Source organism: Argopecten irradians, chromosome 4 (genome assembly GCF_041381155.1).
Source record: "Argopecten irradians isolate NY chromosome 4, Ai_NY, whole genome shotgun sequence".
Lineage (NCBI taxonomy): Eukaryota > Metazoa > Mollusca > Bivalvia > Pectinida > Pectinidae > Argopecten > Argopecten irradians.
The window spans coordinates 41,862,344-42,105,140 of NC_091137.1; the positions used below are offsets into that span (position 1 = coordinate 41,862,344).

Here is a 242,797-nt window from a genome sequence, read left to right on the forward strand (position 1 = left end):
TAGGACCATTTGTAAAATACAATTTAGCAATTAATACGACCATTTGTAAAAGGCAATGTAGCAAATACGACCATTTGTCAGATGCAATGTAGCAAATAGAATCATTTGTAAAACAATGTAGCAAATAGGACCATTTGAACAATGTAGCAAATAGTTTGTAAAAATAGACAGTACAAATAGAATCATTTGAAAAGGCAATGTAGCAAATAGAATCATTTGTAAAATACAATGTATCAAATAGGACCTTTGAAAAAGCAATGTAGCAAATAGACCATTTGTAAAAAGCAATGTAGCAAATGATCATTTGTAAAATACAATGTAGCAAATAGGACCTTTGAAAAGCAATGTAGAAATAGGACCATTTGTAAAAGCAATAAATAGACATTTGTAAAAGGCAATATAGCAAATAGGACATTGTAAATCAATAGCAAATACGACCATTTGTAAAAATACAAATAACAAAGTAGCAAAGAACCATTTGTGAAATACAATGTAGCAAATACGACCATTTGTCAGATGCAATGTAGCAAATAGAATCATTTGTAAAAGGCAATGTAGCAAATAGGACCATTTGTAAAATACAATGTAGCAATTAATACGACCATTTGTAAAAGGCAATGTAGCAAATACGACCATTTGTCAGATGCAATGTAGCAAATAGAACCATTTGTAAAAGGCAATGTAGCAAATAGAACCATTTGTGAAATACAATGTAGCAAATAGAACCATTTGTAAAAGGCATTGTAGTATATTGAATAGAACCATTTGTGCATCAGATTACTGCATATCAGACAATTAATACACCGGCTTAGAGCAACTAGGACATTGTTGTAGATGAGCTTGTTGCAACTAATATTTTAAGAGACAAAGTTGAAACTAGGACCGATTGTACCAAGCTTTTTACAATTTGTTACTGGGCAATGTCTTAAAAGAAAATATAGCGAATATCTTCATTTGCAAAATGGCAACTAGAACAATCGGTATATCACCATCTTGCTGTTACTAAGCCATACGATATTGTAGTAAATACTGGTAGGCCACATGACATTAGAACAACTAGGTCACTTGACTTATTTAATTGAATTATTATATTAATTTACATCTTGATATTGTAGCAACTTTGACCATTTATACACAGCATTTAGCAATTTGTACCCAACACCGTTTTCTTTATCTGTTAGTTGATTTTGTTCCAACTGGTAGTTGTATGCACAACATTATAACAACTAGAACGACTTGTACACGGCACTAGCAACAGAACAATTTGCAAACATAAGCATCTTGGACAATTTGTACACAACCTAGACATTGCTGTAAATGGAGCCTTTCATATATAATGCTAGAGCGGTATGATATTGTAGAAATAGAAGCGTCTGGTAAACGAATCTCTTACAATGACATCTTTTTGTAGAGTAATTTCCACTAATTCCAGAATGAAAACAAAAGTTGACATGCTTAACCAGATCAGAGCTGAAATGTTGAAAGGGTCATCCAGTTCGATGGAAGCGGTTGTTGTTGGAAAACACGAAGGAAATAATAATAGAGAGGAGATGAGAGTGGACAGAGTTGTATATATATATCAACTATTAATACATCTCGTCGGTCGTCTGGGAGAATGTTTGTTAGAATGCATTTTGAGAATGGGAACTCTTTCAATGTATTAACAGCTTGGAAGCAGTTGATATCGGCATTAGAGAGGGACACTTCTTATGGCAATAACAGTAAAGGTCATTGACTTGGCTGTATACCTCTGACATCGTTGGAGTAGGGTGTATGATATATTTCAGGGGATTAGAGGGTGGCTAGTGAAACCATGTCTGATCCTTTGTCATAAAACATCATAAATTACTGACATACCTATGTATCCTCGTATATCATAGGATTGAACAGCAGTATTCAAAGTAAACTTATGATAAACAGTTACAGAGAGGACAGATACTGAAGTTAATTTTAAGTCAAGGCCGATTTCGTTACCAAACTGTCTGTCAGAATCATAACTTCTGACCCCACTGCATGATTAACAGGTGATTATTTGGTTTCCTTCCTAAGGCTAAAGCCTTGACACCGACTCACATTTGACCTTCAGATGAGCGCACACCCCTGTACTTTGAGGAAGGCTCTGTGATTCCGTTAAGACATACCATAATCTATAAAACTCAGGTATCATCCAAGTATTTCTTGATTGCCAAAAATGACTACCTTGAGGAATTTGTCAGTATAATGTGACCGGGTGGAGTATGATGTTTGGTATTCTTCCGTGAGATAGTACTATAAAAGATCAATAGTCCCAATATCACAAGGAGACATAAAACGAATATACCGCACCCTCCCAAGACATACAGGTATTCACACACGCAACAAGACGTTATTAGTAAGACTAACCGACCAATCCAGTATCACATTACCGACATCCTCCATATCACCATCCTCGACATTCCAGGAGTTACTATTCACTCCTGAACCATGTTATATTAAAACTGAAGGCTTTGTCTGCGACAACGATGGACATTTAATTTGGTCCTTTGATGTACATCAAAATAATCGAATAACGGTGTATTTTAATGACTTTGTGGCTTTGAATTTGGGCGTCGCCCTCCCATGGAATATCAAGGATGCCGTACCACTTTATACCCCATTCTCTATATGTATCTGTGACTTTCATACACTACATGCCAAGCATTTAAAGTTAATTTGTTTTAATTAACGCCATTTTTTCCTTTTTTTATTTATCACATTGTACTTTAGATGTAATGTTTGGTGATAATGATAATTAACGTCTTGGCTACAAAACTGAAATCGATGAGAAAAAAAGCTGCTTAGATCGTTTTGAATGTGTGTGTCATATGTGAGATAACAAGTCGACAATTCGTGTCTACCATGTAAAAATATTTAAATTTACTGCAGATTTAATGGTTTATCGTCCTTAATGAGTGTTTATCATGCTTATATCTATCAACTACTAATACATGTCACTATAGCATGATTTGACTCATTTATTTCAGTCACCAACAGAATAGCACAATAGCTTGATAACGAGGGCAAAATATCAAAACAAATCGGTTTTCAAAAGATGTTGTCTTTCGGCACCGTTACATTTATGATCTTCCAACTGCACATCACATGACATATATAAATAAGTATACAATGGTTGAAAATTACTTTTAAACCAGTCATCGATAAACACACACACACAGTGACACATAAGTCACGACTGCTGTTAAAAAATCAAACAGTGGAGAAGTCACAAGCTTAGTTCTGCGATGCTGTGAAAATTGTCAGGAAAGAGAGAAAGAAAAAGCGGGCTAGGTCCATAGCATACCCGTACAGAATTATATTACAGAAGAGAAATGTTTATGCAGGGTGATTTTTAGGTGCTCGTGAGCACGTAAAAGAAAAAAAAATCTAATTGATTGAAATAAAATGTTTTTCGTCTTACATAAACATTTTCACCCTACATAAAAATTATTTTTCGTCTTACATTAATAAAAATATTTTTTCTCCTACATACATAAAAATTATTTTTTGTCCTACATGAAAAAAAAATGTTTTACGTGTAATCTCAGTGTCGTTTATTACTTTCTGTGTCACCACATTAATTAAATTAGTCAACGTTTCTTGCCAAAGGTTCCAAGAGAGGTAACTCGATTAGAAATTGCCACAAAACGAAGGGGAGTAACTCTGATAGATCTGAGTAACTTTGAGTGATGGAAGATGTGAATATAATACATGGTCAATTTTTTAAAGATAGAAAGACAAGGACCCGAGAATTAGATACAGTTTATATAGATAGTGCTGATCCACCAGAGGTCCAAAGACCTTTTTCAGACGTTTTAGGGGTCTTGATAAAAAATAAGTAAAAATCATAATTTTGATCTAGACCCTTAAAGGCCCACTAACTTTCCGAATATGGCTATTAATTTTTAAAATGTCAATGTAAAACGAGATTCGATAATTTCGTAGAGTCATAAAAATTATTAACTTACCGTTAATACAACATTTATCATCACCTTCTGAACGATTTGATTAAAATAAATAAAATGTTTATTTTCATAACGCGGGTCGTATTATGTTTCCCGCCGTCGTCCTAAATACTGCGCGGTAGTTGACTATCACTGCGCCAGACGGCAAAACAGCGAATTGACTCTCCACTGTTTTCATTCATATATTACGCAGGAAATCTTGCATATGTTTGGTGTCGTGACCTTATTTTCGGTCATCGGTATGCATTTTCTGATGTTATTAATATTTTTTAAGAAACCTTTTTATTATGCTCCGGAAAGGTAATGGGCCTTTAAAACGTCTAAAAATGGTATATGGACAATGTAGTGGGTCTTTACTTATATGAACTGTAACTAATTCTCATATCCCCGTGGTTTTAATTATATTCGCAATATGTATGACGCATCGCAAGATACTGGTAATACTTTGCGTAATATTACTTCGCGGTTTAGTATTAACCGTAATGAATTTAGTAATGCTTTAAAATATAGATTATTATATACTAAACGAATCAGCAGGATTTACAGATTTAAAGAAAATATTTAGGAAAATTCGTAGATATTTGTCACCATAACGTCATTTTATCGTTGTCCCATTTTACTTCGCGGTTTTACAAATACGTAAGAAAGTCACGGTACTCAAAACGGCTAAAATTCGCCCATCTTAAGGACGGTATAAATTATACGTATTTTGTAGATAACGGCATTTTGGATTTTTTTCAGTCGTAAAAGTGTAGAGGAAAAGTGTCCCGTCTTGTATACGTGTTAAATTCTGGTAATTGCATTAAGGATTATTTTCCTAACGTTTAAATGTGTTCTCGACTTCCAGTTTAAATGAATATAAATGATTTCTTCTTCTTCTTCTTCTCTTCTTCTTCTTCTTCTTCTTCTTCTCTTCTTCTTCTTCTTCTCTTCTTCTTCTTCTTCTTCTTCTTCTTCTTCTTTCTTCTTCAGTAAAGAGCAATACCTAATTAAAACCACGGACTTAGATAAAATATACATCCTATACGTCGTTGTTAAAACTGATAATCTTAAAATTTTCATCTCAGCAAGTATACTATGATAAGGGCGCCTTGCTACACCCCAGACTGGTAGGTAATTAAAAGGTGTCATCCTTGGTGACGGTGGAGTTTGGGGTGTGGGGAGGGGGTCCTGGTAACCATGACGACAGACCTATATGTCTAGTTAAAGGGTTTTGCAGGTAAAATTAGAGGTGTTCAGGGTGAACCGGTGTCCTGTAGTCCTGGCCATTACCCGTATTTGAGTTTTATTTATCATACCTGATACCTGAAACATACACTACTAATGGGCGGAGTCATGCAGGCTATAAATTATTGAACTTACTAACTAAAAACGGAGATTTTTGACACTATCTAAATCTCCGCAGATAACTATTCCAGTACAAGGGTGTATGTGGTTGTAAATGAAGTGTTTTTACTACGGATCAGTAATTACTCAAAGGCAAAAAGTATCTTTTGCATCGAGGCAGTGATTTTTCTTATGATTTTGGAACAACAATGTCCGGAGACAGACTTCAATATGACAAACAAGGATTTATCTACGTCCTTGATGACAAACAATTGTTTTACCTGCACTACAGAAAGAAAGTAATACTGGTCCCAAATATAAATTCGTTTTATTTCTTTTAATTATGCTCCACCCCCGAAAAAAGCTTAAGTGATATTCTTCACTTGAACAATTATTGGTGTTTAATTGTGTATAAATATGTCTAATTAACACAAAAAATAATGTAAATAATTTATTTCGCCTTTGATGCATGCGCAATCAGTACTTCATTCAATATAGAATTTAGTGCCACGGAATTTTTTTGGGATGCAACTAATTATTTTCGATATCTTTAACTTCTAGTAAAATTCTAAACTCAACTTTTCAATGGTGGTATTGGTGTACAATAAGTAACTTTTGTAACTGAAGAAAAATACTAAATCGTCTGCTCCTGTTTTTGATGGTGAAAAAATGCTATTTGTCAGCGATGGAGCATCTTTAATAATGTTTTTTTTTATGTCATATCAGAAGCACATATACATAAAGATTCTATATTCCTTCTTTGTCTTGACAGGCAGCGGAACCTCCGGTTTATAGGAATTTTTCCCTTGGCTAACTACTTTTAAAGGCCCAATACCTTTATGGAGCAAAACATAAAGGTTTCTTAAAACATTAATAACATTAGAAAATATATACCGACGGTCTAAGATGAGGTTACAACACCAAACATATGCAAGATTCCCAGCGTAATGTTTGATAACAGTGGAGAGTTATTTCGCTGTTTTGCCGTCTGGCGCAGTGATAGTCAACTACCGTGCGGTATTTAGGAATACGGTGGGAAACATAAGACGACCCGCATTATGACAATTAACATTTTATCTATTTTAATCAAATTGTTCAGAAGATGATTATACGTGTAGTATTAACGGTAAGTTAATAGCTTTTGCGACTCTACAAAATTATCGATCTCGTTTTACTTACCCAATTTAAAAATTAAAAGCCGTTTCGAAAAGATAGTGGGCCTTTAAGTGTATTTAAAAATTATATTTCTGCATCAATACAAAGTTTAAAGTTTATATCATGGTTTTATATGACCAATTATCTCGATTTATATGGTTTTTTTTAAAACCGGAAGTGTATTTTGTTTTATTGATATATAAGTATTTTTTTTTTCTTACCAAAATCGTACTCAAACCATCTCAAACCATCTCAAAATTACTGATATTTATTTATCTATTTAAGATAATATCTGAAAATTAAAAACCATAAGCACAAACAGAGGTACATCTGCCAATCGTAAAATGTCGGAGTTGCCAATCTCTCTAATATATGTTTTTGGTCATCTGGTTCACCAATACAAAAACATATATACATATACATGTTTCTGACCAATAGATCAGTCTGTATGTAATTCGCTTACCTAGTCTACTTTTAGCTAGTTTTCGTTGGGATTTTTTTGTTCAGAAAACATTTTTCACCATTTAGATTTCTATAGTACCCATAAGCAGAAACATGTATATATGTTTTCTGCCATAAGCAAAAAATACAGTACATAGAATTTGTAATTTGTTAACCTTTTATAAAAAAATGTATGGTTCATCTGTGTAGTAAGTTACGTGGTCCAGCTATTGGAGTAGGGGAGGTAACTCGTCTGTGCTTAACGCCGGTGCTATGTTGGGACCATTGTTCTGTGACGCAAGACAAGGAAATAGATTGTGATATTATTTCTTTTTAACTCCCTCCTTTATTACAAATATATATGGCTTATATATAACGTGCAAGTTTTGCACTGATTTACTCTTTCTTAACATGCAATTCACTCAAGCGTAATATTTTTCAGGTGTGATTCCGAGATAAGATCTCCGGGGTAATTTATCTACCCGGACCACCAAACCACAAAATGTTGACAGGTACGTTGTTACAAATTAAAAAAAAAGAAATATCGAGACCAACAGGCTTATATATTTTTATATGGGTCATGTAGCTAGCTCTCCCAAACACGCATTGGATTCATGTTACAAATTTACATCAAGGTAAACTTGAAATGATTTTGACAACATCAACCTTTACTAGGCCTCTATGCGATTTAAAAAAAAATAATTTAAAGGGACCCGTGGCTTGTTCTTTATACCTATATACATAATTCATTATTTCTTTTTATCCTTTAAATTGAAGAGTTTATATAATAATTACATTTAAGTGTAAGTACAGATGCCATAACATTACCCAATGATAAAGTACATGTATCATCTGTAGATAGGATGATCGTGACACATACAATAAATTATGGAGAAAATTTGTAAATGGCCTTTATACGTAGTTGTTCCTCAAATATTTTATATTATATCCTAAAATAAAAAACATTATTTTACTTTTTTGAAGTTTTTATTTTCCTTTTGATAAATTGTCGGAGATGAATTCAATTGTTTAAAACATTATCGTTAAACAAACAAAATAAAAATAATGCCTACAGAAGAATTCCAATGCAATCTTTAACAGAACAATAAATTTTGACCAAACATATCTTACCCTCATCTTAAGTGGTGCATAGTCCTGTTCAGAATAAGGTGTATATTTCTATTTAGAATAAGGTGGATATTCCTATTCAGAATAAGGTGGATATTCCTATTTAGAATAAGGTGGATATTTCTATTTAGAATAAGGTGGATATTCCTATTCAGAATAAGGTGGATATTCCTATTTAGAATAAGGTGGATATTTCTATTTAGAATAAGGTGGATATTCCTATTTAGAATAAGGTTGATATTCCTATTTAGAATAAGGTGAATATTCCTATTTAGAATAAGGGTATTCTTTTGGATATATTCCTTTTCAGAATAAGGTGGATATTCCTATTCAGAATAAGGTGGTTTATTTCTATTTAGAATAAGGTGGATATTCCTATTTAGAATAAGGTGGATATTCCTATTTAGAATAAGGTGGATATTCCTATTTAGAATAAGGTGGATATTCCTATTTAGAATAAGGTGGATATTCCTATTTAGAATAAGGTGGATATTCCTATTTAGAATAAGGTGGATATTCCTATTTAGAATAAGGTGGATATTTCTATTTAGAATAAGGTGGATATTCCTATTCAGAATAAGGTGGATATTCCTATTTAGAATAAGGTGATATTCCTAATTTAGAATAAGGTGGATATTCCTATTCAGAATAAGGTGGATATTCCTATTCAGAATAAGGTGTTTATTTCTATTTAGAATAAGGTGGAAATTCCTATTCAGAGTAAGGTGGATATTCCTATTCAGAATAAGATGGATATTCCTATTCAGAATAAGGTGGATATTCCTATTTAGAATAAGGTGGATATTTCTATTTAGAATAAGGTGAATATTTCTATTTAGAATAAGGTGGATATTCCTATTTAGAATAAGGTGGATATTCCTATTTAGAATAAGGTGGATATTCCTATTTAGAATAAGGTTGATATTTCTATTTAGAATAAGGTGGATATTCCTATTTAGAATAAGGTTGATATTCCTATTTAGAATAAGGTTGATATTCCTATTTAGAATAAGGTGATATTTCTATTTAGAATAAGGTGGATATTCCTATTCCGAATAAGGTGGATATTCCTATTTAGAATAAGGTGGATTATTTCTATTTAGAATAAGGTGGATATTTTTATTTAGAATAAGGTGGATTATTTCTATTTAGAATAAGGTGGATATTTTTATTTAGAATAAGGTGGATATTCCTATTCAGAATAAGGTGGATATTCCTAATCAGAATCAGGTGGATATTCCGTGGATATTCCTATTTAGAATAATGTTGATATTCCTATTTAGAATAAGGTGGATATTCCTAATTCTGAATAAGGGATACTTTTAAAAGAGTGAAGTTATATCTGTCCCGGGTAAAAGAACGAGATCTCTAGGTGCCACCAGAAGTGTGGATATCTCTGTCAAGTGTGAATATATCTGTCCCGGATAAAAGAACGAGATATCTAGGTACCACCAGAAGTGTGGATATCTCTGTCCCGGGAAAAAGAACAAGATCTCTAGGTGTTACCAAATGTGTGCCTATCTCTGTCCCGGATAAAAGAACGAGATATCTAGTTCTCACCAGAAGTGTGGATATAGATCTCTGTACCGGGTAAAAGAACGAGATATCTAGTTTGTCGTGTTTTTCAAGATGCTAATAGATATCCCGAATTTAAAAAGGAAATAACCTTAGAATAAGTCAAAACTTGAAAGTTTATCAACCACATTTTACCTTGTGTATAGTTCATACGGTGAAAATAGACACTTTAATATGTAACTAGGTGGACGAAACACAATTTTAAGACTATTTTACACATATTACTCAAATTACACTGTGTGTAAAATATTTGCCTTAATCAGCAAAATGTCACAAATTGAATAACGCACTTCGTGAGATCCATGAATATGATGATGCGTTTCTTATTTAAATTTATCACATTTAAATTAGTTTTAAACAGTTTTAGTAGGTGTATTCGGTACCAACTGCGAAAAACAAACTCATTAGTTCACCACGCGAGCAAGAAATATTAACAACAAAAAATGAGAACTACGTAATCATTCGCATGTCACTCTCATATCTTGACCTTTAGATGCTGGGTAAACATGTACTAAAGATCATCGACATTAAAATATTTTGTGATATAACCTGTTAGCAGAAACATATTTATACATAATATATGTTTCTGAAGTTAACGTGTAATTTTAAAATAATTTTCTAATATAGTGTATATTTTTATTGAAATAAGCCGACTTATTATCATTCATTTACACATTCAATTACTTGATGAATCATTATGCGATTCAGAATACCAATAAGCCGACTTATTATCATTCATTTACACATTCAATTACTTGATGAATCATTTTGCGATTCAGAATACCACAGATTTTCAGTTATTATCAAAGTCCCTATAACATGATACGCAGGCGTAGGACCAAGTGTTTCCCTTTACCTTGTAAAATATCGTAAAAATATGGATAATTCTGACATTATCAATGTTTCGAAATTCTAGTGTCCTGTTATACGATGTAGTGTGAATCTTTAACATTTTCTGTTTATTTGTTTTCACGAATATAGACTTGTGTGACCAAAAAAGCCGAGAACAATATGTGAAAAATGCCTAATGTAGCGATATATCTTCATACTATCACCACACGATGAACAGTTTTATTTTTATCTGATCTCCCTTTAGAAATTCTTATATCTTAGGGGTGGGGGGTAATGATATAGGCAGCTTTAGTGGACTAACCTCGTTATGTATAATTATTTTTAAATGTTTATTTTATCACTGTTAGAATAGAGACCTGTCATACGTCCCTACATAGATTAGATGCCTATATGAGTGAAAATGGTCTAGAGAGATTTTCTTTTACTTACTTAGCATTAAGGCAAACTAATTGAGTTTGCTTTTACTTACTTAAGCATTATAGCAAATTAACTGAGTTAAAAAGTCAGATCTACATTCACTCATCCGTACTGATTCTACGATAACAATACAATGGTTGTCACTTTGCATTTTGCATATAGCGATAAAAGATACGCTTCATCAAAATGTAAGCGCTTTCTTTACGACATAATGGCGAATTTATATAAGTTACGTTTTTACATTTATTACAACATCCTCTATTTGAGCTTGTCAATGCGTTAGAATACGTTTTTAGTATTAAAATGTAAAACTTTTTGAGATGTATATGTTTAATATTTCCTGTCGTGATTTTTTTAATTCATTTTTTTAATATTTTTTTTTAATTTATTTTTATTTCGTGTTATACATTAATTCAGTCCAAAGGAAAAAAAATCTATGCCTACATAAGAAATTAAAATTGAGTAAAAGCAGCCATTATGATTGTAATTTTTTTTTAATTTGATTTCTTGGGACACAAGGGCAATGTTTTTATGAAACATGTAAAACTTGTTACAAATATGTAAGAAAAAAATAGTATAATAATTAAATAATATAATAATTATTATACTATTTGCTATTTTATTAAGATTATTTTGCGGTAAGCAATACATTTACTAAAATAACTTTCCCGATGTTCCCGCGTAAGCCTATTTGATTTTCCGCAAGCTCTACCGTCAGTCGATCGCTCGCCGCACAGGTGAACAATGTGCTTCCCGCGCTTTTCTCTTGCCAAATGTTTTCAACTACTTCCGGAATTCCGAGTTGTTGCTGCAATTACGTCACCCGGTACATTTCACCGCCATCTTTGAATAGCTCCGGAACTCAGAATTTTTACCTTGGACACAATATACACGAATGGGAGTATACAGGTAGAAACAAGTGATGGAAAGTTTACTGTAAACTGGGTAAGTGTTGTAGAATATATTCTAGACTCGTTGGGCTTGATCATTCGCTTGAAGCAGTAAATTCCTTTGCAAGTTTATACCGCCGCGAACCAGGGCAGAGATCGTACCGTCGAAGTTTGAGGTCACAGCTCTCTCGCTTATAAGCTGGTAGTTTTGTCTGTCGAGTTAAATTTACAGACAGGACCCGCTTGATATAAATATCTGGGTTCATCTTTGTATATTTATCTTACTTTCTCGACAGTTATCTGAAGCATGTATTAACCATGCAGTTTGACTGCAGTAAAAAAAGTTTGTTATTTTGGCTGTTGACGTTTCGCTGTCAGTGAGCCCTCAGTAAACTGAAGTTGAGAAAGTTTTTTTTTCAGTGAAATGTCCCAGATTTTACTAAGAGCATAACATCACACAGTAATATAAAGGGCAGGCTGGTTGGTATTTATCGTGAATTGATTTATAAGGCCTACTCATAGTTTGAAAACTGACAATAAAGCTGGCTGAAAACATTGTGTAGGCCTATTTGACGTGTAAAGTATCATCAGGCCTAACAATCTTGAGAGAACATTGTATTACATTTATAGCAGGCCAATTATAAATAGGTATTGCAATAAGAATTTATATTGTAAAGAAGTAAATTAATTACAGTATGAAATAAATCAAGCCATTTTAAGAGGTTAATTTACCAAAATTATTTTTCTCCCATGGTAGAATTTAATGAGAAACTTTTAAATTCATTTTAAAATATGGCATGTTATGGGTGTTGAATTATTACATGACAAATGAAGGGTTTCTCATGAAGAGGACCTCTTATGAATATTCGGCAATCCTGTTAAATATTCTAGCCCAGGGCAAAACAAATTGTGTATATTAAAAAGTGTATTGTCTTTCTGTATAATATATTTTTAGATTAATAGCTGTAGCGAATGTTCAGGTCAACCTGGGAATGACTTATTGCTAATGAACCTAGAATATATTCATATTATAATAATTAGTTTTGTGTTTATTGCGTGTGATAAAAAACATCTTTAATTAAATATTTTTTCTCTAGGGATATATATAGAAGGATAGAAAATAAGTTTAGAAATATGACGATCCATGACAATGTATATTTTATCAATTTTTTAACAATGTAATGTAGCACAAATCTAAAAATGTAGTTTTGAGAGTCCTTTATTTTCTTACATTTATTTGTATACATGTATGGAGCAAGTTCACATATTTTTTTTTCTAAATATTTGTAAACAAGAACTTAATATTTGTTAATTAGACAAAAACCCAAAGTCTTGTAATGGTGTGTAATACATACTTTTCACTTTTTTACTACATAATTTTAGCCACTGTTGCATTTATTTTCGTGTCAATTTTTACATACGATTGACACAGATTTCTCAAAATACCAGGGTATGTGTTTTGCATTACATACAATTTGAGAGTGTGTACACAACCCAGTTTCTACACAGAAAGTTGTAGGTTTAAGTAATCATGACACTATAGGACACTGTTTATCTGCTAAATCCTCTAAATAAGGGCCAGCACAGTCCCTGTATGTGTTGGTAGCTAAGCTGTTTGAAGTTGGTCCCCTGCAAGTGTCCTGAGGGGGTTTGTGATTGGAGGGTCCTTTTATCTGAGGGATCCCTAGGGTCTTAGACCAGGATAACATTTAGACAGTGATAAAGGGACATTCAATTTCACAGATATTCCTACTGATTACCAGCTTAGCTCTGATTAACAAGTCAGCCCTCCATACCTATATGATAATCATCAGTACAGTATGTCTCCTCCAGTGGCCAGGTGTCCACAAGATTGGGATCAAGAGAAATATCAGTTCATTCATGCTTTTACTTTTCAACATCAATTGTGATATTTTAGATATGCTGATTTTTTCATTTCTTCCAATAATAAATATTGCTAATTGTAATGACAAGGTACAAATGTTTATTTAGTCTCATCTTAAACCCCCATGGTATTTTGGGGCATATTTGATTGTATGCCACATATATATTATATTACTGTACCTCAGGATCAGAACCAGATGAAAGTATATACGTACTTAGTATGTTGGAACTTGGACAAAAAATTAGAAAATTAAAAAGATAGTAAGAATTTCCATTTAATGAATTTAATTGGCGAATATCTAGTCTAGATAAAAACAACTGCCCTCCCCCACCGTCCTCTAAAAAGGAATTAAAAAACTGCATTGGTTTCTTGTTCCATGTAAGATAATCATTCAGATAATTTTTAGTCCGTTATTTACATGTATTTTGTTATAAAGGGGATCCTGAAACATGAGTAACATTAGCACTTCTAAGTTAAAACTGATTAAAAATTGCCCCTTGAATTATATTCAGTTGCCACATTTCAAACCAAATCTGCATTTCAAATTTTTAACAGTTCATGTAGAATTAAATTTCTGAAGTGGAAACAAATTGTAGCAGATTAATCTGAAGCTCAATATCCTTGTAATTTGATAAATTAAAGGTAATAAGTACAGTCGTGAAGATCCTGAACTACCAACCAATAAAACGTTTAATTTCCTCTCCATGTATTAACCAGAGTACAGGTAAATAGATTACACCTGTATTTATACCTGTAGATACTATCTAGACTAGAGACATTTAGGTACAAGTACCTGACCAATTACCTGAGAATTTCCTACAAATTGCCGAATTAATAAAAGGTATATTGTTCCATGGCACCTGGAGAATATAGACATAAAGCTGCCTGTGCCAGTTTCCGAGTTGTAGACCCACTTCAGACTTGTTCAGGTAATGCTATTTTTGGCATTTCCTTTGTCCTATATATCCTGTTCGTAAGTTGAACAGTGAAAGAAAAGTGTTTTGTTCAAATTTGTTTTTATGTCTTATAATTCATTGAAACACTGAACATTCTAATACTTTATCAACACGAAAAATTGGCACGTTAACTTTTTTGAAATAGAATTTCTTATGATTTTAATGGGTTCTGTATCAGAGTTTTAACACACAGTGGATCTCTTGTACAGAGGGCTTCTGAGTGATTTGTACGGCTGTTTAGTAGGCCACATGTTGTAGATGTCTGCTGTCTATATACTTATCCAGATATATGTATATATGATTTCATAATTGAAAAAGCTATAAGCCGACTATAAGGTTTGTGAATCAAGTAGCATATTTTAATGCTGGAGTTTTGACAGTTTGCAGATGGATCTGATATTCTCTAATCTAGACCCCTTTTGTAGACTACCAAGCTCATAGCCATGTGAATTAACACTGAATTATTTTTTTCATTGAGAAGAAATATAAATACAAAAGTTTTTTTTTCCATTCAATACATTGTGATTGAATGTTAAAAACATCTAAAAAAATTATTGAACAGTGATTGTTACGTCGCTTACAATTTAATAAGTTTTAACATAATTTTTTACACATAATGTCTGCAGCTTTCAGAAATTGTTATATGGTACATATATAAATTATAGATTCAATCTGATGATCTTCTTGATTATTCTGAAACAAGATTTGATAATATATACCAGGAAGCGTTTTTTAAAAACCTGTTAATTACATAATTTTCACTTTGAAAACTGAAAGAACACAACTACATATAGTTGTTTTCTGAAGATTTACCCTTGGAGGACCAATATTTGTCAGGGTAATCAAATACCCTGGGATTCCAACAAACCAGCAAGGAATAAAATGTACCAGTTTTATCAACAAAAATATATTATATTTTGTCTTACTTGTGCAACAAGTTGTCTATCAATTCGTTATTTATCTATTGCGGTACGGAAGATTTCTAACCGCCGGTCACTGGGTGATGGCCGAAACAATACGGACCTATTTTTGTCAGGGGGGCTGTTTCGCTTATTACGAAAATTGAGAGCATTCCAAATAAATGATGAACAGCAGGCGCTTGTGAGATTGTGTTTAAGCTGAAAATTTCCTGTAGTTACATTGATTTTAAATCTTTAAACCTATTGGTCGTGGAAAGTGGTGAAAACCTCTGTTTACATAGAATAATGTTACATTTTCAACAGTACCGCACCAAAAATTTCAGGTAAGTTGAATCGCCAAAATAATTTGTAATAACCCAAAATCTGGGCTATGAATCACATGATCAGACACATGACTTCCGGTACTTTGTTGACATACTGCTGATCAGTGCACATGGACAGTCAAACGCTGACGGTATTTTTTTGAGGTTCATTTAAAATGGACTTAAGACCAAGTGATTTCATAAATACGATGTAGCAAAACACCTTCATTTTGGGGTATATTAAATCGTATTTATGAAATCACTTGGTTATAATACACACTCGCTTTTAAGCAAGACCAACACGATAGTTCATGAGATATAAGCAAAATTGTAAACATGACGAAAACAGGTCCCTGAAGAATATAGGGCACTTGACCATAACTTACGCCTACTATGTTTCCGAAGCGAAAATTAAAAGTTTGAAAAATGAATCAGTGTTCAATCTACGTTTATTTTCCGTGGGTCCTTTTCAATGGTTTTTGTGAAAACAATGGGTCCCACAGTGTTATAGACACCCATTCCCAGAAATTTCATGGGTCCTTTTAAAATTCTGTGAGTCCAGGACTCAGGATGCGCAGGTAGATTTATCACTGTGAATTATAATTTCAGAACATCTACTATTGACAACCTAAGATTAAGTTACAACACCAAACAGATGCAAGATTCCCTGTGTAAATCTGTTAATGTAAACAAGGTTCATTTTGCTGTTTTGTTGTTTTGCTGGTGCAGTGATATAATCAACTGCAGCTCATTGATTAAGACAACACTGGTATAAACACAAGACATACGACACACGTTATCAAAATTAACACTTATTTCGTTTTGTTTTATTGTAATGTTCAAGAAGGGATGATAAGTGTAGTTTTAACAGTAAGATTATAACTTTTGCAACTCTGCAAAATTATTAAACTTGCATTAAATTCATGTTTGAAAAAAAAAATCATGTTTTTAAAAGAATAAAAGCATTTCTATTAAGATATACATACTTATTTGTGATAGATTATAATTAGGAGCTCAAATCCTGCATGGGGCAGTTGCTAGGTGCAGAAAATCTACCAAATCATGATGAAAATGAATGAAGAATTTTATTATATATTTTACTAAACAAGTAAGGTCTCATAAAGTATCAGGCTGCACCAGAGAAGAGTCTGAGTGTCCAGAGAAAAATCTAATTCAACTTGAGGCTTGTGATATAGTTTGATATGAAACATGTCCATACCCAAGAGCAAGTGGATCAGCTTTAGAGCACAAAGGACAAATTTTATTATTATGTTCAGGAAGATTTTTATTTGAAATGAAATAAATTATTGTCTTTAGGAGATAATATTGAACTGTTTAGTCTGTAGTAAATTTATATATTTAAATACAGTGTACAGGTTTTTATGGTGGAAAGGGAGATGTTATCAAATAGCCGATTAGAAACAGGTAGCTATCATATAGGACCTATACCACAAGAGTGTATATTTAACACTTGACTTAATTTTGTGGGTTGACTTTTTTCATACGAATCTCAATACCGCTCATTATACATAAAAGGGAGTTATATTGTAAAAGGGAGATATTGTGGATGTTTTTAGTGATATACTTATGAGCAGATAAAGTGAATGTAAATAAAATGTTGTCTTTTTGATCCACAAGAAAAAATATTCTATTTGGTAAATAAGAACTTGTTGTCTTGGAGCAGTTCAATCATTAATATGATTCTTAATTATTCATAAGACATTTGTTCCAGCTCCTTCCCAAAGGCTGAGGTTGCCAATCGGGCTGTCCTTGTCCCTGGGTTGTGAGTTATATATATATGGTAGTTACAAGGTACTGATTATTGGTCGGTCGGTAGTTTTTCTTTGGGTACTCTGGCTTTCCTCCTCCAACATACCTGGCACATCCTTAAATAACTAGTGCTGAGTATTGTAAGGAATTTCACGATAAAATATGTATCGTGATATTGTGTTGCAAGACATGATGTAGCGCGATAATACAAAAATTCAAGCAAGTGTTTATTTTGTATTTTTATATTACTGACAAGTTTAACATTGTCTTTGATTAACTTGAGTTCATTTTATAACTGGAATATTTTCATTTAAAAGACTTTCAAAAAGATTAACACAATGAAGGCTGTTTCTGTGCCCTCTTTTGGCTCTAAATCTCTCAGCTAGGCCACCATTTTTGTTTGTAAATGGAGGTAATTCAGCAATTATAGGGCGCACACTACAATTGCTAGACATATTTCGATACAGTCTAACTGACGATACGATTGTACGGTGAAATTTCAGATTGATTATATTGAAGTATCGATGAATTGTTACCGCAGCCCTATAAATAACCCTGGCTGTAAATAGGACGTAAGCTAATAAAACCAAACGAAACCGGTCTCCCAACTTATAACTTACGAGGGATAGCAGATTAACTTACCATATTTTCCGTGTACACTTAGGTTTTCCCATTAATTTCACCAGCAAGGCTAAAAAAAGTGGTCATGGTATTTCTCAACGAGTTCACTTGGTACACATTATACCCTTCCTCCCCCACCTCTAGTGTAATTCCTCTTTAATTTGTAATTTGAATGTCAGACAAGACTGTGCTATCCAATGATAAGCAGACATTCTCGATTATCATTAGAGAAAAACAATTACTCATATGTTGTGGTCTTAATATATATGTACCTATAATGCCAGTGATTTTCATTGATTTCTTCCTACGGTCTTTAAAAGGAATGCTTTATTTATGTTTCTAGAAGCTTATAAAGAATGGTCATTGAAAGCTTCTAAGCACATATACATATGGCATAGTTACTGATATAGCATGTTATATATGAATATGAAGGAATATGTCCATTAGTTAGGGAAGACATGCTTCAAATGCATTTATAGATCTGGAAGATAAATAAAATGATGCCTAACACGAATAGCCAACAAAAGAGTTTTTGTTTACCCTGGCCCATCCCTATATCCTTTTAAGCATAGAAAATGAAAAAGACTATACTTTTTTTCTGATAGTCAATATACCAATTACATAATTAGGGGACCCCATTTTATGATCGAGGAGGACCCCATTTATAGAACACCCAGCACAATCCCTGATGACAGTACCAATTAGTCTTGTAAAATTGAATTAATATGGATAATATTTAAGTATATATGATTGTAATATTAATTTCTTTTATATTCTTGCTGTGTCCATGCTCTTTCTTGATTTGTGTTGTAATTTGATTTATTAGAAACAAATTGTATCATACACTTTATTGAACAATTTAGTTGAGCTTAATTTTTAACCACATATGCTATATTAAATGCAAGTTTCCTTTAAATAAAAAATGTTATCTTTTTGTAAAAAGACAATTAAATGGTAAAGAAAGCATGTGTTTGGTGCTAATGATGAATATTTACTCATGAAAAGATGTCATGAAAACATTGGTGATCCTGTGTAAGTCTCTGTTTGTCCTGATCCCATTGTAAATAAAAGCGTGTGAAAAAAATGATTGTATTCCAATACGGTGTTGAGCGGGATCATTGAGAGGAGCCGAGATGTCCAGCAAGGAGCTCCAGAGGGGGTGCAGGTGAAACAGAATTGGTGTCCTAATTAGGGTCCTAATTAAGTGTTAATTAAGGCAGGCAAGGATCGTGGGTGGTATATCGAGCTTGGATCAGGGTCTCCGTACTACTTATCTTGTTGTCTGAGGTGGCCGAGTACGCTTATTGAATCTCGATTAGAGAAAGGGGAGATTATCCTGCAGTAAATGTGAAAAGTGGGGTGGGAAAGGTGTGGAGAGTGTGTTGACTTAATATACTTACAAAGCTGAATGGTAGTGGGGTATAAACTTGTAAGGGTTTTAAGATTCACAGTGGGATACTTACACAGAAAAATAATTTTATTCATATAGATCTATAATACATCCGATATACAAGTATTTGATTCTCTATGGACTTAGCTGTATTAGAATACATGTATTTTCTAACTTATGGGTCAATGTTAAGCAATACATTCCAACCATATACATTTCTCTCAAGATAATCTTGTTAAAGAAAGAAGTTCTCAATAGATTTTTTTTTCGTATTGTCAAAGTTAATGGTTAAATTTTAATAATTGTAAAATATCATATGTTTTTATCTGGTCAAATCTTGAGTTAGTTATAACCACGGATTTGTTGTAGGTGTGTTTGGTATAAACATGTTTTACTGTATAGAAAGTGAGATTTGTGATTAAGTTTACATTGGCGTACAGTATGGCTATATGTTTTGTCATTGTAATTGTGCAATCATATAAACTATAAGTATTAGTTGGCTAAAGGGAAGAAAATATTTGTTGGAAGCAGAGCTTGTTGTATATGAATATTTTTAACTCAAATGTCCAAACAACTCCATCATACAGTTGATTAAAGTTTAAAATTTTGTCAAATTATTTCTGCTGTTTTCTCTTAACAGAAACAAAGGGAACTGTCACTGTAGCCGGCTGTTGATTAGCCGAGTGTAACATTTTGAAAAACATAGTCCAAATTGAATTGAGGCATTAGAAAGCAAACATGGTGAATTATTAGCTGCTGTTACATGTCGTTGGTGTTGTGACGGTAATGTTACAGAGATAATCGTGTACAAACACTTGTCCTATTATCCCAATCATATGCAAATTCAGCTTAATGGTCGCCATTGTTGTGCGGTGTTTGATGATGGTATCGCTTGACTTTTTGTAGACGTCAGTACATGGCGTTTAATTGTTGTGTTTTATTAACTGCTTGTCATTGTAGCAGCTAGACTAGATACTTTTACCAAGTTGCTGGATGTTTGCTACTTTATATAATGATTTGACAATGAGTTGCAAAGAAGTTTCTTCTAAGTGTGTAACGTTGGACTACAAGAAAATACAGGTAACAATTTTCAAATTTTCATTTTCACTCGCTTGTTTGTTGCTTATAAGGCAAATTGTCTTCTGGAGGCTGACCATGATGAATGATTTAGACAGTGAATTAGTCATTCAGGGAAAAAGAAGTACTGTTAGAAAGAAATCCTCTAGTAACAGCTGAGAACTCAGTGTTTTTCCTGTGCATTTTGGGAAATTGCCACCTGGTGAAAATTGGGAAATTTTGTGCTATAAAAGTATGAAATGAACAATTTTAATGGTGTTTATGGAAATTTTAGAAAAGGTAGAAATAAAAATTATCCTTCTCTAAGAATCAAGTGTAAGAATGTATACTAAAATACAATGTTCAGACCTGGGATTTCGGAAATTTTTTTGTTTTGTCACACAAAATAGTCGTCAATTCACTGATTTGGGAAATTAAGACATAGATTTGGGAAAAAATAACAAGAAATACAATTGGGAATGGGGCCTTATTTCGGCCCCAAATATACAGGCAGGAAAAACACTGGAACTACAACTAAGATACTGTTGTGCATGCTTAAAGCTTGTTACATGAATAAACATGCATTTTTTTTTAAATTTTTTAATACACAAACCTGCTACATCCTAATTGTTAAATTCATATATGAGATAGTTTTGTTAATCTTAGAAGAAAATATAGAAGTTTGAAGTTAAAACGTTTAATTATTATAATTATATCATAAATTACAAAGTTCGGTAAATGTTATGTAACCAAATGTGCACGGCTGTTGAAAACACAACAGTCCTACTATGGTTGATGGTAGTTTTAATTAATATCCATATATAGCCATTGGCCAGATTTATACAAGATCTATATAAGGAGATTAAGGTCATTCTAAAGTGCAGCTTCATTTAATCGAAAGATTTGGTCATTTAAATAAAAAAAATCATTGCTCACAGCAATCGTGTATTGTATCTGGTGACAGACAGTTAGGAGTAGGGGAGGAAGTCTTTGTCAGCTGATAGCCATATATATAATTACAGGTATTCTCTGCTGATTTATATCTTTTGAATGACCCTGGAAAATAAGTGCAATCTTTTGAGCAGTTTATTTCAGATTAATCACGATAAAAAATTCTGGTGTGTTTGATTGGCAGCTAAAACCATATCTCAACAAAGTTTGTTTACCTGTTCATTCGTATTACCTAGTTTTTTGGGGGGTTTTGATTCGTCAGTGGGTAGGTGTTTTACAGGTATAAATGTATTTAGTCTTTCCAATTTGTCTATTGTTCAATAAACTACTGGTGTACATATGTACACGTTACAATTTCACAAACTGATATGTTTTTGTCTTGGTTTTCAACTGCAGTTTTGTCAATTCAAAGTTTTGATAATAATAAATGAATTTTACATATAAAACTAAAATCTACTTGATGATGTTTTGGTTGAGACAGCTTTATTGTTTGTCTATGTTAGCTGTTGTGTTACGGAGGTCAGACACCCGAGATGGCTTCAGGGAAGAGCACTTAAAAACAGGAAATCCAACCCATTTGGATATATATTTATATTTGAAGGGATCTGTAATATAAGCACATATATATTTTTTGTAGGGAGGCCATTCCCCCATTCCTCATATTACTAACAGCTGAACTGCAAGTGTTTAGGAAGCTAAGAATCCTTTGGAGTTGAAGTGTATTTTATAAAAAAAAGATTGTTTAAAATATAAGTAACAGTATTGATCAGAGTACATGTAACAAAATTAAAAAATAGTTTGTTGTTCAGTGTAATCTTTAATTTATACAAAAAACATTTAAAAAGGGGAAAATTGGATAAAGAATCAATGATTTTTCTATGTACTGGTTGTTCTATATAGTTTAAAAAGTCTTACTTGTCCATGCTGTTTTGATCATGTCTTTATGTGAATTTCTATTGAAGCTGATGTAAGATGTAACCTAAACCTATAGAAGCCGAACTTTTAGAGGCCAGGTAAATGTATATCCTTCATAGATCTCTGTAGCAGCTGAAGTTTTGGAGGTCATGATGTTTTTCTCCTTCATGGATCTCTGTTGAAGCTGAAGTTTTGGGGGCCATGTTTATTTCCTACATGGATCTCAGTTGAAGCTGAAGTTTTGAAGGCCATTCCATAGAAGCTGAAGTTTTGGAGGCCATTCCATAGAAGCTGAAGTCTTGGAGGCCATGATGTTTTTCTCCTACATGGATCTCTGTTGAGGCTGAAGTCTTGGAGGCCATGATGTTTTTCTCCTACAAGGATTTCTGTTGAAGCTGAAGTTTTGGAGGCCACGTTTTTCTTCTTTATGGATCTCTCTAGAAGCGGAAGTTTTGCAGGCCATGATGTTTTTCTCCTTCATGAATCTCTGTTGAAGCTGAAGTTTTGGAGGCAATGGTTTTTTCCCTTACATGGATCTCTGTTGAAGCTGAAGTTTTTGAGGCCATGTTTTTCTCCTTCATGGATCTCTGTAGAAGCTGAGGTTTTGGAGCCCAAGTTTTCCTCCTACTGGGTACATGTTTCTCTGTAGGAGTTGAAGGTTTAAGAGGCTGTGTTTTTCTTGTTCTCTGTAGAGGCTACATGAACAGAGAATGACATGATTAACTGTTTGTTGTTTGTATCCAGCTGGAAGTACATTTCCGGTCATACAGGAATGTGGAGTAGCTTTTACATCTGTTTTAAATCGAAATTCTATGTTTAGTTCTGCGAGATGCTTTTTGTAACATCAATATTATGCTTTGCAAACAGGAAAGAAATTTCATTATGTTTGAAGACGTACTATACAGTCATTTCTTAGTTTTGAAATTTTATTATAATTTAGAACTGCAGAAATATGAATACTCTGTCAACAATTTAAAGCCTTAGCTAAAGAATTTTTTCTCCAGATAAAAAATATGGCAATAAGTGATTCTCTTATCAATTCTTGGTAATAAAACTGGGTGTGGCTTAATTATTTAAGTACACTTAAAGTTGAATACTTTCACTTATTTCTCATCCCTAGAAATTCTGAAATTCTATAAGTTAACATTAGAATCTGTGCTTATGAAATAATAATACATTTTTTTGGCATTTCTTGATGTTATTGAATTAAAGTTATGAATAAAAGTAAAAACATGTGTTGAATTGATATTTCTGAAACTGTGATTATAGTGTTAGGGTGTTTATATACAATTATGGAACAAAGCTGTATTTATATAATACCAAGCTCTGAACTGTTAACGTATAAATTAGGAGTCTTACAAACTTAACCATTTATATATAAACACCAAGTATAATTACGCTATATAATGTCATTTGCGATTGTGTACAATCAACTGAGTTAGAAATTGGTTGATATACGACCACGTCAATGGGTTAAAACTCAATGCTTTTTCTCTTTACTTTATGCAAACATTGAAGTTTTGAGTTGCCTGTAAATTATCGCATTTGCCACGGTAGTCAGGCTTATGTGGTGTTATCATGAAGCAGAGAGACATTCCGCCAGTCCCACCACTATTGTAAGTCGTCACCCCTTATCGCGGGGCGGAGCACTGCCCCGACCTCCATGTCAAGGGTCACCGCCCCTCAACAACACCACAAACTGTTTTTTTTGGGGCTGTCAATGAATGGACTGCCATGCCATAGTGTTCACTAGTAGGCTGTGGATTAATGTGTAAGATTCAGAATCATGGAATACTCATCGGTACGTTATTTTCTCTGTGTATGAGTGTGTGTGTACGTGTTCACTCATTAATTATTGTGGCACAACAGTTTTATGAACTTTGTATATGTTAAAATATATTAGTCCATTGATTCAGAGGAATTGAATCGAAAGGTTACAAAAACCAACGTCGTTGGTATGTGTAAAGGAATGGGGTTGAAATTTATTCAATAAAATGCTTTATGAGTATTTGTAAAGCATTATGTAGATGTATGTGAATAATGTTGATCCAGAGAAGAAACTTGTAGTATAAATTAAGTGATTCATATACCAGGTATATATAAATGCTTAGCCTCAATACAAGATAGTTTCTGTGTATGTAGGTTAATTCCCCTCACTTCGAATGTACGTAGATCATGGGGAGTTGGCGGGCTCTCATTCTCTTTGATTTTATCAATTTTTTACCTGTAGGTGCTGTCATTTTTCATTTATTATCAGATATGAAATTTTAAACATAATTATTTGAAAATAACATGATATTGGTAAATATAACTGATTTAAAAATAATGGATGAAATTTGTATAATTTTAAAGCAAAAATGTGTGTGCTTCTTATGATTTGTGATGAAAGTGCATTTGAAATCCTGAACACCAGCAAAAAAAACCAACCAACCAATTAGTTGTGTTAATCAGATTCAATCAGTCCACAAAAAGAGATTTATTTTAATGCAGATAAAAGTCAATGAGTTGTAGGTATCGCATTCTCCCTTGGGTATCAAACTAATGTCATACAGGTATGTTGGTTTTTACCTGGCTGGTTTTCTGTGTTGTTAAAACTGATTTAATATGCATAGAAAGTAATTGTTGAAAAGAAGTCACTTGGTTCATTTAGCCATGGGATCTTAGCTAATATGTAAACAACATTTAAGTCTATATGTCAACTTTTACACATGAAATTATAATCTTTATTTCAAACCCAGTATTGAGTAGCCGTGTTTACATTGTATTTGTTTGTGTAGAAATACATTGTTATTTGATGATTTTAAGGTTAAATCCAGCCCACCTTCTACCTCAAGTGCACTGGTTTTTGTCACCTGACCTGAGAATGTACTTCTTGACGCTGTTGCCCATAATTACACCTAAAATGTTTACCCAGGAAACAGACTTATTCGCCTAATACCATATGTGCCGTGCTTGAAATGAAAGAATACACAAAAAATGTGACGAGAATTATTTTGGGAATGGTAAAGGAACTGTAGAATGCCTTGGTCAGATCAAATATAATAATCTTACCTGGCTTTTTCATCTATCGTAAAGTGGAGTTGTCTGCTCTTGACAGACAGTAATTTATCATTAAAAATAAGGTTAGCTGAGGAAAATGATAAAAAAAAAAAAATGAAAAAATTGTAGTGTTCATCTGTGTACAATTCTTTAGTTATCTATTTAAACAAATTCTTTAAGTCATTTTAAGAGAATATTCATGATCAAGTGCAGGACTTTGGATACGGCATCATATCTTATGGAGAGAGGATCATTATGTGTCCTAACATTCATTTAACAATGAAATGAGATTTAGAAAAATACTCATCTATTGTCAGCGTTTCCTCATTACAATTAGATAATAGCTATAGAATGGTACATTTCCCCACAGAATGGCCCTAACAGATGTTGTCTTCCACAGATTAAAAACAAACTTTGTGAAAAATGATTTGTTTGGGATAAACAAACACAGTATGAAATTTGCCATAAATACCAGGATTGTTGAAATCTGCTATAGGGGTTTCTCTCCTGCAACAGCTTGCATAAATCACTGCATTGTGTAACCAATAAAAATATGCTGTTTTTTTCTCTCTTTAATTTGCAACATCTGTAATATAAGTTTACTACGATTAGTCCTTTTTTTTGCTGTTGATAAAAATGCACTTAATATCCCCAGCAAAGATTTTAAAAAAAAATTAATGTTTAGGTTTATTTATGTTAACAACTTTATTAAACACATTATAACAAATTATGTTTGTTTTCAGGAACAGCTGTTAAAAATTGTATTCTTTATGTAAAATGGAAAAAAGATAAAATCTAAAATATGCTGATTAGAAATTTTTACATCAAAATTATAGCATTGAGTAAGTTTGTACATTAGAAAATATAGCCAGTTTTAAAAATGTGTACATAATGTTATGATGGAATACTAAAACTTCTGATAAATGGAAAATTTTCGTCTTTTTTTCCCTACGAAAGATAGATCCATAGATTTTTTTTATATACATGTATAAAATTTTCATTTATCAAATATGAAAAGATATTCTCAAAGTATTGGTATATTGTGTATTGAATACGGAGAAAATGTTTCTGTTTGTGAAATGGATAATATATGGTATGGCTATTTGGCTGTATTGATTACGTTTCCCTGCAAGGTAAAATACCTCTTTTCATAGCTCATGTTGCAAAAGGTTTAGGCGTGCATTATAATTATTGATTACAGTCATTTTTCATTTGGTGTTGCGTTGAACTGAAAATCAATGGGAATGAATGGATAAGTAGACTACCTGAGAGACTCTATGGGTTTTTTTCTCCACACCAGAATTATTTCTTTTCTAGTGTTCACCATTATTGATAACCAAATTGGCTGCTTTTATAAACATCTGGACGACCTACATGTACCAATGAACATGTAGACTTGTTACAACCTGAAAGTAAAATTTTAATTTAGTTTAAAAATTGAACTTTGCTATTTTAAACTCTGCTGAAATGGTGCTGTTTGAAGTTTGATTCATGAAGTTGACAGTTTTATAGAAAAATAGTGTAGTTTCACTTCGGATGCTGGAAGGATATTTTGGGTGGTTAATTTAGACTGAAAACAAATTGTTTTCCCACAAAGTCAGCACACACTAAGAAATACATGTAATGCAAATGTGATATTAAAAAATGTAATTGCATTTTTTTCTAAGAAATTAAATCAATTTGAAAGCAACACTATATCACATTCTGATGAATTGTTTATAGTAAGAAAAGTGAAATACTTTTGAATACTAACTGATCAAATGCATTATAATTTCACAATGTTTTACTTTTATTATTTTTATGTTTAGATATTATAAATTTTAGTTTAATATATAAAGGTAATGATATTTGATAATAACAATAATTTTTCTCCAAATATGAATTGATTTTTGTCAACATAAAATGGTCACTTCATCATTTACTGTGACAGATCATATGATACTTTTCATAGATTTTAGAAAAAATATTGCCAATTTCTCTGCAGGATTGGCAACTATTGATTCTGGTTTCATTTTCATGTGGGAATGAGATATGAAAATCTGATTGAATTAGTCAGCATAACGAACATTTGAAAACAGGATTTAAAAAGGGAAAAAAGTATCCCTTTAGTGAGGTGCACGACCTTGTGACCTTGACTTGAGTTTGGTCTGACCTTATGACCTTGACTTTTGATTGAAGTTTGATAATTACCATACATATGACCTTGATGAACTGTTGATTGAGGTGTTGGTGTGGTAATTTTTGTCACTTTATAAATACAACATTTAAGTCTATAAGCAGTGTTTATAAGGAAAGATATATCGCACAAGAACATCCTGTTCACAAGGAATTTTCTATCTAGTATAGAAATTAATAATTATATGAATTTTCTATTTTCCATTGGCAGGAGCTTCAAGATGGCGGCATTGAGCATTAAAACTGAGCCCATGGGCACGTCGCCCTTGGAAATAAACACAGGCGTCAATGCCATGGATGATGACAAGGAAAAGTCCTTTGCTTTCCAGCAAAGCTTACTCCTGAAGAAAGCACGGGCCAAAGAAACTCATGACGTCGGCGCAAGCATTCAAAATGTGAGTGATCCCTTTTAATTTCTTTGTGCTTTTATTTTGCTTATTTAAAGAAACTTTAAATAACAAAAGTTGCTCGTATTTTGATGATGTAACTTATTACATTGATTGAATATCAGACATCAATGCTAAAAGAAAAAAAATAACCAAGAAAACACAAAAACAATGAAAGCTTTAGAAATAGTTGAGATATATCCATTGCTTGAAAGTATTGGGAATTTAATCTCACAATTCTGTGGGTGTAATTTTGATTAATGACGTCTTTTTGATAATTTTGCTCTTCTGATGGTGAACATCAATATGCAGTAACATTTCTGAATGAAGTTTTGAAGTCTTTTATTTGAACTGTTCTCACAGTTTGGTTTGTTTTGTATTGAGAGTTTGTGTAAGTGTGATTTTACTTAGGTGAACATAAGGCTAAAGTAGGGGGGGTTAGCAAAGATTTTTTTTTAATGTTTTTGTGGTTCTCTTAGAGTGGATTAGGCAAAAGAATATATTGTATTTGTGGTTTTCTTGGAGTTGAAAAGTTAACAAATGTAAAAGTTGTATGTTAGCATTTAGGAAAATGTTGCATGTGTGATTATCTGGAGAGCTGAGAAGTTAGCAAAAAATAATGTTGTATTTGTGATTATCTGGGGAGCTGAGAAGTTAGCAAAGGAAAATGTTGTGAGATTGAGAAGTTAGCAAAGGACAATGTTGTAAGATTGAGAAGTTAGCAAAGGAAAATGTTGAATGATTGAGAAGTTAGCAAAGGAAAATGTTGAATGATTGAGAAGTTAGCAAAGGAAAATGTTGAATGTTAGCAAAGGAAAATGTTGTGAGATTGAGAGGTTAGCAAAGGAAAATGTTGAATGATTGAGAAGTTAGCAAAGGAAAATGTTGAATGATTGAGAAGTTAGCAAAGGAAAATGTTGAATGTTAGCAAAGGAAAATGTTGAATGATTGAGAAGTTAGCAAAGGAAAATGTTGAATGTTAGCAAAGGAAAATGTTGTATTTGTGATTATCTGGGGAGCTGAGAAGTTTGCAAAGGAAAATGTTGTAAGATTGAGAAGTTAGCAAAGGAAAATGTTGAATGTTAGCAAAGGAAAATGTTGTATTTGTGATTATCTGGGGTAGCTGAGAAGTTAGCAAAGGACAATGTTGTAAGATTGAGAAGTTAGCAAAGGAAAATGTTGTAAGATTGAGAAGTTAGCAAAGGAAAATGTTGAATGATTGAGAAGTTAGCAAAGGACAATGTTGTAAGATTGAGAAGTTAGCAAAGGAAAATGTTGTAAGATTGAGAAGTTAGCAAAGGAAAATGTTGAATGATTGAGAAGTTAGCAAAGGAAAATGTTGAATGTTAGCAAAGGAAAATGTTGTATTTGTGATTATCTGGGGTAGCTGAGAAGTTAGCAAAGGACAACGTTGTGAGATTGAGAAGTTAGCAAAGGAAAATGTTGAATGATTGAGAAGTTAGCAAAGGAAAATGTTGTAAGATTGAGAGGTTAGCAAAGGACAATGCTGAATGTTAGCAAAGGAAAATGTTGTATTTGTGATTATCTGGGGAGCTGAGAAGTTAGCAAAGGAAAATGTTGTAAGATTGAGAAGTTAGCAAAGGAAAATGTTGTAAGATTGATAAGTTAGCAAAGGAAAATGTTGTATTTGTGATTATCTGGGGTAGCTGAGAAGTTTGCAAAGAAAAATGTTGTAAGATTGAGAAGTTAGCAAAGGACAATGTTGTAAGATTGAGAAGTTAGCAAAGGAAAATGTTGTAAGATTGATAAGTTAGCAAAGGAAAATGTTGTGTTTGTGATTATCTGGGGTAGCTGAGAAGTTTGCAAAGGAAAATGTTGTAAGATTGAGAAGTTAGCAAAGGACAATGTTGTAAGATTGAGAAGTTAGCAAAGGAAAATGCTGAATGTTAGCAAAGGAAATTGTTGCATTTGTGATTATCTGGGGAGCTGAGAAGTTAGCATTTAGGAAATTGTTGCATTTGTGATTATCTGTGGAGCTGAGAGGTATACATGTTAGACAACACCCTTTCATACAGTCCAGAAGTAGCATGGTGTGTACAGGCACTTAGGAAAAACCTGACTGGTCCACTATCCCTTTAACAGTTCAATGTCATATTTTTCGGAATGGGTGAATTGGTATAACCAATTGAATACTAAATGCTCTTTTGTTTAAATCTCAAAAGTCCTAGGTGTCAAAAACTGGAGTTCGAAAGATTTTACCTGTATTCTTTGTCTAATTGTGTGTTGCCATGTAAATTAAAATCTACTTATGGGTTGTAGCTATAACTAGATGTTGGCCATTGTCTGTTTTTCTTCAGGAACTTTGGCTTTCTTTCAACAACAATTCATAGGTCTTCCTTAAATAACTAATCAGCTTGAAACAAAATTAAAGTCAAACCAATTGGTTCTCCATCGCGACCTCTTCTGATAAAATAATCTAAAGATGAAGTCAGTTTTTCCCAGCATGCCCCAGAAAAAAAGGCTGCATCTGAAGCTAGAAAGCAGGTGCCCCTTCCTCTTAAATAACACTTAAACCAGAAAATTAACATATGGAATAGCCAACTTTGGAAATGTGTTTTCCTTAACTGACACATGATTATTAACTCTGCAGATTTTCAGTACATTGTGGCTGGCCATGAAGGAAAGGTCTACATGTATATAGATATACACTGTTAGGTTAGATTGTTCTCAGGTCTTCTCTAGTACCTCTCAGTTAAAGAATCTTCCTTTGTTTATATGATACATATGGATAATAGTGTCCATGAGGTAAATGTTTCTCTGATATGGGAACGGAATGGGATACATGAAACTTTTGTAATTTTAGATACTGATAAAAAAAGTGACGTTTTTATTTTTGTTTTAAACATTTTAGGGTATGACTGTCAAGTTGGGGATATGGGTGTCAAACCAAATGTGATAAAAAAGAGTTTTAGTATACAATGTCTTGTAGTTTTGTATATTATTTGTTTCAGCCATCAAGAACTATTTATTATCTCTCTTGATTTCCTTCTGTAAACCCGTTGGATTTGACATTGTCAATGAATGATACTCCTAGAATGTTCATGTTTTTGCTGTGAACCTCCAAAGTTTATATATTAGACTACACTGCTGCTATAGCTCCTATTTTCAGAAGTATTTGGAAGATTCAAGGTCCCTTGTCATATGGTGCATCTGCACTGAAAGCATTGTACTTACATTTTAATGTCCTATTAAAAGCCAGGACCATATTTTAAGGACTTGCAAGGCTAAAAATGTGGAGGAAAGCCAGAGAACCTGGAGAAATACCACTGACCAGCAGTCAGTACCTTACATCTGCCCCACAGGATTCAAACACGCAACCAAGAGGTGGAGGGCTTGTAGGCTACTGCAGCCCCTCCCCCCCCCCCCTCCCAAAAAAAAAAAAAAAAAAAAAAAAAACGGTTGTGAGGTCAAAAATTCATTTGGTAGAAGGTGAATTGAAATTTTTCATCTTTGTAATGTATTGACCAAAATCTTTTACGTAAGGAAGTAACAAGGATAATGATATGGTAGATTTGGTTCAGTATTCTGGTGACCTTGCATTGTCGATACATTGAAAAATAAATAATTGGTGAGATAATCCAAATTTGCATGATTGTTTTATCGTTGATGACGCCTGCCGTGATTATACTGGTAACATATTGGGTTGATCACTGTCACTATCTTGTCTGTATTATACAGCTACCCGTAAAGAGCACAGGAGACCAAGATTACCGACTATCGGCCTGTTTACCTCCCTATTAATCTCTGTTTACTCTCATCTGATTGGCACGTTTTGATCGACAATATTGTCCCCGGAGCCGTTTCCCCGTATTTGTCCTAATCCAATGAGAAGATAAAATCACATAAACCAACGAATGGAAAAATATCTAAATTGTCTCAAATATGCGAGAGCTAACACAGTTTTATAACTAAATTGAATCAAGAGGCGATTAAGTAAAACAAGCATGACCCATTATGTAGTGTGCTGTGTGGAGGGTAGTGCAGCTCTGTCGGGCTTGTGTTCCCTATATTACGCGATATTATGATATTAGTCATGTATAGATTCTACTGTTTAAAAGCCTTGAGAGACCCAGAATTGCATTTTGTTGCAATTTGCATCCTGATAAGCAAAAAGGGAGGGGAAAATTATGAGATGACCAAATTACCAAATTGGATTATTTGCTGTCGGCAGCTGTGTGTGTGTGTATGTCGATCACTGATCAGTGATTAATGTGGTGTACCTATTCTGGCCAGGACATAGTTACACTTTCTGGGAAGTGGTCCCAAGATCAAGCACAAAGTTCTGTAATATATGGCGTATCTGAATTTCATCTGAAAAATCTATACAGAAATATTGTGAAATTATACAGATCCCCCATCAAGCAATACATATTAAAAAAAAAATTTATCTTATTGTAATATATGTCATTATATCTGTTACAAAGGATGATAGAAAACTACATACCTAGTATGTTTACTACCTAACAAGATAAACTAAAAAAAAAATAGATATCAGCAAATGATAATTTTTAAATGTATTTATCATAAAAATTAAGTGTAATATCTTAAAACACAAAATTAATTTATTGTAATATCTAAAGTAAAATCACCAGGTTGTGTATCAACTGAAACATAAATGGTGAAAAAATTTATAGATCCTAAAATGTATGCCATAGTATGGTCTCTGTGTGCCCTTTCATCTGAAAAAATAAAATAAAAAAAAATGTTTTAAGGCCAATTGATTCAATTAGGTTGTATTCAATTAGTGAACTAAAATTGGCCATGGGAGCTGTTGTAGTACATGGATTTTAAGTAAAAGTCGTAGGTGTATATATACATGATGTGTGCCCAGCAATCAGTAAACTGGCATAAAAATACAACAACAGAGCTCCGATGATTAAATACAATACACGCTACACTCTGTTATTTCTATTGTTAAGGACAGACCAATAAAACACCCTCATAAATCATAATTCAAGTGAATTTGGACCAGGTAAATCCAACGACACATCTCCGCTAGCTGGCCCTGTACAGGAGATGGATCGCGTTTAGATATTATTGCCTGGATGGCGTTCAGGCGTCCGATAAATTTTCATGATGATTTTGATAACGTCAAAACTCTTGAAAAGATTTAGGTGATTCATGCCCTGTTCTATTCAACACAAAAATGAGTGTTTTCTTTTGGAATAAAAAGCCAGGCCTATCACAAGTGCATTTTTCAGGGACAGAAAAGGGTTTACGGTAATATCGTCACCTTTCATTATAGGCTGACCAAAAATCCTGGCGGCTCGCTAAGAAATAATCTTACACGAGATTTTCCACAATAAAGCATCTTTTGCTGGAATGATTTTTCAGGGTTATTTGGAATGTGTTTTCATTCTGGATTTAAAATAGATCTTACCTGAATCAAGCTTTTTGAGTTGTGTTTACACAGGAATTGAGTTGTATGGTTTAAGCACTTATAAAAGATTATACTAAAATAAATTTGATGTTTATCTGTGGTTTCTAAAACTATTTCAATGGGACAAGAGTCGAACCTTTCTTGAAACGGCCCATAACAGCCAGCGTCATTTAAGGATGTGCCAGGTTTATATATAGATTGAGGAAAGCCTGAGTACCCGCAGAAAAACCACCAACTGGCGTTCAGTACCTGACAACTACCATTAAAACTCACAAACCCCGAGGTGTGGGGTGGTGGTATTTGGTTAGAACATCTTAACTTAGTTTTATTTCCAAGAAAATTAAATATTTGTAAATAAATAACAAATTACTTGAAAGATGAGTGATATAATTTTCTTATTTCATGACATAAAGATAAATGTTGGTTTAAAATAATGGTTTTTTTTTCACTACTTTAAAATATCTTTGTACTAGATATGATATGAATAATTTTTGACCAAATATTTTTTTACTCAACCCATTTCCATAGCTACTCAGACAGATTTGTATTATAATTCTTAGAAGAATAAAAGCGTACTTTTCTTCTGCGGGGGCTGATAAGTCATCGGATAACCCGGAATCTACAACAATTGCTTCTAGTGTATAATTCGAAAATCCATTTCTTCTCCACTAATGACAGAAAAAAAGAACCGGAAGGAAAAAACAGTTGTAAATCTCTCCAGAGGCTTGGACCAGTGTTTCTGAATTTCAATCACCGTCCAGTATCATATGTCGCCTAACATTTAAAAATCTACAGGAGCAAAGTGGCTTTCTGCATCACAGGCTTAGAAATCAATGGAATTGGCCTGTTATGAAAAGCTACAGAAACTATCATTTAAGTGAGCACTACCTGTATGCGATGAATATTTCAACGTAAATGAATCTATATTTCATGGCTCTAAACAAGAGTATTTCATTGTGGGTCGGCGTTTATCCTATACGCGGGCCGGATAACTTTTGTCATTAATCATACCGGGGAGCAACTCAACTGTTCAATAATCAGGGATTTCACGACGCTAGTCGATCAGTGTGCCAGACGAAAATTATAGTTTGTAGTCACGATTAGAGTAATGTCCCTTGGGATCAGGTGAATTACAGGACGGCCCAGATCACAGATGTATGTATAGGGCCTTAATACCTTTTATCGTAATCATCCTGAAAGAATATACCTTATATTATTGAAATAACTAATTTGCTGTAATCTATTAGTATGTATAGCTTGGGAAACGCTGATTAATGAACCATATAAAATCCTCATCATGGATAATGAAAGGATTGGATTATTTATGAAATTTTAAACACTGAAATACAAGTTGATTAAAACTAGTGATACGGTATATTAACATGTACATTGTCCAATCAGAATAAATAAAATATATTTTGTTATAGCTAGCTCTGGTTATAAAAACATAGCTTTTGTCACTTTGAAGCTTGATGCCATGGACAAATATCCAAGGGTTCATAAAGGCAGTATATGATTTCATGCTTACTTTTGTTTTTGAAGAAGCTAAGAATCAGACTGGTCTTTGCTGTTGTGGTCCTGCCCTTTGCCAATATAACACATGTGCTTTTTACATTGTGATTTTCTCCTCACTGAACCAGACACATGTTATATTAACTCATTTTATATTTTGTTCAGCAATATTTTGTAAAATCATATTTATTTTCTCCTTAGGAAAGTTCCAGAACATGTGTTAGTGATAAATGGCTAATGCTGTAAGGTTACTGATGAACAATTTATTTGTGTTTGGGCTACACAAGCTGTTGAACATTTTACACAAATCATTTTACTGTTATGTGCACCGACATATGTAATTACATGTAATGACTTTATTTATGTAAATCATCCCTTTGCAAATGGCACAATGATTAAGACCTAAGTTTTCTGCTTGTTATATAAAAACAATACGTTTTCAGTTATTTTATCTATGATCATCATAGTTTCAAAAGAATGGTATATATTATATGGAATAGTATACCTTCATAGCACCTGTACACTGCAACCAGGGCCATAAATGCATAATTGAATGTGAAAAAAAAAATATTTTGCTGTTAAATTACAGTATTCTTATTAACATTAGTCAGAGCTAATGACCAAAGGTTGAGAAACTTTTTTATTGGTTCTGGTATTTTTGGGTAAACAAATTTGTTTTTGTTCCCTGATACAAAAAATTAAACTTGTTAAAAAAATGCTCTTTGCATATGAATTACAACATATGAAAAAAATACATATATATTTTTGGGGCTAAAATCTTTTGTGAGAAAATATGTTGTGATAATCTATTTCAATTTAGTAAATACAGCATTTTATCTTGAGAGATTGGAGTCTTTTATGACTTTATACTTATTAATCATTGCTTAATATGCTAGAGTGTTAAAACTATGTTGAGGTCTTGTCTTTAAATACATCAGGATCATATTGATCAATTTAAACCTTGTACCTACTTTCAATTCTACTTTAATTGAGATATCAATAAAAACTTAAAAAAACCATATCTTTGAAATTTATAAAATAATCTTTTAAATTTTTTTAAATAGTTTGCATTAAATTGTAATTCATCAATTGTTTTACATGAAGTACTGATCATACGATAATGTTTGCATAATTTATCATCCACTTATAAGCCATAGAGGATCTTTAAGGGTATTTACACCTGTACATTTATACTCTGTCATAAAATTCATTTGATATAAGCATGCTAAGTGAATGATTAATTTCCTACACAAACTCTACTTATTTTAAAGCCTAGCATGTTTTTCACTGATGTAATGAAATGTATAGTGTATAATGGAGGTGTAAATTTTTGTAATATCCCCCTAGTAATTACTATTCTATTCACTCTAACTGGCCCATTTACTTTGATCTTCCCTACTCTACCAAGCCGTGAATGGATCCCTTTTCATCAGGCCCTGAAAACCCAACAGCTGGCAGACGACAGGTGTTGTAAAATTGTTGAGCCCATGCAGCTTGCTGATTGGTCACATCCCAGGACTGTTGACCAATCAGCACTCATGTAGCATAGTTCAAATGGGATTTGTTGTACTTTGTTCTCGGTGTACACACATGGGATATGGATGACTGGACTACTTTATGTTTACCTACCTACATACTGGACTATGTATATATGTTGAATACAACTATCACACCTTGGTGCAGAAACTGTGATTTTTAACAGTGACCAGATCCTCTATATAGTTTTACTGTGATAATATTAGAGTTTGTGCTGTGTGTGTTATCTAGTCTGGACAAACTGTTGTAAATCTAACTATCAAATTTCTACAGTGGATGTTTATGTTGTCAAAACCAGAAGATAGTACATCAAGTCAACTGCTAACCTTTTGGATTTAAACCACCAACAAAAAGGACTATTTACTGGAGAGAGGTTAGAAGATATGCTGTTGAATTAAATGTCAATAGTAAAATATCTGGGTCAGTTTTATTATCAGTGTGTGGGTCTACAGAGGAAGCTGACCCCCACTGCCAGCCCACTATGGAGGCTAAAGTGACTGCACATGTTTTTCATTAACTGCCATTTAACAGGATTATTCTCCACAAATAAACAGACAGAGAGGGCTGGCCCTACAACTCTAAATTTTTATGAGCCACTTTTGAAAAATAATTTTCTGAATTCCATGAATTATTCTGAAAATACATGAAGCAGAGGGAGGACAGTGGTGCTGTACATATTAACTTGTATTTTGTTTTAAACATTTAGAGCTGAAATATTTTAGCTGTATCATCTGTTGTTAGATTTGTTGGAGTTTTATCACAAAGTGCAGTTGGATTCCTCTATTATTCATGGTTGGACTATTGTATTTCATGGAAATTTATGCGTGTGTGACAGACCTCCAATTTGAGAGTCATTACAAACTGCAGGCCAGTGAAATGAGCCTGGTCGTCTGACAGTAGAAACAATAATTTCATCAGCTTTGGAACAAATTTGACAGTATGTAGTGAAAGAATTGACAGCCGTGAAAAGGACACTAGGTGGATGTGGACAAACCATGAAAATGACTAACTTGACTATAGGTGATGACTTCAGTGATGCAAGCCCCCTATCTGAGGTAAATATACCACCCCCCCCCCCCACTTTGCCTTCGTCCACCCAGCCCTAACAACCCTCTCCCCCAATGCATCAGACCCCTCCCCTCATTTCCCTTCCCCCTTCCTGACATTACATTGATTCCCCCCCCCCATCCACCACCATCACATCATCATCTTCAATGTTATTTAGTTCCCTCAATAATGTAATGGAAGCACGATGCATATATATATTTCATCTAATATACTATATATCGCCTATATAAAATGATTAGATAATATTTGTCCATATTTCTGATACTACTTACACAGACCTACTATATCTACTAAATATACCTTGTTTTCCTTTCAACTTAGTATAAATTAACCTTCCCAGCAGTTATTTTCCTTCCTATCATCTAAATATTTCCACCCATATATCACAGAAGTTCCTGACCCCTATAAACACACTATAGCTATGACTACCTATTGGTCACCTGCTGTTATATAACCACCTGTTTCCCCAGTCTCAGCATATATATAAGATACAGCCAGGTAAACCTGTATTCCTTCAACTAACATCCCCACCCCTCCCAAATACAGCTGACCAGTGGCAATATATTCCAGTGACAAGTTTGACACTCACCTAATCAACATCCCCTGGATATCATGATTTCTGATTTTTTTCTGACTGTTGAATTTTTAATTAGATATGATGAATTTGCCCTTTTGATCTGCCCTTTATGAACTAATACAATCCTTGAGCCGCTGTTACAGATGAAATATTGATTGATTTCAGATTGGAATTAATACCAATTACTATAAGTATTTATCTATATAAATTTAACCCTGGAATAGTAACAGGTAAAAGTCTATCACTAACTGAATGGAATAACCTGTCTTTTTCAATGCAGTGAAACTAACTTATAAATTGTAATTAATGGTTGGGCTGTTAATTCAAATATTTGAAAATGTTGTTCATTGGGTAAAGCTGTATATGTAAGGTGATAGGGGAGAGTCTGTTGAGTAAACACTGGGGGCTTTGAGAGTACAAGCCAATTATATCAGATATGCTAATTATGTGTAATTATCTTGTATTTAGTTGTTACCTGATATACTAGATTGGCCACTGTAATTACTGACCAATTGTACCAAACCTGTTTTACTGGCAAGGAAAGTTCTGACTCTCATTACCTAATATCTTACTGATCCGAAGTTACTTTAATAAACAAAAATTCTCATTTATCAAACTTAGATTTAATAAAATATACAACTCATTTCAGTACACAATTATATAAAATACAGTTCACCTGGGGGTATAAATTTACTATATGGAAACATTATGCAATTGTAAAAAGAGAGTGACCTGAAGACATTTATGAACAGTAAATTAAAAATAAAATATTTATGAATCAATAATATTCTAAAAGTAAGTGGTGTTGGTAATTGAAACAATATTTATGACAGTTTTTGTCAACACGGAGACAGGTTTGACCTGATGCGACATTGGGTTCCTTTTATGTATCTTCTCTATAACCGTTATCAAAGACATAGCCTGCAGTAGTACACACCCTTGTATAACTGTTTGTAAATTTAATTACCGTGTAAATAAAGAAGCATTTATGCCCTGGGTGTTAGATCATCATAAACTTTCACAGGAGGCTAAGAAAACACTTCCCTCCATGCTTATGTGCAGGTGAAGATCTAATATTTGTATACATTGGCTGGGGTGGGTCTATCAAAACTGTTAGATAAGACTGGGTAAGATGTCCCCCTAGTCAAATAAAACAACTTATGTCTGAATGGAGTGACCACTTGGACTGTCCAGTTTTTGATGGATGGACAGTCTAATGTCTAGCCTTGTTCTACACAGATAACAACAGTTAGTTATGTGCTATATAGGTATCTCCATACTGACTGCTGGTTAGCTTACTTCTGATCAGCAATTGAAAACTTAAATGTCCTTAATTATAAATTATAAGTCCTAAATTAAAAAAAAAATTAACTGGCAACGTTATAAATGCAAGAATTTTAAATTGACTAAATGTGGAAAAATGTATTTGGATATTTTACATTATGTAGATTTATTTATTTATTTTTTGGCTGTAAAGCTAACAATGTATGCATGATGAGGGTGTGTCCCTAAGGGATAGACAAGGGTGTATACCTGTGAGGCGGAGCTATAATGGCTATTTGGGACCAATAAGTTCTTTTTAATTGACAGTCTGAAACAAGATGTAGTAGGAAGTAATGTTAGTATAGAGGTCCTATCTGAATTTTAAATTGATGGGGAAAAAGGTCTATTTAATAAAGTATCTGATGCTTAATTGGTTAAGATTCTGATAATTGAAGTTAATTTTTAAGCTTTCTATACAACTGAAATCTTCAACATAAGTGAAATTTGGATTTATTCTACATTTTCTGCCAAACCATTTGAGAACATCTAAGACAATGCATCCAAGTAGTGTCTTCAGTAGGATTTTATAGGTCAACCAAAAGGATGAAGTTTGGATTTTTTGTGTGATTTTCCATGTAGTTGATTATTTCATCTGCCCAAATAAACTCATTAAAAAGGGAAAATGCAGCATGAAATTTCAATTACTGATTAATCATTTTAAAAGTTGATGCTGACAAAAAACAAACTGATCGAAACATATTACATAATCGAAAGGCAGGTACAGACGAAGGTCATCAAACAGCTATAATTAGACTGTTAATTAGTCATCCCAGGTAATCGACAGACAGGTATATGAATTGTTTGATGTGTTGATGATTGGAAGTGACTTGTAACTTGTCTGATCTATTGGTGATCAGTAGTGTCCCTATAGCTAACAGACAGCTGTGATCCATCAGTGAAAAATCATTACTGACTTGTATCTTGTCAAGTCTGTCCCAGTATCCAGCTACAGATAGTTTTGAAGTTGGACATGTTGAGTATATCACAGCTTGTAGGTTCAGCCTATTACATCAACTGTCTCTGTTTTTTAGCAGCACTGTGCAGTATCTACATAATGATGTTACATAATGTCACGTTACTATGTCAGATAAAATTAGTCTAGCTAGAAAAAAAATGGGTCAGGTTGGCATACAATTTTAAAATAACACAAATTGTTGTGTAAACATTGTTTTACTATTTCTGGATTGTAAAATAAATATTACAGTATTAGAATATAACCTCAATGTTGGTGAATTAACCATTGATGTCGCTATTTGTAATTCTATCAGGATATGAAAGAAATTACCGAGTATATGCTTATAATTATTTTTTTAAACTTCTTGATAAAATAAGATAAGTTTAAACATTTGATTCCATTAATTTTCCAAGGGATTATTTTCCAAATCAATACGCAACTTCAATGTTCCTGTTGTAATATAATTAAAATTTAGTCAACAGATATATAAATCTAGTTTGTCATATAGAAAATTACTTGGGTAACAAGAAATCAGTCTATTCAAAGGTTAGGTTTCTCCAAGTTAAACCAATTCAATAGACCATAAAGTAAACACAGAAGGATTGATGTAATGTTTTGTTCTATTTATGTTTAGCGGGGAAAAAATAATGAGTTTAAAGGTAATGGAAAATTTCTTGTAGGAAAAGATTTGCAGTTAACTTATGTTATTTTCATGTGATGAACATGATTTTGTATTCATGTCCAATAGCTGGGTCTTTTTCAAGCCTTTGGGACCACTGGACTATTTATCATAAACCCATGGCCAGCTACCATAGATAGTATTGGTACCAGCTGCACTCCCTGTGGAACACCTACAGCCAGTTATAAATGGCAGCAGACTTCATTGATGAAATCCAAATCCTTATAAAAACAAACTAAAAGATTGATGACAGATCTAGATCTGAACCTTTAAATTATAAACAACAAAACTCTATGGGACCTCCTCGAATAGTACTGCACTTTTCCCATTGCTGCTTCAACCCTGGATCTTGAACAGTATTTGTTGAAGTTGTAGCCTTATGGGGTATAACTTTCTGTGGTCAATGTTAGTCATTGGGATTATATTCAAACTATACTGAAGGGCTTGGAGATAGCTAATTCTGGCATCTGTACAACATGCCATTTGCCTACCTAGGTTAAATTCAATTCCATAAAGTTTATCAATACCGTAAACAACACATTTTAAGAATTTGATTTAAAATATAGAGTAATTATAAATATACAACAAAGAAATTTTGCTAAGTGATCTTGTTTTAAGAAAATTTGAACATTGCATATGGAATATTGAACATCATTTGCAAGTTGCATGTTTTTGATGCACAGGTTGCCTGGTTATTTAAACCATTTTCCATGTGAGTGGTATATATATTTTCATGAGTTTGTCCTAACCCTGGTGCTGGCAGTAGGTTGAGTGTAAAAACTGGTAGATGTATTATAGAAAATCTACACTAATTACTGCTACTCCTCCGGCACAACTCTTGTGTATGTTAGCTTAATGATGTGGAATGGAACTCCAGTTACTAGGCCAACAGAAACTGGGACAGCTTTAAGGAGGTTTTTTTTTCAAAATAAAGAAGACTTGGCATTAGGTGACATTTGGTGCGAGAATAAAAAGATCTTTTCTTGAAGATTTCTTTGAAGGTTCTGAAGAGAGTTAAAGCTATCTAAAATTTGCTCTAACAGACATGGCAACTTTATTACAGTGATTTGTTTTGTTATAGAGTTGGCACGAGTAGGGCCAAGGAATATCTTGTCTGTTAATTGTATTATTTATTTATTGCCATTCCTTTCAGCCAAATGATTGTCTGCGTATGTAACAGGTCAAACATTAACATGACTTTGTTATCTTCACCATCATCATTCAAACAGTTAATGTTAGGTCCTGTGATATTATTGGTTACCTTTGCCTTCACTGGGTCCTGTGATATTATTGGTTACCTTTGCCTTCACTGGGTCCTGTGATATTATTGGTTACCTTTGCCTTCACTGGGTCCTGTGATGTGATATTATTGGTTACCTTTGCCTTCACTGGGTCCTGTGATATTATTGGTTACTTGCCTTCACTGGGTCCTGGATATTATTGGTTACCTTTGCCTTCACTGGGTCCTGTGATATTATTGGTTACCTTTGCCTTCACTGGGTCCTGTGATATTATTGGTTACCTTTGCCTTCACTGGGTCCTGTGATATTATTGGTTACCTTTGCCTTCACTGGGTCCTGTGATATTATTGGTTACCATTGCCTTCACTGGGTCCTGTGATATTATTGGTTACCTTTGCCTTCACTGGGTCCTGTGATATTATTGGTTACCTTTGCCTTCACTGGGTCCTGTGATATTATTGGTTACCTTTATTATTGGTTACCTTTGCCTTCACTGGGTCCTGTGATATTATTGGTTACCTTTGCCTTCACTGGGTCCTGTGATATTATTGGTTACCTTTGCCTTCACTGGGTCCTGTGATATTATTGGTTACCTTTGCCTTCACTGGGTCCTGTGATATTATTATTGGTTACCTTTGCCTTCACTGGGTCCTGTGATATTATTGGTTACCTTTGCCTTCACTGGGTCCTGTGATTATTATTGGTTACCATTGCCTTCACTGGGTCCTGTGATATATATGGTTACCATTGCCGTTACTGGGTCCTGTGATATTAATGGTTACCATTATTAATGGTTACCATTGCCTTCACAGTGCCCTGTGATATATATGGTTACCATTGCCTTCACTGGGTCCTGTGATATATATGGTTACCATTGCCTTCACAAGGTCCTGTGATATATATGGTTACCATTGCCTTCACATGTACCTGTCTTTATATAACACACATTTATTGGCTAGAATAGGACTGATATACAGCAAAGCATATTTATATAAATTGAAGATTTTGTATGTAATCGAAAACTCATGAAATGAAACCCACAAAAAAGGATTATTAATTTTGTCTGTATTGATAAGAAGGATGAAGAAAGGTATGTAAGAATGTTTGTGGCATATTTTCTGTAGAGAGGGCTGGTTGCTGATAGGTGGGAAAGCATTAGAAGGCATTAGTGTCAGAGTGTAGGATCCTCCATGTAAGTTAGTGTGATATAACAAGGAGAGAAAGGGCAGTTCTAAGTATCCTTAGTGCTCCATGACAAACAGGGAAAGTTTAAACTCATTCACCCCCGAAGACACATATAGGCTCTTCTATACCAAAGTTTAGACCAGTCCATTATGAAATTTCAGGTGTGAATAAGTTAAATGTCCAGTACGTGAAATAACGGTGAATGTTATAAGGAAGTGTGTAATCATTGATGTAATTAATAATTATTCCAATTTCATATGTTTAGGGATTTTTAGTTAAAACTGAAGTAGTGATTGTGTGTTGGGTTTATTGTTAATATTACAAGTAACCTGTGTGTTTGATTTATTTAAGTTTTGGGTACCAAAGATAAGAGTTCCCAATGTTGTAGGGTCCATCAGTTTGGAGGAGAACTATCTGATAGACTGCTCAACACTGACCATGATAACAGATTTTATTGGAAGGAATAAAACAGATCTGAAATCAGTTAGGAATAGCTTAATGGCATTGAATTGATTTGATTGAACAGATTTGTGAGGAATTTCTCAGAACTCTATCTGGTTCATCATGCCCTACGAGAATTGATCCTATGAGAACTTTTTCTGTTGGAGTCAATGATACATGAGAAGTTCTTTCAAAAACTTGGAAAATTTTAAAGATAATCTGAACTACACTTCCTTTGTGGGATTATCCTTGGGACATTTGAGAAAGATGTTCATGATTTTATTTGAGGAAGACTGTACACTTGTGGTTTGAGGAGGGCAGTACTATTGTAGTTTGAGGAGGTCTGTACTGTTGTGGTTTGTGGAGGGCTGTACTGTTGTGGTTTGTGGAAGTCTGTACTGTTGTGGTTTTAGGAGGGCTGTTCTGTTGTAGTTTGAGGAGGGCTGTACTGTTGTGGTTTGTGGAGGTCTGTACTGTTGTGGTTTGTGGAGGGCTGTACTGTTGTGGTTTGTGGAGGGCTGTACTGTTGTGGTTTGTGGAGGTCTAGATCTTGTACTGTTGTGGTTTGTGGAGGTCTGTACTGTTGTGGTTTGTGGAGGGCAGTACTGTTGTGGTTTGTGGAGGTCTGTACTGTTGTGGTTTGTGGAGGGCTGTACTGTTGTGGTTTTGGGAGGTTGTACTGTTGTAGTTTTGGGAGGGTTGTACTGTTGTGGTTTGTGGAGGGCTGTACTGTTGTGGTTTTGGGAGGGCTGTACTGTTGTGGTTTGTGGAAGGTTGTACTGTTGTGGTTTGAGGAGGTCTGTACTGTTATGGTTTGTGGAGGTCTGTACTGTTGTGGTTTGTGGAAGGTTGTACTGTTGTGGTTTGAGGAGGGCTGTACTATTGTAGTTTGAGGAGGTCTGTACTGTTGTGGTTTGTGGAGGTCTGTACTGTTGTGGTTTGTGGAAGGTTGTACTGTTGTGGTTTGAGGAGGGCAGTACTGTTGTGGTTTTGGGAGGGCTGTACTGTTGTGGTTTGAGGAGGGCAGTACTGTTGTGGTTTTGGGAGGTCTGTACTGTTGTGGTTTGTGGAAGGTTGTACTGTTGTGGTTTTGGGAGGTCTGTACTGTTGTGGTTTTGGGAAGGTTGTACTGTTGTGGTTTGAGGAGGGCAGTACTGTTGTGGTTTTGGGAGGTCTGTACTGTTGTGGTTTGTGGAAGGTTGTACTGTTGTGGTTTTGGGAGGTCTGTACTGTTGTGGTTTTGGGAAGGTTGTACTGTTGTGGTTTGAGGAGGTCTGTACTGTTGTTGTTTGTGGAAGGTTGTACTGTTGTAGTTTTAGGAGGTCTGTACTGTTGTGGTTTGTGGAGGTCTGTACTGTTGTGGTTTGTGGAGGGCTGTACTGTTGTGGTTTGTGGAAGTCTGTACTGTTGTGGTTTTAGGAGGGCTGTTCTGTTGTAGTTTGAGGAGGGCTGTACTGTTGTGGTTTGTGGAGGTCTGTACTGTTGTGGTTTGTGGAGGGCTGTACTGTTGTGGTTTGTGGAGGGCTGTACTGTTGTGGTTTGTGGAGGTCTAGATCTTGTACTGTTGTGGTTTGTGGAGGTCTATACTGTTGTGGTTTGAGGAGGGCAGTACTATTGTAGTTTTAGGAGGTCTGTACTGTTGCGGTTTTGGGAGGGCTGTACGGTTGTGGTTTTGGGAGGGCTGTACTGTTAAGGTTTTGTGGAGGGCTGTACTGTTGTGGTTTGTGGAGGGCTATACTGTTGTGGTTTGGGGAGGGCTGTACTGTCGTAGTTTGGAGTGTTTCAAGGAATTGAAGATGAGGGTGTTTCTTGTTGAAGATCTAGAACTACACATAATGTTATCATTATGGGTTAGATGGGGGAGTAATATTACTTGTAGCTTGGCAATCTGCAGGGATGTTGGTAGCGCTTTCCACCATTAATGTCGGAGCTTACACTTATATCTAAACATTCCATAATTATGTTACTGTGTCTTATAATCTGTACAGGCAAGCTTTGATACCCACATGAGATAACAGCAAACAAGTCATGGGCCGATCTGATATTGGTATTTTATTTTTCTGAAATGGTTTCTCAAAGATGAAGAAAAGAAAACAATGAATTTTCATTGGTTTAACTATATATTCAATCAAAGTAAATAAAGAACAAAAAAACCCAATTCAGTTCAGATACAGTTGAAACTCATTTATGATTTAGCCTTGTAGGGGCCGCGGTGGCCGAGTGGTTAAGATGTCCCGACATATTACCACAAGCCCTCCACCTTGGGATGCGGGTTCGAATCCCATGTGGGGCAGTTGCCAGGTACTGACCGCTGGCTGGTGGTTTTTCTCCGGGTACTCCGGCTTTCCTCCACCAACAAACCTGGCACGTCCTTACATGACCCTGGCTGTTAATAGGACGTAAAACTAAACAAACCAAAAAAAATTATGATTTAGTCAGCCTTGTAGAACTTTTAGACCCTGTTTAATTGAAAGTAATTTTTTGGTTCTAAAGTAAAAAAACAACAACCTCAATCTCAAATAGTTTGATAATTTGAAGTTACTCTGGTTGAAAATATCACTTGAAATAAAAGTTTAAGTGCAGTTATGATAAAAAAGCATTCATGATATGTTTTAAATTTTGTTCACATCTAAAAAAAAATTTAAAAAAATTCTACATCTTAAGAAATATTGTTCGTTTGTTAGAAATATTGTTTACAGGTTAGAAATATTGTTCACATCTTCGAAATATTGTTCACATGTGAGAAATTCTGTTGACAAGTTACTACTGAAGAGACGGTTGAGATTGTGCAGTTGAGTGTCCTTAGCAAGTTGTAATCACCATTTCCCATGCATCTTCAGATGCATTCTTATTACAGAAATTTGTCTTAAAGTTTTTCAAGTGTGTAGCAATTCATGAAGCATGAGAGATGCTAGACTTCAGTAAATTCAGAGTACTCTGTGGCATTTTGACGTGATAAGCTAGGGTTCTGTTTTCTTCCTCATGCCGAGACCACTAAAGAAATAGGATGCTTTTCCTGATTGTTACGACCTTGTGTCCGGAGTTTCTCAGGGGGGACCGACCCTTATCATTAACTTTATCTTGACCATTGTGGATTTTAGATGAAAATTGTCAATAATGTTGTGATTGCCTCTGGAACTGAAACTTAAACTTAATATTAAGTTAGAATTTTATACAGATAGATGATAATAAAGCTGATCTTGGCCTTCAGCATGTATAAAAATACAGCAGGTCTTATCCTTTTAATGCAATTTTTTTGCCTTTAAATATTTATTCAGCTCTAGTTTATGCTATGATAAGGTGAGTATTAAGTTTGTTGCAATGTGAAATTTTCTAAATAGTTATATTTAATTGGGTATTAGGTGATTTGTAAAATGAACATAAAGAATATATTTATCATTTTAATATCAAATCTTCCGTACAATATGCAATGTTAAATTTATCATTGAAGTAATTTGTTTAATTCGATCAGTACTGTTTCAATAACATACAGATGATGTGATACTTGAATTTTCAATTTACGTTCCCATTGTAAGTGATAATAGAAAACTTTACTCGATAGACTTGAGGATACAATTTGTTGTAATCAGTATATGGAGCGGCTGCTCAAGGAGGTAATCTGTTTTGTAGGAAGGTAGTAATGCATTTGTCATTCAGAGAAGGAGGAGGGGGGGGGGGGGGCTATTTGTAGTTGGAGGTCTATTTTGACCATTGTGGTTGGGTATATCTTTGTAGGAATCTGTTTAGAGAGGCGATAGAGGGCTATTGTTGTAGTGTGATATGAGGACTGTAAGTGCCACTTCATCCTGCTGATGAGATGTTGATTAGGGATACATCAGATAGGTTTCTTTTGTTGGTTATGATGTAAGTGGGAGAGGTATATATTGGGAGTATGAAATTATAGGCTCACTCAGGGGGAACGTGTAGGTAGTAAAATAAGATACAGCATCTAAAACTGTATGGGTAGGTAGTAAAAGTAAGATATAGCATCTAAAACTATAGGCTCAATATTGGGGAACTTGTAGGTAGCAAAAAATAGATACAGTCTGTAAAATCATAGGCTCACTCAGGGGGAACTTGTAGGTAGTAAAAGTAAGATACAGACTGTATTGGTAGGTAGTAAAAGTAAGATACAGCCTGTAAAACTATAGCCTCACTCTGGGGGAACTTGTAGGTAGCAAAAAATAGATACAGTCTGTAAAATCATAGGCTCACTCATGGGGAACTTGTAGGTAGTAAAAGTAAGATACAGACTGCATTGGTAGGTAGTAAAAGTAAGATACAGCCTGTAAAACTATAGCCTCACTCCGGGGGAACTTGTAGGTAGTAAAAAATAGATACAGTCTGTAAAATCATAGGCTCACTCAGGGGGAACTTGTAGGTAGTAAAAGTAAGATACAGACTGTATTGGTAGGTAGTAAAAGTAAGATACAGCCTGTAAAACTATAGCCTCACTCTGGGGGAACTTGTAGGTAGTAAAAAATAGATACAGTCTGTAAAATCATAGGCTCACTCAGGGGGAACATGTAGGTAGTAAAATAAGATACAGACTGTGTTGGTAGGTAGTAAAAGTAAGATACAGACTGTAAAACTATAGCCTCACTCTGGGGGAACTTGTAGGTAGTAAAAAATAGATACAGTCTGTAAAATCATAGGCTCACTCAGGGGGAACGTGTAGGTGTAGGTAGTAAAATAAGATACAAACTGTGTTGGTAGGTAGTATAAGTAAGATACAGACTGTAAAACTATAGGCTCACACTGGAGGGATGGGTGTGTAGGAAAAGTAGATACAGCAGGTAAAATTATAGACTCATTCAGGGGGAACAGGGTATGTAGTAAAAGTAGATACAGGTTGCACGGGTAGGTAGTAAAAGTAAGATACAGCATGTAAAACTATAGACTCACTGTGGGGGAACTTGTAGGTAGTAAAAAATAGATACAGCCTGTAAAATTATAGGCTCACTCAGGGGGAACTTGTAGGTAGTAAAAAATAGATAGAGCCGGTAAATTTTTTAGGCTTGCACAGGGGGAGCGTGTAGGGTGTAGTAGTAGATACAGCAAATGGCCTATTGGCTCACTCATGGGAACTTGTGTAAGATAGATGTATACAGCGAGTATAGGCTCACTCAGGGGGAAGAAATATGTAGTAGATACAGCAAGTAAAGACTTGTATACTTGTGCAAGTAGTAGGTAACATAGAAATACTCTGCTAGATCAGAAGTCAAGGGTTAGTGGAAAAATATGATGAAACCTTAACTACATGGCCATCGATGTGAATGTGGTTTTCTTGGTACAAATTAATGTGGAAGTGTCTGTGGCCTGTAATTCACATGCCCTCCCAGCCAGTGAATAGCACACTTAGAGGGGACTTGTCTGTTGGGTCAGCTGAGATTAAGATTTCAACGACTGTATCACATAGGGATGTCATAGTTTTGTCTTTGTTGTGGTTGAGACAGAAGTACACTTGAATGTGCGGAAATGAACTATGTCGCTGCGGTCTTGTTAAAGGGAGATAACCACATCTCCAAAGGATGTGTCGTCTTGACCTCGTGCAACCTCGCAGTAATGATTAGCAGGTTTGATTCAGAAAACTAGACCAATGGCCTTTGGTTTATTATGTAACTGTAAATATTCGACAACTTCCTCTGCGCTTAATTGGAAAACGTATCCTGTTCTTCATGCATATTTAGTGTGACTCGCAAGACTCGTTATAGACATTTGGGACTCGGTGTACAAAAAATTTAACATAGCACTTAGGACAGTTACAGTTAGGACTTGGTGCAATCTGATTAAAGTACAGATCTCTGACAACATCCCATTAGAGGTCGCGTTCTGGTGACCTTTATTGATGCTCCCTCTACTTCAGTTCAAATATGTATTCTCATTCCGGCTATATCAACTGAAAACTACATTTCATCACATCATGCAATGTTGTGCTCTTTTGTCAAAATTGCTATACATGAAACTGATACTGCAGGCTCTACAACCTATTTTGTTTCTAAAAATTAACTTTCTAGATACTTTAAGCGGTAATTTGATTGGCCGATCCATACAGTATGACCTCAAGTAGGATTAGTCCTCTATGAAACAAAGTGAGAACAGCTATTTGAAAGCAGATGTCAATGCCCTTGATAGTTTTACACATTGTAGTTAAACATTACAGACCATTAATATATAGCATACCCTATTGCTGCTTTTACAGTTATTGAGCTCTGCAGAATTTGGTAATTATGCCCTGCCGTGAAATGGGGGGTATATAGTGAAATTATCGATATCTATCCTATTCCATAGCATCATGTTGCATCCTATACCAATATAGAGGATCTAGAGAGGGTATTTATGTTGTACAGGTATTTCTAGTTAGTTATAGTAGTTAATTATATGATTGCCTTTTCATTTAGTTGACTGGCAGGCCTACATGTATGTCATGACTGAAGTACAGGCCAACAGGGGGATTTAGGAAAGTGAATACATATGTTGTTAAAAGACATTTGCAAAGTTTAATTCTTCAATTCTACATATAGTACCTTCTCTTATGTGGAATTACTAGGAAAGGTGATGTTCTTTAAGAAGATTAAGGACATTGATGTTTCAATGCGAATGCAGACTTTCTAACAACGCAGTCTTTACGAATAAAGAAGTTCCATTAAGAATACAGAAATTCTGTTAATTGTGTAAATTCCTTTGAAGTATAAGAGAGACACCTTACCTGTGACTGATGTAGACTGTAAGTGTTTGTTTGCTGTGTAGAGTGTATGGCTAGGGCAGAGGTTTGTCAGGAATACAAACATATGAGATCAGCTTGTGTGCTATTCCTGACAACCATTGGCCACCAGATGGATTGTGCCTGTCTAGCAGCCAAAAAAAGAAGTGAGATTTTGTTAAAAACCTCTAACTTGGCTATTTTATCACAAGTAAGCTTTGTTCAGTTTAACCACATGTCTATAAGCCATTCACCATGCTGTCCGGGATCTTCCTCGCAACAATAGGGCCGTGGTGACAGTGGTTAAGATGCTTATTGGTCCCAACACATCACCGAATGCTCGCAACCACTGAATTACAAATTTGAAACCCATGTGGGGTAGTTGGCAGGTACTATCTAAATCTACTGGTTGGTGGTTTTTCTTTGGGTACTCAGTCTTTCCTCTACAAAACAAACCTGGCATGTCTTTAAAAGACTGGTTGTTAATAGGACATTTAACCAACTAATCAAGCCAAACCATACTTGGAATAAAAAGAGGAAAAAATACTGGTATCATTGATAGGGAGTCTATTGGGACAATCAATGTCCATAATTGTTGAATGTTAATGAAATGACTTATTTTGGGTTTCATACCTTGCAGTTGCCATGAAATCTAGACCAGTAGATTTATGGATAAAAATGTAGATAAAAAGATACATCAGTTAAAAAATGAATGTTGCAATGTTGCACATATTCTGTGATAATATCAACTTATGTACAAGCTTGATTACTTTTCTCCATTGATTTTGTTAAGTGAAACCCAGGTAAAGTTTTTGCTTGCTGTTTCTGTGTTGTGTAAAGAAAGTTGGTTTGGACATTATATATCTGGAGGTAATATGGGAATAGTTGATTTATAACTTTAGTTTTATGCCGATATTGTACGCCATAGGGTTGTATATCAGATCTTACCTGTGATCTATAGGAAGAAGTATGTCTTGAGCATTTTAAAATGAGACAGCGCTTCTACTGATCAGGCTCTCATGAGGTTTTTTTATGGTGGACATATAACCTGTATTTTATACAAGGCAAAGCATGAACGTTTCCCCTCTTTTTATTCAAGCACAAGTGTATGTCATTAAAATTTAGTTTGTGCCACTTTTTTTTTTCTAGTAGCTAGATTATGAGCCATTGTTAATGCTGAATTGCTTTGGAAAAAGCCTGAGGTCAAAAATGTAAAATATACCAAGTACTGTTAGCTTAGTTCCTCTTACTAACAAAGAAATCTCTTCAAAATCTTCTACTTTCCCCGATTTAGTTCAAAGAAATTTTATATGAAATAAGATACTAATGATAGTTTTTTTGGAAATTTTGGATTGTTTGATTTTTATTCGGCTTTAGAAAGGTTTTGAAAGGTAGTGTTTAAGTTGAAGGTGAATATTGTAGGGGATCGTCAGAGAATTTTGTTGGCTGTACCTGTATGATGATTGGATTTTAACATCTATTCACTTTGTCACGTCTACATTTGTATATAATTTGGGGTCGGAATTTTTTTGCTTCCTGTTTGCTTTCCGTGGTGAAATTCTATTTGAGTCTTATTGGTTTATAGTGGCTTTGTTACTGGTTCAACTGCGATCAATAACTCTTTATATATCTGTGTAATAAATACATATTCTATATTTTTATTTTGGGAAGAGTGGGGCTATTGCTACTAAAGTTATTATTCGCTTACCATTTGAAAAAACAAAAATCAAAAAACATTTTGAATTAAGGTTTAAATATTGTTTTGAAGAAAATTATGAATTACTCTATTGAATTTAATATACTTCAAATTTGTTTTCTATTTGTAACTTCTTGAGCCAATATCACATTTATATTATGCTGTAATCCAGCTTTATTTTGCATACAATTCCTCTGCAATTTTCACAATTAAGGTTAATGGCAAAAGTTAATCTCTGGGAATTATTATTTACATTAATGATATTTCAAGATGGTTCAATTCAGGTTTTTAATTTCCGAACTTTTTATGAAAATGAAATTGTTAAAGAAAGGTGGTCTACTCTCTACCCCTATATTGTACATGATTACTACAGTATAGCCTTTGTGTTTTTCTTGTCCTGAGTTTAAGTTCAGAAAGGGTGACACACCAATAACACCTTACATCATATTCCACACCTTGTATCATTAATATTTTCACTAATCACAGAGAAGACAGCCATCACCTGTGGTGTTGGGGTCAGATTGGTCTGCGATTGGTCCTGTATGGATTTTTCTGGGATTGGTCCTGTCATGTCCAGGTTTCCTGTACTATAGCCACGGAAACCTAGGCAAAGCAAATTAAAAGTGTGGTTCATGTTCTGTAAACCTTAACTTCATTACCCCTTAAGCAACACAAATGTCTCTTTTAGATCCCTGTTGTAGGTAACTAACCATTTAGGGATGAACTGATATATTGGTTCTTGTTCCCAAATTGATGTTGGTATTAGGTCCAACCAACTCACATGATTCACATTTTTACAACATCTTTTGCTTACCTAGAACCTTTTTATCGGTTCTTTAAAGGAAGAACTTTGTGAACCTTGAACATTTGTTCAGAAGTTATTGTGTGTGTGGTCCCCCTTACATGTTTACGCTCTCATTGAAAGACATGCTTAAACTTATTGATAGAAATAACTTATTCCAAAAACTGAATTGATTCACATTTTTATATAGTTACAATTCAAAATGATATTAAACTTTTAAATCTCGGATGAAAGAAAAATGATCTTATGCTCTCAGCATCATAGTATTTTTATACCATTTAAATTTCTGCTTGAGCTTTGAGTATACATTTTCACAAAAAAATGGTTAATATTGCAGAATTAATAAAAAAAGTGAGCACACCTGTGTAATAGTAGATTTTTCTCACCTGTACCGATGTTGTTTCTTCACCTGGCCAGGTAGATTTATTGCAAGGTGAGGATCTAATTTGTTAGGGGTAAATAATTCAAGGTGCTTCTGCCTTGGCATGCACAAATAAATTACAACACAGCCATGCCTAATAATGTACTGACTGACTGAAGATCTGCTGGACTGGACCATTTATATCACGAAAAGCCCTATCCTAACATAGTTGCAGCAAAAAAAGATTTTACCTAAATAAGATATTTTGATGAATTTTACATAAAATTGCAAATTAAAAATACCACTATATCAATATCGGGCTGCTTAGAATTTCATTTTCATTTTGATTTTATATTACACTCCTGAAGTTCATGGATTCAGTCTTATATTCATTAAAAAGGAAACCATTGATACGTTATAGGGAAAATTGGATAATGGAAAAATTTGAAGAAATGCAGAATTTCCAGCTAACTGATCATTGTTTGAAATTGTATCGCTAAAGATGGTATCTATAACAAAAAACTTCCTTGAAGTTTCTCAAACAATCTTAGAGATACATTTAGAGAGTGACTTCTGCAAATTACGCCTAGATTTTCATGTTGTTTGTACCTGATACCCATGTTCTATGAAATGTTGGCCTTATCTTTTATTCACTGTTGTTGTATGTTTCAGCTGATGGAGTACCGTGAAGCCCCGTCCAGTCCGGGGGCGTCCAGTGTCCACTCCCTAAACATGGACAACATGGACCCCACCACGCCGGACTCGCCTCCTCCAATACCTCCTCAGGAAATGGATGACGAACGTCTCCCCAACGAACTCCTCGACGAGATCTGTGAGGATATAGGAATGAAGGAGGGTATGGAACTAGACTTTGTGGAGTTTCTTATGGAACAGGACATGGTGGACCCTCAAGTGTACATGACACCCGAGGCTATTCGTAATACGCTGGCTTCCACCGCATGTTCTTCTGTGTCACAATCAACTGTGTTGTCCACGCCAAAGACTGAAATTATCAATAACCGTACGTGTGGCAGTCCTAACACAACATATTCTCAAGCATCAACTACAAACTGTACAGTGGCAACCTCCAGTGGGTCCAGTAGTCCTGCTGCCAAACGTTTCCATGCATCAACGTCTGGACCAACGAGCCCAGTGAGGGTAAATGCCCCGATACTGCCCTCAGAAATGTTCAAGGCACCACAGACACCACCCACCCCTCGGAGACCGTCCTCACAAAGCATAGCTTCCCCTAGTATCTCCAGCACCCAGGGGCCTCAGCATTCTCCCCTCCCCCCACGCAGTGTGTCCCCACAGACTACACAGAACACCGTCCCATCCTCGCCTTCACAGAAACAACCTCCATCCTACAGCCAGAGCATGTCCCAGAACAACATATACAGCCAGTCAGGGGTAGCCCAGATGATCCCCCAGAAAGGTGGCATCCCTCCAGGTATACAGAGGCAGGGTGGGGTACCCCATAACTATCAACGCTTGGGCCGCCCGGCCCCACCAAATGTCAATGTTCAGAATATGCAGACACCACACAGTACGTACCAACAACAAAAGTGGAACATGTGTGACTCGTCGGCCGGTCCAATGTCCAACCCAGCATGTTCTATGGGCAATGTGGGACGGCCTGGGTATCCCCCACAAACACAACAGTATGGTAGACCTCTCGACTCTCCGCTCGATCAGGGATACTTCTCTGGGGACACAGCTAGTGTCCGTAGTTATGGTTCGTCGTCCGTGTCATCAACAGTGCCATCGTCTGTGCCACATACTGTGGCTAGTGATGGTCAAAATTCTATGCATATGCGACCAGGCCCCCCTAATCAGGGTCCTGGTTGTGGTCAGAAAAGTGTTCATTTTGCAGATCTACCCGGTGATCAAAATGTGCCTCCGCTGCAAAGACAGCGCTCCAATGACAGTATGGGTTATGGTCCTGGGTACGACCCCAGTGTTTCTTCAGACTGTGATGTAGAAGGTGAATTTAGAGACCCTAACCATAGGGGAGCTATGAACTCCAATAAAATTTTACCACGACTTACACCAAGTATGAAATCTGAAATAGCGCCGTATACGGTGCCTGGTGTGAATGGACAAGTGGCCATGAGTCCGTATAGGTACGATGGTCGTAGTAACAGCCGTCCAAACAGTGGCGATAACCCTATGGCTTCTATGCAACAGTTTGAGTTCCCTCCACAACACAAGACTGGTGATATGTGTGGTGTAGATAACAACCAAAACTCCATGCATCTTAATAATTTTAATAATTCTGTGAATAATAATATGAATAGCTCTATGAGTAATAATGTGAACAATTCTATGCAACAACCTAGTGGTGAGATTCCTGATCCGGATTTTCGTGTGTCATGTTCCGGAGGTGCTCCCATCGGGATGCAGCCTCTTTCTCACTTCGAAGGAAATCAGGGCCAGTATGGTATGCAACAGCAAGCGAATCTTCCTGGTCGGGGACAAATGTACCCCAACTCTATACAGGAGACCGATCATTACAAACTCAATGCCAATATGGCGAATCCTAATATGGAGAATTACTGTGATAACGGGTACAGAAATGCCCAGGGACAGAACATGAACTCGAGTTGTGGTATGATGAACCAGGGTACACCAAAAATGATGGGTAATGCCCAGGTCAACTCAAACCAGGGGACGCCCCAAGGAATGATGAACCAACAACAAGGTCAACAGCCAGGCTTCCAGCGGCCAAACTTCATGTCGGGTGTACCATGTGGCAATAACGCACCTCGACCTCTACACATGAATGCCATGACCTCCAGTGCTCAGATGATGCCACCAAACCAAGGTGGCATCCCACCGGAATACAGTCGTCTGCAGGGTGTTCCTGACTCCATGAACAATAACCCCATGTACCAGAACTCCCAGCCAAACCAGGCCAACATGGGACCTGGAACAGGGAACAACCCCGCTTGGGCAGGTGCCACACCACAAACCCCTCAACCACACATGGGAGTCCATCCCAAAGTGCCACAGCAACAACAGCAGCACCCGGGCATGGGTGGTATGCCCATACCCGGCACCCCAGGGAACCAGAACCCCATGCAGGGTGGGGCGATGCCCCAGTGTACCACCCCCAACTGCCAGAGTTGTAAGACAGGCTCCCCTCATCGCCCGCCCATGCTCGCCTCACAACAGACTTTCATTCAACACCTCATCACAGACAGATCAAACGCGTTCAGGTCACATCCCCTCTTCCCGTTACTTCGAGATCTCATCATCGCCGATATGAATTTCAATTCACCTTCTTTCCCATACCAACTCATAAGTAACTTGCCAGCAGAATTTGACAAATTGTTACAAAACTTTCTTCATCGTAATCCTCCGTCCGGAAATTATCAAACAAATTTTTCAGTGGAAAGCGTTGTGATGGATGCTCTCAAATATGCTCACACGTGCCTTATAGGTAAGTTGTATATGAAATAGTAACTGAATTTTGTAAGAATATTCATGTATCATATATATATCTAAGCATAGATTCATACTAACCATAGCAAATATACATAATAATTTAATGAAAAATTATTATAATCATACATAATTAGTTTATCTGTTATGTCACAGGTAAAGAAATACTTAGAATGAAAAGTTGGTTTTTAAAATTTATTTGTAAAGATATTTGTCATGCATTTCCAAAAGATAAAATTATTTGACTCTATAAGTACCCAGGGCATTTAGATATGAGATGCTTAATCAGTTTTGGTCTAAACTTTTTACAAAATGATGGGAATAATCCACATCCCTCGTGAAACCCGATAACGTTTGTGCGGTACGAGTATTTCCAGTGCTGATGGAACAGTAACTTATTTGTAATCTTCCTGTAGAAATGATTTTAGAAAGAGATATCATCTTTTGAGGTCATTCCATCACCAATAGAAACGATGGTCCCGCACAAACGTTATCAGGTATAATGTGGTACGTGAATTACTCCTATTGCACAATGTAAGTTATAAATCAATATGCAAAAGATATCAAATAAAAGAAAAATCCCCAAAACTCACATTTTTAGTCTGCATTTAGTTCAAGATAATTATATATTTGATTTGTAATATAAGTGAAATTGAGGCTTCAAAAAAAGCAGAGGGAAGCTTATAAGGACAGGGCATTAATTGACCTAATACGATGATAAATTGAAATTTTAAGTCTAAAATATGGTTCATTGATAGTTGACTGAACTGTTACCATATTCTCATGTAATACTGATGTATTGCTCAATAGATCAACAAAACCTCCATGTTTAGACTCGATAGGCTGTAAATTGTTGACATTGTTGTAATTTGTTTTTTCACACTTCTGCCTCGCGGAGATAATTACTTGCTCGGAGCTGCTCATGTTGTACCTTTGTTGATTTGATAGAGTAGACATTGATTTTTCAATTGTTTCTTTTTGAGGGAGCAAACCGCTCCATTGATTTACACTTATCTGCAGACATGATAAGAACCACGGACAAAAGTTTCACCTACACAAGTGGCCATCATTGATTTCCATAGAAATTTCTCAGAATATTGAGGGGTATATATACACACACAGCATTTTTCGAGGCAATTGGTTTCTTAATATGCATTTCAGTCCATTTAAGATAGCTGTAATTATAGTCATTATTGAAAAATGCCAAATACTTGTAGAATAAGAATTATGATAATTGGTTATAAATGACTAGCCAATTTTACTGACTTGGGAACTGGAATACTAGCTTTGCTAAACAGATTCTTATTCTCAATAAATAAAGCTTATTGTTATGTTTGTTATATGCAAAAAAAAGGAAGATGTTTTTAGTATAATCCACCAGGTAAAGTCTTTTGACTTTTAAACTTTTAATATTAATTAGAATAAATTTAGATGAGAATTCTTATGGTTCACCACATTACTCAAAAAGACATGAAAAACAATGAATGCCCTGTTGTAAAGTCTATGCCCTTTTTATCATTTTGCCTGATTGATTGATGTAATTATCTCAATTCCAGAAAAAATTCGAAGTCGCCAAGAACAAGATAAGCACACGAAAAGTACGTCCAAGTCTCTGAGTGCTATTGAGGAGTTTTGTGAGAAGTTCGACCGGTCTGTACGCAATACCATCATTAAGGTAAGCTGCAGTAGCTCTCATTAAGTTGTGTTCTCTCTTTAATACCATGGAAGTTCCAGCACAGAGCTGATCCCTGTTTGGATCCTGTGAGTACTAGACTGTAAATTAACTTGTTTTTGTGTGCAATTAATTTTAGAGTATTTCATTGTTTAATTGAAATCATGAAAATTAATTGCCTCAAACATAAGTGCAGTAGAACCATATGGATCCAAATTTAAAAAAAAGTAGTTGCAACAAAAATCTGAAATTAAATTGACATAAATATGGCAGTAAAGTGAGGGATGGAGTAAATGCTATTAGTGCTTACAGTAAATCCTTCCCAATGGTAACACTTTTGAGTAGTTGTTGGCAAGAGTTGGCTCTGTCACATGATGATGAACTGGCCAAGGTTTTATCAATGTTCCTTCGTGTAAGGGACTTTTTTTACCTTAAACATTCTCCATAGAAAAGCTTTACAAAAGATAGTTCCTGAATATTTTTCTGTTAATTATAACTTATGCAATGCTTTCCTATGGAAAATTTGAAGTTAACCAGAAGTTCCTCAAAGTTAAGAAATTTTGGTGAAACTGCCCAGGAATATACAGCAGTCTCTCAAAGTTATACACTGCATAAAGTTGGCTTTAAAATGTTCTCCGCTGTGTAAAAATTCTGAAAACAAGCTAGACTCTGACAAAATGTTTACCCCGATAGGTTGGTTTGTCTCGTTGTATCCATTGCATGTGCAATTCCATTATAAGAAGATTTATGTTGTATATCAAATTTAATATTGATTGGAATTCTTATAATTAAAGTACAAAAATACATTGTTAAAATTGATATTGATATCAAAACTTATAGATATGTACCACAGCGACAGAGGCTATGTTGACAAGGAAAGGCATATAAAGAAAAAAAACAGCTATCACCACCAATAAACAATAACATGGTCGCCTAGGGGAACACACATGGCTCTCTTGTCCATGACAAAATGAGATGAGGAAAAAAAAGTCACATTGATTTGTAGGTACAAACATAGACAAGGCCCCGGGGACAATATCCTGATTATCGGGCATAATGCTGCACCAGTAATGCCATTACTGATTTCTAGAAATTGAAAACTTCTAAAATTATAGCTACATGTACACAATAGTCCCAATGAATGCTTTAATGATATTATTTATATGGTGATTTTGTATAAAATGCTGGATCAGATATTTGTTTCAAAGTGAAAAAAAAACCCTTATTCAATTGGACCTAAATCTATAAAAATTTTTTTTAAAGAAAATGAAATATTGTATGACCGTTTTGCACCAATTGATTGGGAAGATGTCAGTTTCACATGATTAAATATTTATTACTTTTGCAAATTTCTATGCCAAATTTTGTATTTTGTTTTCAAGTTCATGACATCTATTTAATCATCTGTGGTTATGAATCAAGGTTATTTTGACCTGAGTTGTCCAGCACTTGTAGTAGCTGGTGGCTGCCTAACTAAAATTATTAACGCCTATTGCATATGTCACCCAAATCAATGAAAGACACCAATTCTACAGCACAGCCTGTTCCCTTTCTCATCTTCACAATTAGTGGTACCTTCTACAGCACAGCCTGTTCCCTTTCTCATTTCAAGTAATAGTGATAGTTATTGTAATTTTACTGCCATCTTGCATAAGACGTTACTATCACTGGTCTGGTAAGAGCTACATGTAATGTATTAGAAATTTCATGTGTTGATTCCCTGAATTACACATCAAGTTGCTCAACTTCACTTCCAATTTCATCTTCAAGTGTATGGTGTAAGTAACAAATCAGTAAATGAACAATGTCTGCGATTGTCATTCCTTGAAAGGTTAAAAAAATTGTTAGCTATGTTGTAATGTTACATGTTTGATTCTATGATATAGAACATCCTTGTCAGATCATGGACAACACTAACATCAGTACCATCTGTATTCACATCATTTAACCCTATGTACAAGGAAATTGATAATTTTGCTTCTTTCAAGAAATTTACAAACAATTCAATATTGTATAGAATTCAACATGACTGAATCAATTATAGTTCATAGAAATCAAGGTAAAAATAATAAAGTAAAAAGATTAATAACTGCAGACAGCATTACAGTTCATTCCGTTACAAGATAAAGATTTTTCTACCCATAATCTTAAATTTTCTGACAATGGGTTGTTTTTCCCTATTGAAATGAAGCATAAAAAGCTCCCGTATCAGTTTTCCGCTGGCAAGCGGAATATGTGCAGGCGACATTGCGTGATTTTATCGTGTGGGATTTGGGGCGGGACATGTTGTACACATCATTAACCTGGAATACCAGACCTGTCAATCATAGATAGCGGGGTGGCAAGTTTGTGTAAGGGGAATCTCTTAAACTAAGAAGCCGTGACCTTTCTGTGTGGTCTGGAGTGATGTCAGCAGCAATTGTGCCTACACCTCCTTCGCGGAGCCTCTGTACTATAGGGGTACCCTAGCTATCTAGGCTGGCATCTGATAATAATAAAGAATTAATGATTTAAGAACAGCTGATACCAGTAAAAGTACATATGATATTTGTTTATTTCTACCTTCCATACACAAAGTTAGTGTTTGGGATCGAGAAAACTTAAGGCAGGGGTATGGACGAGATAAAAGTTGTAAGAAAACCTTATGGGAAGAAGGGGCCAAAGTCTTTAATGTTGTGTAATATTTTAATTTCAATTTCAACTTTAACCTATTCATAATGATATATTGAGATGCAGGACAAGTGAATGATTGTGGTACACCCGTGTGTTTTCACCATATCATAGATATTCAATTGGAAAATTACATCCTAAAATATGTAACCTAATTTCTATAATAATATCATGTCGGTGTTGTTCTGGGATATGTTTTAAGTTGATTTGGAATAGTATCAACAAGACGTGCCAGAAAACTGTTTAAGGTCGGACCCCATGTATAGCCTAAGACGAGGTGGACTATCCTCTAGTGTGATGAAATAGAAGACGGTACTTGTAGGATATTTGGAGCTGAGAATAAATGATTAAATCCTCCTCAATAAACACGATGGGCAGGTACTCCTCCCCTGGTACCAGTCGGTATTGTTCCTGGACAAGCTGGTCATTCACTGACCATTGTTAGTCGACAGGACCAGTGCCCCTCCCTGAGAATGTGAGGAATTTGATAACCAGAGCTGGCTGTGTTATTGTGGTAGAGATTTGTCAGGTGAACAATAGGTATAAGGAGTTGACTGGGTGTAGAGTGTCACTGTGTGGGATACAGGTGTCCTGGGCAAATCTGGGACCGTGTATAGGGGCAAAATACAGGATAAAGGGGAGTGGGGCAGGATACAGGTGTTCTGGGCAAATCTGGGACGGAGTATAGGGGCAAAATACAGGGGATAAAGGGGTGGGGGCATATACCAGGTACAGAGTCTATCACACTACAGGATACAGGTGTTCTTGGCAAATCTTGGAATGAGTAAGGAACCAAAATACTAGGGGTAAAGGGTGGAGAGGGGGGATGGTCTGGGTAAATCTGGGAATGAGTACAGGTCAGGGCAAAGTAAAACTGGTAGGGAGGATGGGGAGGAGGGGGGGGGGTCTACATATCAGTGACACAGACTCTGTACTCAGTACTATATACCAGGTGCAGAGTCTGTGTCTCTGTGTAGGATACAGGTGTTCTGGGAAAATCAGGAAGGGAGTACAGGAGCAAAATACAAGGGACGGGGGGGAGGGGATACAGGTGTTCTGGGAAAATCAGGAAGATAGTACAGGGGCAAAATGCAAGGGGCAGGAGGGGGGGGGGGAGATATACCAGGTACCAATCTGTGTCACTGATGTGTAGGATACAGGTGTTCTGGGTAAATCTGGAAACAGTAAGGAACTAAAATTCAAGGGGTAGGGAGGGGGAGACATATACTAGGTATGGGGGTAAGAAGGCAGGAGGGGCTAGATTGAGGTTTGGGAAGGAGTTATCTCAGGTACTCAGTCTAAGAGTGGAGGAGGGCAAGAGGGATAGGGTAGTCTAAGGGGGGGAAGGGGCAAGAGGGGTAGGGGGTATGAAATACCAGGTACCAAGACTGCAGCAAGGTAGGAAGGGGAAAACTTACCAAAGAAATCAATTTCATTAAACTTTCATAATAATTGCAGCTATTGACCTATTGTAAAATGTTGACGAAGGGAGAGTCAGCCAAAGTAGAAAGTTTGGGTAGATGAGTCAGTCGAGAATCACAGCGGGGTGGGCATGTTTACATTGCGAGCTTTATGTGAATGAAGTAGATCAATTTAGTAACCAACAGTAGCTTAGTGTGTCCGACCTGGGTTATAATGGAAATACACGGGAAAGAAATTAGCCTAACTAAAGGACTTAGGTAGGTTATAATGAGGGACAGAGGAGAGGTTAGGGATGATGATGACAATCAAGTCTGAAGTTACAGCTTTGCAAATAGTCGACTCCATAATAATTTAGCTATCATTTAAAAGAAAAAGAAAAAGTACCAATTTTATCTCTAAAATATTTTGGGTAAGGATTATTTTTAAGGGTTTAAGTTAAGGGAGAGGTGTGTTAGTTGAAAGTTATATTCTTTGTAGGGGAAAGGGGTTAATGTAAATTAGGAGGGTTAGAATATAGTTTCAGGGTTATGATAGGGGTAAGGTAGGGGTTAGAGGTAGAGATGGGGGTTAAAGGTAAAGGTTGGGGGTTATGGTAGGGGTTAAAGGTTAGGGGTTAGGGGTAAAGTTGGGGGTTAGGGGTTATGGTAGGGGTTAAAGGTTAAGTTGGGGTTTAGGGGTAAAGGTTAGGGGTTATGATTGGGGTAAGGTAGGGGTTAGAGGTAGAGCTGGGGGTTAGAGGTAAAGTTGGGGGTTAGGGGTTATGGTAGGGGTTAAAGGTTAAGTTGAGGTTTAGGGGTAAAGGTTAGGGGTTATGATTGGGGTAAGGTAGGGGTTAGAGTTGAAGGTGGGGGTTAGGGGGTGAAGGTTAGGGTTTATGATATGGGTAAGGTAGGAGTTCAGGTGTTAATCTAGGATTTAAGTTAATTAGAATAGAGTTTAGGGATAATGATAGGGGTAAGGGGTAAAAGTAGGGGGGTACATGGGTGATGATATGGATATGAAAGGGGTTAGAGGTAAAGATAGGCTATGTAAGGTCTAGGACAGAGGTGAGGAGGTCAAGGGTTAGGGGTGGAGGTGTTGAGTGGTATTTATTATGATATTTGTGTGAAAGCCAAACATTGTTTTAGTGTGTGCCTTTCCCACCTACACCAGCTTCTCCTCACCTGTAATTAGATCTGACAGAAAGGCACACCTGGGTCACTAAAGCTAATCTACATACACTTAGGTAGCTCAGGCCAATTTTGACATCCAGCCAGGTCAGATTTATCTCCACTCAAAATGTACTTCTATATTTCAACATTGAGTGGATCACTCTGTTTTGTATTTTGGTCAGTGTTTGACCACTGGCCAGATTTTCTAACCAGCAACATGGGATTGGTTTTGACTGCCAGCCAGCTTCTCACAGAAATTAAGATTAAAATGTGAAATAAGCATTATACAGGTCATGGTGAACTATATGATTATGTGTAGAATTTATGGTGAAGGTGAAAAAATAGAACACTTTATAGCAGGGAGCAATGTACCATTGTATATATACTGTATATATAGAATTAATGTCAGTTTTTATAAACTCTGGGGCTGAAATATGATCTCTTGTACCATATACACATACTGTTGGTGAAATTTTGTGTGTGTGTCTTAATGTTGAACTATATGTAGGCAAGGTAGACAGTTAAAAGGTTAGAAAAAATCCAGACATTTACTGGAAAAATATTGCAGAGTCTTGATTTAGTAAAGATATAGAATGAAAGCAAATGTAGGTAAGAGACATTGTAAAATTCAGCCTTGAGGAGGCATATCACAGAAACCTTGTCACCATGGATACAACAAATTATGATTAAGAAATGAAGAGTTCTGTTCAAGAACTTATCTGAAATGAAATATAATGGAAGATATATTTTACATGTAATCCAAGACAGATTCTGGAAAAGTTTTCAATTATGATAAATTTGATAGTTGGTCGGTGATGATGGAGCAATCTTGTTATTTGCTTTACACCACATGGCGAACCCCAAGTCTACATCACTCTTAAACTCCTACTCCCAAGTTCAGCCAATGTTTTTTAAGATATCAGAGTTTCAAATTCTCTAGGGAAGGCATTTTTTAACTTCATGTTAGTTGAAGCCTATTTTTTTCAGCCATTCTCTGGGCATTAGTCAGATGTCAAGAGGCCATACTAAGGGGCTCACCTTTCATGCTATTGGTTCTAATGAAAGCTTGGTGTACAGGCATACAACTAGTGGTTGTACACTATGGTGGAATTAAATTGGCTGCCATCAGAGAAAAAAAAAATATAAAAAGTTATAAAAAATCAGTTAACTGAAAACTGATGCAAATTAAACATTGATGGAAAAAGGAATTTAGTTACGCCTACATTTGATATTCTTTGTTTACATTTATAAACCCGATAATGCCCCAGGCTATTAAAGTTTCCACCAAGTTAAGACAAGCCGCTGTTTTGTTTTTGCATTTCCAGCTAAAATTTATCATTGCTGTTTTAAATAAACATGTTCCCTGTTGTTAATTTCTTTCGGGTCAATGGCCCCATTATTACAGAAAAGATAATGGAAAAAACATATGTACAGTAATGCACAATTAAAAACGAAACGTTTTTGTAATATTTCAGTTAAACAATGTTAATTATGTGCTTAAAGTCATTTCTTAATACTTTACCATCAAAATGTTTTTGTACAGAAACCAAAGTAAAAATTTGAACCAAGAAAAATTGTGCAATAATAATGAGCACAAGTTAAAATAACATACATGTACAGTCAAACCTGTCTATTAAACCCTGTTCAGGACATACATAGTCTTTATACACAGGGCAAATCGTTTTGGAATTGTCCATTTAAGCAGGTGATCTTTATAGAGAGGTGATGAGTGAGACAGGTTTTTACTGTATAATAATAAATATTTTTCACTGGAGTTTTCATGTCTGGTTCATATAAACTTGTAATCAAGATGCTGCACCCAGTACATAAAGATCTAGGCCACAATGTTACACCTGCACATGTAAACTGGTAAAACTTGTGTAATGAACATAGATATTTATAAAGCAGTGGGGTCTGGTCGGCCAGACTCTGGGCTCTAGTGCTGATCTTTAGCTAGTCTAATCACTTCCATGGTATCCACTTCCGAGTGCACACCATTAAAAAAAACTAATTACCTGATAAAAAGCGGAGAAATTGAGGAGATGTTTTTGTTTCAGGGAACGTTCGTACTTTACTCGGTTGAGGTTCATCTCATTTTAGATGAACCCCATGTTAATTTTTATGGAACTCTATCAAAATGCACTCAATGTTTACTGGGACTGACATTTTATATCACAAATTTTAGACAAAGTGTTTTTGAGCCCCAGTGGAAATTGTTTTTCATTTGTGGATAGCTAAGCTTTCCTTGGGTGAAGAAAAAAAAAAAAAAAATTGAAAATAAATATTTAATGATAATAATTAAATATCAAAGAGAGAAAATTTCCATTCTTTGATATTTCTGGTATATGAGGGCATTATGGATGTTTTGTAAAGGCTTATAGGCCCTCGCTTATCATCTAGAAATGAGTCCAATTGCACATGCAAGTATTGATTGTTAACATATTAACCTGTGAAATATCAATATTTTTTCTCTAGCAAGATTGAGGTACATTATGGGCTTATCCAGATTAGTTTTCCAGTGGAATCAATAAAACAATTTCAAACTTTTACAATTAAATCCAGAGAATATTTTCCTTCGTTTATTATCAAAATTCCAACATCAATTTATGGTTGCCCCTAGAAACAATATTTGGACAATCCAAATGAATGAGAAGTCAAGTCCATGGAACCTGATGAGGGAGAGTAGGATTATAGGTAGCCCATGGAAACAATCAGGAGACTAACTTGTTAATTAGGGATTTTGATCATGTGACGTAACTATCGTACGACTTATTATTGTCTAGTGGACAGATTTTACCACAGGGAACCGCGACCTCCATATCCGAGAGCGTAGGAACAATGACCAGCACCTTTATTGGTGAATATGTCATTATGTGATCTGGTTATTAGACTTTACAAGATCTTAGCAGACTTACCCTGCTGGGTAGACCCCACACAGTTATAGAAAACAACACAAAACACATGTCAATCAAAGCTAAGTCGCCCGTAATCTACGTACAGGTTTGACAGGCGCTGCGGCTTACCTACCATATTCAGTGTAGAGACTTAAACCCAGTAGGACGTTGAGTCATAATTGATCAATTATCGTTTAGGTCTTTATTTCTAGGTATAGGTGTTCAATCATGTCTGTAAAACCTGAACTTGATCTTCCTACCGTCGTACAATATAACTTCATTGAAATGCTGCAATTTTATAGTTAGGTATGCTGTGGTTTACTGTATGCATAAACTAAAATGACATTTAGTGTTTTACTGAAATACAACTGAAACTATACAGATTACATTACACAAAGATGGTTTTATTATGCTGAATACACTTTTACATTTGGGCAATCACCTTGTGATTAAAGTGACACTTGTCCAACACTACTTCAGGTCAAACAACAAACTGTCAATACAAATATGGTGCAGTAATACCAGGTACTCACTGTAGGTCTGAGATTTTTCTCTGGAACTTCAGGTTCTCCTCCAGCATATTTTAACATATCCTTTAGCACAACATAGCATTTCCCCAAAAGATTAAACTAAATAAAAGTACATAAAGAGTTATTTAAATCAAAGTACATAAAGAGTTAAATCAAAGTACATAAAGAGTTATTTAAATCAAAGTACATAAAGAGTTAAATCAAAGTACATAAAGAGTTAGTTAAATCAAAGTACATAAATAGTGAAATAAAAGTACATAAAGAGTTAGTTAAATCAAAGTACATAAAGAGTTACCTCCCATGTACATCAGATTTATGTTTTATTTAAACATAATAAAGCTTTTCTGTATTTCTTATTAGGTAATTGAAATATCTTTGTTGACCAATTGTTTTGTTTCTGTCTGCAGCCTGCGACATTCCAAGTGCCAAACCATACGACTGGGGTTACATCGACCAGCATGGCGGGCCAGCCGATGGACGGGGGTATGACACCCACGATGGGTACTCCTCAAAAAGCCATCAACGAGATGATGGTAAATATAGAACTCATTTCTCTGTGAAACGGGGGAAAATGGTCAGGGATGGCAAATTATTAAGTACGATAGATGAAATGTTTAAGTTCCATGATCAATTTTGAAATCTCTAAGACTTGATCATGTACAAGGTTTATTAATTTTCTCCATGAAATTTTCACTCTACATTTGCAAATGTATATAATTATATTTTAACTTTGCAGATGCATGGAGACATATTCTCATCACCAGCAGCGAAGAAGGGTTTGGATCTGGTCGGGATGGCGTCGCCCCAGTTTAAGTCCCTAAGGGATTTATCAGACTGTAACGACAGTGGCAGCATGGTCAGCAGTAGTAGTCAACACTCTATCAAATCTGAGTCCAAGAAACATCCAAGTCTTCCCAAGGAGGTACGGATCACATACAACCACATTACTTATAGCACCGAGATTTGGTTATCAGTACAGTTATTGTACAGGATAGGACCTGACCCAACAACCTGACCCTATTGTTGGGTCAGGGTTTATCTGGATGTTCCTTAGACAGGGTCATTTTTTTTATAAAATGGTATCACTGGAATAGACTTTCCAGAAACAAGATGGGGTCCGTTTAATTTCTTTGCTTAAAAGGCATAGCACAAACCTTGACAGTATAGGACCTAACTATATCTCAGGATGGTTGTTGTAGGGTCACAGGGCCTGAATCTATCAGAGGATGGTTGTTTTTGTACATTTTACTTAACCCTATAAGAGGATGGTTACTGTAGGTATAGGGCCTGAATATTAGAGGACAGTTGTTTAAGGATGGTTATTTTAGGGTCAGTATAGGATCTAACCCTATCTCAGGATGGTTATTGTAGGGTCACAGGTCTCTAGAATATTGAGAAAAAAAACATAACTTAAATTTGGCTTGATTATTTTTGTCTCTACAACATGTCTGATTCTAGCCTAAGTTTCAAACTAGGGGGAGATAATCTAGTAAAGAACTCAACAACTTAGGGTCTGGTGGCCAGTCTAGCACTCTGTGTATATAGGACCTGATGCTAGCAGACCCATTACTGTAGGATCAGAGGCATTGTGTATTGGCCTAATCCAGGACAGAGGAATGCCTAGTAATGACCGACCTGCCATCAATGTCTTAGTGTGTTAGACAAAAACTTTCCTTGATGCTAAAAGTACATCTGCTGATATGTCCCTGTAAAAATCAACAAATTCCATTGTGCTATTGTCATGTAAACAGACTTACGATGAAAAGTCGTCAGCTTTTGTAGCTAACCTCTCTACCCCAATAGTTGGTTGGTTGTATGTGTTATGTTTTGTAGGGACATGTGGCAGTAAAAGATGGTATGGGTAAGGTTACCTATGCTGAATACCAACATCTAGTCGTCTGACCTTACTGTAAATCACATTTACATTGCTCATACCTTACCCATCCTCTGCTCAAATTGGAGATATTTATAATTTAAATCATGAACATTTGTCTGGAATTGTAGTTTAGGTTTATTAACAAGTTTTGGCTATGTACGATTATTGTTGAGTCAGAGTTTTTGTGGAGGGAATATGAGAAATTTTTGGAAGAGCTACCATATGTTGTGTTTGCCATATGTACAGCGGGTTCTATCTTACCACCAGTGGTGAAGCCGAGCCCAATGTCGGGCTTCCTGTACCATTTTCTTTCTCTCCCCAGGACTGTTCCTCTGTTTTAACAGAATTATACATTACTGTGTTGTCAGACACACAGCAGGTACAACAATGCAAAAATATCAAAACTATGTACATCCTGGCAAAATCCATCAGAATGTCTTGGTCTGTTAGGAATTAGCAAAGGGAGATAAGCCAAAATAGAATATGATATTATAGGAAAGGAACAGAGTGTTTCGGGGCCAGGGGTTTGGAACTCTCTTTCAGTATAATTAGAAAACAATACATTAGCCAGAATTGATTACAATTCTTGTTTTTAAGCCAAGTGAATGGAATTTCTCTGTGATTTGATAAGGGGGAATAACTCTGTAAATAAGAGGTCAAGGTCCATTCTAAAAGAAGGGAAATATTTGTAATACTGACACCATGTTTAAATTCTTCTTGTGTCTGTTCAACTTGATCAGGCAGACATGCAAGACAAAACTGAAAATTAGGTTTAAGGTTTTTGTTTTGAATGTGACCTATCAAGGTCACTTAGAAATAAAATATTGACAGAATAAAGGCGTCAGAATGTCTCCCGACCTTTGAAGTTCCAAGGTACTGGAACATGAATTGTTTTGGTGACCTAGATAAATTAGACATTAAAAAAAATGAAATAATGTTAGTGTATGTTTAGCTGGCCCTTCTTATAATTGAATCCTAAGCTTTTTGTTTTATCAAATATCCTGTAGTTTCCCTCCAGAGATTTTAAAAGTTATATAATTTATCCTGTGACTTCCCTCCAGGGATTTTAGGGGGCATAAGTTTATCAAAATTCATGTGGTTCCCCATTAAGATTCTGGTACTGGGAACAGGTACTCTTTATGTTCTTAATAATCCCAGTAACTATTAGGTTTGTGAAAGCTGCCTCCATGGCTCTGCCTATTGCTAGTAAAGCTGCCTCCATGGCTCTGCCTATTGCTAGTAAAGCTGCCTGCATGGCTCTGCCTATTGCTAGTAAAGCTGCCTGCATGGCTCTGCCTATTGCTAGTAAAGCTGCCTACATGGCTCTGCCTATTGCTAGTAAAACTGTCTGCATGGCTCTGCCTATTGCTAGTAAAGCTGCCTGCATGGCTCTGCCTATTGCCAGTAAAGCTGCCAACATGGCTCTGCCTATTGCTAGTAAAGCTGCCTGCATGGCTCTGCCTATTGCCAGGAAAGCTGCCAACATGGCTCTGCCTATCGCTAGTAAAGCTACCTGCATGACTCTGCCTATTGCCAGGAAAGCTGCCAACATGGCTCTGCCTGTTCCTAAGTGTCTAAACACCAACTAAAATCAATGTGCGTAGTTATCTAGCCTCTGTAACCAGTATAAGGGTTGGGGGAGGATAAAAGTAGATAGGGCAGAAGGCAAGAGTACCTGGGAAGCATGGCAGAACATACTGGCCAATTTAATTGGCACTAAGTTTTTTTAGCACAGACTAATTCCTACGCCATACCGAAGAATGTGTGGGTGGGTCAATTTAAATGGCCATAGAAAGGACTGGTGATTACAAAGATAATGAAAGCTAAGGATGCAGAGGCCCTATAAGGGATTTGTGAAGTATTAGCTATGGAGCAGAATTTTGTCCATTGTTAGTGGATGTTTATTCGAATCCTAAGTCGGACATTGTCATCTCTGGTGAAACTGGCAAATTAAGCACGTTTACCTGGATTGTACATTTAGGGTGTTATTTAGGTAACATTACGATTATGATAATTGAATGTCGGAAGTTGGGATGGTGTTGTCTGTGATTAGATCAGTCCTGTATATAAACTGCCTGCCTTATCTGGTGATGTTAGGAGCTCCAGGCTCTAAGTAAAATCACTGTGTTATTGTGATGGGAGGTTTTCCCCTCGTCATCCTACTTACATGGAAATCCCCCCTACCTTATCAGCAAACATTGTCAAACTTTCATTCAACATTTTCCTCCTGTCTACTTTAAATGATGAATACACAATAGATGGATTGTGGCGGTAGTATTTGGGGGCGCTACTTTAACAGGGAGTCACAATAGATGTGGAGACGTAGATAAATGGCCTGATATGTTGCCTAAACCAGATAGGTGTAGATAGCCTTAATGGCTACAGGTATAATTAATGCTGATATTATGCACCAGATTTTATATTCTGGCTTTTACAGTTCCCTACCTGCTAGGCCACCAAACCTTCAAGGTTTAATGTAAACCCACAGAACCACTTATCATCTCACAAAAAAATGAAATATATTACTCATGTCATTATTCATCATCATCATTACCGTAAATATCAATATTTTCTCATTTATTCCAACAAAATACACTTTGTTTTCTAAAATAGTTGTAAGGGTTTGCATTACCCAGTCCCCATATCCTTTTAAATCAAGCACAGAAAATGAAAAGAACCTCACATTATTCTGAAAGTCCATTGCAATTATACAGAGGGACCCCATTTTAGACCCTATTTTATCTAAAACTGACCCAATTTCTGGAACACCCAGTGCAAATCTTTGTGTCATATCGGATGTGCAGCTTCAATATTTCATTATATACAATGAAAGTTTAAATATGCTGCTAAATATTGCTCCTCTACAATGTTTACTTTTAGTTTTGTGGTCCGCTTTACAAGTTGCTTCACTTTTTTACGACCAATTACTGAATTGATATTGTGATAATTTGTCCAGTTGTTCAACTGTACATATTAGATCTATGTTGAGCAGTAAAAGTACTTTCTGCTGCATAAAATGTTGGTTACTGCAAATTTTTAAGTATTTTCCACTTCAGTCTCTCAAATGAAAGACTTGTTATATGTTTGTAATTGGACATAGATCTTGAAATGAATAAGATTGCTCCAGTTTTGAATCGAAAAAAAAAAAAGTCATATAAGTGAATATAATGATGAGCCTTAGTATATTAATGGAAGGTCTTGTCTACTGCCCCTACATTATAAACCCCTTTCTTGTCTACTGCCCTTACATTATAAACCCCTTTCTTGTCTACTGCCCTTACATTATAAACCCCTTTCTTGTCTACTGCCCCTACATTATAAACCCCTTTCTTGTCTACTGCCCCTACGTTATAAACCATTTTCTTGTCTACTGCCCCTACATTATAAACCCCTTTCTTGTCTACTGTCCCTACATTATAAACCCCTGTCTTGTCTACTGCCCCTACATTATAAACCCTTTTCTTGTCTACTGCCCCTACATTATAAACCCTTTTCTTGTCTACTGCCCCTACATTATAAACCCCTTTCTTGTATGCATCAAGATAATTTATAAGATACATGGAGTAATTTTTTTTTCTGTATAAGATAATGACAGCCTGTGGCAACAGGGATAATGATTGCTTCCTTTAGAAGCTTCTCTTTCCTTGGATTTATTACTGACCAAATTCTATGTTTTTTTTTGCAGGCTGTTGCGATCATGTTGGACTGGCTGAGACAGCACAAAGACAACCCCTACCCCAACGATGATGAGAAAGCCATGTTAATTAAACAGACTGGATTAACAATCAACCAAATTAACTACTGGTTTACTAATGCCCGTCGCAGAATTCTACCTAAATGGGCGCAACAGTGTAAATAGCACTAGGGAATTAGATATCACTGAGCATAATAGTACTACCAAAGTCTAGAAGATGACGTAGGAAAGGTCCTCTGGCCTTCTCCTGAATATAGGATCCTGACTTCCCCAGGCAGTATCTGCTGTAATTCAGCTACAAAATAATGAGATGTGAATTCATTCTTGGAGTTCCTGGTTCAATCACATGAGAATTTCCATGTTCAATGATATTCATGGATTTCTGGGTATGATGGCATCTGGATTTCCAGGTACAGTGGCATCCATAGATTTCAAGCCATGATGGTTTCTACGAATTTCTGGGTATGGTGGTATCCACAAATTTCCAAGTACGATGGCATCAATAGAATTTCCAGACAAAGTCATAGTAGCTGTTGTAAAACTCTGGAAGGGTGGTTTTGTCATGGATTTTGGTGAAAACTCACCAACATTACAGATTTGTTTTGTAACTGTGAGCAGAGACAAAATCAGGTCAAGACGGATGATGTGTAGTCGGGTCACCAAACTAGTGCTGGCTTTTACAAGCCATAAAATAATGATCAAGGACGTTTTTAGTTTTGTGTGTATGATTAGCCACGGATATAATATCCCGATGGTAACGATGTGTGATATATGTATTTGTGTGTTCTGCACAGACTCTTGTGAGTTATCTCACTTAATGTATAAAATGTGTTTACCGTCATAAGACACACCTATACAATATCTTGCACAAGGAGAGAGTGTTTCTAGATTTTAACTTATCTTAACGTATTTGACATAAGAAATGGGAGTTTTCCATGACGATTTGTCAAGTTTTCAGGGTTAGTGCTTGTATTTTAATTAATGTTCAGACATGAGATGTCTTTATCGATGAAAAGGAATCAACTTTCACTAGAGTTAAAAACATGACACGGTTGTCATGAATAGTCACATGAATTGATGCACTTTTAAAGATATGTATTTATAAAAAGTGTGAAAGGGAGTGTGTGAGAACTTTAATACGTACTATGCATTTTAATAATAGAGATGATTATTGAAAAATCAATAGTAATTTTAATTATGGTAGTATTATTTTGAAATAAGATAACATGTCCAATCGAGATAGGACTCTAATGCAATATTATATATTTAATTCCCATTTTATAGACAAGGGGAAGTAACTCTATGAAAAAAAGTCTTGATTTTATTTTTTATCATTATCGCTTTTCAAAAGTAAATCAATGATCATCCAAATTGTTCATCCCATTTCAACAGATGTGTTCAAAACAAAAGCATTATTTTCATTTCCGTTTTCATACATGGTTGACATGGAGACTGAGTCTAACTGTTTCTATGATGCAAGATGACATTTCATTTTTGTAAAAATCGAAAATTATGATTGTTTGTAATTTGAACGTCTCAGGGATTTTAAAAGATTTTTTTTCTTCTGTTTGACAGTTATTAGGGAAAAAATTGATAATATGAAGTAAAATTTCTCATAATTAGATCTGTCTCTATGCATTGTATGGATCTATTGCGCCAAAATATCACCAAGTACAAAAAACCAATACATTTTATGTGAAGTTTTATACCAGTTTTTTTGCATGGTTTTTCCTACACCTTTAAGTAAATGAGCTTTAACCTTGAGCATGCTGGTTCATGTAGATGTCCTCAGTATTATGAGCTCACTCTACCTGTAATATAACCGTGCCTTCTGTTGAAGGAATACTTGTTATAGTGTGTTCCCCAATAATAAACAACAGGAGAACCGTACCCCCCACTTCTCATGTTGTGATCTGTATATATTATATATAGTAAGCATGACCACATGTAAAAAAATCTTTTTATGACTTAAGTGTGTTTTTATGATAATTTGTTTTAGAAGCAATATACTTGATATGAACAATAGAAATCACATTGTGATATATATATATATATATTTATATGTTTAGATATTTGTGTCAAGACTTTGCCTAGATGAAATATATTCATATCTGTCATTAAATGTCTACAAGAACAGAAGCCCATACAGCTTTTAAGCCTTGCAAATACCTGCCATGAAATTTCCGCCCGAAATAAGAACTTCTAAACTCTCAAAAGTTATTTTTCACCAAAATTGGTAAATTGAAATTTAGGTAGCTTCAGAAACTGTGCATTTCAAATATAATTTTTTTAGTTGACACAAATATATTTATGAGTTCTGCCAAACTTATTTGCAAACATTTTATCAGTAGTGGTTTAGAGTTTTGCGACAGAACAGTTCTAGAATGTATCCATACAATGTCTACAGTCCGATGTTTTATGTCTGTTAATGTTTACATATTCACAGTATTGATACAAATTTTATCACATTTCATTTTTAAGAGCTTTAAAAGTGGTTTTATGTATACATGTACCGCTGACTTTTGCGAATGAAAATCATGTCGAGTCCAAAGATTACCTTTTGTATCAAATTTATGATGATGATTAAAAGTCAGTGTTGTGTTTTATAAGTTTAAAGCAAAAAACAAAATACTTTTTGTTCTATAATCAAATACTAAAAAAAACAACTAGATTTTTACAATTTCCTGATACATGGTCTATATTTATATAGGCACTTAGGTAGGGAATTGTGTAATTTTAACTAGAGTATATTTGCAGAAAGATCTTAATTTTTAAGTCATTCAAAATTATCATAGCTGATACCAAATATTCATACAGCAAATTATTTGATGATTAAATTAATTAAAAACATTAGAGGTTGTATTAGAGTACCTTTACATGTGCCTTTAAATTATATCATTATACGTCCAGACTTTATTGTGGAAATATACTGTCATTCAGTTGGAAGAACTTTCAATCAAGAACTGTTCGATTTTATGGAAATTTTCAGGTTTCTATAAATACAATATTTTGAGACACAAAGTTGGTTGTGGTGACTATCCCGAAGAATGTTTACGAGTAATCAGTTTACTATAAATTTGTTGTTGAAATATTTCCATGGTATTACAAATGAAACTGTTTTAGGATGAGATGTGCAAGATGTTAGCTATTTTGACTATTTTTGAATTTGTAAAGACTGGCTTGCAGCTGTTAGATGTAAAAATAACCAAAGATTCTAACTTGTTAGTTTAATAGCAAATATGACACAAGTTTAATTATCTGACTGTGTTGAAGTTAGTCTGTCAACATTTTATCTGTCAAAATTGATGATATTTTTTCTTTTTCCTTTGATATGTATTTCCTTGTTTTAAACCGAAGTTTTTAGTTTTGGTTTAGCATACTTTATTTTGTCTCCTATCCTCAAAATCAAAGCAAAATGGCAAATACAAAATTAAGAAATAAAAGAACTGAATTTCCTTTTGTTTTTGATAAGAAAAGGTAAATATTTATATCCCTAACTGTTGTACAACTTGATTTTTATATCGACTTTTATTTGACTGATGATTCTTTTATTGAAGCATGTTTTTGATAGAGATTAACTCTAAAACTATTTGGTATTTAATAATCTGCAGGCATTGTTTTCTATCTCTTTATCTTTCAATGGCATTTTCTTCTTCTCTTTCTTTTTCTAGATATTTATATATGTTCGCTCTGAGAAACTCACTCTAATTTCACAATACGAGTTATTCAGATTTTGAGTTGCTGCGAGATGAATGTAGAACACCTCTATAATCGTTTGTGTTTTACACATCTCCAGTATCATGTTTTAAGGTGCATTAATGTTTTATGTTGGGCTAGTTTTGAGGACATGTGAGCTGTGTGTGATGTATGTGTGTGCCATGTGTTGTATTATAAATGTGTAAAGGTTGTGTGGTGTACAAAGTTCACATTGAAACGAGGCAAGATATATGCGCCCGCTGTTTATACTTTTTACAAGATAGATGACTACAAAATAGTGTAAACTGCAATTAATAAAGCTATATTTTTAAACCTAAACATGCCTGTTTTATTTGTCTTTTAATTCTAAGAAGTGCATCATCTTCTTGGATTTCCAGTTTCTTTGGAGGGCTGTGCAGCATTGAAGTAAATACACTATCCTAGATTCTCAATACAGATGCAATCACATTATCAAAAATGTTTGAAAAGATTTGACCGATAACAATCCTGTATATTACAAGTAGAACACTGTTTTGTACATAAATCTTACTTTCCAACTCAAAATAGAAAATTTTCTTAGGGATTGCACCCCGATGAGCTATTCAGCAATTTCCATATCCAATTGAAAAGATAATAAAAAATATCCTTTTGTGAAGCTTTTGAAGAAACACAAAACGATCACCTTAACATGAATTTCTTACATTACCATGGATTTTCGGAGAAATTCAATGGCTGTATAAATATATTCGGTGATTATTTACATCCTACTCGATAAAATATTTATTACAATTTGTAGACGATGCAAACTTGTGTATTTTGATACACCCAAATCCTTGAATCCAGTCAATGTGCATGCATATATCAAAACCAAATTTCAGGGTTTCCTCCCTACGTCATTATTTTGCGAGCGAAATTAGTTGTTTTTGTCGAAAAGTATGACTCGATATGCACAACCACAAGACGTTGCAATCAATACCTGTCCAAAAGGGCAGATAACTAAATATCCAAATACAGAATACTAGTTGCAGTAATTTGAATATACTTAATGATGATATAAGTGTTTAAGAAATGGATATTTATTGAATCTTCAATTTAATAATAAGCTTGATATCTTTGGTCAAAATTGTAAATTATGGATAAAGGGACTAAACTCCAAATAAAGTGCTACAGATTTCAATGGACAAAACTGAAGGCAGTAAATAGTTTGGAATATTTATTTCCAGTAAGTTTCTCTGTGCGTCGTAAACAACGCTGACAGTATCACAGCTGAACACATTAGAATTGTTTTTAATTATTAATCTTTTGACATACCATGTCAACAATCACACCTTTAACACGCCCTCACACAGTCTCTACATTTTGACATCCAATTTCCCTCGTTCAAACACACCACCCAAGGGATCCCTTGTCCATCAAAAACTCAAAAAGCACTAAATAAACACCATATTTTACATATATCATGCAAATCTAATTTGTTCACGCTGATACTTTCACTCTCTCACTCTTACTCTGCTGCAGGTATATTTATCTTTTGTCCGTCATAATTTTTGTCTTTCCTCCAACAATCACATGATCATAATATATGACTTCTTCTACTTTAGTATTGCCTACTACACAGACCAAGCTGTTCACTCTAATTCCATCTACACAGCCAACTAAAGAACACCTCTCATGTGAATTGCACTAGTGACCAGGTTGCCCTGTACAAGTCCTACAAAGTCTGTCATCACAGACCATTCATCAATAATACTTTTTGTTTTACAACTTTGATGTGCTACTATTCTCCTAGTATATTCTTGTTGAATACAAGTTATACCGACATGATATACTCGACCAGTGTCTCTCATTGGTTGTAATTATTTACTATTATCATTCGGTACTGACAACATCCCCTCCATGCCTGTGCGGAAGGCAGGTATCATTGAATTATACAACAACTTTTAATGAGTTATGGAGAAAACCATGATTACAACAATTTTATATCCACATCACAAATGTCTGACAACAGTAGGATTTACATTCTAAATAGTTGCATTGTTCAAGAAATTCTACCAAAACTTCCTAATTAAAACAAATATTGATTTACAACTTTGCAACTTCAAATTAGTTGTTGATCAGATAACGTTTTACAGAAAGACATCAGAAATAATTATACCAAATCATTTTGATAACTTTTTAACAGTAACATGATTTCTTTAATATTTCATATTCATTAATATCAGAAGAGTATTTGCATTCAAAATTATGTACGAGGTGAAGAGAGGTGCAGTTTTCCCATGAAATATCAGAATGTATCACATTTTAATAAATAAGTTCTAGAAAATTTGGATTTATACCAAACAAGATTACAACAATGCACCTAATTACCCTCCTGCTCACTTCAAGACAGACCTTACACAAGACATATTTTTATATTACTATTGCAAGTCATCTATTTTTATAATCTTTCCACTTTCCGGTTCAGTTTAATAAAACAAATCATATCAGACATTGAACAATTTAATGTTAGAACTATCTCAAAAATGCTAAATGAAAAGATAGCAACATCGTGAAGCTCTTTTGTTGGATTCTTAAGTTAAGAGGTACTGTGCAACTAATAATACCAAAGACCAGGAGAGGTTACAAATAGTTTTCAGATTTAAAAAAAAAAAAAAAAAAAAAACAACAAAAAGTAGCGACAATTCGTGAGAACATGCATACCATATTTGTTTAACCTGTGCAGTGTACCTACATGGCTCCAATTCATTTTCGCAATCAACATATCTTTCACTGGTATCAAAATGAGGTAGAATATCTTGCTGAGTTAGGCAGAGTACTATGTCTCGATGCACCAGTTAACAAATTATCACTAAATATCACTCACCACAAATAGCACAATACAAAGTCAGGAGTTTTTGTCAATTGTCAAGTAAAAGATCTCCGAACCTCTATGTACTCATCATACAGAATAAATAGAAATTTTTATAACTACTTTACAGCAGTTAAACTGGAAGTTTATCAATTTTCAATAATTGCTGTTCTTTAATTTGTTTGAAAGTACATATGTACTTGAACTTTGAATTCAGTTCAACAAAGTATTAATAACAACTTCAATGTGTGTTAATCCTAATTAATGGTTCTTAGACCGATTGCCTTAGCTATGAAACTACAGCAGAAATACATAGCCTCATATGTAACAATGTATTAAATAGTAAATTAGCCTTAAAACTTCAAAAGACTTGAGTAACTGTGTATTTAGGATTCACTGCACTCTGTTTTTCTGTTCAGATTCCATGCAGTTAACATGCATTAGCAGGTTTCTTGGCTAGTACAGAAAAATTGAAAACAAAAATAAGAAAATTTTACACCAATGCAAGATACTACAGTTTCATGCATTCTGATAATTACGACAGTGTGGATAGTATTGTTATACAGGATGCTGAACATAAATATGGAACATATTTCTCACATTGGCAATTTCTTACATATTTTCTGTGAAAATTAAGGCTAGAATAAACTTGGAATGAAATAGATTTGTACCCTTTATTATACAGGCAGAAAAATACTCTAGCGAGTTATTCAAGGACATCAACAGAAAAATGATAGCAAGGGCCAAAAACATAAGATGCATTCCCACTTTCCAGTAACATTCTATATAAAAGAAGGGTTTTTAGATAGGGCCTCCTTTCATTTTTGTTTTTGTTGAAGGCTTCATCTAATATTTTAGACCATTGAGCCTGAATTTAAACATTAATTCTTCACTTTGTGCAAAATAAAACTTTTGGTTGGATTGTTTTTGCTTGATGACTTCTAAAAAAGTATTTGATAGGATGGGAAGGGAAACCCTAAACATTTGTTTTGTGAGGCCTACTTTGTCTTTGCATATTACAGAGTTAGCGCCCTTGGGGGTAGGTATCAATTGTTACGTCATTTTTCTCCGAAAAGTATGACGTTTTGCTCACAAACACATGACGTCACAATCAATACCTACTCGCAAGGGCAGATAACTCTGTAAAATGCAAATACAGAATAAGTCAACATCATCGCTTTAATCCAAAGGGAAGTTAACAAACCACTTCACATGAAAGGAGATGGTCTGTATAGTAACCAATATATCTGTACATGTACCAGTAACAAAATTTTCAATGTTTACAATGTATTTTTCTTTATAAATTGAAACTGTAAACTACAAAGAATGCCTCTGATTTTCCTTTCCTTACCAATGTTTTTTTATACAGAACATCTCTATTCCAGAAATACAAAATTTGATTGAAAAACATCTTAGAAGATACAACAGGTGGGTTGATAAAAACAAATAAAGAAATCAGAAAAGATTCTTTGTATAAGTTGATGTGTTTTCTTTACTAGTTGATACATTTTTTTTGCCAGTTGGGAATGGGATGTAACCTGTTGCAAAAAAATTCAGGGACTTGAGCTTTTTTCGGGAGGACTTTCCAGTGACTTCCTGTTTTGATGAGTTTCATACATCTAACAAAAATTGCAATACAATGTATTTAACTAAAATTGCAATACACTGTAATTTCACACAGGCTGAAATAGACCTATGACATTTTTTTCTTTTCCAAATCAAGCTCTGGAGGTGTAAAACTTGATCTGGATACAACTCCACGAATCCATCTTGGAAGATTTCCTGTGCCATCAGAATGTTGTTGGGTGTGGACAAGGCCAGTGTCTCTGTGTGTAGTGACATGGGCCAGTACAGTTGGTGGGCTGTAAGAGATCACAGTCTATTGACTACGTTCCTCTTCATCAGGTCACGTCCATCGCCATGTCATGTTTTATACTATTCATATTGTTCATACTGTTTAGGTGTCCCACGTCATCATGGTTTTGCCTATGGAACAATAGCATTAGTTATTTGTTAAAACAAACCAAATTTTATATGTTAAATTTCAATCAAAACACTTTCAGATCAAAGTTCACTTGTCATATTATATGGGATACACAATGTTACAGGTGTTTTGTCAGCGATGATCGAAAGTATCTTTTAGCTTGGAAGACATTTCACAAAAATATATACCAATTGCCTGCCCTGACAGCAATATACAGTGAGAGACGCAGATTGCCAATTATTTGATTTATCAATTGCAGATTTGATGAATGTTTATGAATCTGCTTCTCGCACTGTACATTACTGTAAGGAACAACTTCAGTTTTGATGGATTTTTATCAATCTAGACTACAAATGTTACTGCACCTGCCTCCCTATCAATTTATAGGACACAAAAGAACGAAGTGGACAAGAGCATATTAAATACATTATAGCTCAATACTTACTTCATACTATCCAGAGGCGGTGCTTTTGAGAAGTTTTTCAGGAGATTTGAGCCGACGGCAGAGACAGTCTTATTGGATATTGAATTGATTGGAGTAAACGCTGATGATGAGGATGTCAGACTAGACGATAAAGTTTTGGTTGTAGTGAGAGGTGGGAGTGACGAGTTGTTGTTTTTGTTGAGTGGAAAGTTGAGTTGTAGCACTGTGGCTGCAGGTGACGTTGAAAGCCCTGTGATTTTACCTGTAAACAATCAACCACAAGATGCAAAAATTTATTCTCAAATTCTTTGTTTCATTTTGTAAAAATTGGTGTTCTAAAATAGTCGGCTTCTATCCCAAAATTTGGCAGAATTATTATCTATAAACCACAATCTACCTCATATTTTCATATTTTGATTGTTTTCTACCTTTAAAGATGCTCCACCACCGACAGAGCAGAAATGATATTCATCATTTAAACAATAATTGGTGTTTAATCGTGTATATATATGTAAAATTAACACAAAAAATAATATAAAATAATTAACGTCGCCTTTGGTGCATACGCAATCAGTACTTCATTCCATATAGGATATAGTGGCACGGAATTTTTTCGGGATGCAATTAATTATTTTTCATATTCTTAACTTGAAGTAAAATTAGAAGCTCAAACTTTTCAATGGTGGTAATGGTCTAAAGTTATTAACTTTTGTAACTGAAGAAAAATACTTAATCGTCTGCTCCTGTTTTTTAAAAGTGAAAAAATACTATTTGTCAGCGGTGGAGCATCTTTATTAAGATACCAAGTTTTAATAGGCAATTTCTGAGTTTCGAAACATGACAAATAATAAAATATTAATCACCAAACGAAACGAGGCAACAGTGTGTGATATATGGTTTATATATAAAATGTTGTAAAAGAATATTGCCATGTATAATTCATTATTTTGCAAACACAAAAATCTAAACAAGACCATTCAGCACTATTTTTGAGAATGCTTCTCAGAGTGATTTAGTGCTGGATAATTCTATCTTTTATAGAGTAGGGAACAACAGCTCTTACCCTCTACACATAATTTAAGCGTGACTTGCTTAAAGATGCTCCACCGCCGACAAATGGTATTTTTTCACTATCAAAAACTGAAGCAAGACAATTAAGTATTTTCTACAGTTACAAAAGTTACTTACTTTACACCATTACCACCATTCAAAATTTGAGCTTCTAATTTTACTTCAAGTTAAAAATATGAAAAATAATTAATTGCATCCCGAAAAAATTCCGTGGCACTATATCCTATATGGAATGAAGTATTGATTGTGTATGCACCAAAGGCGAAGAAAATTATTTTATATGATTTTTTGTGTTAATTAGGCATAAATAGATACGATTAAACACCAATTATTATTCAAATGATGAATATCATTTATGCTCTGTCGGCGTTGGAACATCTTTAAAGATGCTCCACCGCCGACAGAGTATAAATGATATAATAATTGGTGTTTAATCGTGTATATATATATGTCAAATTAACACAAAAGATAATATAAAATAATTCATTTTGCCTTTGGTGCATGCGCAATCAGTACTTCATTCCATATAGGATATAGTGACACAGAATTTTTTCGAGATGCAATTAATTATTTTTCCTATTTTTAACTTGAAGTAAAATTATATGCTCAAACTTTTCAATTGTGGTAATGGTGTAAAGTAAGTAACTTTTGTAACTGAAGAAAAATACTTAATCGTCTGCTCCTGGTTTTCATAGTGAAAAAATACCATTTTTCAGCGATGGAGCATCTTTAACAGTTCAAGATATCCTTTTGTCATTATTCGTAAGGCTATTACAGAATTATCCATGCGGGAGAAGTGGGAGGCAATTGTATTGATATTTGATAGGTGGAGAGGATAAACCCATTTTCTAGTGTTCCTTACATTGGTTGAGGTCTTGATAAAAGTGCCTCCCGCAACTCCCATGTGGATAAATTTGGAACAGCCCTCGGTCCAGCAATTAGCATGCCATGTGCTAACCAGTTCTTTCAGATGGATATTCCTGAATGAGTATTAATACACTGACCAATTTAAAATTCTGGGCTGCAAACTACATTTTGTTTCCATACAATTTGTATTGTGATATGTGTCTCATGATAACTGTTTTGATAAAATACATTCCCTTTTGAAGATTTCATTTTCTTAACATGTCTGGATTCGTAAGTGAGTGGATATGTTGTTATTTGTGATCAGAATATGTGACATTCCACTCACAAGCCAATTTTTTTTTAAAAATGTATTGCAAGCAACTGACAAAATACAGTAGTGTATTGTAACTATACTGATTATGAGGTATAAGTATTGTATTGTGATCAAGCATCATGATTTGATATGCAACATGAGAGTTGTTGCACCTCTTGTAAGATTGTATAACTAATTAACTGCTTAACACTGTAATCTTACTTTGTGATGATATAGGTCCGTTGGACAAAGTCTTGGTGGTGGGTGTAACGGACACCAATGGTGAAGACAACGTGACTGCCGGTGAAACTGCCGAAATTGCCGCTGTAGGTAAAGTAGTGGCCACTACAGCCACATTTGACGCTGGTTTGATGGCTTTTATTGAGATTGTTGATGAAGCAGATGACGATGATGATGGTAAGGATGAAGACTGTGTACTAGCACCAGGTTTTGTTGCACTTTGAAGTTGAGATGTATTAAGTACGGCGGACACAGCAAATTTTGCACTTTCTGAATCGAGTGTAAACCTTGAGGTGGGTTGAGAAGAAAAGGAATGATCAAGTTCACTACTACAAGAACTGTCCAGAACAAGTGTGTCCTGCTTGCGTAATTGTTCCTCCTGTGCCCGCTGCATTTGCAGTAGCTGCTCGCGATGAGATTGGAAGCTTTCAAGATTAAACTCAGTCTCTTCCTCAGCACTAGTTACATTGGACCCATGTGGCGCCGTCTCATCCAGAGTTGGTGAATGTGGACGAAAATGTGGTCTAGAAAAAAACATTCAACAACTCTTAGCTATTATAGACACACAATGATAATGTAATGCAGACAGATCTTCTATGACCTATGAAATTCTAATAGAAATGTTACTCCATCCATTCAGCATAGATAATGATAACTGATGATAATTGATAACACACTGTTGGCATACAAATATTAAATTATTTTTTTTTCATATCTCAACAAAAACATTTTCCTGGAGCATAATGTTTAATGCCATGATAAAATGATTATGTTATAACAAAAAAAGTAAGTAGACTTATCTCAAATGTATACAATTCAACAAAACTTTCTGATGGCCACTGTATGATAATTAAAGTTTTATTGATGTCATTTTATCATATCCAACCATTTTACAGCAAAGTTTACACAATAATCATAGAGCTTTGTCCACTTAACCATAGAAAACTTAAATTTAACAAGAGCTGTTGGAGAACAGCAAAGCTCGTCTATTCAGAAGAACAGACTCAAAAACCCCCCAAAGGACCCCAAATTGGTTGTATTATCATGTTCAGCATCCATACACATTAGGAAAATAAAATCATAAACATTTATGATGACTTAAGCTTAAACAATTGATGAAACAGAAACTTGCTCAAAAACTTTAACGTGAAATGGGACGCCAACGCTGACACCGACGCCGACGCCGGGGTGACAACATTAGCTCCCCCTATTCTTCGAATAGGCGAGCTAAAAAATAGTTGACTCATTTTATCTCCCCACTCCTGCCTTTGTTCAGTGATTTAAAAAAACAAAAGTTTTTTTTTTCTTTCCCCTTTTTCTTACAGACTAACGATGTTACGACAGACAAAAGACGACCTAAAATACTTACATTTTTCTTTCCCTGATATAGGTAACATAATCCCCTACAATCCCTGAAAATGGCCCGGAGCCCGATGACAAGTCAGTCCGACTTAACTCATCGTCCCAAGGTGTGAAAGCTCTATCTATTAATACCCTGAAAAGGAAACAAACCAATTGTTAACTTCTTCATATTAAGAGAATAATAAAAGCAACGGACAACTTGTATTCTAGCAAACCAAAGACATAATAAAATGCGGAAATAAAATGTCATGTCTTTTATGTCTTTCTTGAAGAAAAAATGTTGCTGTAATTATATTTTGAGATCCCAAAACAACATAGATAAAATCCAATTTACTGTCGATAAGTCCCACCTTCCGGTGATTATGACGTCATCTTTTGATGTGAATTTTTGGACGTCAAACTAATCAGAAGGTTAAATTGTACTTTACTCCCATTGTTTTTAGATCTCGAATACCCCCCCATATTTGTTTGTATTTGGTACTAACCTGCCTCCCCTTCCAACTCTCCGCCGACAAAAGCCTTGAACTCGCGGTGGTCTAGATAGGGACATTAAATTATATCTGTACTTTCTCTCCCCTAGACCTCCCTCCTCAGGACCATGCCATGACCAGTTTCCAAGGCGATTCAAAATAGGCTGCAAATATATCATAACAGTTAAAAATGATTGTTTACACCTATATCAATACAATAACATGTCTCTTATCACTCAAAGCAATTGATAATTTTGTAAACTGTTGATCAAACCTTTGCAATATATATTCTTTTTTGTTTTTAAATTGATTAATTGGAAAATGATAATTTGCATAATTTGCTTGTAAACAATCTCTAGATAAAACAGTTCTAAAGAGATATGGAATTACCACAATATGAAAATGATAAAGTAATTTTAATAGCAGATGAGTTCCTCTTTATTGTTTAGAATATGGCCTTGACTAGTGATCATCATATCTTTAATAAATATCCAATAATCAAATCAGCTGAATGTACGGTTTATTCGCAAATACAAAATTTGTGATCGAGGGTTCTTACTGACATAGGTTTCTTCATAAGTTTTATATAAATTTTTGAAAACATTTGAAGAAACAAGAGATCCCAGAGGGATCTTGGCGCCCACCAAAGAAATGATCTATGTCTGACAACAGAAAGAGGGATCTTTTCCCTGCTTTTCAAACTTTTACTACATACTATATATGAACCTTGAGAAAGATCCTTTCAGTACTTTCTGAGATATGTAACAGTAACAAACTTCAATTATCAAAATTCAAGATGGCTACCTGTTGATCATCTTGCTGACCGATCTGTCCCAAAATGCAATATGCACAACTAGGGTCATAGGGGAACCTACATATGAAATTTGAGAAAGATTCCTTCAGTACTTTCTGGGAAATAGTGTTAACAAACTTTAACTATCAAAATCCAAGATGGCCGCCGGTCGGCTATCTTGTTGACCGATCACTCCCAAAATGCAATATACACAACTAGGGTTCAAGGGGAACATGCATATGAAATTTGAGAGAGATCCCTTCAGTACTTTCTGAGAAATAGCGGTAACAAACTTTAACTATCAAAATCCAAGATGGCCGTCAGTCGGTCGGCCATCTTGTTGACTGATTGGTCCCAAAATGCAATATGCACAACTAGGGCCCTAGGGGAACCTATATATGAAATTTGAGAAAGATCCCTTCAGTACTTTCTGGGAAATAGCGGTAACAAACTTTAACTATCAAAATCCAAGATGGCCGCCGGTCGGCCATCATTGTTGACCGATTGGTCCCAAAATGCAATATGCACAACTAGGGCCCTAGGGAAACCTACATATGATATTTGAGAAAGATCCCTTAAGTACTTTCTGAGAAATAGCGGTAACAAACTTTAACTATCAAAATCCAAGATGGCCGTCAGTCAGTCAGCCATCTTGTTGACTGATTGGTCCCAAAATCCAATATGCACAACTAGGGCCCTAGGAGAACCAACATATGAAATTTGAGAAAGATCCCTTCAAAACTTTCTGAGAAATAGCGGTAACAAACTTTAACTATCAAAATCCAAGATGGCCGCCAGTCGGCCATCTTGTTGACCGATTGGTCCCAAAATGCAATATGCACAACTAGGGCCCTAGGAGAACCAACATATGAAATTTGAGAAAGATCCCTTCAAAACTTTCTGAGAAATAGCGGTAACAAACTTTAACTATCAAAATCCAAGATGGCCGCCAGTCGGCCATCTTGTTGACCGATTGGTCCCAAAATGCAATATGCACAACTAGGGCCCTAGGGAAACCTACATGTGAAATTTGAGACAGATCCCTTAAGTACTTTCTGAGAAATAGCGGTAACAAACTTTAACTATCAAAATCCAAGATGGCCGCCAGTCGGCCATCTTGATGACCGATTGGTCCCAAAATGCAATATGTACAACTAGGGCCCTAGGGGAACCTACATGTGAAATTTGAGAAAGATCCCTTCAAAACTTTCTGAGAAATAGCGGTAACAAACTTTAACTATCAAAATCCAAGATGGCCGCCAGTCGGCCATCTTGTTGACCGATTGGTCCCAAAATGCAATATGCACAACTAGGGCCCTAGGGGAACCTACATGTGAAATTTGAGAAAGATCCCTTCTGTACTTTCTGAGAAATAGCGGTAACAAGAATTGTTAACGGACGGACGGACGGACGGAAGGACGGACGGACGGAAGGACGGACGGACGGACGAAAGGCGATTTGAATAGCCCACCATCTGATGACATTTGATGTAATAATTGGGCTCTCTCAAGACATAACGCAAAAAGTGGTTTACAGAAGTGAATTCCTTCAAATTGACATCCTTAATAATACATATGAATACAAATTTCTTTTAAAATAAACAGACCTTAGATACACCAAGAAATGACCACAAAATTACCACCCAATGAATCTTTTCTTTTCTCATTTGTCTCTGGAATAACAAGTCAATCATGAAATTGAACTCCATGGAATTTATGAAATATTCATAATCTTAAATGTAAATGTATATACCTATCCTGTTGGCAATTCCACAAGCGTTTTCGCAGGTTACAGAATCTATAAACATATCTATAATTCCCTGCTAAAAACACTTACTGCAAAGTAATTGCAATTTTTCCTTCTCTTGAAAGCGAATGGACCGTCTGGATCATTTTCATCTTCATGGTCTGATGGAGACATGCCCTGGAAAACAATCATATGTCAACAAAATTAGTGAACCATGGCTATTCATGTCATTAATGGCTTTCATTGTGAATTTCATCAATTTTCTTATTTTGTTTTACCAAATTCATCCACTTTTGATAGAAACTCGGGTCTAGAACAAACTGTGATGCCAAATTGTGACTGGTAATAAGAATTTTTTCGAGATCAACATTCGCATCTCATCAGAAATATAGTTAATTTGAACATCCCATGGGATTCACGATCTAATTCTTTCAGAATGACAAATGACTAATTCTCATTATTAATATTTAATAAATTTTGGGTTTAGTAAAATATCAAAAGTTGAAAAATCATAACCTGCTTAACCTAATTTGCATTGACACTAAATGAATGGCTATACAATAGATGATGAACCATACCGGAGAAAGACCCTCGTCTTCCGAGCTGTACACATCTGTATGAAGCACATCAATGTCTGAGAAGTGACGGGTCTGTTGGACGGTTGTATTCTCACGATGCTGAAGCACTGGTTTGTGTTTCCTTTTCCTATATTCACGCTTCTTTCTCACGACAACCTCCTCCTGTAAAAGTTGATAATGGCAATGAAGGGTCAAATATAAACTTTTAATCCAGACTTCAGAGGGGATGTATGGCTTATGTTGTAACATTAACCAACCACACTCAGACAAATCAGAAATCTCCAAAATGTAAAATCTTTTTCATTTAATCTGATGGTTTCAGGTTAAAATGATTAGTATGAATATATAATGCTAGTCAAACAGGTTATGGCCTATATATAATATTGTATAACATAAATTATCCGTAGATACTTTCTTTTTAGGTTTGGAGCATTTCTACATGACAAATATTTCATTTGAAGTTATTGTTCATGCTTTTTTATCCCCTATAAAAACATTCTAAGGGACACTTTTTGTTGGTACATTTTACCACTATCTGTTCAAACAAAGAAAGTTTTTCAACAGGTGGATGCCAACTTACTGTTTGTCCCCATCCTGAAGAGCCATAAGCGTACTGTGGGATGAATGTAGAAGGCATCTTGTGACGAAGAGCCTCAGCCTCCTGTAACATGGTGCCACTGAAATCCTCTATCTGATACCTGTAAAAACAGTACATCAAACATTGCACAAATTTATACGATCTTATCCTCAAATCTTATTAAAATCATACCAAAATACAATCTTGATTGAATTGATTGTATTTCCAGTTTAACAAATTTCAGAACTAACATAGTACAAGAACCTAACCAGAAGACTGACATACGTCACAAAGACACATTTAGCTATCCACTTAAATAACATAGTAACACTTATTCCAGGTTTCTTCAGGGTTTATTCTGTGAAGTATACATCCCACAAAAGGACTCCGATTACAATTTATCACCTAATCCGCCTGATATCCAGTGATTTCACCCATGTAATATTTTTGCGTATGTCACTTGTGTAATATGACTTGGAGCGATTCTCATTGGCTGGAAATTCATTGTGACGTCTGACAGAAACAATAAATGACGTCAGGAAAAACGACATGATGTCATGATTATGAGGATGGCGGGACAAAATGGCGGCCTCTGCTGGATTTTCGGAATACATTTTGACGTAAATTCTTTGTGATGTATGTATTTGTAGTTATGTGATATTTGTGTTTCTTTCATATGAGATTTTATTAAACTTGTCTGGAAGTTTTAATTTTTGGCTCGTTTCATAAAATCTTATATGAAATAATCACTCATGTAAGATCCTATATATATTCTAACTATGGATAAAATACTTTTCTATTACCCGAGAGAAATTAGCTCTATAGGCAGAAATACTTGAATGTGATTATTTTACTTTGTTTTTACATAATGTACTTTGTTTGATGCAGAAACAATGTAAAGATTCAAACCACCCAACGTACACTTGGAAATCCCAAATAAGCACTATACTTACCGTTTTTCTAATACTTCTATTGTGAGCTGTAACATTTCCTTTTTCGTCTTTTCTCGTCGCTTTATTAATTCTAATATTGTTCTACAAGATAAAAGACAAATTAATTGAAATATTTTCTTTCTGGAAAACTGAAAGCAATTTTGTAAAGATTATTGTAATGCACACAACTAAAGATCAGAGAAGACAACGTCAAGCTTCAGAATTTTATAATGTTTTTCTTTTTTTGCAATTTTTTTTTTTTTTTTTTGTAACTTCTTTCTTTTTTTACTTGTTATAAAATCACTAAAACATGTTTTGTATTTTTTTTATTGGACAACAAACCACAACAAATAGCAGAAAATTGGCATAGAATAAATGAAATTTAAAGGCAACTTAGTTCTAGCTAGGTTTTTATTCTGTTTAATATTTCTTATGAAAAAAAAAATTTAATGGTACTTACACAGCTCTATTCAGATCTCTACGCAACTTCAACATTTTTTCATACGAGTATTCGTCATTCTTCCTATTCTGTATCAGAAAAAAAATTAACATTAAGTTTTCATTGATAACTTCTTTAAAGACTTCACACCAAATTAAAAAACATTTCAAATATTTTTTACCTTCATATAACATTCTTCAAATAACTATACTATGAAAGTTATTTAAGTATGACTGACCACTTTTTTTTTTAAATAGTCATTTATTATATTTCATTTTTCTTTCTGTCAATTTCCTAAAGCAAATACTTCACAAATCTGAGTATCGGAGTTTTCCTGATTTTGTTAACTCTCAATGATTACCTTTCGTGTTTGCATTTTTTCTGTTCTTCGTCGGAAAGCAACATATGGATTATTAGTTGTTGAACCATCTCTCTTTTCTGTTTTGACTTGTAGAATCAAGGGATGTTCCTGAAAGAAATTCAAAAACATTACTGTTTTGCTTCGTACATTTCTGATATTTCTGTCAACACAATTTTCATCAAAGTAACCCATTGCCAATCTGTGGGGATAATATCTCGTAACAAGTTATCTTAATGGTGCTCTTTGTAGAAGCTAGTGGCTCCCCTACAGATAAACATACAGACGACTTAATAATTTGATAATTAGGTTAGCCATAATCAGGATGGTTCTTTAATTTTGAAGGTGAATAGGAATACATGAAGAGGGTCTCAGAATTTTGGCGAGTCCCACAGCAAAATCTTGAGTTCAGGACTTCTCTTCAGGTGAGTCCTGTAAATTACTGAGACTGTGCACCTTTGGTCTTAAATCCAAGGTTGTATAGACCAATTGAGCTATAAACATATTATTTTCTGATTGAAATTCCTTGACATAATTTTTCCTCAACTACTAATTAATGTTAATGTTAAATCATTTTATCAGTATTTGTCATAATAGATTATATTCCTACCAGGCGTAATCGCTTGTTTAGCCAGTAGTCGTAGGCGGCAATAATCAGATCATCATCTTCCTTCAACAGTAACTTAGCCTCTTGTAACGTCACAACCTGGAAAACAAGACATCATCAGGATACAGTCCATTTCACTTCTTCTTCCTGATGTTTTTACATTAAATTTCCATACAGTTTTTAAGCTAAGCTTAACAAATGAGAGGCAATCACATGCCAATGGAAAAGCACATTATCTAGGAAAATATTTCCATAAATAATAAAGATAGGATAGCTAATTCCTACTACAGACCCTGAACACTACATTTTTGTACTACAATTTAACTTCTGTATTCCATACATTTGCCACTCTGTCGACAGGTTCAGTTAAACACTTGCCTAATGGTAAGAAATAGGACAAGTGATTTGTATGTGTAATATACACCACTCAATTTTTCACGGTTTGTTTTATACCACTAATAAAGAATCTTAAACATCCCATTCATCCCTGCAGACACATTTAGTCTCAAACAAAATCAAAGACTTATTTCTGACTAAATTAGTTCATTATGAAATTTCAGGGGATATTGTATTAACTATCAATATTGAGTAAGGGTTTAGGGTTTAATTTTTTTTTTTTTTTTTTTTTATCTTTTTATTTTCAAAACAATGTTTTAACAAAGACTACATTTGCCACATAAACATGCACAGTACTCCAACTTCCTTCCATTCTGGCATTTTCCTCTCATGCACTAGAAGTTACGTTTTTTTTTTATATATTATTTATGAAAAGGGGTAGGGAAAGGAAAAGTTAATTTATTTTCAGATTCAAAATTTTGCTGCTCCACAGCTGTATAGTGACAATTATCTATTGTTTTTGTTGTTGTTGTTGTATGTAAAATCCTTCCAATCCTACCTGCTGTCCACTTCCTTTCTCCAAACGGTCCATCATTTCCTCAAACTTGAGTGGTGTTATCTCCATCTTTTTAGCCTGTTCATTAACCCAAACTTCGTCTTCACTGTCCATGTCATAGTCTGGGATTTCCTGTTCCATGCCAAAAGCTAAACACAAAAGCAAATAACCAAATCAAAGTCTGTTTTAAATCATGTTTAGAGTTACAGTAAGTTAGAAATACAAAAACTTCATTAAATGTGCCAAGTTCTTGCTTCAGTTTACCAATATTTGTGAATTCAATGTGAAATGCCTGCAACAAATATTATATCAATACCTCCCAAAAAATCTTGGTATGAAATGAGAACATGACACAATGTGCCAGGATGGGACGTGGCACGACAAGATAGGACAGACTGGTAACATCAATATCTCCATTTAATGACGACGCCATTAACAAAGAGAGGACAAAATCCTTGTTTTAATTATCACATTTAATAGTATACTGCAGAAACTGTGTCAGAAATCTTAATCAATAATTCGGCATGCTGTTAATGTCACCAGCAGATACCATGTTGTTGACTAGTGCAATGCTATTAGGCATAGTTCCTTTTATTGATTTTAAGTTGTATTAAATACACAGAAACTGCCAGAATATGTGGCTGCCTCATATGCGTTCTAATCCATTATACACTGCACTGATAATTACGATTGTGACAAGAGAATAATGTTCCTTTCAGATTAATACACTGATGTGTTAAAACATATTCAAACAAAAGCTTTTCTTGCGTTGGGTTGAGGTCTTCAAACCCTTTAAAAATGCACATTACCAATATCAATCTGAATTGATCAACTTATATGATTTTTCATGGTCATAAATCACATGTCTCACAGTGCAAAATCAATGTATTTAAAGATTTTTTTGTTTACTCCAATCAATATATTATATTTATTCGATAACAGAAACTTGGGACACTTATTAATAACTGTTGAGGCATTGAATCAATTTATTTTTAAGACATAAATTTTATCAGATACTTGATCATTTGTTATTGAGCTTAATATTTGTAAATTACTGCAATTAGTTTTAATTTGATGCATCCATCAAAAGAAATAAGTCAATTGGAAATTTTCTTTGTTCTCACCATTTCACAATATCCAGTAAAAAGTTGTAGAAACTTGTTTATCCTCTTAATTAACTGCACATTTCACAATGGAAAAATCAAGATTATTTTATTAGAAGTAAATTATCATTTTTTGAAAAACTATTTAGCCTAAGTGTCTTGAAATTTCACAAACTCTTGAGAAAAAAGTCACTTGTGGCACTATTGTACTTTTTGCGAAGGAAGCAAAAGCTAAATAAATTAATTTGTGCCACTTTTGTTGTTAATTAGACATAAATGTACACGATTAAACACAGATTATTGTTAAAAGGACGAGTATCCTTTATGCTCTGTCGGCAATGGAGCATCTTGAAACCTCATAACTAAGTAGCCAGCCATTGTTTCACATCATTCATTACCTTGAATGTGAATGAACTGTTTTGTCTGCTTGAACTCGTCACTGTAGAGTTTTCCATAGCGATCAGCAATGTCATCACTCTCAGGAATGGGGATAACCAAAGCCTCTGATGTCCCATAGACCTGCTGTGCAGACAGAGCCCTCTGGAGATGGTGTTCCTAAAAACAGCCAACAGGTATTCTATACACAACAATTGATCCATCTCAATTAACTTTTACAAAGAAAGCGATTCAGGAATAGTGTTCCCCATCACTAATGACGAACGGAAATAAGTGCGAAAACTACTTTGGACACCATGCATGGCATGGTCGAAACAGAAAGATGATAAATACCACATCAAGTGGTACCTTAGAAGCAAACTTACTTGCTGAATTTCAGCATAAAATAAACTCCTAATTGGAGATTGTGTTTGTTGTCTTTAAAAAGTGTAGAATACTTGTCTAGAAACCTTCCTCCAACCTTTGTTTTAATTTGCACTGCCAATATAAAGTTCAACAGCAAGGTTTTAAAATAAGAATTTCCCACAACTTTTTCAGGGTTTATTTGATGCTAAATTGTCTCAACATTCCAAATGTGAATGATTAAACATATAGTATAATTGGAGGCTTAATATAATTGACTATAATTTAAGTATCCTTGACATAGACAAAAGTGAAAGTGAAAAAACTACTCCACTATTTTTTTTAGCAGAAAACAATCAACAATTATGTAGAACTAGCTGTCCAAGATTTATTGACTGGGCTTTACCCTGGTTTTAGTGTCAGTACTATGGGAAGTCGAATTTAGTCTTGCTAATATATTGATAATTTAGGTTCCATACATAGAAAAATATTGATATAACTTGGGCTAGAAATAAGAAGGATTAAAACAATTTTTGTAAAATAAGCAGTATTTTAATATAAGTTTAAATATGGAATTGCAAATGTAGTACTTATGACACTATGTCATTGTTCACAATTTATAGGATACACATAAGTAAACAAACTACATTGTGTATTCCATGTGTTCAAAATGGCGGCCATATGCAATCAGTCACGTGACCATGACACTATCGTGAGCTGCAAAACCATGCTCCAGAAACGTTGCCAGTCATTTCGAATGATTAATGTCATTCATATTTTGCAATTCTAAGACACCGTTAGAATATATATGATGCATATCCACAAGAAATAGAAATAAAAATAAAATGGCGAATATCGCGCCAATCCAATATGGCGGCCAATCAGTGATCGAGAAAGCTTCAATAAGGAAGCGTACCGTTTCTTCCTCTTTCTCCATTCCAGTGGGCATCTGAGGCACCGATCTGTTGATCGTTGCAAAATCTGGAAGGTCAGGTATTTCATCCGCCTTGAAAATAGCCATTGCCTTCGTGGCGTCCAGCGCCCGGGCTCGAAACGATACCTTACTCATCGTTCCTGACCTCAAATATGCTAATGAGCCTGTCCACGTAGCTGGCCTTGTATTATCAAGGCAAATTCACAATATTATAAAGTTTTTTGTGGAATTAACCACTAGAGTTCACAACCGACACCTGGTTGAGCCTTACTGCCATGCTCACATAGTCGTCCGAGGCTCACGAATCCCGCTGTAATGTTACATTTTTGAAATGTTTCACAAAATCCATCATGGCGGCCATTCGTGCCCATCAATGCTATCCCAGAGTTCTAGTCTATTTTGCGCGCGCACTTGTTTTCAATGAAAATAACAATACCACGTGTATGTGTTTGGCCCGTGAGAACTTGTGGAAATTCTATCTTTTCATGACGTTGTCATTTGATTTAAATGTAAATATATGTTTAAACATGTATTTACACTATATGTATATCATCTGTTTTAACGAATTTCAAGGAAATATTTGATAAAATTGACCATATCAGTGTTACGCTACGTAGGGGGCGTGGCCATGTGTTTACTACTAATAAGTTTACTTTACGCGATGACATACATCCTTTGTTCATGCGTGCACATGTATGTTTTTCATAGTTCACATTTGTGTATCGATTTATTTATGTTGTTTTGTAGTGTTATTTTTGAGCACATACTTAAAACATGTGAGCGCATTACTGTCACATTCAAAGATTTTGATTTATTTTTACTTGCTTGCTAAATATCTATAAATATGTAGCTACCATAAACTCTTTAAATCCTTTTACTTGATTATCTATGAGAATGATAATTATTCAGTCATTTCACCTTGAACTTTTCACTTTATTTAAGCATACCTTATATTAGACATTACTTTATATCAGCTACACTATCCCAAGGAAAAAAAACCCAAATAAAAACATTAAAAAACCAAAAAATGCATACTGGTATCAAATAAAATAAAAAATTCAATGTTTTTATGTCCCTAGGAATGAATCTTATAAGTCATATAAGTTTTAAAGCTTGAATCTAGCTGATTTATTTTTTAAAGCAACACTAGAAATCTTTTGGTTTAAGTGTTATATTCTTAATTAAATTTACTATAACTGTTGATTAATGATTTTTTTAAACTTAAAATCAAACACATGCATTATTTACAAATTTAAGTTTGTGGAAATTCAATATTTGTTTTATATGTATCAGTATAAATATCTACTGCTTCATAAAAAAGTGACAGTTTCTCTGGTACAGATCAAAATTTATTACATTTGTTCTTTTTTGTTTTAATATATACATAATCATGAAAATTATAAATACAATGGAATCATATTACTGTAAGAGGAGCAGACAGAAATACACAATCAAACTGAGGTTCCAACCCATAATTTAGTACTTACCATGCTGAAAGTCAACTATATACTGTACAATATAGTCTATAAATAGTGGATCTTATTGATGAATTTCAGCATCTATGGTGCAACCATGCATGACCTCCAAACACTAGCTGGATAGCAATTGATCTATACCTGGTCAGCAACCTGACCAACCTGGTCTAGAAACGTTACACAATAAATAATGAATTATATTTTAATTGATTTTTGGATATAGATAATTCAAACTTTCAAGACACTCTTAATGTCCATATTGACCATGCACAAAATGTTTTTTATTATTGTACAGAGAATTGGAATTTAACATTTTCAAAATTAAAGCACACTGGGAAAGATTATCAAAGGAATTTAAAGGTCTTTTTGATTTTTAATTGCAAGCTGGAGTATTGACCATGCTAGAACAATTATCATCAAAGCAAAATTTGACTATGGTGTGCTGATCTTAATATCAAATTTTCATTATCAATATATATATTACACTTGCAAATCCTTTCTTTTTATTCTACTATAGAACTGTTTAGTGAGGCACAGTGATGGGCATGTAAAATCATGAAGGTTCATGGTCAAGAGGATTGGAATCTTACACTCACAGATTTATTACAACTTTCTGAGCCTTGCACTGTACATGTTATTGTAATTTTGAACAAGATAATTTTCTTGTGCTGTAAATAAATATGAGTATGCTATAGCAGTGCTAAAGTTGTTATGTTTATTAAAGATACAATTAACAGTCTGAATGGCAGCTCCAACAGTTGTATAGCTTTTAGTAACAATTTAGCCAATGGAACTTCCATGAATGTGATGCATGTATTAAGGTTCTATGTTGCAATGATTTATGTTTTGCTATAAGTCTTCATTAATTGCCATCAGAAAACGCTAAAAAGAAACATACAATTTAGCAAAAATATATAATTATATTTTGTAGGTAAATGACGAAGGTAGCCATAATTCCTGGTAATGGAGCTGGTGATGTCTTCAGAGCTAACTGGTATGGCTGGGCACACGAGAAAATCAACAGCCTACCTGATGTGTCCGCTGACCTCCGCAACATGCCCAATCCCATAACTGCTCGCGAGGAAATATGGATCCCATTCATGCGTGACACAATGTCATGTGATGAACAGACAATTATCATTGGTCACAGCTCTGGTGCTGAAGCTGCAATGAGATTTGCCGAAAAATACAAGGTCAAGGGTATCATACTTGTCTCAGCCTGTGTCACCGACCTTGGGGACGAAAATGAGCGGGAGAGTGGATACTATAACCGGCCTTGGGAATGGGAGAAGATCAAGGCAAATACTGATTTTATAGTTCAGTTTGGTTCAACAGATGATCCATTTATCCCGTGGGAGGAACATCAACAGGTTGTAAACGGTCTCCAGCCGGAGCTTCACAAATTCTCAGACAGGGGTCACTTTATGAATTCAGCTTTTCCTGAACTGATTAATGTTGTTAAGTCAAAATTGTCTTAAAGAAAAAAATCAATACTGAAAGGTTGATATATCATAATAACTATGTACTTGTATTACGTGACTGTAAGTTTTCATGTAATTGACTGTGCTAAGTACAATAAAGCAGGAAATCACTATTTCAAAGGCTGATTTTTTTTCTTGTGATACCAATTTACATATACCGTATTGGACCCAATAAGTATCCCCTCCCCTTTTTAGGCTTCAATTTCACTTAATGCCAACTTTGTAGGTTTTCTTACAATCTGATTAAAACCATATATTGATTCTCACGCCGTTCCGGTAAACCTCCTCTCTTTTGAATCAGAGAGGTTTTCTGGACTGACGTGAAATCAAGATATGATTTTAATCAGACTGGTTTTCTTTCAGATTTCTTTTGCAAATTGATTTATGGCTTACTTTGTAGATCATTTTATGAAAGGCAAGCCCAAACTTTCTATTACGTGTCCCCAAGTTGCTTCAATTTTTTAAGTGTCCTAGGCGCTTTATGGGTCAAATACGGTAGATATCACAAAATTACAAACAAGGCTGTCATAGTTTTATACACATTTACATGGACTACACCAAAATATGATCTTGGACACATTCCCTGAGCTGAGGGATTTGATGGATCGAAACAAAGGCCAGGGATGCTCTTTTTACAAGTTAGTTTGACTGTTTTTACACTTTCATGAATAGGCTTTATCTCGCCAATTTTTACAAGTATGCTTTAGTTTTAAGCTATTTAGTTTGTAGGAGCCTAGATTGATATGAAATTCTTTCATATTACTCCATGATGCTTTTGTCACACTTGATAAATTCAAAGGAAAATGACAGGTAACAATTTAAATGGTGTATCTGTATTCCTTAATTGGGATCTGTATAGTTTAAGGCAATAAATTGCTCTTTACACAGTATTTCTGGTCAGATAGGGTCAAAATCCATTCAGCACTTCATGACCTACAGATTTAAAGGATTTACTACATCATTATTTCTTCCATTTGGCTCCCACCCTTCAGATGGTACCAGTCTCTAGATTTCTTGGGGCAAATGACTGTGTTATTAAGTTTCATAGCATTTTAATATGATATGAAACAAATCTGAATTGACAAATATTTCAGAACTCAGGCAGGTCTTTTAGACTACCTATTGTTCTTTGATGAAGGTCAAAGGTCAAAATACAGTTCACAGTGTAAGATGGAAGTTTAAACCAAGGCTGAAGATCTAGCAACAAGCAATTAATTTTTATTGCCAATATGTGACTTAATGCAGTCTTTAATCTCTCTGGCTTAAATTGGAAGGAAGAAAAGCAGCTGATGAAAATGGATTATTGAGATAACTACTAACTAGCAGCAAATACCTTCTTTACATATAAACCAATGCCCTTCTAAAGTGATAGTATGAAAGTAGCATACTACAACATAGAGGAAACTTCATGAGAGGCTTTATAATATGAAATTTATTAAACAAGTTAATAGTTTGATACACTACATTGAACCTTAAGGTAAGTTGCATATCAAATTTATTGAACTTTTTTAATAAATTTCATATCACATTCTAGGTAGCCATGAGTTAAGATTCTATATGACACATACATGTAACTATGGAAATGTAATGCTCATGTAAAGACAGGACATTTTAATTTTGTTTCTAGGTAACAAAGGCAAAATTCAAATTGGATGTGACATTTCTGTATATCAAAACAATTATGGAGCATATCATATGGTAACTACCTGTGACATCACAATAGTGTTCTTACATGTCATATGCTATTAATGATATGGCTGGATGTGCCAGCTTTGTGATTTTAAAACTTATATCACTATAGAAATCCGAAAATCTATACATGTACAGCAAAACATACGATAAACAGTATTTTAAATCTTCAATAAAAACATACAAAATCGAATTTTAAAATAAATATTATCTGTAAATTTAAATTTTGTGTCAAAAGAAAAATATAAGACAAAATATCCATTCCATTTTAATTTATTGAAATATATGATAAATTTCTTCAATAAAATCCCTGTATATGGAAACAATAACTGAATAGCAATGTCAGTCAATGACATTGGGGTCTATATAGATATAATCCAGCAGCCTGATCTTAATGAGCCCTGAGTTCAGAAACAATGTAAAGAAGAATCACTGTCTTCAATCAGAATGGATCTATCCACAACTCATTCATACAAGGAACATACTCTGTGAGGATGCATGGTATCTTATAATTTTACTTATGTCTTTTGAAGACACAGCGGATTTGATTGGAGGGGAAAAGGAACCAAGTGGAAAATCAATAGGTAAATGGTGAAGTCGAAGCTTGCCACGATGAGGTTGTGAGTTAAGTTTTTGCTTTGATCTGCTTTGATGTACATTTTCATTTATATAAATTACAAACAAGACGGTTTCAAACTCCAGTATACACATATCTTTCATCAATATCATTATAATTTTAGCCTGCATTTGCAGGTAAGGTTCATATATCTTTCACACAATTCACTCATTCATCTACAGCAACTTTCAAGATTGGTACAAGTATTTAGCACACTTAGGAAGATTAGCAAGTCAGTTCATTGAAAGCTCTGTTTGTACTAAAAAAGTAATAGGTTTGCAAAATAAACTTACAATAGTTATTTTAAAGATGCTCCACCGCTGACAAATGGTACTTTTTCTCTATTAAAAACAGAAGAAAACGATTTAGCATTTTTCTTCAGTTACAAAAGTTACTTACTTTACACCATCACCACCATTGAAATGTTTGAGCTCCTAATTTTACTTCAAGATATAAATACTAAAAGTAATTAATTGCATCCCGAAAAAAATTCCATGGGACTATGTCCTATATGGAATGAAGCACTGATTGCACATGCACCAAAAGCAAAATTAGTTATTTTATACTATTTTTGTGTTAATTAGACATATATGTACACAATTAAACATCAATTATTGTTCAAATGTTGAGTACCATTTATACTCTGTTGGCGATGGAGCATCTTTAAAGAAGGTCCATTCAAATGTTACAAGAAAAAAATCACTGCTATTTTCATCACAATATTATCTTTAAAGCAGACTGCATTTCAAACTTTATGAATGACAAAAAAACCCAGTTTTATTGCAAAGAAACTCTCTAAAAGGTGAATGTCAGATGGAACAAATACTTTAATACAAGCATAGAATATTCAATAAGACTCTCTCTGATAATATATAGAATCTTGTATGATGTGAGCAAATAAGATTATCTCCCCTTATCAATGTTATAAAATTTCACCCTGAGGATAATGGCAGCTTGATAGTAAACCAAAAGACAAAATAATGCTCACCTTTCAGACATGGATGATAAAAATGGCAATTTAAAAAGTGGCCTAACAGGTACACACATCACATAAATAAATATTTTGAATTTTATATATCAAGTAGTTCATTAGTTCTAAATACACTTAAATGCATTCTAAAACAACAAAACCCTCTAGTATTCATAATATTAATGCTATTATTGTCATTCAAAGGCATTCATTTGAACACAGTATGTCACACCAGAACTTAAACACACAGAAGCCACCTTTATCAATACATTTTGGCTTGCCTTACTATCTAAGCTGAAACTAGCATTTCCTAAACCTAAAAGCTCAATTAAGCGACATTTGAGTTTCATAGTGAAACCAATTTCTCTGCCCCAGGAGGTGAAAATCTAATTTACAATAATACATAATTATGTTTGTGTATCAGCATAAAACAACATGAACTTTCACCATTGCTTTTTTTCTTTGATTCAAAAAATGTATTGTAGAATGGCATTTTTCATATGATCCCTGTTAACTTACACTGTACTCTAATTGTCACAGTAAAATCATTGAAACATTTCTGATAGAATTTCTTTATCACCTAAACAAGTTCACACCATAACAATACTTTTAAAGTACTCTAAGATCTTAACAAAACATATATTAAAACAAATTTCAGCCATCCAAATAAGTGTACCATTTGGGAAGACTGACAAATAAAAGTGAAAATTCTGAATTATCACCACTGTCCATCGAAACACATTAAGCCATCTTTCATCTACTCATACATAAAGTACCAATATTAATATGTAAGGATTTGTGTGATAAACTCTTTAACAAGCACGTAATCAACCATTCACATGTAAAATAAGTCCTACATTTATTTCTCGTCATTTGCTGCGTGTGAGAACAACTGTGGCTATTTCATTAAGAGCGTCCTTATACACAGATGGAGCGAGGTGGGACAGCTGGTACACAGCCTCCTTACTGTTTTCCTCTGCTAGGATCCGTGTCTGTTCCACACCATTACTCTGTAATGATAGACAGGCTGATTAACTACAATGACTACCATCAATGTCAGCAGGCAAAACAGCTATGAGTCAAGTTCACTAAGGGACATCAAAATGTACGACAACCATCAAAAGGCAAAACAGTTGTATTATTAACTTATAGAACAATTTTGTATGGGGCATCAAAATGTAGGTCACAGAAACCTACTTTTGGTTCATGACAGTGCTTGGTCACAGTAACCTACTTTTGTTTTATGACAGTGCTTGATCACAATAACCTACTTTTGATTCATGACAGTGCTAGGTCACAATAACCTACTTTTGATTCATGACAGTGCTAGGTCACAATAACCTACTTTTGGTTCATGACAGTGCTAGGTCACAATAACCTACTTTTGATTCATGACAGTGCTTGGTCACAATAACCTACTTTTGATTCATGACAGTGCTTGGTCACAGTAACCTACTTTTGGTTTATGACAGTGCTTGATCACAATAACCTACTTTTGGTTCATGACAGTGCTAGGTCACAATAACCTACTTTTGATTCATGACAGTGCTTGGTCACAGTAACCTACTTTTGGTTGATGACAGTGCTTGGTCACAATAACCTACTTTTGATTCATGACAGTGCTAGGTCACAATAACCTACTTTTGATTCATGACAGTGCTTGGTCACAATAACCTACTTTTGATTCATGACAGTGCTTGATCACAGTAACCTACTTTTGGATCATGTGCTCTGTTACAGTAACCTAAATTTGGTTCATGACATAATGTATCTCTGACCACAGTGTAACAATTTCTGTAAGCTAGGTTTGGAAAAAGAGCCTAGAAAACATAATTTGAGACCGGATGGACAGACGATCACCAGGCCATTCATAAACAGTACCTTCACACCAAAACAAAAGCCCCTCTCAACACACTCAGTAGATTGTGGGCTAAATGATATTTAGTGATGAGTGTAAACCTTTTAAGAATAATAATTCATATGAAACAGGTTACTTGTTTTTCAATGCATTTCCATTCAAGTCAATGATTATATACACAGATGACAGAAATTATATATTAGGATACAAATGCAGTTAATGTACAGTTACTGATGTTCTTCAAAGTGTAATAGTTCTGTAATACATTTAGTTTATTTTGAATAAGAGCATAACTAGTGTGAAAACTGAAGTGTGGATAACAGATATATTAATTATTAAATACAAAACAAAAATACTTTTACGGGTATATCATCAAAACTATGAGATTTAGAGATAGCATACAATCAAATCTTGATGACTCAAAGTCTCTGTGTACATGTACTTGAAAATACTGTGGAAAGTTCACTCTTGACCAACAAAACATATCAAGTTAAATGTGGATACGAGTCAGATTTAACGAGGTTCAACTGTACTTAATATTGTTTGTGACTGCTGGGTAATGACATAGCATCCAAAAATAAGCTTGGAAAATTTGAATGAAAGTAAACTTACATCAGCAACCATCTGCCTTGCCTTCTCCACATCTCCCTCCATAGAGAATCTTCTCATTATCATAGAGTTGAGTTCTGGGTGGTGGTTAGTGGCAAACAAAACCGGGGCGGTGGCCAAACCAAGGCGGAGGTCAGCAGCAGTGGGCTTACCCATCACATGGTCACAGGAGGTAAAATCTAATAGGTCATCTATTAACTGTAAAAACAAGGTCGAGTTCATTATACCAAATGTCAAATACCCATCACATGGTCACAAGAGGTAAAGTCTAATAGGTCATCTATTAACTGTAAAAACAAGGTCAAGTTCATTATGCCAAATGTCAAATACCCATCACATGGTCACAAGAGGTAAAGTCTAATAGGTCATCTATTAACTGTAAAAACAAAGTCGAGTTCATTATACCAAATGTCAAATACCCATCACATGGTCAGAAGAGGTAAAGTCTAATAGATCATCCATTAAATGTAAAGACAATGTCAAGGTTATTAAGGCCAAAGGTCAAATACCTGTCATGTGGTCAGAGGAGGTAAAGTCTAATAGGTCATGTATTAACTGTAAAAATAATGTCAAGGTGATTAAGCCAAAGGTCAAACACTCATCCCAAGTTTACAGGAGGTAAAGTCTAATAGGTCTTCTATTAAATATAAAAACAAAGTCAAGGTCATTAGGCCAATGGTCAAATAACCATCACATGGTTACATGAGGTAAAGTCTAATAGATCATCTATTAACTGAAAAACAAAATGAAGGTCATTAGGTCAAGGTCAAGTAGACACCACATGGTCACAGGAGGTTAAGTCTAATTGGTCATCTATTAATTGTAATTGGATTTCTTAGAAAAAAAATCAAACCCTATTGCACATCTACATACTATCAGCTATTACTATGTGCAGTTACAAAACGATCAGCCTATTAGTTCTCAAGTTTTTGATAACAGACAGAAAGACACGATGATTATTATAAGGCTCTCACATCGAAGAAGTAGGATCAAGATACTAAACAAGATATAACAGCTAGAAGTTGCAGTCACTATGTGGACCATGATATTTGAATTGGTGTAAACTTGAACTCTTATTCAAACATATCCATTTACCTGAAAAGCTATTCCTATATTTCTGCCATACTGAAATGCTAATTCTACAACGTCATCTGGACAATCAGCCAGAATAGCCACCTAAAAGATAGAAGTGTGATTAAAAATAGCTGTACATTAACAAATGTGATTTTCTTTTGAGAACTTGGAACGTTTCCATTAATGGAAAATTGCACAACAGCTTTAATATCTAGAAAGTAAATAAACCAATGATTTTCACTTGTGAACTGAGGATGTCAGAGGGATTGATATGAGCTGATACAATGTGGCTTTTTTATTGCAAAAGAAGTAAAATTTACATTTTCATCAGTCTTTGCATGAAAAGCTGCCTGTGATTTCTTCAAAACTATTTCCAATTCATAGATCATTAACATAATTTGTAAAACAAAAGTTCAAAATTTATTTCTAAACTTTAAGTTTGAAATACCTACTGCTTTGCATGTGTTAGCAATAAGGCTGGCAGTTTTTTTAAAGGTTTTCTTGAGGTAGTGGTTAAATCTTGCGTTCTCATCCTCTTTCGAACCTAATTGCATAAATTCCCCTGTAAAGAAAAAAAATGTAAAGTATGTATATTGTTATTCAATATTTACATATAAAAGAGTTATTCGCCCGTGCCAGTAGGTATTGATTGTGACTTCATGTGCTTGCGGGCGTTAAGTAATGTTTTTCAGAAAAAATGACATGAGTTTCGCTCACAAAATGATGATGACACAATTGATACCTTCAAGCATGGGAGGTAACTCTGTTTTAATAAGCATTTTCACTCATTTAGAACTTAGAGAAAAAATCTGTTTACCGGTAAACGTAATACTAAAAGGACAAATAAACAAAATGCAAAACAATAATCCAAGACCTTGTAAAATTAATCGTAAGGAGACAAAACCTCAGCTAACATATTGATTTACAGTTTAAATAATTACTTCACACTGGAATTGATGTTTATATATGAATTCCTGAGACATTGTGTTGGTGAGTTGGAATACTGACCTCTCACTAAATCTTCTATAACTTGTGCTAGAATATAAACAACCTCTTCATTTCTGATCTTGGCTATAGCTACCGAAGCCACAGACAGTATATAGTCGCCCCCTAAGATTGCCTGTCAGGAAAAACGTGTAAATAGTTCAGACAAAATCTTTGAAACATCACTCACATTGTTTCTTATTCATTTCATGAGAAAATAAAGTGGAACTTGCTCAATTTGAATTTGGATACAGCATATGACTAATAGTGTGAGGCATTTTAACACTTAGAAAAAAATCTGATAGATGAAAACAAATACTGATTTTATCTATCTAATAACTAAAACTTACCTTCCTTTGTCCCCATAAATTATCTACAGTTGGCTTTCCCCTCCTTGTGTCAGATGCGTCGATGACATCGTCATGGATTAAACTTGCCGTGTGAATCATCTCTGCTATCATTGATACCTCTCGCTGACTTTGAAGTAAACTGTAAAACACAGCAGTAAGTTTGTCACAGGACAGAAACTGTCTGCAAAAATTTCTGATTGCCATTCAAATTATTTTGCATGGTCTTTAAATTTCTCGATACAATATTTTGTACCAATAAATAATGTTACAATTTACCAAATGGTATCAAAGATTCAACCTTCTTCAGCTAGAACTGCATATCTGGTATTTTACTTAAGACATCAAACAGCTTAAAATACTTCATACAATAGCAGGGTTTGGGTTTGGTAATCCATGAATGGGGTCCTTCTCAGATAAAAATGAGGTCTGAAGTGGAATGGACTTTCAGAAAAAAGAGGAGTCCTTTTCATTTTTTATGCTTGAAAAGGTTGTTGGGACAATGTAGGCCCAAAACCTTGCTATAGTCTTATAGAACAGGAAAACACATACCTATCAGATTTCTTCATATGAACATTGAGTGCTTTAGCCATCAGCATCACCAACATAGGACGAAATGCCTTACCCTTGCCATCAAAGTAGTACTGTGTTATATCGGCTAGTTCTTTATTCTGTGGCGTAAGTTTCTGGAGAATGGAAAGTAAAAGGTGGGGATGGTTTATTTTCATATTAAACTAGTGTAACATATCCTTAGTTTAAGCAACATTTCATTCATGAGCCATACCATCACAAAGAATACATTTTATAAAAGTGATTGGAAACAAGCTCAAAGTTAATATCATTACAATTTTTAGACGTATGTTATAGTATTATATCCTTACTGGGAGACTTTATCTATTTTCATGACATACAAATTAAAGGAGGCCATTGCCAAATCAAGAAGCTGATCTAGATCCAAGAGTTTCCAGGGTTTTTTGAAAAAAATGCCTTTGTTGACCAATGTGAGTACTGTTTCCTACAGTATTTATTGCAAAAGATGAATATGAACCTACAAATAAGATATTATTCCAAATTTTCTGAGAAATAGCAATCAAAATCAGAGATGTTGTCTGTCTGACAGCCATCATGTTGACGAATTGGTCCAGAAATGCAATATGCATAACTAACACCCATGGGGAATCTAAATATATTTATGGATGGATGGATGGAAGGACGGACAGACAACAGACAATTTGATTAGCTAAGGCCAAAAAAAATGTGTGTTTCAGGTTACATGACTGAAAAAAATAGGGTAGGTCGGTCAGGATTTTTTAAAATTTTATTTTTTTATTTTATTTTTTTAGGAAGTGGTGAGGGAGGGGTCAAGTGGCTTTATAACTATAATTAAAAAGTAATTTAATAATACATGTAAGTTGTCTTTCAGGTTTTAGGCTAGCTAGAAGTCTTTTATTTCATTACCATATTCGTAATTGAACTTTATTTGGATAAACTTAAAGCATGTGTAATAATCTAAGTTGAAAACTTCATACACAACATTTTGGTTTTGAAAAAGTGTGATAAAATAGCTAGGGTCGGAAGGAAAAACTAGGGTAGGTAGGGGTACCTTAAACATACATATTTTTTTTTTAGGCCTAAAATAAAACACAATGTGATGTGTTTGTGTACAAACCTGATCAAAACTCACCTGTTTAATATTTGAACAAAGCATATCTAATTCTGGTCCGACCAGTCCGAAAGGTGATAAAAGGGTAGAGTTATCTCCTTGTAATCTGTCGGAGAGTGGACTATCACTAAAGGTTCTGACTTCTGTTGATGGCATCTTGTTACCACACATACATGCTGGTGTTGCATTCTGCAATGATAATATGTTTACAATGTTTCAATCACTTTCAGTAATATCATCTTCATTACATTGATCTTTTTACTTATAATAAAGGGACATTCCATCATTTGGACATCAGAGGAAGATGTGGAAATTTGACGGTAAATTTAAATGGTTTACTTCAAGTGATATATAATGCTAATCATCTCCAATTCTTTTTTAGCACAGAAAATGAAAAGAACCGTCACCCCACTTTTTTTTCTCCAAAGTTCATTCAAATTATACAGACATATATACACTCAGGACAATGGTAGGGGTGCCTTTTAGAGAGGGAAAGGTGTCAGTTGTCATTAATATTGCATCCTCATCATTTTAACCAGGTGGTTATGCCTTTGCTAGCATACATCCTCAATAATCTAGAGGTGGATGTAATGTTAGTGATTGTAAACACTGGACTATCTCATAGTAAAACTGATAGCAGCAGAGTAATTTTATCCTTTGATGCACATCAAAAGAATTAAATAACGTACATCTACACTGGTTGATTGAATTGCTTTGAAATTGGAATTTGGGTGTCACTCTCTCTGTATTCTTCAAAGGAAGTCTCTGCATGTCTTTGATTCTCCTGAAGTGTGTCTAGTTTTACCATGCAATATAGTCCAGGAGTGGATGAAACATCATTGATAGTAATCACTGGAGTATCGAGGATGCTAGCATATGACACTCAACCTATCAACTTACTAAAATTTTAGAGAGGTTCTGCTAGCCAAAAGGTAGGCTTTATTGCTGCATTATTGAACAGGGTTATATAATTTATTTGGGAATATGATATTATATTACTGGCTCTGATGTATTTAAATGTTTAAAATGTTTTAATTACGATGTATCAAACTGTTGTGTTTTTTGACTTGGAGATTTTGTTGAAATGGGCATTTAGAAGGAATAAGGATAACTGACTTGTCACGATAACTCTACATATGCATGCACTCCAATAATGTCAGGGGTCAGTCTAACACGACTAGGCCTAGTAGTAGCTGTATATAGTACAAACTATACTGTACAAGATGAAAAGTTTAGAATTAAATAGTCACATACACGAGCTTTACAAAGTCAAAAACAAAACTTATTATGTTTATCATATATATCTTTAACGTTATACGAAACCTAATTTAAGATACCAGGCCTAAAAGTAAAGTTAATTAGTATATGCATATGTTTTATGTAACGGCACCGAACGCTCGTTTGAACGTTGCGAAACACATGTGCCCATCACCCCCAAGGTCGATCTGACAACACGGATCTTACTCGTTTAAGCGTGTCCGTCGTAATTCCATTTCGGAAATTAGCCAGGTGTCTTTTTGGGATAAAATCACTGTTCTTCGACAAACATTTCCTCAGAAATCTCTGGAAACGACAACATTTCACTATATCGACTTGTAGTCTGCTTGAAACGGAAGCCATAGTTCATAGTGTACCGGTATCTATGCAGAGCTAGGCGAAGGTCATAATATAAACTTTAGTTTCGTATTTTCTGTTGCAATGCAGTATCAAAGTTACTAGGCCCAGTAGTTCTACGTCACTGAAAATACACTGAAAACACGTCTTTATAGTATTATATTTTCGTAATTACCAACTTTACATTATTAGGTTATCCATTCTTTTTTCCGCAATTTTGTCATTCTCGATACTCAGGGGTTACTATCACTGACCAGACACATATAACGTGACACTACCCAAATTTGTACATTATTTGAAGATAGTTATCAAAATTTTCTTACGTGTGCTTGAAACCAGATTTTTCTTTTAAAATTCCACAAATAGATGCCATCAGTTTTAGTGTCCTGATTTGTTTATTTTTCTCTCTCTAATTTTGTACATATTATTTCATGCTGTTACCATATATGCATTTTCATATATTATCATATACTCTTCTTTTTGGAGGAAATAAAAATAATAATAATTGAGATATAACTCAAAAATCTGAGTGTACTCCAAATAAACCGCGAAGCTGTTTATGATGAGAGTACACTCAGATTTTTGTGTTATATCTCCAAAACATAAAAGATCTATTCAATTAATCCTTATAATTCAATTAACTAAATATAATCTCTTCAATATTCAAAATTCATCTCGGGACTCTTTTTGTCTATGAAATCATTACGCCGTCATCTCAGCCAATCAGAAGCGACGTTACAAACGGCGACGCCATTTTTTCCTTTATGGGCTGATAAAGTAAATTTTTAAGCCAATGGAAATGCTCTTAACAAGTAAAATTGAATTATACATGTATATTTATAAATAGAGAGAGCTTTGCCTAGTCCAGCCCTTTGTTTCAGCAGGTTTGAGTACCCAAAATGGTACACCTCCTAAATTTATGAAATTTGATTTGATTAGTATATAAATGTTTAGACATGATTAAAAATGTTTTAATTTATTTAAGGAAAGTTCAATTTTTTTAGTTAATTTAATTCACATATCTGCCAAAAATATCCTATTCAGCAATTGTTTTCCTTTTTTTTTAAATAGATCTATATGGTATTTCTAGGGTTGTCGCACGACGTCGTTTCCCGATTTTTTCACATAATTTCATTATTTTCATGTTTAAATAGAGACACTAAGCATAAGAAAAGAATATGAAATGTAAAAAACATGTCACAGTTACTATAAAGCATTTTAATTGTGTTCAGGACAGTAATTGTCAGTTTAGAAAATTCTGTTCAAAAAAAGTAAAAGTGTACCAATTTGGGAAGCGTCGCGTTAAAGTCTATCATAGTGCTCTATGTTTATATGTTTACTGTACTGACGTAACATCTACTCCAGAATTATCTCATAGTGAAACTGGAGGCAACAGCATAACGTCAAAATAATATAGAATTGTTGCTCATTTACACATAACACTATTGATAGCTAATTTGGTTGTAACATTGTTGAGAAATACCATTTATTTCGTCATGAAAAACCGCGTGATTTTTATTCTAATTATACAGAGATCTCAACAAATTAGTATTCCCTTTGCCATATCCCATACTGTTTGCTGACAATAATAATTTTGCTGGTGGTTGGATAGCGTCGCTAGAGTTATAGAACTTTACTCTGTATTACACAGATTATCATCCTCGATACTCCAGGGGTTCCGATCGCTTACGATCTCTACACCCCTGGACTATCTTATAGTGAAATTGAAGGCAGATCAGCGGAAAACATTTGACCAATCACAGGCCTGCAAAGATTTCTTTTGAAGACTACAGAGAGAGCGACATCTAACATCAAAGTCACAGTTAAGCACAGTATACCGTTGTACGGCTCTTTTGATGTACATCAAATGACTAAATTACCTGTTCTATTCTGTTGCCTCTAGTTTTACTATGAGATAGTCCAGGGGTGTAGAGATCGTAAGTGATCGGAACCCCTGGAATATCGAGGATGACAGATTAGCTTAGAACATCATTAAAGGGACATGAACCTTAATAATTTGTTCTGTATGCTTAAATATGGTTTTCAGATGTTTATTGAATATTTTATTACAAAGATCGGTTATCTAAAACGACAGGAAAACGTGGGGAATACCTACCTCAAAAATGATAAAAATAGATTGTGCAGTGCATTGTGGGAGGTCACTAAAGTTCAACACTACTATACTATCGTTACAAAATTCGACCGGTCCGGTTAAAAATACAGCAAGATGGAATTTCTATTAAAATTATTTTATTTGACTCATTTGCACAATAATGATATTTCTTAGTAAGGTATCTGACACGTCTTAAATATGTATTTTACTCAAATTTATATGGTTAATTTAGGTTCATGTCCCTTTAAGTTGATTCTTCAAGTTGTTTTCTAATTACATACAATACAAAGGTTATTGTAACTAGTAATAAAGCTGGGATGGATACCTTTCTTGATACTGCTGTTTCAAGTGTAGAAATATCTAATTTGTTTAAAAACACAGAATACCAACAGTCTGCCGTAGGGCATAATGGCCCAATAGTTTGTGGACACTTTATATGTGATGACAGAAAACTCTTCGAGATTGCACGTTTGTTTCATATGGTAATAGATAAGAACTGTATACCAAAACATTATATTAGGTCAAGGACGTATATGAGACTCACTTATGAATCCTTAATAAGGTCAAGGAAGGCCAAAATGAGTTATAGGGACATTGTATTACTACATTACTACCAGTGATATTCAAGTTGTTTGAGATGATAGATTCAAATAGAATTAACTCTGTTTTAATAAATCAAAAACAATTTATGTAGTCTGTGTATATCTTTTAATTTGCAGAAATGTATTAATTATGATTTAGAACACAATTCCAGAATGTTTTTGTAGCATTTTTAGACAGCATTAAGACGTTTGATACTGTATGACACGCCGACCTGCTTTACACAGTTCATGAAATGGGGCTTACAGACAAAGTTTGGCTTCTCTTTAGGAAATGTTTACCAATGTTGAGAGTTGTGCAATGGATATCGATTTGATATCCAAAAGTGTTTTAATGTGGAGAGGAATTTTACACGAAGGTCGCTCAATGCCAAAATGTTTCTGGTTTTCATCAATGATCTATTAAACGAAATAGAAAGATATGGTAAAGGAACATTGATAATTGATTTAAAAGTTTTAAAATTATCAAAGTCTGCAAGACATGCATGCTCAACATATGTGAAAATCATTGTCGGAAGTGGTTCAACTAAAGGTAATTTTGATAATTAGTAATTTTATGGTGTTTTCAAATAAATGCACACAATGTAACGTATGTGATACTTTCCTCTACAGTTGTATTCTACCAGTAGTTAAAGAAATAAAACACGTTGGTATATTATTAATTAAAATCACTGTAAACTAATATTGTATAAGGTTAACATTAAATTATATATTGACGTTAGAAAATTATTGTTTGTAAGACGAATTATTGCCATGGGTTGCAGGTTTTTAATACACAAAAAACAATGGCGAAAACTTGTTTATGAAAATGGATCATGGTTAGAACATATGTCAATTGATAGAAATTTTATTAGATTCAAATGTATTCACCCTAAACCTAGTTTCGATTTCTTTGGAAACTCGCCGTAAAGATACCACCAGTATCCATACACATTGTATTGTGAATGTTTGTGTAAACTCGCGAATATCAAATCCTAAAATGGAAATATTTCAATATTGTGGAATGTTTTTTAAAGATCATGTAACCCATATTGCATTACATTGTGATAAAAATAACGAAATTCTTGATGAATACTGGCGTTTTTAATAAATAACTTTGCAACAGTATTCATGCCATCGCTTCAGAATTAATCAGAAATTGACTTATGAATACTTTGTTGGAAAAATAATATTCGATTTTTTAGAAATAACGATTTAGAGGATTTAGATGACGAAATATCAAATTTTGTGTTGATTTTTTTAGAATAGGGTATTTATTGTTACTATTAATTTCAACTAATTTCTAATGGGACGTGAACTTGAACATAATTTCTTAATATGGATTGATGTTTTTTTAATGCTTTTATGTTAAATCTCATTCTTTATCTACTCATCCAATTTTGAGAAAATTAAGAGAATAATTTATATTTATTTACAATAAAGCCTGCATTATACGTATATGAAACTTTTCTAATCTAAAAAAACATTTTGCTTTAATGTTAAAAACAAGAGAGATTGAAATGACAACAACAACTTTAAGCTTAACATGAACAAACGTGATTTATTCGTTGTAATTTATGAATTCCACCAACAAATTTTACAGCATTTTACTTTCATGGTATTTCATACATACCAATCTACGGACGAAGATTGGGGTCAAACGAAATGCATTTATATACAAATGATAAACTAGTACATCATCGAAACTAATGCTTGTGTTACAATATCACAGAGTGTTTCAACATGATGATTAATAGTCCCCAAAGACAGGCTCTCCTCTTCAATTTCAACAATATTTCATGTATCAATCTCTAATGGTCGGCAGGTGTCCATTGACTCTGTAGGTCATCGATTGAACTGTAGGCCATCCATTGACCCTGTAGGTAAAGTAATATTATCTCCCTTGGACAGTCATCACTGTATTCTATAATAATCTTTTAGATTACTGCCCCGCGACGAATGGCATTATACTCGAGGAAATCTAAAAAATAATTCATATGCCACAAATCTTTGTCAAGAGCAAAGCTTTATCGTTCAGATACGTTGTATCCTTTTGGCACAGATGGATTAAGAAATCAACTACATTCAAACCAATCCAAAAGGAGTAAATAAGCTTAATGCAACAAATAGTACATTGTGACACATATTTAAAATGTACCAAACATATCTTAAACGTATTTGAACAATTTGCTTTAGGTACATTTGGAACAGTCGGTGCAGTTTTATTGAGCTATTTTCATAGTAGCCCGAGATACTCTGGCCCTGACACCAGACTTAGACATTATGACAGATAGACGTCTGGTTTAGCCTAAACCACGACTGACAAATTACAGTCTATATGGCATAACTTTAACTAGAATGTGCGTTTAACTCAATATTTTAACGATGAAAATATGAATTTGTTATTATCAAACTATATTCAGGCGAATGGACAGTACAAAATTAGTATTTACACTTAATGATTTACTTTACATGCATTTCCACTGCAATCAGTGAGATTTCATCGTTGGGACCTTCTTATGTTGCATAGGAGGATTAAAATAAGACATTTCATGGTATATACATATAATATAAAATTTTACCAGTGTTTCTACACGAGGTATACTTGGCAAATACTTGAAATAACTTGAACCTTAAGCTTTAAATTGGATTGGCAACTTTTCGCATGCAAATAAATACATATGTTTAAATTCGGGTATACTTTAGGTCTTACAATGAATTATTCATTAATTATTACCTGGAAACATATCGGACCTGACGTTCATTATGCAGCAAGCATGTGGTAAACTGGACATACGAATAAACTAATATCACGGATATTTACACGTATAACCATATCAATTCATGACATTATTTTCTGCAATTAAATCATGCATATATTAATTACAGAAAAGAAAATATCTTACTATATTTATTCAAAGGAAAAATTGAGAAATGTATATATGATTATCATACCCATTCCTCAGATTTTCTCTTTTACTTACATCAGCATCATCGTATATACGTTTTAGGCCTATATTATTACACACAGTAATGTCCAAAAAGAATAACTACTTAATATAACTCTTTATATAAAGTTTCTTCAATCTACTCTATACCCTCATTTTCCTTTACCAATCCTAGAACTAATTATGATAAAATTTATCTTTGGAACTGTATAAAACTGAAATTCGACAGAGGTCTAGTATACCTAGCACCATTTCACTGATTCTAGAGAAGCATTTGAGAACTAAGTGATGGTATCTTACCATCACAATATCCATTCTTCAATATATACATATCAAAATATTTTGTCTAAAGCTATTAACTAGAATTGGATAAGGGAGATAACTCCGGAAGACGTTAATGGTTAGACTATGTGGTTTCAAAAAGGAAGACAACTCTTTCAGGCAAGAATCGTAAACCAATTAGTCACTAAAATCCACAAGTAGTAGAATGGTACCGTCAGAAAATGGAATAACACGCAATACACACTATCACAATCGTTCTGGTACAGTGGCGGTTTCCCTGACACAATGACGTCATCGGAACCATGGTAACCATTGCCGAAATGATATGAGCGCACACAGCGCTGCAGAGAGGAGCGAGAAATTGAGTGAGGGGGCACTGTTACACAGGTGTTTCCCGCACATACACAGGTATCCATTACCATCACTCTCTGTCCGACACACTCCATCGATCTTCATAATGTTCAAAGTCATTCGAGCGGAACAGGTCCTCTCCAGCATCCGTACATCTGTGAAACGGAATTATAAAATTAACAGATAAATCAATCTAAATTAATATATTTGGAAATTCTATCTTGAGAACTTACATATATGTGTCAATCAATGAATACATTTTGAAATAATGAATAATATCATAGAAAAAAATCAAAACGATCCACGTAGACGAACGAACATTCAGTCAACTGCTACAAAATATCGTGAGATAGCTATGCCTACCAACTATTCACTTGGATATAGATAAAAAAAATCTGGGATGTAGAAATCAAGTTGTGCTGTTTTGATATGGATGCAAATCTTACTTTTTTGAATGAAATACAGATAGTAACAACTCCTCGGAATATGACGGATCATGGAAGATATAAATGTATCTTGTAGATGACGTTCACAGTGGGAATTAGGCTAAGTGTCAAGTGTATCATCCCAGTATCCAACATAGAGTCTTCCTAACCCCACATCAAGTACAGAGTGTGGTATATATCGACAACCCGTTACAAATCTTTCTGGTATGAGTTTGCAAAATCTAAATTACATTTCAAACTGGTATGAGTTTGCAAAATCTAAATTACATTTCAAACTTTATTACCAATTAGTTCCATAATCGATTCTCACTCGATTCTCACAGTCATGTAAAGACAAATCTAGATTGAATTGAGAAATAAAAAAAGATGGGGCACTATACAAAACACGCTGTTTGAAGAAGGGAGAAGACCAATATTATTAATGCCTGATGAGACATAGGGTTATAGGGCACTTTCGGAAACCTACGTTAAATGATAGCGATGGATCTCCGACGATGAGTAAATATATGTAAAAATAAAATGCATTTCTTCTGCTGTATTGATTGCGTCGTGATATTTGTTACATAAGTCATGAGGAAATTTGGTTCTTTCCTAATGCGTACGAAACTGAACACATGCAGTGATGTCAACATGTTACCAATTTGAAACAAATAACATTTGAAGAAGTTTTCGTAAATTATTAACAGATTAGCTTCCAAAAGCCTACTTCATAACCAACCATAATTTATACACACTACATGTACTGGAGAAGGATATGCAATGAAGCAATATGGAAAATCGACTTATGTTTGATAATATATTAATCTCAGTCGAAAACCCTTCAAATGTTTTGATTATATTGAGTTTACGTCAATAACTTTCAGATATGATGCCAGAGAAATAGAATAAGAAATTATAATGATAGCAAAACAGAACTATTTACTTCTGATAAAAAGAATAAATAGGTAAAAGATGTTATCATGTTAACTTAATAATGTTTAATTATTTCTAAACATTCTAATACATGTATATTGTTTACAATGAATCACTAGCACAATTTTATGAATGACTATTTTTCCTTGAACTATTAAAGTCATAAAAGAAACTTTAAGCTGAACTAACGTACGATACAATTAACAAGGTACGTTTATAAGTATCCAGCCAAGGTTTCTCCATGCAATTGCCCTCTAGAGTGATGCACTTAGCCAACGTTGCTCAAGCAGATCAGCACCGAACCGAACAAGTTAGGGTACTTTCCATTGCCCCACTCTACAACTCCCATCACGGCTTCTTCGTTAGACCGAAAATGACGTATACTATTTCAAATTTGGGAATAGGATGATGTTTCAAGAGGATAGGTCAAGCGAATATGTAGTATATGGTATTTATTCATAACACCTTCACCCTACAACATTCATCGCAACTTTGCAAGTGTGAGGCCAACTCTCGCGTTGTCTAGTTGCAGTAAAAGACTTCCGGAGAGTTACCTCGTAGGTTTTCACTGATGGAAATTCTCAGAAACAAGAAGCGCACTTACTGTTGATATAACGAGTCCATTTGATACACACGCCGTGGATGCATTCCTCCTTTGTGGCAGCTGTGTTTGTCTTCTCGTCAAACGGATCCGAGCACGTGCTGTTGTTTTCCACACCGACACAGTGGTAACATAATATTGGCCCTGAAACAAGTATATCATAAAATTGTAACATAATATTGGCCCTGAAACAAGTATATCATAAAAAGTAACATAAAATTGGCCCTGAAACAAGTATATCATAAAACAGAAACATAAAATTGGCCCTGAAACACGTATATCATAAAGTGGTAAAATAATATAGGCCCTGTAACAAGTATATCATAAAATTGTAACATAATATTGGCCCTGTAACAAGTATATCATAAAATAGAAACATAAAATTTGCCCTGAAACACGTATATCAGAAAGTGGTAAAATAATATTGGCCCTGTCAAGTATAGCATAAAGTGTTAAATAATAATATGAAATGGTAACATAATATTGACCCTGTAACATGTATACCATAAAATGGTAACATACTATTGTATATTGGTCCTGAAATAATTAGTGGTAACGATATTGGCATGTAACAAGTATATCATGAAGTGGTAATATAATATTGGCCCTGTAACAAGTATACCATAAAATGGTTACATAATATTGGCCATGTAACTAGCATATCATAAAGTAGAAACATAATATTGACCATGTAACAAGTATAGCAAAACAAGATATCATAATATTGGTCAAGAAAGATGTACATTTGTATATCATATAATTGTAACATATATTGGCCGTGTAACGGGCATTTCATAAAGTGGTGACATAATATTGGCCATGTAATACGTGTATCACAATATTGGACGTATCATAAAGCTGTAACAAAACACAATCCGTGTAACAAGTGTATCATAAAGGTCAAGTATGAATACATATTGACCTAGTACAGAGAACATCAGACAATGTTATATAACAGTTAGCAGTGGCCCTGTACCATGTACACCAGGCAGTGTTAATATTGGCCCTGTACCGAGTATATTAGACAGGTTTAATACAAATAGTCTATCATACAGATCATTTGTAGTCACATACTATTTTCCCATGTAAAGGAAAGGGAACTTTATAAAGATAACAAAAAAATATAGTGTTGCGGGGTCCAAATGTTTTCAAATAAAAGGTGCATTCCGCTTGGTTTTATAATTTGTATTTTGATTGAGGAAGACGTTAATGTTTGAATGCACTTCCTTCCTCTTCTGGTGCTGGGTTTGTTGGTTTAATAGTTGGCCAGAGACGAACATCAATGTATTTGATATCAAAAGAGTTAGAGCGAACGTTATCTGACACCTGCTACTTCACTGTGCAGTAAGCTTTCCTAACTTTTTATCTCACCGGGAAAGTTCTATCGTTGTATAAATACATATGATGTACGGATGATATTAACTCTGTACCAAGAATCCTTTTCATTGCGTCACGACGTACGTTTTCTTACATTTGAAAATTTCAATGAACATGAATTGAAAATTTGTTGCCGTGGATACCAAAAGAAACGCCGTATGTGTATATCATAAATCATTGATGGTACTTGTTTTTTTTTAGGAATGACACATATATTATAACCAATGTTTTCCATGGTCTCAAATGTTTATTCATTGACTATCAGTTTTATACTATATATGTTAAGTAATTCTTTTCTACAATGATGTTTGTCGTTGTACTTAACTCATTCAAACTGGAAACTCATATTTCAGTACATATTTCATATATTTCAGTCTACATGTATATGCAGAGTCCAAATGTGTCTTTAAGGGTGTTCAATGATTATATGTATTTTTATGCTATGTAAATATATATAAAGTCTTTGGTCTGACTTTCCTTTGTTTACATTTTTCTGAGTAATAGTCTTGTACCCAAAGATTTATTTATAAATGGATAGTAACGACGGTTTAATTTATCTCTCATGTTTACGCTTGTTAACTGGAGGTTAAACTAAAACACACAAAAATTCGAGAACGACATTTATTTTTCGCAAGGCACCTAGAGAACCCTCCTATCTCCAGGAATCTGTGGCATTAAGACTGGTGACTGAGGCTTCTTTTTTTATTCTAATGAGGTAATTAGATAACCAAACAAAGTTATAGTAAGATATAAAGACAGCCACGATGAATGCTTAAAACCTCGCTAGCGTATCATAAACTACACCATACTACTTTGAGCTAGAGGCAACCCTATTGAAAGGCTTCTGTACATATCAGCCAACTTCAAACGCACAAAGTCTAGCAGAATATTTTAATGTCTTGATTTCTTTTGAACAGAGAGACCTGTGTCTATGCACACAATTTTAATGTTTTTGAATCTCCCTAACTATCAATAGGAACCAAAAACATTTATTATTTTTATTGTGTACTTGAAAATAAAGAGCACATCCTGGTGGATGATCCAGGTGCTTATAATGTTTATTTAGTAAGTACATTGTTTGTTTCTTTTCCTGACGTATGTGATTACTAATGCAGAGATCGTTCAAAACATATTAAAGATGATGGTTCATGAACGCTACATGAGAGTTTTATGGTCGGTATTGTGATAAATCAGAACATACTTTGTTTTCAGTTTAGATATGAGGTCTAAGATCTTGTTAGATTATGTCCAGTTTCCTTAACGTAACCATCGTGTGTTCTAGAATTTCATGACGAATTATAAATAGATAGAATAAATGCAAACACTTTAGTTAATGACATTTGGTATACTTCGATATGTTATAATTATTCATAACCTTTTCTATGTAAACACAAATAAATAAGTTGGCACTTAGTTGGTTTTCATATTTTATTACCGATGTGTTATTGAACTTATTTTTCAAACGAATCCACATAAAACAGGCACACACTAAAATAGTTCAAAGGGTTTGTGTACAAAGAGGTATAAAGAACGAATTGATGCCAAAGAGAAAAAATTCAAGCGGATTAAATGCATGGAGCCTAAATTGAAGGTCAGTAAAGACCTTTGAGACTCATAGACAACACTGTGCAGTAACTCCGTCAAGGCAGTCTCTTTTAAGGTTTAACCAACATACAGACAAAAGGGAAATATCCAACACAGCCTGCTTCTACTCCTCAAGTGGTAATACATAGGTTTCTAAATGAAAGGCCAGGAATTATGCATTGCAAGTTTATGTTCCTTTTGAATTGAAACGGTTTGTAAAAAAAAATACACATGTACACCCTCTAGACTTCCTTGGTTCGACTTCTTTCTCTTTTCATAATATTAAGTATATAAGAGATTCTTCCCATTATCACGATATTCCTGTACGTGTCCTGGTGCCTTCAGTTTACCACGATCAGGGTATATAATATTATTAAACATTATAAATCTGTATTTTTTCGACATGCGCAATGACACTGTTGTTTATTTATCTTTGATTGACCAAGGTTGTCATTAATTTTGTAAAAGATGCTTACTTTTTTTCGGGTTATTTGCCAATCCTAGCGTGAGTTCTTTTAATAATCTATAGTATTAAAACATTTAAAGTTAGATATGTGTTCAAATTAAAGGTTATTATCATGTCGTTTGCTATTTTGACAGGCGAGTACGGTACTCGCTATGAGTAAACACTAGTAACTAGCTCTTTATAAAATGATAAACGCTTATCATTCGACCCGTAGATTATATAAAACGACCTTGTTGATAGTTTGCCCTATGCATATCTATAGAAAACCATGAATTTTTATTACAGTTCCTCTTTACTCTTTGACGTCATCATTATCAAGCACGAGTAGGTAACAGAGTGATCAAACCAATGCTTTTTATATAACATTGTGTGTGTGATGTTCATAAAGGAAAATATAGACCCAAGGTATTTAGCAGTCACTTAAAGCAGAAATCTATCAGGTTTTCGTCAAAGTATTTACAATAACAAATTAAAACCTAGATAAAGGTATAAAGGTTTTATTGTCCACGGTAGAATAACATCTTTTTAACTTTAGATCCATATAAGGGTAGAGTCGGGGTTTTTTTTTTTTTTTTTTTTTTGCGGGTGAAAATTTTGATTTTTTTTCCATTAAACCAGAAAACATTATTTAAACTTATCAGAGATTTGCAAACTTGAAAGCATATTCAATACGATTTACTAATCAAATCGAATTATTTCACAGAACAAATTTTCTCTACAAAACAATTTCCGTACAAAACGTCATCCTCTCGGAAATAACCTGCAATTTAAAAGTTACTAGGGTATGCTTATATAAAATGTATTTGATACTTTGAAGGCAATTTTAGAAAAAAAATGACACTTGTATGCTTATACGCATTTTAAAAACACGCAATGGCATGTAACAGAGACATTAAACTATAAACATATTAAGAATAATAAAACGCCTAAATTACATTGACCTATGTCGATATATTAAGGGTAAAAATAAATATAATTAATTATGAAAATTCTGATAAGCATGGCGACGCAGGTTTTGTACTTGATGTGTATACATTGTTATATAGATATGGAAGGTATGATAATTACCTGAAATCTATACAGAAAATTACAATGAGTATATGATATTAAATCGTTTGTCATCGTTTATAAATAGATTTATATACCCAGGGACTAACTAAACGTTCAGCTGAGTGTGAAATAGCATTCCGTGTCTACAGCAATAATGTAAATCTGATTAAATCCTTATCTAAATTTCACCGCGTCTTAATGAAAAGCAGTATATGGAATGAGATTTAGATCTAGGCTAATCAGATTATAACACAATGACGAACATTTAACCGACATAAAATGCCAAGCACACGAGTACGACTGTGTTGATCTAGATTTTTACAAGGCTCACAACAATTGGGCATGTTTTACTCAATTGGTATATCAAGGGATCGAAAGTTCCTAAAATCGAATCGAGATTTATCTAAATCGTAAAATTTGTTCTGGCGAAACTTTTTTTGTTTGATTTAGTCTACTAAGTTGTTACGGAGAACATGTGTCGAAAAGGGCAATGCAATATTCGTACGCCAACGTTGGAGACAAGTAAAAAGAACAATATATCTAGGGACATGTTACTTATAACGACTTAAGTGCACTCTTCCGTCATCAAACATGGGTTTTATTTTGTGTCCCAATAAAATCATAAACACATAACACCGAATAAACAATGAATTGCATGAAATAATGCCGACGTTTGAAAAGTCAACAGAGCATGATGTTTTCACGAAGGAAAACAGTGTTTTGACATTTGAGTACACAGATTTCCGGTGCAGATTAATCTGATTCCGAAAGGGTTTTAAGTTCACATTTCTTTACAGCATTACATGTAGCTATGATACCAAATTATTATACATACACTGTCGTATGGGATTACAAGCCCGTGAGGTACAATATTATAATTCCATATGGTACAAAATTATTGTATGATATATGCTATTAGACACCCTGTTAAATGACATTCTCGATCCCTGTAATATGACATTAGCGACCCCTGGGATATGATATAATATAAGAGACCCCCTGTGATATGACATTAGATACCCCTGTGATAAGACATTGGCGACCCCTGTGATATGACATTAGATACTCTTGTAATATGGCATTACATACCCAAGTGATTCGGCATTAGATACCCCTATGGCACATTAGTCACGCGTGATAAAAAAATTAGAGAAATCTTTGATATAACATTAGTAACACCTGTAATAACATATAAGATACCCCTGTGATATGAAATAAGATACCCCTGTGTCATGACAGATACCCATGTGATATGACATAAGAGACCCCTGTGTCGTGACAAAAGAGATCCCTGTGTCGTGACATAAGATACCCCTGTGATATGACATAAGAGGCCCCTGTGATATGCAATAAGAGACCCATATGTCATATCACATGGGTACCTAATGTCATGACATAAGGGACCCCTGTGATATGATATTAGCGATCCCTGTGATATGACATTAGATACCCCTGTGATATGACATTAGCGACCCCTGTGATATGACATTAGATACCCCTGTTATATGACATAAGAGACCCCTGTAATATGACATAAGATACCACTGTGATATGACATTAGATACCCCTGTAATATGACATAAGAGACCGCTGTAATATGACATAAGATACCCCTGTTATATGACATAAAAGACCCCTGTAATATGACATAAGATACCCCTGTGATATGACATTAGAGACCCATGTGATATGATGTTAGAGACCCATGTGATATGACATAAAAGACCCCTGTAATTTGACATATGAGACCACTGTACTTACCCGAGAGGTCACTCTGAGATGTGACACCCTGTAAACAACACACTAACAACACTATCCAGTGTCTTGTCAGTCGAAAAGGGGTAGGGCAGGTGACGTCACGTGGCATGATGTGAGTGAGGGGGTAGGCGGGGGTCTTGAACTTCAAAAAGAAATAGTGTCTCATTATCATAATGTATTTGTTAATCAAGGAACGTGCAGATTTTCATGGAATGGCATTCGGCATGCAATGTTGATATTTTTAGGCACTGGCGTCATATCTATATAATTTCAGCAAGTAAAAAAAACCTGTCAGTACGATACGATGGTAATAAAAGTGACAAAGAAATAAAAATACAAAATAGACAAAATGGATAAATAAGAAATAAAAACGAAATACAATGAAAAAATAAGGAAACAATTAAGAAATAAAAATAAACAAATAAATAACGTCAAATGAAAGGTTTTTTTTTCTGATATCCATATATAAAAGAATTTACGAGATAAGCATGATATTGCATGCACCTTTGTACAGCATTATGGTAAACATAAAGAAGCTGGGTTTATTGAAAACTTTTTGAAAGATGTCATCAAGAACGCCATATGTCGTAATTCTTGAAGAAACTGAGCACAGAAAATACTATAGCACTTTTTATTGGCAATGCTCTGTGATGCTACGGCTATTACATTGTATGTACAAAAAAGTTCAATGTTTACAAGATTGTTCTACCTATGGAGAGGAGATAGAGTGTGGATTTGGTAGGTGGTTGCATTCTTGCTGGAATTGAACAAAGGGGGAAGCGGTGAGACATGGAGGTGAGAGGAGCAGGTTGAGCCGAAATGGGTATAAAACTATATAAAACATGATTGTTAGCAAAGTCATCACAACTTGTTAGTCTTATTCACAAAAGCAGAAATTAAAGATGCTCCACCGCCCACAGAGTATAATGATATTACTCATTTGAACAATAATTGGTGTTTAATCGTGTATATATATGCCTAATTAACACAAAAAATAATATAAAATAATTTATTTCGCCTTTGGTGCATGCGCAATCAGTACTTCATGCCATATAGGATATAGTGTCACGGAATTTTTTCGGGATGCAATTAATCCTTTTTCATATTTTTAACTTTAATTAAAATGAGAAGCCTAAACTTTTCAATGGTGGAAATGGTGTAAAGTAAGTAACTTTTGTAACTGAAGAAAAATACTAAATCGTCTGCTCCTGTTTTTATAGTGAAAAAATACCATTTGTCAGCGGTGGAGCATCTTTAATATATGAATGTGCTTGTCTATGCCACTTAAAAGTAATGGTTAGTTTCAGTATTAAAAACCAGATATGACTTATACTGCAGAGGTTAATATTACGTCATAAGAAATCATTAATGACCGAAACATTTTAATATATGAAAATGAGTTATGATTTTTTATAACTTTTATGAATGAATATGCAAATTAATATCTAGGGACCGCCCCTTTTTAGTGATGGAGTGTGATTGACATGTGATGACGATACCTGATAAGTCGTCCTGAGCGAGGATCCCGGTAAGGCAGCTCAACACTACGGCGATCCAATGGAGGTGGGGTATCATAGCAACACTAAAGTTAGACCCTACTGGTCTACTCTTCTAGACCCTCACAGATCCGCCTCTACCACTGTCAAATCTAGAAAGATAAAATAAAACCATTTTATAGTGTTATGCAAATACTACTAAATACTGTTAATATCACCTGTCTAATAACGTAAAACAATGATAACAAAGTACTCTGGGTTACTTTCCTGTATATGGCAGGTTTTTATTTGGGTACTCCGATTTTCCTCCACCAATATACCTGATAAGCCCTTACATGACGCTGCTAATAGGACGTTAAAGTAATATAATGTAAACAATTATCACATAATACTCTGGGTAACTCAACTAAGTATAGGATAACATAGAACAATGGATACAAAGTACAGTGAGTTATTACCAAATATGGAAGTGCATGAACAGACATTACAAATTACCATTGGTGAAGAATAGGGCATCGTTTTGAGATGATGGGGAACAGTTGGGAGAATAACTGGAGCTATTACAAAATCTCCACGGTTATCACCAGTGGTCCAAATATAACTGGGCCCAATTTCATCAACATTCCTTAACTTTAAGGAATTCCTTCACATGAAATTCCCCATAGGAAAGCACTAAAGAAGTTAAGGAAAAAACTTACGTTAAAGAGCCTTCCTTTACAGAAACTGTAATGCTTTCCCATTGAGAATTTTAAGTTAAGTAATTCCTTAAAGTTAAGGATGTTCATGAATGGGCCCTGATGATGTTGACGAACACCTGTGGAATCTATCTATTTTTACATCTCATTGGTTCAAAACTCGTTTAAAACAATATGAAGGGCATTCTTTAGTTGCAATCTCCTATGACAATTATTTTTATCTAGGTTTCTCATTGTTCAGTATGCTATGTTTTTGTGTGCGTTACTCAATCTGTGGTTCAAACGTTCCTAACAAAATCTCATTTGAGAATGTGTCTTGATCCCAATTTTACTTATATTTGTTTGACACGCATAGGACGGTTGCACTTGTAGGCTTCCAGGTTCTACTCTGGTTTTGGTTTTTTTCGTTAATATGTCCACAAATTACTTTAGAATTCCTCAGTTTGGCAGTTTGGAAAATGATTTTGTTATTCATAATGGTGGTATGATTGTACCTGTTGTTATCTTAGCAATTGAACTGTGGAGTGTATGATTTTATTGTAAGAGATGGTAGTTGAAGTGATGAGATGGAGATAAATATAGAATAGGTCTAAATGAGCGTAAAACAAGACGAGAGCGTGGTGTCTGTATAATGCATTTAAAGAATTACATTTTAAAATGATTCCCAATCATCGCGTTATTCAAGTACACGTAGTTTGTATTTATTGTGTTAAAGATGCTCCACCGCTGACAAATGCTATTTTTTTCACTATCAAAAACAGGATCAAACGATTTAATATTTTTCTTCACTTACAAAAGTTACTTACTTTACACCATTACCACCATTGAAAAGTTTGAGCTCCTATTTTTACATAAAGTTAAAAATACAAAAAATAATTAATTGCATCCCGAAAAAAATTCCGTGTCACTATATCCTATATGGAAGGTAATAGTGATTGCGCATGCACCAAAGGCAAAATGAATTATTTCATTATATTTTTCGTGTTAATTAGACAGATATATACACGATTACACGCCAATTATTATTCAAATAATGAATGCCATTTATGCTCTGTCGGCGGTGGAGCATCTTTAAATGTGTGTGTTATTCATTGGTTCTTGATTTGATATGACGTAGCGCAACTTACAGCAAGGTTAAGAATCTTCAACGATATAAACCCATCCAACGACATTATCAAAAGGCTAGTTTAACTTATAAAATGAACTCTCGGGTGTGTCAAGATTTTCTCCATACATATGTTGTATTTAATGACCCTACATTCACATAGACGAACTTAGTCATATTTTCTGTTGTGGTAGAACTATTTATTTAGCAAATATGATAACATAGCCCGCGTATGAAAACAAATAATGACCAATGCAATGTTAACACTTAAAGCTATACTTTAAGGCGGAATGAACAAACCATGAACACCAATTAAAGTGTCATTTAATAACACAGTAGAATGACGGTCAACAACCAGACGGATATACCATATTTACTTACAATAATGATGGGAAGACAAAATCAAAATCGTTGGGACTAATAGAATCTGTCACCCCCAGAAAATCAAACCTAAAAACTGTTACATTTTAAAACAACATACATCTATAACGCATAACGAATGGCAAAATGTATTTGTATCATACCACCGCGGAATGATTTGTGTAAAGGTATTGCTCAAGTTCGGAATGAACGTAATAAATCTCATGTTGATATACAGAAATGTTGATAACAAACTAAACCATACCATACTTACAGTTCGTTCGTATCCTGCTTCTATATAAATGCATTATGCACTGTTATACGCGTACTGATCTTATTTGGAATTAAGTAGATTATTCCTCAAGTAATCTGTTACAAGTGATTAACTATAAATATACTTACTGCCGATTTTCACACTCTGTACTTGAACACTTACAATGAGTGTTATATGATGATTTTCGGATAATTCCACCGAGTAAACACGCCTTGTCTTAAACTACTTAAACTCGTGTCAAAATATTCGTTAAATTTTATTGAGGCTATATAAAAGGTCATGTTAACAATAACACTGATTTTAAAGCAACAAAGTGCATAGAAATGTGTTAAGATATTTCTTTGTGATTTACGGTTTGAGAAACAATGGGCTGGTTAATTCAATAAAACGTTCGTGACTTAGACCCGTATGTCCACTGAACCGTGACCACCAGGATCTAAACTGACCTCGTCATGCAATATTACCTGGTATTTAACATAAGTATTGTGTATGTCTATGCAGGCATTAGTTCGTATTAATAGGTTTGTACCAATTACCGTAATTATCCGACCAATATATCAATCGAGTAGAACTATTACTTTCCTTTACTTATGTTGGCGAAATTCAGCGATATAATTTGTTTGACAGGTAGCTAAGTTATGTCATGGAGAGAGCTGGAAGACGACAGTAGCTGGGGTACTACTTACTTTACAACTGTCAACACAGAGATTGAGGGTTATTAGAAGAATGTTGATACATTCTATTATTGTACCTCAAAACTTGTTTACGGATCTAGAATTAGTGGACATAAATTAACAATTTACAATTCCATTCACCCAATATACTCGATGTGATTTTGATCATCGCTAATTGCGCTAAAACAAAAAAAGGAGGAATCATTGTATACTAGCTCAGTACAATAAACATATCACAGATTTATGAAAGTGTCACAGATGTTTATGAGAACTTAGATTTAAATTCTAGAACATGTTTAAAGTGTCATGATCAAATAGAAGATGAGTTCCATGTTTTATTAAATTGTTCGTTATGCCAGGATGTTAGAAACGACCTATTCTTAAAGGCTGGTAGGATAAATTCTGATTTTTCCAACACTTTGTGATGTTTATGAGAGTGGTGTTATAGATGACGAACAAAACTATCTTGGTCGAAGCTAATACGGGCAATCCATGTCTCTCTTTAGAATATGATTACGTGATGCATATATAATTGTGCATTTTAAGTACATTCACTGTTCAACTGGGCACGAGTTTAGTAACGTTACAAACTCCAATAGAAAAAACCATAATTACATCCGTTACAATGTCAGAGCCTATTAGTGTGTGCATTTATCCTTTGTTATTATTCACAGTTTGTCAATATTCTTCTCAGAATAAAATACCAATTTCTCAATGTTTTGTCTAATTGATGCATGATGATTGGTTAAAAAAAGTGTTGGTATTAATGGATGGAAGATGTTTTGCAGAAGACGACATGATTTAGAAAGAAGAGAGTTGAGTTTGAAAGAAGGGCTATGATTTTAAATGATAATTGATGGTTTTGAAGACTGAGTGGTGACAAGGGATGGTTTTTCAGAAAAAAAAAGTTGATTGATGATGATTTTGGAAAATGAGTGGTGTTTCAAAGTATCAAAGATGTTTTTCAAAGGCGATTGATAATTTCGTTGGACGAGTGGTGGTTTCAAAGGATATGTGATGATTTTGATTGGCAATCGGCGATTTTTGGTATTATAGGATCCTATGCTTCAGAAGCGTTGGGGGATATCAGGGTGATAGTATGGGCTGGAGAGGTATCGTAATTATGGGGTTAACAACGATATAGCATCCATATGTTATAAAGGCATTAGACAACATTGGGTAAATGAGATCTTGTGAGTAACTGACTTTGTGAGACTTACAGTAAGCGTGGTATTTTGTGAGATAACCTGAGATTTTGTGAGATGCAGGATGGAAGCTGGAATTCCTACAATGTGATGGTATGTCAGCTGATATAGGAAATAGTTGTGGATGATGTAAAATGTCATTATTAGCTACAGAAGGTATAAAATGGAACGCGGTATATTGGAGATGGGGTGGGGTTGGTGGGGTGGGGTGGGGTGGGGTGGGTTGGTGGTTGTGGTGGTGGTTGGAGGGGATGCACAAGTTAAGAGAGGTATGTTGATGAGGATGTACAATATACAGTAACCATGTACATTTTAACCGTTTCTTGAAGTATAATTCATATACGCATTCTACTTTATAGGTACACCCCATATCATTTAAATGCGAACTTTATACAATGTAAAACATCAGTGTTGCATGTTGTGCATATATACAACACTTACAGTACTGTTGATAATAAACATATGACAAACATCATATACAAAAGTACAGTTACGTACATCATGGTGTACTGCATGCGGTTGGTAACTATATATTGGTAATACATGTACTTACCCTACAGGAGGGACGGGTCTTCTTCACTCTCAGACGGATTAGGGTATTCCCCTAGTCGGATATCAACAACAGCCACACAGAACTTCACCAAAGTTCACTGGAACACTCCGAAATCTTGAAAATATCGAAACATTTCCACCGGGTGTGGTCTATGATCACTTTATATTGATACACATATGCCAACTATATCTATCTCTACACACACGTACAAATCCACGTCCAGCTTAATTGCACGTATCCATTTCTTACTAATTAGTATAGTATGTGTATATATCTCGTTCAGTAGAGCTCGCGCTGATGCGCGTGCGTGCTTACAGCATGAGATATTCACACGTCCACTTGTATGCAGCTGAGGGTAGGTATAGACCTAAATTTAGATGCCTCTTCTCCTCTGAGCCCCCCACCTCACTCTGACTGGAGCTGTATATATACGGCACAGTGACGCAGGGTTTGTGTGTATACAGTGGTAATATGGTTCGCATTGGGAGTATTTACAATTTAAAGTTTTTACCATGTGTGAAATGAACCGATCAGAATTCAATGTATTCACTGGACTGGTTTACATTCAATGTCTCGCCTAAGCAGTCGGATTCTAAATAACCATGTACATTATAAGTCGTTCACGTTTTTATGTATGCATTGTAAGCTTGAAGCGTTTTTTTTTTTTTTTTTTAAATTTGATAAATATTGTGCAAAGCAATGTAACAAAAAGTCTAGACTTTAAATTATTGTAGTGATTGATTTTTCAATTTCTTTTGGACATCTCCATTTTTTGAAATGTCAATAGCCAGTTTAACTTAATTGTATGTATTTCGGCACATGACATAGACTATAGGTCTTCGTTTACTTGTGTGAAATAGTGTATACTAAGTCTAAAATACTTGTTTGTGTAAGCAATATCTCCTTATTCATAATAATGATTTTTATTAATTTATCACTTTGAATTTATAGTTTTATTATAAAGCTGAGTGATATGTTTTACTCTGGTCTTTCTAACAGCCGTGACATTAAAAATCATCATTTGGAACGTAAATAACATGGCACAGTCATTGGTTAAAGCTGTGGGAATCTTGTATCATACATTCTATGATAATGTGTGACTATATACTTTATCATCCATTGAATAAAACACAGCTGTTATTTACATAACAAAAACACATAACGCCCTTCGTGGTGTAGATTCAGTACTCAAGGCTAGTTTTATGTATGATTTTGTATAGCGATTTTTATGAAGTAACCATATCACTTTAAATCCGCTGTTACCCCGTGCTGTTCTCACACAATGTTACGTCAAGTGACTTAAATAATAAGCATATTAACAATAGTAGCGTTTGATATAACACTGTACAAAGAAGGGCGTCATTTTTCCAGAATAAAATAAAGTTAAAGTCTGAGAGTGCATTGAAAGTTGTGTTTAAAGGTGGGGTAGGTTGTGTCACCTATACTGTATGGCCAAAAGTGCATGCAGAATATTAAAAAAATAACATCACTTAAATTTGGCCTGATAATTATTTTTGGTCGGATTTTAACTAGGGGAGATAATCTAGCATTAATAACTAAGGGTCTCGCATCCTCGATACTCCAGGGGCCATAATTTTTAGCAACAGTGAAAGTAACCCCTGGAGTATCGAGGATGAGGGTCTGGTGGCCAGTCTAGGTATCACTATGACCTACCATTACACTCTAATAATGGAGTGAAATCCATACTCACTATGCATAAACCGACATCGTACAGATGTGTCGGAGTCTGGATGAAAGGTTGGCTAAAGGGCTTATTATGGCGGATCGGTTGGAAGTGGATTTAGATATGTTCTTCCCAAGGATTGAGTTTTCCGTCTTTGCATATTACAGAGTTGGCCTCCTTGCGGGTAGGTATCCATTGTGAGTTATTATTTTGTGGGCGCAATTTACATCGTTTACTCCGAAAAGTATTACGTTCAGTTCGCAAAGACATGACGTCACAATCGATACCTACCCGCAAGGGCAGATAACTCTATATTTATGCAAATACATAATTCCTGTTCTTCATTTCCACGTATGAATGAGTGTTTCTCTCATATTTGGATTTTACTACTGTATAGCGCTTTTTTCTCGCGATATACGCATTATCGATTATTTTTGTCGAGAGCGCTCGAGCGCGAATCCAAATGTTTCGAGAATTATCATGAATAAATATACATTGTATTTACGAATAAGTTGAATACGCAAAAATAAAAAAACAAGTTTACAGTAGTGCAATTTCCCCCAATCCTTTAGCAGATATTATTTTGATGGTTGAAAATTTTTAACTATCAATGAATTATTGAGAAATTGCAACATCAGGAAATATCATATCGTTAATAATTCTCAATCAAATTACGGATGTGTATTGCATTGGTAGTTTTACGCCGTCTGCATCAGAGTTAGACAGCCGTTGTACATACAATGTTTACAGGTACTATACTTCAGTACTGGCTGGTTTGGGTAGAATGTTATCCAACCCACTTTACAAGTGTGGGATAGAGATTTAACACCATATAGATGACTGTGATTTATTTCAATGTTAAATGGTCACAAGTTGTTGATAATGTTGAAGTGACAATATTTACATTTCGTTTGTGAAATGGAATTGGCACCAACACCATTGACATTATACCAGTCAAACCTTGGACCGGCCTTTGTGACTTTGTGTGTGTATATACTGAAATTAAGGGTCATGCGGTTCAAATAATTAATGGGCGACATTTGGTATAAAATATCTATCTAGAAAAGAAAAGAGAGATGATTTTTTTTCTAATACGCCCGCATCAATTAAACGATATATTTGCTATTATTAAATTTGCATTACCTCCCTTGGTGAACATTACGGCTTAAAATGTTAACCAATTAATCAATTGACACGATTTTTTTCTTTCGATTTACAAGTCCTCAGCAGTATGTGAAGTACGCAAGTACGATTAAAAACTTGTACTAGATATTTTTATTGCACAAATTTCACAATCAATGTGGATTTTTTTGTCAAGTAAAATCCGGTCAGCCGTTGGTAGTACTTGCTATGCCATACCAGTAAATTATCAAAATCTTCTAGCTACACAACAAATTACGTGTCAACAGTAATACCTTAAGTTTGTCATGATGCTATTGACTAATTACCCAGTTATGTTCAGGTGCACATATATGATGAATATAAGTGATAAATATAGGCATGCAAAATAATACATAAATTATTAATAGAGATGGTTTGTAACACTATCAAACATAAACTGTGAATATGCTTTACTTATCTAACTTAATTTTGTCCTTTCAAAAGTTTGAACACATAATGTTTAAAACATAATTTGTTTCTTTGTTTTTTGTAAAAGAAAGTTCCATATTTGAGTTGCTAAATGTAAAAATATTATTTATTTTACAATCTTGAAAGTGGTCTTATCTCAAGTTGAGTGATGCAAATGAGTTAAAGATTCCGTTGGAAAAACCCGCTGGATTTTCGTGAGTTTCACTAATATGTTTAGGCAGCTAAAATGTGAATACAATTAAGTGATAGCCCTAAGGGCACACAAAGTACGCATGGCACATAAAAGTAACAATCTGGGCGATACGAAGGACATGTTACGTCTGCTCAACGGAAAGTACACAATATCCGCTGTTTATTGCCTGATAAGTAGTAAACACCACATTGTAAGTTTTACCTCCCTTCATACGCAAAGACCGAATGAATTACCTCTCTTGATTACAGTCTACCCAATACAGCAAAAGTTATCTTTCATCATTTATTTCCATGTTAAGGCAATCATTTCCTATAATTCCGCTCTTTCTGACCTAATCGAACTCCTAGAAATATCATTAACATATTTTATCATTACGGCGGTGTTTATAATAAACCAATTAAAACAAATCTTAACTCTAACCTTTTCCTAAAGGAATTACTTTAAACAATTGATACTGCTGTGTGCCCTAAGCTTCACTTAACACTAGGTCTTTAACGAGCGATGGAAAATGTCTTTTTAATCTACTGATTAATTCTATAATACACTACAATTAATGCCTTATCCACTTTACATAACTGTATATATTTCACTTTATTTATATGCCGATTTGCTCAGATAGTTTATTTCTATATTCTGCATTTATTTGACGCGGTTGTTTCCCGTTGTATGGGTGAAAAGCAGAAATGAAGACGAACTGTGTTCGTAGAATAGATGTTTGTGACAATCTGTTGGGGATTTATGTGGAGACTACTGGTGGAAGAATAATGGAATTGAATATTGAAATTGTTACCCTGGAATCAATGTAAATGAATTTATTACTTTTGTCTTATTTTCATCGAACGTTTAAAGAAAATCACTCCATTGTAAATCTTTAAATGGTCACTACCTTTCCAGAGAAATCATAATGGTTTCTTAAAATCATTAAAAACATCATAAAATATATACCGATGACCTAAGATGAGGTTACAACACCAAACTTATGCAATATCTCCTGCGTAATATATGATAACAATGGCTAGTCATATCGTTAATTTTTCCGTCTGGCGCAGTGATAGTCAACTATTATTAACGGGAACTTTTGCAACTCTACAAAATAATCGATCTCGTTTTTTCGGAAAGGGAGTGGGCCTGTCTCGTTTTTTCGGAAAGGGAGTGGGCCTGTAAAGTTATAAGAGCGGTATTTTTCATACTCACGAATCGAGAAGAGCTTTTATTAATATTGCATTCACCACCAATAATTACCAATATCTTGAGAATTGCAATACTCACAATGCACGTGTTTAATTTTACAAATACAAATATAAACTGAAAATAATTTTAGCAGTACTGCCAAAATTCAATATATTCACATCTACAATGCAGTGAAATAGGTCATACGGTCAGAAAATAAATCCAAGTGGTGGTCTACAATTTCGTTTCACATTTTTACAGTGTTATTAATAATTATAAATTGATTCATGCAGGTATCTTTCCATCTTAACATACATGAGGCATAAAAAATGATAATATATACAGTGCGTAAATTCTGTGTTGTAACTAATGCTTTTGTTTGTCTGTTCATTTGAATAATTTTCACAGCTTAACTCTTCAAGCCTGATGGTTTTCAATAAATTAATGAAGAAAACATAATAAGTTAAGAGATGTTCTATATTATTTCCATTGAGCATTCTATAGGACATAAAAAGTACTACAATCAATAATAAGCATAATTAATTCTTTATACAAACAATGACAAAGCAATCACAAACAGTAATATACATTCAACATCCTTCAAGCTTTTTAGCACAATGACATATTTGAGGTTTTTCGCTAAAAGTTGGTTTCACCAAACAAAGGAATTACAGGTGACAATGGTGTTGAATTGTTCAAGCATCAACACATCAGTAGGTTAGATCGTCATACAGCGGAAGGGGAGTAGGAGAGGTCGAAGGCCAGAACGAAAAAAAAGTAAAAAAAATTGTTAATCATTGATGGTTCATTAGATAATGTTGTGTAAATTCACATGAATTAATGTTCTGAGCGTTCCGCGCAACATGGCTGCCCCTGTAGGACCTTCACCCTTGTTTGTTTACACCGGAAAGTTCATCGTGCGTCTTTCCGTTTGTTTATGGAGGCTATATGCATGTTTAATGTTTGTTTTATGTGTTTAATTCATTCGTGCAGATCAGTTTGCTTGCATAAGTCAGTAGTTACGACGAACTTTGTTTACGTCGATCTGGTTCTGGGCTGAAATATAAATGTCATTTCACTTTAACTCTAATAGCAGCGGCATAGACTTCAACGAGGGAAGAATGCACGCACGCGATATTAACGCAAACATCAGACATAGAGATTGATGAAAAAAATAAAATGGAAAAAGACGAAAAATATAATATATGTATATTTACCAAATGAAACAAAAAGTATGATATAAATTAAAAGACAAAGCGGTCAATCATACAAACAGTTAAAGAAATTAAAAATAAAAAAATAGCCTGAAAATATTAATTAAGACGTAAGTATTATGCAAATTTTCTTGATGGTGTTATATGTAACTAATTAAAAGAGATACATTTAAATCTAATAGAATACGCATATAAGATCTATCATATCTCGTTGTGTAGAAAAATTATCGTGTAGATTGTAAAGGTTTTTAAATGGTAGTGACTTAGTATATTTGTTTGTTGATTTCAAATAAATTTATTCTATTTAGTTCAGGAATGGGGGCACCGTGACCACTAACCAAGATCAGACGCACTCATGCCTGACTGCTGTGAATATGAAATGTATATGATCGCAAATGTACCGCTGCACATGTTTGTGCCTGCAGGTAAAACCTCTTACCTCGACCATGCATTGTCATGTCTTATTTCCATGTTTCAAATGAAATGAGATTTTCTGAAACAACGAAAGCAAATACCCCCCCCCCTCCAAAAAAAAGTAATACTCACACCCCCACACACACACAAAAAAAAAAAAAAAACAAAAACAAAAACAAAAACAAAAAAACCCAAGGATTAACAGAGAGCTATGTTAATGTTTTGTGTCCAATCTATTATTACATATTTAAACTTAATGTCACAATGGATGGAACTTGTGGACTAACCTCTTTAGCCCCGTTATCTTCAAATTGTTTATACCAAAATATTTTTGGTAGTTGCGGCCATAGTCATATTCTGATATCTATTCCTTCAATTTTAATTAAAAGTTGATTAAAAAGTGATTTTGATCAAAGGTTTAACGGTCAATGTGGTTTCCCAATGCCAAATTGCAGTTTGGATTATTTTGACGTCTGTAAGTTATATGTGCCTCAATTTTCATACCGATGATTTAAGAAGAGTTTTTCATATGTTAATCACCACCAAAAGTTTGTAACATTTTGAGAATTACAGTACTTATGGTACACAGGTTTAGATTTTACACAGACAAACAAGAGCTTAAAATATTATCATCTAAATAATGCATAACGCAAAAAACGAATAACTATAGCAGTGCAAAACTTAAGTATTGTAACTGCTATATATAAGGTATCATAATCTTGGTCTGCGCCTTTGAATGATTTTCACCGCTTAATTAATCAAACCTGATGGTTTTCGATAGATTACTGACGAAAAAATGTCAAAATTTTCACTCAGTTACGGCACATATAAATTTAAATAATTTTTTTGTACAAATGCCAATGTTGATTTTGCACATATTCATAAAATGGACGGTATTTTGTAAAAAAAAAAAACCCAAAAATGCCTACCTATGGAAAAATGCTAGTTTACACAGACATACTGTTCATTGTAGGGCGTCCTTTCTGTATGGACGTTTACCTAATAACCAATACATTATACATTATCGACTTACCACAAAATATATGTGGTCAGCAATGGTCAAGAAAGATCAGAGGTCAGTATGTCATATTTCACGGTCACCGTCAATGCACTGGCCATATAATGTGTCAAGTTTATTGTCCAGTATATTGATATGGCTTTATTGTACAGATGTAAGCTTACATCTACTGCACCGCCTTCGCTTTCATCGATTTAAGCTGTAGGTTATGTTTTGTGTGTCTTTTGCACAATATTTTGCGAAAAAGTGGTAGAAACGGATCTTTTCCCGGTTTAATTATAGCTGAGATTTCATATAGACACTTTTCATATTGAAATTTACCACGCAGACACATTGGTTGTTTTCATTTCAGAATTGTTATCATTATCTTAAATAATTTTGTAATAAATCATTATTTCTATTAATTGCGAGCTAAAATATAATTTTGAGAGAAATCTCACGTGAAATATGTCTTTTTTGTATGACTCAAAAGAAACCACTGTTTCCATGCTTTTGACCTGATGGCGGTGAATGTCGTTGTCGATCACATAACGCCATAATCGGCATACAATTTCACATTACTGAGTGTGTTGGAGACGTGGTCATGTGATAATCAATAATTGGTTAGGTTCACCAAAACAGGAAAATAACATACTTCAAATGCACTGACAAAAACAACGAACAATAAGCAATTTCATTTCATATAATTTAATATCGTATCAACAAAAAGTTCATGGAACAAAAGTTTAACACTATTTGTGAAGTAAACAATAAATTAGCATTGTTATGTGGCGTACTGTTTGAGACAATATGTAACTACAATATATTAACACACAACAGGACACATGGAATGTGTAAATTAGTTCTTTTTGGAGTCTGATATATGACATCATAAACCTCTGGTTAAATAGCGATTTCTCTTGACATCAGGATGATATGATTGCATCATCATTGCGTAACAATCTAATTAAGATTAGACTTGTAATTCCTCTCCACTACGATGCTCTACGTTACGCTCCAATACACTTGTATTGGAGAGTATCGTAGAGTATCGTAGTGGAGCAGAATTACAAGTCTAATTTTAATTAGATTGCATTGCGTAAAAATATCAAAATATAATATATTTCAAATCTTATTCATCACTGTAAATTATACATTTTGGGAGACCTTTTCCAATGAATCTGTATTCGTGAATACAATGATAATCTTACAAACTTGCACGAAATTAGCTTGATTTAATAAAAACAACATATTTTCTTTTGAAAGAATGTAAATGAATTATATAATTCAATGCATCAATCAATAAACACTATTTTTACGAGAATCTTTTGAAATCATTAGGTTGTTAATCGTATTGCCAGATAATTAATTTCTTGTTGTCATGAATCAGTGAAAATTTCCTTGTTGTTGGTGAAAACAGTAAAACGAGTTACATATGTATCAATATTATTAGGCGTACCCCGTTCATTACATACACAAACATTAGAAAGACAAGCGAGAATAAACATTAAACATTTTGTGCACCACTGCAATAGAATCGTGCCACTCTTTGCAGAATTTTCATCTTTTCGCCATGGAAACAAAATGTCATAGCGCCGCCTAGCGGAGAGAACTAGCATAAAGGTAAGCAACCAGTTTAGTGTTGATGCTTATGATTTCACATTTACTAATTAAATGAAAGACAATGGAATTTCGCAAATTTCCGCTTATGACATGACTTCATTATTACATAATTAAACTAATAATGATGAATACGTAATTAAGCAGACCTGCGACCCTGTATATCCGCCACAGGAAACACGTAACACACACACATATATATGATTAGTGGTGGCTGATCAACGAAGACAAAGCTTCTGAAAGACGTTGGTAAATCAACATAACAGTATGATCATGGTCATGGTGTATCTTGACACAGCCATGGATTGTATAAGGAACAATAATCACACTCTCGCCAGTTTCATTCTCCTTTTAAATATTTTTATAAAATATAATGATTTATCTTATTGTTATAGTTTTCGAAAAAAATCTGAATTTTCATTTATTGCTTCATTTTTTAAAAATCAAGTACCTAGAAAATTTTTATATGAAAATTACGATGCCACAAAAATATTTAGGGAGAAGTAGACATCTCCCGCCACTTTGATAATTTTATCGAAAACATGTTGTTACTGAGAAATATTAAACAGATTAAATATTGAGACTATTCCCTTTCATTCTACATCTACTCTCCCATAGAAAACCGTACACACTGTAGCACTTATGGATTTTCGAGTTAATTGTAGTTTTAAGTCATTTCTTTGTCAATTTATCCTCCCGAAGAGAAAAAAACGTGGATAAAATGTTCAATGGCTTTTAATAACACCGTGTATAAGAGGATGTCCTTTTTCATCACAACATATCGAAATACACGGTTTAGTCTGTGAAGCACTTCCGGCGGATACGGATGCTATAAAGCAGACGACACAACGTTTCTCTCAGGCAACCCTGGTACTGAAAGGTTGTTGCTTTTCTGTCTATTTGTTTCATTTTCAATTACAATTTGGTCTTCTCCGATATGGAAATTTGCATTGTTTTTCTCCTTTTTCGCATTATTATTTGAACGAGTGTCTTTTTCCACAACTTCGTTTTCTTCTTTTTCCTCGAAAACCGGATTTGATTTCCTCAGCTCTCCGAAGTCGAAACTTTTATTAGTCACGCCAATGTCCGGGAGAGAATAATGGCGTCTCATCTGAAAATACAGATAAAATTATGATTAATATAAGAAAAAACAATCAAAAATGTTCATATGATTCATATAGACAGGAAGAAACTGGTTGATACAGAAAAAAATATTAAAAAAAAAAAAAAAAAAAACCCAATAAAAACAAAACTGATTACTAGTATTCACCAATCCAGACCTCATTAACACCTTCAAACACAATATCTGCTTTACCTGTCTTTTTGCTAATAAATATCGTCTATCAAATATCCTCTCAATGGCATATTTACAAGGCCAGCTTAATCAGTTACTTTTTGAGTCAATAAACTTTTCAGAAGATTGCTAAATAATAATGTTGAAAAGCAATATCTAGGTATTGACAGACTGGACAAATGTCTGATGTTTTTGTACTTACATTTTTTTGATACTGGTGTAAATTTGTAAATGACGGTATTTTGTGTTGATTAAGAAGTGAGGCGTCAGCTTGTTCGTCTCCACATTGTGTGTCGATCATGAAAAATGCCGCAATCATCTTTGGCTTGAAATAGTCCATAAGTATCATTCCAAGTCCAACAACGGTGGTTAACACACCTTGATCAAAGCAAAATAAATACTCTGAAAAATGGTACTAATCAGAATATGAAAATAGAACCAGTTGTTTTGAAAGAGTGAGCGTCGTCAGATTCATCAAAGAATATATAATGTCTGTATATAATGTCACAAAATTTCGTGTGTTTTTCGCAATATCCCAACCTGATACTTTTATTAATCACCAGTATATTTTAAAATTCATTTTTTGAATTTGGTCTAAAAATCTTTGATTATTACTCAGTATTTCTACCTCATTACAACAATAAAATATATTTTGCTTCGATACTTACCAAAGGTAAACACAGCCCAGAAGCAGATGCCATATTTAATTGTAAAGTCACTATCTGAGCAGAGCATGCGCATATCTCTTCTTGGCTGTAGCACGTGGTACGAAATATTAGCCAAAATCATGCAAATTCCCGTCAGCGTGTAAAGAGATGCTCCGTAAAATACTACACTGCATAGCAGTATGTTGGCCAAAAACCAAAACGAAAAGGCTGTCCTGAAATAGATAAATAAAGCAATTAATGCATATGTTATGAAATGAATGAACGAAAAAGATAAAAACTTCTTGCATAGAGCTCTCCGCGATTGCGGGAATAATCTTCCATGCGACACAATCACAGTCCATTTGCTGGATAGTTTTACAACTCGCATACTAATTTAAAGTTTATAAAATTCTTTCCGTTATACACAGCAAATATTTGGTTTATATATATCAACCCAATCTTCAGTATCATGAAGGAGGCTGATAAAGGGGTATAGTGTATATCAATATATTTATACATGAAGACAAGGATAAGTAAATAATAAGCTATGTATGCAAAATATTATGTAAAAAATATTGATCTTGTTTATAGAATAACCTGAACAGAGTATCAGATTTTTATTAGTCATTATCTAATCGTATATATCACTTAAGTACGTTAGAACTTACCATAAAAGGATATTTGCAATATACCCCGCCATGGTGAAGCTCCGCCCCCAGCGTAAACCTCCTTGGTCGGTCGTCATATATTCGACAATAGCAACCACTGGGTCGGGTAGCCCTCTCATTAGGCACTCTTTTAACTCCCAGTCCGGGACTGTCACTGTAAAACAATATATAACATTATTTGATGTACCATTAAATCAACCACGATACATTCTTCAAGAGATCAGTATTCATGTATAACTGTACACTATTAATATTCGACTAATATTCAACACAAGAATAGCTATAATTAAGTGACTAACATTATACAAACATTCAACGAACAGTCAAAATTTTCATTAATTTAGAATAGATGAGTTATCCTAAAGATATTTGTTCGCGTTAATATAGATATTATTATCACCGATTAATCCCTTTTTAGAGTAATTTCATAACATAGAAATAATAATAAAAAAGATATTTATAGACTGGAACAATGCTCCGTTATGTATTCAGCATGCGTTTTAATGTTAATTGTCATTTTAAACTTCCTAGCATGAGGAGGGTGTGCATAACTTTAGATGAAGTTCCCATTGTTAAAAACTAAATCGATATTTGGTATCGTCCGTACGGTCCGTTTAAATATAAACTTCAAACTTCACTCTGACACATGGAGTCGATAATTGATGAGGTAGTTTCGTTGACTGACGTATAAGGAAATTATACTTCTATATGAAATTCGAAACTATTAATAGGCTGTCCTAATATCTCTAACATTGTCTTCACTGGTATATTTATATGCGTACGTTATGATGAGTTTGTGTATACATATTTATGTAGATTACTTGTTTTAATGCATTGGTATGTTTTCATCTCAATTTTAGACAATGAAACATACTTGGTGAAATATTCTTCACTGACTCAGTGATGTCAGAAATCTGTCATACGATTTGTACGTTAAGGCGAACTTGGCGCCACAATAGAAAATCTTACGCAATGTAATTATGGAATTATTTAGTTTAATAATCGTGCAGACAATACGTGGATGCTACAGTATGGAATAATGTCTGAACTCAACAGTTTCTGGGTTAGCGTTATAAGCGACTGGTCTTTATCATATAATTATTGAATAAGATGACATTCAGTTCATGTGTTCAACTATAGATGTAAAATAATATATCATAGATGTTTTACACATTTTTTTTAATTCTTTATAATGATATTAACAAAGCAAAGCAAATAGAAATAATAGAAGGTGAAATAATATAGTAAAATAAAGATAGACCAATACTTTTCTTAAAAATGATTTTATATAAATTAGGAAAAAGACAAAAGAAAAAGAAAGCAATGTTGTTGACAATCAAATAAGAGAATGTTAATTAGTTAATGTCAATTAACTATATCACTGTTGTTCTTATAAGGTTAAACCCACAACTTTTAACGCAATATTTCACAAAATACTAATGGCTGGCATTGTCGAGGCCATTTCTTTACATAGTTAGACTTGACAAAGGTGCTTATTGCATATGAATATAATGTACAAATGATCATTAACATCGACTGATTTACATTGAGTATGCCAGTCATAAATTTGAAAGCTTAAGACAAACATGGAATTTATTTAAGGGTTATATTCTATCAGTGTCACTTGGGCTAGCAATTAAAAATCAAAAAGGATTTTGTCATTGAGTAATATGTTAAATTGATTCATCTTGTCACAGTTCACATACTAAATAACCAATCAACCATGTCCATATATTCTATCAATAGATTGATAATATAAATATTGAGGTAGGGCTATTATTTCAATATTCATGACGCTAAAATATAACTCCGATCCCAATTTTGCTTTTCAGTTTCATTTTTACGTGACGGGTTTTATCGCATTTAGTTGGATCTGCTGTTGCCGGTTTGATTTAGCGTGTAACTTAATTGAAAAATTTTCGATCTCCAGTTTTAAATTGGATTTGATTTGAAGGAAGGATTCGGTGAAGTAAATTTCCACGAACTTAGATACCGACGGCAAATTTAAGAAACAGAATGATGCAAAAAGTTACCTACAAAGCATGCTAATTTTAGAAATTAATAGATGCGCGAACATTTCTTCTTGCGTGAAAGTATCAAAAAATCCCACGCCAAAAATATTTATTAACTTAACAACTCTACAGCATTTTAGATGATAGAGGAAATATGCTATCCATTCAAGATATTTGGTATATATATACTGGTAACCATACTTCTATATATCTATATATATTCTATATATACTTCTATTCTATCATACAAATATCTTATAGTATTCATTATGTGACTTTGATTGTTGAATTTATTTCGTCATAACTGAATGAGTTAATTTTAATTGACAATGTAAAAATTACCTCCATCCATTGCTATTTCCTCGTTGTAGGCAACTTGACCGCCGCCAGACTCAAACATTCCTAGAATTTAAAAAAAAATGGTTAAATGGTTTCCAATATCAGAACTGGTACAATGTACTAGAACGAGAAATATCATTCAAGTATTGATTCAAAATACTGTAAAATTCAACAAGTAGTTTTTGGTTTACAACTTTTTAAACTTAAATGATTTAAGAACCGATATGATTAGTTACTTCATGGAACTTATCGAAAAAGTTGGTAAGATATTACATTTATTTAGACATTCATACGTGACGTATTTGAATAATTTCTGTCAAGATGGAACATAATTTTTAGGACTCAAGACAATAGTTACTACATAGTAAGGAGTGTATATACACATTGGTATAGCAAAGTCGAGACATATCAACGTCAGACCATAGTTACAAAACTTGACCATTGGCCTTTTTATCACGTACTGCACATGCATAAACTATGTGGTGTAGATTTGATACAGGAATATTCTTATATACATTGAATACTAAATTAAATAATACATAACTCGCTTGATATACAAGATATGTGTATGATATGTGTATGCCATATTTATCATAGAGAAACGTCAGAGCCGATGATGTATCGCCCTGACCGCCCCCTTTATGCACTACATAACCATTTACCTTTCAGAGTGATATTGATTTTCCGCAGACCAATGATCACGCCGACCTCGCCATCGACCTTAGCCCCAGATCTATATATGTAAGGGGCCTTGACCTTGCTTCTTCCCTCCATCCAACAATACCCGAATATAGATACTGCAACAAAACATATTTCATTTAATTAATAATGAGAGTGATAATGGAATCAAACATGAGAGAGACAGTGCAACGTTGATGTTCACCTTTACTTGTAGGTATACCAAAGTAAAAATAGTCGCATTTTCATAAATTGTTGCTGTTCTTAGATTGTCAGCGTCTGTTGTTGCGTTTAGATTTTTTCTACCCATCAGCAAGTTGACCGTGTCTATTTGGATATTGACCTAGTTATAAGAACTCTAATTAATAAAAGATGTTTTCAAATGGTATCAGAAATGTCATTCATGACCTCCATTGACCCATATGAAATGATGTTGAGTAGAAACCGTGTTAACATCTTCGTAATTAGGTCAAACAAGGAAGATTAAATCAGTATATTTGTAAGTAGTCAGGTAAGCAACCGACATTTGTAATACACTGACATCATGAAACCAGAAAGAAGTACAAAGCTAAAATAGTGTTTTAAGAAAATATGGTTTAGTTTTCAAAGAACGGATATGATGAAAGAGCGGCTGTGTGTCATTGCCCGGTCCAGACTCTGACTACATTTTACTTGTATAACAGGAAGTGGAGGTCGGCTCTACATGTTCAATTTTGTCAGGGTGAACTCCTATATAATGTCGAACAACTACATCGTGATCTTAGAATGGTTCGAGGTCTACATCGGTCATCGCCCGACCTTTTATTGTCATCTTCGGTCATGTTCGGCAATGTTCGGTCATGTTCGACAATGTTCGGTCATGTTCGTTTTATATTTTGAAAAAAGATGAAATGTCCAATCACTTAATACACATTGTCAGATAGAAAGTTTAATTCCTTTAACATTTGAAAAGTATATTCATTAGCATAGCACTGACTTCAAGTAAAGCTTAAAGTTTTAAATGAATTTTTGAATCATTTAACTAACAAAAGAAGTGTGATTTAGATAACAAAACTAGCATTTGTTTGTTTTCAAAGCAATATATAAAAGACAAAGCAATATATAAAAGACAAAAAGAATTCTTCCTATAAAGTTTTCGTTAATGTGTACGTATGTAAAATGATTGAATAATTAAGTTTATATCAATTTTCTATGTCATACATTTAGAGGCAACATTTTTGTGTAAAACTTTAAGATGGTGTTTTGTCCTCGAGCGATGAAAAATGCAATTGAAGACCTGATAACGACAGACCTCTTGGAAAAGTGTCACATCAATAAGTCCAGCATGTCAATCATTGTATGTGTATAGATTATTTATTATTGTATGGAACGCGTGATACAGAATTTTACGAATCCGTAGTACCGGTAATTACATTTTCATTATACCATGCAGAAAATAAAAATAATCTTGTTTTTGTTTAAAAAGACATGTATATTAAATTTGAAATAAGCAATATTTATTAAAATGAAGTCCTTATACATCAAGATACTATCAATATAATGACAGAAATGAAGAATTTAAGATATTTATATAGATTTTGCTTTTACAAATAATGACAAATAATGTTAATATAAAAATAATAAAAATCCAATCCAAGCATTACAATAACAATATGCAGTAAAAATAACCAAAGAAAAAGTTCTAGACATTATGACGCTATCGTTAACACGACTAAACAGTGTACCTGTAAACATATTTAGCTGTATAATTTTTATTAAAAACATGTGCATGTACTGCAAGCCATTAAACAAAGAGGTTAGGGTGTATAAGGCCGACTTTGGTGTAGGAGAAGAAGATATTGCCGACCACTACATGCCTCACAACTAAAAGTACATCTTTATTTTAAGATCAACTTCCTGTAGTTTTTATGAGCCATTTAAAATGAAATGACGTAAACTTCCGATCTTATGTTTGATTCAACACCATTAATTCAATATCTATTATTTGAGTACATTTAAAACAAAAAAATCACTCCTACGTAATCTTCAAAGACCATGTCGCCATTAAAATAACTTGAAAGCTACGTATTAGAACGAAAATAGAAAACGTATTATGACACATCGCGAATGTCGAGACTGTCGAGACTGTAATTGCTGACTAGCACCAAATGAAATTAAAAGTACTGTAAACAATTTATTTTCGTTGGCGATTTAATTTCACTGGGGTTTAGAATTCGCGAAAAATATTTCTGCGCGAAAAATATTAAACCAACGCAACATTAAATCACCATGAAAATGTTTTTGAACACAAAACGCGAAAATGTAGTTGGGAATGAAACCCCGAAATTGAGACACCGCGAAAAATAAGTTTACAGTATATGATGAAGAGATACTTACATATGATCGTGGAGCCGACTGCTAGGCTGTAGACAACTCGTAGGAGAGTGTACCAACGCTGTCAAGGGGAAAAGACAGGCATTGTAGTACATATCGATAAGAATAACTTTAAAAGTAAGCGAGCTTGGACGTTGATGATTGTGGAGACTTTTACATTTAACATTGAAAACAAATCTAATGACATATTTACACCAACAACAGTCTATATATATATAGCATGATGAAACGATAATGAGTAAATTATATATATAATGCGTCGAGTTTCATTTTGTCTAGGTCAAATGTGATTTATATATTGGCAAACACAATGCTTCATCGATAACCAGTTAGTGCATTTTGTTCCATCAATCTTTGGTATTGTGATCAAATTTTAATGTTAAGTTGTTTTGTTCCTTCAATATTAGGTACTGCATCAAATTCTGATGTTAAGTTGTGAGATTCAAGTGTGAAAAAGAACGCATATTATCAAGAGACGATAGATGAACATCTGTATATGATGATATGATGAGCAAATATATTTTATGAAAACTTACTTCTTTCCCACGAATTCCAGCAGCAGCAATCAGGGTAGCCAAAGATATAAGGGCGCATGCGTATATTACAGCCGCCAATGACACATCAGTTGTGACGGGTGTCCGCCGCTCACCATAATAAGTGAATCCATACTCTCCTCGAAATGCTTGAAACCAGGACATTCTGTGGAAAATAAACACCAAATCAATACTGGTAATCCATACTCTCTTCAAAACATTTAATATTAGATTGAAAGATTAACATAACCATCAGTATTATCATTAGATATTCACCAGGTATTAATTAGAATTTGTTCATTTGTAATGTCGCAAGTGTTAGAAAATGGTGTTCAATAACATAAAATGCTTGACAACGAAGGGAATTAAAAATGACTGATTCTTACCTATAATGTAAAATGGATTACAATAGGTTTTGATATGTCTTTGATGAAGGTTACAGGGATGATATAGCAATTCAAATGACATAACTACATTATGACCTAGGATGTCTCGACGATCGATTTATCATATTGATGTTAACGACTTTACATATGAGGCCTAGTTAGCACATTCCTATCACTGTTAAATAATTCAATAAAATACTCAATGAACATCATTTACATTAATTGAAACGAGGTGATACATTTTGACATGTTGTTACCAAGAGAGATACTGACATATCATGTTTAAACTTATCTACCTTCTATAAACTATAATGCCATTCTAGAATTTGAATCTAAATAGTTAAATGTTGATTTTATCTTAAAATCACCTTTTAAATCTGTGTTATTATAATTTCCACTGTTCCTGTATACTGTTTAAGTTTGATGATGCTGGCGACGATTCAACGTCCAGAGTAAATTTTGAAAGATAAAAAAATCCCAATGTTATCGTATATATATGGTATCAGGTCCTCGATCCGGGAACATTACGCGTTTCAAGGTGCGTACACAGAACCTGGATGCTACCTGTAGTTTTTACCTGTAGGTGTGTTCTATGTCGAAGAGATGTTACTACCGGTAAAATCGTAAAACTGATATAAATAACTTTACAAACGTTGTGAAGGGAAACTGTTTTGGTTTTAAATAGTTTAATCGTCATTCGATTTCCGGAGGATTACCTGAGAGCGTCACATTGATCAATGTTATCTCTACCTGTCAGAACATATACATCTAATTGAATAATAGGAGGACATCAGCAAGGATAATAAACTGTATTTGGATTAGAGACACGAGTGATATTGACAGCCACGTCAAAATGTAACAGTAAATAAACTGGACATTGATTAATGATATTCAAATTACGTAATCACGCTTTGTTTCACTAATTATTATTATTATTGATATTACGTATTAAAGCCGTTATTATTACAATTACACATTAAAGCGTATCACGTACACATAGAAATCGTAAAGTCTTCATAAAAAATAAAATATGTAAGATTCATTTCGATAACAAATAGCCTAGTTAAAAGATAAAGCATAGCATGAAAAAATAATTATTTTCTTAAGGTATGAAATTAACATGCTTAATTATATTAAATTCTTTTCTTCTTAATATTTGAAATCCTATAATTTTTGAAATGATAAAATATGTACTTTTAGGAAATGATCTATGCAAGGTGCACCTTAAATTCAAATTTACCAACGGAAATGCGAAAGATACCATAATTAATTTCAATTTTGATATAAAGAATTCATTACTTTTGATACTCAACTGGACAGGCCAGCAGGATTATGCAAATCAGGATATATATGTTGTATACCTGAGTGACACCTTTGTGGTTATTATTTTTTATATACTTTAGATGACTATTTAGGGAGCACCTGTAGATACTGAAGCCTTAATGCTAAGGGATAGTTGGGGAATACCACTTGGTCAATTCTGTTGTTCAGCGTACACGGATATCCTGGAATATACCCATATTTATAAATAAAGTACGGCTGATCCGCATAGTAGCGTCACTAGATATTGTTTTATCATGACCTATGATGGAAATACCGATTCTGAAGTCAAGAAGAAATCAGAAGAAAACTAAAACGGAGTATAAATTCAAAGTATATGATCGATTTGTTTACCTATATATAAAGAGGCGTTCACAATTGTTATGACGTACGTATTGGTAAATACTAAACAGGAAAAGGTGATCAATGTCACACCTTATAGTATATGGTAATAAACAGGTATTTGAGAACAACCAAACATTTCAAACTAACGAGAAATTAAATGATGATAACGACATATCAACTTAAAATATCACATACATAGTTTGTATCGTCAAAAGAATAAAAAAGACATCTCACGTTTTGGAAGTTTTAAAAACCAATATAAATTAAAATGATTCTAAAACATAAATACGAGCTGACAGATCAAAGACATAATTTAGAGTGTCTTATGTCAAGACAGTCGGATGCTACTGTTGTGACAATATACAAATGTCAGACAGACTTCTTATTGATTACGTCTTGTATCAATATTTAAATGTAAAAGAGTTTTGACGTATAAGAACACTCGGAGTGACAATTTGACAGCAAATCCGTTTATTTTGTGGCGGTCTGAGAGATAAATCGGAAAAGAGAAATTTCGGAATCTCCTAGCCAGATGGGATCACGTAAGTCTTGTTTATAAACAAAAGAGACATAGGTGATACCCTGCCATGTCAATGTGTCCTCGTCATGTTAATATAACTTCCTGGTCAATATGAAAAAAACCCAATACGTGTACATCTACATACTAGGCCTACAACGGTATAAGAACATTATTCAATACCATAGAAAAAGATTTGATCTCTGCAAACACCTAACTACAGAGCTCAACGACATACTCCAAAAGGTGTTTGACGGTAGTTCGAACGTCAACGACAGTGATTTGATTTGTAAAGTTTACCTAATGAATATGTAAGAGGATCGACGCAGAAAGGACTTGGGCTATTTGACCAGTTTTTATTACAGCTGACGACGAGTTGTCAGGTCTGGGAGATTATAATGTGTAAGATTGATCACCTCCCGTGTGAGTGAGGATTGTAAACTTTGTACCGTACTATAGGGTTTTACTGTTATGTTTCAATATAACGGATAAGCTAATTGATATTCCACATAAATAAATAAAAGCGAAGACCTGCTTTAAATGAATATCTAAACTATTTTGCAAATAAAATTAACCTGCCTATTGATTAACATGTTTTTATTCAAAATGTCTAAATGTTTATTTATTGTCTTTTAATTTCATTTTAAGAACATATTACACTTTGGAGTGATCAACAATGACCTTTATCTAAGTGTATTGGAGAGAAGTAAAGCGCCAAGGACTCTTACCCTCAATATTGAGGGGTAGACGAGAGCACTTGATATCAAAGTGAATCATCGACTAGACGGATAGTGATAAGGGTATACAGTGAGGACGACGTCTATGACCGATGGTGTGTTATCATAGTGAGTGAAGAATGTGATATGTATTACCGGGTAGTTAAAGGGAGCAACAAGATGCATGTTTGTATCTTATGACAACTGATAAATAAAGGAATAGTTTTCTCTCCGACTTCTCATCTCAATGCAAACTATAATGGAATCGTTGACGTGTTTGGATATATGTATATAATGATTAAAACATATCTGTTTGAAATTGCTTTTATCAAAGTTTTATTTTAATCTTGGTTTTATCATATTACATCTCAACTGCTGTAATTAATTTTGATTTAAACCACTCATAAATCTCTACTAACTACAAACACCTAATATGCATTTGTCTGCGAGATTTTTTTTCGTTTTAATACGTATCGGTTCAAACACAGAACTATCCATTACCCTACTGCTATATAAAACATACCATATGATAGTGTATACTATCTGATGACATGAATTAATGATTCTGTTACATAATTGATAGTCTGCGTAATTTATCATTATATAATTATAAAGTATAAAAATGAGAACGGTGAAAAACCAAGAGACCACAATGGAAACTTCGTAATTTTCTTTTCAAGTGACAAACAATTCATGATATTCAAGAAACAATAAAGAAACCACAAAAACCAGGAAATGTAGACACTCTCGCTATTACGTAATGTAATAATACAATTAATATTTCAATCTGATACACACACAGTAAAACAGAAGGCTAATTACATATGTGAGACATCCAGCCGTTTTACATTACATAGATATCAGCGAAGTTGGCTTAATGTTAATGGGTTAATTCTAATATAATCTTACGGTATTGGCGTTTCGCACATTGTAATGTAGAAATTGCGTACAAGCTGTCTTGTTTCATTCATTAGACACTTTTTAATTTGCATTTAAATAAATAAAATGATTCACCGCCTAAATATTATCTTCGTTTGGAAATGCATGCATATTGCACTCTATTCGCCATTGTGGAATCTTAGAGAAAAACTAAAACAGTGCACGATCGCTAACGACGACTTTAATGTACTTATTTCGTTTTAATTAGCGATCGTTTTAAATACTTTAAGACTTTAACGATTTTTAAGTAGTGTAAAAACGTTACATAAGTAAAATGAAATGACTGCAACCTTAAGATTTTAGGGAATAAAATGCAGATGATGCAAACTAAAAAAACTATTGGTAAGATTTTATTTCATTAATCGCCGTTAAATCCACTTAGTAAATAGATTCCAACAAGCAGATACGATTTATTTTGAAATATCAATATTAAGACAGCTAGTCTTGCTATTGACAAATAGCTTATTATAGAGATAAATCAAAGCGGCTGAAGTATATCAGGGTTTTTATATGTAATTAATTATAACAAATTAGCAGTAGGGGGGCAGTAGCCTGGAGTCATCTCATATTAGTGCATACAACTACCAATTAAGAAATAAATTATAGACATTGCTGATGTTACGTAACTGATTACTGCTTACTGCATTTGTTTGCGGTTGATGTGTTTTAAGGGTACTGACTTTCCGACGTACCTAGGTTCTGTGATCAGCCAAAATAGTATAGGCTCTTTAAATAAATACTAACAATGATCTGTACATAGTTTTGAGAACAGTTAATCTCAAGAATTTGCCGTTAGTTGTAATTTTGAGCTATCATTATGAAGATATACAAACAACTTAAAATATGATGAGGTTAAAAAATCTTAAATGATATGGTCATGTAAAAGAAAGTGCAGACCAAAAAGTAGTCCATTTGCGGTTCATTGGGATTATTTGCTAAGCATTGAAGAGATGATCAATATGTATGTTTTAAAATTGTAATTAAAGCATTATTTTCATGTTGATTTTAAAAGATGACGGAAATTTTAGGAAATCTCTTACCTTTTAAGTAAATTTCCTCGAAGTATTCCCAACGTCTTAGAGAAGTGTCTGTAAAAACATCGAGTGATGTATTAATAAGTATGTAATTATTAAAGTCCCCGACGAAATGTATATTTGTCTCAAGTTATAAAACAGGTGTACGTCTCTACGAAACAGCGTCAACTCTTCCTCTCTTACATCTATTATGGGCATCGTTACATAAAAACAACGGTCGGACATTTCCCTCATCCCACCACTGGGGCAGAGGAAGTTACGTCAATCATGCTACATCAAAATCCATGTTGAAAATGCTCGGGGTCGTGGTGTGAGGAAGACTGTGGACGAGTCGACTGTTATATATAAGCCATTAGGCTAGGCTCCATTAGAGATCGGTCTACCATTGTTCCATCGCTACGAACACTTTCTATGATACACCAGACCGCTCACCACTTCTATCTATGGGACAAACAGATAAGTCTACAACAGACATATGCCTGAAGGTCCTCTACCTCTGATATGTATATACACACATAGGCTATATATATTTCCTAATTAAAATGTCACTGGATACATTAACATAAATGAAACACACTGTAAGGAAATTACAGTCAAAGTTGAAACACACACAGTGATGAGTATTCCAGCTTACATAACAAAGCATTGCATACATCACTGACTAGTTATAGCTAAATAATTACTCGATGTTTCATTAACAGCTATGCGGGCTATTTGATCGTGGCTACATATAGACACCTCTGGATTTTCTTTGGATACTCTGGTTTCCTTCGCTTTCCTTCGCCATAAACATTGGCATGTCCTTAAAAGACCATGGTTATTAACATTCAATTATTACTCGCACGTATTTCATCGTATATATAGTATTAAAACTCATAAATTAAAAGAAAAATAAACTTTTAAAGTTTTTTTTCTTGTTTTCAAATCAGTTACTTGTGTTTATTTTTCGTCATTTAGCATCATTTTCTGGACTTTCAATTACAAACCTGCTCGACCTACAATCATTAAATATTAGTGGCTTAATGCAGTCAAATAAACTAAACGTTCATATGCGTTTCCTTTTGTCAATTTTATTTCCCTATTCCGACTTTACAAAACCCATTTTCTTTAAGCAAATAGTAATATGTGGCTTTATTGGTGCATATTTATCTATTGTGACTTGAATAAGAAGGCACTATTGGATCATCTTATAGGCGAGGGATGGAAACCTTTATGTAACATGAATATTGTATTTGATCCTTCCGCGTACATACTGTATTGATATGGGGCATCCCATCATAAGGGTATCAATTACACTACACTGTGTATGTTTTCTAAGGTTCATTACTAGACACCAAAACACCAAACTAAGACATAGATTAGGAAATCTATAAAAACATGTACGGAAAACGCCGAAGAGGCAAGTTTCTGAAAATTTAAAAATGAAGAATGAATCAAACCGAAACAGTAAAAAAGCAGTTATCATACACCACTGTGATAGAAAAATGTTGGTCATGTTGTCCCAGATAAAAGATATTTAAAATGTAACTTAAAGGGATATAACTAGATTTAGGTCATGTTGTCCCAGATAGCTAACGGTGATATTACGAGATCTAGTCCTTGTTACCCCTGATGTAAGAGATTAATACTGTAACTTATAGTGATATTACGAGATTTATGCCTTGCTCGTCTGATGTAAGAGAATAATAAAGTAACTTATAGTGATATTACGAGATGTAAGCCTAGCTGCCTTCATGTAAGAGATAAATACAGTGACGTATATTACGAGATGTAGGCCTAGCACCCCTGATGTAAGAGATTAATACTGTAACTTATAGTGATATTACGAGATGTAGGCCTAGCTGCCCTGATGTAAGAGATTAATACTGTAACTTATAGGGATATTACGAGATGTAGGCCTAGCTCCCCTGATGTAAGAGATTAATACAGTAATTTATAGTGATATTACGAGATGTAGGCCTAGCTCCCCTTATGTAAGAGATTAATATGGTAACTTATAGTGATATTACGAGATGTAGGCCTAGCTCCCCTGATGTAAGAGGTTAGTACAGTAATTTATAGTGATATTACGAGATGTAGGTCTAGCTCCCCTGATATAAGAGATTAATACTGTAACTTACAGTGATATTACGAGATTTAGGCCTAGCACCCCTGATGTAAGAGATTAATACGTTTTTGTGGACAGCGTGGTAGCGTTTCTAATCTCGGTGGTTAGTTTGGTGTGACGACGTGACGTGTTGCTATAAACAGATACCAAAACGATAGATAACACACATCCAAACAATGACTAACTGATGCTGTCAAAATATCCAAGCTCTATATATAACCATCAATCTATATTTAAAAAATCCTTCATTTGTATTTCGAAGTGAGATTCATTACATTCATTAAAATTCTGGCGGTGATATTTTTATGTAATAAATGTAATGATTTGATATTTAATATTCTAGGAGATGTACAATTTACGATATATATTGATTGATAACGCTCTAGCTGTTCTGCGCAAGCGATCGATCTATACATACATCTCAAATCAATTAAATTTGCATATGCTGAAGTATCGCCCTAGTTCTGACCCAAATTGATTTTTCGCGATTCCTGTGCAATTGTTAAATACAATTTTGAATTTTGAAAAAAGACCAAATGACAAGTTAGCAGTAATATAAACAGAAAACAGATTTTAGAATTTTGAAAATTATGACCAAATGACAAGCTAGCAGTAGTATGAAAAAGGAAGGAGATTAAAATTTCTAAGGCAAAATTGTCAGAAAGTATGAAGTATAGAGAAGCTTGATCTAGGATACTTAGCCAGAAATATATTCGATTCTAGAATTTTGGAAATCGAAGATGTTTCAGGCTAAATAGTAGTTATTTCAGTTTTAGAACTCATGCCGATTGCTACAAAAAAAGAACAAGCTTTCGTATGTATGTAAAAAGACATGTGTAATATGTTCCATATCCCGGGGATCAAATTTTTTTTTATATATTTTCATAGTGTTTCATAACAAGTTAGTTTTTCTCTCTTTTTGATTTTAATTTGAAATCTGCCACTTGTGTATAAAGAACTTAATTAATTATGCTTCATCGATTACTATTTCAATGAAACTGTTCGATGAAAATTCTATGGAACACGGAACATGTCTCTCGGCTGCTTAGTGACATTATGCTACCTTGACCTTTACATCGATAAAAATCTAGTTCCGCAACTTAATGCAAACTATGTTAGCAAGCCCTTTCAAATATGGAAAATGTGTATATTTGATTAATGACTGTTTCGATAAGTGTTCAACATGCTAATCGATATAAAAAATCGGATTAAAAACTTGCGATGGACGTGCTCTATTAATCATCGGGTTAATGACCTTGCTTAACAATTCATGTGAATGAAGTGTTAGATCTCATATCCTATCGATATAAAAAAACTTACTAAAACGCATATGATTTAGTGCCATCATTTTAAAGCGTGATTTATTTATTTCAATCAAGCAAGTGCAACCATGAATTTGAACATTAGAACTGCTATGTTGATGACATAGGTAAATGCAATAAGCACAATCGTAAATCAAATACAACATAATGCATAGCGCTATCACTACCTTCAGCCCGTGTAATATGATGATACATTCATAACACACTTTGAAATATGTAGATTACATTTTATTTGATTAGGTAAAAGTCATATTAACATACAGGGTCATTCAAGGACCTTTCAGGTTTATATGGATAGGAAATCGGAGTACCCGGAGAAAAACAACCGACCAAAGATCAGTACATTGGATTTGAATTAACGACCCATAGGTTTGATGGCTTGTGGCAATCCAACTGAATTTTAGTAAACGTTACTACTCCGAAACACATAGACTGCTTCATGTATCTTAATTTCACTTCGTGGAAACCTGCGTTTGTTTAGAAATCTTTAATAATTTAGAAATCTACAAATGAAAATGAGTTTGGTATTTCACTTAAGAACCATCACATATTTTTGATATCTAACATTGGAGGATAAAGTTGATTAAGTTCCAGTAGGGAGCCTCTATCCAGTAATGCAAAATTATATTGTAAATTTATTATGAATTATGAATTTAATATGGACGATTAATCTTTGTTTTAACAAACTGGTCTTACTTTATGAGACATAAAGACATATGCAACAGTAAAACACTCTTATAGAATAACGTAATTTGGAATAACGACACAATTAAACAGGTGTGCATACATACAAACGTAGCTGATTCCAAGTTATAGGCAATAAATCAGGATCAACCCATATATTCTTTAGGGGTGTACAAGTCTTAAGGATCAGTCCATTTATTCGTTAGGGATAATACAATTAAACAGGTGTGCATGTATTGTAGATTTTAAGTTATAGAGTATAAATCCGTGCCGCCATATGTATATATTCATTAAAGCTGTGACCATAAATCCAAAATTGAAATTCTTTGTTGTCTGTGCATCTAATGATAAACAGGTGTGCATGTATTGTAGATTTTAAGCTATAGAGTATAAATCAAGATCAGTTTATACTTTTGATAGGGATGTTTAAGTCATTATAATTGTGCATTTATTCGCAAGGGATGTCCAAAGTAATATTATATGGTATTATTTATTGTTTAGCACGTTAAATCACAAAGACGAAACTACATTAACTGGAATTGTTATAAAAATGCCGAAAAAACAAATCCTGCATTCAGATCCGGATCTTGTACAAATACTAGTGTGGGTAAAACAATTAGGTTTTCGATAAACATCAGCGAGCTGAGGATATCTTGGGTCAAAATCTAGGACTCTTAGTTTGGTTTGGTAAGTTTAACTTACATATTTATGTACTTACTCCAATTGACAGTCCTACTAGTCGTGAGATCCGTACTTATATAAGATAAGACTTGTTTTCCCCTCTTGAAACTTCTGCTTTTCTTATCGTTGGCAATCGAACGCATCGTTTAATCGTCGCAGCTTTTAAAAGGAAAACGGCATAAACAAACCAATCAAACCTACTATAGCACACTGATCAAAAAGGTTATGTAATAAGAAGTTAGAAACGCCACATAACGTAAAAACTTAACTAAAACAGGCCATACCCACTATTACTAAATTAGAAACGCCACATAACGTAACACCTTATCTAAAACAGGACATACCCACTATTTCAAAGTTAGAAACGCTACATAACGTAACAACTTATCAAAAACAGGATATACCCACTATTACAAAGTTAGAAACGCTTCATAACGTAACACCTTAACCAAAACAGGACATACCTACTACCAACACAGGGCATACCCACTACCCAAACAGGACATACCCACAACTAAAACAGGGCATACCCGCTACCAAAACAGGACATACCCACTACTAAAACAGGACATACCCACTACCAAAACAGGACATATCCACTACCAAAACAGGACACACCCACAACCAAAACAGGACATACCCAATACCAAAACAGGACATACCCACTACCAAAACAGGACATACCTACTACCAACACAGGGCATACCCACTACCCAAACAGGACATACCCACAACTAAAACAGGGCATACCCACTACCAAAACAGGACATACCCACTACTAAAACAGGGCATACCCACAACTAAAACAGGGCATACCCACTACCAAAACAGGACATACCCACAACCAAAACAGGACATACCCACTACCAAAACAGGACACACCCACTACTAAAACAGGACATACCCACTACCAAAACAGGACATACCTACTACCAACACAGGGCATACCCACTACCCAAACAGGACATACCCACAACTAAAACAGGGCATACCCACTACCAAAACAGGACATACCCACTACTAAAACAGGACATACCCACAACAAAAACAGGGCATACCCACAACTAAAACAGGGCATACCCACTACCCAAACAGGACATACCCACAACTAAAACAGGGCATACCCACTACCAAAACAGGACATACCCACTACTAAAACAGGACATACCCACTACCAAAACAGGACATACCCACTACCAAAACAGGACATACCCACTACCAAAACAGGACATACCCACTACCAAAACAGGACATACCCACTACCAAAACAGGACATACCCACTACCAAAACAGGACATACCCACTACCAAAACAGGACATACCCACTACCAAAACAGGACATACCCACTACCAAAACAGGACACACCCACTACCAAAACAGGACACACCCACTACCAAAACAGGACACACCCACTACCAAAACAGGACACACCCACTACCAAAACAGGACATACCCACTACCAAAACAGGACATGCCCAATACCAAAACAGGATATACCCTCTACCAAAACAGGACATACCCACTACCAAAACAGGACATTCCCACTACCAAAACAGGACATTCCCACTACCAAAACAGGAAATACCCACTATCACAAAATCAGATAATATAGAGGTTGCAGAGGAAACTGACATTGTCTATGTCTTTGTATAGCAATGTATCACAAAAGGAAATTATCGCCACACGTCTCATTAAGTAAAGATAAACGATTTTAATAAAATCCATGGACATTTCATTTTGTTCTAAACGCAGAAAAATTATTGTTATGATACGCAATCATTATAAATATTTCCATAGAAGACAAACTGATCAGTAGACTTTTACCTACTGCCGTCTCTTCCATACTCAATTAATTATAGTGCTGTGCCACTGAAGCTGCTTTGTGCTATATCAGTGAGGCCTATTGCTGAAACTGATTTCGAGTATTGCCCTTTCTCAGTGCGGCGTACCGTAAAATCTAATTCAGATGTTATTGTGGAAGCATACGTATAGTCCTAGCTTACACTGACTCTATCGCCGTACCTTATTGAAGAAGTTTATGTTAATAGTACACTGTCTCATCAAGTTTGAGTTGTTAAAGAGAATAATTATATTGAGCGTATAGCAGGGCTATGTATTTTTTTTCAAGATTCACCTTGATGTACTGCAAGTCATAGACTAACAGGAAGTTCATAAGATTATATGTAGGTCAGACATTAAAGACTAAAATAACAACGACATTGTCAGCCTGTCTAGCTCTAACGCTGAATCATTGCTCGGTTTTAAACCAGGTGTAAAAATGATTTGTATATGAGTAGTTTTCACTAAATAAATATATTGATATCCAACGATGGAAAAACACAGCAAACTACTTTAAACGTTGAAATTTAGGCGAGAGGGAAATTAGTGCGACAGCTTCTCCATCGGTTATATTGCATTTTTTTAAATCGCGAAAATAATGACTTCGCAAAATGTTTACTTATGAATATCACGAAATAAAACACTTGCGAATATTATCCACGCTTACAGTGCAATTGTACCACATTGCTACGAAGCCAATGATAAAATCACAACAGTGACGATAAAATTAAAAGCTTATAGGCTTTTCAAAGTTATCTCAATACAAAGTAGAGAATTATTGTATCAAATATAAACTGTACAGGACAGCTGAATGCCATCACAGGGGACTAACGCACTACGGGCTTAAGTAGTTACAATGGTATTGCAGTAATTAGATACCATATATACTGACTATTGCCTGTGAATACCATCAGCTGAAGATGTAAAGTGCGCCAAGAGAAAAAAAAACCGCGATATGCATCGCTTTAATACTTATCAGTTGTATCAAAAAGTTGCGACTAAATATGAACTTAAAAGCCCCCTCCATAAAAAACCCCAGCATCAGCTAAATAATGTTAACAATGAATCACTTTATTTTCGTGAGATTTCCCCCCATAATTCCGATAAAAAGGTCAAACGCGAATTGAAATGTTTCGCGAACAATTGCATAAAACATATTTGTAATTGCACGATTGTCAATAAGAGCCCCAGACCGCAAATTTTCATTTCAAAGATTCATAATCAATAGTCTAGACAATTTCAGACAAATAAAATGTTATATTTAAATGTAACAGTCATCATGTACTCATATTGAGAATAATTATAAATATAGACATTTTACAGGTAGATTAACATTATGTATTCACATTGAGAGTAATTACAAAGACATGAGATACAGGTACACTAACAATAAAAACAATAGATCGATTGTATTCTATATCCAATTATGTTTTTACAGTCTTAATAAAGAATAAAGAAAGTGTAAAAACAGTTCATATATAAAATCAAACGATGACACAACATACTTATATATCATTGATAACTAATTATGTAATGTAAGGTGCTGATCAATAAATGCTTATTGAAAGTAATTATAAATATAGGAGATACAGGTACACTGACAATAAAAACAATAGATCGATTTTATTCTATATCCAATTATATTTTTACAGTCTTAATAAAGAATAAAGAAAGTGTAAAAACAGTTCATATATAAAATCAAACGATGACACAACATACTTATATATCACCGGTAACTAATTATGTAATGTAAGGTGCTGATCAATAAGTGCTTATTGAAAGTAATTATAAATATAGGAGATACAGGTACACTGACAATAAAAACAATAGATCGATTTTATTCTATATCCAATTATGTTTTTACAGTCGTAATAAAGAATAAAGAAAGTGTAAAAACATTTCATATATAAAATTAAACGATGACACAACATACTTATATATCATCGGTAACTAATTGTGTAATGTAAAGTGCTGATCAATAAATGCTTCCTTACCTGGAACTTGCAACTCTCTTTGCTTCTTAGCCTAGTACGGTGTTCTTGCTTGACATCTGAAGACAGTGCCATATACTGCATTTGGTTACATTATATACCTTGCAGGTAAGACAGGGGGAATTCAAGTCTGATGCAGTAATAAAATCCTTCGTCCTGATTGGTTGGTGAAATTCATTCATCCGTAGCAGTTTTCACACACCGAATCCGCCTTCACCGATATCCTGGACAGAGATATTTGCAGACGAGATATTCTGAGAAAAAACGTGAAAAGGGGGTGGAGCTATAGCCTTGAAAACTAAATATTGGTAAGTATTTTTTTTATATGTGTACACGATTCCAATGCGTGGTATATATACCCCTATATCCTTAAAAGGATATGTATTTATCAATTTGTGAAAACTCAAACCAATAACTTTATTTCAGTCCCATGCTTACTTCTGAATCATTCATGATAAAATATGTATTTTTTAAGTAAGGTGATATATTTTATTTAAAAAAAATAGACTTGAATAAATGAGCCTAGTTTTAGGAGTAATCGCGCGCCCTGATATACACAGCTATGATAGTAGATTTTACCTGTACAGACTATATCTACACATATAGATTCATCATTTAATGCTAAAGTGTTCCAAATGAGAAAAAGTTATTTTATCCAAATAACTTTTCCGTCCGTCTGTCAGTCAATCTATAAGTTTATTGTTTTGATTGTCCGTCTGTCCTTACATAAGTCCGTCCGTCCAATTGACCGCTTTTCTTGACAGATTAGCAGCATGTCTTTGTCTACGCGCTAGAAAGATTTGATTGCCAACGGCGGTATTTTGCCTCGCGTACATGCCTATGTACATGCACTAATGCTCCTCACATTTAGTCTCAACATTTACTTTCACATTCACATTTTACATGTTTCGTATTTAAATTAATTTTGTATATAATATAGTTACATCGACCAGAGATCACAGTCGTTACTGCTTGAGGTCAACGTCCACCAAATTAGTTTTTAACACGCGATCAATCATAAAACTACTGCAGATGAGATCTAACTACTGTAGATAGCTTGTGACATTAACCTCATGTGTTGATACTCTGAAGAGTATATTTAAGTGTTGTTAAATTTCTTGAATTTCACACGTGACACGAATGATGATTCAAATCTGACAACTTTACCAGTGTCGTAGCACATTAACATTAATTATATCACGGATACCATCCTAATAATATATTAATAACTATCTCATATCTTTATATATATAAAATTTGAAAAATAAGAAATTCTAAATAATAGTATATGAGTAATTATATTAGAATGAAAATCATTTAGGCTTGAGTTTTTTTTTATAAATCATAATATAAGGATTTTAATAAAGTTATGTGTGGTATTAGATTTAAACATATATACCGGAAAATGATATGGAAGCACACACTTAACAAAGGGTGTCTTTAGAAGCTTAAGGTGCTTAAGTTATGACATATTTTGTGAGCGACATTTAAGAAATGTTTTATGCAATTGCAAGGTCAAAAAAAATATTTGTTAAATGTATAATAGTTCTACCCACACTACGTATATTGAGCACACGCCGGTCAGTAAGGTGAGAAATGGTTGCTAGAATGTTACAAAGGTTCTGATTGGGTAAGCTTTGAAATTTTATCAGGGTTTGTAAAACGCAATCAGATTGGGTTTTGGGAAACACATTATCTAAGAAAGGAACATGATCAATTTAGGTGACATCATTGCAACCTTGTGCACAAGGTTTAATGACATGAAAATTAATAAATTGATTGAAATGCCTACAAGCTGTAACCCAACATATTGGTACATATTTATTCATTTCCGACAAAACGGACAAAAGAGGAATGCAGACATTTATAAGATAGGCGTATAGATATATCAGAAACATTATCCAAAAAGCAAATAAATTGGTCCAAATATATTATTTCAGAGTAAACATTAAATGAATACCTTCATTTTACTTATTGAATTCACAATAGAGTATCTAATAAGGAGTCTATGAAGCTTTACTATCAAAACCTGCTACTACTACATATGCTATCTCAATTCATTAATCAAACTTTTTTATTTCATTTTCTTTTAGATTTAACTCTTTAGATAACATGTGCCTTCTTTGTTGTTTGAACACGTTTCCGATATGGATAGTCAACTGTTTACACATTGCCATAGAAACCCATTCAGACTGCAGGGTTTGAATACATTCCGCCTCTGTCCACTCCCTATGTACAGAAAGTATACAATCACTGGAACGCGGAACAAGGCTGATAGATTTATTTCTTATTGACACCGAGTCAATCTGTATTACATGCAAACATGTCACTCCTCATATTAGTTCGAGTATCATCTGGATAATGTGCAGAGAAAACAAAAGCTTAGTAGCGGTACTACGTCAGTTATACAATCTAGTAGCCGGTGTTAGCACAATCCTATCGAAAAAAATAGTACTGATTCTACAAAGAAAGTCCTGACAGGCTAATGTCTACAATTACGACGAACTTATTCTGTTATTCTGTTTCACTATTTGATATGAAAAATTTAATCATATACCTTTGGTTCAAACGAGATCCTTGTTTGTGAATTGAATGTTTGCCCAGGATTGATAAAAAATTATAAATGCGTCATAAAAGTATAATACTATTACTACTCTACATAACTCACTTTGTATTTTCCAGATACGTTATGAGAAAGCTGTTCGATAGATTTAGAGCTCCAAAAGACTACATGCTGTCCATCAGTTATATTATATAGTCTTCTATGAATAGCGTTAATTTTAGCTATATCCTGTCGATACGCTTTTCGCAGTAAGGGTGGAGAGTAAAGAGAAAATCTAGTATGAAGATTAATGAAGATGATATTCCACTTGCATTTGACGATATATCAATGGGGAAGTTAATCTTAACGTCAGGGTCATATTAAGTAATATAATGTAGCTCATAATCAGTTCCATGAAGCACGTCGTGCTTCTTGTATTATTGATAATTATTATCATTTTCTCTCTATTACTCTGTTAGAAAGTATATTTCAACGAATAACGCATTTTTAAATTTTATAACGAACAATCAAGATTAAAAAGATTGATGGATACTGTTTTGAGAGGTATGAAGTTCATTGGCAAACAAATCGAACAATAAAACTTTCTAATATATTTAAAAAATGAATTACATTTTTTGTGTCCACAGCCTATAAAATCACATAAACCTTGTGGTCAGGCTAACACTAGCTATTTAACCCAAATGTTGTAATTCATTACTATCGTTTCCCCATTACATTCAGCAGCCATTTGAAGGGATAACCTTGACATTCATGACGTCATAGCACCACGCGTCACAATCCATTGTATGTTTTATGCTTGTCGAGTAACTGGGGTTGAAGTGAAATTTGTTTAACATTATATAATTAGTTATTGATTAAAGGGGGCTACAGTGACAAATATCATTGTCTATGTAATAAATGGTGATCTAGGTACATTAGTAGAGTAACAGACACAGATCAAATGATCAATATTATAAAAAGTAGTTCATAAGTACACGTGGAAGGCTTCAGCTATTGACATGAACATGATCTTAGATTTATTAGATAAAATTCTCTAAAAGAATAAAGTGTTCAAATCACAAAGGATACCTTTATATGATAAAACTTTTTATTGGACTAAAGTAATTATTGTAAAAGACTTTACAAATCTTCGAGATATAAATCTTCAAGACATAAATCTTCGAGATATAAATTCTTCGAATAATTTTGTGAGACAGTTTGAGCGTGAAATAGGTATGTTCCGCGAATAATGTTATAAAAGTGTATATGCATGCGTGATTGTCAGTATGAACCATTTATCATTAACTTATGTTGTGTACACGAAATAAAGAGGTATATAGTTGATAATAATTTACATAAAACAGCTGAATCATAAGATTGTACATGGAGCATTGTGTCTAAAAAACACGAAAGTTACATTATATTCTCAATGATTCATGCATGTCAGCTTATATATGTAATTGGACGGCTTTGATTTGTATTTCTAATTAGGTTTTTAGTGTAAGATAAAACAAAGTCGTGCATCACGATCAATTGATTTACAAAAGCGAATGTCATCATGAATGCATTTTACCTTATCACAAAAATAGGGTTTAATTAATACTTACTGGTATTACCGTAAAACCCATCACCAAAGAAATTTCCATCAAAATTTCATCATAATTGTCACCGCATTTAGCGGTCAAAATCCACATAAATACGGAAATCCGTTATTAGCTGATGGATATGATTGTCATATACTCGTTCCAAGAAACAATACTTAGTAATCAATTCATATCAGCTGTTACACTAATTATATAAACGTAAATTGGTCACACTTGTTGTCTATGATTGAAGTGTGCAAGGGGTTTTCTTTTTGGAAGAACCAGATCAAAACCGGAAAAACCCATGTGGTAGGGCAGCTGACTCCTCACCTACTGACGTCTGATCGGAGAATCAAGTACGCAAGTCTTGGTAAAAGTTAAGATTGTTGTCATGTATGTATTTTGCAATCAGTTATTATCGGTTTTAGTCTGCATGCCGGTAATCACATTACGAAGGTCATGTCAGTGTTTTAATGCTCAGCTTCTCATAAGCGTTTGTGTGATCATGATTCGTTGTTGTGACACATTGTGATGCAATTGAAATTTTCAAGAAATGCTATCACCCTCATATACTTTGATTTTCGTTTAATTCATTTCATTATCTTTGAATAAGATTTTGGTTGGTTATACAAAGTAATAAATATATCATTAGTGGATAGCACTAAAGATACGGTCTCTGAAATATAAACTGTTACGTCGTTATCATTTTAGCTTACCCCTAGCTTATCGATGTCTTCAACAATCATTATCTCTGGTTGTATATACGTCATGACAATTATGCAATCATGTTACTTCGCCATACTAATATACTTTCTTTCTTGTCCGAGGTTGTCGCGAAGGTAAATGACTGATTTCAGTGAATTGAGGTATTATTTTGAGGTTCAGCGCATGTGTTAAATCGATAAAATAAGAAGTGTTGAAGTGGTACATAAAAATCATTGTTTCATACTATGCCATGATTCTGTTTTCTGTGTAGATACACTGACATTTTATCATGACGCGTTTGACATTGTAGTTTAGTTCAAAGGCACTGACACTTTTTATAAAGTTCTAGTTTTGGTGTCGGCGATTCGATTTTGTCGTTGCGATTTGATATATTTAGCATACAAGTATGTACATTGTAGCTTTGATAAAGTTTAACCTTGGATGCTGACGTTTCATTAGTTTAATCCACAAGGCTAGCCTTTAACCAAGAAGTCAAGCTAAGGCTATCAATATGGTCTTACAACCTTAAGGTACAATAACCACAGCGACGTTTATTTTATAAAACATAACAACATAAAGAGTTTGATTAAATAGAGTCTTACAAGTAATTAGCTTACAATTGATGCTACACTTATTATCACTTACTGAGCAACTTTAAATGAATGTATGCAGATCATATGTTAAATCCCGTAACAGGGGTCGCGGAAACCGCGAATTTTGGTTACGGAACTGAAGTAGAACTCCGGACGCCTGGAAAAATCCTTGCGTCTGGAATTCTACTCCAGTTTCGTAGCGAATTATTTTCGTGGTTATCGCAAAATTGAATTGCAGGCGAAAGTCAGATGTTTCATAGTATATAGGCAATAGCAATACTGTGAAATACAAATATTACCATGCGTATATGTAAATAAAAAACCTAATAGCCTTTAGATGAACGTACATGCAGGTGTTATGTCAATGTCTTAATCTGTAACCCAAGCAATTTTCCTAGATAGGTGTGAAAGGTTATTAGGTCACTCTAGACCGCAGGTAAATCATGACACATATTTCGCCCTCGCCAGTGAACTTCATGCCTTGTTAAATTTCTCATTTTTTGATGTAAGTAAGTAATGGTTATCAAGGACAAAATATCACACTGTAGCTTTTAAAGGTTAAATGTAAAAGAAAATTCAGTCACCGAAGTTAAGATGCGCTTAGAGCCGCTAATTTAATCCAGTAAATTAATCTAATCGTTCGTTACTTCTACCTAAGCCAATAAGTAGTACAGTAATGATATAAAATTTAGTCGCTTTGGGTGTTTAAGGGCCAGGTATTAATTAGTAGCAAGCGTATTCAACTATATTAAGACCAGCTGTACGATATCGGATATGTTCGAAAGGCAACACTTACCCTAACAAACAAACCTTGTCTTTTCTGGTTCACATATTGGTTTGTAATGGGTGTACATCCGATTCTGCATCCTCTCCCTCATTCTTTATCCAATACTCACTCTCTTCCTCATTCTTCACCCCATTCTTCACCCTCTCCCTCATTCTTCACCCCATTCTTCACCCTCTCCCTCATTCTTCACCCCATTCTTCACCCTCCCTCTCATTCTTCACCCCATTTTCCATCCTCTCTCTCATTCTCCACCCCATTCTTCACCCTTTCCCTCATTCTTCATCCAAATCTTCACTCTCTCCCTCATTCTTCACTCAATTCTTCACTCTCCCTCATTCTTCACTCAATTCTTCACTCTCCCTCATTCTTCATCCCATTCTTCATCCTCTCCCTCATTCTTTATCCAATACTCACTCTCTTCCTCATTCTTCATCCAATTCTTCGACCTCTCCCTCATTCTTCACCCCCATTCTTCAACCATTCCCTCATTCTTCATCCAATTCTTCAACCTCTCCCTCTTTCTTCACCCCATTTCTTCAACCATTCCCTCATTCTTCACCCTATTCTTCACTCTCTCCCTCATTTTTACTCAATTCTTCACCCACTCCCTCATTCTTGCCTCAATTCTTTATCCTCTCCCTCATTCTTCACCCCATTCTTCACCCATTCCCTCATTCTTCACCCCATTCTTCACCCTCTCCCTAATTCTTCACCCCATTCTTCTTCCTCTCCCTTATTCTTCACCCATTACTTCACCCCCTTCTTCATCCCCTGTCATTTTCATTCGTTGAAATAGGCAGGTTCTATTATTTCAATTAATCGTCAGCTAGAACAATTATTCCACCCTTGAAAACTAAGTACTTTAAGTTTGGCTTGGTTGTTTAACGATAAGATTTATGCTACATTATCTACTCGAGTCTGAATCCCTCCTCTTTCTCAACACGGGCTGGAGCCGTCTACGAAGACGTTATACTTACTAAAATGGCTAGCCTTTAATGTCACACAAGTTAAGGAGGTATAACAGATTTTGTTATTGTTGTATGGTATGTCTTTTGTATAAGTCATAGACATTTGATCGTGGGATTGTTTCTGCACGTCATATCAAATATTTTGTTATTGTGAAAATTAATTTTAACATTGCGTTATTTAAAATAAAAAATATTGTCATAAAAATATTAAGTTATTTGTATCTGCGGTTTGGGGTTTTAGATATCTCCAATGTCTGATACGTTTGGCTTTAATCATCCTGCGGTGTCCTATAATTTAGAATAATTATATTGCATACACTCTGTAGTGGTTTTGCTCTTTCAAATCAATTCGTTGGTAGCAGTATTCAGGGTGAGTCTTCGGCGCAATGATCACTGTAAAGTTAGATAAAACTTCTACTACTTTGAGTTTTCTCCGTTGTCCGTATATTGTGACCGTAATAGTGTGTTTGTTCGGTATCTCTGACAGTATGCTTGAGTGAGATAGCACTAAAGGACAATGATTCCACTATAACAAAGAATGACAACACGGACTTACCACAGTCCACCAAAATACGCAAGCTCTTCACACACGTAATAGTTCACGTACTAGGACACGGGAGACCGTCCTTAAATGACGATGGCTGTTTATAATCTATGTAATCTAATCAGCCAATGAACCTACAAATTACACTTACCACGAGAACAATGGAAGTTTTTTTCTGATGTTATATCGCATGTGAAAAAATATTATGGGTTTGGGGTTATTAGTTTAACATCTATTTACAGCCAGGGTTTGTTGGTGGAGGAAAGCCGAAGTACCCAGAGTAAAGCCACGGCCTGGCAACTGCCCCACATGGGATTCGAACTCGCGACCAAGAGGTGAAGGGTTTATGGTAATATGAGACATCTTAAACACTCGGCCACCGCGGCCCCCTAAAAAATCAATGCTCCAAAGCAATTACTAAAAGCTGTCAAAAACGATTCTTGAAACAGTTTGGAGCCACGGCGGTCGAGTGGTTAAGATGTCCACAAGCCCTCCACCTCTTGGTCGCGAGTTTGAATACATGTTGCGCAGTTGGCAGGAACCGGCAGATAGTCGGTGGTTTTTCTCCTGGTACTCCGGCTTTCCTCCGCCACAAAACCTGGCACGTCCTTAAATGACACTTACTGTTAATAGGACGTTGAAATAGTTTCATGTTGTTTTAATCTCAAACGGATTAATTCTAACTCTCATTGCTAGATATGGTGACAGAAACGCAAACGATAAACAGATTAACATACATATGCGATGTCTATATCGCCAAGCAATTCATCAAGGAGAATGTCAAGAAGATTTGCTTATGCTAAAAATAGCCTATTGAATTGACAAGCGCTAAATACTTCTTTATCATCCACATAATTAGCATGTGTTCTTCTGTAAATAATTCATTGTGACTTTACCGAACCATATTTCATATCTCATTAACTTACAATCATCCATGGCCACTAATATGGTGTAGAAAAGTCATAACACATTATTGGTTGAAAATTTTAAACCATTTTCTGTAAAAGCCAAAGGACAGGTATGTGTATTTTTTGTCGGAATACACTATTATTGATGTCATATCTTAATCTCGTCTCATCTCAATTCAGAAAAAAAAAGAATAATGCTTTTGTATAGTTAGCAATTTTGACATTTCTGAAACCTTTGAAATGAATTATTTTCATTTTGACGTGCTTTCGTTTATCAAGATAAGAGGGTAAAAGGCTAGAGCGTTGAAATTACTGCTTAAAATTAAATTTATTCTTTAATTTGTTTATTCATGTTAAAGGAATTTACTTTTTCTGTTTCATTCAAGTAATTTTGTTTATTGACAGATTTTTTTTTCAATTTTATTTTTTTCTTATAGAAGCGTCGGTTAATATATTATATTGAATTTTAATATTCTAATTCATTAGAAATAAAATATCTATAGTCTTAAAAGGGAAACAATTGCATACCTGTATGGATTCTTATATATACGATTATCCTGTATATACAATGTATGTCTTAATATATTAATTAATTTTTATGTTTTATGATGAGACTGCTTAAGGTAGTAGCCACATAAAGATCAGAGGAAACAAATGCCGCACTGTAAAATCGGCAATTATACAAGCGTTTATGTTCTTTATGTCTCCAAATTATTTAATTAAGATTAAATACGAGTAAGTTAAATGATATGTGACGATCGTTCCACATCATTGAGCATACTTTTTGATGCGTGACCTAGTCAGGGCAAACATTACTTGATCTCAATTTAAATATTAGTCTGCGTTGTTATAACTGAAACATGAAAAAAAATCGAGTTGTCAAAACTAGTCCTTGTCTAATCAGAGTATCGTTCTATTCTGGCTTCATTGTATTTTCTTTCTTGATCTATAATTATTAAAAAATTCGAAACCTGACTATACCGTCCAAATATGCTGGTATTGGCGACAAATTATACCAGAAATACTATACATTTGGACTACAAAAATTAAAGCGTCGTTAGCGATTTAAAAAAATGTTTTAAAGAATTCGAAAATCATAATTGCGAATTTGAAAATAACATTAAAGCGATTACATTATTTTTTTCCGTTAAAGTTTGATTAGGCCACCGTATAGATGAAATGAATTAAAAATGTGCATTATAGTTCATTAAGATTATATTAAATAATCCTACAATTACACTATTTATATGACAATATACATAAGTGTTTAAACTAAATGTTGGTTTTACAATTTTCTAGAGTTGTTACTTGAAAGTTCCTTAGTGATTTCTACTCCTAGATGGTGTATTATTCACGTATTCAATTTTTCACCTGCCGGTCCACATTTTGACTTGGTTATTGATTTACGTCACGCCCAGAAATAACACTAGAAGTCCTTGGGAAATCTAATGAGTCACCAGAATACGAAACAGTACTTGGTTGCAATCTAATTCAGGTTTAAATTACATAGCTTTCATATTTTTTGTTGAAAATTTTGAATCTTATATGTCAAATACTAAGCTTATTTTGCGCACGAGTGCATTTTAACACTAGAACTATTAAAAGATTTTAAAGTAATTATTTTGATGAGCGTTTTATTTCATTTTGAAAATCTTACGGGATATTCTGCTAAAATATATTCCGCCTTCTATATTGCTATATAGTGTTCATCTAAACTTACGTCACGGCGGCTTGCATGTATGTTCCGCATGAGTAAACACGTCCGATAGGCTGGACAAACAATAGATGGTTACCTGAGCGTCCAGATTTACCTGTTGGGAGGTCATCACCCCCGTATTTACGTGGTAAGTATTGCTATTATTGTCTTCTTTTGTTTATAAATAGATAACAGTACAGGTAAAATTTTTTCATATTTTGTATATATTAAAATCCACAAGATACAAGGTATTGTAAGTATTATGCATAGTGTGTAAGGGGTAAAGCTAGTTGACGACTAACTACGTTTTCTACTAGCCATGTACGTTATTGTATAGAATTACAGATGTCTGTCCGATGATGGTATGTCGCTCTTGATGTCTATACAGTTTTATAGCCAAACCTATCATTTCCTGACGTCTTCTTAACTGTTAGCACACTGTAGGAATTATTATAAACGCACACTCTCGCCATCTAAAGAACAGTTCGTCTACATGTGGATTTCTGGTTTCGATGTCTCTACCATTGTAATCACATCATGACTGATTCCTTTATTTGCATGGCATGTGCTATGCTGAACACACTCTATCGTCCTTCACAGAACGTTTCCCTGAGGTGATATTAAACACATGAACTCCGGTAAATTCGTTTGCAGTTTCAAAGCCTTTATTGAGGACTAGTTTTATTGCAATACAATGTCTATCGTTATTGGGCGAATTTTAAAACAAATGATTTTTTCAGCATACATGTATCATTTGAAATGTACATAGCCTGTAACAAAAAATAAATAAAATATTTGTATTCAAATTCCGTATAGGATTGTCACGGAATTTTTTGATGCAATTATTATTTTCATATTTTTTACTTAGAAGGAAAATTAGAAGCTCAAACTTTTTCAATGGTGGTAATGGTGTAATGCGTAAGTAACTTTTGTAACTGGAGAAAAATACTTAATCGTCTGCTCCTGTTTTTTATAGTGAAAAAATACCATTTGTCAACGGTGGAGCATCATAAAAAACAAGATTTGCATACTAGGTAATTTAGATAGTAAGAACTGCAAAATTTGACTGCAAAATATAGTTCTATATTCATGTAAATCGTCTCTGAAAGAGTGAGATACTATTTGTAGTAAAATCAGAAATATGAAATGTCTGTATTTAATCAAAATGTTATAATAAAAAAAAATGAAATTTTTTTTTTAAAAAAACCCACTACCAACAACAACAACAACAAACCGTATATCATACCAATCTAATTGTTTTATTATTCAATTAAATATTCAAATCAATATTTGGTTTTGAAAGAATGTTTGTTTACAAGACCATGTTTCAAATTAGATATAGCATGCATATTTAAGGCTCAAGTTCGACTTTCGTAACAATCCATCATCGTGTTTCCTTTTAGTTTTCCAGCAAATGAGTTTTACTGCTTAGTTAAAAGTTATCAAAACTTGAAAATCATAATTCACTATACCTTGTTGTCCTTCATTTTATTTTTATTTTTCGCAACAACCAACCACTGTGAACGCAATCAATAACTTTTTGTCCGTTTTATTTGGAAAATGACGCCAGCTAGTGCTAATCGATTTTCACTATGATAAAACATTTTTCAGTCAATCTTTTGCAACAGGATATGCGTTTTAAAACTGTCCCCTATGGTTTCGCAATTAACATAAATACATAATTATTTTAACGATGCATTTGAATCTTATTCATTCTCACTTCAATTGTATTGAACATTCATTCATAATAGCAAATGACGTACATATTTGTAATATGCATTACACCAACAGAAACAACCTTTACGCACTATAATAGAATAAAAGAGTATAGACAAAATATCTTAGTAACATCTAAACACAGAATTTGTTCATGTTGTATCAGTGGTAACAGAGAAGACTCTTTTCGTGATAATACTTTAAAGTGATAAATTAAGAATTTTTAGAATTAGAAAACGATTTGTTAAAAATATTATTATGTGAGTTTGTATAATTTTTTAAATCGTATGAAATAAAAAAAAAAACAACAAAAAAAACCAACAAAAAACGGCTGTGAAACTTATCAAAGTATCTTATTTTAGTAACCGGGCTAGAGACTTAGTCATATGGCAGGTGTTGAGTGGATGGGTGAAGAAAAGTCTGTTTGTTTTTGTTTCACACCTGTATTACGTATTTGTGTGTTTGAACTGATTTAAGCCCAATGGTTTAAAGTAATAAAGAACGCAACTTAAACACATAAAGATGACTTTTGATCAGGAGATAAACGAAATATCCGTTTACGAAAAAAAACCCACCCCAAAACAGCTAGGGCCATTCAAAGACGGCTTATCATGTATGCAACGTGTTGCGTGTGTGGATGTCTGTATGTTTTAGGCGGCTGCGGTATGTTCGTATTGTGGTTCTACAAGAGACACTGAACAAGCACCCTAACACGGTCATATTATGCAACGGGCAAACCAGTCGTTCCACTTCTTTTAAGCTGAACTATAAGACAGGGCAGATACTACCACTTTTATAGACTATTGTGTTTGGACTGACAATAGGAATAATATGACACTGGAAGGCGTCGATATGAAACTAAATAGGAGCTCTGTATTTTCCCTCACAGTGAGAAGTATATATTTTTAAGTATTTCACGGGCGCACTAAAACTAACCGAATTTCTCATTTAACTGCAAAAAACTAGCAGAAATATGACAATTTTCCAGATACTCTTTATGATTTGCGATTTTATGCACCATTAGATAATGATTATTTTACAAATAGCCGTTATTATCTACTATAAATCACAAAACAATCGCGAATATAATATTTCACGACATACGTAGATTAATAAGCGTTTTAAACAATTATTCGCGAAGTATTTTAATTCGCGTTCATTCTCTCCCGCAATAACGCGAATATTTGTATCTCACGAAAGAAAGTGGTTTATAGTATGCAATCCCTTCGTATAACTTATCTTTAGAATTTGATTTTTTAATTTCCATATCAAGGAATGCACTTTTACTTTAAATAGGGATGTCATATCAATTTATATATTTTTGTAACGCTGAACCATAAACGCCAAATCTTCAGTGTATCTGTTAGGCACCATCTGTTTTAAGAAATGATATGAACATCACAATAATATCGCAAGTATTTCGATTAAAATTCTGAATAGTAATCAGTGTTTTATCTTTAATCACTGTCTGAAAACAAACGAGTATATTTAAATTAGAAAATTGATTGAATAATTCTTAGCTGTCATAAATTCTACACAGTTTTTATTAAATGTGGTTTTAAGAAATGTATGAATGTTAATCAGGATATTCCCCATTACATCTCGCAAAGGGGTAAGATTTCAATATGTGTGAATATAAATAAAAATAGTGTATATAACAGAATTAACTAGGGCACATTTACATAACTCTGTTTTTCTCAGCAGACTTATGATGGTTTTCCTTTTCAAATACAACGAACTAGAATGTACATGTTCATCCTAAACGGCAGCTCCGTCTGTTTGCTTAGCCGAGGAGCTAAGACATTGGCTACACATAAATGGTCCAATAAACAATTAATTATATCAACCACTTTGATGGTTTCATTGCGATTGCGGCGCATTTGAAAATATCCCCAAAACGATATTTTTTAAGTTGATTTGTCACAAAGCACAATATGATCGACAAGGTTAATCTTAGTTATATATGAGTAAAATTAACTATACCTCTGTATCGATTTTAAAAGACCAATTTGAAATAAAAATATGCAGATATTAAGATTTAAAATAGCCCATGGTATAAGCTTAAATAAGTCCATTTCACCTTTGACAACATGCAAGTAAAGTAAAGCCAGATGATTTTTATCAAAAAAAAAAAAAAAAAAATGAAAAAAAAGGGAACTCTATTCGATGTTTTGCCTGTGTGTAAAGACATAGTATTGCTATAACACCATGTTAGATAAAAAATTCAAGTAAAATTTTATTTAAGCCTCGCGATATTCTACAGCTGTTGACTAACATTTAATACATCATAGATGAAACACCAAGGAATTGTGCCAAGTCAGATTTTGAGTAACGATATAGTATTCTAGATATGAGACATATTATATCACTGTAATTCATGACAGTTTTTATAATCAACTCTTTGATTGATAACAAATTTGAAATAGCGGTCCGAAAAATTATGTTCTTTGATAGCGTGAGGTTTAAGTTTTTAATAATTAATGATTAATTAGAAAATGTGAATTAGAATTTTGATATGAATAATTTGCTATCCTAGAAAATTTTTAAGTACGGCGGTTTTCAAATAAATCATTCATTTAATGATACATCAAACTCAACAGAGAACATACCTTCTTCTCCAATTTTACGCCATGTGTGAGTGAATATATCTTTGCTATGATATCAAAAAATTTATGAGTTTTGGAATGATGTGTGATTTTTTATGGAATGTTTATAGCATTTCCGGTTATATCTTATTGATATTTCTTAAGTATTCAAACTTATTGCAAAGGAAATCAATTTGGTTGTACATCGCTTTCATTATCAGAACCAACATTTTTTAGTTACCATATAGACGGTTATTTCGTGAGGATGACATTTTCGCGATTTCGCGGGAATTGAAAACATATCACGAACTTTTTTATTAGCAAACAATTTATTCTCTATTTTTATATCCTAATCGCAAAAATTGTAACCCGTACACAAAACTGGACTTATGGTATTACTTGCCTCAGTTGCCCTCGGAAGTTTCTATACACATATTGTGATCATGAACTGACTGCGTGTCGCAGGATTCTTCGTAGTTCCTTAAGAAAGATATAGGTCACTAAATTAGACCAAAGGTAAACCAGTACTTTGTCTGATATATGTTGTGAAACATCTCTGACAGAATCAAAATAAATAGATATGGATTCAGTTTTCTTTAATAGGCCCTCTGCGTTTCCGAAAAAAACCCATGAAAAGCAAAAATAACATAAGAAAATTTACAAATCCAAACAAATACCAGTTTCTCTGCGTATTCTACATATATGCTAACAGTGCAAGTATTTCCGTATAGCGCAATGATAGTCAACTAACGAGTGGTAATTAGGACGACGGCGGGAAACGATCGCGTTTTGAAAATTAACAGTTTTGCGACTTTAACAAATTTATCAATCCCGTTTTACATTCCCGTTTATAAATTAAAGTTTTAGTGGGCTTTTATATAAACACGTAGAAAAGCATTCAACTGTGTACCATACCTGTTGTAAATGCAATTTTAAAGAAATACACGTAGTGCCATCAAGATGTGCTTATGAAAATATCAATATCACCCCGTGTGTATTGATGCAGTTGCATTTCACTTGCACATTACAGCAGCATTCCACGTGAACAGTGCATGCTACTTTAAAAAAACCTGTAAATTGGGTTATGTGAATTTTGACCTTATAATGCGCAGGTCTGTGGTCTGGTGCCGATCTACTTTCGTAGCTGTGAACCTCGCCTTTGGAACAACCTCCCGACCCCTCCGAATGCAGCCGGCTAATTGGTAGATATTTACCTAGCGGCTGTGTCCTACAGCAAGGACAGTGGGATTAAAGACACTCTGTTTACCAAATCAGCCTTATCAGCATTAGATAAAATTTATATAAGCCATTTATTTGATCTTGTGTTGACAGCAAAGTAATTGCTTGATTAACGGAAATAGTTAAGATGGCTCAAAGATAATTATTTAGGTGAACTTATTAAACGGCTATTCTAGTTACTTAATACGAGTAATGTCCTTATAAATGACACTGGGTAGTACGATTACTTGTAGATACTGCGTTTTATCTTCGTTGGGCTCAATTGTTGTGGATTCTGATTTTTTTTTAAGAAGAAGAAACAAAAATATTAGAAAGTTGACAACAATTCAGTTTTTGTCATTGCCATTTAAAGGTATATTTAGTTATTTTTCAATTAGTATTATACTTCGAATGCTCTTTTTTAACGTTTAAAGGTATGTCATAATCAAAATGCTAATGATACATTTTATATAAAGAATGTTCATAACAATTAGTCTAAGTACGTATGCAGACTCCATAACGATACTTAATTAGGCTACTTCCTATCTTTTATTAACATTGATAATGCAGGGATGTTTCTGTGACGGATGTTGAAAGACTTGTAAGGCCTATGTCCGCTACCTGTCTTTTAATGCATCCATATGTACTAAAAAAGATAACGAGGGACATAGTTTTTTCCATAAAAGAAACCAACCTTTTGCAACCATCATAGACAACCATTTAAGCCTATTTATCTTGATTTTTTTTAGATGTTATTGATATATTTTATATAACGCACATCAAAGTTTATCTTTGACTTTTTACTTACGTTAGCTTTGACTTATACATTGGTCTTGAGCGGTTCACAACCGAAGTAAAAACCCGAAACAAAGCCAGAATGATACTTATGTAATTTAACTTTGTGTAAAACACCAATTGCACAAAAATGGCTTAATAGTCAAATATATGTATATAATTTACTTACCTGCTTTAAGAATTTGTCATTCATTTTTTGATATTTAATTGATTAACAACAGGCAAAAATTAAACAAGCATTTTCATTCTTGTGCAAAGAGGTTCCAATCATATTTTCAATAAGGTACAACTTTTGATTTTTTAACATTCAGATTTACATGCCTTGATAATCGATATGTGGCGATTGATATAAAACTGATATGAGCGACAGAAAAAATAGATGCGTAGGTGCACTGGATTATCTTATCCGATATGACGTCAAGCTATCATTATAAGGGCATGAACAGTAATTTTTTTAAACTGATTAATATCAAAAAGTATCCTAGACTACATTTCAGGAAAGAGATAAGTTTAGTATTGATGGAAAGATTAACTAGGATATACCTTACGTAAAACTAGATTACATAAAACCAGTGACGTAATCAGAATGTCACAGGTATCATTCACACCTGTCGAATGTGTACACGAACGACAATATAGGTACGTGGTGGTGCCAGAAAGGGTAGATTATATCCGTACTCTTTGATTTATCTCTCCAAGTAGCAAAGTATAATGACAATCTATCCTCGTTTTTTTGTTTCCTCGAAAATTAAGGCAATGACTCCAAAACCGACGAATTGAGTGCCTACAATACCACAACAACTGTAGAATTTTGAGATTATTTTATCGAGGTTCTGGCGCCTTGCGGTTCGTACAGAGGGGCTTACATAAATTTTCGTCGTGTGATCTATACGAGGCTCTAGGAAATAAATATTTAACATTCTTCTCACAGAAGGCTGAATTGATTTATCGTTTCCAACACAATAGTTTATGTAAATACACAATCAGAAGAACTGCCACTGAAAAGGTTTCGTTATTTTTTGAAGAATTAAAATGATATTTGTATAGGAACATGACTGAAACAACGTAAATAATTATGTTTTAATATATATTTTTTTCCAGAACTGTCTATAACCTAAAAGTGTCAAATTCATTTATTTGTACATTGTATGGTAACAGGTTGCATTTATAAGTTATTATCATTGGTAATATGGGTACAGCCTAACAAGTTGATATATTTCATGTTCATATTATGATGATATCTTTTACGGGAAAATATGAAACGATTTTAAATGTGGTATATGTGAAAGGCGGATTGTTCAGCCACTTCATCACTGCATCAGAAGTTATTACCAAGTAACATATCGTTGTTCGGTTCAATATTTAACACCTTGTTATATGGTATCGGGGAGGTATGGAAGTATGGTATTACAAACGGAGATACGAGATTCACGGTTTAATCTGATGATGTTGGAGCCTCCTTTGTCTACAGTATGGTTGGGTTTGTTCCGGACTGACTGATGTGTTTGTCTTGTGGTTACATTGTCGCCATCTGATTTTTATTTTAGATTATCACTTGTCCCTAACCTAACCTTGACTGTTATGGCGGGAATCATCAGCAAAGTAGATAACGCTTCTCTCCATGAGCACATGAGTTTGTATTTGTTTCAATGAATACTCGTACATATTAGGATTTTTGTTTACACTTGATTAATCTCCCTTGAATTTGGATTTTAGTTTTCTTATCATATCGATATTTTTTTAATTGCTGGAACTCAGAAACGGGTCATAATGAGGAAAAACGGTATAAAGCTAGTATATTAATAATCCGAAATAAAAGGCCAAAATAAATTCAAAGTAAAATCAAAATCATTTCTATGGAATATATATTCAGCCACTATAGGGCCTTCTTCAGTCCGAAATAACACTAACACAACGTGTTCGTCTATATGTTTGTTTACATTGTGTGCAGTTAAGAAACGGGTGTCACTCATTTATTAACACTATAAGAGACATTGTAATGTTGTTAGTTAACAACACCTCTCGTCTTATAATGCATTTAGATAGCGATGAATCCGACAAAAAAATTATGTGGTGTCAATAAAAAACACTGACGAGTCCTAGAAGGACGCAACTACTGTACATTGCAGTTAAAGGATTTAAAAGTTAATTGTACAATCCTTTGGCAAAAATATCTTAGTCAATATGTCTATGTATTTCTGCTATTTTAAAAATTAATTCATAAATTAACTGTTCGAATATATCGCAATATTACTTGTATGGTACTTTACTCCTACACACGTAATATATATATATACCTATATTTATATTTATCCTGAAGGTAGGCGTTACTATAGTCAGGTAAGCCGGGCCTTTTGACCATTGGTCGACAATGTTCAGCAAACACTGAACATATGTAGGATATCCGGGTCCTGCTTAAACAGCTGATGTTGACAGCGCTGTACACGAACATCAAACGGCCACTTAATATTTATGATCAAAATCTAAAATTGAGCCTTATTTTATTATCCTGTGCTTTCGTTTTAAATTGATGCACGATGGCTGATTCATTCATTATCAAACAAAAGTTAATTCATTTTTTAGTATTTTATAATGTTTTAAAGTACTGTATTATGTAGGAGTATCATGTATTCATTCTGAGTACAACACCCAGGTGCCAAGTACTGGGACTACCCAGAAGGTAAGATTACTATGCCTATAGGATACTTCAGCAGAAATAGCCATAATTTTGTTCTCTTATTTTTTCATCTTTTTATGAAAAGAAACATTTAAAAAAATGTATCTTTTTAAATTTTCGTTTTAAACTTTTATCCATGAGAAAACATTGTACAAAAGAAAATTGATAAAAAAACGCCTTGATCTATTTCGTTGATGACATGACATTTTTCCTATTGAGGTAAACAGTTTGTTATTTGACGCTAAATAAATTTACCAATTGAATGGGTATGCTAACTAGCAAAATTATAATCAAATTTGCAGTTTTCAAAGCATTTTTTTTTTATTAAAAAGATTTATTGTCGCTTAATTTGCAAATAATTTGAATCTTTTCATCTTTTGAAACCCGTAATCGTTTTTTCATTCTGAGAAAATTTGAAAAGAAAATATGCGACATAGGTTGCAATATGCAAAACTGAAAAAGTACATTTCATTAAGTAACAACAGGGTTTCTAGAAATATTACAACCATAGGATTCTAAATTCAGTAAATTATCAAACTCAAATAAGAAGTGAAAATATCTGTTTTAAACTTTAGGGACTTGTTCTATTTATAGACATTATATTTTTTAATAAAGTTCAGTCTACACTCTTTACATTACTCTTATGCATGTACGTCTGTCATGTCTAAGAGCTTCGAGACAAGGGTACTAGAGTCACACTGTTTATCAGAAGTTTCACACATATAAATGATAAATCATCTTTATTCTACCAAGTATCATTGATCAATTCGTAAAAGTACTTGGCGCACATGGAACGACACCCCTGACGAACATGAAATGTGGAATATTAGATTAATTATACCGTGGCACAGAAGTTAAAACATTTTATGTATTGTGGTTTCTGGTTTCCTGATTACACTAATTCGTCCAAATTCCATATAACATTTTTTTAAAAATTTATTTTCTTAATATGACGTATAAAAATAATGTTTGTGATTGAAACTGTAACAATAAGTCATTATGCTATTCTTATTTTTGCAATTATGATATTATGTTTCAATGTTACACTGAAACATAATTGCGTGACGTCATCGGTGCAATGCAATTATTTGTCGCATTGTTTAACACAGACAAGACATGTTCTTTGATACAATACAAATGTAAACCAATTGTCTTTCGTGGCTCCTAAATTCTGCAATTTCAGTTTTGTTTCAAGTGATACCATTATATATCATGATGAAAAGGGGACATTGTACTATTTATTGTTAATGTGATGAGATATCTATATTTCCGGGAGAAGCTCATTTTATTAAAGTTTTATTATGGCGATCGATATAAACATATTCCTCTATCAATTCCTTACTAAAAGGCGAAAGGAAGCATTTCCCATGGGATAAGTGGAGGATTTGTTCGAATGTGTTTTGCGTTAGTTCATTTGTTAAACATTCCTGTTTAATTTCGGATAATATATCTATACGTCTTGTTCTGTAAAATTTACCGATCTGGAAACAACAATACTTATATCAAATATTTGTAGAACTTCTAACACAGTTCATAATTCATATAACATCGACAATCCTGTCGGAAATTTTAATAAATCATGGCGCCTTGTAACATGGCTTCTGGAAAAGATTTCAATGATAATACCCCAATACAAAGCTGATGTGTAATACAGTGATGAGGCATAAGAAAAAGTACATATTGAGGTGAAATGTACTTTATTACTTTGTCCATAATTCTATTTCTCAATTTTCCACATGAATGCATATAATAATCCTCAAATAACAAAATGATACTATTGGGTTTACGTCTGACGAATCATGCTGAAAAATCAGATGATTGGTTTGAAATCGGGATATGATAATACCTAACCATTTTGAGAACATATTCTAAACACTCTTAGCTTAATAAGTCAGGGATGGCTTGCTTACGTCATCAACTACATACATTGATCAGTGAAATGTAAACAAAACTTCCTTCCCCTTCCCCCCATCTATTTGTATACATTGCAGTGTCTGTTGTTTATCTCTCCCTCTTCAAATGGTACATATGTAAATATAGTAAATATATTGTCAGCTTTTTTTTATGTATGTTATTGTATTCATTAAATTGTATTGAGAGAGAGCATAAAATAAGTTGGTCAACTTGTAACGGTCCCATAATATATATTTGATACAAATGAAATTTAAATAATGGAACAATGTTTAGTAGAGGTGGAAAAGGAGTAACCGGAGAAAAAACACCGACTTACGCCAATTACATTGCAAAGTGACCATAAGAACATTGAATAGTAGTGATGACCTTGTTATAAATTACTGCTTTTCTTTGAAATTTCAAACTTAGATAGGAGAGAAAAAAATGATATCACATATAGAAATTAAAAACAAAATTATGAATATTTTTTGTTGTACGTATAAATGTTTACAATATTTTACATATCTTAGGGATGCGTTTCCTAGCGTATCAACAGCTCTATTGATAAAATCATGCGGATCTGTAGAGTATATCTTTATATCAAGGACACGGCATACGATTAAAGCTTTGTCACACCCAAATGATTAGGCAGTGTTGTGCTGACACAAGCAGAAATACAAAGTGCTGACTGATACTTAGCTATTGCTGGATTTCTCCAAAAAGTATGTGTTCAGTGTAATACATTACCAATGGCTCATCCGGCGTTTTTAAGATTGGTCATCAGGGCGTTGGTAAGAAAATGTTTTATTTCTTAGGGATAGCTTAAAAATTTGACACGTACATCTTTCCAAATTTCTAGATGTAAAGTTTTCCTTTTCATCCACTGCGATAAGAATTTATGTCACAATAATTCGATAATCTGTTTTCTTTATCTCTTTGTGATTGTTGTATACTACTAATACAACTTTGTATCGGAAGATGAAGACTGTGGGAAGGTTGTTTGGTCGACATGATTATATCAATTAAATTAAGACAATTTGCTTTTGTCATATACATTTACAGTTTGTATGCATGTTTGTGCTGCATGATTAATAGATCCACAATTAAGTTGTATGATATTTGTGAACTATAGAGGCCATGGAACCAAATGGTTTTCCATGGACGATAATGTTAGCGTTTTCCACCGTCCAGGTTAAGTGGCGTGTTCAAGTCGGGTCCTTTGATGCAAATTTCGAAGAAGATCATCCTATACACCTGAGAATAGAAATTATTAATGATGCAGTATATTATTGCTAAACTTTTATTAGGGGATGCCATCTTGAATTGAATTCCAAAATATGAAAAAAAAAATTCAAAACATTTCGCTCTTGATTATCTCCCACTGACAAAACAGATTTGGAAAATGTCTTTATACTTTTCAAATATACATGCATCGCCAAAACGATACATTCAAATTTCAAAACTGATTATGCTACCTTAGTAACCAACCAGCAGGCTTCTAACCATTAACTTATTAAATATTCTGCCCTAAAGGGTACTTCCGGAAATCTATTTTTAGTTTGGTTTTGCGGTCCCTTATAAATATCTTAATCCTCATTGTATACTTTCTAGCTGTAATGTTTTGTTTTTTTTGTCTTTTATATTGTTTAATCCTGCGAACAAAATATTTGAAGTCTTTGTCATACGTGGATAGGAAAGATATTCTACCCGAGGGTTCATAAAAACCCAAGGCAACTCTTAGGTTTAACTTCCTTTTATTACCCTCTGGTACAATATATCGAACCTTCTTATTTCTCATTTCTTGACGCTTAATTTCAATTTTACTTAAGGATTAACTTGAATAGATTTTTATGTTGTGGAGAATTAACACAAAAATCTGAGTGAACTCTAAATAAACCGGTTTATGATCAGAGTACACTCAGATGATAACACGAAAATCTGGGTGAACTCTAAATAACCGCGAAGCGGTTTTAGGATGAGAGTACACTCAGATTGTTGTGTTATATCTCCATAATATAAAATATTCAAATTAATCCTTATTATTGAATTTACTAAAGATAATCTCTTCAATACTCAAAATTCATTTTTTACTCTTTTGTCAATGAAATAATTACGCCGTCATCTCAGCCAATCAGAAGCAAGGTCACAAACAGCGACGCCATTTTTTCCTTTATGGGCTGATAAAGTAAATTTTTAATCCAATGAAAATGCTCGAAACAAGCAAAATTAAATTATATTAATATATCCTGTCCCTTTGAAAATCTACAGCAATAAATTCTAAGAAAACCGCGACCACAAATCAATTTTCTACGCATGAAATAATTAGAATAAAGCCATCTGTTTGTCTCCTTTACAGTAAATTGATCCTGCTTTCTAAAATTTACGTTTACATTTTTCAGAGAAAATAGCAATTTTTGTTGGCGCAGTAACGTCATGATAGCCATAAGCCTCGGCCGACATGAGTGTATTGCATGATATAAATCAGTACTATATCTGTAGGTATGAGTTTGGTTTCGTTTGATTGTATTTACGTCCTGTTAACAGCCAGGGACATTTTAGTGTGTTTTGTGTGGTGTCTTGCGTGTGTGAAGTGCGAGGTGCGTGTTTTTGGAGACTGCGGTATATTCGTGTTGTGTCTTCTTGTATAGTGGAACTCTTGCCCCTTTTACTGTGCTATGCCACTAAAGCATGCGAACAAAAGAGAGAAAAAACATTTAAATCTGACTAAAAATTGACTTTACTACATTATACTAAGTTGATAAATATTAAGCGTTGAACAGTATGTCAAACAGATTGTTTTTTTATTTAGTATTTATAAACTCTTACACACAACCTAAATATCCAAGGTAACCGAGATATTTCAATGACTTGTCCATTTTGGTCTACTGATCTGATGAATGTTGACGTTATGTGACGCGGTTACGTCACTCGTAGGGAGTGACGCAACCACAGAGGAGTCTACCTTAAAAGTATTATTATTTTTATTCTTATTTCTGATCAGTAAAATGATAAAATAATATTAACGTTAGTTATATGAATATTCATTGAAATGAGACCATAATTGAGAACATTAATGATAGGTTTTAAATCATCACAGTTATTACAGGGCACGTATCCTTTTTTTAAAAACTTGTTTTTTACGAACCGCTTTGGCATGTTAATACATCTGTCAATTTCTACAGTTACACATTCTATAAATGGTGTGCATTTGTTATTGACGTCAAAACGTATCAGTTAATATTTAGAACATCAGGAGACATTATAAATGTTGATAAGTAGCGTTATTAAACTTGCAAATATGCAATGCTAGCTATCAGCAAATGTAATGACATGAAAATAACGTGTAAAAGAAGTGAAATAGACCTCCTATGGGATAATCCGTGGTTTTAGTGGGTCCAAGGTCCATTTCTAGCTCGCTTTAAACTTGACACGACAATGAAATAACTTTCAAATAATGATAATAATAATAATAATAAAAAAAAAAACGCGAAAAAAAACAACAATTTTATGTTTAAAATCCTACCGATTTATCTGTTCGCATCATTTTCATATCATGATAGAAATATCGATATAATATGTATTGATATAATTTTTCAAACGAGAGTGAGTATGAGTATGAAGTTATGAAACAGATACGGATTTATGGAGACTTGTTAGTAGTAAAGCCAGACATCCCAGGAGACTGAGCGTTCTTTGTAAATTTGAGGACAAATGATAAACAGAGCACTGTTTATAATCTGAATTTCATCCTCGGTTATAATGATTTTATCACCATTACTTCACCTGTAGAAAAGTTGGGCGGTAGCTTTGCTTTAGTACATGATTTTTCTCCTCAATAACATGCTTGATACGTTCAGAGACGTGTCTGTCGATCTCAGTCAGATACGGATCTTATAAAATTTCTTTAATAAATCATTATTTTCTGAAACAGAGGTCAGCGATCAGATAATAGTTCATCCTGGATAAATTCTTAGAAAAAAGACAAATGATTGTTTTGATAGGTATTTATTTACGTAGCTGTCACTACCCGGATGACCCCGACATGCTGACCCTGAATCGTGTATCGGCTCCTTCAGGATGTGGGTTACCGAGGGTGATTACATGTAGGAGTCGATAAGACACCATAACACATAAATTGAAATAGTGAGGCAAATACTTTACAACCCATCAACAGCCCTGCATCTTATGCGTTACGTAGACCGATTGTTTAATGCGTCTATGCACATAATACTAACCTTCCGTGTTTGAATTTCAAACTTACTGCATTAGTAAGGTTGTTTTCAGATACTGGGTGTAGATTGGCGATTTTTCTCGGGTAGAACTGGGTTTCCGTCCCAAAAGTAAACCATGAAACGACTTTCAAAATTTTTAACATGTCGAAACAAGTTTTAAGTTAATATCATAAAGTGTATATGATGCTTATCATGCATGATAAGTATTTATCGGCTAATTCATCAGAAAAGAAAGGATTTTTATGTGACAAAGCCGGTGACACATGAGACGTTTCAATGAGTAGTGCGATGTGTACACTTTCACTTTCATCAATTTGCACCATTGCATAAACCGTAACTTTCAACCCGAACAGAAAAAAAACGGTTTGGAGGAAAGAACCATTATTGAGAAATCACGATATTGAATTCTTGTAATAAATTCACTTATGATTGCAATGCAAAGTAATAAGTACCAAAGAACCAGTTAAAACATTAAGACAATTTAAATTTTATTTGTTTACAAAAAGCTATGTTGATATATTTCACTGAATTCGTACCTGAGGGTAAGATACACTATGCCAATTGAGATAGACCAGAAAGGCAATGTTCTAGGTATTTGGATACTTATGTAGAAGACATGGCAATTCCTGGTCATGATATATAACTTCTTTTCTGAGTCAGAACGTCTTCAACATTATATAACTATGTCTGTAACGGTGTAAGGACATTTGAATTCCTAATAAGGAATAGTTTTGACGATAAGAGTAAGTGGCTAACCGGTAACATCAGGATTTAAAATAAGCACGGATTGATGACGTAATCCGTGTCACCAAGGAACTGTCGTTCTCGTGTACGTGTATCCTCACACGGCATCCATGTGTTCGACATAGCAAAACAGAGACAACACGTCCTGCCGAAGCTGGCCGGTAAAGTTTAACGAATATTGTGATTCACTTAGCCGGGCGATGTCTAGCAAGGAAACCTTTGCAACCAACGCCATTTTCATTAGTTTGTTTAAATATTTGATCCTTTACTTTTTATCTAAAGTTGCTTTTCAGATAACCGATTTCCGTACGCACAAGTTCACAAGGCGTGATGCTATGCGCTCAACATGTTATCATCACATCTGTATATTATTATTTATTACCCACTTCAGTAATAGCAGTATGTAAATGCCATTGACAGAAACATTAGAAGAAATGTCTTGAATACCGCCTGATTTCCATTCCAGTAACCTAAATATTATTATATAGCATGACCCAGATATCCTAAATACCCTTAGTTAAAACCACATGCAGTATGACCCTAATATCATTATTAACTTACATAGCACATGCAGTATCAATAAATCCTTAAGTACCCTTAGCACCACATGCATTGTGGGTCGCGGGTTCGAGCCTTATATTGTTTTCCTCCGGGTACTACGATTTTCCCCTGCCATATAAAACTGACACATCCTTTAATGACACTAACTGTTGAAAGGATATTCCGAAAGTCACGTAATACTATCCGTCTTTGCATATTACAGAGTTAGCTCCCTTGCGGGTAGGTATCGATTGTTACGTCATTGTGTTGTTAGCGTAATCCAAGTCGTTGTATCCGAAACGTATGACGTTACGCTCGCAAATACATGACGTCACAATCAATACCTACCCAAAAGTGCAAATAACTCTGTAATATGCAAATTAGGAACACCCTATAAGACCATCATATTCTTAAAGGCCCACTACCTTTCCGAACTAAAAATGAAAGATTCTTAAAAAACAATAATAACATAAGTTGAATGGCATTGATGTCCCCTGATGAAGTTAAAACATCAAACAAATGCAAGATTCCCTGTGTGATTTATGTTAACAATGAAGTGTATTATCGTCTGATGCAGTAATAGTCAACGCGGTGATTAGGAATACGGTAGGAAACATAAGACGACCCGCGTTATGTAAAATTAACATTTTATTAATTAGATAAATAATGATTAGTTAAATTGTTAATGGGATGATAAGTACTGTATTAACGGTAAGATAATGCGGTTTGTAACAATGTCATAAATCTCGTTTTACATTCCCGTTCTGAAAAATAAAAGCCGTTTCGAAAAGATGATGGGCCTTTAAAACATCAGCAGTAACTTTATCACAATGGCATAAACATACCCTTAATGTCAGCATTAGTTAGGCATCTCAATTTGTGGTTCCATCCGATATCGTTACAAGTGATGTCCAAACTTGATAGTCCTTTTTAATAGAATATAGAAACGGGAACTATATTCCATAATTGATCTAAACAACTAATTCATGGGGTGAAGAGTTCAAAACGATGTCTGTAATCTTTATAATATTTATGGCAAATGTGTCCAAAATGTAGCTTTTTGACACTTGAAAAAAAACCAACCAAATAATAAAAAAGATGCGGATTAATTTTATACTGATAAAGAAAAAATACCGTAAACAAAGTGATATTCTTAATACCTTTGCTTATTGAGTGCAAACCCAGTAGACATTTGCCATGTCGATACACGACAATATCATTGCATTTACCACTGGTATGATGTGTGCTTGCGGTTTTAAAATTGAGAAATGAGTTACAAAAACGGTTACCCCCTTTTTAACTTATATATTATACAGTAGCATTTCAAGTATTTGAAAGTGACTAACCTTGCGTAGTTTTACAACACATGGAAATGTTATTTCATATGCAACTTCTTTCGATGTTTTTATTGTTGAGAAATTTGATAATATAATTTTATATACTGAACTGTATACTTATAAAGAACTGTAAAGGGAAGTCTTTAACTTATTAACCCCTGAAATTTCATAATGGACTGGTCTAGTCTTTGATTTAGAACTGCCTTATTTTGTCTTCAGGGTTGAATGAGTGAATAAAGCAACCAAACGTGATAGTATAGCTTGCTACGTCCTGAATCCGAACATTATGTCGTTGTCCATGCATATGGAGTCAAATGTCGAGTTCATACTAGTGCACCAAAATAGGGTACATCATAAATGACGTGTAGGCGAATTATCTTGGTAGCGGTCTATAGTTGTGATAAGCTAAACGAAACGAACTGCACTTTACCATGCTAAATATATAAAGATTATGCAATGGAACAAATGACATAAGTGCAAACATTCATTAATATTCATGTCCAAGAAGAAAACGTCTGAAGAACAAACAGCTGATACACGTGATATATTTCATGGGAAAGTCAGAATGTCATACTGTTCAAATAGGATCACTTTTGAGTATCCTGCACATTTGTTGACTCGGCTAGGGTCCTACTTCCTTGTCTGACTCCCGATAAGGAGCGATTTCTGGAAATGTCTTTTGCTTTCATTCGTCATTAGCCAATCACAGGCGTTATAGTTTTTTTTTCATAATTCAATGGGGTTATCTACGTTTTATGTCCTTTTAACAGCCAAGGTCATGCAGTTTTAAAAATCGAATTACTAGGAGAAAAGACAGACATGCAATCATTGGTTAACACATGTAATATATTGACTTAAACATAAGATGGTGTATGGCTTATCGTTTTATCGTTGAATGTTCAACATCCCCAAAAATATAGCCCTGCATCTCTTTAAATCATACTTTTATTGCATGTATATATTTTGTGGCATTTCCATGCAAAGCTCTATTTGCACCAGAAAATCTGCTTTAAAATTAAATATCGCTAATTACAAATTCTGCATATTGTTAAACCGATTTTCATTTCAGAGTAAAGGAATTCATCAGCGATAATTTGCTTAAAATATATTATAATCTTTAGCTTAAGTTAATTGTGCTAAATCAGCACGTTTACAAGTGGGTGACTTTTATACTAATACATAAATTAATGCTGATAAAAAGATGCTCGTTATTATGTTTTTAAAGTAAACACGATAAAGATTTGTAAGAGTATTCTGAGAAAAAAATGCAATTCAACCATTTCGCGTAAACCTTTATAAAACATATCAAAATGATTTATGAAGTCAGGTACCCCACAAAGTAACACTTAATGCTTCTATCAGAATTAATAAGATCAGAGCGATTTTGATTGATCTCGAATTAATGAGTTACATTTATAAATCAGGTTGGTCGGTATATCTATATCTCAATATATCAGCAATCGCAACGGCCAACGACCTAGATAGTGCTGTGAAGGACACTTTAGCATATGTATTTTAACGTAAATGCGGTAGTTACTCTATATCATGTCATTAATATTGAACAAATCACAATAATCTTTCTAAATATCAACCTCATTTGATTTAACCTCAATTCCTTATCCGGATAGACTGAGGAATTTAAGTCAAATTTTAAAGTATTTTCACAGTGATCGCGGATACTGAAATTGACCTAGTGATATAGTTTCCATTGTTGTTTATTTTTAAGTTCTTCGAGCATTTAAGACACTTAATATTTATTTTGGGTGGTCTTCTATCAAAATTTAACGATAACAAATTTGGGTCAATTGCAGGTATCTATCATCAGATTCAAAGAAAAAATATAGAGTCAATAAGATTAAAGATTGCTTCTGAAACAAATGATCTGATGGTTATTGAACTCCAATCAAATATTAGTATGATTAAAAAGAACCATTGATGTATATAAACATGTACAAAGCATATTCAGAAGTAACAGTTATGTTCTTTTATTGACATCTTATATTCATAAAAAACCTTAATGAGCCAAACGCACACAATACACTTTTTTTTTGATAAAAATATCTGTATCTTTCATTGTAAATCAACATCTAATCAATACAAAATGTTGTAGATAGTTACAAAACCAACAGTTGATAAAATGATGACCTATCCTAAAAAGCATAGTTGAAAAAGTCGATAAACTACAAAAATATATTGCCTGCAAATGCATATTTTTTCTTATATGGTGCGGAATTTTCTTGAAAATTTGAATAAAGATATTATCATTGTCGTTGATTTGAATTCTAGGTTTTGAAATTTAATCAGAAGTCACATATTAATCAAGTTATTATTATTAATAAAAGTTTCAAGTCCTGCATATAAGATAATTACATCTAATACCGGTATTAAGCTTTGGTGTATGTGAACAAGATCATTAATTATGTCTCATACTGATATTAATACTATTAATGTTTGTGTTGCACAGTTATGAAGATAGTAATTTTGAATATGAGGAAAGTGTATAAATTGTAGCAAATACCGGTAGCATGCTTTGGTGTGAATGTGTGAACAAGATAATTAATTTTGACTTAGATTGAGGCCAGAGCCCCGAATATTTAACCTTCATGGTCGTTACACTTCATTTATCAGGACAGTGACACGAATTCGGAAATGTTTGAAATTACTTTTTGACCTTGAACTGAGGTCACTCACATACAGAAAATATATACCATAATACAGCAATGTCTGCTTGCATAATTTTCCAATGTTTTTATTGATTAATTCAGTTACTTAATACATAAATAATTTACAAAATAAAATCATATTTAATTTGTCAATTTCGCGAGTTTTATTAAATATTTAAAGTAAAATTTAAAAAAAATACAAGCAAACAAACAAACAAACAAACAAAAAATAATAATCAAAAAGAAGAAAACAACTTATAAAAGTCGAAATGTGTTTATAGAGAGGAGAATCGATAATGCAGATATAATTACTAACAATCGGATCGTGTATGTATAGATAACGTATTGACATGTTATATCGACTCGATCACACCTGGATACCGCTCCGTATACACTTTTAAACAGTAACACAACAGACACATTACAATAAGGTAAAACTCAAAATTCATGGAACCTAAATCGCCAATGAGCCAATGAGCTAAATGTTAATATGGATAAGCTTCTTTTAATGGTATGTTTTGTGAAGATTTTTGTTTATGTATGCATAATGAATGTTTTTAACAGTCGAATGCTGGTGTGTTGAAGTTCGCGAAAGATTGAGTCATTGTAATGAAGTTTACATCAAAACAGTAACAACAAAGAGAGGAAAATACGAGAACAGTGCTTTATGTAGAATAAAGCTGTATTTTAAAACCGTATATCCGTGTTAAGTGGATGGGTTGCGGTGTATTCCGTCTTTGCATATTACAGAGTTAGCTCCCTTGCGGGTAGGTATCGATTGTTACGTCATTATTTTGTGAGCGCAATTCACGTCATTTTTTCCGAAAAGTATGAGTTACGCTCGAAAACACATGACGTCACAATCAATACCTTCCTGCAAGGGCAGATAACTCTGTAATATGCAAATGCGAAATATGTATATCAATGAACAATATCTTGTAATACCATTCCGCTGTATCATATCAATATTGGTTATAATGCTTTCAACATTTCAATGAAATAAAAACTTCACACTACATTTACACATTTTAATATGACTTATGTTTGCAAAATACCAAACCAAGGGTATGACTACAAGATTGTATGTAATCTTAAATAACCTATCATGTAATTACAAAAACAAAACTTTAGAATGGTATTAAAGAAAATGACCCATTTATGACATTCATGAACTGTCGTAAACCGCTAATGTCGTGATTGGTGTGGCTCTTGGTACGTTAACTGTCAATGTCATAATTGGTGTTGCTATGGGATACGATTTGTGGAGTAAACGATCAATGCCGTAATAGGTGTGGATCTGGATACTTTTTTTGGATAATTCATTAAATCGCTAAAAGTACACATGGAAAAAAGGAAATAGCTCAGTCATTTTAGTTATCCAAGTATTTAAAGTGTTGAAGATTATGCAAAGTAATCGATTTACCCTTGACAATAAAACTGCCGGACGTTGAGATGGTGAATAGCTTAACTAATCTGCATTCAAGGAAACCCTAACACGGGGATGTACTCTTACGGACGCGATTGTTTATTTAAGTAAGTGTATATTTAGGATAATGATACATTTTACCTTTTACAGATTCTCAAAATGCAAGTCATTTAAACGCCTCGCTAATCAATCACCCAAAGGTGGTTTTAAATCAACAGAACTATCTCTTTAGCGTTTTATTGCTCGATTATAATTTCAATTATTCTGGCGCCTTAAAGTAGACATACAATGTATCCAGAAGTAATACCTAGGCGGAGTGTCGATGATGCTGAGGGCAATTTTCAAGGACTTGTGTAAAATAAACACTTCACATTATAAATACAAACCGATACATCAATAACGACACGTTTAAAAACAGATTACTTCAATTTGAAATTTTGATGATTTTTTATTTTAAAAAAGGTACACTAACATATATTTATATATGATACGGTCGCGCGCTCGTCCAATCATATACAAGCATTACCTAAAAAGAGTTCTAACCAATTGATCTAAGTAAAGATACAGTTTGGGTATATCAAGAAAGATATTTTATTTTGAAATTTGATGATCCTTAAGGTTTCAATTGATAAATAAATACATTAACAACAAGGACATACACTCGTCCAATCAGGAACAAACATTGCCTAAGAAGCGTTCAAACCGACATATCCTAGTAATAATCACCCACAGGCACACAGAATCAAATCTTGGTGGATTACGACTAATCTTAAAAGTTCAACGTACTTTTGTGGTTATGAATCTGATATTTTGCATATTTGATGTGTCCTTACAAATATTCACAAAAGTTCTTTTAGCTTCTGAATCATAAGACATTAAACCATCAAAAATGATATTTCATATTAACGATAAATATTAAGGCATATTACATGAAACTGATAAAAATGCATGAAAAGTTAAAAAACACGTATTATCAAGATTAATGAAACTCCTTGTCAACTATTTCATGGAGTAACTCAATCGAAGCCGTTAGAAGTATATATCACATATTTATCCTTTTTGCAGTTCGATGTTAAAATTGTTTTACAATGCAAAATTCCGCTATCTGGTTGCATTAGTAGTTGATATATATGATTTAGCCCTTTCATTTTACTTCATGGATGATCATGTATGGTTTCCCACGAAATAGGAAAAAAACCTTACCTCGCGAAAATAGCTAGCTATCGGTTAACGGTATTGTCATATATCAAAGGTAATGACAGGTGTAGCGTTAACGGTAAGCTAATAACTTTTTCGACTCTACAAATTTATCAATCTCGTTTTACAACCCAATCTTAAAAAATAAAAGTCGTTTCGGATAGGTAGTGGGCCTTTAAGCTGATTAGGTTGCGTAACCTATCTCATCAGTCCAACATCATTGGAAAGCCATACTTAACTAATATGGATATATAGTAATATTTAAATAAAATGGTTAGAAGTTATACGTGTCACCTAATTAAATGATTAGTCGTTATTCTAACGTGGTATCATTTCTTTAACATAGGAACGCATAAATTTGAATATCCCATTTTTTCGATACAGGACGCATAAAACGACAATTTATAAGTTTAATCATTCAATATAGATTTGACATGAATCATATCCGTATAAGGTTTTTCGATACCACATATAAAACAAAGGAGTGCTTGACCTTTCACCATACATATACAACGTCATAGTTCTATGAAGACCTTTGTGTATCTCAAGTGGTAATTTTGCTAATGTGCTAAAATGATACTTATATTTGTATTTTCAGGCTTGAATTATTTATTATCGACTGGCATTTTAAACTAGGCCCTATAAATCCTTGATTTCATGCACATTCCTTTAGTTTAAGTTAAGGAGTTTTCTGTTATTTATGTAATGCTTTCCTATGGGGAATGTTAAGTTCAGGAATTTCCTTAAGTTAAAGAATTAGCTCAAGTAACAAACTGAATATGTGATCATTTCATGTCGGTCTTTAGATGTTTTCCTTTTTAATTAATATTGATGCTAATGGTTTCGGAATAAAATACACGTCGGAAGTTATTGTTTATTTGTATAATAATCTCTTAATATCTTACTTTAAAATGTATTATGCCAGACACTTTGAAATAGCTTGCTAATTTCCTTTCAGCATAGGTTTACAAGCAATTATGAAATCAATATTGTTATGTATCTTCTGGTTAGATAATCCCTAATTCACATGTATGAATTATTTACTAAATCACCTAGGAACTTTATACTAAATTCAGATAACTAATGCGTGGAAAACCATAAACAAACACAAATAATAATAAACTAATATGAATTAAAAATCTGAATCATATTTGAAAATCTGGTAATTTTTGTCTATATTCTTATAGTTTTTGTTAAAGTATCAAACGAGCGCAATCTTAAACAAAGTTTGAATCAGAAATACATAATATATATTTATGTACGATTTCTATCATTATACTTACACAAACACGTGTTAAGCAACCTACAAACAAACAAGACCGATAAGTGCATTACATATTTTATACATATTTATAGACACAGGAAAATCCCCCTGCTGTCAATCAAACACTTTACTCACACCTTAAGTAGAGACTCAGTATGCGGATATTCAACATGTATCTATATAACTCACCTGTTTAAAACTTACCTGTATGACGGAGTCGTTGTCTGTGATATTTTCAGGTCAGATCTGAGTGCGTCAGGACGTATCCGCATAGTATCCGTTAAAACAGACGACAGCCATAACAAGACAGCACCTCATTCTTTGAGACACAGTTGTCAACATGTAAATTGAAAATACAGAAGTACGAAACAAATCTGACGACCTTGTAACGATGATTATTTACATCATATTACTTAGCTTCCTCTCTTGTGAGTGTTATTTCCATCATGAAGGTAAGTGGCTTACTTCATTTTTTTTATTGACGTTTACTTTCGTATAAAGTAATATCATTCTGGTTTTTTTTCCTTAATGAATTCAGTTCATTTTGTCTAATATGTTACTAACAATATAGTATTTATTGTTTATATAATAATTGCATATGATTAAAAAATAACATAAACGGTTCACAGTTTAATTAATGTCAAATCACATCTATGACACAACATAAAGACTCTTCAGCCAAAACAGCGTCATGTGCTTTACGTTCGAACTAAAATCATTGACATAATTTTGCCTATCCCTCTAAATTTAACTCCGTAAAAACCCAGACGTACATTTTCTTCCATCTTACATCAGTCCTACCTCTTATCCCGACCTCACCTCATCCTTGTCTCCCATCCCAAGCCAAACATCAACCTACCCTACCGCAATCTTCTCTACCATAACCTAACCTACCACTACTTAACCTACCTCAACCTACCCTACCTCAACTACCTACCCACCCTACCCTATCATAACCTACCCTACCTCAACCTACCTTCCTCAACTTACCCTACCACAACCTACCCTTCCCTCAACTCCTTCCTCACTACCCTACCACAACCTACACTATCATAACCTACCCTACCTCAACCTACTCTACTTCAACCTACCTTAATCAGTTCATCCTTCCCCAACCCACTCTACCTCAACCTACCGTACCACAACCTATCCTTCTTCAACTTACCCTACCACAACCTACCCTATCATAACATACCCTACCTCAACCTACTCTCCTTCAACCCACCCTACCTCAACCGCCCTACCTCAACCCTCCTTATATAAAACCACCCCTTTTTATCCCAATCATACCTTAATATATCCTTCCTTTCTTCCTTACTACACCACCCACCCTGCCTCAACCAATCTTATATCAATTCATTAATCCCCGATCTACTCTAGCCCAACCCTACCCTACATCATACCACCTTATATCAACCGACCCTACCTGGGCCCATTCTACCTCATCCCAACTTACCTGACCTCACCTAACCACAACCCTACATCAACTGAATCGCTATCCGAATTGAATCCGTACTTGACCAAATTTTTACCTTGTCCAACCTTTATCGTTTCAAGCTTAGTGACCATACTAGATAGATGTCCCTTTCCTCCATTCAGGCCCCTACACCCCTACCTAACCCTACCTCACCCTTATATATCTCCTATCATTTCCTCTCCCCTACCTTTCCTGTCTTCGTCTATCCTACCTAAACCTTTTTAACCCCTTAACATTCGCCAAACCCCTATCGCCTTACTATTAATAGAGCCTCACCCTTCTCCGCCCCGCATCATGTATCCACTCGTGTCTCGCCAAACTATCATGTCGCTCTGTCCGACCGTCCAACCATTCCCCTTTATAAGCAGCTGGTATCTCTGTTCATCATCTATCCACACTTTCCTCTTTTTCTTTTTTTCTTTGCGATATGAAGTCGGTTGTTATTTACTTAATATGTCTTCATCGGTACTGACTGTAAACGAACAAACAGTAAAAAGTTTTGCGCCTTTGAAACTTACGTACGAATAACTAATTGAATTATATTAATCAACCTTATATCGACTTTCATATTTATCATTAAACTGTTTTATAGCGTAATGTATATCTTCATCTTACGTATCAAGATTCTACCGCCTATCATTGCATATTTTTTTTAATATCGACTTTCCTTTTTTTTGATTACTCATGTCTGTTTCTAGCTTTACCATACTCTTTGTCAGTTGCATTCCTTATGTACTAATCCTGTTTTCTTTGAAAAAAACCCCCACCAAAACAAAACAAAACAGTCACCGACTACTCTGTCCCTTCGTACGACCAAGCATCGTTAACAACCATAACCCCTATAAGCTATAACTAAACTATATATCATTGGGCTCAGATTGAAAACAAACTCTTATGATAAGAGTTAAATCAATAAGTGTACAAGTGGGGAAAACTTAATCTTTACCCACTTCATCACACAAGCATGACTAAAAGGTTTACCACCCTGCAGAGCCATATAAGTGAAGAGTATTTACAATCTGATACGTTACTCGTGAAAAGACTACTTAAAACATGAAATATAGCGATATCTTAACAGGTATGAAGAGTAGGTTTTGTAGCGGTTGAAAACGTTTGTAATTGGAGATTTTAATTTTACAGAGAGCCATGTTGTCCAGAGGGTGGATGGATGGTACAACAACTTTGCTCATATAAACTGGGGAGGAGCCGGTAATATTGATAAAACAATTAATAAACATCCAATTAATTCTTTTATCCGCTATTTTCACATACACACGTGAAAGACAATAATAATATGCATCGAAATGTATCAGGCTAATGACACGTGTGTCTAGAAACGATTTTTCTTATTATATGCTTATTTCACAAGTATCTCGATTGGTTTTCATTCTTAAGATATCAGATAATTTGATTATACGTAATTATATATTTAGAATGTATTGTTAAAAACATACATCGTTGCAACCACCGTCTCAGTTTTGTATCCTATTCTTTTTTGTTGATAAATGAAACTTGCCATTGTAAATGAATGAAATAGGCATGTGATTGAATAATACAGTTTTATTAGTGAGCTATATAACCCCGTTTGATATAGAGGAACCTTTGGTATAAAATTGAAGTATAATTCTCTAAAGGTTATTGCGGTATTCGAATAACTAATTTGTGGTATGTTTCATGGTACGAATGAATGTGCTATAAAACAATATGATAAATGTGTTTTGTAGTAAATGATAATGTATTTTGTAGTATTATATATTACGGTATTTAATTATTATTACAGTAAATATGAGTTTTTATATTTAATTAAGGTGAACCTCTCCTCCATAACATCACGACGGCTTACGCTGACTATACCTACCAGGCCCGTAGCAAAGGACTCCCGAGCGCCAGGGAAATCAGCAATGCGCTTTTCATACAGAATATGTCGATAGAATCCGGGGGCTCATCCCTAAACAGATCAGCACTTTTTGCCTTCTTTGGTTAGTTAAAAGACCCTTTAGGGTTCTCCATAGCGTCATCAGTACTCTTCGGCGTGTGAGACAGTTTCCCTATAATTATAATATAATTTAAAATGCATACAAATCAGCGCTAACTAAAGGAGAAATGCTGTTTAAAACGCCAAATGCCACATAGCCTTACATAAGTCACTAGACATGTATGTAAGTGGGGTGTGGTTCGAGGAAAAATATCCACCAGACACATAGGCACGAAAACCTAAACACAAACATAAAATTTTGAAACCTTAAGAAATCTTTAGATTTGTTTTTAGATTTACAACATGTTAATCTAAATGATTTCAATCATTGAATTGAGTGTTGCATCCTGATTCGAAATACATCGACCAATAAGAACTGTTTATTTTATTGACACACAGGTCAGTTGGTAGATTTTGAACTCACGGATGTTGATGATACGACATGTCCAGTTGAGTTGATGTCTATCCCTGTACCAAGGTGTGACCCGGATTACGACCCACAATGTTCCGGGACCGTCTCCATGCCATACGAACGTGCCGCCTATGATAAAAAGAGCGGCCAAACACCCAACTCACCTCGTCAACAGGTACTGTGACGTAACCAATGTAAATAGGCAATGTCTTTAGGCAGTTTATTGTTTGGTGATTAAATATATGACATGAGATAGTTTGTATCATTATAAAATGGTGCCTGTCACCTCTCAACCACTGTACAAACAATATCATTCTAATATACTGTATAGCCGGTTTTTTTGAGAATTATAATTTCCGCGATGAGGACCCAAATCTTTCTAGAAAATTAAATTTTAGCGAATCCAACTTTCCCGATTTGGCTTCAAGAGAAAAAAATCTCGATAATAAGCCGCGGCTTATATAATTTTTTGGTAGTAAATCCCAGGTTATTTTCAGGACTGGCCTATTTTCAAGCCCGTCTTATTTTCGAAGTCATTTATCTTGTAAGGAATGACAAGCTTACTTATGAGATCGGCTTGCTTTCGAAACATTTCGTCGGTGTTTAAATTGAATATTCAAGTTCAAACAAAACAACTATATTAAAACTGCATGAACTATGTATGATTATTTATACAAATATGCAATTATTTATACATATGCATTTATTCATGCATATAATTTAAGAAGTTTTTAGGCGTTTTAGATAATTTCCTTGCAAGAAATCCAAGGCTTACTTTCAAGTGCGGTCTTTTTTTCAAAACCAGCATATTTTCACGATACATTTGGCTGATTAAATAAGAAATACAAGGCTGATTTCAAGACCGGATTATTTTCGAATCAGGCTTATAATCGAGAATGTAGGGTATAACATTCAACCATTTTATGCATATTTCACTGATCAAAATTTTGCGACCATGCCGATCATCCTCGCAAAAATAACCAACTATACGGCATATCATATCTAAGTACATGTATACAAAATAAAACTATATTAACAACAATTAAAAATACCATTACAATAACTAGCATCTTACGGCAACTACAAAAAAAAAATCCATTTGAAATTTATTTAAAATGCATTGTAAGAATTCTTGTATTTCAGTCTATACTTTTGACTATTGAATAATAGCATTTTATTTCATGTTTTTAGTTTAGTGTTTCCTAGAAGGATTAAACCGCTTATGTCCCACTCTAAAGAAGTTATAACAAAATAACATGTTATCTGACGCCTTTTCGTGTGAATATTCCGAATTTGCATATAGGAGATTTCAGAAAAGATGGCGTGACGTCACAGAAAGTTTACATCCGGGTCCTCAAAGGTACAAACACAGTATGGCGACTAATAAAAACAATAACAGATACGTACATCGCTGCTACACAATCGATACTTTGACAAAAGTATACACATTCATACTTGCAAATTCCGATTTTAAAATTGTTTCTTATTGTTTCAGAGGTTACAGACATTTATATTTTTGTATTTACAATTGTTTATTGCTGAATATATTAATTTGTGTAGATAGAGTGTTGAAGCCAGCTTGCCAAGCGGTGTCGGGCCGTCACAGTACCCGTTTTTTCTTCACAGGTAGAAATCCTTGTTGTGAAAAGTTATGAATAGATCATTGATTTTATTGTTTAACGTTTCTGTTATACATGAAAAACTTGTTCACAATACTATTAAATATAACGAAATGTGAACCACATTGCCAGACCACGGCCGCTCGTGCATGGAGCCTTCGCTGGTAGATCACCTCAGGACACAGCCCATAGTTGGGAATTTAATAATATAAATACGTAATTACCAACACATATCTCAATAAGTACTTGTAAAAAATATATATTTCGTTCTTTTCCGCGTATATCTTCCTTTAAAGGAATGCTATAAACCACTGTGTTACACTTATATGCAGATCTTCGCAATGTACATGTTTACGTAAACGTATGGCTGCCGAGATCTCGAAAATTAAAAATGGTGAAATCGTTCAGTTTTAATGCTGTAGAGTTTATTTTTTAATGTCAGTCGCTTTTATTCCATGGACTGCTAGTGAAGTCTCAAACTGAAGTGATATTACTTTAAAATAATTTGAATGCATGTTAGATAGACTACATTTAGATTTATGAATACAGATCGTAATACTGTAAATGCCGACCAGGACACATTGCGCACGGCTTCGAAAATCCTAAAATACTAAAAGTTTGTTTAAAAATACGATAAAAAGTAACTATAAACTGACTCATTTGTATGTCATGAGCTAAAATCCAAAATTTCTGACGAACAAATTATCTAGAATACGTAATTTTGTGACTCTAAAAAAGGGCGAAATTCGAGGTTTCGGCAGTACTGTACGTAATGGCTGCCGTGCGCTTGGGGTGATCTACGAAAGCAAACTTTAATTTGGTATTATTGCAGAGTTGGCAAGATATTGCAGAGTTTATTATGCACTTGCGGGTAGGTTATTGATTGTGCACGTTGACGGGTAGGTATTGATTGTTGAGCGTGCCATGTGTTTGCGAGCGTAACGTCATACGTTTTGGAGAAAACGACATGAATTGCGCTCACAAAATAATGACGTAACAATCGATACCTACCCGCAAGGGAGACAACTCTGTAATATGCAAAGACGGAATATTTATGTAACCATAACATTTGTATACTTGTAGATAAATGGTGCCACCAGTTATATTGACGCCGGGTTTGTTTACGGCACCAACACCGTAAGAACAGCGTTCCTACGTAAAGACAAAACAGCGTACCTAGCATCAGGAGATAAATGGGAAAAATATCCGGAAACGAATGATATCGGAGTTCCATATGATGCTTATCCGTCCGTTTCAAATCACAAGATAGAAAATCCACTTAAATTATGGAGTGAGTCGATATAGTGTTTCGTTTAAATTAATGAAAAAAACATAAATGATGTTTCAAATCAGTATACATTGTCTAAAATGTCAATCATATTTTATTAATATACATGCAAACTTTCCTTAGCGACCCCCTTTGTATAAAAAAACCATTAATTAAATGAGATATAAATCCTTTAACATACAGTGGAAACAAGATTAATTTTGGCTACCTCTATATTGACATGCAGTGTATGTTGATAACATAAAACATTATGTATAATTAGTAATATTGATTTCCATTGTTGTGATATCCTATAATACTATACATTATGTATTATTAGTAATAACTATTCTCGTTGCTTCTACAGAGTTGGGCGATAAACACGTCCATCAAAACCCTGCAGTTCTCTCCCTTGGCGTCTTGTTCCACAGATGGCATAACCACCTAGCAGATAAGTTTACCAGAGAGGACGATAAAAAATCAGCACCCGCCGATATTTTTGCAAAATCAAGAAAATGGGTGATAGCCAGTCTACAGGTATAGTGGGTTTTCGTTTTTAAAATCAAATACTATGTATTTTCATTTCAAAACGGGTGCGTAGTTGAATTATAATTACATTAACGTTTGACTCATTTCTAATGTTGAGAGAAAGTTAGTTTTAAAATGAAGCAGGGCTGTATATCATCGGATGCCTTCTCCTACCAAACTTCATTGTATATATTTCTTCATATTTCCAAATGCAATCCTGACTTACAGATGATACTTTATTAAATATTTGACTTTTTCAGAATATTATTATCTATGAATGGTTACCGAAGCTTTTGAAAACAAAGTTGCCACCATATGAAGGTATGTATATATTATATATAACAAATTACATTATTGCTTTAACACTGTGTTGTCTTATGTATTAGTTAGATTTTTGTTATTGTTTTCTTTAAAACAAAAGAAAAAAAGAAATTGTAGAGAGACAATATTGAGTTTTCGCTTTCTTAATCACAAGATATAATTTTTCACATCCTCTAACTTGATTGCGATGTATATGTGTTTTAGGTTACAAGGCGTCAACAGAGCCCGGTATTACAGCGGTATTCGATGCAGTCGCCTTACGATACATAATGACATTAATTCCCGCCGGCATCTACCAAAGGTATATCTTGTTAACAAGCTTGTTCACATCTTCAAACGACGGCATATATTTTAAAAAAAATCCAATTTCATCAAACGGGCGTTATTCACGATATATTTACATGTATTGCATTAAAAGCAATCAACGTAAAATTAAATGAAAAACGTACGATATATTCTGATAACCAAGAACCTGGAACACTTAACATATTCTGGAACATTATTTTTAACAAAAACGCAAACCGTAGCAAATTACAATATCACGTGACGATTTGAAGAGCTTTACTGTCAAATGTCATTAACTGAAATAACAAAATAGAAAGCAAAACCCTTTTGTGTTGCAGAGAAATCGATGGCTGCCAAAAGAATGACACTGGTTTGGGTCCAAGGCCCCTTCGTCTGTGTAACACCTACTTTGGATCACAGGTCTGTTCGAATGACGTATTTGTGTCTAGGTAAATTAAGATGGGCTTTAAAAAGAAGGTGAATGTGTAATATCCTAAATGTAATACAAGTCATTAGTAAACAGTTTTAAAGAAATAATTTTTGACAATTTAAGGAATATCGTTTATGTTCTGTGAGCGGTGGAGCATCTTTAATATATTTCGTGTTGTGTGCAATCATTTTTGTTCTGTGAATAAAGGTGCATATTATGTATATGAGCAGGTATTTAAGCAGTGCTAAGCGCGGTTGTTTATGAGTAAAGTTCGCCATTTAATTTACAGGACATTCTTACTGAACGAGAGGATGGTATAGAGGAGACGCTGCTTGGTCTTGCAACTCAACTAAGTGAGCGGGAAGACATTCAAATCGTGGAGGATATACAAAGTACGAATAGCGTGTACATGTACTACATTAATGTATATAAATTTTCAATGTTCATGTGAATTATTTTAAACTAGCAAAATTATGTCTTTTTATATGTTTTAAAATAGAAGTGCAGTATTAAAAATTTATTAAATATAGGAATCTATCGAAATTTTCACATCATTTGGAATTGGTTATTCGCGCCGTTTATTCAACTAAAATTATATCACTTTTTCATTACACACGATGAGTTCTAATTCGTACAACAGCTATTTAGAATATAAAATATTGACATTATCAATATCAAACTAAATTGTGTGTCATTCATCATAAAACCCAACCAGCAACTATTGCTTATCTTTATGGTAGGTAAATGGTTCGGCCCCTTGCATTATTCCCGCCAAGATCACGTAGCGCAGACGATAATGAGAGGACGTGACTACGGCTTACCGGACTATAATACCGTCCGTAAAGAAATGGGACTGAGACAAATCGCAGAATGGGGTGATATCAACCCTGCACTGAATAGGACCAATCCAGAGGTATCTGTATGGAATCCTAACTTTGAATATCTCATTAATTGCAAAACATTACAAATGGATTGCTTAGGTCATCAACGTTTTTTTTTAATTACCATTGTGTCTTTTTCAGATTTGCATTACAAAGTTTTGGTTCCTGTATTAAATCAACGCATGAAATAGTATAAATAGTACATATATTTAGTTTTAAGTTATTCCATTCTTTGATGCATTCATCTATATGCAATTCAATTATGACTTTATCATGGTGCGTTGTTGTTGATGAGGAGTATATTAATGACATACAAATAGGATCTTAAATGAGTAGTCATTTCGTATAAGACTTTATGAAATTAGTTTTTATATTTCCAAACTTTTGAATTTCCCGCCAATAAAAAAGCGCTCCAATGACACGTGCAAAAATTTTACCTGGACAAAGCTATTTGATTGCAGACTGGTTATTTAATAAAAGGATAATAAAAACTTTTATATCACAGGTGTTCGAGACATTGAGTAGGATATATGGCGATATAAACATTATAGATCCATTCGTTGGCGGCATGCTGGAGACAACATCAGAGGGACCTGGTGAACTGTTTTCGGCTATACTAGTCGATCAGTTCACCCGTGTAAGAGACGGTGATCGATTTTGGTTCGAAAATAACCAATCAAGGTAATAAATAATCAACAGTTTCGTTCACAATTATCAGTGTTATCCTATAAAACATTGAGCATCAATGATAAGCAATGGTTAACAAAAACGAAACTTGATAATTAAATCTAGACTAGGGCCCTAAGATCATGAAATAGTCTTAAGTGAAAAACGGTCTTAAGTTTTTACTTAGTCAATTTTCATCGGTTAAAGGGCTGTAGACTGTTTCATGATTCTGGAATAATATTGAGACGAAATAGCATTGACGCAGTAGTTCAAGAACTATATAAATATGTACATTTGTATACTGAATTTTAGGCACGGTAATGTCCGCAAAATGAAGTTGGGAGAAGTAGCCATATTGCTCATACAATTTTGTATTTATTTATTTCAAATCTTATACCATTGATTAAACCATTGTTAAATTATTCGTTTGTAGATTGTTTACACCTGAAGAAATAGCGGAAATAAAACAAATTAGTCTTCATGACGTCATTGTGAAGTCATTGGGAATCAACGAGAATTATCTTCAAAAAGACGTCTTCGATGTAACTGGTATGTTAAGATACACATAACCGCACTTGTATTTCCAATTGTCTTTTTGATTTTCTGTTTCATTTCGGATCGTGTAGTATGCTATTAATTTCAAAATACTATGCTTTCCAACGAAATATCACTTTGTGCTTTTTTATAATGATTTATTGACTATTAGCCAAGGAAAAGCAGACGAGTAATTTCTCTCGTCTTAAATGTGGTTAGTTTAATTACAAATATTTTTTTTTTAAATCGTGTTTTTTTCTAGTGAGATATCATTGTTTGGGGCTTATGTATTTGTTTCAGTCTTGCTGAAGTTTCGTTCGGAATTTTATTATAAGAATTGTATATTTGTAGCCAGTTGTCATATTAAAATCATGTAAAAAATAAATTAAATATAAAAAAACGATTAACTGCTACATCTATATGTAAACAAAAAACAATTACTTTTCTAGAACATAAAAGGCAACATTTCAGAAAATATTACATATGGTTGAAATGGTAGCTTTCTCGTTAAATCATATATCATATAAAACAAGTATATTTGATACTTAAAAAACGTGTACAGTTTCGCATCATTTTCTCTCTTTTTTACGAAGGTAAGAGATTTTATAAATTATAAATCTATACGTTTGACATATCAGAGGCATGCATCCTTAGTCAAAACGTTTGTGCCTTTGTTTTAACTCCAGCTGGCCCCTGTGACGCGGTCTACGTCGATATCAGTATGGTAGATAACTGTACCGGACACAAGGGCTATGACTACTTCGCCGGTAGTGAGGTCAGCTTTATCATCATCTGGTCATGTTTTGGATTAGTTCCGCTTCGTAAGTGTTAGCAATATACATATCATCAAAATATAAAAATAAATAAATAATAAAACATTTGATACCATCGAACATTTGAAAAAATATGATAAATAAACCTCAAATAGTTTCTTTTATCTGCAAATTACAGAAAACCAATTTAAGCGGCGACATCTCGCACCTTGCTGTTATTGGGTTCGTCTGTACCGGATTTCAGCGGCGATTGATTGTCATAATAAAACCCACGAAATACACTATAGTTAATCTCCCATGAAAATGCGTTTATCTACAGTACCAGGTTATAGTTTCATAGATCACCTGTGTGTACTGTAAGGCCAATGTATAGTTATGAATACTGTTTCCTTTGTAGTATGTGTACTGTCGGCCTATGTATAGTTATGAATTCTGTTTTTCTTTGTAGTATATGTACTGTCGGCCTATGTATAGTTATGAATACTGTTATTCTTTGTAGTATGTGTACTGTCGGCCTATGTATAGTTATGAATACTGTTTTCCTTTGTAGTATGTGTACTGTCGGCCTATGTATAGTTATGAATACTGTTTTCCTTTGTAGTATGTGTACTGTCGGCCTATGTATAGTTATGAATACTGTTTTCCTTTGTAGTATGTGTACTGTCGGCCTATGTATAGTTATGAATACTGTTTTCCTTTGTAGTTTGTGTACTGTCGGCCTATGTATAGTTATGAATACTGTTTTCCTTTGTAGTATGTGTACTGTCGGCCTATGTATAGTTATGAATACTGTTTTCCTTTGTGTATGTGTATGTCGGCCATGTATAGTTATGAATACTGTTTCTTTGTAGTATGTGTACTGTCGGCCTATGTATAGTTATGAATCTGTTTTCTTTGTAGTATATGACTGTCGGCCTATGTATAGTTATGAATACTGTTTTCTTTGTAGTATATGAGTGTGTACTGTTTTCCTTTGTAGTATGTGTGTGTCGGCCTATGTATAGTTATGATACTGTTTTTGTAGTACTTTTCCTTTGTAGTGTGTACTGTCGGCCTATGTATAGTTATGAATACTGTTTTTTATGTAGTATGTGTACTGTCGGCCTATGTATAGTTATGAATACTGTTTTCCTTTGTAGTATGTGTACTGTCGGCCTATGTATAGTTATGAATACTGTTTTCCTTTGTAGTATGTGTACTGTCGGCCTATGTATAGTTATGAATACTGTTTTCCTTTGTAGTATGTGTACTGTCGGCCTATGTATAGTTATGAATACTGTTTTCCTTTGTAGTATGTGTACTGTCGGCCTATGTATAGTTATGAATACTGTTTTCCTTTGTAGTATGTGTACTGTCGGCCTATGTATAGTTATGAATACTGTTTTCCTTTGTAGTATGTGTACTGTCGGCCTATGTATAGTTATGAATACTGTTTTCCTTTGTATATAGCGGCTAAATGTCGTACTTGGAGACACAACAAGCATGTTAGGCATCAACAAGTCAGTCGACAATCGAGGGACGCCGAATTCAACACAAAAGGTAGGCTCCACCAATGCATTTTCTGTACGTAGCAATTATTGAAAATGCACAAATTCATTGTTCATTTTACGCTAAAATTCGATGATTAGTATGTTTACAATTTGCAACACAAGGTAAACCACCAAACAATATTTTGTACCTTTGCAGAAATGCAATCGTTTATGGCATTTGAATGGCTTGGGGAGAAGCTTTCGACACGACCAGTTTTTGTTAAGTTGAGACCGAAATGCACAGTGGAACTGACAAATAGTCGTGGCACGAGACTACGGACTCTAGGGCTAGGTCACTCATCTGACGTGGAAATCTACAACAGCACGAACAAAGGGCGGACTACTCTGATGATCAAAGTTCCAAAAGAATATGATATGGTAAGATCGAAAAAAGTCTAAGTATCAAGTATTAGACGAAGCAGTTTATTTGATTTAATTTAAGATGTAAGCTAAAATCTTGCTTTCCAAACCTAGCATTAAATGAGAAATATTGGTATACATATGTGAGATTAAGATATTATTTAAATTAACTTACTAATTACTTGAAAAACATGAATTCTTGAATAAATCAATCACATTGTGCAAATGACATTTTGAATTTTTTCTTATTAACACATTTTTGACGAAAATCCTTGTACATGGATGTCAAACACTTGTTCTTGTTGGTTTATTTCTCTTTTTATATCTTGATATATAACCATAAAACTGGTCATATTACCGTTCCAGTGTTTACAGTTCCAAACGTTCGCACAGCGTAGCCTATTTGAGAACGCCTTGTGTGCATTACTGGAGAAGGACGGCCGACAAGCTATAATACATGAAGTGAAAATAAAACACATTTATAGTAACACATTCACACAGATCAAGAGGAACGCAGTGCTGGAAAAATTCTTCAAAACAGTTTTCTCTGAGGTAACACCGTTAACCATTAAATCATTGTTTTGAAATAGTAATGGCAGTTTTCGCTGGTTTCTGAACGGTCGTACCTCAAACTTCAATGAACTAGTTTCAGACAATATTTTTTTCTTTTTTCTTTTTTTCACAAAGAGAGGCAGACTTTGTCTTATGCGGCGAGTAAAAGAAACATTTCATATTTCCTTATTCCATACGTAAACAAGGTCATTTGTATTTTATCTTACCTTTACAGGCTTTCCAGATGGACTATGATCCCGATCTAGAAGAAAACCAAAGCGAATCTACCCAAACTACAGCAGAAATATTGGGAATTGAATTGTCAAAGGTATGGATGTTGCTGATTTTTAAGGACAGAAATAATTATAAGAATGATACCACAAGTCATTGAATTTGTTATCGTAAAATATCACATCACTCATGTACTTTTACATGTGTTTCATGATAAAGTCTATTTACATTTGATTACATATCGGGTAAGCTTAATTTTTGCAATTGTGATTAATTACGTTATGCATTTGAAATAAAGAGATCTTTATATGTTTTGCTTTTTTAATTTATCAGGAGGAGTTTGCACATGCGCTTGGTATCAAACCTCGTTCTGACTTTGTTGAGAACATGTTTAGCCTCTTGGACTCCGACAGAAGCGGATACATTTCTTACAGAAACTTCCTCACCGCAGTAGTTCTCTTCTCCAAAGGTACGATAGAAACGCACAAAGTGCGCAGCATATTTTTTTTTAAAGTAAAACGTTTATATAGTACATAATTATTGGATAGGTGGACAGTTTGAAAATAAATATTCTAGGTAGTTTCTTCTTGTTTGCGGCTTTATAACCAGTTTCTTTTCACTGAAAGTGTTTATTGCATATACAAATACATTGTACTTATTAAATGTCCAATTTATAAATATTCTGAATATTCTGTAAAGAATTTTAAAGTGAACAGTCGGGCAAGGATGGCTAAAGTCGGTAAAAATGGTGTGAATGTATCCAGTATAATTTCTTATGAAATAGAAAAATAAAATCTCTCGCCAAAATCTGTCTGCGTACGAAGAAATTAATTTAAAGTATAGGAATCCTAAAATGTCCTCCCGGCTGACTATGTCCGTGGTTATATTTCCACGCAGCCTCGCTTTCAATGCTTTCAACTTTCCTTTACTTTAATGGTCAGAACTGGGAAACGTAAGCAGAACTTGGCCGTCGTATTAATATGTGAGAACTTTTGGAAGGCCAATGTACGCATTTAGACTGGTTTTCTTTGCCCGACTATTCACTTTAAGTAATTGAATAATAATTGTATTACATTATGCTGGTGAAATATTTGTAGGTTCTTGCCAGGACAAGTTACAGTTGGTGTTTCGCATGTTTGATACCGACTCCTCAGGCTCTCTGGACAAGGCTGAACTCATCAAAATGTTTAGGTATGTGTTGTATCGTTATCTGAGTACACATCATATCTTAATTTGACTGGGAAATAACGTTAAGTCTGTACATCTGTACATTAGCGGAAGTGATATTTTGCGATTTCGTGGAACTTTGATATGTTCGCACAATTTCAATCGATAAGATACATGTATAAGCTAATATATAATAATCGTGATTTTTCATAGACACATCACAACATTTTAATTCGTTATTAAATCTTGTTTTTATGTGGAAATCACAATTAAAAATTTGACTAAATGATCATCAATGTATTATTCTTATTTTCTCATCATTAAACTATTGCCTTTACCAAATCGAATATTGTTCGATAATTATGTCGACAAACGTTTGTTTAAGATTTTTTAAAGCTTGCATTGTAACCGTATGTTAACAAAATCACTTTCTGAAAATGTTTCTGTTTCCATCCTTAGCTCTTTGTTGGAGATGGCCAACAGTAATCTAGGAAAAGAGGAGGTGATCAGCTTGGTAGAGTCTATGTGTAGTCAGAACGGCTTACAGGAACAATCGAGAATAAACTTCGACGATTTCTGCCAAATCCTTTCCCCTCAGATGGATAAGATCTGGAGCGGCGGGTTGGAATGGAAAGGTTTGTCTGTGTGGCGGTACTAGTTACGTCGGTTTTCATCGTCCAGAAATATAACATAATTTATCTTACTACGAAACTAAGTAAAACAATCAATAACACCTAAATATCTTTATATGGAATCAAAAAAGATAAATATCAATTACTTTTTGTGTTTTGTTTCTTCTCTTGACTCTAAAAACATAGATGTTTTTTTTATTAGCACATTTGACGTATGTCGGCTTATAACCTACCATCTTTTTATTTGTTCGATAAAGGAAGAAAAAACTGTTACCCGACCCCGCAGGATATCCGTAAAAGGTTTGTTTAATTTGTATGATTATTTGTGCATACACAGCATGGTAAATTACATTTAAAAGATAATGTGCATACACATCATGGAAAATTGTATCTAAAAGTTTATTTCAATATTCATTTTATGATAGTATATTCATAGAAGAAATCAATATTAGTCCTACATATTAATTGCGTTAGTGATAGCACTGCAATACCCGCATTAAAACTAATTAATAAGTATTATAAACTTCAGTACTATAAGTAATTAATGAGGTGAAGTTAAAAACGAAAATACTTAACATGATGTATGAACATTCTATGGCGATCCCCGTTAACTCGAATTCAAATAACGCGAGGACCTTGCTTTAGACGAGGGACTCGCGATAGTACAATGACTTTCTTTGAGTATTATAAGGCTCGCCTTCTGGTGATTGTGACGTCATATCTTGTGAAAATGTATGACGTCACAAACACCGAAAGTTGGGACTAATCGTACTCTAACGACCTTATTATTATCTCGGGACTTTCACTTAAGACTAAAGAAACTCACTTCGAATTATCGGTTGATTTGAAGTGTAACCATTATTACGACGACTTCAACTTACCTTAAAATGAAAATTGTACCTGTTCGTAGTGACACACGAAGGAAATCCTCCATCGCTGTAGATAGCCGCCGGAAGAGTAGCACCAGTGTCGAGGAAACCTTGATGAAATCAGCCAGCTCAAATTCCTTGATGACAAATATTCCGACAGACCTCCGCACGCGCTTTGAGGCCACTAGAGAGAAGTATCATCCTATCAAGGCAAAGGTCAAGAACTTAAAACATTTCATAGAAAACAACAGGCAAAACATCTTCTTCCTGGTACTATTTTATGGAATTTGCTGGGGATTATTTGCTGAAAGATTTTATTGTAAGTCATAACTGAGTTTAAACTTTATATTTTACATGAAATGTTTTCTGGTTTTACTCCAATTTGTATCATAAAGTTTTAGTATTGTAGTTTTTTGACACAATTAGAACATTTTTATCAAATATACTCAAATACTTAAGAAAATTTCATATTCGATCTTGCCTAACTACACATTATCTGCCGCCCTGATTTTGTTTTATCTCATCATGACATTTTGTTTGCAACTTTTTAACTTGCTTTAAGGTAGGTATAATGGAATATCTAATGACGAGTTTACGAAATGGGAAGCAAGAAACTGGCATTATTCTAAACAGGCTTTTTATTTTAAGTATTCAACGTTGCAATTATCAAAATAATTAAAAAAATATACAACACTTTGTGTGTTACCAGTACATGTGATTATAATATTATGATATGTTGACCACTTTTGTTTCGCAGACTACACTGTTGAACGTGAACACAGCGGTCTCCGAGCCTTGATGAGCTATGGAATCAGTGTTACTAGAGGTGCAGCGGCCGGAATGTCCTTCACCTTTTCCTTGTTGCTATTGACAATGTGTAGGAACATGATCACGTGGTTACGTGGTACTTTCCTTAATTTGTATGTTCCATTCGACTCGCATGTGGCGTTCCATAAAGTTGTTGCGTGGACAGCACTTTTCTTTACTGGTAGGTCCTTACAAAGTTTTCAATGTTATAATGCTTTTTGGCCATCAATTGATAATTAATAATAATATTATCACTATTCTATAGTTTTTTTTACACTTTAGACTTTTTCTTATTTCTTATTCTGTGTTTATCATTATTACTGTAATGTTTTAATGAATTACTCGGAACAATCATTAATTGGTGTCTTAATTTTGAACCTGCATTATATAGAATTTCAATAATTATATAATTATTTTCATTAATTATATAAAAGTCCATAGCGTAGTATTACAAGTACAATGTAACAATGTTTGATTTTCTAGGCCTTCATGTCCTTGGATATAGTTTTAATTTCTACCATTTGGCAACACAACCGACCGGACATCTGTGCATCTTTGATTCTATTGTCCTCAGGTAAAGGGAGATAATAATGTATGGTAACATATTTCGTATTATATAATAAAGGGGCGATAGTCACAAATGTGAAATTGGAAAGGAACATTGGCAAAATGACTTTCCAACCCGTTTTATCGCAAACTGTTGCAAATACTGAGGAATCTATATATACAGTACTTTTAAGTTTAAAACATAGAATTCGGATACTTACAAAAGAAATTACAGTTGGATTGAATTTGATATTCACGACTTCAACATATTGAAAGAATTTACGTTTAAAGCAAATCATAATTGAAATATTTTTGTTTTCCACATTACAGGGCCGATTCAGAACTTGGATTTGTTTTCTGGCTGTTTGGAAACATGACAGGTGAGTAATTTTACAATAATACGCAATCCACTTTTGATTGCTAAGTTCTTAGTTGAAGAAAAAGATATTCCAATACAATTTGCTTTTAAAAACAAGAGTAGTTAAAATGTCCAAACATGTTACCACGAGCTCCACCTTTTGGTCGCGAGTTTGAATCCCGTGTGGGACATTTTCCAGATACAGCCTTCCGCTCGGTTGTTTTTGATCGGGTACCCCGTCTTTCATCCATCATCTAAATCTGGCACATTCTTAATGATCCTGGCTGTTAATAGGAGGTTAAACTAACTTACTTTTTCTTGCAGGGTTTACCGGAGTACTACTAGTAGTCATTATCTGTATCATCTACGTCTTTGCGACACAGACAGCCAGGAAATTGATCTTCAATGGCTTTTGGTTGACACACAAATTAATCGCCCTTCTCTACATCCTAACTATCCTTCACGGAGCATCTCTCATTGTCCAGAAACCTTTCTTCTTTGTCTACTTTATCATTCCCGCCATCTTGTTTACGATTGACAAGATCGTCAGTTTAAGCCGGAAAAAGACGGAAATTACTGTGATGAACGCTGAGAAACTGGATTCAGGTTAGTCTCACATTATTTCTATAACACAAACTTTATCTTCCGGAGCACGTGGTCCCAATTCTAAACTCTTCCGGCAAAATATACAACGGTTTGTAGTAACATAAACACAAAAACGTATTGCTTCCAAATATACACAATTAATATCCCTATGTATTCTAAGATCTATAAATCGTAATGGGATTCAAATTGTAATTAAAAGTACTTGAAAACCTTGCGATTTCTTCCAATAATCATATTAAAATGATGAAGAACTATTAAGAAGCGTTAACATCTTGGATTGTCAAGTTAAAACTACGACTGTCATTAACAATTTCGAAAGATGCAAAAAACGTGGACATGCTATTTTATAATCAATATCTTCCTTGTGCGGTGGCTCATTTATGCCATTTCGTCTTTTCGCCTCGGAAAGACGAAACTGAAATATCTTCATTGTCGTATTTTCGTCTTTTCGCTTTTAAGACGAAAAGACGACAATGAAGATATTAAAGACGAGAATTAAGAAACCTTAAAGGCGAAAAGACGAAAAGAGGAAAAGATGAATTTTAAATTAAACAATTCAAAATTTTAAATTAAACAATTTAAAATTCATCTTTTCTTCTTTTGGCCTGTAAGGTTTCTTAATTCTCGTCTTTTTGGGGCGAATGGAAGAAAAGACGAAAAGACAAAATGGCACAAATCAGCCACCGTATCCATGTGATAGACATGCTGTATAAACACGTAATAAAAAAGCTTTTTCCCACAGACATAACATACCTGGAATTCAAACGACCCTCTAAGTTTGAGTATAAATCAGGTCAGTGGGTGAAGATAGCCTGTTTGTCACAGGGTAGGAACGAATACCACCCCTTTACACTGACGTCCGCTCCTCACGAGGACAACCTGTCTCTCCATATCAGAGCATTGGGGCCCTGGACATGGAATCTACGGCAGACATTCGACCCGGAGAATCTCAAAGACGGGCCATATCCAAAGGTAGAGCATGTACCATCTTATTCAATTATGTGTTTTCTACTTCACAATGTGAATCTAATTCGTTTCTAAAACATCTACAGTATTAAATTTGGTATTTGACCGCGTACTCATCTCTTAATATGTTGCATGATTTTTAAGTAATTAAAAAGCATTGTAATAGTTTCACACGCATTGCACTTTAATTTTCTGATAATCTGAAATACGTTAAGTCTGCACATTTGTTTCGCGATATCTAGGCCTGTTCTGTTATGGCTGCGACGTTGAATGTCTGCATCTTTCTAGCTAATGCGACTTCTACTTCAACTTTTGATATTGAGAATCACATCGATATATAATTTATTTTGTGGTACATGTAGCATCTAGCTACTACAGAATTTACTAATGCAATTACCAACGCATGAACAGATAACACTTTATATTGATTAAATTTTAATAGTTTCAAAATTCAGGTTTTATTTATCAGATATGGTTCATAACATGAGATTTAATTCAATAAATCAAAGTATACTTTTGTCTTTGCTTCACAGCTGTTCCTTGACGGGCCGTACGGTGCTGGCCAACAAGACTGGTACCAGTATGACGTGTCTGTTCTCGTGGGGGCGGGGATAGGCGTACCGCCGTATGCTTCCATCCTCAAAGACTTCGTTCACATGGCATTGATGAGAAATACTTACAGAATGAAATGTCAGAAAGTAAGTTACATGTTACATAAGTGTCCATAGCACAAAACTGTTATCAACTTTACAAATTTAATATAAACAGCGCCAATTCATTATTGACAAACAAAATTCATTTTCACTATATTGATGCGGTTTTTTTTATTAATAAAGCAAGTTTGTGTTAGCAGCAGAAGTGCAATAATCACTCAAATCATCTGAGTACTATTGAACACGTGCCTATGCATTTTGAATGGTGTATGCTCCGATATTTGCTCCTACATTGAATGCGTACACGTATATATGTAAGAGCGCGGAGCGTGGCTACCTTTCTGAAAATCTGTCAATACTGTTATCAACAAGGAAAGAAATAGTGCTCTATTTATAAATGGCTTATAAAAGATTAAACCTACATTGTCAGCTTTAACAACGAAAACATCGGTGCTTTATTAGATTTTAATGTTTACCATCTCTATCACAGCTGTACTTCGTCTGGATTACTGCCAGCCAGCGACATTATGAGTGGCTTCTCGACATCATACGGGAGGTGGAGGCTATCGACAAGAAAGGCATCGTCTCTATAGATATATTCATCACCAAGTTCTTCCAAAACTTTGATCTCCGCACGTCCATGTTGGTGAGAGTCGTCTGAACATAACTTATCAGACTTTCGACTTATTTCTTACAGACCTCAATATGAGTCTCATTCTCCATTCCATGTTTTGCATTTGGTTCCATATACGCAATGAAAATTCTTTGTTAAATCACATTGCATTATCAATAGTTTGGCCAATGACATGGGTATTTATATTTAGGTTACTAGTGTATGGTCAAATCTATTTTCTTAAAAGTGCATACTCGAGTGTCTTTATTTATCTTTTGTATGATAATCGTGTGTTACTAAAAAAATCATCTTTCGATTGATTATAATTACATTCAAATTAAATGATTATTTTTACAGTATATTTGTGAAGAACATTTCCAGAAGTTATCTGGTGGCTGTAGTGTCTTCACTGGCCTAAAGGCCAACACCCATTTCGGACGTCCCAAGATGAATGAGATGTTTGAGGCAGTACAGAAAGCCCATCCGATGGTTAGTAAATATTTTTTTGCATTTTATATGTCAGAATTTGGTGTAACTGCATAACTTTAATTAGTATAGTTTTCACGGTAGCTTTATCATGATTCTGATAAGTCATGATTGCATTAAACTTGATCAATCATTGAATACGTTATAATGTTTCAAATGTTAATATAAATACGTGTACAAAGAATATCTCTGAATTGTCTGCTGTTGCATAATAGTGTATCTGTATCGGTCACAAATTTGCATACCCGCAAAAATGATACAAAGATGTACCACTGAATAAAATACATTAATGTTAATGTTATTAGACAAAGAGCATAATCTCGTATGCTTTCATGATCTTCGAAATTAACTGAACAACTGCTGTCACATAGAACATCTGTCCATTAAAGATATTAGATAATAATTGTTTATGTTTATGCAGGTTCGAAAGGTTGGTGTGTTCAGCTGTGGACCCCCGGGGGTGACCAAGAGTGTGGAGCAAGGATGTATTGAGGCCAGCAATGGAACAAAAGCACAATTTGAACATCACTTTGAGAACTTTTAAAAATAAACAATCGAAGAACGAACGTAATATTGTTTATACTAGTATATTTAAAAGGGACATTTTTTTTCAAAAATTAGTCATTTATTCACAAATCCAAAATCCAAACATTTTCTGAATTGTTTCTTGTGTCTCATTCATTAAGCAGATGGAGTTGTGTATTTAAAGGTCCACAACCTTTCCGAAGAAAAATATAAAGGTTTCTTTAAAAAAATATTAATAGCATCAGAAAATACATGCCGATTGCCTAAGATAAGGTTACGACACCAAACATATGCAAGATTTCCTACGTAATTTATGAAAACAGTGGAGTTTTGCCGTCTAGCGCAGTGATAGTCAACTACCGCGCGGTATTTAGAACGACGGCGGGAAACATAGGTCGACCCGCGGTATGAAAATAAACGTTTTATTTATTTCAATCAAATGGTTCAGAAGGTGATGATAAATGTAGTATTAACGGTAAGTTAGTAACTTTTGCGACTTGACAAAATTATCGATCTTGTGTTTTCGGAAAGGTAGTGGGCCTTTAACTTTACTGTTGAAATTAGAATCCCTTGAAAGATCTAACATTTCTCATGATATGATAAATTGTTGAAAATATTTTTACCTGCTCATACTGATATAAACGAATGTTATACCATAACGTGTTCAGAAGAAGCTGAAAACGAAAACTGAAATGAAATGATGACTGCTCCAACAGTCTGTTCATTACTCATGAAATAAAAAAGTGTGGATTACACGTGGTTAAATTACGTTGTTGAATAAATGTGCTATTTAATGTTTTATAATTCACAATTGTGAAATAATTAAACTAGTTCAAAGGGAAACTGGAACAATGGTGGTTGAATACCTTTATTAATTCAGATGGATTCGTCATAAAACTTGGATATTCTAAAACCTCATTATATTAATATATTATAACTTGTATGTATAGAATGGTTGATCAAATATTTGGGAAATTACAAGGGAAGGGTGTATCTGGTATTCGATTATATAAATGGCATTTTCTAGTGAGTGTGTTGTGTGATGAGTGTTACTTTTCCTATCTCTTGGCGGCTTTTCGCTATAATATATGAGAAGATTTTATTTATTAATTTTGGCAAGCAATAGTTGTTTTATCAGAAGTAATTTTATTACAACTCTGATTTGTTTTCCTTGAAACAAATGATGAATCGGATCGGTGTGTTCAAGAGCGTTTATAAAACGTAAAATAAGTTAAGACTCAAAGCCAATATTTGGGATCTTTTATTTGTTCTAGCTCTTGACAGAAAGTTTTTGATAATGACGCCATGTTAATGACGTTCCTCACACAATCTGGTGACGTTTCAACCAACACCCACCATAAAGAATTGATTATCCTACGTTAAGTAGCTATAGATAGCCAATATTCCGTTTACTTGTACGATATTGCGATTTACAACTGGGTCCGAGGAATAAAGTTTAAAAAATTGCTTCTATACTCGCGAATGGAATGTCCTCCACCAAATCATATAAAAAATGATTGTTTGGTGAATTTTCCTTTATTACAAGATTTTACGCTTAACCTTGTGAAAAGAAACTTTTGAAAAGAGTTGTACTCTAGGGCACTGAGGCATGTTTATGTGATTAAAGTCTCTCCCATTATTGTTATTGTGTATACATATATTTTGTTTGATATTAAAGTCTTAACCTTGAAACAATTATTTGTAAACGATTTTTTTAAAATTTATTTCTATGTACTTTAGACACGTTATGTAGTGTCATTTGTGACACTCAACAGAAATTTTGTTATTCTTTTGGTAATAAATTCTTCAAATACATAGGAAACCTCCATATACATGTATAATCAAGCGTAATGAATATCTTTTCCTCCGGGAAATTATTCCCTAAGTGATACTTTTGGGATGAAATCTTAATGTTAATCTTCTATTTCATGGTGCGATAACTGTAGGTATATATAGTTTGTATTTTTTATTATCTTAATCAATTTTACTCGAACCAATAATGTTTATTATTACATGTACTACATTTACGTTTTTGTCTAGATTATATTTACTTGTGGGTGTGTATAATATTGATGATAACGTCTTTTAGCTTTTATGAATAATGTAAATTAATTTTGTGTGGAACGACGTATTCACAAGAGCGGAAAACTCCGTTAAAACGACTGACGTATTTAAAGTTAATCATTATTTTAGTTAGGGGTAGAAAGTTAATTAATCAGAACCATAACCAAGAACTACCATGTCTTTCTATGCTGCGTGTGACATATTCTAATTAGACCAAGGACTAGATGTTTGAGCACAGTACTATATCATATATAGTTTAAGAGAAGTGTGCTGCGACAAATGACCTTGTCTAATTAGCGAAAATAGGAATTTTCGTTCGTTAAATATAATGTAAAAGGAGCGGGTCGGTGTGGTTTGTACATAGTGTTAAATAAGGTCTCTGTCACTCAGATGAAGGAGCATGCTTCTTTGGCTCAGTCGGTAGAGCCGTAGATTTCCACACCGGAGACCCGGGTTCGATTCCTGATCGGGACACTCGACAGGAATGTGTTCCCTGTTCCCTTTTCTTCTACAATACTTTATATATAAGATCAATCCACATTATATAATTAACCTCTGCAGTTTGACAGTTTGGAGAGTTTGTTATATCTATAGGTATACGAATAAAATTAACATGTTTATACCAAGGTATTTTAATTTATGTAATAATTGATGTACTGTACTGATATCGTTTTGAAACAATGTATAATGCATACACTTGTATTAATCATAGATGTGCCTTGTTTTTCTTTGTCACCAAAATAGGTCATCATATGACATAAATAACACTCATAGACTGGTTTGCCTTTCGTAATTTTCTTCTGTCCGCTAGGCTTCATCTTATGAGCGAGTCTGGCGAAGGGCATTGATACTAAAGCACATGTAAGGTACTCCACTCTTACTTAAAAGCAAAATATAACTTCAACTTTTGACATGAGAGTACGCAGTCATGTGGCCTGTAAACATCAAAGCCGGGATGCTGCCGATATAATTTTTATAAAAAATGGAAGTTAGGAGGTCTTTGGTTGTAATAACACATCATTTAAAGTTTGGGATCATTCAACTCTTTTCAGACATTATAAATTAAGCAGAACAAATCGTGATACATATGTTTGATTCCTTTTTTATTATTAAAAAAATACTTTTTTCGAAAACCGACACCTTTTTAATGCAAATATGATTCGAATTTTTTAAATCTTATTATCAGTCTTCCGAAAAATTATGTTTGGGATTTTATATTCTTGTCTCTCATGTTTTGAACATGCTATGATTTTGCACATTTGTTTTTCAGTAATCAAGTATTTACGAACGTGTTTGGTATTGAAGGCCGAATTTACATCTCGTCCTTACGTTATATTATCATGAGCTGAATGTGTTACATAGAGAACACATTTACGAAGCTATGCACTTATTTGAATAGCTTCCAATGATGTCAATTTTCATTAAGTGATTGAATGTGAGGCAATTATTTGTGATGCTGAATGCACATAATTAGTGATCATGAACCTAGATATTTCTAGCATTTGTACTAGACATGTCCACAGATCTATCAGAGTTACTTCCCTTGGTTTTCACTTGGTCAGTGACGTTATTTAGGTGATAGTAAAGTTTACTGATGTACATCCTCGATACTCCAGAAGTTCCGATCGCTTACGATCTCTACACCCCTGGACTATCTCATAATGAAATTGAAGGCAGTTCAGCAGAAAACATTTGACCAATCACAGGCCTGCAAAGATTTCTTTTGAAGACTACAGAGAGAGCGACATCTAACATCAAAGTCACATATAGTCAACCACAGTATACCGTTATACGGCTCTTTTGATGTACATCAAATGACTTAATTACCTGTTCTATTCTGTTGCCTCTAGTTTTTCTATGAGATAGTCCAGGGGTGTAGAGATCGTAAGTGATCGGAACCCCTGGAATATCGAGGATGACTGATGTAGTGCTGTAATATTTGCTTTGTTTTCTAGTGTCATTGTTGTTATTGTTATTACTACCTATTGTCCTGTTAACGTTATTCTGTAACCTACGGAAATATAGATGTCTGATAGATTAATGGAAAATAAATTGAAAGCAAAATGACAAAGTGGGTTTATTTATTCATTAATTTAATTTTGTTTGTTTGTTTGCTTGTTTTTTGTTTTTTGTTTTGTTTTGTTTGTTTGGTTTTGTTTGCCTTTTTTCGTTTTTTGTTTTCGTTTTACCCTTGTTTTAATGATTCTTTTAGTGTTTATTAGATAAAATACAGAATTAAAACGAATTTTCACATATACGTGATGTAGTGTATGTATTAAAGTTACTGCTTGCTAAATATTGTTTTGTGGAATTGCTATCTATGGTGGCATACTTCTGTCATCGAGTTGCCGCCTTACGACTTAATGATGTCGAAATAATTAAGGCATAAAGTCGACATCATATCGGAAGATGTCGACATAAACAGAAGAATATGTCGACTTACCACATGTACATGCCCACATAATGATTTCAAGATAATTATGTAGAAAGTCGGTAACTCGGTGATTAATCGTGTTTATGCTCGGGTGTGACACCGCCTTGTTTGGTATTGATGTCGACATCTAACCTAAAAGATGTCGACATCTGGTCTTGAAAGTCGAAAATCAAAGGCCTCTCTTTCATGACGCACTGTGTATATGCAGCAAGGCACCATACAGCTGAGATCGACGTTGATTTTGTTAATTCAGGTTTTTATTTATTTGATTTCAAAATTAAAAAATGTGATCCTGCGCATCCCGGCCATGCAGCTGTAGCCTGCGTGTACGTAGCTGTTAGTTCGAGCTGAGGAAGTTAGAGCGCATTTCCATCATATATAACCGTGGGTTGAAAACTCATTTAAAAGCTGTGTGTGTGTTTTGTGGATTGGCATTCGTACCAAGTCCATGAAGTACATACCGTACTATACTATATTAAGGATGTATTCTTCTGAGGTTTCAGTCCCGTTGAAGTCTCGTTTCAACATAGATCAAAGAAGTTTTGAGATTTTCAAATAAAATCTATCAATATCTGTTGCAAGTTGCCAGATGCAAATTTTGTCAAAAAATTACATTTCTATTTTCAGGAGAATTTTTTTATACGGGATTTCAAAAAATGGCCCATTTGGCGGCCATTTTAAAATTGTGTTTTTTTTCGCTTCAAGTAGACCCACAGTTTTACCATTTTTTACTGAAATTGTTTTTACTTAAATCATCACTTCGCCAGCATTTTAAGCTGTATTGAGCTAATTTTTGCTGCAAATTGTTACTAGGTTCGTAGTTATTAAAATATTGAGCATTAATTTGTGAAATGATACACTTTGGTGACTTTATTTTTACATTTAATGGTAATTTGGGCACTTTTATTTTTTTACTCTAAAAAACTAAAAAATAACAAAAATTCAAATGGGGCAAAAAAGTAGCAGCACACGGACCCCCCAATTTTTCTTCCTGATTTAGAAAGAGCAACCGTTTCCCTATTGATATGCAAAATAATAACAAAAGTTTGATACCAGAACTTTTTCTTTAATGGGTTAAATTTGGCAAAAATGGCTGAAAAATGGTTCATTTTGTAGCTCAAAATTATGGGGTAGGGGTAGCATATGTTGTTATTCCGAGAAAAAATATTAGTCTAATTGATCAAAACTGGTATATTTTTAAAGAAGACTACTAGAAAACGAATTCTACAAACATTCATACATATCAAACACCCCATTAGGAAATTATGGCTTTAACTCTATCTTATATGGTCAAAACGGCAAAATTCCCATAAAATCCAATATTTTGTCAACTAAGTGTCTTTGAGTGACAAAAGCTCAAAAAAGAGCACACGGACATATGTTTTTTATTCCATTTTCTTTTATGGTATGAACTCCTTTTTCAAAAAATCTGTATGAGAAAACAAGTTTAATACAAGAAAATTTTGACTTCTCAGAGGTGTATGAATGAAAAATACAAAACAATGATTTTTTAATGTTTTATTTTCTTGCGAATCACGAAAAATACCAGTTACGTAATTCAAAAGCCATAAAGGTCACAGTACAGGTACACAATACTCATTGGGAAACCAGCTTTACTTGTTAGCTTGCCCTGTCCATATGTATACATAAATATTTACATTCCTCGATACACTTACATGTATACATGTATAAAGGCACAACGGAAATTTGTTATGGTCTTAATGGCCAGATTCAAGCTTTGTGCTAAAAATCCTCCCGGGACGCGGTTTTAAATTCCAAATTCTGAATACATCTGCATCTATTTTTTGTAGTAAAAACACGCGTTCTTTGTAGTCAAACGTAGTAAATTAGTCACGTGCTTATAACCTCATTCATGCCATTGGTTGGAATATACAAATGTATTATGGGTAACTAGTGATCACGTGATTGTGTGTTTACTTCCAAATATGGTGATAGTTTGCTTGCCATTTCTTCGGAAAAAATGATTTATTTGAAAATATTTAGACTCCAAAATGGTATTAATATTGCATGCATATCATGTTGGCTTGCACATATGTACTGTTTTACTATAAATAATGAACTGAAATGAGTTATAAAACTGCCATTTTCACGTTTTGTAAATAAATGATATAATGAGAATTGACCAATTCAGTAGGTCTAACCGTCTGATCTAGGATCAGCGAAGATCGGCTGCTCCCGGCTAAATTCATAGAATTCTAAATTTATATTTTTATATATAATTAACTGCTTTACGTTTCAGAACAGATACGTATAACACAGAGAAAATAAGATCTTCGTCAAAAGGCCAAATTATATATACTAAATACCAGGTCAGAAAAATCACTATATTTGCAAGTAAACACACACGCATGTGATCACTAGTTACCCATAATACTATTCCATATTTAGTTCGGCCAATGGCATGAATGAGGTATAAGCACGTGACTTGTCTCACTACGTTTGACTACAGAGAACGCGTGTTTTGTACCATTATGGGGAAAATCCCCCACGGATCATGGTTTCATTTCCACCATTTGAAATTGCTAAGCAATACTATCATATCATTGTTTATTTTCTATATCCTTTCCAAACAAATGGTTAAGTTTTCGCGTAGCCCTCTTAGAAATGATGTGCATGTACACAGGGACCTGGCACGAAAAATTTTAACCAATAGTATACATATATATATATTATAGTATCTATAATATACTATAATATATATATATATGTATACTGTTAGTTAAAAAAAGTCGTGCCAGGTCCCTGTGTGCATGCACGGGCTTATGTGCTTACATGGCAGCTTCTCGCCTGGTAAATTGGGACCTAGGACCTAACTCATTATGCTTCGGTAGTTTCCGAACGAAAATGTATCATTTTGTTTGTCAGAAATACTCTTCATAGATTGAAAGGTCTCAAGGCCCTCTATCAATATTGTGAATTTCATGGCCCTGGGATCTCGGAATTTTCCCCAGGGGAGAGGGTCGAATTTACCATAGTTTTTATAAAACATTTATGAGCATTATTTGCTCAATTTTCATAGGAAATGTAACAGATGTAATAGAATCAAATACTCTTCATAGATTAAAAGGTTAAATTGATACCTCAACACTGGCTGATTTCATGGGCCTGATAGGCCAATATATGGTGCTTATACATACAGTATATGTCTTTGTTTCATTTTGTATCCGAACTCAGGTGACCAATCAGAAAAAAACATGGCTGACAGGTGGCTATGTTTTTTTTTATTACTGCTATATAGACTTCATTTTTAGTTTTCCCCATGTCATAAAATATTTCCAAGAGGAAAGAAAAGGGTAAAGAATTACAGAAATAGGGAAAAGATCCACCTTTTATTGGCATGATTTACATCAGTCATTAGTCGGTACTAAGTTCATTAAAATTTAATGTGCAACTGCAGGGACGTAGGAAGAAAAAGGGTCCTCCTGCAAATTTTTCGTACTTCATTTTAGAAAATTTTGCCGCTTTGCGGCACATTTCCTTAAACGTTCAATCACGTAATGTTCAAACCTTTAATAATAAAAATTCAATACACATAAACTAGACTAAAGATGTCCATCAAGGGATTCTACTATTTCAAAAATGTTTCTTAAAATATTAATTTGTTTATATGTCATAGCAAAACAATTAAATTACCACGTTAAGAACGTTTTAAAATCCTCAAAATACATCTTAAAACTCATCTCAGCCATTCTAAATCGTATTTTTTTCTTGTGGGAGACCCCCCCCCCCCCCCCCCGGCCCCACCAAGCACCAAAATCTCGCGCATTCGGCGCTCGCAAAATCATCAAAATCGTAATATTTGTTTTCCGGTTGAGACCCCAGACCCCCCAAACACCAAAATCTCGCGCATAGGGCGCTCGCAAAACCATCAAAATACATCGTAAAAATCTCAGCCATTCTAAATCGCAACATTTTTTTTTCATGTGGGACCACCGAACCCCAAACACCAAAATCTCGACCCTTCGACGCTCGCACGCCATTTTTCACATTCATTAATTTCCTGTCAGCGTCGCCACTGTCTATTGATGTGGATGTGTACAAGGATTATATGTAATGATTTATGAGAAAAAGTATATAAAGTATATAATGGTTGTGTGTTGAATTAATTCTTCCTGTGGGAGTGAAGTCTCAAGTGACCTATTGCAATTCTCTTTTGGCCGGCATCATCCAGTGTCTGTTGTAAACAATTTACATGTACAATCTTCTTAATAACCAAGAACCTCATACATGAACATGATATTGGGCCATAGCATGCTGGGATGAAGGGATACAAAGTTTGTTCAATCAATGATATTGACCTCTGTGCCAAGTCACAGGGCTGAAACTTTATTAAGCCAAACATTATTTAAAATTGTGCATATTGGAATTCATGTGACTGTTAGACATATATATCCTTATTGCCTTCTGCTCATTCTCAACTCTCATCCATTTGTAAACAATTCAAATTCTAACAAACTCCTTCTCCACAACATGGTTTTTCTCACTTTACAGCAAGTACAAAAACAACAATAAAATTACAATCATGAATATTTTGTATTGATATTTTTTTCAAATTAAATTCATCCACATATTTGATTAATATATTAAATCTGCATTTATTTTTGAATTAAAAAAAATCAAAAAAAAATCATATCATAGCAAATGTACATGGTTTGTCATAATATTTCAATCAAGGGAGATAATCCGTTTTGAAGGATTTTACACAAAGTGGAAAAGTTAAGATTATAATTCACTTCCCATGCATTATTCAACCAAAATTTAGACCGGTACATTTCTTAGTCAACATCAATTACAATTTCAACACAACTTTATTAGATGACGTTTCTAGTAATAGTACATGAACTTTGACATCTGGCACAACATGTAATCTTCAATTTATCAATGTTTCACAATCAAAGTATACTCTAAGCCTTCTGTAAGCTAACACAAACTCAGCTCCATCTCAACAGGCCCACAGACAACACATCTCCTCCTGGCTGCTGATTTAGTTCCCGTTGGATGGAAGGTGTCCTAAGAAATGTCTCGTTGACAGGCGCTGAAGGTTGTCTCCCTTCTTCCTACCTTTAGATTCTGGTCCTGTCACATCAGCCTCCATTGAAAGATGGCAGATAATTTCTATTCTGAAATTGTAAAATTAATAGATTATGAAAATGTTAACTTTCATGATTTCACACAAAAAGCTTTCAATGTCAATTTTGTATGCTTCCATGTACTGGCAGTAAAGATGATCCACCGCTGAAAAATAGTAATTTTTCTCTATCAAAAACAAAAGCAGACGATTTAGAATGTTTCTTCAGTAATAAAAGTTACAGACTTTACACCATTACCACCATTGAAAAGTTTGAGCTTCTAATTTTACTTGAAGATAGAAATATTAAAAATAATTAATTGCATCCCGAAAAAAAAACTATGCCCTATATGGAATGAAGTACTGATTGCGCAGTAATGAATTATTTTAAATTATTTTTTGTGTTAATTAGACATAAATACACACGATTAAACACCAATTATTGTTCAAATGATGTGTATCATTTATGTTTTATCGGCGGTGGAGCATCTTTAAAGCGTTCATATATATATACATGATCAAAGTTCCGGATTCCTAATTGTTTTTTGTTTTTTTAATATTTAACAGTAAAATACAACTTTAAAGGCCAAATTATTGAATCTATTCTGTCTTAAGACAGATATATTTTCTTTTCCATACTACACATGCTTCATCAGCTGACGTTATGTGTTTTTACTTGTATTTCATTACCTTAATACCCTTTCAAGAATGGCGTTGACTCATTTCTTAGTAAGGACTGCAATGCCAAGGACATGAAAAAAACCTTCTTCCACCATTTCAATGTCCAACTTAGGAAAACCAACAATGCTTTAAAGAATTTGAAATAAAAAATAAACTCATTTACTGACATGTGCATCTCCTAGCATCAGTGATCCAGTATTTACAATGTAACCATTTTTTTCAACAGATTCAATTTTAATGGCTCTCATATTATTGATCTATCAATAAAGTGTTTATCTGTAAGATTTCAATTTAGTCTGGCTATTTGACTTACCTGTCTACTGCTCCCACGCGCTTGTGTAGCTCAAAACACAGTGAGGCGGACAATTCTGTTGCCAGCATGTTGATTCCATTACATCTGCTACATTTCCAATGACCATTGAGCAAATAATTCTCATAAATGTGCTTCCCTATATAAACTATGGTAAATTTGACCCTCTCCCCTGGGGAAAATCCCGAGACCCCAGGGCCATGAAATTCACAATATTGGTAGAGGGCATTGAGACCTTTCAATCTATGTAGAGTAATTCTGACGAACAAAATGATATAAAGTGACCACTCAAGGGAAATTGAAAAGTGGTCTCTTAATAGAGAGTGGTCTCTTAATAGAGAAGCTCAGGTTTAGGAGGATATATAGTTACATTATGTGGTTTTATTATTGAAAATAGGAGTTGTCATTCACCCTTCACATATAAAGTATAATGCAGTGTATTAAAATCATTTAAAAAATATTTTAAGATAAATATAATTTTGTTTTTAATTAAAAAAAAATCTAAAAAAAAAATCATTTCAGTAATTTATTCATATAATAATGTGGTTCTCGGTGAGTTTTATAGCAAACAATGTATTTTGTGTGGTAGGTGGTATTAAGATCATAGGTATGGCATTATTTAATTTATTGTGAATATTTATGTTTCATTTATTTCAATTATTTTATATCATTTTTTTTTTTAAATTATTCCTGGTATTAAAAAGAATTTTTTTTTCATATCATGCTACAAAATAAATGGGAATCTGTATGATTCTTAGGATTTTTTGTACTAATAACCAGTAGTATCTAGGCATTTTCGTACGGAACCTACCAAAGCATAATGAGTAAGGTCCTACATATCTATATATTATGTAGGTCGTTTTTCTCAGTATGTGTACAAGTACATGTATTAGATTCCAAAAAAGCTAAGTGGGCTACGCGGAAGCTTAACCATTGGTTTGGAAAGAATTTGGAAATAAAGCAATAATATGATAGTATTGCTTAGCAATTTCAAATGGTGGATATGAAACCATGATCCGTTGGGGATTTTCCTCATAAAGGTACAAAACACGCTTCTTTGTAGTCAAACGTGTAGTAAAACAAGTCACGTGCTTATACCTCATTCATGCCATTGGCCGAAATAAATATGGAATTGTATTATGGGTAGCTAGTGATCACATGAGTATGTGTTTACTTCGAAATATAGTGATTTCTCTGACCTGGTATTTAGTATATATAATTTGGCCTTTTGACGAAGATCTTATTTTCTCTGTGATATATGTATCTGTTATGAAACCTAAAGCATGTTATAAATTTAGAATTCTACGAATTTTGGCGGGAGTAGCCGATCTTCGCTGATCCTAGATTAGATGGTTAGACCTATTGAATTGGTCAATTCGCATTATATCATTTATTTACAAGACGTGGGAATGGCAGTTTTATAGCTCATTTCAGTTCATTATTTATAGTAAAACAGTACATATGTGCAAGTCAAAATGATATGTATGCAATATTAATAACATTTTGGAGTCTAAATATTTTCAAATAAATAATTTTTTTCCGACGAAATGGCAAGCACACTATCACCATATTTGGAAGTAAACACACAAATCACGTGATCACTAGTTACCCATAATACAATAGTATATTCCGGCCAATGGCGTGAATGAGGTATAAGCACGTGACCTTTTTTACTACGTTTTTACTACAAAAAATAGATGCAGATATATCCCGAGTTTGGAGCTAAAACCGCGTCTTAGGAGGATTTATTAGTCAAAAGGTTGAATCTGGCCATCAAGACCGTAACAAATATTCGTTGTGCCTTTATAAAAGTGTATCGAGGGATGTAAATATTTATGTTTATTATATGACTGGTGTTTTTGCTGCATTTTGATTGGCCGATACGATTCTCAGAAGTATTCATCAACTGCGATATCAACCTCGAAATCGGCGGCAAAAAGCACGCGAGGTTACTGGACTCAGTCCAGATACCTCTCGCGAGTCCAGTAACCTGAGTCAAAAATAGATCGAGGGAAACTCCCTTTAGACGTGACGTCATAATCACTTTTGACGTCGAGTCGTACCCAAATATTGCATTACGGGAGTTTCCTTTTCAAAGACGTCGGGTTAATCTTTTGTGACATCATTATAAATAGCCGGCAACATATTTGGCGGAAGGCAGCAAGTTTTGTAAAAGGATCATTTGCAAATATCACCCTGTTTATTGTAGTTAAAGGGCCACTACCTTTCCGAAACGGCTTTTAATTTTTAAAATAGGAATGTAAAACAAGATTTATAATATTGTAGAGTCGCAGAAGTTATTAACACTATACGTTTACTAGCACACTTATCATCACCTTCAGAACTGTTTAATTAGAATAAATAAAATGTTAATTTTCATAACGCGGGTCGTTTAATGTTTCCCGCCGTCGTCCTAAATGCCGCGCGGTAGTTGACTATCACTGCGCCAGACGGCAAAACAGCGAAATGAATCTCCACTTTTATCGTACATTAGACAGGAAATCTTGCATATGTTTGGTGTTGCAATCTCATCTTAAGCCATCGATATATATTTTCTTTTGTTATTAATGTTTTTAAGAAACCTTTAAATTTTACTCCGGAAAGGTAGTGGGCCTTTAAGTCTTTTTGAAGAACCGGGTTAATATCCTGTAAATGTCATAATAAAACAGTTATCGACCTATTTTCAGGTGGATACGGTGAGTTATCAACCCTCGAAAATGATTATATCACTTACTCGAGTTGATAACTCACCGTATCCACCTGAAAATAGGTCGATAATTGTATAATATATATGGACAGGGCAAGCTAACAAGTAAAGCTGGTTTCCCAATGTGTATTGTGTACCTGTAATGTGACCTTTATGGCTTTTAAATTACGTAACTGGTATTTTTCGTGATTCGCAAGAAAATAAAACATGAAAAAAATCATTGTTTTGCATATGGACTTGGTACGAATGCTAATACACAAAGCACACACACAGCTTTTAAATGAATTTTCAACCCATGGTTATATATATTAATAAATGATTATGGCCAAGACAATGATGTATGGGTGATGAATATAAAAAATGAATTGTAAAGAATAGGTTTAGGTTACCTTTGGCAAACAGATAATATAGATAACGGTACTTATTGTATAATTAAACAAAGGTTAATGGATATATATAAACAATATTTCTTTGAATAGATAAGAACATCTTCAAAAGGATTATTTTACTCGTATCTTGACCACGATTTTGGTTTACAAAACTATTTAAGAAAACCAATCTTAAAAGATCGTCTCAAAGAAATTACCAAAATAAGAATCTCTGCACATAGTCTTAATGTAGAAAAGGGTCGATACCAGAATATACCACAACATTTAAGAATATGTACTTTGTGTAATTTAAATGATGTTGAAGATGAATTTCATTTTGTTTTGAAATATCCATGTTACATGTACTCTGATATCCGTCAAAAATTCATGAAAAACTATTATTTTAAAAAACCAAGTATGTATAACTAATACAACTTTTTAATGTAACAGATATGAAAGAATTACGGAACTTAGCAAAATACATTAAAGTTGTATGGTCTATCACTTTCGCTCTTTTTGTCATAGTAAAAACTGTTTAAGTGTTATACACATTTTTCCCCGTCTGTCCGAGGTTTAAACTTTCTATTTTTACCACTTTTTATAAAGTTGCAGCACTGAAAGTATTTTTAATTATAGAAGTAAAAAATCATTTTAACGTGTACACGTCAAAAATAAGCTCGAAAGATGCCGAATCATTCCGAACTCTTTCGAACATCGTCGCTACAATCTCGAAGTAACACGAGAGTTGTGAAACCAAATGTCAACAATTTTTTTTTCATCAACAAAACATGCGGTCGACCTCAGCAGACTGGATCTACAAAGAAAATAATGCTTGTACATTACAATATTTAATACACACAATATTGAATTACGGCAATGTGTGAATTAGATGTTTCAAATACTCGCTCTGTGGACATAAACAAGCACGATTTGCTCATATTAGCCAGAAGGAAAACGTAAACAAACACATGTGCGCTTACGCTAGTTACCTGGATCACCACGTGCAGGACGTGTGGACACAAGTCACGCGGTACGATTTGGAATGCCGACAAAAGCCGAAGGTACTGAACATGGCGGTGATTGAAGGCGCTGTATTCAAAACCAGGAATATATTATCCCTAGATTTCGGCGCTCTTATAGGCCGACATATTATTTTGGGGAGCTTAATCAATAATTAAGTTACATGTGCATGTTCAAATATCAAATGTTTAAGCAATATATCGTTACAGCGAAAATTACCAGAAATACAACTTTAAAGCTGCAAAAGCAAAACGATCTTTATTAATCAATTAGTTATACTCTTCCGAATGTAGTATTGTCTACCTGTATCTATGTACAATATGTATTATGATATCCATTTGAATGCCATGTATTAATGTATGTATGTATATCCAACTGATGAGTCAGCATACTCAAAGTAAATAAAACTTGAACTTGAACTAAGGAGGATATATAGTTACATTATGTGGTTTTATGATTTATAATAGGAGTTGCCATTCACCCTTCACATATAAAATATAATGCAGTGTATTAAAATCATTTATAAAATATTATAAAATAAGTATAATTTTGTTTTTGATTTTAACAAATCTAAAAAAGATCATTCCAGTAATTTATTCATATAATAATGTGGTTCTCGGCGAGTTTTATAGCAAACAATGTATTTTGTGTGGTAGGTGGTGTAAAGATCATAGGTATGGCATTATTTAATTTATTGTAAATATTTATGTTCCATTTATTTCAATTATTTTATATTTTTTTTTTTAAATTATTCCTGGGTTTAAAAAGAACTTTTTTGTCATATCATGCTACAAAATAAATGGGAATTTGTATGATTCTTAGGATTTTTTGTACTAATAACCAGTAGTATCTAGGCATTTTCGTACGGAACCTTACTGAAGCATAATGAGTAAGGTCCTACATATCTATATATTATGTAGGTCGTTTTCCTCAGTATGTGTACAAGTATATATATTAGATTCCAAAAAAGCTAAGTGGGCTACGCGGAAGCTTAACCATTGGTTTGGAAAGAATTTGGAAATAAAACAATGATATGGTAGTATTGCTTAGCAATTTCAAATGGTGGAAATGAAACCATGATCCGTTGGGGATTTTCCCCATAAAGGTACAAAACACGCTTCTTTGTAGTCAAACGTGTAGTAAAACAAGTCACGTGCTTTTACCTCATTCATGCCATTGGTTGAAATAAATATGGAATTGTATTATGGGTAACTAGTGATCACATGAGTATGTGTTTACTTCGAAATATAGTGATTTCTCTGACCTGGTATTTAGTATATATAATTTGGCCTTTTGACGAAGATCTTATTTTCTCTGTGTTATATGTATCTGTTATGAAACCTAAAGCATGTTATAAATTTAGAATTCTACGAATTTAGGCGGGAGTAGCCGATCTTCGCTGATCCTAGATTAGATGGTTAGACCTATTGAATTGGTCAATTCGCATTATATCATTTATTTACAAGACGTGGGAATGGCAGTTTTATAGCTCATTTCAGTTCATTATTTATAATAAAACAGTACATATGTGCAAGTCAAAATGATATGTATGTAATATTAATAACATTTTGGAGTCTAAATATTTTCAAATAAATATTTTTTTCCGACGAAATGGCAAGCACGCTATCACCATATTTGGAAGTAAACACACAAATCACGTGATCACTAGTTACCCATAATACAATAGTATATTCCGGCCAATGGCGTGAATGAGGTATAAGCACGTGACCTTTTTTACTACGTTTTTACTACAAAAAAATAGATGCAGATATATCCCGAGTTTGGAGCTAAAACCGCGTCTTAGGAGGATTTATTAGTCAAAAGGTTGAATCTGGCCATTAAGACCGTAACAAATATTCGTTGTGCCTTTATAAAAGTGTATCGAGGGATGTAAATATTTATGTTTATTATATGACTGGTGTTTTTGCTGCATTTTGATTGGCCGATACGATTCTCAGAAGTATTCATCAACTGCGCTATCAACCTCGAAATCGGCGGCAAAAAGCATGCGAGGTTACTGGACTCAGTCCAGATACCTCTCGCGAGTCCAGTAACCTGAGTCAAAAATAGATCGAGGGAAACTCCCTTTAGACATGACGTCATAATCACTTTTGACGTCGAGTCGTACCCAAATATAGCATTACGGGAGTTTCCTTATTCAAAGACGTCGGGTTAATCTTTTGTGACATCATTATAAACAGCCGGCAACATATTTGGCGGAAGGCAGCAAGTTTTGTAAGAGGATCATTTGCAAATATCACCCTGTTTATTATAGTTAAGTCTTTTTGAAGAACCGGGTTAATATCCTGTAAATGTCATAATAAAACAGTTATCGACCTATTTTCAGGTGGATACGGTGAGTTATCAACCCTCGAAAATGATTATATCACTTACTCGAGTTGATAACTCACCGTATCCACCTGAAAATAGGTCGATAATTGTATAATATATATGGACAGGGCAAGCTAACAAGTAAAGCTGGTTTCCCAATGTGTATTGTGTACCTGTAATGTGACCTTTATGGCTTTTAAATTACGTAACTGGTATTTTTCGTGATTCGCAAGAAAATAAAACATGAAAAAAATCATTATTTTGCATATGGACTTGGTACGAATGCTAATACACAAAACACACACAGCTTTTAAATGAATTTTCAACCCATGGTTATATATATTTATAAATGATTATGGCCAAGACAATGATGTATGTGTGATGAATATAAAAAATGAATTGTATAGAATAGGTTTAGGTTACCTTTGGCAAACAGATAATATAGATAACAGTACTTATTGTATAATTAAACAAAGGTTAATGGATATATATAAACAAGATTTCCTTGAACAGATAAGAACATCTTCAAAAGGATTATTTTACTCGTATCTTGACCGCGATTTTGGTTTACAAAACTATTTAAGAAAACCAATCTTAAAAGATCGTCTCAAAGAAATTACCAAAATAAGAATCTCTGCACATAGTCTTAATGTAGAAAAGGGTCGATACCAGAATATACCACAACATTTAAGAATATGTACTTTGTGTAATTTAAATGATGTTGAAGATGAATTTCATTTTGTTTTGAAATGTCCATGTTACATGTACTCTGATATCCGTCAAAAATTCATGAAAAACTATTATTTTAAAAAACCAAGTATGTATAAACTAATACAACTTTTTAATGTAACATATATGAAAGAATTACAGAACTTAGCAAAATACATTAAAGTTGTATGGTCTATCACTTTCGCTCTTTTTGTCATAGTAAAAACTGTTTAAGTGTTATACATATTTTTCCCCGTCTGTCCGAGGTTTAAACTTTCTATTTTTACCACTTTTTATAAAGTTGCAGCACTGGAAGTATTTTTAATTATAGAAGTAAAAAATCTTTTTAACGTGTACACGTCAAAAATAAGCTCGAAAGATGCCGAATCATTCCGAACTCTTCCGAACATCGTCGCGACAATCTCGAAGTAACACGAGAGTTGTGAAACCAAATGTCAACATTTTTTTTTCTCATAAACAAAATATGCGGTCGACCTCAGCAGACTGGATCTACAAAGAAAATAATGCTTGTACATTACAATATTTAATACACACAATATTGAATTACGGCAATGTGTGAATTAGATGTTTCAAATACTCGCTCTGTGGACATAAACAAGCACGATTTGCTCATATTAGCCAGAAGGAAAACGTAAACAAACACATGTGCGCTTACGCTAGTTACCTGGATCACCACGTGCAGGACGTGTGGACACAAGTCACGCGGTACGATTTGGAATGCCGACAAAAGCCGAAGGTACTGAACATGGCGGTGATTGAAGGCGCTGTATTCAAAACCAGGAATATATGATCCCTAGATTTCGGCGCTCTTATAGGCCGACATATTCTTTTGGGGAGCTTAATCAATAAGTTACATGTGCATGTTCAAATATCAAATGTTTAAGCAATATATCGTTACAGTGAAAATTACCAGAAATACAACTTTAAAGCTGCAAACGCAAAACGATCTTTATTAATCAATTAGTTATACTCTTCCGAATGTAGTATTGTCTACCTGTATCTTTGTACAATATGTATTATGATATCCATTTGAATGCCATGTATTAATGTATGTATGTATATCCAACTGATGAGTCAGCATACTCAAAGTAAATAAAACTTGAACTTGAACTAAGGAGGATATATAGTTACATTATGTGGTTTTATGATTTATAATAGGAGTTGCCATTCACCCTTCACATATAAAATATAATGCAGTGTATTAAAATCATTTATAAAATATTATAAAATAAGTATAATTTTGTTTTTGATGTTAACAAATCTAAAAAATATCATTCCAGTAATTTATTCATATAATAATGTGGTTCTCGGCGAGTTTTATAGCAAACAATGTATTTTGTGTGGTAGTTGGTATTAAGATCATAGGTATGGCATTATTTAATTTATTGTGAATATTTATGTTCCATTTATTTCAATTATTTTATATCATTTTTTTTAAAATTATTCCTGGTATTAAAAAGATTTTTTTTCCATATCATGCTACAAAATAAATGGGAATTTGTATGATTCTTAGGATTTTTGTACTAATAACCAGTAGTATCTAGGCATTTTCGTACGGAACCTTACTGAAGCATAATGAGTAAGGTCATACATATCTATATATTATGTAGGTCGTTTTCCTCAGTATGTGTACAAGTACATGTATTAGATTCCAAAAAAGCTAAGTGGGCTACGCGGAAGCTTAACCATTGGTTTGGAAAGAATTTGGAAATAAAACAATGATATGATAGTATTGCTTAGCAATTTCAAATGGTGGATATGAAACCATGATCCGTTGGGGATTTTCCCCATAAAGGTACAAAACACGCTTCTTTGTAGTCAAACGTGTAGTAAAACAAGTCACGTGCTTATACCTCATTCATGCCATTGGCCGAAAGAAATATGGAATTGTATTATGGGTAACTAGTGATCACATGAGTATGTGTTTACTTCGAAATATAGTGATTTCTCTGACCTGGTATTTAGTATATATAATTTGGCCTTTTGACGAAGATCTTATTTTCTCTGTGTTATATGTATCTGTTATGAAACCTAAAGCATGTTATAAATTTAAAATTCTACGAATTTAGGCGGGAGTAGCCGATCTTCGCTGATCCTAGATTAGATGGTTAGACCTATTGAATTGGTCAATTCGCATTATATCATTTATTTACAAGACGTGGGAATGGCAGTTTTATAGCTCATTTCAGTTCATTATTTATAATAAAACAGTACATATGTGCAAGTCAAAATGATATGTATGCAATATTAATAACATTTTGGAGTCTAAATATTTTCAAATAAATAAAATTTTTTTCCGACGAAATGGCAAGCACACTATCACCATATTTGGAAGTAAACACACAAATCACGTGATCACTAGTTACCCATAATACAATAGTATATTCCGGCCAATGGCGTGAATGAGGTATAAGCACGTGACCTTTTTTACTACGTTTTTACTACAAAAAATAGATGCAGATATATCCCGAGTTTGGAGCTAAAACCGCGTCCCAGGAGGATTAATTAGTCCAAAGGTTGAATCTGGCCATTAAGACCGTAACAAATATTCGTTGTGCCTTTATAAAAGTGTATCGAGGGATGTAAATATTTATGTATATATATGGACAGGGCAAGCTAACAAGTAAAGCTGGTTTCCCAATGTGTATTGTGTACCTGTAATGTGACCTTTATGGCTTTTTAAATTACGTAACTGGTATTTTTCGTGATTCGCAAGAAAATAAAACATGAAAAAAAATCATTGTTTTGCATATGGACTTGGTACGAATGCTAATCCACAAAACACACACACAGATTTTAAATGAATTTTCAATCCACGGTTATATATGTATCAATAAATGATTATGGCCAAGAGGATGGAAATTGGTTGTAAAAAAAGTGTCCTTCTGCACTCCTTACTTCCTCAGCTCGGACTAACAGCTAGGTACACGCAGACTACAGCTGCGTGGCCGGGATGTGCAGGATCACAATAAAAACCTGAATTAACAAAATCAACGTCGACCCCTGCTATATGCATCCTCGATTCTCCAGGGGTTCCGATCAGTTACGATCTCTACACACACCCCTGGACTATCTCATAGTGAAATTGAAGGCAGCTCAGTGGCAACATTTGACCAATCACAGTCTAGCAAAGATTTCCTTTGAGGACTACCGAGAGAGCGACACCTACTGTACCATCAAAGCCACACCGTCAACCACAGTGTATCGTTATACGGCTCTTTTGATGTACATCAAATGACTGAATTACCTGTTCTGTTCTGTTGCCTCCAGTTTTACTATGAGATAGTCAAGGGGTGTAGAGATCGTAAGTGATCGGAACCCCTGGAGTATCGAGGATGTGTTGTATGGTGCTTTACACCGTCCTTTATGAAAGGATGGCCTTTGATTTCCACTTTCAAGACCAGATGTCGACATCTTTTAGTTTAGATGTCGACATCAATAACTGACAAGTCACACCCGAGTTACCGACTTTCTACATAATTATCTTGGAATCATTGTATGGGCAGGTGAATGTGGTAAGTCGATATATTCTTCTGTTTATGTCGACATCTCTCTATATGATGTCGACATAATGCCTTAATTATGTCGACATCATTAAAGTGAACAGTCGGGCAAGGATGCCTAAAGTCGGTAAAAATGGTGTGAATGTATCCAGTATAATTTCTTATGAAATAGAAAAATAAAATCTCTCGTCAAAATCTGTCTGCGTACGAAGACTATGTCCGTGGTTACATTTCCACGCAGCCTCGCTGTCAATGCTTTCAACTTTTAATACCGTCGTATTAATATGTGAGAACTTTTGGAAGGCCAATAAACGCATTTAGACTGATTTTCTTTGCCCGACTATTCACTTTAAGTCGTAAGTCGGCAACTCGATGGCAGAAATATGCCACCATAGCTGTCTTTATGTCTGACCTCATGGTCAGTGCCATGGTGACCTGACGGCGGTGAATTAAAATGTACATCGATTGTAGAGAATACTACGGTGGCTGATTTGTGCCATTTTGTCTTTGCATCTTTTCACCCCGAAAAGACGAGAATTTAAGGTTACTTAATTCTCGTCTTTTCGGGGCGAAAAGACGAAATGGCACAAATCAGCCACCGTAGAATACAGGGATACTGTACGTTTTGTTAGTAGATGTTCGGCACATCATCGATCAATATTCCACCCATGAACTAAATCTGATGGTCGACAACAGTTGAGACATTTGATATACCATGATTAAAAATGAATATTGGTACACGTTGGTTGACTGTGTAGTTTTAAAATTTTGTAGGCATGTGATTGATCATTTTTTCTCCCGAACTGGTCTTCAGTTTTGCTATGACATGAGATAATAGAAAAATTCTAACTCCTATGGGAGTTATCTCCCTTGGTACGCATCGTTGGTGACCATCAGTTGGCCAGTAGATTGAATAGAAAAATCACACAAAAACACCCCAAAAATCAAGAAAGATAAGGAAAATATGATGGTAGTGTTTTTTAAATAATATTTGAAATTTCAATGCACTTCTAAAATTATTCATATTGTCGAAACAATAATGCTACGCGTTTTTTTTTTTTATTAATTAACGTCCTATTAAAAGCTATGGCCATGTAAGGACGGCCTCCCATGTATGCGGTGTGTTGCGTGTATGTTGTGCGATGAGCGTGTTTTGGGAGGCTGCTGTACAATTGCGTATATTCATGTTGTGTCTTCTTGTATAGTGGAACTGTTGTCCTTTTTATAGTGCTATATCACAGAAGCATGCCGCCGAAGACACCAAGCAACACACTCTACACTCACAACGGGCGAACACGTCGTCCCACTCCCTGGATGCTGAGCGCCAAGCAGGAGCAGATACTACCACTTTTGTAGACTTTAGTTTGTCTCGGCCAGGGGACAGAACCCAGAGACTTGGACCTCAAAGGGGCGAACGCTCAACTCAAGGCCAAAAGTGAGGCGGTGCCAAGGGAGGCATTAGGAAACATAAAGTCGGTTAGGAAGAAGAGAAAAGATAAGATACTAAATTTAGTCGCCTTTTAAGATCATGCAATAGGGGCAGCATGTACAATTCTAACGCCCTACCTAGCTGCAGGGCCACAGTATATATCGTATAGAAGTAGGCAAGGATTCACTTATAAATCCTTGATGTAGGCTATATAAGTATATAAATGATAAGTGACACCATAAGTTTCCCAAATAATAATGATAAAAAATAAATCATAAAAGGTCAGTATAATTGAAAGAAAATAAATCCACTTTAAAGGGACAAATGAATCTAAGAGAACATTAGAATCTGTACATATATCGGAAAACCCCATTTCTAATGGAAATTAGATCAGTCGGTTTTACTGTGATATGCCAGAAAAGCCCACTGTAGTGAAATATGTGTGAAATGTTCAAACTCGCTCGCTGTCCGCCATTACATATTGTGGTGAACATCTTGTATACTGAACCTTGTCCCTTGCTCGTAGAGTAATGCTACTTTTGTATAGAACTGCTCAAATCACTATGACAGTAGTGTGTTTACCTTATTATGTGAATTGTCTTGCCTAAAAACCATTTTATCAACTCCTCAGTAGTTATGTAATTCAATATCATTTGTTTAACGTGTATGATTTTGGCTCGGGTATGGGTACAGCGTACATATATATATTGTACCTGCTTAATCGTATTGATCAACGATTTGTAATATTGATCAACGATTTGTAATGGCACGATATCAATTAAAATACTAAACAATGACGTGGAATTTGTCGACATTATATGTTATATGTTTCATAAGAAATATAGAACAATACATTTATGCCATATTTTGCCTCTTGGTTACGTAAAAGAATTAGCCTGATGTGGCATCAAAACAAAATTTTACTTAAATCGCGTTCTATAATATTTAAAACCCAAATTAATAATCTTGTATCAAGCAGTTTATAAGGACTCATACGTCCTTGACTGTAAAATTTCAAGTC

At 34.1% G+C, this 242,797-nt stretch overlaps 6 protein-coding genes and 1 pseudogene across 16 annotated transcripts; 3 read left to right on the forward strand and 4 right to left on the reverse strand.

The window, feature by feature from the left end:
- Positions 1-11,665: 11,665 nt before the first annotated feature.
- Positions 11,666-76,998, forward strand: LOC138321707 (homeobox protein 4-like). Of its 4 annotated transcripts, none has more exons than XM_069265606.1 (7): positions 11,666-11,819; positions 27,956-28,139; positions 54,283-57,052; positions 58,611-58,729; positions 67,801-67,926; positions 68,130-68,315; positions 72,955-76,998. In XM_069265606.1, exons 2-7 carry the CDS (start codon positions 27,966-27,968, stop codon positions 73,126-73,128), a joined length of 3,549 nt encoding a protein of 1,182 aa, XP_069121707.1. In that variant the 5' UTR covers positions 11,666-11,819; positions 27,956-27,965; the 3' UTR covers positions 73,129-76,998. The 4 variants fall into 4 exon arrangements, with proteins under 4 accessions (XP_069121707.1, XP_069121709.1, XP_069121708.1 ...); XM_069265608.1 differs by lacking the exon at positions 11,666-11,819 and adding an exon at positions 20,550-20,688; XM_069265607.1 differs by lacking the exon at positions 11,666-11,819 and adding an exon at positions 23,766-24,331.
- Positions 76,999-77,857: 859 nt separating this feature from the next.
- On the reverse strand, positions 77,858-96,293 carry LOC138321708 (enhancer of polycomb homolog 1-like). Of its 2 annotated transcripts, none has more exons than XM_069265610.1 (15): positions 95,897-96,291; positions 94,641-94,797; positions 93,143-93,288; positions 92,251-92,346; positions 91,644-91,751; positions 91,304-91,371; positions 90,865-90,945; positions 89,915-90,032; positions 89,335-89,496; positions 88,847-88,933; positions 86,233-86,381; positions 85,755-85,880; positions 84,368-84,909; positions 81,937-82,177; positions 77,858-81,493 (listed from the first exon to the last, which is right to left on the reverse strand). In XM_069265610.1, exons 1-15 carry the CDS (start codon positions 96,047-96,049, stop codon positions 81,409-81,411), a joined length of 2,319 nt encoding a protein of 772 aa, XP_069121711.1. In that variant the 5' UTR covers positions 96,050-96,291; the 3' UTR covers positions 77,858-81,408. The 2 variants fall into 2 exon arrangements, 1 of the variants encoding a protein (XP_069121711.1); XR_011208350.1 differs by lacking the exon at positions 77,858-81,493 and adding an exon at positions 83,849-83,966 and having other exon boundaries at positions 81,997-82,177; positions 95,897-96,293.
- Positions 95,842-98,990, forward strand: LOC138321710 (serine hydrolase RBBP9-like). 3 transcript variants are annotated; one of them, XM_069265611.1, is made up of 2 exons: positions 95,842-95,973; positions 98,321-98,990. In XM_069265611.1, exon 2 carries the CDS (start codon positions 98,325-98,327, stop codon positions 98,865-98,867), a length of 543 nt encoding a protein of 180 aa, XP_069121712.1. In that variant the 5' UTR covers positions 95,842-95,973; positions 98,321-98,324; the 3' UTR covers positions 98,868-98,990. The 3 variants fall into 3 exon arrangements, with proteins under 3 accessions (XP_069121712.1, XP_069121713.1, XP_069121714.1); XM_069265612.1 differs by having other exon boundaries at positions 95,842-95,968; XM_069265613.1 differs by lacking the exon at positions 95,842-95,973 and adding an exon at positions 96,334-96,423.
- Positions 98,991-100,796: 1,806 nt separating this feature from the next.
- On the reverse strand, positions 100,797-110,318 carry LOC138321711 (all trans-polyprenyl-diphosphate synthase PDSS1-like). Its single transcript, XM_069265615.1, has 9 exons — positions 110,145-110,318; positions 108,702-108,869; positions 107,570-107,703; positions 107,021-107,159; positions 106,695-106,806; positions 106,139-106,248; positions 105,708-105,788; positions 104,616-104,810; positions 100,797-103,155 (listed from the first exon to the last, which is right to left on the reverse strand). The coding sequence occupies exons 1-9, from the start codon at positions 110,298-110,300 to the stop codon at positions 103,015-103,017; spliced, it is 1,236 nt and encodes a 411-aa protein (XP_069121716.1). The 5' UTR covers positions 110,301-110,318; the 3' UTR covers positions 100,797-103,014.
- Positions 110,319-114,526: 4,208 nt separating this feature from the next.
- LOC138321712 (UPAR/Ly6 domain-containing protein qvr-like) lies at positions 114,527-131,737 on the reverse strand. Of its 3 annotated transcripts, none has more exons than XM_069265617.1 (4): positions 131,123-131,737; positions 126,260-126,408; positions 118,529-118,669; positions 114,527-116,721 (listed from the first exon to the last, which is right to left on the reverse strand). In XM_069265617.1, the coding sequence occupies exons 2-4, from the start codon at positions 126,333-126,335 to the stop codon at positions 116,507-116,509; spliced, it is 432 nt and encodes a 143-aa protein (XP_069121718.1). In that variant the 5' UTR covers positions 126,336-126,408; positions 131,123-131,737; the 3' UTR covers positions 114,527-116,506. The 3 variants fall into 3 exon arrangements, with proteins under 3 accessions (XP_069121718.1, XP_069121719.1, XP_069121717.1); XM_069265618.1 differs by lacking the exon at positions 131,123-131,737 and adding an exon at positions 128,819-128,956; XM_069265616.1 differs by lacking the exon at positions 131,123-131,737 and adding an exon at positions 124,764-124,902 and having other exon boundaries at positions 126,260-126,403.
- A 9,196-nt stretch (positions 131,738-140,933) lies between these two features.
- LOC138321713 (dual oxidase maturation factor 1-like) lies at positions 140,934-162,636 on the reverse strand (annotated as a pseudogene).
- Positions 162,637-172,775: 10,139 nt separating this feature from the next.
- Positions 172,776-223,246, forward strand: LOC138321714 (dual oxidase-like). Of its 3 annotated transcripts, XR_011208351.1 has the most exons (35): positions 172,776-172,904; positions 197,283-197,495; positions 199,661-199,729; positions 200,329-200,499; positions 200,895-201,082; positions 203,610-203,817; positions 204,161-204,330; positions 204,582-204,642; positions 204,847-204,943; positions 205,266-205,347; positions 205,647-205,749; positions 206,098-206,270; positions 206,744-206,919; positions 207,338-207,453; positions 208,125-208,259; positions 209,300-209,316; positions 209,654-209,750; positions 209,898-210,118; positions 210,467-210,652; positions 210,888-210,980; positions 211,217-211,352; positions 211,981-212,074; positions 212,510-212,685; positions 212,940-212,982; positions 213,593-213,870; positions 214,309-214,539; positions 214,842-214,932; positions 215,235-215,284; positions 215,587-215,868; positions 216,611-216,840; positions 217,368-217,532; positions 217,978-218,133; positions 218,458-218,589; positions 219,008-222,761; positions 223,090-223,246. XR_011208351.1 is itself a non-coding variant. In XM_069265619.1 (34 exons), exons 2-34 carry the CDS (start codon positions 197,435-197,437, stop codon positions 219,128-219,130), a joined length of 4,611 nt encoding a protein of 1,536 aa, XP_069121720.1. In that variant the 5' UTR covers positions 172,776-172,904; positions 197,283-197,434; the 3' UTR covers positions 219,131-223,246. The 3 variants fall into 3 exon arrangements, 2 of the variants coding, with proteins under 2 accessions (XP_069121720.1, XP_069121721.1); XM_069265619.1 differs by having other exon boundaries at positions 219,008-223,246; XM_069265620.1 differs by lacking the exon at positions 172,776-172,904 and having other exon boundaries at positions 197,240-197,495; positions 219,008-223,246.
- The last annotated feature ends 19,551 nt before the right edge of the window (positions 223,247-242,797 follow it).

Coding starts and splice junctions, on each gene's coding strand:
- LOC138321707 (XM_069265606.1), top strand. CDS start 27,966: ATGGCGGCATTGAGCATTAAAACTGAGCCCATGGGCACGTCGCCCTTG. Junction 28,140..54,282: donor TCGGCGCAAGCATTCAAAAT/GTGAGTGATCCC, acceptor TGTATGTTTCAG/CTGATGGAGTACCGTGAAGC. Junction 67,927..68,129: donor AAGCCATCAACGAGATGATG/GTAAATATAGAA, acceptor TTAACTTTGCAG/ATGCATGGAGACATATTCTC.
- LOC138321708 (XM_069265610.1), bottom strand. CDS start 96,049: ATGAGTAAGGTATCGTTTCGAGCCCGGGCGCTGGACGCCACGAAGGCA. Junction 93,289..94,640: donor ACAGTTCATTCACATTCAAG/GTAATGAATGAT, acceptor TTTTGTGTTTAG/CTTTTGGCATGGAACAGGAA. Junction 86,382..88,846: donor AAAATTGCAATTACTTTGCA/GTAAGTGTTTTT, acceptor ATATATTTGCAG/CCTATTTTGAATCGCCTTGG.
- LOC138321710 (XM_069265611.1), top strand. CDS start 98,325: ATGACGAAGGTAGCCATAATTCCTGGTAATGGAGCTGGTGATGTCTTC.
- LOC138321711 (XM_069265615.1), bottom strand. CDS start 110,300: ATGGCTTCCGTTTCAAGCAGACTACAAGTCGATATAGTGAAATGTTGT. Junction 106,249..106,694: donor TATAGAAGATTTAGTGAGAG/GTCAGTATTCCA, acceptor TTTTCTTTACAG/GGGAATTTATGCAATTAGGT. Junction 105,789..106,138: donor TTGCTAACACATGCAAAGCA/GTAGGTATTTCA, acceptor TCTATCTTTTAG/GTGGCTATTCTGGCTGATTG.
- LOC138321712 (XM_069265616.1), bottom strand. CDS start 124,869: ATGCCACGTGACGTCACCTGCCCTACCCCTTTTCGACTGACAAGACAC. Junction 118,670..124,763: donor ATCTCAGAGTGACCTCTCGG/GTAAGTACAGTG, acceptor TACTTGTTTCAG/GGCCAATATTATGTTACCAC. Junction 116,722..118,528: donor ATGGACTCGTTATATCAACA/GTAAGTGCGCTT, acceptor TCCGTTTCACAG/ATGTACGGATGCTGGAGAGG.
- LOC138321714 (XM_069265619.1), top strand. CDS start 197,435: ATGATTATTTACATCATATTACTTAGCTTCCTCTCTTGTGAGTGTTAT. Junction 205,348..205,646: donor ACACCTACTTTGGATCACAG/GTCTGTTCGAAT, acceptor TTTAATTTACAG/GACATTCTTACTGAACGAGA. Junction 217,533..217,977: donor ACAGAATGAAATGTCAGAAA/GTAAGTTACATG, acceptor TCTCTATCACAG/CTGTACTTCGTCTGGATTAC.